This window comes from Malus domestica, chromosome 02, assembly GCF_042453785.1.
Source record: "Malus domestica chromosome 02, GDT2T_hap1".
NCBI lineage: Eukaryota > Viridiplantae > Streptophyta > Magnoliopsida > Rosales > Rosaceae > Malus > Malus domestica.
The window spans coordinates 2,501,518-2,781,834 of NC_091662.1; the positions used below are offsets into that span (position 1 = coordinate 2,501,518).

The 280,317-nt window shown below is 38.1% G+C and overlaps 36 protein-coding genes, 3 long non-coding RNA genes, 3 other non-coding genes and 1 pseudogene across 60 annotated transcripts in view; 15 read left to right on the top strand and 28 right to left on the bottom strand.

Moving 5' to 3' along the window:
* LOC103452349 (disease resistance protein RPV1-like) overlaps positions 1-6,108 on the bottom strand; it is a 25,455-nt gene extending 19,347 nt beyond the window's left edge. For 7 of the 13 annotated variants that reach the window (XR_011571659.1, XR_011571649.1, XR_011571647.1 and 4 more), the window contains exon 1: positions 3,822-4,910. Coding sequence is in view for 7 of the 13 variants with exons in the window: in XM_070805571.1 (XP_070661672.1) it covers positions 3,822-4,351 (530 nt within the window). In the remaining 6 variants the exon portion in view is untranslated. Of the gene's footprint in view, positions 1-3,821 lie in introns of all 13 variants that reach the window. The other 6 variants (XR_011571639.1, XR_011571638.1, XR_011571634.1 and 3 more) reach the window with 2 other exon arrangements.
* Positions 6,109-33,329: 27,221 nt separating this feature from the next.
* LOC114827442 (uncharacterized) lies at positions 33,330-36,349 on the bottom strand. Its single transcript, XM_070805577.1, has 4 exons — positions 35,395-36,349; positions 34,000-35,043; positions 33,851-33,896; positions 33,330-33,629 (listed from the first exon to the last, which is right to left on the bottom strand). Exons 2-4 carry the CDS (start codon positions 34,344-34,346, stop codon positions 33,483-33,485), a joined length of 540 nt encoding a protein of 179 aa, XP_070661678.1. The 5' UTR covers positions 34,347-35,043; positions 35,395-36,349; the 3' UTR covers positions 33,330-33,482.
* An 891-nt stretch (positions 36,350-37,240) lies between these two features.
* Positions 37,241-38,898, bottom strand: LOC139188303 (uncharacterized). The gene is made up of 2 exons (XR_011571669.1): positions 38,581-38,898; positions 37,241-37,395 (listed from the first exon to the last, which is right to left on the bottom strand). It is a non-coding gene; the product is annotated as an uncharacterized lncRNA (long non-coding RNA).
* Positions 38,899-46,524: 7,626 nt separating this feature from the next.
* On the bottom strand, positions 46,525-48,224 carry LOC103426594 (uncharacterized). Of its 2 annotated transcripts, XR_011571672.1 has the most exons (3): positions 48,014-48,152; positions 47,831-47,924; positions 46,525-46,807 (listed from the first exon to the last, which is right to left on the bottom strand). It is a non-coding gene; the product is annotated as an uncharacterized lncRNA (long non-coding RNA). The 2 variants fall into 2 exon arrangements; XR_011571674.1 differs by lacking the exon at positions 47,831-47,924 and having other exon boundaries at positions 46,536-46,807; positions 48,014-48,224.
* Positions 48,225-65,470: 17,246 nt separating this feature from the next.
* LOC103448169 (uncharacterized) lies at positions 65,471-67,240 on the top strand. The gene is made up of 8 exons (XM_008387427.4): positions 65,471-65,639; positions 65,794-65,909; positions 65,992-66,064; positions 66,265-66,347; positions 66,474-66,512; positions 66,605-66,675; positions 66,750-66,864; positions 67,024-67,240. Exons 1-8 carry the CDS (start codon positions 65,594-65,596, stop codon positions 67,096-67,098), a joined length of 618 nt encoding a protein of 205 aa, XP_008385649.2. The 5' UTR covers positions 65,471-65,593; the 3' UTR covers positions 67,099-67,240.
* A 1,840-nt stretch (positions 67,241-69,080) lies between these two features.
* Positions 69,081-70,112, bottom strand: LOC103448177 (sphinganine C4-monooxygenase 1-like). The gene has a single exon (XM_008387437.4). It carries the CDS (start codon positions 69,998-70,000, stop codon positions 69,251-69,253), a length of 750 nt encoding a protein of 249 aa, XP_008385659.2. The 5' UTR covers positions 70,001-70,112; the 3' UTR covers positions 69,081-69,250.
* A 6,631-nt stretch (positions 70,113-76,743) lies between these two features.
* On the top strand, positions 76,744-83,519 carry LOC103452190 (pleiotropic drug resistance protein 1-like). Its single transcript, XM_008391708.4, has 21 exons — positions 76,744-77,388; positions 77,662-77,782; positions 77,955-78,043; positions 78,134-78,221; positions 78,300-78,459; positions 78,565-78,641; positions 78,722-78,775; positions 78,866-78,956; positions 79,043-79,344; positions 79,453-79,734; positions 79,816-80,132; positions 80,232-80,392; positions 80,498-80,601; positions 80,687-80,843; positions 80,929-81,731; positions 81,829-81,912; positions 82,008-82,141; positions 82,227-82,454; positions 82,548-82,719; positions 82,866-83,120; positions 83,204-83,519. The coding sequence occupies exons 1-21, from the start codon at positions 77,108-77,110 to the stop codon at positions 83,459-83,461; spliced, it is 4,218 nt and encodes a 1,405-aa protein (XP_008389930.2). The 5' UTR covers positions 76,744-77,107; the 3' UTR covers positions 83,462-83,519.
* On the bottom strand, positions 83,500-86,088 carry LOC103448208 (uncharacterized). Its single transcript, XM_008387464.4, has 2 exons — positions 84,875-86,088; positions 83,500-84,340 (listed from the first exon to the last, which is right to left on the bottom strand). The coding sequence occupies exons 1-2, from the start codon at positions 85,469-85,471 to the stop codon at positions 83,978-83,980; spliced, it is 960 nt and encodes a 319-aa protein (XP_008385686.1). The 5' UTR covers positions 85,472-86,088; the 3' UTR covers positions 83,500-83,977.
* Positions 86,089-89,391: 3,303 nt separating this feature from the next.
* Positions 89,392-104,679, bottom strand: LOC103448198 (nuclear pore complex protein NUP205). The gene is made up of 45 exons (XM_070805584.1): positions 104,321-104,679; positions 103,983-104,078; positions 103,801-103,875; positions 103,587-103,691; positions 103,381-103,491; positions 103,093-103,252; positions 102,707-102,792; positions 102,365-102,487; positions 102,050-102,277; positions 101,839-101,928; positions 101,044-101,193; positions 100,436-100,552; positions 100,124-100,330; positions 99,620-99,721; positions 99,349-99,492; positions 98,883-99,013; positions 98,676-98,795; positions 98,335-98,458; positions 97,474-97,671; positions 97,192-97,310; positions 96,836-96,986; positions 96,636-96,748; positions 96,464-96,545; positions 96,253-96,339; positions 96,055-96,132; positions 95,228-95,425; positions 94,867-94,959; positions 94,627-94,740; positions 94,345-94,515; positions 94,169-94,224; positions 94,023-94,095; positions 93,738-93,928; positions 93,525-93,648; positions 93,342-93,419; positions 92,836-93,000; positions 92,083-92,247; positions 91,841-91,978; positions 91,457-91,600; positions 90,990-91,112; positions 90,775-90,870; positions 90,552-90,689; positions 90,360-90,460; positions 90,074-90,193; positions 89,775-89,907; positions 89,392-89,679 (listed from the first exon to the last, which is right to left on the bottom strand). Exons 1-45 carry the CDS (start codon positions 104,459-104,461, stop codon positions 89,596-89,598), a joined length of 5,643 nt encoding a protein of 1,880 aa, XP_070661685.1. The 5' UTR covers positions 104,462-104,679; the 3' UTR covers positions 89,392-89,595.
* Positions 104,680-109,721: 5,042 nt separating this feature from the next.
* LOC103452196 (pentatricopeptide repeat-containing protein At5g66520-like) lies at positions 109,722-111,308 on the top strand. Its single transcript, XM_070808841.1, has one exon. It carries the CDS (start codon positions 109,722-109,724, stop codon positions 111,306-111,308), a length of 1,587 nt encoding a protein of 528 aa, XP_070664942.1.
* A 177-nt stretch (positions 111,309-111,485) lies between these two features.
* LOC103448215 (beta-glucuronosyltransferase GlcAT14B-like) lies at positions 111,486-114,271 on the bottom strand. Its single transcript, XM_008387472.4, has 4 exons — positions 113,411-114,271; positions 112,772-112,847; positions 112,549-112,664; positions 111,486-112,315 (listed from the first exon to the last, which is right to left on the bottom strand). Exons 1-4 carry the CDS (start codon positions 113,958-113,960, stop codon positions 111,798-111,800), a joined length of 1,260 nt encoding a protein of 419 aa, XP_008385694.2. The 5' UTR covers positions 113,961-114,271; the 3' UTR covers positions 111,486-111,797.
* Positions 114,272-117,169: 2,898 nt separating this feature from the next.
* On the top strand, positions 117,170-118,765 carry LOC103406727 (probable sugar phosphate/phosphate translocator At4g32390). Its single transcript, XM_008345718.4, has one exon. The coding sequence runs from the start codon at positions 117,397-117,399 to the stop codon at positions 118,432-118,434; it is 1,038 nt and encodes a 345-aa protein (XP_008343940.2). The 5' UTR covers positions 117,170-117,396; the 3' UTR covers positions 118,435-118,765.
* A 1,165-nt stretch (positions 118,766-119,930) lies between these two features.
* Positions 119,931-120,012, bottom strand: TRNAS-AGA (transfer RNA serine (anticodon AGA)). The gene has a single exon. It is a non-coding gene; the product is annotated as a tRNA-Ser (tRNA).
* Positions 120,013-121,622: 1,610 nt separating this feature from the next.
* On the bottom strand, positions 121,623-123,443 carry LOC103452216 (AAA-ATPase At3g28510-like). Its single transcript, XM_008391742.4, has one exon. The coding sequence runs from the start codon at positions 123,295-123,297 to the stop codon at positions 121,879-121,881; it is 1,419 nt and encodes a 472-aa protein (XP_008389964.1). The 5' UTR covers positions 123,298-123,443; the 3' UTR covers positions 121,623-121,878.
* A 1,393-nt stretch (positions 123,444-124,836) lies between these two features.
* On the bottom strand, positions 124,837-124,918 carry TRNAS-AGA (transfer RNA serine (anticodon AGA)). The gene has a single exon. It is a non-coding gene; the product is annotated as a tRNA-Ser (tRNA).
* An 882-nt stretch (positions 124,919-125,800) lies between these two features.
* Positions 125,801-127,628, bottom strand: LOC103448224 (uncharacterized). Its single transcript, XM_029109282.2, has 5 exons — positions 127,419-127,628; positions 127,196-127,316; positions 126,979-127,082; positions 126,094-126,225; positions 125,801-126,015 (listed from the first exon to the last, which is right to left on the bottom strand). Exons 1-5 carry the CDS (start codon positions 127,419-127,421, stop codon positions 125,989-125,991), a joined length of 387 nt encoding a protein of 128 aa, XP_028965115.1. The 5' UTR covers positions 127,422-127,628; the 3' UTR covers positions 125,801-125,988.
* An 862-nt stretch (positions 127,629-128,490) lies between these two features.
* LOC103426596 (uncharacterized) lies at positions 128,491-131,939 on the top strand. The gene is made up of 8 exons (XM_029109289.2): positions 128,491-128,755; positions 128,902-129,014; positions 129,999-130,070; positions 130,462-130,497; positions 130,627-130,672; positions 130,942-131,029; positions 131,530-131,587; positions 131,738-131,939. Exons 1-8 carry the CDS (start codon positions 128,677-128,679, stop codon positions 131,786-131,788), a joined length of 543 nt encoding a protein of 180 aa, XP_028965122.1. The 5' UTR covers positions 128,491-128,676; the 3' UTR covers positions 131,789-131,939.
* Positions 131,940-132,086: 147 nt separating this feature from the next.
* On the bottom strand, positions 132,087-134,935 carry LOC103426597 (chaperone protein dnaJ 49-like). Its single transcript, XM_008364684.4, has 2 exons — positions 133,473-134,935; positions 132,087-132,432 (listed from the first exon to the last, which is right to left on the bottom strand). Exon 1 carries the CDS (start codon positions 134,592-134,594, stop codon positions 133,488-133,490), a length of 1,107 nt encoding a protein of 368 aa, XP_008362906.2. The 5' UTR covers positions 134,595-134,935; the 3' UTR covers positions 132,087-132,432; positions 133,473-133,487.
* Positions 134,936-135,766: 831 nt separating this feature from the next.
* On the top strand, positions 135,767-138,287 carry LOC103426598 (ribosome biogenesis regulatory protein homolog). Its single transcript, XM_008364685.4, has 8 exons — positions 135,767-135,969; positions 136,224-136,374; positions 136,714-136,765; positions 136,963-137,091; positions 137,218-137,335; positions 137,558-137,741; positions 137,841-137,954; positions 138,042-138,287. Exons 1-8 carry the CDS (start codon positions 135,863-135,865, stop codon positions 138,180-138,182), a joined length of 996 nt encoding a protein of 331 aa, XP_008362907.2. The 5' UTR covers positions 135,767-135,862; the 3' UTR covers positions 138,183-138,287.
* Positions 138,288-139,083: 796 nt separating this feature from the next.
* LOC103448233 (adenine nucleotide transporter BT1, chloroplastic/mitochondrial-like) lies at positions 139,084-141,132 on the top strand. The gene is made up of 3 exons (XM_008387488.4): positions 139,084-139,860; positions 140,078-140,236; positions 140,333-141,132. Exons 1-3 carry the CDS (start codon positions 139,258-139,260, stop codon positions 140,801-140,803), a joined length of 1,233 nt encoding a protein of 410 aa, XP_008385710.2. The 5' UTR covers positions 139,084-139,257; the 3' UTR covers positions 140,804-141,132.
* A 343-nt stretch (positions 141,133-141,475) lies between these two features.
* Positions 141,476-141,548, top strand: TRNAA-AGC (transfer RNA alanine (anticodon AGC)). The gene has a single exon. It is a non-coding gene; the product is annotated as a tRNA-Ala (tRNA).
* A 90-nt stretch (positions 141,549-141,638) lies between these two features.
* On the bottom strand, positions 141,639-145,176 carry LOC103426600 (DEAD-box ATP-dependent RNA helicase 52C-like). The gene is made up of 6 exons (XM_008364687.4): positions 144,097-145,176; positions 143,902-143,985; positions 143,376-143,618; positions 143,082-143,246; positions 142,837-142,950; positions 141,639-142,505 (listed from the first exon to the last, which is right to left on the bottom strand). Exons 1-6 carry the CDS (start codon positions 144,820-144,822, stop codon positions 141,963-141,965), a joined length of 1,875 nt encoding a protein of 624 aa, XP_008362909.3. The 5' UTR covers positions 144,823-145,176; the 3' UTR covers positions 141,639-141,962.
* A 3,364-nt stretch (positions 145,177-148,540) lies between these two features.
* Positions 148,541-149,837, top strand: LOC114827478 (uncharacterized). Its single transcript, XR_003776552.2, has 2 exons — positions 148,541-148,750; positions 149,360-149,837. It is a non-coding gene; the product is annotated as an uncharacterized lncRNA (long non-coding RNA).
* A 191-nt stretch (positions 149,838-150,028) lies between these two features.
* LOC103406728 (uncharacterized) lies at positions 150,029-153,190 on the bottom strand. The gene is made up of 8 exons (XM_008345719.4): positions 152,895-153,190; positions 152,663-152,791; positions 152,131-152,246; positions 151,894-151,975; positions 151,632-151,691; positions 151,445-151,552; positions 150,784-150,829; positions 150,029-150,411 (listed from the first exon to the last, which is right to left on the bottom strand). The coding sequence occupies exons 1-8, from the start codon at positions 152,961-152,963 to the stop codon at positions 150,200-150,202; spliced, it is 822 nt and encodes a 273-aa protein (XP_008343941.2). The 5' UTR covers positions 152,964-153,190; the 3' UTR covers positions 150,029-150,199.
* Positions 153,191-155,079: 1,889 nt separating this feature from the next.
* Positions 155,080-159,010, top strand: LOC103448253 (probable ethanolamine kinase). Its single transcript, XM_008387507.4, has 11 exons — positions 155,080-155,297; positions 155,649-155,740; positions 155,937-156,043; positions 156,543-156,648; positions 156,999-157,121; positions 157,306-157,397; positions 157,661-157,745; positions 158,089-158,194; positions 158,295-158,361; positions 158,466-158,558; positions 158,641-159,010. The coding sequence occupies exons 1-11, from the start codon at positions 155,161-155,163 to the stop codon at positions 158,785-158,787; spliced, it is 1,155 nt and encodes a 384-aa protein (XP_008385729.2). The 5' UTR covers positions 155,080-155,160; the 3' UTR covers positions 158,788-159,010.
* Positions 159,011-159,038: 28 nt separating this feature from the next.
* Positions 159,039-162,141, bottom strand: LOC103448263 (F-box/kelch-repeat protein At1g55270-like). Its single transcript, XM_070805589.1, has 2 exons — positions 161,368-162,141; positions 159,039-160,544 (listed from the first exon to the last, which is right to left on the bottom strand). Exons 1-2 carry the CDS (start codon positions 161,392-161,394, stop codon positions 159,285-159,287), a joined length of 1,287 nt encoding a protein of 428 aa, XP_070661690.1. The 5' UTR covers positions 161,395-162,141; the 3' UTR covers positions 159,039-159,284.
* Positions 162,142-171,220: 9,079 nt separating this feature from the next.
* LOC103417994 (uncharacterized) lies at positions 171,221-173,958 on the bottom strand. 2 transcript variants are annotated; one of them, XM_008356153.4, is made up of 4 exons: positions 172,792-173,958; positions 172,044-172,208; positions 171,898-171,949; positions 171,221-171,803 (listed from the first exon to the last, which is right to left on the bottom strand). In XM_008356153.4, the coding sequence occupies exons 1-4, from the start codon at positions 173,046-173,048 to the stop codon at positions 171,684-171,686; spliced, it is 594 nt and encodes a 197-aa protein (XP_008354375.2). In that variant the 5' UTR covers positions 173,049-173,958; the 3' UTR covers positions 171,221-171,683. The 2 variants fall into 2 exon arrangements, with proteins under 2 accessions (XP_008354375.2, XP_070669977.1); XM_070813876.1 differs by having other exon boundaries at positions 171,221-171,718; positions 172,792-173,929.
* Positions 173,959-174,566: 608 nt separating this feature from the next.
* Positions 174,567-178,114, bottom strand: LOC103448282 (mediator of RNA polymerase II transcription subunit 17-like; annotated as a pseudogene).
* Positions 178,115-186,468: 8,354 nt separating this feature from the next.
* On the top strand, positions 186,469-189,750 carry LOC103426601 (uncharacterized). 2 transcript variants are annotated; one of them, XM_070813872.1, is made up of 3 exons: positions 186,520-187,143; positions 188,132-188,210; positions 189,525-189,750. In XM_070813872.1, exons 1-3 carry the CDS (start codon positions 186,634-186,636, stop codon positions 189,530-189,532), a joined length of 597 nt encoding a protein of 198 aa, XP_070669973.1. In that variant the 5' UTR covers positions 186,520-186,633; the 3' UTR covers positions 189,533-189,750. The 2 variants fall into 2 exon arrangements, with proteins under 2 accessions (XP_070669971.1, XP_070669973.1); XM_070813870.1 differs by lacking the exon at positions 189,525-189,750 and having other exon boundaries at positions 186,469-187,143; positions 188,132-188,407.
* Positions 189,751-193,060: 3,310 nt separating this feature from the next.
* LOC103426705 (MAPK kinase substrate protein At1g80180-like) lies at positions 193,061-193,396 on the bottom strand. The gene has a single exon (XM_008364789.1). The coding sequence runs from the start codon at positions 193,394-193,396 to the stop codon at positions 193,061-193,063; it is 336 nt and encodes a 111-aa protein (XP_008363011.1).
* A 2,353-nt stretch (positions 193,397-195,749) lies between these two features.
* Positions 195,750-199,524, bottom strand: LOC103406887 (NADH-cytochrome b5 reductase-like protein). Its single transcript, XM_029109329.2, has 13 exons — positions 199,268-199,524; positions 198,398-198,440; positions 198,064-198,139; positions 197,812-197,871; positions 197,651-197,701; positions 197,389-197,443; positions 197,206-197,276; positions 197,074-197,125; positions 196,742-196,819; positions 196,455-196,544; positions 196,243-196,356; positions 196,075-196,143; positions 195,750-195,970 (listed from the first exon to the last, which is right to left on the bottom strand). Exons 1-13 carry the CDS (start codon positions 199,424-199,426, stop codon positions 195,914-195,916), a joined length of 975 nt encoding a protein of 324 aa, XP_028965162.1. The 5' UTR covers positions 199,427-199,524; the 3' UTR covers positions 195,750-195,913.
* Positions 199,525-207,171: 7,647 nt separating this feature from the next.
* Positions 207,172-211,982, bottom strand: LOC103426605 (nudix hydrolase 19, chloroplastic-like). Its single transcript, XM_070805608.1, has 8 exons — positions 211,735-211,982; positions 209,797-209,937; positions 209,614-209,718; positions 209,394-209,493; positions 209,184-209,276; positions 208,616-208,926; positions 208,468-208,535; positions 207,172-208,278 (listed from the first exon to the last, which is right to left on the bottom strand). The coding sequence occupies exons 1-6, from the start codon at positions 211,891-211,893 to the stop codon at positions 208,877-208,879; spliced, it is 648 nt and encodes a 215-aa protein (XP_070661709.1). The 5' UTR covers positions 211,894-211,982; the 3' UTR covers positions 207,172-208,278; positions 208,468-208,535; positions 208,616-208,876.
* Positions 207,655-209,030, top strand: LOC139188325 (uncharacterized). Its single transcript, XM_070805595.1, has 2 exons — positions 207,655-208,368; positions 208,517-209,030. The coding sequence occupies exons 1-2, from the start codon at positions 207,655-207,657 to the stop codon at positions 208,796-208,798; spliced, it is 996 nt and encodes a 331-aa protein (XP_070661696.1). The 3' UTR covers positions 208,799-209,030.
* Positions 211,983-219,341: 7,359 nt separating the features above from the next.
* On the top strand, positions 219,342-221,043 carry LOC103448302 (uncharacterized). 2 transcript variants are annotated; one of them, XM_008387554.4, is made up of 2 exons: positions 219,342-220,487; positions 220,637-221,043. In XM_008387554.4, the coding sequence occupies exons 1-2, from the start codon at positions 219,774-219,776 to the stop codon at positions 220,916-220,918; spliced, it is 996 nt and encodes a 331-aa protein (XP_008385776.1). In that variant the 5' UTR covers positions 219,342-219,773; the 3' UTR covers positions 220,919-221,043. The 2 variants fall into 2 exon arrangements, with proteins under 2 accessions (XP_008385776.1, XP_008385767.1); XM_008387545.4 differs by having other exon boundaries at positions 219,380-220,487; positions 220,595-221,043.
* Positions 220,997-223,584, bottom strand: LOC103448292 (nudix hydrolase 19, chloroplastic-like). Its single transcript, XM_008387540.4, has 6 exons — positions 222,762-223,584; positions 222,389-222,529; positions 222,206-222,310; positions 221,986-222,085; positions 221,776-221,868; positions 220,997-221,545 (listed from the first exon to the last, which is right to left on the bottom strand). The coding sequence occupies exons 1-6, from the start codon at positions 223,374-223,376 to the stop codon at positions 221,256-221,258; spliced, it is 1,344 nt and encodes a 447-aa protein (XP_008385762.2). The 5' UTR covers positions 223,377-223,584; the 3' UTR covers positions 220,997-221,255.
* A 4,918-nt stretch (positions 223,585-228,502) lies between these two features.
* LOC103448315 (zinc finger CCCH domain-containing protein 39-like) lies at positions 228,503-230,927 on the bottom strand. Of its 2 annotated transcripts, XM_029109360.2 has the most exons (3): positions 230,541-230,876; positions 229,548-230,254; positions 228,503-229,013 (listed from the first exon to the last, which is right to left on the bottom strand). In XM_029109360.2, the coding sequence occupies exons 2-3, from the start codon at positions 230,212-230,214 to the stop codon at positions 228,760-228,762; spliced, it is 921 nt and encodes a 306-aa protein (XP_028965193.1). In that variant the 5' UTR covers positions 230,215-230,254; positions 230,541-230,876; the 3' UTR covers positions 228,503-228,759. The 2 variants fall into 2 exon arrangements, with proteins under 2 accessions (XP_028965193.1, XP_008385785.2); XM_008387563.4 differs by having other exon boundaries at positions 229,548-230,927.
* A 4,441-nt stretch (positions 230,928-235,368) lies between these two features.
* On the bottom strand, positions 235,369-237,682 carry LOC103406731 (RNA-binding protein involved in heterochromatin assembly dri1-like). The gene is made up of 4 exons (XM_008345720.4): positions 237,234-237,682; positions 236,478-236,819; positions 235,785-235,855; positions 235,369-235,676 (listed from the first exon to the last, which is right to left on the bottom strand). The coding sequence occupies exons 2-4, from the start codon at positions 236,804-236,806 to the stop codon at positions 235,669-235,671; spliced, it is 408 nt and encodes a 135-aa protein (XP_008343942.1). The 5' UTR covers positions 236,807-236,819; positions 237,234-237,682; the 3' UTR covers positions 235,369-235,668.
* Positions 237,683-251,040: 13,358 nt separating this feature from the next.
* LOC103418140 (pentatricopeptide repeat-containing protein At1g08070, chloroplastic-like) lies at positions 251,041-251,679 on the top strand. The gene has a single exon (XM_029109364.2). The coding sequence runs from the start codon at positions 251,041-251,043 to the stop codon at positions 251,677-251,679; it is 639 nt and encodes a 212-aa protein (XP_028965197.2).
* Positions 251,680-252,020: 341 nt separating this feature from the next.
* LOC103448333 (early nodulin-93-like) lies at positions 252,021-253,443 on the bottom strand. Of its 2 annotated transcripts, none has more exons than XM_070813891.1 (4): positions 253,253-253,443; positions 252,740-252,798; positions 252,412-252,487; positions 252,021-252,284 (listed from the first exon to the last, which is right to left on the bottom strand). In XM_070813891.1, exons 1-4 carry the CDS (start codon positions 253,329-253,331, stop codon positions 252,190-252,192), a joined length of 309 nt encoding a protein of 102 aa, XP_070669992.1. In that variant the 5' UTR covers positions 253,332-253,443; the 3' UTR covers positions 252,021-252,189. The 2 variants fall into 2 exon arrangements, with proteins under 2 accessions (XP_070669992.1, XP_008385798.1); XM_008387576.4 differs by having other exon boundaries at positions 252,740-252,801; positions 253,253-253,442.
* Positions 253,444-255,498: 2,055 nt separating this feature from the next.
* Positions 255,499-257,365, bottom strand: LOC103452268 (early nodulin-93-like). The gene is made up of 4 exons (XM_029109370.2): positions 257,032-257,365; positions 256,166-256,227; positions 255,991-256,066; positions 255,499-255,865 (listed from the first exon to the last, which is right to left on the bottom strand). The coding sequence occupies exons 1-4, from the start codon at positions 257,108-257,110 to the stop codon at positions 255,771-255,773; spliced, it is 312 nt and encodes a 103-aa protein (XP_028965203.1). The 5' UTR covers positions 257,111-257,365; the 3' UTR covers positions 255,499-255,770.
* Positions 257,366-268,129: 10,764 nt separating this feature from the next.
* LOC103448350 (protein kinase PINOID 2-like) lies at positions 268,130-270,079 on the bottom strand. Its single transcript, XM_008387602.4, has 2 exons — positions 269,428-270,079; positions 268,130-269,088 (listed from the first exon to the last, which is right to left on the bottom strand). The coding sequence occupies exons 1-2, from the start codon at positions 270,006-270,008 to the stop codon at positions 268,167-268,169; spliced, it is 1,503 nt and encodes a 500-aa protein (XP_008385824.2). The 5' UTR covers positions 270,009-270,079; the 3' UTR covers positions 268,130-268,166.
* A 4,382-nt stretch (positions 270,080-274,461) lies between these two features.
* LOC103452285 (receptor-like serine/threonine-protein kinase SD1-8) lies at positions 274,462-277,972 on the bottom strand. Its single transcript, XM_029097266.2, has 7 exons — positions 276,558-277,972; positions 276,296-276,385; positions 275,986-276,203; positions 275,642-275,849; positions 275,317-275,554; positions 275,060-275,210; positions 274,462-274,960 (listed from the first exon to the last, which is right to left on the bottom strand). Exons 1-7 carry the CDS (start codon positions 277,735-277,737, stop codon positions 274,643-274,645), a joined length of 2,403 nt encoding a protein of 800 aa, XP_028953099.2. The 5' UTR covers positions 277,738-277,972; the 3' UTR covers positions 274,462-274,642.
* A 2,298-nt stretch (positions 277,973-280,270) lies between these two features.
* LOC103448342 (uncharacterized) overlaps positions 280,271-280,317 on the top strand; it is a 998-nt gene continuing 951 nt past the window's right edge. Inside the window, exon 1 of the mRNA XM_008387590.4 lies at positions 280,271-280,317. This exon is cut by the window's right edge and continues 211 nt beyond it. The gene's annotated coding sequence lies outside the window, so the exon portion shown is untranslated.

Sequence of the window (280,317 nt, forward strand, 5' to 3'; positions counted from 1 at the left end):
TGACTGAACCCTTTAGCCACTAACCGAGCTTTATGTCGGGCAATAGTACCATCAGAATGTCTCTTGATCTTGAAGATCCACTTGCACCCCACCAAATTCTTCGAAGAAGGAAGAACCACCAGATTCCAGGTACCTTGTGTATGTAAAGCACTGATTTCCTCTTGCATAGCCTTAAACCAAATGGGATCCTTAAGGGCAGATTTGTAGGAAGAAGGTTCAATAAGAGACAAATCAGTACCCGCAGCCTCCTGAACAGTAGCTAATAAAACCCTCTTCTTGATAATTCCACTCTTGCTCCGAGTTTGCATAGGATGTAAATTGATGGGTGGAACCTCCAGTACCACTAACAAAGTATCAGGATGAAAGGGGACCTCTGAACCTTGAGCCGGAGGAGAACCATTGACAAGGACCACATGAGGTTGGGAAGTATTAGAAGCAGTAATGGACTGAGAGGATAGTGGTGATGAGGTAATCGGAGAGAGTGACATAGGAGGAGAACCAGGCAAGTCCGAAGAGACAGAATGGGATTGTGATGTTATGGGGACAGTAGGCATAGGGATCACAACATTATCAGTGGAAACAGGTATTGGACTGTGGGTGGTAGAACTAAGGTGTGATGAGGTATGATGGACCAACAAGTCTTTGTATGGGAATTGAGACTCATCAAATACTACATGTCGGGATATGTATAGTCTTTGTTTAGAAACCTCATAACATATATATCCTTTATAGTTTGTAGCATACCCCAGGAAAATACACTTGGTGGTCTTTGGTTGTAGCTTAGAGTCATTATAAGGCCTTAATAGCGGATAACAAGCACAACCAAATGATCTAAGATGAGAAATGACAGGGAGAAGCTCAAACAATAGTTCAAATGGAGAATGATTGCCTAGAACAGGAGTGGGCATTCTATTGATGAGGTAGATGGCTGTTTGACAAACATAGGACCAAAACATGGCAGGTAATCTAGCAGTTTGCAAAAGGGTCACAGTTGTTTCGATGATATGCCGATGCTTTCGCTCAGCGAGGCCATTTTGCTCTGGGGTATATGGACATGATTTATGATGTGTAATGCCTTTGGCAAGAAGAAAGGACTGAAATGCTTTACTAACATACTCTCCCCCTCCATCACTTTGAAGAGTTTGAATAGAGGTTGCAAACTGAGTATTAACAAAGGAATAGAATGCAACAAATTTGGCAAAAACATCAGATTTATTTATTAATGGGAAAATCCAGCAGTATCGTGTACACTCATCAATAAAGGTCACATAATACTTGTAACCATCAATAGAAACAGAAGGAGCTGGACCCCAAAGGTCACTGTGAACTATAGCAAAGGGTTTTACAGACTTATGTGGACTGAGAGAAAAAGGAAGTTTACAAAACTTCCCCTCCAAACAACTAGAGCACAGGACAGGTAAGGATAGTTTGGGACAGGGAATATGAGCTTGTTTTAACATCAAAGAAGCAATAGAATTGGATGGATGACCTAGTCTATGGTGCCAAGTAGTAGAGTGAATGTGCTGACCGAGAAGAGCTTTAGCTTGGAACGGGACTGAATTGGATCCATGAGAATTGGTTGAAAGACAGGGAATCGGGTATAGACCATTACTGCATACTCCTTTGTAAATGATCCTCCCTGTGGCCTTGTCCTGAATCCAGAAGCAAAAAGCATCAAAAATTAGCCAGCAATTGTTATCCAAACAGATCCGATGCACAGACAATAAATTTTGGGTTAACTTCGGAACATATAACACAGAATTGAGCTTCATTGGAGGAACAGAATTAACTGTAGAAAGATTAAGAACAGTACTGCCAATATGAGATACAGGCAAACCTTCACCATTGGCAGTTTGTACAATCTCAGATGTAGGATATGGAGATGCCAGAGATAAGTTGCTGAGATCAGAAGTCATGTGATTGGTAGCACCAGAGTCAGTGAGCCACACTTGAGGATTAGAGGAAGAAGGAGATGCCACGGAAGGAGACTGAGGCATCACAGTATGCATAGCCTGAGGAGAGAATTGATGTCCATTCATGGCAGAAGGCTGACTAGAAACATTGTACCCGGGAGCACCAAAGGTTGAGGAATGCAGCTGAGACGGATAAAACTGACTGGGATTACCAACAAAATTAGGACCTTTATCATTATAAAAACAATACCATGTGGTGTGATTGTGCTTGCCACAGATTTGACAATTAACTCTGTCAGAAGGTTTAGACCGGCAGAATGGTGCGGTGTGTCCTTCAGCATGACACAGTTGACAGGTTTGCACCAAGGCAACACTTGAATGGCCATAAGACTGCACAGGAGAGTGACCAAGGATGCCCGGATTCGGTGTTGGTAGCACATGTGTTTGAGTGGAAAAAGACGGTTTGGGTGGATAAGACCGAAACCCTTGATTAAACTTGCCTTTTCCTTTGTTTCTGTTGCCATTGAACTGCTTATAACCACCAGAAAAGAACTGAGACTGACCAGAAGCACCCTTTCCGGAATGCGAAACATTATTTGCAACCATTGCAGTAAATGGTGTAGTGATAGAATTCTCAACCATAGTCTCTTCAGCAAGCAACTGAGACCGAAACTCTTTAAGAGATATCACATTCTCCCGACCTCTAATGACACACCGAAAAGTATTATATTCAGAGGGTAATCCATTGAGAGCAAGGATAACAATATCTTCATCAGCAAAATGAACTCCAGCAGCAGATAAGTAATCCCGAGCCTCTTTTATCCTATGAAGATACTGGGACACCGAATCAGAACCCTTCTTAATAGTTTGGAGATTAGATTTCATTTGAAAGATGCTAGTCTTAGACACAGTATAGAATTGTTCTTTCAAACGAATCCATATATCCTGAGAACTCTTACTACCAATAGCACAAGATAGAGTCGCAGGCGAAAGAGTAGCAGTGAGCAGTTGCATTACAGCCTTATCATGCATTTTCCAAATCATAAACTCATCTGTTGCAATAGAAGCATTAGAGCTAGAGTTCATACCAGAGCCACCAGATTGATCCGAAAATTGAGGAGGACAGGGATGTGAGCCATCAACAAACCCCATAATGCCATTGCTTTCCAACAAGAGTTGGATCTGAAAATGCCAATTAAGGTAGTTGGAGTCATCCAATTTGACATTCACAGAAGTCGAAATGGAGGAGATTAGGGCAGTAATCGGAGATTGTACAATTTGAAGTTGCAAGGCAGTCACCATTGAAATTGCTTCAGACAAACTCAGTGAGACCTTTTAGCAAACAGGTGGAAGGCACTGACCAAAAGAGCAGAGAAAAATGATCGACGCAGGAAGACGATCAACCAAGAACACAAAATAAAACCCTAGAAATCAGGATTTTGAGAAGACGAAGAGAATTGAAGATACCGAAGACAAATTCCAAGAACAATTATACCGTCGAGGCGAGCGGAAGCAGAGACGGAGGATCGACGATCAAGCGCAGGCAACAAAGGCGAGTGATACCATGTAAATGTAACTAAATCTATGAAATTGTATACAGATATTCTAGAGAGAGAGATAACAACTCAGAGAGAAGAGAGAGAGAATGAATGTTCTTGATATATTTCTTAACCACTAAGTAATACAAGAGGTTGAGATATTTATATACTTCTAACAACAAGACTAACTGCCTTAACTAACTCATCTTCTAATCTAATTACACATGTCATCATCCTATACATCAAGCTATACTCTATCAAATACGACGTGCAGTCTGGAAAAATATATATGATGGGTTAAAGGCAAAGAAAAAGGAGTTCTATAAATTTTTCAGTTAAATAATTAAAGTTGAATAAAAGAAATAGTTACCCGTTCTCAGTGTTTTTAAGATCGTAACCAGACAAGTTTGCAGCTTCAGTAAGAGCCTCTCTCCATTGCTTTACCCTTTCTCTCTTGGCTTCCCCTTTTTTGCCATCTTCTTCTTTACAGATGTTCTCTTCGTGCTTCTGAAACATTGGGGCTAGACTACCTTCCTGCTTCCTGATGTCTGAAGCTTCAACATCATAGAATATTGGCAAAACATGTTGCTCCAGTTTGGATCTGCACTCCATGATCTTCACCAGCTCGTTGAGACACCAACTCGAATCCGCGTACCTCTTTGAGAATACAATGATAGAGATCCTCGACTCTTCGATGGCCCGCAACAGTTCGGGTTTTATTTCTTCCCCTCTTTTCAAATCGTCCTCATCAATAAAGGTCTTGTAGCCCTTTTCTTCCAATGCTGTGCGGAGATGGCCCGTGAAGCCCTTGCGTGTGTCTTCGCCTCTAAAGCTCAAGAACACGTCGTACTTCCAGAGTTTTGAGGAGGATGATGAAGAGGAGGCACCTTGGGCAGCCATGGCTATATCCACTGTATAGCACTGCAGTGGTTCAGATTACGACTGAAAAATAAGGCGGTGGTTGTGTTTGTGTTGCCAAACCGATGATACTCAAACACCTAAACCCCAAGTCAAGATCCTTCAATCTACAAAAACAGAAGTTTATAATATAATAATGTTTAGGTATTGACTTGAGAAACAACACACTTGCCGGGCGGAAGGTGCAGGGTAAACGAGAGGAAGAGAGGAAAAGAGGAAATAAAGGAACATGAAAAAGACAGACCATCTAAAAGATTATTGGAAACTCTGAAAGATGCTTTATTGACATTAAAAAGAATGCTCATATTTGTTTTTCAAGAATATGAGGGTAGAAACAATTAAGATCTACCTCATTATATTTCCTCTTACATTAATTCCCAACCAATGTTAGTCACATTCTCATTTAAATTTTTTCGCTATATGGTTTATTATGTTTTTTATTTTGCAATGTCGTAATTTAATTTTTTTTGTTTTTGATATTACTCTTTAAATATTAATTATGCTAAAGTTCAACCAAATTTAATAATCTAACTATTATATAATGAAGAGAAATGCTAAAAAGACTCTTCAAAATTACTCTCTACGAGTTCTCTATCATCTCATGTTTTTGGCACAATTTCTATGTCAACATTATCAAAATATTGTGCTAAAAATATGAAATGATTGAAAGTTAAAAAAAAATCTTATTTTTTAACGAATTTTCTTAGCATATAATAAATAGATAAATCATGTTATTCCTGTAAAATCTGAATTTAATAAACGTTAATCAATTATTAAACTAATTCTTACTGAAATTATAGCACCTTCGGTCCAGGCCTAGGAAGACAAAAGTGTACCGACACATAATAGGACAGTTTTGAAAAAGAAGAAAACAACAAAGTGAAAAAGCCGCTTTTTGAAGTTAAAAACAAAGTGGAAAAGCAAAAGCAGGAGCTGCTTTTTGAAAAGAAAAAAAAAAAAGTGGAAAAGCAAAGCAGGCGCTGCTTTTGAAAACAAAAAAACAAAGTGGAAAAGCAGGAGCAGCTTTTTCAAAACCACGGCACTGGGCGACTAAGATTGAAAGTAGAATAGTAGAAACTTAACAGTTGTTATTTATGAGAAATTATTAATATTTTAAAAATTATTTGAAAGTGATTTTAAAATAATTATAAGTGATTGATCATATTTAACATTGAAAGTTGAACGGTGGAACCCGATGATCTTCTGGCACGTTTACATAAGGGGAGTGGGACAAGAATGAAATGTATGTGGGACCCATCTAATATGGGAATCAGACTCCCAATTTACCCGGAACCATTCCCCCGAACAATAGGTGGGATTGAATTCGTGGTGAAAGTCTCTATCTGGAATCCCATTTTTCTACCCAAAATACCCTTATCTCGTCTTCCACCTCTTTCTTTGCTTCTCTGTATCTTTGCGGGCAATGACCAATATCAAGGGAGAAGAAAAATCAGGAGGAGAAAAATCAGAAGGGAAGAAGAAGAAGATGGAGAAGCTGAAAAGAATTGGGGAATGGGATGGGGTGTAGTGTGGCCTTCACGAGAAAGAAAAAACAATTGGCGGATGTAGAAGAAGAATCAGAATAAAACAAGAAGAAGAATCAGAAGGGAGCAAGAAGAAGAAGGGATGATCAGAAGAAGGGGATGCTGAAAAGATTTGGGGGATCGCTGAAAAGAATTGGGTGATGGGGTGTAGTTTGGGCTCCAGGTGAACGAAAAATAATTGAGGGATGGGGAAGCAGAGCAAGGAGGGATCTCAGTTGGGTTTTTTAATATTGACTACATAAATATCTTTTTGACATTTCAAAAAAAAAAATGATAAACCGTACAAATTCTTTTTAAAGCTTTTTCACAAAGTTTTTTTTTTTTAAATTTATCAAAAATATAAAAACTATATACTTGGAATATGGGCAATTTAGTATTTACATTACTTGGGACAAAGACATTTTAGTAATCATATTAGTTTATATTCCGATTTTGCTGAATTAGTAAACAGTTTTATGAAATTCTATTCCGATTCTAGACAATTTTAGTAAACAACTTCAACAGGAATCCGATTATGATTTTGCCTTATTTTATTTCATCCTCAATCCAATTCCTCTTAATTTGATCACAGATTAGTAAATGTGCCCAAAATTTAGAAATATTGAAGGTAGATAAAGTAGGGTTTGAGTGATATAGTTTTGGCACATGACGGGTAGGCAAGGAAAAGGTGGATGGAGGAATGCCAGAGCACTCAGATATATACAAGAACGCCTACGTGTCCTCCACTTACATCCCAATCCAATATTCCACCTTTTGCTTTCCCCTTGCCTTTGCTAGTAAGTGGCTACTTTATTTCTTCTTAATTTTCTTATTAATTGGGGTTTAATCCTTCCAGAATAACTTATTAATTAGCACCACTTGCTTATAATACTCTTAATGTGCCCACTTTTAAGAGAAGTTTTTTTAGTGCGTTAAAAACATAATCTAGTACATTACGTATCAAATAAGTGGTTGAAATTGTTGTTTCAAGTGTCAAACCAATTGTATTATAACACTTGTATAATAACACATGACGTTTTGTGCCGTGCTTCGAACACGTTGAAAAACTCTCCAATGCTGGTTCACACAGTTTGCAAAAAGAAAGTAAAAATGTTAGAGAAACCATCTTTTTATATCACTAGCAAAATAGCCCGCGCGATGCTGTGGGTTTTAAAACTATTTGACATAACAAAAACAGTTGGTGCAAAGTTGTAATGAATAGTTTGTAACGAACAGTTTCTTGACATGTTCATGCTTTGGTAAATAATATTCAGCAGCATATGTACAAACCAAACTAAATTTATTAATTAAAAAAATTATTTGCTTCCTCTGCCCAACCCAAATTAATTCAAACAAAATTTACAGAACACAAATTAAGAGATCAAACCAAATCTACACAATTCAAATAAGAGATCAAACCAAGCTAATCTTTTCCTTTTGGAAAAAGCAGCAGACTCTTAGTAGAAAAGTGAGGTAATTTGTAGTGTAATCTGACCTCTGTAATTCAGGTTGGCCTTAATTGATCAAACCGCACTTTTTGAAATTCTGAAATATCTATCAAATGAAATCACACAAAATGAAATTTGAAAAACAAAAATACAAACCCTACTAATTCAAATAAGAAAAACGCACAGTTCACAGATAAAGAGCATGGTTCAAGTTAGTGATCAAACTTTGGAGTTCAGTTCGGATCATATCCGGTCAGGGCTGGTTGGTTCGTTGATTTTATGTGTGAAATCGATTTCGGTTTGGGATTTTGCATGATCAATCAGAATCAGTGGGGTGAGAGACTTTTATGCCTTGTAATATATGGACTAGTTCATCTCTCTTCTTATTTCTATGTCAAGTGTTTGTTTTTAGCATGCATAATTGAAATATTCTTCTCATGTCTTCTTTCTTTCTTGTCATCACACAACCACATATTGTTCTCAGAGCATTCATCAAATCTACTTCTCATCTCTTTTTTTTTTTCCATCACACAACAGATAATTAACTAGCATGCAACACATTAAACAAAACTGAAAAAGAAGAGAGAAAACAGAAACGAAATACATAAACTTAGAGTCTAACTTACAATATCTCAGCATTGATAATCTCTAAAACATGGAATCAAATCTTCTTCTTTTCTTTTTTCCATCACACAATAGATAATTAACTGTCATGCAACACATTAAACAAAACTAAAAAAGGAAGAGATAAAATGAAATACATCAACTTAGAGTCTAACTTACAAATATTTCAACATTATAATCTCTAAAACATGGAATTCCTTCTAAATCTTGTTAACTAGTGAATTTTCATGCACTATACTGATGAAAGGGCCAACAATTGATGTAATTCCAGCATCCACAGTCTCTGCACAATATCCTTCCATGTGATTGCCGATTAAGTTCATTATGAACCTTACCCTCATACATGCTGGAGCATAATTTTCTAATGGTGGTTGAATCTTGTGCAAGCTCATCACACTGACTGAATTCTCGAGGTAGGGTCATGACTTCAAGTAATCTGTCTGCACATATACTTTGAAGCCATGGAAGAACGGTGCTTAATTTTTTATTAGGTTGACTCAAAGTTTTGCTTAGATGCATATAGGCCTCTCTAGGCATGTCTTGCAGCTCGTAACCTTTTGCCAGCGTAAAGGCGTACCTTAATCTTGATGAGGCCTCATGAGGAAGGTGATTTTTCAAGCTTTTCAAACAACATATCTTCTGATATATTCACCTTAAAGTCAAACAAGTCTAGAAATTTTCCTTTGTGTTTATTTTTCTTCCCATCTACCCTGGCAAACACCTCCTACATAAATCTTTTCATACTTTGAATTGAAGAATTATCGTCTCCACTGTGTCTCCTGAGTTTATTAACTTTAGCATGTTACTTGACACCCATATAGCTGAAGATCATCGAATTTGGTGCAAAATTATTTCTTTCGGAAGTTAACCCATGAGACAATAATCCCAATACAATAAACATCAAACAAAATGTATGAAAACTACCCCAACCTACATGCTCCACTCAGAAAGCTTCAATATACAAGCTTCAACAAAAGAAAATTCAAAGAACTTAGCGAAGAAGGCTTTGGTGTATTTAACACAATACGTTGAAATGAAGGAAAGCTTATTTATTGATATCCCCGATAAGCTACAAATATGTACATATACATGAGTCAAAATAAACACACAAGAGGGAGCCTTCACAAAGGTTGCTTAGGAGAAGTCTCAGCAGTCGGTAGAGCCCCAGAAAGATAAGGCACCGGAGGGGGATCATTTGGAGCCTCAGTACTGGACAGAACCCTAGAAGGAGGAGGCATCAGAGGTTGATCATTTGGAGCTTCATTACGCGGTACAGCCCCAGAAGACGAAGGCAATAAATGCCTTTGGAACAAACCCACAAATCTCTGATGATCAAGTAAAACCTGACCATCAGTTTCCTTCATCTGGTCAAGCTTCCTCTTCATGTTTGTAGCATAGTCATGTGCGAGCCGGTGCAACTGTTTATTCTCATGCTTGAGCCCTCTAATCTCCTGTTTGAGACTCATCACTTCAGCCGCCAATGATTCAACTTGGCGGGTTCGAGCAAATAGGCGTTGTGCCATATTAGACACAGAACCTGCACACTGAACACTGAGAGCCAGCGAATCCTTAACAGCTAACTCATCAGACCGTTTGGAAAGTAGTCTGTTATCTTTGGGAGTGAGAAGGTTCCTGGCCACCACCGCAGCGGTCATATCATTCTTCATCACGGAATCCCCAACGGTAAGAGGACCAGTTGGGGAGACGAAGGATGGGCGCCATATGTTGTCTGGAGAAGGCGGGGCTGCCTCTTCAACAAGGTTCAAGTCAAAACGACGGTCGGAGGGGCCAGACATTTTCAAAGGTGTTGAAGAGAGAAGAGGTCGGACAAATCAAGATCTTAGAAGTGCAAGAATGAAGCTTCTACTGGTGGAGATTCAAGTGTGCTTTGGAACTTAATGCCAGCCCCTATAAAAATCTGCACTCGACGGAGCTTCAGAAATCAAAGAGGCGCCTGCTCAGAAATCGAAGAGGCGTTTGCTTTCTCAAAAGTTGGGCTGCTTAGAAATCACGAGGGTTGATCTCAGAAATCGAAGAGCCGTTTGCTTTCTCAAAAGTTGGGCTGCTCAAAGACCACGAAGGCCGATCTCAGAAATCGAAGAGGCGCTCGCTTTCTCAAAAGCTGGGCTCCCTAGAGACCACGAGGGCCGATCTCAGAAATCGAAGAGGCACCTACTTTTCCAGCCTTGTCAGCACCTGTCACACGCACACTCAGCTTTGCGGAAATTATGGGCATTCTGTCAAAGACTTCTGGGGAAGTAGAAAACACATGAATCTTACTGTTCAATCACCCACTTCCCACACGCAACAATAGCTCATGGGTACCACAGATAACTTTGCCAAAGTTCTCTGCCAAAGTTGAGCACGTGAAGCTTGCAGCTCCCACTACATCGCTCTGACCAAGAAGGGTAAAAGAATAGCAAAGAAACAGCACTAACAAAGTTTAGACCCATAAATTTTGAAGGTCTAGCTACCATATTATTACCCACAAGGGTAAAGGAACAGTACCACTGCAGGATAATTGGAAAGTCCATGTATGTCAACCTATGTGCTTCGTGGCAAGGTAGACTAGCAAACATGCCCAACCTTTACTCACATTCGAGAAAACACTCCCAATAAGATTGCTTGCTCCAAAATCGAAGAGGCACCGTCCTCCGAATCTAAAGAGCCAGACTCCCAACATGACTACTTTCTTAAAAATCGAAGAGAGGGTAAAGGAACAGTACCATTGCTGGATAATTGGAAAGTCCCTGTGTGTCAACCTCTGTGCTTTGTGGCAAGGTAGACTAGCAAACATGCCCAACCTTTACTCACATTCGAGAAAACACTCCCAACAAGATTGCTTGCTCCAAAATCGAAGAGGCACCGCCCTCCGAATCTCGAGAGCCACTCTCCCAACATGATTACTTTCTCAAAAATCGAAGAGACACTGCTCCCCGAATCTCGAGAGCCAGACCCCCAGCATGATTGTTTTCTCAAAAATCGGTGAGGCACCGTTCTCCGAATCAATCGAAGAGGCGCTCGCTTTCTCAAAAGCTGGGCTGCTCAGAGACCACGAGGGCCGATCTCAGAAATCAAAGAGGCACCTACTTTTCTAGCCTTGTCAGCACCTGTCACACGCACACTCAGCTTTGCAGAAATTATGGGCATTCTGTCGAAGACTTCTGGTGAAGTAGAAAGCACATGAATCTTACTGTTCAATCACCCACTTCCCACACGCAACAATAACTCATGGGTACCACAGATCACTTTGCCAAAGTTCTCTGCCAAAGTTGAGCACGTGAAGCTTGCAGCTCCCACTACATCGCTCTGACCAAGAAAGGTAAAAGAATAGCAAAGAAACAGCACTAACAAAGTTTAGACACATAAATTTTGAAGGTCTAGCTACCGTATTATTACCCACAAGGGTAAAGGAACAGTACCACTGCTGGATAATTGGAAAGTCCCTGTGTGTCAACCTCTGTGCTTCGTGGCAAGGTAGACTAGCAAACATGCCCAACCTTTACTCACATTCGAGAAAACAGTCCCAACAAGATTGCTTGCTCCAAAATCGAAGAGGCACCGTCCTCCGAATCTCGAGAGCCAGACTCCCAACATGACTACTTTCTCAAAATCGAAGAGAGGGTAAAGGAACAGTACCATTGCTGGATAATTGGAAAGTCCCTATGTGTCAACCTTTGTGCTTCGTGGCAAGGTAGACTAGCAAACATGTCCAACCTTTACTCACATTCGAGACAACACTCCCAACAAGATTGCTTGCTCCAAAATCGAAGAGGCACCGCCCTCCGAATCTCGAGAGCCAGACTCCCAACATGATTACTTCCTCAAAAATCGAAGAGACACTGCTCTCCGAATCTCGAGAGTCAGACCCCCAACATGATTGCTTTCTCAAAAATCGAAGAGGCATCGTTCTCCGAATCTCAAGAGCCAGATACCACAGACCACTTTTTCAAAGTGCTCTGACAGAGTTAAAACATGTGAAACTGGCAGCTCCCACTACCGTGCTATGACCAAGCAGGGTAAAGGAATAACATTACTACTTGTTGTTAGGGAGACTCCTATATATGTCGACCTCCATCCCCAACGGACAGGCAGACCTGCAAAAATGCTCAACCCTTCATCATATCTGAGAGGGCACTCCCAACAAAGCCTTTCGAAATATTCAGCTTTCTTTCCCCCCGATAATACCTCTGCAAACAAGCTATACTAGAGCAAGAATATCTCATATCATCAGGGTTAAAAGCAAGAGTATCCCATATCATGCTTTTTCCCTGTTTTTTCTTTTGGCCTTGTTTTTACCTGCAAGACAAGGAGAAAGAGAGCAATCAGTCAGCACTTGGAATCAAGCTTCCAGCCAGGAACTGACTGCCTGGAACCCCTTACCTAATTACTTACCTGGCATTGCTCTCGAGTACTCATCTTCAACATCTTATGTTTCCAGGGAAGATTCCGCATCTGCTTGAGGAACAGATAGGGCAAGTGCGAAGGATACAAGGAAGCATGTGGAGACAAGCGTAACAGCACACGTGCCGATACATCCATTACTCTGTCAAAAGCAAAAGTATCCCATATCAGCAGGGTGGAACGTACTCTAGATTTGATGGACTTGTTTTGACCCTCAAATTCTTCAGTCGGCCTTATACTCTGGAGGAAACCAGAAAACCCTCCAGCTCAGTTCAAGAATAAGCCTGTGGAAAGTTACTTCTTCAAAAGCAAAAGTATCTCATATCATCTCTTCTCATTTTTCTTCTCTTTATCCTTCATGCTGCTGCAAGATGGGGAGAAGGTGAACAATCAGTCGGAGCTCTGATTGCTTACCTTGTCTGTCACCTCTTTCAGCAGACCCCCTAGCTCGGCGACTTGGGGGACTCCTACTACATGGTTTGTATCGCGCTTGACCAAGCCTGAAACTACAAGTAAGCTTCAAGTGAAATTGATACATTACCTTGTGCATCTCCACCAGTTAAAGATACCACCCTTGGATGGAGGAAGAGTACTTCCAGAGAAGATGCCACATCTACCTATGAGACAGATAAGGCAAGTCAAGACGACACCACACTCCGATACTTAGAAGTTTCGTGATTACGAGATCATTCTCCCACAATATTTCCTAATGTCATTTGTACTAAATCATTCACTCGTACTCACTAAAGGAGAGCTTGAACCTATGTACTTGTGTAAACCCTTCACAATTAATGAGAACTCTTCTATTCCGTGGACGTAGCCAATCTGGGTGAACCACGTACATCTTGTGTTTGCTTTCCTATCTCTATCCATTTATATACTTATCCACACTAATGACCGGAGCAATCTAGCGAAGATCACAAAAAGCGACCGTTTTCGTTACCTATGATCTATCTTGCAAGAGAACGAAGAATTAGATGGAGATCTCAACCATAGAATACGAGCTGGATGGAAAGAGTGCATCCGGCGTGTTGTGTGACCGTCGTAGGCCACTGAAGCTCAAGGGAAAATTTTATAGGACGGCAATAAGGCCAGCGATGTTGTATGGCAGAGAATGTTGGGTGGTGAAGCATCAACACGTACACAAAATGGGTGTAGCGGAGATGAGGATGCTTCGTGGGATGTGTGGGCACACGAGAAAGGATAAGATTGGGAATGAGGATATCCGAGGTACAGTAGGAGTAGCCGAAATTGTAGGAAAGATGAGAGAAAATCGGCTCTGGTGATTTGGACATGTGCAAAGAAGGCCGACTGACGCTCCGGTTCGAAGATGTGACTACGGGACAGAGGTTCAGGGCCGAAGGGGTAGAGGAAGACCTAGGAAAACTTTGGAAGAGACTCTAAGAAAAGACTTAGAGTACTTGGATCTAACGGAGGACATGACACAAAACCGAGCGCAATGGCGTTCTAGGATTCATATAGCCGACCCCACTTAGTGGGAAAAGGCTTTGTTGTTGTTGTTGTTGTTGTTGTTGTATGGGATGAATGAGTAAATGTAATTAGTCAGGGATTGCTGGAAAAGATTGCTTCCACCCCACTAATTTTGATTGATCATTAAAGAAACATTCATCCACGTAGGAGCAAGTTGAGTCATGGGATGAATGAGTAAATGTAATTATTCAGGGATTGCTGGAAAAGATTGCTCTCACCCTAATGATTATGATTGATCATTAAAGAAACATTCATCCACGTAAGAGCAATCTTTTCCAGCAATTCCTGAATAATTACATTAACTCATTCATCACATGACTCAACTTAACTCAATGAAATAAGACAGATCATTATAAATCAGAAATAATAATTCTTCAACTCAAAGTATAAAAACTAAACTTCTTAACATGTCACGTTTTGTTTGATGTTTATTATAGTAGGATTATTGTCACATGAGTTAACTGCCGAAAGAAACAATTTTGCACTAAATTCGATGATCTTCAGCTATATGGGGTGTCAAGTAACATGCTAAAGTTAATAAACTCAGGAGACACAGTGGAGACTGGTAATTCTTCAATTCAAAGTATGAAAAGATTTATGGAGGAGGTGTATGCCAGGGTAGATGGGAAGAAAAATAAACACAAAGGAAAATTTCTAGACTTGTTTGACTTTAAGGTGAATATATAAGAAGATATGATGTTTGAAAAGGTTGAAAAATCACCTTTCCTCATGAGGCCTCATCCAAGATTAAGGTACGCCTTTACGGTGGCAAAAGGTTACGAGCTACAAGACATGCCTAGAGAGGCCTATAAGCATCTAAGCCAAACTTGGAGTCAACCTAATCAAGAATTAAGCACCTTTCTTCCATGGCTTCAAAGTATACGTGCAGACAGAGTACTTGAAGTCATGACCCTACCTCAAGAATTCAGTTAGTGTGATGACTGTGCACAAGATTCAACCACCATTAGAAATTATGCGACATCATGCAAGAGGGACCTACTAAGGCTTATAATAAACTTAATCGATCATCACATGGAAGGATATCGTGCAAAGATTGTGGATGCTAGAATTACATCAATTGCTAGCTCTTTCATCAATATAGTGCATGAAAATTCACTAGTTAACAAGATTTAGAAGGAATTCCATGTTTTAGAGATTATAATGTTGAGATATTTGTAAGTTAGACTCTAAGTTGATGTATTTCATTTCGTTTTCTCTTCCTTTTTCAGTTTTGTTTAATGTGTTGCATGACAGTTAATTATCTATTATGTGATGGAAAAAAAAAACAGAGAAGAGAAGATTCGATTCCATGTTTTAGAGATTATCAATGCTGAGATATTGTAAGTTAGACTCTAAGTTGATGTATTTCGTTTCTGTTTTCTCTCTTCTTTTTCAGTTTTGTTTAATGTGTTGCATACCAGTTAATTATCTGTTGTGTTAAGGAAAAAAAAAAAGAGATGAGAAGAAGATTTGATGAATGCTCTGAGAACAATATGTGGTTGTGGTTGGTTGTTTGATGATAAGAAAGAAAGAAGACACACTTGACATAGAAATAAGAAGAGAGATGAAGATGAACTAGTCCATACATTACAAGGCTTAAATGTCCCCCACCCCACTGATTCTGATTGATCATGCAAAATCCGAAATCGATTTCACACATAAAACCAACCAGCCCCAATCCGATCCGATCTGAGCTGAACTCCAAAGTTTGAAGGTCAAATAAATCCGGAGAAAACAAATCATGAGAGAAACAATCTATACATGCTTGCATATCCTAAGTTAAGTTGCACAATTCAACACTCACTTGATCAAAATAAGGAGCACGAAAATAGTGACTTTCTTCAACCTTGTTTGGGGTCGATAAATGAGTTTTCTTTTCTAACCTTTACTTTGTGTAATGTGGAGGGGAGGCTGACATTGCCAATGAATCTGAAATATAAACGAACCTGGGCTGAGGTTAAATCCTAGCCAAAGTTTTATCATCAGAAACGACAACTCCAACACTAACCAAAGCTATTAAAACATACATCACTTGATGATACTTATTTCGTGTCATTCATTTCATAAAAATTCAATGCAATTCCACGTTTGTTTGAGTCAAACTCTTAAAACAAAAAAAATTCAAAACATTTCTTTAACTACTTGATTAGGAGTGAGGATGGTGAATTTACCTTGACCATTGAATATTTTCCTTCTGATTCGCTGAGACATCAATATAAATCAAAACCGTCATAAACAAAAGTACCTTCATTCACCACCACTTGCAAACGAATATGACAAACTAGATGAAAACTCTCAATTTCCAGAGGCACGCAAAATAGCATCGAAAACAAAATATGCATTGTAACGATAACAATAGTGGGTCAGGTTGACTTCTCTTATTGACTCATCACTTTTAAAATTATTTATTTGCAGTGGGATTATCATGACATTATGGAACTGTCAACAAATGAAGGCATATAACGACGCCTTGGAACATAATGAGACGTATGGCATTGCCAACGGAAAGCTATAATTCATAAACACAGGAGACATGAATGATATGACGAAAACACGAAGAATTCGGATCGGCTATGAGCTAAAAGGTATGCAAACATTCATGACATAAGTATTTGTACCATAATCACAAAATTTGTTCTACTCATTAAGTCAAACATAATAACGAATATATTCTACTCATTAAGTCAAACATAATCTATTCTACTCATTAAGCCATTTGACACAAAACCTATTATCCTTAAACGTAGCTTGAATCAAGATTTGGAAATTATTTGTGGTCTCTCTATAGTAAATTACTACGTATATATAGGCCCTCAACCTAAAGAAATGATTATTCTCACACTTTTATCTTTCTTGCATTTCAATTGTCAAATGTCATTCAAAGTTTCGGATGAGTTATTGAGGATATTTGTCCCAATACTCTTATACTGGGTCTACGTTGGGGTTCTTCAATTCGCGGAATCCAGATTTTCGAAATTCAAAATTCTAATAATGAAAGAGTCAAATGACAAAAACCTCGTCTCTCGACCAACTGTAGTCGTCGTCCTGCTCCAGCAGTTCGGGCAGGCTACGATAGCAGGGCTGCTGTTCTTGTTAATAGGCCCGACCACTCGAGCATGCACCTGTTGTGGACCACCAGAAAGCGCTCATGGCGCTGTTCCGCGCAGGGTCCAATTTTTCTTTGCGATGCTTGTCTTGGATACTTTGCAGTATTTCATGCATGCACGAAAACAAGGTGCTTTACAAGTACACACTCCCGCCATCATAGGCTGGTGGCGCCATATGCATATGGAGCAATGTACAACCACCCCGTCAAGGAGCTGCTGGTGGACACCATGAGTGGTGCAGCTTTCTGGCGTCCGACATGTCTCCGAGGATGTTAATGTTTTTCTTCTCGTTTGCCATCGTCAAGGCAGTGGACAACCACCGTGGAATGTGGATTATGTGAAATCTATTTAAGGGAAACCGTTTGTGATCCTTTTTACCTTTCGTCGTGTCACAACCTAAGAAAAACAGATAAAGGTTGTACCCAGTGCACAAGGCTCCCGCTTTACGCAGGGTCTCAATAGGATTTTGAAAACGAAGAAGATGCCAAATGAGTGGCGAACGAGCACTTTGGTGCCTATCTACAAGAATAAGGGCGATGTACAAAATTGCATGAACTATAGGGGTATTAAGTTAATGAGTCATAAAATGAAGCTCTGGGAGAGAGTCATTGAGCATAGATTGAGGCAAGAGACACGGGTTTCGGACAACCAATTCGGGTTCATGCCAGGGCGCTCAACCATGGAGGCAATCTATCTCTTACGAAGATTGATGGAAAGGTATAGAGATGGGAAAAAGGATTTACACATGGTCTTTATAGATTTGGAAAAAGCGTATGATAGGGTCCCAAGAGACATTCTTTGGAGGATTTTAGAGAAGAAAGGAGTACGAGTAGCATATATCCAAGCTATACAGGATATGTATGAAGGAGCAAAGACTGCCATAAGAACTCATGAAGGACAAACCGAAAGCTTTCCCATAACTGTAGGATTACATCAAGGCTCATCCTTAAGTCCTTACCTTTTTGCGTTGGTAATGGATGAGTTAACAGGACATATTCAAGATGATATTCCTTGGTGTATGCTTTTCGCAGACGATATAGTGTTGATAGATGAAACTCAGGAAGGGGTAAATGCAAAGCTTAACCTTTGGATAGAAGTGTTGGAATCTAAAGGTCTTCACCTAAGCCGATCAAAGACAGAATATATGGAGTGCAAGTTCAGTGCAAATGGAGGCCAAAACGAGTTAGGGGTGAGGATCGGAGATCAAGAAATACCAAAGAGCGACCGTTTTCGTTACCTAGGATCTATCTTGCAAAAGAACGGAGAATTAGATGGAGATCTCAACCATAGAATACAAGCTGGATGGATGAAGTGGAAGAGTGCATCCGGCGTGTTGTGTGACCGCCGTATGCCACTGAAGCTCAAGGGAAAATTTTATAGGACGGCAATAAGGCCGGCGATGCTGTATGGCACAGAATGTTGGGCGGTGAAGCATCAACACGTACACAAAATGGGTGTAGCGGAGATGAGGATGCTTCGTTGGATGTGTGGGCACACGAGAAAGGATAAGATTAGGAATGAGGATATCCAGGGTAAAGTAGGAGTAGCCGAAATTGAAGGAAAGATGAGAGAAAATCGGTTACGGTGGTTTGGACATGTGCAAAGAAGGCCTACTGACGCTCTGATTAGAAGATGCGACTATGGGACAGAGGTTCAGGGCCGAAGGGGTAGAGGAAGACCTAGGAAAACTTTGGAATAGACCCTAAGAAAAGACTTAGAGTACTTGGATCTAACGGAGGACATGACACAGGACAGAACACAATGGCGTTCTAAGACTTATGCCGATCCCACTTAGTGACTTGGATTTTCCAAGTCTCAAACCGAGAAGTTTTTCCTCACTCGGGAAATTAAGGGAACACTACCTCAACCTACATGCTCCACTCACAAAGCTTCAACATACAAGCTTCAACAAAAGAAAATTCAAAGAACTTAGCGAAGAAGGCTTTGGTGTATTTAACACAATACGTTGAAATGAAGGAAAGCTTATTTATTGATATCCCCGATAAGTTACAAATATGTACATATACTTGAGTCAAAATAAACAAACAAGAGGGAGCCATCACAAAGGTCGCTTAGGAGAAGTCTCAGAAGTCGGTAGAGCCCTTGAAAGAGAAGGCACCGGAGGGGGATCATTCGGAGCCTCAGTACTGGACAGAACCCTAGAAGGAGGAGGCATCAGAGGTTGATCATTTGGAGCTTCATTACGCGGTACAGCCCCAGAAGACGAAGGCAATAAATGCCTTTAGAACAAACCCACAAATCTCTGATGATCAAGTAAAACCTGACCATCAGATTCCTTCATCTGGTCAAACTTCCTCTTCATGTTTGTAGCATAGTCATGTGCGAGCCGGTGCAACTGTTTATTCTCATGCTTGAGCCCTCTAATCTCCTGTTTGAGACTCATCACTTCAGCCGCCAATGATTCAACTTGGCGGGTTCGAGCAAATAGGCGTTGGGCCATATTAGACACAGAACCTGCACACTGAACACTGAGAGCCAGAGAATCCTTAACAGCCAACTCATCAGACCGTTTGGAAAGTAGTCTGTTATCTTTGGGAGTGAGAAGGTTCCTGGCCACTACCGCAGCGGTCATATCATTCTTCATCACGGAATCTCCAACGGTAAGAGGACCAGTAGGGGAGACGAATGATGGGCGCCATATGTTGTCTGGAGAAGGTAGGGCTGCCTCTTCAACAAGGTTCAAGTCAAAACGACGGTCAGAGGGGCCAGACATTTTCAAAGGTGTTGAAGAGAGAATAGGTCGGACAAATCAAGATCTTAGAAGTGCAAGAATGGAGCTTCTACTGGTGGATATTCAAGTGTGCTTTGGAACTTAATGTCAACCCCTATAAAAATCTGCACTCGACGAAGCTTCAGAAATCGAAGAGGCGTTTGCTTTCTCAAAAGCTGGGCTGCTCAGAGACCACGAGGGTCGATCTCAGAAATCGAAGAGGCGTTTGCTTTCTCAAAAGCTGGGCTGCTCAAAGACCACGAAGGCCGATCTCAGAAATCGAAGAGGCGCTCGCTTTCTCAAAAGCTGGGCTGCTCAGAGACCACGAGGGCCGATCTCAGAAATCGAAGAGGCACCTACTTTTCCAGCCTTGTCAGCACCTGTCACACGCACACTCAGCTTTGCGGATATTATGGGCATTCTGTCGAAGATTTCTGGCGAAGTAGAAAGCACATGAATCGTACTGTTCAATCACCCACTTCCCACACGCAACAGTAGCTCATGGGTACCACATATAACTTTGCCAAAGTTCTCTGACAAAGTTGAGACACGTGAAGCTTGCAGCTACCACTACATCGCTCTGACCAAGAAGGGTAAAAGAATAGCAAAGAAACAACACTAACAAAGTTTAGACACATAAATTTTGAAGGTCTAGCTACCATATTATTACCCACAGGGTAAATGAACAGTACCACTGCTGGATAATTGAAAAGTCCCGGTGTGTCAACCTCTGTGCTTCGTGGCAAGGTAGACTAGCAAACATGCCCAACCTTTACTCACATTCGAGAAAACACTCCCACCAAGATTGCTTGCTCCAAAATCGAAGAGGCACCGCCCTCTGAATCTCGAGAGCCAGACTCCCAACATGATTACTTTCTCAAAAATCGAAAAGAGGGTAAAGGAACAGTACCACTGCTGGATAATTGGAAAGTCCCTGTGTGTCAACCTCTGTGCTTCGTGACAAGGTAGACTAGTAAACATGCCCAACCTTTACTTACATTCGAGAAAACACTCCCAACAAAATTGCTTGCTCCAAAATCGAAGAGGCACCGCTCTCCGAATCTCGAGAGCCAGACTCCCAACATGATTACTTTCTCAAAAATCGAAGACACCGCTCTCCGAATCTCGAAAGCCAGACCCCCAGCAGGATTGCTTTCTCAAAAATCGAAGAGGCATCGTTCTTTGAATCTCGAGAGCTAGATCCCCGACAGGATTGCTTGTTCGAAAACCGAAGAGGTACCACTTTCCCAACTTCAAGAGCTGGATCTCATTGGATAAAGCTTGTCTGTAATCTTCACACGCAACATCAGCTTTCCAGATACCACAGACCACTTTTTCACAGTGCTCTGACAGAGTTAAAACTTGTGAAGCTGTCAGCTCCCACTACCGTGCTATGACCAAGCAGCGTAAAGGAATAGCATTATTACTTGATGTTAGGGAGACTCCTATATATGTCGACCTCCATCCCCAACAGACAGGCAGACCTGCAAAAATGCTCAACCCTTCCTCTTATCTGAGAGGGCACTCCCAACGAAGCCTTTCGAAATATTCAGCTTTCTTTCCCCCCGATAATACCTCTGTAAACAAGCTATACTAGAGCAAGAATATCTCATATTATCAGGGTTAAAAGCAAGAGTATCCCATATCATGTTTTTTCCCTGTCTTTTCCTTTGGCCTTGTTCTTACCTGCAAGACAAGGAGAAAGAGAGCAATCAGTCAGCACTTGGAATCAAGCTTCCAGCCAGGAACTGACTGCCTGGAACCCCTTACCTGATTACTTACCTGGCATTGCTCTCGATTACTCATCTTCAACATCTTATGCTTCCAGGGAAGATACCACATCGGCCTGAGGAACAGATAGGGCAAGTGAGAAGGATACAAGGAAGCATGTGGAGACAAGCGTAACAGCACACGTGCCGATACATCTACTACTCTGTCAAAAGCAAAAGTATCCCATATCAGCAGGGTGGAACGTACTCTAGATTTGATGGACTTGTTTTGACCCTCAAATTCTTCAGTCGGCCTTATACTCTGGAGGAAACCAGAAAACCCTCCAGCCCAGTTCAAGAATAAGCCTGTGGAAAGTTACTTCTTCAAAAGCAAAAGTATCCCATATCATCTCTTCTCATTTTTCTTCTCTTTATCCTTCATGCTGCCTGCAAGATAGGGAGAATGTGAACAATCAGCCGGAGCTCTGATTGCTTACCTTGTCTGTCACCTCTTTCAGCAGATCCCCTAGCTCGGCGACTTGGGAGACTCCTACTACATGGTTTGTATCGCGCTTGACCAAGCCTGAAACTACAAGTAAGTTTCAGGTGACATTGATACATTACCTTGTGCATCTCCACCAGTTACAGATACCACCCCTGGATGGAGGAAGAGTACTTCCAGAGAAGATGGCACATCTACCTATGAGACAGATAAGGAAAGTCAAGAAGATACCACACTCCGGTACTTAGAAGTTTCGTGGTTACGAGATCATTCTCCCACAATATTTCCTAATGTCATTTGTACTAAATCATTCACTTGTACTCACTAAAGGAGAGCTTGAACCTATGTACTTGTGTAAACCCTTCACAATTAATGAGAACTCCTCTATCCCGTGGACGTAGCTAATCTGGGTGAACCACGTACATCTTGTGTTTGCTTTCCTATCTCTATCCATTTATATACTTATTCACACTAATGACCGGAGCAATCTAGCGAAGATCACAAAAAGTGACCGTTTTCGCTACCTAGGATCTATCTTACAAGAGAACGGAGAATTAGATGGAGATCTCAACCATAGAATACAAGCTGGATGGATGAAGTGTAAGAGTACATCCGGCGTGTTGTGTGACCGTCGTAGGCCACTGAAGCTCAAGGGAAAATTTTATAGAACGGCAATAAGGCCAGCGATGTTGTATGGCACAGAATGTTGGGCGGTGAAACATCAACACGTACACAAAATGGGTGTAGCGGAGATGAGGATGCTTCGTGGGATGTATGGGCACACGAGAAATGATAAGATTGGGAATGAGGATATCCGAGGTAAAGTAGGAGTAGCCAAAATTGAAGGAAATATGAGAGAAAATCGGTTCCGGTGGTTTGGACATGTGCAAAGAAGGCTTACTGACGCTCCGGTTCGAAAATGTGACTACGGGACAGAGGTTCAGGGCCGAAGGGGTAGAGGAAGACCTAGGAAAACTTTGGAAGAGACCCTAAGAAAAGACTTGAGTACTTGGATCTAACGGAGGACATGACACAAAACCGAGCGCAATGACGTTCTAGGATTCATATAGCCGACCCCACTTAGTGGGAAAAGGCTTTGTTGTTGTTGTTGTTGTTGTATCTATTTTTGTTAGGTTGTGACACGACAGAAGTTATAAGGTAAAAGAGATCACAAACGGTTACTCTTGAATAGATTTCACGGAATCCACATTCCATGGTGGTCATCCACTGCCTTGACGGTGGTGAACGAGAAGAAAAAAATTGACATCCTCGGAGACATGTCAAACGCCAGAAAGCTGACGGCACCACTCATGGTGTCCACCAGCAGCCCCTTGATGGGGTGGTTGTACATTGCTCCGTATGTGTATGGCGCCACCAGCCTATGGTGGCGGGTGTATTTACTTGTAAATCACCTTGTTTTCGTGCATGCATCGATGCATGAAATACTGCCAAGTATCCAAGACAAGCATCATAAAGAGAAATTGGACCCGTGAACAGAACGGCGCCATGAGGGTTTTCTAGTGGTCCACGGTAGCTGAATGCCCCTGAGTGGTCGAGCCTGTCAACAAGAATAGCAGCCCTATTATCATAGCCTACCCGAACTACTGGAGCAGGACGCCGACGACCACAGTTGGTCGAGAGACGAGGTTTTTGTCCTCTGACTCTTTCACTATTGGGATTTTGAATTTCAAAAATCTAGATTCCACAAATTGAAGAACCCCAGCGTAGACCTAATATAAGAGTATTGGGACAAATATCCCCCATAACTCATCCGAAACTTCAAATGACATTTGAAAAATAAAATTGAAATGCGAGAAGGATAAAAGTGTGAGAGTTGTTTATACCATATTTAGGGCCTCGTATATTTGGGCCTTGGGCCTTGTATTTGGGCCTCACACTAAAGCCCATACTTTGTAAAAGAGGAGGAGCCCTTTATTCTATAAAAGGGGACTCCTCCCCTCATTCTAGAGAGGGCAAAAGAGCCAAGCCTAAGAAGGCTAAGAGAAGCTCTCATTACATTCAGGAGAGACCTCACACCACCGAGGCTCTCCTCTCCCTTCTCTTCTTTCTCTAGGGACTTCCCCCAAACACTTGTATCCATACACTTACAGAGAAACAGAATCAACTACAGTGTGGACGTAGCCCAAACATTGGGGTGAACCACGATAAAATCCTTGTGTTCTTTGTGTTCTTCGTGTTCTTGAGCGTTTGTGCAGATTCACGGTCGGATTTACGTTGTTCCAAGACATCCGGTTTTGTGCATCAACATTTGGCGCCGTCTGTGGGAAACGACACAAAAAGCTATGTCAGTTCTCTTTCATTTTTTCATCTCACCATCTTGAAAACTTCACAACCTCCACTGTGAATCTGCAAAATCACAAAAATCGAAAAAATCAAATCTCTCTCTTTCTCCTCTCTCGATCAGTCATACACAGAAACCAAAACAAAAAAAGAAATCAAAAACCATCGACTGCTCCAAATTTTATGGGAAATTATTCCGCGAAGAGATCACAGGCGAAATCCTGGTGAGGTTGCCATCGGTAAAATCTGTAATCAGGTGCACCGCGGTGTGTAAGTCTTGGAAATATCTTATAGAAAGCCCGTCCTTCATTGACGCCCATCCTCGCCTTCGCCTCCTTCTCAACCAATTCTAAGTTGCTGATAATGATGATAACCAACTTACTGCTGATGATGTGGGTTGAACCAGAGCAGTGAGAGATCGAGCCCCACGTCCGGGACCCAGTTGGCTTCTGATAGCCTGCGCTTCCGACAGATCCAAAGAGTTTCTGCCAAACCAGATGCTTTGTAAACCTCACCTCCGTTGATGTCGAAGAAGACGGTTTGCTCTGAAAGGTCGCTCTGTAAATCTCGCCTCCAATATCGAAGAAACGAGGTCTTTCGTTGGATGAGAAGCGAGAGAAGATGCTTCAGATCTTCTATGATTCTCAAGATTTCTTCCTTTTAAAGGAACTTGAGAAGTTAGGGCCAAAGAAAGGTATAATCTCTCAGTTCGTGAAAGATGTGATTAAAAGTTTAGTGGATGATGATCTTGTTTTCAAAGATAAGATAGGAACCTCCACTCGCCCAGACATCGCCGGCAAACGAGAACAAGGTTCAGGTCCCGGCGGCATCGCCCTTTGCTAGGAACACGTGGTGCGGGACGAATGGGCAGGCAGGGGAGGAGAAGCTTCAGACATCAGCTCAGACCATCAACCATCATCAGACCATCAAAACGGTGTCGTGCGCTCAAATCTCTCCGCATCACCTGCAACAGCTCTTCCTCTCATTCTAGATCCTGCAACGCCGACGATCATCATGATTTCGACCACATCCAAGCTTCCCTCCTCCTCTCAGATTAAGGGATGGCCCTCCACGAGAAGGATATCCAAGCCTAGAAATCTCAATCCTATTGAAAGCTTCAAGACAAAAAGTAAAAGGCAGCCAAGGCAAGGACTCCTGATTGCACAATGTTCCTTTTGTTTGGTCCAAGTCGGCACTGCTTCTCCTACCGCTCTGTTGTCATTGAAACCATCTAATGATATAGATGCAGTTTCAAACATTTTCCGCATCGGTCTGCCGAGCACGCCACATACCATCTCAGATCCCGGGTTCAATTCTTGAAGATCGCGGCGCTCAGCCTAGTGTTTGGTATCTCCGTCGTGTTTTGGAACATTTCGCTGCGGAGTATTACAAGTGGGTCTATGCAGCGCACAAAGACAGAAAGAGAGACGCAAAAGAAAAAGAAAAGAAAAAAGAGGAAAAGAAAAAAACAGTGGGAAACAGAAACAAAAGGAAAAGGAAAAGCAGAAAAGGAAAAGAAAAAAGCAGTGAGAAACAGAAACAAAAGCAAAAGGAAAAGCAGAAAAAGAAAAGAGAGATTCCTTATGTCTGCCAGAGGAAGAGACGGAGAGAGTGCAGCAGAAAAACACTGCAAAAGTAGGGAATAAACATCCCACCAGAATGATGTAATTTATTTTTCTTATTTTTCGGAAACATCTAAAACCCCATCAGAGGGTAAAAAAAAAAAAAAAAAAAAAAAAAACGGCAAAGCCCAAAGTAAATGGGCTGGAATGTTGTGTAGAGGGCGAAAACCCATAAGCCCAAAATAGCTCCAACCAGACGATCAAAAGTACGCCCAGTACTCCAAATTATACATGAGCACTACTCATGTCATTCATACATAAACATTCATGAGCATCACTCATGACAATCATACATAAACATTCATGACCATCATTCATGTCAACATTCATGAGCATCACTCATGTTAACATTCATGAGCATCACTCATGACAACATCCATGAGCATCACTCATGTCAATCAACATAAACATTCATGAGCATCACTCATGTCAAACAGCTTTAAAAGATTCATTTACAGAGCTCTAGCTTCAAAAGCTTCATTTACAAGAGCTCTAGCTTCAAAGACTTCATTTACAGAGCTCTAGCTTCAAAGACTTCATTTACAGAGCTCTAGATTCAAAAGCTTCATTTACAAAAGCTCCAGTTTCGAAAGCTTCATTTACAGAGCTCTAGCTTCAAAGCTTCACTTGCAAAGCTTCACTTCTAAAGCTTCAGTGCAGGGTATACAAATACCACATCCGAACAACCGCCACTTCGGCCCATACATGGATCCAATTTGAAGTCTCCAGCCAACAGACTCTATTGACCGAAGACTTGGGGGACTACATTATGTACCATATATTGGGCCTCAACTGGGCCTCATGAAAAATACTTGGGGGACTCTAGCCCATTATTTATGTATTAAGGAGCGAACCCTTATTCTATAAAAGGGACTCCCTCACTTTCATTGAAAGATCACCCATGATTTATGTATTGAGGAGCGAGCCCTTATTCTATAAAAGGGACTCCCTCACCACCATTAGAGAGCATCGCCGTCTACTGAGCAACTGTCTCACTGCGAGCATCAACTCTAACCCATCACTTATGTATTGAGGAGAGAGCCCTTATTCTATAAAAGGGACTCCCTCACCTTCAAACGCCACAAGCTGAGCCAACCAAGGCAACACAAGCTACAAGCAGAACGGCCTCGCAACATGTGCTACTTCTAGTTGAGCATCATTTCAGATTGGGCACCGCCTCATATCAAGCATTAGTTCTAGACGACATCTAGTTACTTCGGCCCACACATGGACTGAATTTCAAGTCTCCAGCCAAAAGACTCTCTTGACTGAAGACTTGGGGGACTACTGTTTATACCATATTTAGGGCCTCGTATATTTGGGCCTTGGACCTTGTATTTGGGCCTCACACTAAAGCCGATACTTTGTAAAAGAGGAGGAGCCCCTTATTCTATAAAAGGGGACTCCTCCCCTCATTCTAGAGAGGGCAAAAGAGCCAAGCCTAAGAAGGCTAAGAGAAGCTCTCATTACATTCAGGAGAGACCTCACACCACCGAGGCTCTCCTCTCCCTTCTCTTCTTTCTCTAGGGACTTCCCCCAAACACTTGTATCCATACACTTACAGAGAAACAGAATCAACTACAGTGTGGACGTAGCCCAAACATTGGGGTGAACCACGATAAAATCCTTGTGTTCTTTGTGTTCTTCGTGTTCTTGAGCGTTTGTGCAGATTCACGGTCGGATTTACGTTGTTCCAAGACATCCGGTTTTGTGCATCAACAAGAGTAATCATTTCTTCGGGTAGAGGGCCTATATATACATAGTAATTTACTATATAAAAAGACCACAAATAATTTCCAAATCTTGATTCAAGCTAAAATTAAGGATAATAGGCTGTCATAATTCTTGTATGAACTTGATTTTCTTATGTTGTTTTACACATTCTCTAACATAGAAGAGATTGAGAAGTGGAATTAGAGAGTTTAAAATGGACATTAGCTTGCCGTGAAGTCTTCCATTAAAGATTGTGTGACTCAATTGCGAAATGGCTTAATGAGTAGAATAGATTATGTTTGACTTAATGAGTAAAATAGATTCGTTATTATGTTTAACTTACACGATTTGACAAGCTTGCTAAATCTCCTTTTCTAATGGTGCCACAGAGGAGGTTAATTTACTAAAATGAGCTGGATAAATCCTACGATACACAAAACTTTACGAATAAAACATATAATCATTTGACAGAGGTTTCAAAGTTAATAGAAAAGACTTCAAGCATTCAAGATAATGACTTGAAAAGTTGAAAAATAAAAATGAGCTACATCCTAGTTTTATGTGAGAAGCAAAAGTTTGACACAGGGTAAGAGAAGAAGAAAAAGGAGATCAAGAACCATGAATCTGAAAAACTGGCACACGGTTTATAAAAAACTTGGTTAGTCATTATAGTGTAAGCCGACCACACTTAGTGGGAAAAGGCTTTGTTGTTGTTGTTGTTGTTGTCGTCGTCATTATAGTGTAACTAGAACGCAAATGAATTGGATAGTGGAATTACAAAGATAACCGATCGTTGTATTGGTGGCGGTCAAACTGTGAATGTTTTTCACATACAATTTCTTTGTAAAGTTTTGTCCTTTTATGGACGATGCTTATGAAATGACCGGCTATCTTTGTAACTCAATCATTTAATTCATCTGCATCATTACTTATACTATAATGGCTGATAAAGTTTTTAAACCAAGTAGGTGACCATATTTCCAAAACAATAGTTCTCAATCTTTTTTTTTTCCCTCCTTCTACCATGTATCAACCTTGTAAAAATAAGTAGGTGACCGTATAATCATTTAATTCTCACATAAAAATAAATAAAATAAAATAAAAAAAACTAGAAAGGTGCTTATTTCAACTTTTCAAGCCACTCCCTTGAAATTTTCAGTATCAACTATGAATGCATCTATCAAATGATTATATATTTTTCTTGAAAAGTCTTGTGTCTCGTAAGAATTATTCAATTCATATGAGTAAATTAATATAGTGTCCGGCAACATTAGAAATGGAGAATTGGAAAGCTTATCAAATCGTATAAAGTTTGAAACTATCACAGGGTTTGTTTCATTATTTTCAAAAAATCGTAAAAGTAGCACTTGTGAGGATTTTTCTTCTCAACCACTTAGCAAATAGTTTTTCTCTAAATGTTTACATACCTTTCAATTCAACCCGCAACCGATTTTTCCGTGTTCTTGATTTATCATTCAAATCCCCAATGTTAATGAATTTGAGTTTCCCATAGGGATGGGTACGATTCGGTTTGGTGCGGTTTTGAGTGAAACCAAAACCGCAAGTTTTTGCGGTTTGGTTCAGTATGGTTTTGAGGCTAAAACCAAAATGAAACCAAACCATTTGGTTCGGTTCGGTTTGATTTTAAACGGTTTTGGTTTGGTTTCATTGTTTGAAAAAGTTATTATAGTTACCTAGTTGTATCTCATTTCATCCAATTCAATAAAAAAGTTTTGGTGTTTGAGTCACAACTAATTTCTGACTAGATCTCCACAAGTATTTGAAGGTGAACAAACAAATAGTTTGAATTGAAAGCTACACCATATTTAATAAACAAGTAACAAGTTTTGACTTTTGACATTAAAAACAAGTCCTTTGATAGCCCAAATGCAGCATTATTTATTGTAGTCAGCAACCAAGTATGCAACACACATTCAATCTTAAGTTCAAGAGAGTTCACATCATGATGCAGGGATTGAAATCAACATGCAGCCCAAAGTAATGCGAATATCTCCTTAATCAAGGGGGCGGGTTCAATTCGTGTAGGTGTGTGCAGTGGATATATAATTGTTTACAGTGGAGTCAATAGACGGAAAGCAAAATTACCATCTGATCTAAGAGATAAGATCACATACAATTCAATTAGCGAGAATAGATGAATGAATGCAAAGCAAACCCAATTCAGAAAACGATTAAAAACACTGCAGACTTTTCAGTCCAAATTATAAAGCAAGCAAGCAGACACAACAGGTAGAATTGAAGAAAGAAAGTGCTGACCGAGGATCAGTTTCCAAGGAGATGTGGAGCGCTTGGTTGATGGCAGAGTTGAGGTTCAATTATTTGCTACCAGTGCCACGAACAATCGTTCCATCACCGGCGGCGGTGGAGGAGGAGGAGGAGGAAGAGGAAGATGAGGTTGCAAATGGCCTTCTCCTGGCAACTCCAAGCCCTTTAACCAATCCTCCAAATCTGCTCAGCCCCATTTAATCACTGAAAACAGAGAGCGAGCGAGCTCAATCTCTTAGAATGGAAGACTCATATCCCCTTTTGATTCAAAACCCAACCCTAAACCTAACCCTAAAATTAATCTCAAATATATAAGTAAATTTAACTAAAACAAGTTATAAATCATAGTTCTTACCATATTATAGCACTCTGAACTCTAGAGGTTAGCAGCTAGAATGAAGGGAAGGCCGGAGGGGAGTGTTAGGAAAGCTGAATTTCATTGAATGAATAATAAAGTAGGACTATTGTTGTTTATATACAACTCTTCACTCTCTCACATAACTCTAACCTTATACCTAACTTGCCACCTACTACAACAAACTCAACAAATTAACCTACTCTAAGTTTTATCTCTAACTAAGTCTTTTACAATACTATCATTTACAGGGAGACCGAGAGACAGAATCTGGAGAGTGGAGGCCGAGACCGAGAGAGAGAGTTATATGAATAAAGTTGAGCAGTACAAACTAGAAGAAAGAAAAGGCAGATATTATGTGGCCATGTTTGACGTGGTTGAGTACATATTAAATATATGGACTTAGTGAAATAACCAATTAGAATTTAATATTTAATAAAATTATGCGGTTTCGGTTTTAGTTTGGTTTCAGATGATCAGAACCGAAATCAAACTATTTTTCCTTCATTCAATTCGATTAAATCGTTTTAAAACCGCGGAACCAAACCGTCAGGTGCGGTTTGATTTGGTTCGTGTTTGAGTTTCGATTTTCGGGTTCCATGGCGACATTATACATTCTTCTAAAGCGTCGTTGTATGCTTTGAGTTGTCGACAGTTCATTAAAGGAGTAAATTTTGTGCAATGGCTAGAAAAGGCTACCATTGAGGAAGAGTGAGAAAGAGATTTGAAAGAAATAGGAGGTGGAAATAGAGAGGTTTGAGAGGGAGGGGGCTCTGGAATGTGAGCTGTTTAGAGAGAGAAGTGGTGGAGGTTTCCACTTTAAATTCGTGTGATATCACACGTGTGTGCTCTGTGATTCTCGTGTGGAGGTGGTGAATGAAGCTACTGCCAACATTCCTAATTGGGATACACAATAGATGAGATGCATTCAAGAATCTTGGTGCTTATGATGCAACTGATATTTATGGGCAATTGAGGGATGAGGTTGAAGATAAAAGTAGCACATGTGGGGCAACGAGATGAATTGAAATCTGCTTGAAAATCTTAACAGGATTTCTGATAAATACGGCTGAAGATAAGATGAGGACACGTGACACAATGATAATAATCGAAATCTACTTGAACATTTGAACAAGATTTTTTATAGACATGGACACGTGACATGATCATAGTCAAATATTCTAAATTAATCTCATAAGTTCAATAATTACTAAAAATAATTGAATTATACATTAAAATTTAATAAATCATTGTGGATAGTAACATCCATGTCAATTACTATTCACGATGGGTGGAGGGTGAATAGCAACACTAACAACCGTGGGGGTTTACCATTTAAGTGAATAGTAATTGCCATGAGTTTATTCCGAGATTCAAATCCACCCCTTCACTCCCTCATTTCACTTTATTACCCTTTATGTCTCCTTGTTTTGGTCCTCATTTCCGTTTGATTTATTCAATATGTCTGGCTACTAACCCTATCGTCGGTGGTCGACTTTTATCGATGAAAATAAAATGTGGTAAATCGTCCCAAGAACAATTTAGGAATTGAAAATCAACGATAAACGGTTTGTATTGTCCACATCTTATGGGAAGAGAGCCCCACAACTAGTCCCCATTCGACAATGAATAGCATGTTTTGTTTGACCGTAGTTGTTTTCAACGAAAATGGATCCTCTCCGGATCCATTTCCACCTAATCTAGGATCCGGGCCATTCAAATTTGATCTGACGGCTACAAATAGGGACCCCTTTAAAAGTGATAATAACTACAGTCGTTGGATCAAATTTAAACGGCCTAGATCCCATACTTGATGGATTAGGTGGAAATGGATCTTTCCATTTTAAACATTCTTATACCAACCGCCGCAAGAGAAAAAAGAATCAAACTCTGATACATGTACTGCCAAGATGACTTTTCTTAACCAAACTAAGCTAGAAACCCTTTGTATCGGCACAAGCCATAAACGTTTTTTAAGAAGCAAAAATCAATTAAATGTTGGTAAAAAGGTAAGTATTTTAGAGATGTGATTTAATTAGTGATTTTATAGGATTCAATTAAGGTTTTGATATGATTTGATTTGGTCTAGGTTTCCTTGTCTCATGGACAAAGGATTGTATTGATTTATTTTCTAGTATTGCTTCTCTGTGATCTTATATAAATACCTCTTCGTGAAGAATAATAAAGAAATTCTTATATTTGTTTTAAACCCTTTATTTTCAACTTTATACACTAATGTTAAAAAACTAAAGAGAGTTACTCAGTACTACAGTTCTGTTGATATTACTCTTCACTTGGAAGCGAAAAATCTTATATTCGAATCTTGTGGATGGCGAGTTCAATACCAAATTAAGTTGCTCATAATGTGGCTTAGCTGAACTCTCTCTCTTTATAATAAAATTATCGATGTACTAAAAAAAAAAAACTAAAAGGAAAAATAGAGAAGCATCGAAAGACAAAGATAGAAAATCGCTCTCATCAAGCTCGTCTTCGCAAAGGCCCCTTTTATAGGCCTCGAAGAGGTTTTTAGCATCCAACACTCATTTTTCCCTCAGAATTTTATAGCTTACAAACTTAATCATATTATTACGGTGGACATCCAAAACCCATGAATTTACAACACTTTCCGCTTGTATGTACTCCGTGCATGCAGTGCCTCGTTACAACTTCCGGGTAAAATTCGGCGGGACAAAACCTGGAGGAAGGTGTTGGGAAAGTTAATTCCCCTCGTCATGGCAAGCAAATCGACGGAAGAGATAGAATGCAACCGAAATGACAAGAAGTAAAATGCATAAAAAAAAAGAAACACGGTTAAACTTACGTCCCGTGTAAATTCTTGGTGTTCTTTCTTGCGATAATTTTACTTCTTGTCATCTCAGTTGCATTTTATTTTTTTCGATTGGATTTGCTTTCCATGACGAGTGAGATTAATTTTCCAACAAGTGGTATCATAGACGTGGTTCGGTGGCCATCAAGACGGAGTTTTGCAATCAGGGCGAAACTGGCTATTTTGGAGGAAGAGAACAAACGTCTAATCAAGGCCGGAGTATGAGTCTAAGTTCCTCAACAGAGAGTTTCGCAATCAGGACGAACAACTAGGTGAATTTCAAGAGCGATGATCTGCCGCGCCCATGATTTAGCACGTTTTGCTACCAAATTTGTTGGCTTTCATTTCTCCATGGATAGAGGATGAGACATTCTTGATACCACATTGTTTTAGAGCACCATCTTTTATCAAAATATTGGAAATTCGGCCTACACGTTATATAAAGCAGCAGTTTTCTACTGGGTTTACATTTAGGAGAGCCCTTTCCGTCTGCTCCTCCTTGAATGCCCTTTCCCTCTGCCTCCACTTGAATGCCCTTTCCCTCTGCCTTCGAGTCCCTTCGCATCCCTCTCTCTCTCTCTCTGTCCATCAGTTGGGCGTCTGCAATCGGCGTCCCTCTATGCCAAACCAAAGTTTTGTCATCAGAAACGACAACTCCAACACTAACCAAAGCTATTAAAACATACATCACTTGATGATACTTATTTCGTGTCATTCATTTCATAAAAATTCAATGCAATTCCACGTTTGTTTGAGTCAGACTCTTAAAACAAAAAAATTCAAAACATACAAAACATTTCTTTGACTACTTGATTAGGAGTGAGGATGGTGAATTTACCTTGACCATTGGATCTTTTCCTTCTGATTCGCTACACGGATAATCACTGAGACATCAATATAAATCAAAACCGTTATAAACAAAAGTACTGCCTGAATTCATTGCAAACGAAAAATTGAACACGGACACAAACAAGGGAACTAACTTACGGAGTAAAGGTGAAACTCAAATAGTATATGAAACCTGCGCCCCGGGTATATTCCACATCATAAACATGTACCTTCAAGGTATCGATACTTCTAGATCCTGGTTTACCTGGTTTACCGACAATATTGAACGTAGTGATAACCAGAGATTGACAATCACCAGCTAGAGATAGACAATCATCAGCCTTAACGCCACACTGGACAAAGCAGTATACATTGTTGCCCAGACTAACCAGATTCCCATAAGACGGTGAATCATAGTCTGAAACTTTCAAACCGCGCAACCACACAGGTTTGCTCAGAGTATAGTTAGTGCAGTCAAAATAAAATTCAGAAACCGGACCAGACATCGATTCTACAGCATAGATGTAGTCACCTGCAACTACAGCCCTCCCGTGGAAACCAGGATATCCATCTGGTTAACGTACACGATGCCATTTTTTATCACGCACATGATAAGCAAAAAAGGTGTTGCCGAACGAAACCAAAATATGACCACCACAGACTGCATAACCAGTTATGGAGTCAAACAGCCACCGAGTAAGATCGGGGTGAATCCTTGGCAGGTCTTCCCAAGTGTCCGAACCAGGATTGTAACACTGAAAGGGGCTCGGGAACTTATTTAAATGGATTGTCGTGTCCGCGTGATAATAAAGGTTGCCATATGCAGAAATGAGAGCTCCCCATGCTGTAAGCGAATCAGGGGCCTTGAATTTACCCATTAACTTGTGATGCGGGTCAAAAGTACGTCCCTTACACTTGGTGGAAGTGCCCCTACCAAGTTCCCATACAGGCATCAACATATATAACTTCCCCTTGAACCAATGACTTGTCAAGCGGTGCTGCTGGGAGGGGAGAGTCCAACTGTATGCATCACCCTTGCGGTGATTACCAAAAGAACGTACAGGACTAACAGTCAATTCCTTGTTGTTGGCTTGTGATACTTGATATAACTCAGCTTCTCGACTTTTCCTCTTAAAACATTCCACTAATACAAACACAGATTTGGTATCCATGAACGCGAAGATGGCGGAAAGCACCCTACACCTGCAGAAGATATTGAAGCAAATAACGTCAGGATGTATGTAATTAGTAGTATTGAGATGGCGGAAAGCACCCTACACCTGCAAACCCGTTTTAACTTCACACAGAAGAAATTGAAATTAAAATTCTGCAGATAATTGAATCACCACCGAATATCAGTAGATTAAAAGTTAAAATAATAAAAAGAATTAGGAACATGATAGGTAATAAATACTTGATAGAAAAATCACAAGACAAATTCAACCAAAACCAAAGTTACACCAAACCAGCAAATTCAGTGAACAATCACAAAACAAACAAGCAATTTGTACGCAAAATTTTCAGATTTAGAATATAGGAGCCGTAAAAACTTACCAATGGAAGAATTGGATCCGCAAACGGATTCGATCTGTACCAAAAATCGCCGCGCTCGACGCTTCTCAGGACCCGCACACGGTGTTGCTCGCGATTATCCACCCAGAACGCCGCTTGCGACGAGAGAAAGAGGAGGTCTGGAGAGAGAGGAGATGAAGATTGAACGCGGCTGCTAACCTCGCGTTGCCCCGCAATGGGCTTTGTATCCGTGTGGTACTGAACTCAAACCGTAAGGTAACAAATCTGACCCTTGGATAAACCCAAGGGCAGATGGCAGCTATTTGCAAAGGGTTGTGCTAATCACACAATCCTTCTTATTTACCTCGTTGTTAGTTTTTTGTCCATTGATTATTTTCAATTTATTTGATCAAAGGACCGAAAATTAACATAGTTGTGAGAGGTAAAAAAAATTAGGTTTGTGGATAGCACCCCATTACTAACTTTGCCCCAAAAGAAACCCTACTGCTGTCCGAACCCCGATTACTAACATTGCCCCAAAACAGTAGAGGAGCTTCATTACCGAATCCGAATAGTCCCAACTCTCTCTCATTCCACTTCATTCAGGACCATCTTGAAGAATCAAAACTTAAATGTAAGAATTTTTTACTTTCTACTTAGGGACTTGAGATATTTTTGTTTTTGGATTGTAAATTTGCAATTTTGAATTTCTCCAACTGATTTATTTATGATTTTGTGTTTTGTTTTGGAACATTCCCAATTGCACTGTTAGAACGTTGATCTTATTTTTATTAGGATGGAATATGATGAAATTAGCTTTGATTTGAACGAAAGTGTAACCGGACAATCGGTGCTGACATGCACCTACACAAATGTGTCGAAAGGGTATGTTTTAAACGGAAGGTTGAGGTACAGTGGAGGACCAACTCAACCAGTTAAATTTTTGCGGTACAAAAACGAGGAGATGGCAAAAAAAGTGTTTTCACAAAACATAAGCCTCCGATGCCAAGAAGAAAGGTTAATGATAGCATATTTTTGGTTAACCAGCCCACGAACTAGTCAGCACCTCGTTTGCTTTGAGCATTTTGAAGACATACCGACTGTCGAGACTGATGCCCAGCACAACATAAATGGCTGGTGGTGCGAAAATGCAAGGACTTGTTTCGTATATGTTATGGTGGGCATCAGTCTCGACAGCCGATGTCTTCAAAATCCTCAAAGCAAACGAGGTGCTGATTGGTTCGTGGGCAGGTTACCAAAAATATGTTGTCATTAACCTTTCTTCTTGGTCTCAGAGGCTTACGTTTTGTGAAAATACTTTCTTTGCCATCTCCTCGTCTTTGTACCGCAAAAATTTAACTGGTTGAGTTGGTCCTCCACTGTACCTCAGCCTTCCGTTTAAAACATACCCTTTCGGCACATTTGTGTAGGTGCATGTCAGCATCGATTGTCCGGTGACACCTTCATTCAAATCAAAGCTAATTTCATCACATTCCATCCCAATAAAAACAAAAATAGGATCAACGTTCTAACAGTTCAATTGGGAATATTCCAAAACAAACACAAAATCACAAATAAATCAGTTGTAGAAATTTAAAATTGCAAATTTACAATACAATTCAAATACAAAACAAAAATATCTCAAGCCCCAAAGTAAAAGTTGAATGTAAAAAAATTATCCAGGGAGAGTCTGTCTTCCACTTGTCAATCTCTTCTATGTTAGAGAGTTTAAAATGGGCATTGGCTTGCCTTGAAGTTTTCCATTAAAGATCGTTTGACAAGCTTGGATGACTCAGTTGCAAAATGGCTTAATGAGTAGAATAGATTATGTTTGACTTAATGAGTAGAATAGATTTGTTATTATGTTTGACTTAATGAGTAGAATAGATTTTGTGATTATGGTATAGATGCTTTGTGTTTTCGTCTTATCATTTATGTCTTCTGTGTTTATGAATTTTAGCTTTACGTTGGCAATGCCATACGTCTCCTTATGTTCCAAGGCGTCGTTATATGCCTTCATTTGTTGACAGTTCCATAATCCCACTGCAAATAAATAATTTTAGAAGTGATGAGTCAATAAGAGAAGTCAACATGACCCACTATTGTAATCGTTACAATGCATATTGTGTTTTCCATGCTATTTTTCTGTTTTCGATGCTATTGTGTGCCTCTAGTAATTGGATTTTTGTGTGTTGATGAAGTTCAACCTGACCCTGACCTGACCCACTATTGTATATCTAATAGTGTCGGCCACGGCGACCTCCAACAACAATGCCCAACCTCTGGCAAAATGTGTTTAACATTTAAAATTTGTTTTTTTTTTTCCAGAATTGAGAGTTTTCATCTAGTTTGTCATATTCGTGTGGAGGTGGGTGGTGAATGAAGGTACACTTGTAAATCATTTCAACCGTAAATCATTTCGTGTGGAGGTGGTGAATGAAGCTAAACATTTCTAATCCAACTCCGACCCATAATAGATGAGCAGCATTCAAGATTCCTAGTGCTTATGATGCAACTCTATCTCCATGTTTATACCAGGAAAAGGAAAACTCATGTATCTTCTAGAAATGCTCAAGGCACACTAGGTGCCGATTTATGTGTGGGCATGTAAGCAAACAGTAGCCTGTCATAACTTTGTCTTCCTCGCTTACGAGGCTTATATTCCGGTTAAACACCTTCTCTGTCCTTTCCCTCTTTTTGTACACTATAGAATTCACTTGTTGAGTTGCACCTACATGGTAGGTCAACCTCCCCTATTTTTATCCTTTTATGGACGATGCTTATGAAATAACCGGCTATCTTTGTAACTCAATCATTTAATTCATCTGCATCATTACTTATACTATAATGGCTAATCAAGCAGGTGCCCATATTTCCAAAACAATAGTTCTCAATCTTTTTTTCTCCTCCTCCTACCATGTATCAAACTTGTGATTCTCGCATAAAAAAAAACTAGAATGGAAATTATTTCAACTTTTCAAGCCACTCCCTTGAAATCTTCTGTGTCAACTATGAATGCATCTATCAAATGATTATATATTTTTCTTGAAAAGTTGTGTCTCGTAAGAATTATTCAATTAGAAATGGAGAATTGGAAAGCTTATCAAATCGTATAGACTATCACAAGGTTTGTTTCATTATTTTCAAAAAAATCGTAAACGTAGCACTTCTGAGGATTTTCCTTCTCAACCACATTAGCAAGTAGTTTTTCTCTAAATGTTTACATACCTTTCAATTCAACCCGCAACCGATTTTTCCGTGTTCTTGACTTATCATTCAAATCCCCATTGTTAACGAATTTGAGTTTCCCATGGCGACGCAATACATTCTCCCAAAGCGTCGTTGTATGCTTGAGTTGTCGACAGTTCATTAAAGTGGTTTGAGTAAATTTTGTGCAATGGCTAGAAGAGGCTACCATTGAGGAGGAGTGAGAGAGAGATTTGAACGAAATAGGAGGTGGAGATGGAGAGGCTTAAGAGAGAGGGGGCTCTGGAATGTGAGCTGTTTAGGGAGAGAAGTGGTGGAGCGGCTTTGGCTTTTGGAAATGAAGAAGAAATGCAGTTGAAGGCTAGCGTTTATAGCCAGCTACTAGGGTTTCCACTTTCCATACGTGTGAGCTCACACGTGTGTGATCTGTGACCGAGGTGGTGAATGAAGCTACTGCCAAGTGCCAACATTCCTAATTGGGACACACAATAGATGAGCTGCATTCAAGATTCTTGGTGCTTATGATGCAACTGATATTTATGGACAATTGAGGGATGATGTTGAAGATAAAATTAGCACACGTGGCGCAACGAGATGAATTGAAATCCGTTTAAAAATCTTAATAAGATTTCTGATAGATGTGGTTGAAGATAAGATAAGAACACGTGGCGCGATGATAATAACTGAAATCTACTCAAACATCCAAACAAGATTTTTGATAGACATGAACACGTGGCATGATCATAATCACATATTCTAAATTAATCTCATATGTTCAATAATTACTAAAAATAATTGAATTATACATTAAAATTTAATAAATCTTTGTGGATAGTAACATCCAGGTCAGTTACTATTCACGATGGGCAGTGGCGAAGCCAGGATTTGCCGAGGGGAGGGGCGAAATTCAAAAGAGTGTAATGTTCAATCGAAGCGGTTGCTTTCACATTGAAGAGTGCAAAGTTTTAAATCAATATTCATAACAGAAAATAGTCTCTTTACCAATGCGGTTGTAAGCGGTAATATCAAAGCCATGTAACAAGCTTAAATTGGTTAGGATTAGATTCTTAAAGACGTTAGGCGCTAGTTAGGCAGCGGACTGGAGCCTAGCAGCTAGGCGCCTAGGCAAGATTTAGGCAGAAGTCTAGATGGATTTAAATGAATTTCTTTTATCGTAAAATAAGCATTGAACAATATTTACATTACTTTAAAAAATTAATACAATATTTATAATAATGTGAAAGTTTATAATAAATAAGCTAGGAGTCTTAAAAAGAGGGGAAAAAAATACATACAAGAATAATAAATAAATAAAAGAGAGAAATGGGTTAACAAACCACAAAAAAAGATGGGTCAGAAGAGAAAAAAAAATAGTGGGGAAAATATAATACTTGAGTAGTCACTGGGAAGTACTCAATTTAGGACAATGATTGTCTGCCCTCCACTTCTGGTGCCCTTCCCGTGCCCTCCTATTTTGTGTGGTCACGGTTAAGCCACGTTAACATTTTATATTTTTTTTATAGATATAATAAGACAAAAATGAATTGTAATATAAAATATTGACATGGCTTAACCGTGACCACACAAATAGAATGGCACGAGGAGGGTACCGGAAGTTGAGGGCAGACAATCTTTATCCCTCAATTTACTGACCAAATGATATGGGCCAATAAAGTCAGCACAGCTGTCCCTTTAATTCTTTGTTACACTTTCGCTATGTTAAGAACCAAACATATCGACCAGCCTTTATCCTGTTTTCCAAACATATGCTATCATGCTATCCAAACAGGTCTTCTCCCTCACTGAAATACTACTAGCCTTCATCCCATTATCCCAAGCCATTATCCTCTCCCACCAGGGCCACCACCAAGAAGGACGACGATGTTGGTGACTGGTCTCTGTGCGAGGAAGTAGAAAATGGACAGCTGTGAAGTTCGTGAACAGAAAACCCAGAAAAACAGAGGGCGCCGTGAAGTTCGTGAACCATTATTTTCCGGCGAGGCGCGCGAGGGGAGTGGCGAAGACCTGGGGTTCAGTGGTGTTTCCCGGCGAGGGGAGTGGCGGCCGCCACTCCTCGCTCCCACGTGGCTTCGCCACTGATGATGGGTGGAGGGTGAATAGCAACACTAACAACCATGGGAGTTTACTATTTAAATGAATAGTGCCATCAGTCTATTCCGATATTCAAATCCACCCCCTTACTCCCTCATTTCACTTTATTACCCTTTATGCATTTCTCTTTGTTCCGGTTTCTCGGTTCTGTTTGACTTATTCAATATGTTTGGCTATTAACCCTATCATATCGTCAGTGGTCGACTTTTATTGATGAAAATCAAATGTGGTAAATCGTCCCAAGAACAATTTAGGAATTGAGAATAAATGATAAACAATTCGTATTGTCCACATTTTATGGGATGAGAGCCCCACAACTAGTCCCCATTCGATGATGAATAGCATGTTTTGTTTGACCGCAATTGTTTTAAACATTCTTATGCCAACCGCTGCAAGAGAAAAAGAATCAAACTCTGCTACTTGTACTGCCAGTATGACTTTTCTTAACCAAACTAAGCTACAAATCCTTTGTATCGGCACAATCCATAAATGTTTTTTAAGAAGCAAAAATCAATTATATGTTGGTAAAAAGGAAAGTATTTTAGAGAGATGATTTAATTAGTGATTTTATAGGATTCAATTAAGGTTTTTATATGATTTGATTTGGTCTAGGTTTCCTTGTCTAATAGACAAATTATTGTATTGATTTATTTCCTAGTATTGCTCCTTTGTGATCTTATAAGTACATCCTTATGAAGAAGAATAAAATTCTTATATTTGTCATAAACGCTTTATTTTCAACTTTATACACTAATGTTAAAAAACTAATGGAGGTCACTCCATACTACGATTTGGTGATATTTCTCTTCGTTTGAAAGTGAGAGATCTTAGATTCGAATATCGTGGATGGCGAGTTCGATACCAAATTAGGCTGCTCATAATGTGACTTAACTAAATTCTTCCTCTTTTTAATGTAAAATCATCGATGTACTCAAAAAAACTAGAAAGGAACAAAGAGAAGCATCGAAAGACAAAAATAGAAAATCGCTCTTATCAAGCTCGTCTTCGCAAAGGCTTCCCTTTTATAGGCCTCGAAGAGGTTTTTAGCATCCAACACTCATTTTTCCCTCAGAAGTTTATAGCTTACAAACTTAATCATGTTATCAAGGTGGACATCCTCCAAAACCCATGAATTTACAACACTTTCCCCTTGTAGGTACTCCATGCATGCAGTGCCTCGTTAAAACCTTCCGAGTAAAGTTCGGTGGGACAAAACCTGGAGGAAGGTGTTGGGAAAGTTAATTCCCCTCGTCATGGCAAGCAAATCGACGGAAGAGATAGAATGCAACCGAAATGACAAAAAGTAAAATGCATAAAAAAAAAATTAAAAAAAAACACAACTAAACTTACATTCCATGTAAATTCTTGGTGTTCTTTCTTGCGACAATTTTACTTCTTGACATCTTAGTTGCATTTTATTTTTTCGATTGGATTTGCTTTCCATTATGAGTGAGATTAATTTTCCAATAAGTGGTATCATAGCCGTGATTCGGTGACCATCAAGACGGAGTTTTGCAATCAGGGCGAAACTGGCTATTTTGGAGGAAGAGAACAAGCATCTAATCGAGGTGGAGTATGAGTCTAAGGTCCTCAACACAGAGTTTTGCAATCAGGACGAACAACTAGGTGAATTCCAAGTGGGACGGTCGCCCCGTCTATAATTTAGCACGTTTTGCTAGTGTTTGCATCTAAAATGTGTCATTCGGGCTAAATATGGCAAATATGGCATTTGGAGGATGATGAGGCAAAACATAAAACATTGAAGTTGAAAAAATATTTGGCTACAAGTGGAATCGTTTGACATTAAAATAATACTTTTCCTTTTTGTTTGTTTGGGTGGTGGAGGTGTGCCAAGAAATTTGTTTAATCAAAGAAATGCATGCTTTTTCATTGCAAGTGGATGAGAGACACCATGCAGACATTCTGGTAGAGGATAGATGGTGAAATGGGTCAACTTGCTTATTTTAATTATTAGTTTATTGCAAATGGTGGAGACATATGGTGAAAATATGTGGTGAAAATGAAAGTTTCCTTTTTTAATATTATTTCACATGCAAGCTGGCAGTGAAGTTTCTTTTGGGCATGCTTAATGTTCTCAGCAAAGGGCTCTCTCAGATCTCTATATAAAGAAGCAGAAGCACAAGGATTTTGGACACTCAACCAATCAAACAAACAAACATACAAACTCTGTTCTCAAGTCATATTTGCATTTAAAAACTGTAATCAGATTTGCATCCCATATGGTTCCCAAATTGCATGGTATGACCAATTTAAATAGTGGATCTGATTTCTCTACACTCAATTTTAAGAAAAGAAAAGGATTTGAGTATTAAGAGAAAAATAACACTTGGACAGCCAATGAGCTTCACCCAACTTGCCCGAATGGTTTTCCCTTGTGTTATCCTGCTGAGCAATTTCTCCCAGTTCCTTTCTTTCTCCTTTTTTCTTTCTGTCCTTTTTGTTTTAAATATCTGTTTCTATTTTTCCCTTGTTGCCCGAATCGGCTTTATATATATATATATATATATATTATAGTATATGAAAAGCACCAACAAAGAAAAATATAAAAAAAAAAGGTCTGGTTTGCTTTTTTGAACTTGCCCGAGTGGGCTTTTTGTTGGTAATTTGCCCGAAAGGGCTCTCTCTTTCTCATTCTCTTTCTCTTTCTCTTTCTCTTTCTTTTTGCTTTTAGCCCGAATGGGCTTGCTTTAGCTTTCAAAAAGGACAAAACACCAAAAAACAAAAAAAGCAGAAAAGGAAAATATAAAAAAATTGAATGTAGTAGCTTTTATCACTTTGCCCGAATGGGCATTTCTGTTGCCCGACATGGGTTTCTTTTTTTTATATGTTGCCCGACTTGGGCTTTTCTCTCTCTCTTTCCTTATGTTGCCCGAATGGGCTTGCTTTGTGTTGTCTTGTTTTCAGTTTGCCTGGCATTTTCTTGTGTTGTCCTATATGTATATATTTATAAATAAAAAGACAAAAACAACTATTAAGTAAATAAAATAAGATCTGGGCAGTTAGCCCGAATGGACTGTGTACAAGCTTGCCCAAAAAGGCTTTGTCCTTTATGTTTTTCTTGTTTTGGTTGCCCGACAACTCTTTCCTTTTATTTTTCCTCTTTCCTTTTTCCTTTTTCTTTTTTTTCAGCTTGCATGACAAGGGCTTAGGCCATCTCCAACCGAAGGGTCCAGAGGGCCGAAAATAGCCCTAAAATCGTCTCCAACCGAGGGCTAGGCCAGAGGGCTCTGGAATCTGGGAGGGCCCCACGGGATCGGAGAGGGCTGGAGGGCTGGCTATTTTTTTTTAATGATTTCCTATTGCTGTCGGTTATAGCCGACAGCATTAAAGATATTATTTTTTTTTTAATAGTTCTACTATTAGTGTCGGTTATAACCGACACTAATAGTTTGAAATGTTTTTTAATATAACGGCTAGTAGCCGTTGTATTATTAGGCCTCTTTTTTTTTTTAATGAATTTAAACTTCTTTTTTTTTATTTATTTTTAATGAATGTAAACTTCTTTTTTTTCCCTTTTTTTTTCATTTTCATATGAATCAAATTTTGTTTCATATTTTTTTTTCCTATAACTTTTATTTCACAAAATTTGTTTCATATTTTTTTTCAATTCTATTTTTTTCATATAACTTCCTAGGCCATTTATATAACATTAAATTGTAGTTTTTAAATAATAAATTATGTTTGGCCCTATGGCCCTTTGGCCCTCGGTTGGAGACGGTTTTTTGTGACAGGGCTAAAACGAGCCATTTGGCCCTCTGGCCCTCGGTTGGAGACGGAGGCAAATATGGCCCTGTACTGTTCATTAAAATATTAATATCTTGAGGAATCTTGGAGGGCTAGAGGGCTTAAACGAGCCCTCTGGCCGGCCTTCGGTTGGAGATGGCCTTAGTTTCTTTTTTCTGCTTGCCCGAAAGGGCTTTGTTTTATTTGTGTGTTTCTTTTGCTGTTACAAAGAAAAATTAAAAATGTCAAAAACCAAAATTATGTTTATTCCTTTCTTTCTTTATGTATGTTTTGCTTATTTTTCTTGCTTTCAATATTATCCAAAAACCACAACTTTCTTACTTTCTTGTTTGGCTTTCTTACTTTTGTTTTTCTTTCAAAGTCTGCGTTCAAAAAATCAAGAGGCAAAGTAGCTTTCTTTCTTTTTGTCTTTTTCATTATTTCTCTTTCTTTGTTTATTTTTCTATTTTCTAGTTGTCCGAACTGGGTTATGTGTTGTACAGAAACAACAGAAAATATAAAGATGTGAGCACTTTGTGAGTAGTCATTTTTACCCTCCTTTCCACTTTTCTCTTGTCCAACGGCTATATCTTCCACAAGTTTCACCCAAATTCATGGAATGAGGAGCTTTATAAAAGCCAAAATCATGGCTTTCCTGTGCAAAATTCCATCAGAGAGCTTCTCAATGACTATTGCAAGAAGAGCATGGGGTTATCTTGCCCGACTGGTGGTGCCCGATTGAGCCATAATCATGCCTGACGGGAATGGCGTCTTCTCTGCTGATTTTCACATGGTCGCCAACAGATTTCACACGTCTCCCCAACTTTCGCCAGCACCTACGACCAAAGCTCGGGCTACTTCAGCAACTACCAGTGACGGCTACATCAAAAGCTTCTGATTTGGCTACTATTAATTATTGGTGACCAGCTTTCATGGGTAAGAAAATAGAAGAATGGAGCTTCAGAAGGCCGGAGGAAGATTGCAGAAAATTGACGTTGCAGTTAGCCTGACTGGGTTTCCTTTGCATTTGCCCGACAATCTTTCACTCAAATGTAGCTGGGAAGTCGTCAAGGATGTCTTGTGCGTTTGTACGAAGGAGCTCTAAAGGGTCCACAGTTGAGAGATACTGATCGAGGAGCAGATGTTGTGGTTGCCACTGCTGGTCCCTTGGAATAATACCACTGGCTGTGAATGATGGTTTTAGCATCATCCAAGAGACTCCAAATCGAGATTATCTTCTTCGTGTGCCATGCTTGGAAATCTATAATGAGGTTGTTAATGACTTGTTTAATCCAACATGACAGAATTGTTTAATCCAACATGACAGAATTTACGAATTAGCAAAGATGCCCATGGCACTTTTGTTGAAGGAATAAAGGAAGAAGTTGTACTATTCCCAACTCACGCCCTTTCACTTATAGCAGCAGGAGAAGAGCACGGGCATGTTGGTCCGAAGAGACACCTAATACATTGAAATTTGCAAATCGGGCAAAACACATTAAAATTCAAGCAGCACAAAACAAGATTATTGATGCGAAGTGATAGAGCTATTATCCTGCCCGATGGAGCTTGTGCCCAATTTCAGGACTCAGTTTCTCTGCGAGTGATGCGTCTGCTACAAACTTTTGTTTGGTCATGCACAAGTGGAAGCCCCAGCAAATCCATCCCTAACTGAAACATCCCCTGAAAGGCAGAGGACCGTTAATACAGCACCAGCAGCAACAACAACTTTAGCAGCAACCGCAACAAGAGCTCCTGATTTTGCTTCCATTGATTAGCAAAGACATGCTAGCCACCAGCTTTGACGGATGAGAAGTAGTAAATGGAAGCTTTGTTCGGATTTGGGTTCTCTCTCTCCCTTTCCTTTTCCTTTTCTTTCTCCCTTATCTCTTCTGTCACCTTTTTGGCCGAAAGATACTTTTCTTTCTTTCTTTCTTTCTTATTTCTTGTTTATTATTCCTTTCTCTTTCTCCATCTTTCCTTTTCTTTATCTCTTCTGTTCCCTTCCCTTTTTGGCCGAAAGGTACTTCTCTTTCTTTCTTGTTTCTAGTTTATTACTAGCAATCGCGCCCGCGCGTTGCCGCGGGTTTTAAAAGTGCATGCATAAAATTTGCAAAATGTTTTACAAACATGTATGTGTCTTCATCGTATTTACAGGAAGGAATAAACATATAGAAATAACAAATGGTACAGTTTTGTTCTAGTAACTGGAAAAAAAAAACACAAAATTAGCAACAGGAACAACAAAAACCCAAAATCAAATAAGTCAAATTCAGTTTTTCATCATGATTGTGCAAAAAAGAAAATCATACATCACTAACACGCAAAAGCGATTCAGCAAACTGACTTCGGTCAGGTTCAAAAACTTTGGAAGCAAAAGGAGCATAATGACCTGCAATACACTCCACTCAATTAAGAAAAGCTGGAATAGTTGTATCATTAACCAAACTGATATGATCTTTGCCATGCAAAACATATTTGATACATCTATTTAATAAATAAGAGTTAACAGTTTCTGGTCTGCATTATCTCTGGAATAATACCAAATTATCCAAAAATTAGAACCAAACAGAGTGTTTGTTATTGATCTACCATATACAATATATGTATTGTTCTCCACCCATGTGAGAACGCTATTTGACAACGAAAGAAAACGAAATACCTCACCATTCAGAAAAATTGCCACCATCAATGTTCTTAATCCCCAATATAAAAAGTGCTAATTTTCACAATGGTAATTGAATCACACACCTTAATTCAGCATTACATCATTGTTTAATTTAACTCAACATATGGTTGAATTCATACTTAAGCTCTAATTAATCACTGAAGCTCTCAAACCTTTGTAAAAGCTTCAAATGATTTTAAACTAAAAGCTTCAAATGATTTTAAACACTCTGCCTTTCAAAGCCTTTTGATTTCTGCATACTAATCTAAAGAAAGCTGTATTTAAGCATTTAAGCTTTTAAATTTTTGTAAAACCCTTAACCAATTTTGAATACTTTCCTTTTCAAAGCTTTTTCCTTGCTCATCATCACTGACTCAAACCAATAACGAAGACAACTCCAAAAAATAAGTGGAAAGCACACTGAGTTTCTCTTCTTAAAAAACGATTAAAATCTGAAGTAACCCCACACACCAATCAGAACAAATCGAGTCTCCCTTCTTAAAAAACGATTAAGATCAGAAGCAACCACACACACCAATCAGAAGCAAAGCGAAAAAACATTACCAACTCAACTTATATCAGACTTTCTTCCAAACATATACAATTCTGGACCAAAAAATTACTCACGTGGAAAACCAATTTATTAGAACCATCGTAAACACAACAGATAAAACCAATTTGGCAAGGCTCATTTCAAATAAACACAAACTAAGAATCGAAAATTGCACATAGTTGTTTTAAACATACCTAAGCTCAATATAATTTCTTTATCAATAATCTGAAGAGGTAGCACATGATCAGCCTCCAATTTGACCAAAAAAATTGTCCCAACCTCCAGATCCTCAAAAAAATAAAAAACAGAAACAAAGAGCTTAAATTTCTTACCCTAGAGATCAAAAAATAAAGATCAAACGTTGAAAACAAACTGACCTTAAAATTTTGATCCCAACGATGGCAAGATGAGAACAAAACGCTGACCAACAAAGGGTTCGACACCGGAGAAGACCGGAAACCAAATCCCCAATAAAATTAAAGTCAGGATCTCTTTTGAGACTATTTTGCGAAGAAAGAGCAAAGATTTGGCAGCAAAAGAAGGAGCGATGAAGGAGAAAATCGCAGAGCAACGGAGATGAAAAAACGAAGAGAAAAGGTAAAGTAAAAACGATGCGGTCAAAGCAGAGAAAGAAACGATGAAAGACGCAGAAGGGCACAACCCACTTTCCACTGTAGAAAAGTGGAAACAGTAAGCAGAACAAAGAAGAAACCGAGGTCAATTTCGTCAAATCACTGTTAATAAACACTAACCAAAACTGAGTTTTAGTATATATAATTTCTCTCTGTCTCTCTCTCTTCTTACTCTCTTTATCTCTTCTGTTCTCTTTTGGCCGAAAGTGGGTCTCTCCCTCTTTCCTTTTCTTTTTTATTATTTCTTTTCCTTCCTTTCTCTTTCTCCCCGTTTTGTCTTTCACTTAGCCCGAAAGGGCTATACACACACACTGTATTATATTGCATAAAAGTTACAAAGAGAAGGCACTTTGCCCGAATGGGCTGTATATATTACGGACTTGAATTGTCTGCCCTCCTATTTAGGTGCCCTTCCTGTGTTCTCTTGTTTTGTGTGGTCACGGTTAAGCCACGTCACTATTTTATATTATTTTTTTATAAAAATAATAAAACAAAAAGAAATAGTAATATAAAATGTTGACGTGGTTTAACCGTGATCACAAAAACAGGAGGGCACGAGGAGAACACAGAAATTAGAGGGCAGACAATCCAAGTCCATATATTACTGTTGACCCTAGAAACTACAAAGCCTACGTGGCGCGCAGGCCGAGTAATTAATGAGCTAACTACGTCATTCGGTGAATGCGGGGCGTGCCAACTCGTCGGCCGAGCTCGGCCGAGGAGTAAATTTGTTGATGTTGCGTTGGGTCGCGCTACTGACTTCTGCGTCTTGCGATTGCGGCCGAGAAAGGAACACGTCTCGGCCTCTTGGGCTCTCGAACCTGAAGACAAGGTTACTATTCTTACGAAGTTCAATATCAAATTCGGCTTTCAATGTGCCGAATGTAATAACTGTAACACCTCACTTCGCCGAGAAGGCTGATGAGATGACCTTGACCAATAAGGATTTAGAAACCCTTCTCGACCGAGACTTGGATAGGTAATCAATCGTTCTCGCCGCAGTGCTGTTGATGCCAACGGAAGGTACTGCGAGACTGACTGACTCTACGGTGACAGAGCTATCTATGCCGACTTAAGATATCACCGGTTGCTTCCACAGTGCTGTTGATGCCAACGGAAGATGTGTCAGCGAAAAAGGAAAAAGAAAAATCACAAGTTGTGAGAATTTGCGCAGGGCAATTTTGTATTGATTTTGTGGGGGCTTCTCTTCGTTGCTACTGCCTCTGTATTTATAAGAATGTGCTGCCGAGTATTGCGTGAGAATTTCTTGACGTGGATCAGACTCTTATTTCAAATTCCCATATCTGACGTGACTTGATCTTTAAAGGATTTGATCTTTGGTGACGTGGCTTCACCACTTGCTTTCCTCCATCCATCTTCACGGAACCAACCCAAGAAATAAGCATTAAAAACCTAGCCTACCTTATCATCACATCACCAAAAAGACCTACGTTCCTAGGCTTCCTTTAAATGAATATTAAATTCATTTTATCTCATAATTTCATCCCATCCATGCATCATGCATGCATCTCAACAAACCATCTTGATCGATTCCAAGCTACGTGCTCAACAACATTTATCCACCATTTATCACCCACTTTTAAATGGATAATAACAATAAAATACTCCGATGCTCTAATCTACCTCACGTTTAAATCCCAAGAACCCCAAATTAAATAGAACTGTACTGCTCACTTTGAAGATATAATTTGCACCTCATCTTGTACAAGAAAAAATCAAGATAATTTTTTAAACGATAAATATTATGATAAAAATCATAATATTATACTTTAACAATAAAAATTATCTCTACTTTTCCATCCGACGGTTGAGAACTACGTTTACTCAACGGCCTTGATTACATGGGCCGATGATGTAAATTTGGGTCCAAACATTGCCCCCCAGTTTCCTTGAACTTCTGCTCGTAAGTCGAATGATCATGGAAATTATTCATCAACGCATATCAAAATCTTTCTCAACTTCGGCTAGATGGCTTTGAAACTCACAACTCCGCCGAATGACTAGGAAAAATATATTGCCGAGAACTATTGAGGAACCACCGCCGAATACAAATTTACTCGGCAGAAGCTAAAATATTTATCATCACCTCTGTTCTGCCAATGTCATGATCTTCCTCTGCCAGTGTCGTGAACTACCGCAGCTCTCGACTGTTTTAAAAAAAAAAACTGGGGCCGAGGTTGAGCAGAATTTTCCATAGCAGCTCGGCCTGCCTATATAGATATATATATTGAGCCGAGGTCGAGAAGCTTGAAACGAATAATATCACCATATTTGAGTCACATCAAATCTTTCTACTTCACCATATCATGTCAGGGAAAGTGGAATAAAAATTTTAAATCCACCTTTCTTTGACTAGTCGACCAACTTATTAGTGGGCAAATATAAGACCGAGAAAATTTTCGTCGCGCTCGACCAACAACCCTCGGTCACCATTCCTTGACTGAATGCCACTGATCAACTCATATATTTATCGTCGAATGATAACAGCCGAAGGTGAGAAAAAATGTGCACCATCTATGAGATAGCAGAAAGGCTGCAACAGAGAGCAGAGAGCAGAGCCGAGAGCACCAGATTAGCAGAAAAGAAGAGAAAATTACCACAGCTTTCACTACCGAGAAGAAAAGGATGCCGCGTATATATATATAAGTAGCCTGATGTCTGATGTGATCGGCCAGCCGTGTAGTTGGCATATATATATATATCTTTCCTTCTTGATAATAGCACCCCAAAGCAAGCTGTAAAGCTCCATCACATCTTTTCTTCTCTCTCTCTTTTAGTCAACCACTTTTGCCAAAATACCTGCCACCCTTAGGTCTAGGCTTTAGGCTTAAAGCCTGTCTTCAGTTTGGACCTTTCAAAGCCCCATACTTATATATATATTCATGAAAATTCGGCCAAAAAGTAGTTACATAATATATATATATATATATATGTTTTGACCGAGGCCGAGGTTTTGTAAGCAAAGTCCACAAATAAATGTATTCGGCCAAAATAATCAAACAAGTGTATTCGACCAAATTTTTATTCGGCCTCGGCCTAGACGGCCGAAATGCTTTTTTTTTTTTTTTTTTTTTTTTTTAAATCAGCCTCTTTATATATGCTCATCCTCGGCGAGAAAAAAAATTTAAACCGCCGATTATATCTGTGTTGCCCCCTTATTTTCTTATGCATCGGCTTGCATAGCCGTATGTTTAAGAAAATAATTTATTATATATATATATATATATATTTTTTTTTTTTTGTTAGTAGACAAAGAAAAGTGGCCGAAGCATAATCAGGAGGAGGCCAACAATGCTTTATTCCAAACCGAGATTTTTGTATATCAACACAGCCAATCAAATTTTGCATTGAGCCGAATAAAAAATGATCTCCAAATATTTCTGACTTGGTGAAATATTTTTTATTTTCGGCCGCCGAATGTGTTGAACAATTATTATGTCCCCCAGGCATAATTTCGGCTTTTAATTCAAATAACTTGGCCGAATGAGATTCCTCCTTATCGGCTTCATCACTAATAATCATATCGATTGGCGTGGTTTTTCTGGCTAGGCCTATGTGACACACCCCGTCCCGAAGGAGGGCATGCTGGCCGTCACGTGAGAATGACGTAACCATTTGCACAGTACGGAAGCTTTAAAGATACAATTTATAAGTTGATACACCCGAATTTTGTCCAATCTGTCAGAACACCGTCGAATTCCTCGTAGTCACCACACCTTTGTGATTCCTGAACCTGGAGGGGCGCAAAACCAAAATTGAGTGGGTCAGTAAAACAATTCTTTTCCAAATCCAAACATTTCTCAAAACGTTGTAACCCCTCTCCGTAAAACCTGTATACTTTCCCAGAAATGTAAAATATAAATATACATATATATTCTCAAAACTTCAATTCACTTTTTCAACATTTTTCATATCAGTTATGCCATGCCATGTCTAAAATCAACAGTTAAGTATGGATGCATCAACAATAATCATATCAGGTGCAAGAAAGTAATCAACCGGAGGCCCTCTAATAGCCCTGCACGGTTGAACCTAGAGCTCAAAATCTATCACTCTCACTCTGCCGGAGTCACCTCTGTGACCTGTCCGGCCTTCTGCACACAAGTTACGCTCTAGTGCTTTCTCATCAATCATCTGTGCACATAATCTAAGGTCACCCACCAGTCGAAATCTCACTAACACTCTTCGACTGGCCCGTCGCACCCACTCCGCGTGGACTGTGCGACCAGCATCTACTTGGATCCAAGGTGAGCGTGCGATGCGGTGAATACTATAAGCACTAAACCATGGTGCAGGATTTGAGCTCAATATATATCAACATCATCATAACAGTATTTAAATACTCACCTGATACTCACATGTGCGTCTGCCGCACCAATTCATACATATGCATCATATATCAATTCATATCCTTTCATGCATGGCAATTCGATTCACGTTTTTCATATAATTCTATATACTTTTCGCATACTTCTATGCATGGCATTTCAACTAATATATCTCATATACTTTTATACATTTTCATTTAAATCATAATTTCATGCATTTTCAATTTCTGGGAAAACGGCAAGTATATATGTATACGGAAAACAAAACTGCCCACTCACAGATTACATCGACGTCTCGTAAGTCCCTGAGCATCCCTTGGCCATGCCCGATGCCCGCATAAACCTCACCTATACAAAAGTAACCAATTTGACGTTATTTAACGCCTAACCCAAATCTTAGTTAATAACTCCTCATATATTGCTCAAATTGGGTATATGAATATACCACCGTGACCTACACAACCTCAGGATCATCCCCATATTTTTAAAATAATTTTTGGAGGTCTCACGCGCCCCCACGCGCCTGACGTGGCACGGACCTACGCGCCCCCACGCGCGGCCACGTGTCGTGCACACTGACGGTGTCAATTGACGCCGTCAGGAATATTCCGTTAAAATCCCGGAATATTCCGTTAACTTAACCGGATACCGTTACTGCCGTTAGGAATATGCCGTTAAAAATAACGGAATATTCCTTCTTCTTCTCCGGTCGTCCCTCGCCGGACTCCGGTCACCGGAAACTGGGGAATATTTCAAATCCACTATTCTCCTTCGTTTTTCATCCAAATTTCTCGAATTTTACACCAATTTGAAGCCCTAAACATCTACTTTCACGTTGGACTAGTTTTAGGGCCTAAAAACTACGAGATCAAACTTTTCAAAAATTCAAGAAATCGGCCAAACTTACAACTCGTGATCCCGACGTCCAATCCATGCCAACGAAGCACTCCGAGCTTCCTTGTGACTTCCTAAAGCTCACGGTGAGTTTGGTTTCACCTAAAACAAAGCCAATTCGAAGTTCATGAACAGTGCTCTTCACGGGAACTTTGAAACTAGGGTTTTTCCGAAGCAAAACTTACCTGAAATGGATACCATCGTGATCGTGGAGGTTCCAGGAGTTTGATGGTGGTCTTAACTCCGTCGTTGGTAGAAGTTTAGGGTTGTTTTGTGGTTGGTTTGTTCGAACGGAGAAGAAGAGTGACAGAGAGAGCGAGAGAGTCGTGAGGGAAGAGAGAGAGACAGTATGCAGAAAATAGGGAGAGGATTGAGGGATGTGGGGATCCTTCGTGGTCCTTTTCCAATCCCCAACTCCAAACCACAAAATTTTAACCTAAAAATCTAAGTTCCATCCTTAATAAATTCCATTTTATTTTCAAAACTTAGGAACCTAGATAATTAACAACTTGAGCTTCACATACTTAGTATTTCTTAAGGGCAATTTCGTCCATTCACAGCCACGAATGTAATATTTTGGAACGGGCTGTGACAATCTCCCCTCCTTATAGAATTTCGTCCCCGAAATTCCAGCAACCAACTAAATCAACCATACTCCAACAATCGCTTCGGGTAAATCTCTCTCATCCGATTCTCTTTCTCCAACATAATTTTCTACTGAATGATTTCCTTCACAAAACTTTTACCACTTACTCTGTCTTACTTTTCAGGACCTTCTTTTTCCAATCCAAAGTCGTCCTTGGTTCCTTATCAAGTCGAATCCAATTTAATTCTCAATAGTTGCACCAGAATCTCATGTGACGAATCTGCCACCTAGTGACAACGTATCGAACCCAAAATACATTATGTGCCTTAGCCAATTCTGAAGGCATCACAAACTTGTATGCAACTTCGTCGATTCCCTTAGTGATCAAAACAGACTGTTGTGTTTAAGTCTTATCTTATCTTCCTTTCTGAATCTTACTATTTCTGTTCATGGTGAAATTCCAAAAATATCAAACCATTTACCTTACACACTAGATTAGTGGCATATCCATCTGTTGATCTCTTTTGCCATTCCTGGTTACTTCAGGTTAACTTAATCACCTGAATACTTTGAGGAGACTCATCCATAGTCTCAGGGTCTACTAAAACTCTTTCGTGATGGAATCTTTCTTTACCCAGAAGCATTCCATCCACAAATCCGCAAAAATCGACACACATGACACATTTCATGGACCTTATGGCGTTATTTCGGAAACTGCGCACCCAACATACTTAAGAAACTCAGCAGTTCCGTAATCCAATTCTCTTTCCATAAAACAAATAAGTATCGTTGCTCTGTCTGGGAAAAAGTTATTACTCAGCACTGGAGTAATTGTACTAACTTGGTACATTGACCAACTATCACTTCAAATTCGATCATAACCATCCTATGTACAAGGAAACTTGTACACATAATCCAAAGTAATATCTTTCCATTTCCACTGCGAAACAGAAAATAGTTATCTCAATCCAAAGGTTTATCTCTTTCTGCCTCAATCTGCTGACCAAATAAAAATGTCGAATGGTATGATAAACCTTATTACTTTCGGAATATTGCAGAAGCTGAACAGTGTACTTCGTCCAAAATTACTTACTTTAAATCCTTAGCATTAGGCACATACTTTTTGTTTTCTTGTATCCACATACCATTTGATTCACGAATCATGTACTCATTCTTTTTCCTTTCTTTCTCTGCCTTGGTTAATTCTTAAATTTCTTCGTTAACCATTTGAGTCTCGAGTACGACCTTACCAAACAGGCCTAACTTGAAAATTAACAAGTATAACTTCTTCTCGATCTTCCATTCTTAATTTTTCTTCCGTTGGTTTTCAATCCACAAGATGATACTCTTGGCAACGTGCCAGACATTAATCTTACTGCAATCTTTTCACCAAGTGTATCAGCTAGAACAATTTTACGATCACCCTAGTCGTACAATCATATACATTAAACAATTCAATTTACCTTCGCTACCTCAGATCAAAATCCTTCCGAGTAATGGATATTGAAGACTTTTTGGATTCGTAAAAATCTTGCATTCTTACCAAATATAATGCCTTCATAACTTCACAGCAAGAATGGTAATCATGACTTCCAAGTCACTCGTAGGGTAATTCATCTCATGAGGTTCCTTTTATCGTGAAACGTATGCAATCACCCTAACATTTGCATCAACATGCCTCCAATACCATTCAAGAAACATCACTAAAAATTTATGATTACCACTATTCTTTGGGAATACCAAAATACGTGCATGAGTGAGGAAATACTTCAGTTGTTGAATCCTTTGCTCACAATTTCCTTCCCACTCATACATAACCTCTTTTCTCAACAGTCTCGTCAATGACAAAGCAATGACTAAAAACTCTTTCACAACCATCCAAAATAGCCTGGTAAGTTAAGAAATTCCGAATCTCAATTACAGCTCGTGGTTGTTCCAATTCCTCAATTTCTGCTACCTTTTAAGAATTCATTTGAATACCTTAAGCAGATATAACCAATCTCAGAATGCCACTTGATTCATCCAACATTCGCATTTGCTAAACTTAGCATACAACCAACGTTCTCTCAATCTTTGCTTCATCGACTTAATACGTTTACATGCTCTGCTCTGGCTCAGAATATGCCAGAATATCTTCAATGAAAATGATATCAATTTATCAAGGCATTATTGGAATACTTCATCCATCAACTCATAAAACAGCATGAGTATCCACATAGCAACACCAAACTTTATAAGGACCATAACAAGTCCAGAAAACCATCTTATGATCAACGTCACTTATAATATTCAATTGGTAGTAACCAGATCTCAATTCAATCTTTGAATCTTCGCAATTACTTCTGAGCTGGTTAAATAAACATCAGCACATCACCATGGATAACGGTTCTCAATCGTTACCCGACTCCATTGTCTATAATCAATGAACAGTCTCAAGATCCATTTTCTTCCTCACTAACAAACTGGGGCTCCTCAAAAGTGTTGTACTAGGTTGAATAAAACTTTTATCAACCAATTCTTTCAACTGAATTTCCAATTCCCTTAACTCATCATGAACCAATCTTTAACATAAATTTATACCTGGCAACAATTCAATAATGAACCTCATATCTCTGCCTGAAGACAATCCAGATATACTTTCAGGGAAGACATCAAGAAAAGTCTAACCCTTTCGACATTATTCACACTACTCCAAACAATATCATTTAGCACCACATGAGCTAAGTATTTTTGGGCAGCCTTTCAAAACAATCTCTTTGCTTTCACAGCATAAATAATGGCTGAACTCACTTCACTTTGCATGCCCACTCATTAAGGTAACCTCTGATCATCCAGATCGATGGAAAATGACTGGTTTCCCGTAACAATCCATCTAGTCACAATTATAACCAACCAATCTAATGGAAATAATTTAACCGACACAATTCATACTCTATTACTACTAAGCATTCTGAATAAGTACAATACTAACATAAAATAATCTACCGGGTTGCTTGCTTAACGAATCCACGAATGAGTTATTAATATTACGGTCTGCAGCCCGCAATACTGATAAATCATCGTTGTCTCGATAAGTAAGCAACAACTCTCGAAGATATAATAATACTATTTTGTCACTCAATGCAAAATACATACACTCGTCTCAACCGCGTTTATTTACTACTTTCTAGGCAATATCAATCATAATAATAAAAATATATATATATCAGCCGGAGTCAACTAGAATGACCAATACGGCTGATTCAACTCTTATCTCAATAATACGTCGGCCGGATCCACTCCGCGTGGTCGGTACGGCCGAGCCTATAACTCACCAATTTCTCATGCGTCAGCCAGATCCACCTCTCGTGGCCTGTACGGCTGAACATATAACTCATCAAATCTCTCTGTACCCACGGTCAATCCGACCAAACTACTAAGTCCATAAACCTGCTGAATCGATACTACGATGTCATAGAAAACTGTTGGGTACAACTGATTCTAGGGACGATTCACAATTCTGTGTCCCCTCTGTTCACATAAACACAGTCATTAATTTCACACTTCACAAAGTGTTAATTTTGTACCTGTTGCACAAAGTACATTTCCTTTACTCGAGACACCTTGTCTCAAATATCTGGGATTACCAGTATATCCATCACTTTTACTCTGACCAGTGACATTAAAACCTCAGCTGGAAGAATTAACTCTAGCTTCACTTCTTTTGAAGCTCTGAATCTTTCTATATCCTTGATATGACGAATCATTAACTTTATCGTCTTCTTTTGATTCCCATTCTTTTCTTATTCCTCTTTACTCTCGTTGATCGTGTTCTCAGAGTCCTCAAGGCTCAACAACATCTCGTATATTCCTGGTAAGAAGTATAATGGATAGTGGTCACCCAAAATACCACTTCCCTTTTTGCCACCCAGCTTAAAACAACATAACACCTCAACCAAATTAACAGTAATATCTGGATGGAACGAGGCAATTCTGAAAACTTTCTATAATATCCCTCGATCATCACCTTCCTTGTCTCATAATTGTAAACTCTTGTTTACTACCATCGATAAATGCCGGAGGGATAAACTTTTCCTTAAACAAGTCCTTAAACAATTCTCAATCGACTGTTCCTCCGGTGACAACAAATCATACTCCTATTTCCACCAGGATACAAATTCATAACCAAAACCAGGTAGTCGTCTCGACCCCTTGTCAGAAGGAAATTTCCTTTGACTTGCATAATCCGAAACTTCTTTTCCAAACGGTTAAACCGTCACTTCGTTCCCTCAGGTTCATCATTTCTCTTAAGTGATTCAAGTTCAACTCATTACCCGACTTAAAATGTCTTTTATTTTTTATTTTTTTATTTTTTATAATAGACTGAATCACCATAATAATAGTTTCCCCTAAACCGCTATATTAGGGAGACTAAATTCCTCTAACTAAGTGGCTTGCTACGAGGCGGTGTAGTTCTGACAGAATTCACTAGAACTTCTCAAAATGTCCAAGATTGCAACCATGCTCTGATACCAACTGACACACCCCGTCCCGAAGGAGGGCATGCTGGCCGTCACGTGAGAGTGACGTAACCATTTGCACAGTACGGAAGCTTTAAAGATACAATTTATAAGTTGATACACCCGAAGGTGAGTCCTAATTTTGTCCAATCTGTCAGAACACCGTCGAATTCCTCGTAGTCACCACACCTTTGTGATTCCTGAACCTAGAGGGGCGCAAAACCAAAATTGAGTGGGTCAGTAAAACAATTCTTTTCCAAATCCAAACATTTCTCAAAACGTTGTAACCCCTCTCCGTAAAACCTGTATACTTTCCCAGAAATGTAAAATATAAATATACATATATATTCTCAAAACTTCAATTCACTTTTTCAACATTTTTCATATCAGTTATGCCATGCCATGTCTAAAATCAACAGTTAAGTATGGATGCATCAACAATAATCATATCAGGTGCAAGAAAGTAATCAACCGGAGGCCCTCTAATAGCCCTGCACGGTTGAACCTAGAGCTCAAAATCTATCACTCTCACTCTGCCGGAGTCACCTCTGTGACCTGTCCGGCCTTCTGCACACAAGTTACGCTCTAGTGCTTTCTCATCAATCATCTGTGCACATAATCTAAGGTCACCCACCAGTCGAAATCTCACTAACACTCTTCGACTGGCCCGTCGCACCCACTCCGCGTGGACTGTGCGACCAGCATCTACTTGGATCCAAGGCGAGCGTGCGATGCGGTGAATACTATAAGCACTAAACCATGGTGCAGGATTTGAGCTCAATATATATCAACATCATCATAACAGTATTTAAATACTCACCTGATACTCACATGTGCGTCCGCCGCACCAATTCATACATATGCATCATATATCAATTCATATCCTTTCATGCATGGCAATTCGATTCACGTTTTTCATATAATTCTATATACTTTTCGCATACTTCTATGCATGGCATTTCAACTAATATATCTCATATACTTTTATACATTTTCATTTAAATCATAATTTCATGCATTTTCAATTTCTGGGAAAACGGCAAGTATATATGTATACAGAAAACAAAACTGCCCACTCACAGATTACATCGACGTCTCGTAAGTCCCTGAGCATCCCTTGGCCATGCCCGATGCCCGCATAAACCTCACCTATACAAAAGTAACCAATTTGACGTTATTTAACGCCTAACCCAAATCTTAGTTAATAACTCCTCATATATTGCTCAAATTGGGTATATGAATATACCACCGTGACCTACACAACCTCAGGATCATCCCTATATTTTTAAAATAATTTTTGGAGGTCTCACGCGCCCCCACGCGCCTGACGTGGCACGGACCTACGCGCCCCCACGCGCGGCCACGTGTCGTGCACACTGACGGTGTCAATTGACGCCGTCAGGAATATTCCGTTAAAATCCCGGAATATTCCGTTAACTTAACCGGATACCGTTACTGCCGTTAGGAATATGCCGTTAAAAATAATGGAATATTCATTCTTCTTCTCCGGTCGTCCCTCGCCGGACTCCGGTCACCAGAAACTGGGGAATATTTCAAATCCACTATTCTCCTTCGTTTTTCATCCAAATTTCTCGAATTTTACACCAATTTGAAGCCCTAAACATCTACTTTCACGTTGGACTAGTTTTAGGGCCTAAAAACTACGAGATCAAACTTTTCAAAAATTCAAGAAATCGGCCAAACTTACAACTCGTGATCCCGACGTCCAATCCATGCCAACGAAGCACTCCGAGCTTCCTTGTGACTTCCTAAAGCTCACTGTGAGTTTGGTTTCACCTAAAACAAAGCCAATTCGAAGTTCATGAACAGTGCTCTTCACGGGAACTTTGAAACTAGGGTTTTTCCGAAGCAAAACTTACCTGAAATGGATACCATCGTGATCGTGGAGGTTCCAGGAGTTTGATGGTGGTCTTAACTCCGTCGTTGGTAGAAGTTTAGGGTTGTTTTGTGGTTGGTTTGTTCGAACGAAGAAGAAGAGTGACAGAGAGAGCGAGAGAGTCGTGAGGGAAGAGAGAGAGACAGTATGCAGAAAATAGGGAGAGGATTGAGGGATGTGGGGATCCCTCGTGGTCCTTTTCCAATCCCCAACTCCAAACCACAAAATTTTAACCTAAAAATCTAAGTTCCATCCTTAATAAATTCCATTTTATTTTCAAAACTTAGGAACCTAGATAATTAACAACTTGAGCTTCACATACTTAGTATTTCTTAAGGGCAATTTCGTCCATTCACAGCCACGAATGTAATATTTTGGAACGGGCTGTGACACTATGTCTCGGCCTTGTTCATCATTGAAGCACTTTTCTGGCGAATCATTTTTTGAGTCAATTTGTGGCTCAGAAACTTTAACTTTTTCTTCTAGGCCTACCACACTTTCAGTCTCGACCGAAAAAATAGGTGGCCTAGGTTTTTCTTCTTGGCTGACCATATTTTCAGCCTCGACCGAAAAAATAAGTGGCCTTTGTTCTTCGGCCAAATTAACAATTTTCTTAGGCCGATGTCTGATTACGGCCGGAGCGAAAAATTGCCCCCCGGCCTTTGGGCCTAACCATTTTTCAAATGGAATCGATCTGTAATCAGAAACATAAGGAAAATTTTCTTCATCTAGCCAGACATTAAATCGAGCCTTGTCTTCATTTACCCATTGCCCTTGCAGGGTAACAGGAGCTTTTATTTTCAACATGCAAGCGAATGACTTTTGCATCTCTTTATGGCCACGAAGAACTTTTTCTGCTTCCAAAGATTTTTTACATTCCTCATTATGTTTTTTCAATTCCTCCAGGAGCTCGTACAATCGGCTACGTTGAGCCAGATTGGAATCTTGATATATCATATGAACTTCGTAGTATTAGCACTGGGTCCCACTGGGCGTGCCAAAATGTTGACCCTAGAAACTACAAAGCCTACGTGGCGCGCATGCCGAGTAATTAATGAGCTAACTACGTCCTTCGGTGAATGCGGGGCGTGCCAACTCGTCGGCCGAGCTCGGCCGAGGAGTAAATTTGTTGATGTTGCGTTGGGTCGCGCTACTGACTTCTGCGTCTTGCGATTGCGGCCGAGAAAGGAACACGTCTCGGCCTCTTGGGCTCTCGAACCTGAAGACAAGGTTACTATTCTTACGAAGTTCAATATCAAATTCGGCTTTCAATGTGCCGAATGTAATAACTGTAACACCTCACTTCGCCGAGAAGGCTGATGAGATGACCTCGACCAATAAGGATTTAGAAACCCTTCTCGACCGAGACTTGGATAGGTAATCAATCGTTCTCGCCGCAGTGCTGTTGATGCCAACGGAAGGTACTGCGAGACTGACTGACTCTACGGTGACAGAGCTATCTATGCCGACTTAAGATATCACCGGTTGCTTCCACAGTGCTGTTGATGCCAACGGAAGATGTGTTAGCGAAAAAGGAAAAAGAAAAATCACAAGTTGTGAGAATTTGCGCAGGGCAATTTTGTATTGATTTTGTGGGGGCTTCTCTTCGTTGCTACTGCCTCTGTATTTATAAGAATGTGCTGCCGAGTATTGCGTGAGAATTTCTTGACGTGGATCAGACTCTTATTTCAAATTCCCATATCTGACGTGACTTGATCTTTAAAGGATTTGATCTTTGGTGACGTGGCTTCACCACTTGCTTTCCTCCATCCATCTTCACGGAACCAACCCAAGAAATAAGCATTAAAAACCTAGCCTACCTTATCATCACATCACCAAAAAGACCTACGTTCCTAGGCTTCCTTTAAATGAATATTAAATTCATTTTATCTCATAATTTCATCCCATCCATGCATCATGCATGCATCTCAACAAACCATCTTGATCGATTCCAAGCTACGTGCTCAACAACATTTATCCACCATTTATCACCCACTTTTAAATGGATAATAACAATAAAATACTCCGATGCTCTAATCTACCTCACGTTTAAATCCCAAGAACCCCAAATTAAATAGAACTGTACTGCTCACTTTGAAGATATAATTTGCACCTCATCTTGTACAAGAAAAAATCAAGATAATTTTTTAAACGATAAATATTATGATAAAAATCATAATATTATACTTTAACAATAAAAATTATCTCCCCTTTTCCATCCGACGGTTGAGAACTACGTTTACTCAACAGCCTTGATTACATGGGCCGATGATGTAAATTTGGGTCCAAACAATTACACACACTATATATTATATTGCATAAAAGTTACAAAGAGAAGGTACTTTGGCCGAATGGGCTTTATATGTGTATATATATTACACACACACTATATTATATTGCATAAAAGTTACAAAGAGAAGGCACTTTGGCCGAATGGGCTTTATATGTGTATATATATTACACACACACTATATTATATTGCATAAAAGTTACAAAGAGAAGGCACTTTGCCCGAATGGGCTTTATATGTGTATATAAATTACACACACACACTATATTATATTGCATAAAAGTTACAAAGAGAAGGCACTTTGCCCGAATGGGCCTTTATATATGTATATTATATTATATGAAAAGAGGTAAAAAGAAAAAGATAAAAAAAGAATAGTTGTCCAAAATTTGTTTATCTCTTATTCCTCTATTCTAGTTTGCTTGACTTCGGACATTTTTCCAGTTTATTATCTCTGCAACCAACATGTATGCTCCTATGTTTTTTGATATGGACGAGAAGGAATACAAACTAGACAACAACATCCTTTTCAATGCTAGTTGCTCTACCAACTGCCTTGCCAAGGTTATCAACAACAGAAGGACTTAAGAGGTAGATGTGCCTCTTCCTTCAACATCGTTCCTAGCAGCACTAGAGCCACTAAGGCTTTTAGAAAGTCATAGAAAACAAAGTTGCCCTTTGTGATCAGTGTTCCTCATACTCAATGTCTCTTATGTCTGCTATATCATCAATCTTATGAAAGAGCTTATTGGAGTCGTAAGTTTCACAAACTTTGCTCAAATTTGTAATACTTGGGGGCTTCTGTTTGCACTTAAAATGTGTCATTCCGGCTAAATATGGCAAATATGGCATTTGGAGGATGATAGGGCAAAACATTGAACTTGAAAAAATATTTGGCTACAAGTGGAATAATTTGACATTAAAATAATACTTTTCCTTTTTGTTTGGGTGGTGGAGGTGTGCCAAGGGCTTTGTTTAATCAAAGAAATGCATGTTTTTTCATTGCAAGTGGATGAGAGACACCATGTAGACATTTTGGCAAAGAATACATGATGAAACGGGCCAACTTGCTAAAAGATGAATACAAACATAGAAATTTGAATAATGCAGCAAAAGCAAGATTAAATTATTATCGATGTCGTCAAAATCACTAAAACAATAAAAAATATCAAGACTTACCTCATTTGAAGCTTCCAAAAAATCGATTTCGTGTTTCATTCGTTAAAAATAATTTCTCAATCAACATGTTTGTAGTTTCATTGGTTAGGGTTTTGTTCAACAATGAAGGGTCCAAGAGATTTTTATAGTTGAAGAAGATACATAATATGTTAAAAATGATTTGAGGTGTATTTAGAATTTTTTTTTATTTTTAAATCTAATAAGGTCAAAATTGTTATTGCATAGTAAGATAAATAAATCATTTAATATTAAATTTTAATATGGTGTGCATTCAACATTTTATGAAGTACTAATATAAAAATTCTACAATCATGAATTTCAAACCAAAGAAAGTGCAACAACATGAATTTTTGGGAGAGAATGAAGGGCAGCGTAGAAATTTAGAAAACATAGTTGAAACTTGAAACAAAACCCCTAAAGATTCAGAATTTTATTTTCCAAGAAGTAGAAGTATAATATTTTCACACTGATGTAGCCAACTAATTTAAAGGTACAAGGCAATGTTATTTATACACATTAAATTCAAACACGTATTAACATAATCTCTGATGTATGCAAGTTTTAATATAATGATATAGCTTAATCTATTAGAGACCAAAATATATCAGTTTTATGCGTACATATAGCATTATTTTGGGGCACCAAACATGAAACTAAGGTCTCTCATTAATTGGATTGGAACGGGCAACCAACTAATTTAAAGGTATGTTAAAGTGAATGAAAAATTTATGGCCAATTTAAAGGTAAAAAATGAATTACTTGTTAAGGAGGATATCTCAGATTGATTAATTTGATATGTAGTTATTCATTAGCTTTTTTAGTCTTTGATTTCCCTTGTTTATCGGCATCATCAGTATAGGATAATGATTGTATAGCCTCCTAATACATTTGTAACCCTAGTTCTATTGTAATACAATTCTACGATTAGCACTTAAATTTATGGGTAATGCTAGAGTGATTAAATTTTGAAAACTAAATGACATGAAAGTTTATCTCAATCCCTTCCACTATTGGAAGTTTATTCACTTGGTTGGTGGACTAGACAAAATTGGGCATTAGGATAAATATTGGATTTGCAGGGATTGGTTAGAATTTGTAAGACAAGACTTGTAACTCATGCATAAAGATGAGTTAGATAACTTACTCTATTGTATATTCATAACTCATTATGTCTGGTTCCGTCAATCTCACATTTTAACATAACAAACAATGGACTGGATTCAAATATATTTTAATTAGTCACAACCTATTCCAACTGACCCACCACTTCATCCTTCATATTGTTACTTAATTTTTGGTTGAATGTTCATATTTTATAAATTTAATAAGATTCGAATTAAAAAATAATTTACTCACAAGTAAAGATGAATACTAAACGGCACTTTTATCAACTTTATTAGAAAAGTGAATGTATTGGATAAGATACTCCGTCCTCTTATTCAAAGTTACAAACAGACATTTCAATTACCTCAATGCCCTCGGTGTAATGTCACTGTTATGGAACAAATGAGGTCCTTACTGTAATTTCAGTCCCAGCAGACAGAGGCTCCAGCTCCAAACATTTCCTCAGGTTAGCAGCAACTGTTTCTGGACAGAAAACAAAAATATCAAACTGCCAAAAAAAAAAAAAAATGGGCAGCACTCTCTTGTCAGCTCCTACCTTCCTGCCTCTGCAAAGTAAGTTTGCTTCCTTGAATTTATTTTTTCCAGTATTGTTTTCTAGGAGTGAGCACGGTTCGATTCGGTCCAGTTTATGCATGCTAATTTAACTGGCAAAAAATATAGCTGTCTATATTAATTTGACAAGTGAGAGATTGCATATATTGAACAGATAGAGAAGTGGGTGGATTTGTGAGGAGCTTCAGGAGCCCAAATTATGACAAACTCAAGTTTAATCAAAGATTAATCACAAAAACTAGTGGTGGCTCCCTTCTTGTTGCCTCAGTGGTTATTTACTTAACCCCTTGTTTCTAATTATTCCATTAACCTCAATTGTTGTTGCCTGAATTAGATTTTGCATATTTGACAGTTTGAAAGGAAGGTGAAGAGCAGACAGACTGTGATTCCAGAGCCGGATTATCGAATTCCGATTGTTCTACTAGGTATATGCTCAAGTTTTTTGCAGCATTATTTCTTGTTTGAGCAACTTTGGGTCATTTTTTAAGGGTCGTTTAATAACCATTGCGTTTTTAGTTTTTTATTTTCGTTCTTTTGTTACCGTGACTATTTGAAAACGCTTGCATTTATTTGATAGAAGTAGAAACATTGTGTATGTGATGTCAAAAAATGTTGATTGAAACAGGTCTATCTGGTGGGTTGGCTTACACGAACAATCTCCTACCAGCTGCGCCCGTCGGTCTCCTTGGATTACTGTTATTGTTTCAGGTAAGGGTATTTGAAACAAATGCAGTACAAGCTCGATACCAGAAATTAGTAGACATTACATTCTCGTGTACTATATAAATTCGAAGAAGTAGCTTGAACCTTTTTCTTTTTGTGTTCTTCTTGCAGACTACAAGAGTTAGATTTGTTTTTGATGATGAGGCTCTGGTTTGTTTACTCAACATTCTTACGAAGAGTGGTTTGTTTACTCGGTTTGTAGGCTTTGTGTAATGTGTTGTCTCTGAAATTTGTGTGTATAGGAAGTAAAAGTAGGAGAAGAGCTTGAGAGTTCAGGTGAAAATGTCTTTGTGGGCGGAAAAAATCGTTGGAAGTAAGTAGCTACATGAATCAGTGAGCGTTGGATTTCATTGTAAAACAGTTCACTTATTTATTGAATGGTCGTAGGTACTCATCGTTCGTGAACTGGGAGCTCTGGTGGCCAAATTTCCCTATTCTGGTGTACTTTAAAGAGAAGCAAACAAAGCCTGAAGGACAAGTGCACTTCTTTCCGGTGATATTTGTAAGTGTCCGAAAAATCAAAGCTTGTATCTCTTTGTGGAGTTCAATTCTTTCTAGAAACCGATGAAGGTTTAGTCGAGAACACAATGCAGCACACACATGCACAGATCGGAGAATACAACAATTATTTGATATCTGCTGTCATGTGGCGATCGAGCAGAATGGGAAGCAACTTTACGATGTCATGTTGGAGAGAGCCGGCCCTTCCCAAACTAGTGGACCGAAAGATTCTTGAAGGCAGGAGCATATTGTGGTTACAAATACTGAATTGTGCTATCTGCAGATAGTAAATATATTTCTGTTCTGAGGTACGAAAGTAGAAAATTGGAATTTTCGTATCATATCGATAAAAATACACATGTATGATGTTAGTTTCATCTCTTTTCGTCGTTCAAGATTTTGATTCATAAGGCAAAGACGAAAACAAATAGCACTGGAAGCCCAACAAGGACAGTTGCAACCATACCTAGGAAGTCCTTTTGGTACCCGAATTAAGAACCTCATAAATTTATCCACTGTTTCACCGGAATCAAGTTTGTCCATAATTCCCCCAAACCATGAAGAAGCCAAGCCGTACAAGCTCCACGAGGTCGGGCTGATCCAGTAGAACCATCTCCACCATATTGGAATTCCCTGTCACCAACAAACACAAAGTACACGACCAAAATGAATCTCTAACACACCACAGCGGCCTTAATCAGTGCACGAACCCGCTCCTTGCTACCGGAGCAAAAAACCAATCTCGATCTGTAAGGGAGTTCAGACCGTTGGCCAAGTGTTGCCTACATGGGAGAAATGTTACATGAGAAACAAATTTTCAAGCATCGTTGCTCAAAACAGATTTGATTGACAACCACACACATCAAAATTTTCAAGTATCGTTACTCACCGTTCATTCCCATAGCAACTCTACGGATGACGGAATTAGTGTTATGTTAGATGCGGGAAAGTTAAAAGAAGAAAGCGTCATTTATGAAGAAAAGTGATTGGAGTATTGATAATATATCCACAAGTTAAAAGATTATTTGATGCTGTCATTTCCGAAAGTGAATGTTTAAGACTTTCCATGCTGTTTGGATTAATGTCATTTTTGTGTGGCGTGTCAATTTTGGACCCTTAATATATGTATTCGAGTAAAACGACGAGATTTAAAAAACTTCTTGTTTGCAACAAGCATAGTCGTAATTTGAGCGAACTATGTTGTTTAATGTGTTTAATTCGGGGTTTTCGTATTGTAAGATCTTTTTATATTTTGTTATTTGTTTAATTCCTTTCGTATTTGGATTCCTACTGCTCCAAGAATTAAATTACATTATAAAAAGGTCATCTTGCCTTAGGTTGGTAATCTTATCATATTATTAGTCAAATTTTGAGAACTTTTCTCAATTCATTCCAGAAATTTATTCAACAATAACCGTTTGTGATCCATTTTATCCTATAACTTCCGTTGTGTCACAACCTAATAAAAACAGATATCAAATAAGAGAGATGCAGCACCTAGCCAACATTCAACCATTTCCGCCACAGACAAATAAACTACACATACAGGGGCGGAGCCACCAAGGGACTAGGGTAGTCCCCGGCCCATCCTGACTTCATCTGAGGTGTGAACCTCATGGAAGAAGATGAAACAAACGACGTTGTTAAGCTGTTTTGATTTTAAATCTTTTTCAGCTGTCTAATGAAATGGTAAGTTTGGCAGGGGAGTTTTAAAAGAGATGTGCAATTTTAAATGGAAAAAGCAACCCTACTTCTGGTTCGATTCTCTCACCTAACAGTAATATACACCCTATAATTTTCTAAAGCAACCCACCTTCTTTATTTGCAGACCTCTTCCCCTTTTCCTTCTTTTTTCTACTTCTTTGTATTTTGTTTAGCCTTCCACAACCTACCTCTTACTTGGTTATCTGGGTTTTTACATTTTTTTCTACTTAGTATTGAATTTAAGAGATTTTTTTTTTCAGTTTTGTGAGGATTAAACGAATTGTATATGTCAACATGTTATGAATTCAACTTTTTACACACACTCATATATATATATATATGCATATATATACACACACATACACATATTTGTGAAAGGCCTCTCCTCATTCAGAATTCTGGCTCCGCCACTGTACACATAAGAGGCTCCATTTAAATTTTGGTTTTGGTTAATATCTTTGTCCTCTTTTAATATGCATAGGCATGCGAAAAGATTGATGCATGTTGCCTCTGTTTCTTCTGTTGTAAGATACAAAAGTATTATTGACAAGTCTTATAATTAATTACAAATTTTAAAAAACGACTCTAAGTCAATAAAGCTCCCCGCTTTGTGAGGGTCGAAATAACTATAGATTTTAACATAATTTATTTAAAACATATATAATTAAATAACATGATAATACTTATATGTTCTTCTCCTCCTCCTCATCACCACGCGGCACGTAGTAGGTGCCAAATATCCTATCCCAGAACACGAAGAATGGCTGGGAGTAGTTGTGTTTGGTCCCGTGCAGGGAATGGTGGATGGTGTGGTAGTGGCTGTTGTTTCTGAACACCAAGTGGAAAGGATGCCACGGAATCCACATTCCACAGTGGTCGTCCACTGCCTTGACGGTGGCCAACGAGAAGAAAAAGATTGACATCCTCGGAGACATGCCGGACGCCAAAAAGCTGACGGCACCACTCATGGTGTCCACTATCAGCCCCTCTATGGGGTGGTTGTACAGTGCTCCATATGCATACGGTGCCACCAGCCTATGGTGGCGGGAGTGTATGTACTTGTAAAGCACCTTGTTTTCGTGCATGCATCGATGCATGAAGTACTGCCACGTGTCCAAGACAAGCATCGCAAAGAAAAATTGGACCCCTGCGCGTAACAGCATCATGAGGGTTGCAGCTGCATGGCCTTGAGTGGTCTGGCCTGTCAACCAGAACATCAGCCCCGCTATCGTAGCCTGCCCAAACTGCTGGAGCAAAACGCCGACGATCACAGTTGGTTGGGAGACGAGGTTTTTGTCTTGCGACTCTTTCACTGCTGGGATTTTGAATTTCGGAAATCTGAATTCCATGAAATGAAGAACTCCAGCGTAAATCCAGTATACGAGTATTGGGACAAATATCACCAATAACTCATCTGAAACTTCAAATGACATTTGGAAAATGAAATTAAAAAGCTTTTTATTTTATTTTATTATTATTAAAGAGAAGAAGAGTGTTCGAAACTATGATAAGAATTAAGAAGATAAGTACGCATAAATAAAAATGTGAGATAATCATTTCTTCGAACTGAGGGTCTATATTTATACCTAGTGAGGGTTTAGACTACAAATGGTTTCCAAAGCTATCATGTGGTCCCCGTCTCATCCAAAATGTGAGAGGTCTCGGATTCGATACACTGAGCTAATGAGTTTGTTTGATTGTGGCCACAAGCAGTATGAAATTCCTCATAGCCTCTAACACAACTTTATTCGAAATGAAGTTTCTTTTGGTCTCCCACCGAAAGTGCCTCCCATAATCTTTTAGATGGTTTCTTTTTCTTCTCCTCCCCCTATTAGAACCTAGTAAGCACGTTGAGAATCTTAACTCTCCCACTTCATCATTAACAATGGCTTGAAACTTGATGGATTTGTGGAAAATAAATCTAGTGGAAAAAATAAAATTCCGAGATGAAAATGATTAGTATAGTCAACAAGAGAACACACTGATAATTTACGTGGTTCGACAAAATCATATATACGTTCATGAAGAGTGTTAATTACCACCTTCATTATAATTCTAATCAGACAATATACACCCATACAAGTAAACCACTCAAGAGTCAACATCAAACCCGACCTTATCAAAATGATACATATGCACCCCTTGTACACCCTCTCAAACCCGTGAAGACATACCCTCTCTTGTTTCCCAAGAGTGAATTCCTTCTTGTAATACTTTCCTAAGAGAAATATCCTGTCTTGTAATTAAGTTGTATCCTTGATATACTTAGTCGAGAAACGAAATTTTCTACACCCATTTTGTGTGTGACCTCTATCATTGATTGACATGTTTTCATAAATTTCTCTCTCTTTAACTCTGTTATCCATAAACTTAACTCTCTTTAACTCTTTTATTCTTAAACTTAACACGCGTCAATCAATGATAGACGACACAGAGATATTTCACACAAAGTAAGTACATATTTGAACCTATAATTGATGCCCAACTAAGCTAGACTCAAATAACCATATACATAACAGAATTAATGGTAATTATACCACTCTTTCTTCACCACCATGTACGGTAGAACCATATAAGACGAAATTCCACTAAAAGAAAACGTAAGAAGAATAATATCCGTGATTCATGTTGTGATGAAATGATGAAGTTGATGTTCTATACCCATTACAATCTTGAATTATTGTTGTTACGATATGGAATTTTCTAAGGCGTGATTAATAATAAATTGGTGACTAATTGGCTAAAAAGGCAAACTATAATATATGTATATGCCACGGTGTATGTACATGTTGGACGTCATTCCGTAATTTTGCATCAATAACACAATGTCGTATTTTTAAAGTTCTCACATAATATTATATAGTTGGTTTTGAACTGTCACTTTGACATTTTCGATCCCCGTAAGTCATTCTCAATACGGTGGAGATGTGATGTGAGGCGAATATAATGTCCCACTCTAATACTATTCCATTTCTAGAAGAATGGCATCATCAAGTTGTAGTCCAAGTGGCCAATAAATTTGGTTCGACAAAGACTTGTTTTAATTTGACTAAAATGATACACGTTAAGAGACTCGTTGACTCTTATGTTCTTCTTTCATTAGTCCCCACAAATCGCAATATTCTTGACGTGTGTTCTGAAAAATCCATTCAAAATAAAATATTTTTTTTGATTTAAATATATAATGGTATTGATGGATTGTGATTCTATATTTATGATCTTTGCATTTTTAATATGAAGAGATGCAACTATTACTCTTCGAGAAAAAACACAAGTACTTTTTCAAATGATCACTTCTAAATCTATCTAAAAGGTCTCATCTTATTAATTAGTCAATGTGTCAATTTAAATTTTTTTTTAAAGAAACCTCGACGGTACGAAAATAATTTTATTGAATCAATTTAATCTATTAACATAGCTTCATGCGAGCCCTTTGGTATAGAAATTAAGTGAGTCTTTAAGAGAAGCCGACTCAATCATGATTTGCTTAAGTCTTAGGATTTTAAGTGTTACTATCATAATTGGAGGTAGATTGTCTGCCCTTTTTTTTCTATATCATTCTCATTCCCTCTTATTTGTACAGTTAAGGTTAAGCTACATCAACATTTTATATTCATATTGTTTTTTATTTTATTATCTCTATTAAAAAATTAATATAAAATATTGACGTGATTTAATTATGACAGTAAGAGATGGAAAAAGTAAGAGAAAGGAAGGGGCAGACAATCTGCCTCCATCATAATTAAAGGCAATCATTGTATCTTGTGTAACGTGATCACACTACAAACTTTCCAACTTCTATTTTAAAGATAAGAGACAAAGACTTCAAGACCATAAAAGTGTAAGAAAATTCAAAGTCTTCTCACAAAGAACAAAAACTGTAACAACATTCAAAGTGAAGCTGAATGTGCAGTCAATCGGGAAAGAAACGTGAAGTTGAATGCGTGAACCACTTTTTTTTTTTTTTTTTTTTTTTGGTTGAAGATTAAGCAGGAAGATGAAGATGGGGGAGAAGAGAGAGAGGGGGGGGGGGTTGATGGGTTTTCAAATATATATATATATATTTTTTTTTTTTTTGTTGAAGATTAAGCAGGTAGATGAAGATGTGGGAGAAGAGAGAGAGGGGAGGGGGAAGGGACTTCGGATGGGTGGGGGGGGGGTTGATGGGTTTGCAAATTATTTTTTTATTTTTTATTTTTGGTTGAAGATTAAGCAGGAAGATGAGGATGGGGGAGGAGAGAGAGAGAGGGGGGGGGTTGATGGGTTTTTTTTTTTTTTTGGTTGAAGATTAAGCAGGAAGATGAAGATGGGGAGAAGAGAGAGAGAGTTGGGGAAGGGACGAAGTGAGGTTTTTTTATTTATTATTTATTTATAACTTTTTTTTAATATTTAAAAATTATTAAATGATTTTTTTTAGTTTTTAATAATATTTTATTAATTTTTTAATAGAAAATGGGTCTCGGATCAAGCCACGTCAGCATTTAACTGAGAAATTCACGCCAAGTTAACGGAAGGTATAACATTGGCACAAATTCTTAAGATGAGATATGACATTGTCAATTTTAAAAGATTGAGTATGAAAGTGTCGTGACATCAATAGTTAAGGTTGTTTTTTGTATTTTAGCCTATTTTAAAGATAAGAGACAAAGACTTCAAGACCATAAAAGTGTAAGAAAATTCAAAGTCTTCTCACAAAGAACAAAAACTGTAACAACATTCAAAGTGAAGCTGAATGTGCAGTCAATCGGGAAAGAAACGTGAAGTTGAATGCGTGAACCACTTTTTTGTTTTTTTTGTTTTTGGTTGAAGATTATGCAGGAAGATGAAGATGGGGGAGAAGAGAGAGAGAGGGGGGAAGGGACTTCGGGTGGGGGGGGGGGTTGACGGGTTTTCAAATATATATATATTTTTTTTTGTTGAAGATTAAGCAGGAAGATGAAGATGGGGGAGGAAAGAGGGGGGGGATATATATATATTTTTTTGTTGAAGATTAAGCAGGAAGATGAAGATGGGGAGGAAATAGGGGGGGGGGGGGAAGGGACTTTGGGTGGGGGGGGGGGGGCGTTGATGGGTTTCTTTTTTAATTTTTTTTTTGGTTGAAGATTAAGCAGGAAGATGAAGTTGGGGAGAAGAGAGAGAGAGTTGGGGAAGGGACGAAGTGAGGTTTTTTATTTTTTTTATTTATAACTTTTTTAATATTTAAAAATTATTAAATGATTTTTTTTAGTTTTGAAGAATTTTTTATTAATTTTTAATAAAAAATAGGTTCCGGATCAAGACACATTAGCATTTAATTGAGAAATTTACGCCAAGTTAACGGAAGGTATAACATTGGTACAATTCGTAAGATGAGGTATGACATTATCAATTTTAAAAGATGAGGTATGAAAATGTCGTAACACAAATAATTGAGGTAATTTTTTTTATTTTACCCTATTTTAAAGATAAGAGACAAAGACTTCAAGACCATAAAAGTGTAAGAAAATTTAAAGTCTTCTCACAAAGAACAAAAACAGTAACAACATTCAAAGTGAAGCTGAATGTGCAGTAAATCGGGAAAGAAACGTGAGGTTGAATGCGTGAACCACTTTTTGTTTGGGATAGACTTCAACACAAACCGTAATAAAATTCAAAGTCTTCCCAGACAATCTCAAATATTAATATATTATTTTTAGCTACACCACGTTAGAACTCGATTTCAGTCTTACTTTGCTCTTGTAGCTTAAAAATAGTCACTTTACTCCTTAAAACTCAACGTTAGCTTCAATTTGCCCTATGAGACTTGATTTTGATCTCATTTTGCCCCTGAAACTTGAAAGTCGTCTCTATAAAACTTAAAATTCGCTCCACATTGCCTTAGATATGTTAATTTCTTATGAGTGTTTGATTTGGATTGCCAAGCTAATCAATTTCTATTTTTTTTTCATCTCTTTAACTTCTTTTAACTTAATATTCTCTAATTGTTAAATGTTAACGTATAATGGAGCTTTATAATCAAATTTATTGCACATATGACATAGTCTTGTTGGGTGTTGAGTCCGACATATATTTTAGGAGGGCGACCTATAATTTTCATGCAGAAGAGGGAGTCCACAAGTTAAAGTGGAACAAATTTTAAGTTTTAGAAAGTAAAGTAGTGACTTTTGAATTACATGAGCAAGTGAGATCAAAATGAAGATCAAGAACGCATAGCTAAAAATAAGTCTATATTAATCTTTATATATAAAGCCAACAACCCTTTTTGGGGTCACAGGCTTCACTAAAAAAATTTGGACAAAAATGCCCCCAAAACAAAAATTTTGAAAAGCAACCCAAAATAATACACTAAATAATGCAGGGGTATTTTAATCTTTTAACAGTGTTTTTAATAATTAATTCTTTTTGTACAATTTTTTTTAATTAGTACCTCACAATAGGTTAGCAATAATGTAATTCAATTAGTTGTTCATTAAATATTATTTTCTTTATTTTTAAACACGTTCAAAATATCTTAAGAGGCGTGTAATGCAGGTTATAAAAATGATTTTTTGCATGAGCATAATAATATGATTAAATTAGTTGTCAAATAATTGTTTTTTTTTTGTTTTAAACAAAATATATATTATCTACACTAAGGGGGAGGGGATGGGCTTAATCTCATAATGGGTAAGCAATAATATGATTCAATCAGTTGTTTATTAAATATTATTTTCTCTATTCTTAATGTAAATTCAATAAAATGTAGATGGAAATTGAAAGACTGATTTTATTATGCGAATTCAGTTGCTTTGATTGGTTTATGAGAGGTTTTTTCTAGTATGATCTAAAATTATTCATTTACTTCAAATTTTGACTTTCCTTTTGTCAATTCACGCATAAAAATATATTTAAAATGTGTAAGTCACGTGTAACATGCCGTGATTCAAAAAATGTCTTATGCACGCGCTCACACGAGTGTATGAAGGCTAGTTAGAAAAAAAAGGTGAAATGAAACGCGAGTGCATGAAGACTAATTAGAAAAAAACTGTGAAAGGAAACTCGCGTGCATAAAGGCTAGTTAGAAAAGAACCGTGAAAAGAAACGTGAAATGGAAGGGAACAGGGGAATTCGCCCAGCCATGGAGCTCAGGCAAGAAAGGAAAATGACGTCATGGGCTGCTATGGAGCGACTGTCTACGCGCTCGAGAGCAAGGAGATGTATTCTACTCGCGGAAGATCAAGAACACAACAGAGAGTGATTTGAAAAAACATGGATTAGTAGAAAGGAAAAACGTTTTGGAGAGGCTAATCGAGACTAATAATCCAAACCAAGATGAAATATGAATAATCCCACGCTCTTGCTCAAGCTCAAGGACCGCATGAACAGGTAATCTCAATATTCTTATGCATTTGAAGAAGAAATTAGAGCAACAGTAATAATAAAAGAAAATTGCAACAATGGTTTCTCAACTATTCAATTGGAGCGTTAGTTTTCAATTAAAAATTCATGACCAATGATCTCTTAACTCATCAAAACGTGCAGTTATAGTCATTTCGTCAACTCTGTCAAAACTTCTATCAAAATGACTAATGGTGGAAGGACTATTGCTACAATTGGGTTACAATAGAGGGACCATTTTTCCAATTGAGTTAAAGTTTTAATGAATCATTTTTCTAATTTTCTCATTTTGTTTCCATATTGTTCCCTTGAATCAACCTCATGTGTGTAGCACGTGGGTCATTTTGACAGAAATTATAACGAAGTTGACGAAAAGGATCATAGATGCACGTTTTGATGAGTTAATGGACCAATAGTCATGAATTTTTAATTGAGAGACCATTGCTCCAATTCTATTAAAATTTGAGAGACCATTGTTATAATTTTCTCGTCAAAATAATATCACCGTCTTCTTAGCATATCAATAGGGTTTTAAATTTTTATATAATATGTATATTTCGGTTTAGGGCTTAGGTAAAATAGGATATAAAATAATTTATTTCAAATTCTAATGTGGGTTTGATTTACATTATTGTTAACCCATTGTAAGGTTAAACTCACCTCACTCACTTTCTTTTGATAAAGTCGTTTATTAAAAATAAATAAATAAATAATTTAAGGTATTTTAGTAATTATAATGATTTCTATTCCAATTCAAATGAATTGGCAAACAATTTATATAGAAGCTATATCAATTCTACTCTAATTATACAAATTTTTTATAAGCAACTTCATTAGAAATCAAATTCTAACTCTTCTTCGTTCCAACTCTTTATCAATTCAAATTCTCCCACTTTAATTATAAATGAATAAACGAGACATTAATGTTCGATTCGTCCATATTTTGGAGTTGGAATCCAAAGTGGCATGAATCCCACCAACTTTATAATTCTCCAGTATTTGTGTTCTCCTAATTAGGATTTAATTCCGTATTTTAATCCCCGCAAATCGCAATATTCTTGACCTGTGTTCGAAAATCCATTAACATGGCTTCCGTCAGGCTTTTGCTCTTTGTCTTTTGCTCGCAGTAAAAAGCAGCCAAACTCCTCCTCCTCCTCCGAATACAAAAAAGAGAAAGAACAGCCATGAAGCTCAGCCGAGAAGAGCAGCCAAACTCCTCCTCCGAGTCGTATCGGAAAATGACGTCATGGGCTGCTTTAGAGCGACAGCCCACGCGCTCAAGAGCAAGGAGAGGTATTCTACTCGCGGAAGATCAAGAACACAACAGAGAGATTGATGTGAAGGAACTTGGATTAGTAGAAAGAAAAAACGTTTTGGAGAGGCTAATCCAGATTAATAATCCAAACCAAGATGAAACTGGTAATAATCCCACGTTCTTGCTCAAGCTCAAGGACCGCATGAACAGGTAATCTCAATATTCTTATGCATTTGAAGAAGAAATTCGACGACATATTGACAACTGTAATAATATCGACAACATATCAGCAAGGTTTTAAATTTATAATACGTACTTTTCGGTTTACGGTTTAGTATTTAGAATAAAATATAATATATACCGATATAACTTAGAAGAGTTGTTCTGGGCACTCGAAAATTATTATTTTCACTTGTTCACATGTGGTTTGGTTTTGGCGGGTTTTGAATTTTTTTTCTGCGCGTTTGTAAATAAATTATGCAGAGTTGGACTTGAATTTCCAACAACTGAGGTGCGGTTCGAGCATTTGAACGTTGAAGCAGAAGCTCACGTAGGAAGCAGGGCATCGCCTTCAATCCTCAATTTCTCCCTTAATATCTTAGAGGTAATATAATTAATCACTAAGAAAAGACGAGGATTATTTGGAGCTAATAGAAAACTTGACACAAAACCGAGTATACAACCGACCTCACTTAGTTGGATAAAGCTTTGTTTTAGTTGTATGTATGCATGTGTGTGTAATGAAACTAACCCTTTTTCTCTCTCTGAATTTGAAGGGGTTCCTGAAATGCTTTCACATTCTTACAAGTAAGAAGAAGCCAGTGTCGATCCTCCACGATGCAAGTGGGATTATCAAGCCAAGAAGGTGATTAATTAGACACGATCAAAATCTTCAAACTGCGTCTGCATTGCGTTTTTCGTGCATATTAATCGTGTTATGGTCTGATTGCTGCAGAATGACACTTCTTTTAGGCCCCCCGGGCTCTGGAAAGACCACATTACTATTGGCATTGGCTGGAAAACTTAGCAAACACCATCTAAAAGTAAGCATACATACATCATACTTATTTCACCTTTCACCTTTTGATTTGATGTAACGTAACTGGTGACTTAACTATTAGCTTTCGGGGAGAGTTACATACAACGGACAAGGGATGGAGGAGTTTGTGCCGCAGAGGGCGGCAGCTTATGTTAGCCAACACGATCTCCACTTACCGGAATTGACAGTGAGAGAAACACTGGCTTTTTCAGCGAGATGTCATGGTGTTGGGCCGCGCTATGGTACGCTACTCTCTCTAGCTTAAAGTACCCTCAACTGATTTAGTTTTAAATAAATCTTGAATCTCGAATAAGTTATTAATTATTTGCATTTGGTAAACAATTCAGAATTGTTGGTAGAATTATTGAGAAGAGAGAAGGCTGCAAATGTCATGCCGGATCTTGATCTTGATCTAATCATGAAGGTAAGAACATAGTTTGCATTTGTTCCTTGAAGTAGCATTCCGATTTCCAGAACTTCTTGATTAAGCTTCTTTTTTCGCAGGCAGCGGTACTAGAAGGACGGGAAGCCAATATAGTTACAGACTTAACACTCAAGGTACGTCCCTTCCATTCGTCCACGTTAATGCCTTACATAAATAAAGATACTATCTTGTTAATAACTGTTTTTGCTAATACAACTTTTCAGGTTTTGAGACTGGAAGCTTGTGCTGACACCGTTGTAGGGGACGAAATGACCAGAGGCATATCCGGTGGACAAAAAAAGCGAGTCACGACAGGTAGAGCTAGCGTAGAAATTGTAGCGAATTAGGTTGATTCAAGTAAAAAAATTGTTATTTAAATTCTGGCCAACCATTACTTACAGGGGAGATGCTAGTCAGACCAGAAGGAGTACTTTTTATGGATGAGATATCGACTGGCCTGGACAGTTCTACAACATTTCAAATAGTGAATTCGCTGCGTCATTGTGTCTACATCCTCAATGGAACTGCATTAATCTCTCTCCTGCAGCCAGCACCGGAGACGTATGATCTTTTCGATGACATAATTCTCCTCTCGGATGGATACATTGTGTATCAAGGTCCCTGCGAGAATGTGCTTGAGTTCTTTGAGCACATGGGATTCAAATGTCCCCAGAGGAAAGGAGTCGCCGATTTCTTACAAGAAGTAAGTTAACATAACTCACTCTTATAACGATTGACATGCATATATATATATATATATATCTCCTCCGACTAATCCAACCATTATTTTTGTTTTCCTCTTCGATGATAGGTGACATCAAGGAAAGACCAAGAGCAATACTGGATCTATAGAGATAAGCCTTATGGCTTTGTAACTCCCAAAGAGTTTTCTGAAGCAATGAATTCGTTTCACATTGGTCAAAAACTCGGCGATGAGCTAGCTATTCCATTTAACAAGTCTGAAGGCCACCCTTTGGATTTAACAACTAAGAAGTATGGTGCTAGCAACAAGGAACTGTTAAAAGCTTGTATGGACAGACAAATTATTCTTATGAAGCGGAATAAATTCGTCTACATTTTCAAATTGGTGCAGGTAAATAAGTCTGCAGTATATAACCCTCCCTAAGTCCTCCACCCCCACCCCATTGAAATTCATTAAATGCCTGTATTTCAGCTTATTGTAGCTGCTTTTGTAACAACGACGTTATTCCTACGCACTGAGATGCACCGGAATACAGTAGCAGATGGTGGAATTTATATGGGAGCTATGTTCTTTACACTGCTATCAATCATGTTCAATGGGTTTGCGGAGCTGCACATGGCTGTTGAGAGACTTCCGGCCTTTTACAAGCAAAGGGACGATCTGTTCTATCCAGCTTGGGTGTATACTCTACCTCAATGGATGATACGGATCCCTATGACATTTGTGGAAGTCTCCATTTGGATGCTCATCACTTACTATCCCATTGGTTATGATCCAAGCCTTGCAAGGTGATCGATTGAAAAACAGAAACATATTCTAATAAGACTTTTATGCATTGGTTTATATATGAAATCTAATTGTGAAATTTTGCTAACTTGCTGTAACAGGTTCTTCAAGCAGTTCCTTGTGCTAGCGTGTATTAGCCAGATGGCAAATGGACTTTTTCGATTGATAGGGGTAGTAGGAAGGAACATAACTGCTGCAAATACATTCGGGTTTGTTGCTTTCCTCATCATTCTTGGTCTGAGCGGCTTTGTTTTACCACGAGGTTGATCCTTGATACTTTAGTCTCATGTATTATAACTAAGTTAATACGGTGCTAGTTTATATCTTTATGTTCTGGTGGATGGACTGATTTAGCTTTCTATGGCAGACGATATGAACAAGTGGACGTTGTGGGGATATTATCTCTCACCATTCACATACGGACTGAATGCGATGGCTGTAAATGAATTTCTGGGAAAATGTTGGAGACATGTAAGTAACGACTCTATGATTGGGCCAACGTATTGTTAAGAAAAATGTTAATTGGAAAATTAATGTGTGTAAATGTGTATTGTAGGTTCCTGCAAACTCAGCAGAAGCGTTAGGAGTTATAGTCTTGAAGTCTCAAGGAATATCTCCGGAAGCACGTTGGTATTGGATTGGAGTGGCAGCTTTGATCGGATTTACTCTTCTATTCAACTTCCTTTTCACGTTTGCACTTGAGTATCTTGATCGTAAGAACCAACTAACCTAGACATTTTTCGTTCTGTCTTCTTAAATGTTTATGTACTGAAATTTTGCTAAATGTACATTGTACAGCATTTGAAGAGCCCCGTGCCGCATCAGAAGTGTCCAATGAGGCTTTGACTGCGGTATCAGAGGGAAGCGACATGGAAGCCAATAGTACAAAGAGGCAGCACGGAATGGTTCTGCCTTTTCAACCTCTTTCGGTTACTTTTAATGAAATACGATATGCGATTGACATGCCTCATGAAAAGAAAGTTCAAGGCATAAGTGATGAAGGCTTCCGGAAAGAAATTCTCAAGGGTGTGAGTGGAACTTTTAGGCCAGGAGTCTTAACAGCCCTAATGGGTGTTAGTGGCGCGGGTAAAACCACTCTACTGGATGTTTTGGCAGGAAGGAAAACGAGTGGACATATCGAGGGTAGCATCACAATATCCGGATATACAAAAAACCAAGACACATTTGCTCGCGTAACAGGATACTGCGAGCAAACAGATATCCACTCTCCTCATGTTGCAGTGTACGAGTCTTTGGTTTACTCTGCATGGCTCCGGTTACCCCCTGAGGTTGATTCCCGCAGCAGAAGGATGTTCATCGAGGAAGTAATGGAGCTTGTGGAATTGACTCCAATACGCAACGCACTTGTTGGATTGCCTGGTGTGAATGGTCTCTCAACGGAGCAGCGCAAAAGGCTAACAATTGCGGTAGAGCTTGTTGCCAACCCATCCATCATATTTATGGATGAGCCGACCTCTGGCCTTGATGCCAGGGCAGCAGCAATTGTAATGAGAACGGTGAGAAATACAGTGGACACTGGGAGGACCGTAGTCTGCACCATCCACCAGCCAAGCATTGATATATTCGATGCCTTCGATGAGGTGATGATCACAATATCCCTTTTTATGCTTTAGAGTTACATGGATATTATGCTGTTCAATGTTACAAGAACTTGAATATACTCGATTTCCGTTGCAGATGCTGCTCTTGAAAGAGGGAGGCGAAGAAATATACGTTGGCCCTTTAGGCCACCATTCTTCCAAGTTGATCGATTACTTTGAGGTTAGGATTATACATAAATCAAACACACTGTACATGCCATATTTTCTGCTCAACTGCTGCTACTAACATAGATGGTATATTATTTAACCAATTAGGGGATTAATGGAGTTCCGAAAATAAAGGATGGTTACAATCCGGCAACATGGATGTTGGAGGTTACTTCTGCAGCACAAGAAGCAGCGCTTGGGATTAATTTCGCTGAAATATACAAGAACTCAGAAATATACGGGTAAGAGATTGATAAAAGCTCAGATAATAATATTTCTTCACATCTGTTTCAGCTACTAATACTATATATGTTAATGTTTCATTAGGAGAAACAAGGCCTTGATCAAGGAGCTAAGCACCCCTGCACCAAATTCGAAAGACTTGTACTTCCCGTCACAATATTCTCAATCGTTCTTTACCCAGTGTCGAGCTTGCTTATGGAAGCAACACATATCATATTGGCGAAACCCGCAATATAGTGCAATGAAGCTGTTTTACACAGCTATGATGGCTTTACTCTTTGGAACAATTTTCTGGGATCTTGGCACCAAAAGGTAATGAGGTAGTCAGACGTAAGCGTGGCCTAAACCTTGTGTGTAATCTCCTTGTCCTTAATTTGGCTGATTAAATTTTCTCTTGGAATACAGGGAAAGGGAAAGAGATCTTTTAAACGCAATCGGTTCAATGTATGCTGCTGTTCTCTTCATTGGGATACAAAACTCCTTAGCAGTGCAGCCAGTCGTAGGCATCGAGAGGATGGTGTCTTACAGAGAAAGGGCTGCCGGGATGTACTCAGCGTTTCCTTTTGCCTTCGGACAGGTATATATGTTTACTAAGTTATATGTATGGTGAAACCACCCATGAGGGGGAGCGTTAGCTTGATCTACATTGTATATCATTTGTGGCCGGAACCTTTAACTTAATTCTGCGGAATCTCATGACCAAATTCCATCGGTGTACTGCAGGCCGTCATTGAGATTCCATACACGTTGATCCAAACTATCATCTACGGAGTTATAGTGTACACAATGGTCGGATTTGAGTGGACGGTCAGCAAATTCTTTTTGTATCTCGTCTTCATGTGCTTCACCTTCCTGTACTTCACCTTCCATGGCATGATGGCAGTGGCCATTACTCCCAATAACACCATCTCTATCGTTGTTTCATCCGCCTTCTATCCGCTATGGAACGTTATTTCTGGATATCTCATTCCCAAAACAGTAAGCTCTCGCATGTCTACGATCACTAAATCTTTTAGTGCCAATCTTCTGAGTGTACTTACTCTCTGTTTTGATGGTGACAGAGAATTCCACTATGGTGGAGATGGTTCTACTGGATTAGCCCGACATCGTGGAGCCTGTACGGCTTGTTTTCTTCGCAATTTGGAGGCATCACGGACAGACTTGATTCCGGTGAAACTGTGGACGAATTTATGAGGTCTTATTTTGGGTATAGGAACGACTTTGTAGGCATTGTTGCAACTGTGTTGGTCGGGTTTTCAGTACTATTTGTTTTCGTCTTTGCCTTAGGAATCAAAAAATTGAACTACCAAAAGAGATGAAACGATCTTCGTACATGTATTTTTTTCGATATACGATATGAAAATCCGAATATTTCTACTTTTTCTTATTACAAGAGAAAAATATCCTAACAAACATTGAAATCGACATCCTCAACGAATCGAATAGAAGTTTTAATGTATCAATCCATCAGTAAAGATCAGTTAACGAAAAACAATTTTACAATTAAAAGCCTTCAAGGGCACACTGCAACGTGCCGACTAACGCATGTAGATAAATCCGGTTGAGCTCAACGAGCAGCTCCTTCTGAACCGATCTCCTTTCAATGTATTCACGGAGTGTTTCCCGAAATAGCTTGCCATCAACCATCATGGCCAACGCACGTTACAGACTGCAGGCGCCCGCTGTGTTACATTGATATCTGTTAGACCATTATCTAATTTATCTGACAGTATCATGTATGACTAGTCCGTCTTCAGAAAATTATATGCAAACCAACCACGATATGGTAGTTTGGTTCTGTTTCTCGCGGCAAAGCCTAAGGTATGAAGAACATGTTAGCCCAATTTGGTGCAGTGTGCATCTGTACCATGCAGCGTGCAGTGATTGTAACCCACACCCTTCAGGAAATTTCGAATCTCTCCAGCACTGCTATTGCTGGCACGCAGCAGCCGCTCATCTTCCTCATAGATGACATAGGGTGCTTCTCCTGCCTTTCTTGACAGTAACTTGGAAGCTCCTTTCAGCACATGATATTCCCAACCTTGCACATCAATTTTGAGCAGGAGAACAGGCTCTGTTTCCGGGATCACATCATCGAGAGGAATGGTTCTTACTTGAACTGCCACTTCTTCGTTATTCTTGAAAGCCAGCCTTGCACCAGTCGCTGAAATAGCACTGTTGTCCATCCGACCAACCAACTGGTAACAAAAGCAGGATTCACACGTAAGAAACGCAACAGACTGAAGATTATCACAGCATCACAAATCTACATTATTTTGGAAAGCATATTATCTATAATACTGCCGTAAATAGAATTTTCGTTGTGCTAATTGAATTCCGTTCTGCAGCCTCTCGATTCATCCCATCACATATTCAACTAAAGGCAATACGCGATCACAAATCACTCCATCACATATTCAATTAAGGGCAATACGTGATCGCAATTCACTCAAAAGCACATCTGAGGTTCCATGGATTCATTAGCACCACCAATTCAACCCATCATGTAATATAGCACGTTATTATATTTTCGTAATCTAATTAGTCCGATTATGAAACAGACGTCGTGCACAGAGAATTTCTGTACCCGAAATGCCGTCCTATGTATTCCCTCAAATGGCAAATTTTCATATTTACTCATCTTCAATCATTTGAAATTCATTTCACATACAAACAAAATATATAGCTAACAAAAGCACGAAACTTTAAATCAAAATTGCACAAGGGGGTACCTTGTGGAAGGTAATATTGCCAGGGCGGTCGGAGGCGGCGGCCTCGAACACCGTCACCAAATCCCCCACACGATTCAAGTAAATCCCATCACAAATCCTCTGCAAATTCTCGAAAACCGGCTCAAAAGCAAGCACCTGAAAACCCATGACGGCGGCCGCGAAGCTGGCCATGCCGACATTGGCACCGACGTCCACCACCAGCCCGTTGTCCCTCCCTTCCCCTTTGAATTTCTCGAGAACGCCCTGAATCGTGGCCGAGATATCGGGCCTCCGAAACGGCTTCCCCTTGAGGAATCGGACGATGTTCTTGTGGGGCTTCTCCGGCAAGCTGCCCAAATCGGCGAGCGAGTAGATGAAGGGATAGCGGAGGCCTTCAACGACGTTGGCGATGACGGGGTACGCCTGCGGGCACTCCTCGCAATTGAACGGCGGGATTCGGTAGATTGGAAGATTGGTTCGGATGGTGGGGTCGTTGGCGGCGGGGGTGGCGGAAGGGCGGGTGGCGAAAAAGAAGAAGATGAAGATGAGGACGATAGTTGCAGAGAAGAGGAACACAAGGGGTCTCATGGATTTGTCTCTTTTCCAAGCATTAGCCATTGGAAATTGGTGGGAAAAAGTTTGGGTTTTTAATTTCCCGAGAAAATGTGTGACTTTCTCGGGAAATGGGTATTTTCCGGGAATGTTTTCGGATTTGGATCTGTTTGCAGTGGCTTTGCTGTTGTAGAAGGTTTTCTGGGTAAAGAGTGTTCGAACTTCAACTCTCAACAGTACACAGAGTGAAGGTTCAGCTACTTTTCTCTTATGGGTTCTGATTTTGGACCGTTGGATCAGATGGGTGGCTAAGATTGAATCTTTATGGGATTTTCTTAGTAAAGTGGCAAACTCTCTGGGATTTTCTCAGGAAAATGTTGAATTTTGGCTGATTTGGGATGAATGAGTGAGAACCCAGATCTGGATGGAAGTGAAGGGAGAGGTAACCAATCACTTTTTGTATTAGTTTTGATAACTGTTCTTGAAAACAGTTTTTGGAAACAGAACCAAAATGTTCTAAACTAGTAAGGAAATTAAGTTGCTCTGTTAAGTTGTTTTTCCAAAAACCCTATTTTTGGGTAGAGAAAATGGTTTTTGACATTGCATCCAAAAAAAAAAAAGGGTTTTTGACAACTCAGCCAGAGATGTGTAACTTGTGTGATACTCGAATCCCTGCTAAAACCTTTTTTTCTGGCCAAAAATTTAATTTTTTAAGATGGAAAACAGTTTTTGTTATGTTTTTATTTCATTTTTTACTTTGTTTTTGTTATGATTTTTTTATACTAAAATCAAACATTCGGATTTAATAGTATTTTACTTTACTTGTACGTAAAAAGTCTGAATTTTGAATCATATTGATAACGAGTTTAATACTGATTATTATAACTAGCTAATTTGAGTTAGTTTAATCCAAATTGTACCACTTGAAATAATATCATTATATCAAAAGAAAATCATCATGCATTAAATTAGCCCAAAAGGGCATATACGCTGAAAAGGCCTAGAAACAGGTGCCTGAAAATAAGACCATCTCCAACCGAAGGTTGGTTAGATGACTCGTTTTAATCCTCTGGTCATTCAAGAAATTAATATTTTAATAAACAGTGCATGACCATATCATCTCCAACCGAATGTCAAAGGGTCATAGGGCTCATTTTAACCCTGTCACAAAAAATCATCTCCAATCGAAAGCCAAAGAGTTATAGGGCCAAACATATTATTTAAATTTAAAAACTACAACAACTTAAATTAAATGCACATTTACCATCTCTTATAGGAAGCTTATATTTGGGGCACCCATTATATTTGTCTCACATCGGGAAAGAATTGAGCAAGCAAAAGCTTGCATGTGTGGCACCCATTATATTTGTCCCATATCGGTTGTGGGAGAGGTTTGAGCAATCAAACATGCTTATAAAAGCAACATCTCTACATAGAACCAATCACCTTTATGGGCCTTGATTAAATATTCTTTTTAAAATTTTGGCCAAAAAAAAACTGTAAAAAAAAATAATAATAACGGCTAGCTGATGTCAGTTAGCTGTTGAGATTCAAAATTTTTAGCCTGACTCGGGGCCGACTGGCTGGCTCATTTGGGCTAGCCGGTTGGCCCTTTGGCCCTTTTTTGTCAAGTGGGGCCCACGAGCCCTTTGGCTTAACCCTCAGTTGGAGACGGTTTTAGGGTTATTTTCGACCCTCTAACCCCTTCGGTTGGAGATGGCCTAAGAGTTCAAGAGTAGAGATTCTCTCTTGCACCTAATAAGTAGTCCTAGCGTCACTTGATCGATGAAAAGCATTAATATTCCATGTAGCCATTCAAGTCAAAAAAAATCTTTCAGTGTGTCGGAAACACTGGTTGATAAATCATTTTCTAACTAATTGTACACTTTATATACCAAGCAATGTTTTTGCCACACTAAAAAATCTCTCGTACTCATGGAGAGATTTTCCAATGTGTCCGAAACACAGGGTGGTACACCACGTGTCATTGTACAAGTGATGAGATATTTATGTTAAAAGATTAACAACTTAAAAAATAAAACTTCTCTCCACTTATATAATGACATGTATTGTACCATCCGTATTTCAAGCATAATGAAAGATCTCTAATGCTCATGAGGAATTTATTGAGGTTCCACTTTGGCTAAAGGCCACCCTTCATGATTACACCCTATTACCCTAGACATCGATTATTTTGGTTGATGTTTGTGATGAAATGGTATGGAATGGAAGCCACTTTAAAAAGAAAAAACTTAGCAAAACTACTTTTTTTTTTTCTTTAAACAATTTGTTAACAAATTTTCTAGCTAACCATTCAATCTAAACATGCAGTTTTCTGCTGTTGGATTCGAAGCATGGAAACTAGAAGTGGAGAAGCTTCTTCTGTTTTAGATAAGGAAAAAGAACGACGACAACCATTTAATCAGAACTACAGTTAAATGGTTAAGCGGATATGTAAAAAAAAAAAAAAAAAAACACGAAACGAAAAGAAAAATACTTAAGGTAGCAGTTAAATCACATGTTGTGCATGAAAAATGTGTAATTTGGCTCGCATAGACGTCTTTCACAATCGTAACATAAATGCGTGTTTAATAACTTATACATTATTAAACATCTTCAAAAGCTGAAAATTATAAGCTAACTTTTGCTAATTCATCTGAGCCCCGGAGAGAATCACAGTCCGTGTTAAATGCAGACGGTGAAGTTTCTGTCGTGTAATAACAGCAGCACTAGCGAGGTTCATTTCGTAAATAGCTCCCAAATCCATGTCTTAATAGAAGGGTGAGAAGGGATTCACATGGACAACATGCTGAATTAAGCTCCGGAGAGAGGCCCCAACCCTGATGGAATTCACATTTCTGCCTCTCACAACTGTGCAGTCATGGTCTCAATTTTTCCTTTTTTTTTTTTACTTTCTCGGCGAAAAAAAATACTTGTTAATCTACATTGACACGAAATTAGTGATGTTATCAGGTGATGATTGTGTTTTTATTGGAGACCACATATCCAATAATCATCTCCGATGTTAAATGTGGATTGGGTCCAGTCACAGAATCAGGTAAGAATTTCTCTAATCATGTTTTCTCGAGAATATTGACTTTCGGATTCCTCCTTCTGCGCTCCTCCCTATTTTTCTGTCCTTCGGATTGAATCAGAGAATCAAGGGACCGAAAAAGAGGAGTGCATGAGAAAATGGTTGTGTGAAAATCGCTATCCGTCAATTACTTACATGGAAAGCTCAGTGTCTATCCACTTTTTTTAAGTACATCGATATTTTTACACTAGGAAGAGGGGGAGTTTGGGTAAGTCACACAATGGGCGATCTAATTTGATATCGAATTCACTATTCATGAGATTCGAACCTAAAACCTCTCACTTCCAAGTTAAAAAGAGTATCACCAGATCATAGTACAAAATTATGTGTTTATCCATTTATTGTGTTTGAAAGCAGCATTAGAAGATTAGGGCGGAGTGGGAACTTTGTTCAGGTCTACCTCCAAGGAACCACCAACGGAGCTCGGATCAAGACATAACAGGTACCGAACAAAACCCGAAATTTCGGATACAAGTTCGAGCGATATTCTAATTCAATTTTTCACTGTTTTGAGTAACATATTGTTCCGACATTTCTCCTACCAAGGTTTGCTAAGGCTACGTCCGACGGGTCAGGTTGGAGCACATATTTTCCTTTCTGTTAAGAACCCCATAATTATCGATCAAAACTGCTGCTGCAGCAGAGGTGCCTGCAAGGAACTGGTAAAACCAATCACACTGCCTGCCGCTTGCACCGGAATATTTTTGAAATCGATGTACCTTAGACCGGCTTACAAGGACAGAACTTGACTTCGAACTGCACCAATGCCCACGGCATTGCCTTCGGAGTAGTTCAACCAGAACCATGTCTCCAAATTCGATCTCATTGTTTACCTGATACAGCTCGTATCAGAATTCAATCACTTTAATCTAACCGATAATCTCATTGCAACTTCATCAACAGTTCATTTTTTCAGAACTCCAGCATTATACAGAATCGGAGATTTCGATGGACAAAAAGTTGTATAACTTAGCATTTTACAGAGTCTCTGATATCACACAACCTAATGTACAACAACACTATGCCATTAGAATACAAGACCGGATACATTAATGTGAGATTCATCGAGTCGGACCAGTAGCTGGTTCGAACATTCTCAAGAGCCTAACCGCTGAATCGCCATTTCCTTGAGTGAAGTCGCTAATCTCCGAAACACCTTCAGATTGTGGCCTACTTTATCCTGAGAAGAGAAGAAAGGGGCAAAAAATGAAAAATCTTACATTTAGCAACTGAGAATGATCAGGCTAGCAACTGCAGTATAAAACTAAGGCGTACCTCGCTTAGTAACTCAAGTCGTTCTAAAGTGCGAATTAGATTTCCACACACGGAAGCCATGTCTTGTGCCTGTTCAGACTTGGCACCGTACGTGATTGTCTTCAATGATCCCTTGGCATTGGATAACAATGAGCTGTTAAGAAAAGAAGGTCAATACCAACATCTTGGATAAACAAACCAAATAGCCACGATCCACTGGTAACATACAGGGTTATGTAACTGATACGATCTCTTATGAGCCTCAACAAACAAAGACAACCAACCCTTCAAAAGAAAGAAACGAACAATAAGGTCCATACCTATCCTGGAAATGGATAAGGAAAACGTTCAGCACATGTTCCACGAGCGGAAGTACAATAGTTATTAACTGATCCCTTATACCAACAACCTGGCACATTTCCACCATCGCAATATACCTCCTATAAAACAAGAGAATCCAGAAGACAATTATATGCTCCATGAACCGGGAATAATACGTGTCAACGAACTGATGCCGATGGAATCATGGAAATGCAGTCTTGAGCAAGTCAATTGAACAAAGACCACTTCACTTCTTAGTTGAGCATAATGGTGAAACTCAATTACCTTTTCTGGATATTGTCTGATGGCGAAACAAAAACTTGCCGGGCAAATATATTAATAACTTCATCCACCTCCTGTCTCGATAATTCATTTATGTCTCGAATCTGCATATTATATACAATAGGAAATATCAAATCGGTATTAAAAAATTTATGAAGCAACGCAAGGGAAAATGTTGTTTCAATCCAATTTTACCTTATTGAGTAGTAAGGACTTTTCCTCAGCGGCTCTTTCAAGAGCAGTTGTGACAGAAGTGAGAAAAGAACCCAGCAAACTCAATGTGGGAAGTTGAAGTCCCACAGCAGCATTGTAATCTAGGGGAACGTCTGAGATCTGTAGTAAAGTAGTTCGTTAGTGGAAGAATCAGCAGATATATCAACCAAACATAACTTGAGCAGGTCAAAAATAAAAAATGTACCTGCAGTCTAAGGGATTTCTTTGTGACCAGAAAATATAGATAAGAGCTTAGGCTGAAGCATAATTGAAACGAGTTAAGCTCTGTCTTCCTCTGATTCTGCTCATTCGCCATCAAACAAGGGGGAAAAGAAAACAGAAATATCAAAAACTAAGTTACAAGATTGTAACAGTCGATATGTCAATTTTAGGCTAGGCATAAAAAGAAACTGTCCAAACCTCAACACGTTGAATTGATCGAGTAGTACTGAGAGACTCCCAGTCACGAGAGAAAAGAGCATGCATCAAACCAAAAAGCCCTTGAACAAAGCCACATTCATCACGCTCTTCGTATGGCCAAACCTACAAAGGGGGAAAAGTTGAAGTGCATTGCATCTATTAAATATACATGTAGAAAATGACAGCTTGTAGAACAATATTAACGAAAAAGTAGACAGGAAATTAAAAAACAGCATTGCAGCTTATACTACGATATATGTCGAAAATGGAAAAATGAATTTTAGGGATCCAGTTGGATACCCCAAAAAAATGGATGATCCAATCCTTCTCAGTCATGTTGCAAGACTCAACTGTTCAAAGACCATTTATTGAGACATATTATTGGAGGCTCAAAGCATGCTTAAAGTTGACCCAGATTGTTGAATGTATTTCATGCAATCGAAAATAGACTATAGAAGAATTCTTACCTTGCTAAGGATACCAACAACCAGATTTATCTGCTCCATCACCAGTTCATCAGCTTCAGAAATGTCTTCCCGAAGAACATGATCAAAAAGTGATCTATGCCCTTTGACAAAATCTAGTACTTCACGAACAATTTTATTCTTCACCTGTTATATAAATCCAAACATAAACGACATTTTCTGAAATGCATTAAAAAGGACACTGAAGAAATAACAACCTAATAGTGACAATTTCCATCACAATTGCAAGGTAGTTTAGCAGGTAAAATTATCTCTAGTAGATGAAGCCTACCATGATAAAACCACGCTTTTTGGACAACAGAACCAGAAATTTTCAAAAGCTTCTTACTAAGAACAGAAAAATCAATGAATGAAAGGAAGGCTAACCTCAAAAAATTCAGAAGTATCAACCAACGACAACAGAGAAAACACTAATCTCAGAATAGGAGTTATAATCATCCTTTGCTTCTTGATATCCACTGGAACATCTCTTTGATGTTTTGTGTCAACCCATCTCAAGCTTCCCTGCATTAATATGGAATTGAGCAATGAGATGGAAGAAATTGTCTGTGTAAGCACACAAGCAGTTTGTGTTTCTTATATAAATGAAGCATATAAGCAGCACTTACGAGAAAGTTGACTGCCTTGCATGAAGCAATATGCTCCAAAGCACCCATGGAAAAGAGAACCTGAGCTCCAGATTTCCCGTACTTGTGACTTATTCTCAGTAGTAAAGCAAGTTCAGCCTCAAGAGTGTATGCTCGCTGCAATGGTTCTAGAGAACGTCCACCATCCTAGTGCAAAGTTTTAGCAAATTATGTGAGATCGTATATGCAAAGTTAAAAAGTAAAAACTGGCAACATGGAAGTGCCCAGCAAAAATACTTAAAAAGAGATAGTATGAAAGACCCGAACATTGACATCATAGAAGAAAAAACAATAATTACACCAAAATTCAAATCAAAACAAACTCATATATACAATAAAGATCGGCAAGTAAAAGAATATTGGGATGGGCAAATATGTCACTTCCTAAAAGGATTTCATACTGGCAAAGTTTCTTTCCTATCACATTTTAAGTTTATTTATTTTCTCAAGTGTCAATATGTGTTGGGTAAGACTCGTAATGGTGCTCATGGTAACAGTATCTCCAAAGTGGGATTGCCCAAAAATTTATGCTTAATTAAAAAATAAGGTCAGATCAGTAGAATGGTAAAGTAAGTTCATGAAAAGCCTCTTCCCATAAAAACACTATGAACAAGGAAAAATATTCTAACAAATTTGAAAACAGGAGATCTTTCAATTAGCTGATTTAAACCTGCCAAATAAAATACAATAAAAAAAAACCCTAATATTGAACTTTATGATTGACTAAACAACAACCTGATGAGATAAATTGCTGATGCTCGTTAAGCAAGATCTTAAGAAACCCCTGCTTTGAAGTTGGCTTAAGAAATATCTTTCATGATCTACACAAATCAATGCATCCAAAACATAGAGTGCCATTTGCTTTCCAAGTTCACTGCCTTGAGTAGCATCCTTTACTACCTGAACATTCATAGTTAAAAAGAAAAATATGTCAAAGATAAAAAGACAGGAAAAATGGTATTTGCAAAATCAGCATCAATTTAAAAGTGCCTGCATGTCTGTGTGAAGCGCATGCACTCAAAACTATGGTGCAGTTAAATAATCCGTTGCTCAAATAGATGTAGCAGATATGCATGAACTATCTTCACCTATCATTTAGATACTGCAGAACCTTTCTACAAGCAAAGACATCTTTTACAGAATTCTTCATTTTTAAATTATATATTTGGTCATGCATCCTAAATTTATCAGGCTAGATATTCTATTAGATACCAAACAATCCGCCAAGAATAAACACTTACCAAATCTAAAATAGACTGAGCTTCTTTCCTTAATATAGAGAAATTGGCACGAGCAAGTTCTGCCTGTTCTCGGTTGATCTGAGAAAATAACATATGTAGTATCACCTTTGTTAAAGCTATCCTTTCCACATGAAATTTAGTGCAAAACAAAGACTTTGCCTTGCAATCATAGAAACTACACACCTTCTGGAGATCCATATCATCACCATCTTGCTCAAGCAGCAAGAATTGGAGAACAGTTGACGGGACATCTGGATCAAGCATATGTTGACAATACTGAAAATAGCTAAGAAGCAAAGCATATAGCCTGAAAACAATGATTAATGAAGGTCAGATGCTGAGTGAAAGAGTTTACAAGGATGGAGCAGAAAACCAATATCCTGACCAAGAACATACCGTCTCCTTAAGGCTTCTGATGATTCTTGTCTTAGAATTGCCAGCATAAGCTTAAACAGGATTGAGTGACAAGCTCCATTTGGTAATTGTTTTGCCATGATAATATCAAGGCATGCCAAACTATCAGAACTAAGACCACCAGGGAATAAAAATCTTTCATCTCTTAACTTTGCCATGCATGTCAGAGCAACCTAAGGAATTTTCCATTTTTTAGTCAGAGACAAAGACCGATAACTTTCAACTGCAGCGCAAAATTGTAAGACCAGAAAAATAAATCATTCATACCTGGCACAGCATAAATGCCATCTTCAATGAACAGTCTGGAGAAGCAGAAGCAGTCAGAGCAGCATCAAGAACCCTGTCAATGACGAGACAATAAGTAAAGAGAATGTAGAAAATGATGAAATAGAAGACTATAATAATGGACATACTGATATAGAACTTCAGAGCGATTTCCAAGTGATGATATTCTTCTGGATGCAGATATCTATTCAGAGAAGAAAATGACAAATGTTGGTCAATGTAATTATGACAAAATTAGTACTTTAAGGTTAAAACCTAATGGAAGACTTCTCAATTTTGTGAACTATGAAAGAAAAGAACAGACCTCAACAACATGCGACCAGCCAGTTAACATATGAAGTTGGGCTGCTTGCTCCTCAAGGTTCTTATTGTGCTTCCAACCCCATCTCAACAACTGTTGAATTGTTTCTTTTACATTGTTCAGCTCTAGGTCACTGCCAATGGTACTCAACTGAGGATAAACAGAATTGAATTTCTGACCAAAGGAACAATATAAATCAGCAACTGGGTTAACTGTTTTTAATTCATGGAACAAAAAAATTGCACTCATTGTATAAATCCACTTTCTGGAACTTAATTAAGCAACCTGCCAAAGTTTGTCACGGAATGAAGCAAGATCTATCAATCGATCACCACGCTCAGAGTAATAATGGACACCACCCTTCCCAGAAGTTGTAGGATTACTAAGTATGTCATCCACCTAAGATACATATTTGATCAAATGCAGCACAAGCGAACAAAATAAGATATAAGGATCAAACTATCACTAGCAAATTAACTTATAAATATGCTCAAATATACAATCAATTATGGAACAGAATATTACCAACAGTTCATATTTTGTATTAGAAACAACCGGAGAGAGCTTCATCGTGGTATCTGGGGATCTAAATTGGACTACTTCAAGCAACTCCAACACCTGAATAAGATCCCAGAAATGAATTAATTATCTGAGGAACCAGGGAAGAGAAACTAAGTTTAATCTGACAGCTATAATTGAATTGGACAAAGAAATTCCAGGAAAATTAAAAATTAAAATATTAAAAACCACAGTTATAAAGTATTAAAGACTCATCACGAACATCCTCAATCCTTATTGTTTAAAGTATGAAGACCATTCAAAGATTAAGTCTTTGATAATGGCATGAGATTAAATCACACATGCACAACTAAGCAATTATCAATACCTTACTCTTACTAACAGTGAGGGCTACAGCATTTTCCATGCCATCTTCAAGGGAAAATGAATGAGAATCAATTCCAGTTTCAACATTTTCCTGCCCAAAAAGATGCGCAAGGATGCTAAGGCATGTCTCCCGGTGAGTAGGGATATTGACATCACCAACATGCAATTCAATGGCTAATAGTCTCAACAGCCAAGCTCTCTGTGAACAATAAGGTAGAAGCGACAGTAGGTATTAGATATGCAAACAATAAGAATCATATATAATTTAGGGAATGGAAAGCAAGCATCACATATAGATATTAATGAACTGCAAAAATACACCACCTATGGATGTCAATATATTTTCTTATAACGATGTATGAGTCATGACTAAGCTTCAAGACTCAAGAAGGGCAGCCTTGACTCAAAGCTGTTGATGCACTAGGATGCAGAATGAATGTGATGAACAAATTAATTTGGAAGACAACTAAAGTAGATAGATTATGACATCTCACTAAGGTATCATCCATCATGACAGGAAAATATCTATGTTAAAAAAAAAAAGAAAAAAAGGCAATGTACTGTACAAAATTATTTCAATATTTCAGTAACTAAACTACTACGGTTTTTTCATTATTCTACAAATGAAAGGAAAACAAATAGTAGTATTCAAAGCAATTATGGCATCTTAGGATAGTCATCTGTATGTGCTAAGTAGTAGAACAGCCTCATCCTTTACATACCCATTCTTGCTTCCACCAATACTTTTTTTATCCACAAAAAACTAATTAGGCAATCTACAAAAAAGTGATAGACAAATCACCACATCCAAATAATTACAGAAGAAACCTGATGAAGGGAACTGATGCGAAGCGCCTGGTTGTTATTTCGTTTAGGAAGTGGAGCAACCCCAATCGTATCCAGGTGCTGTTGTGTTAAACGTAAATGAATTTTAGATGCATGTAAAAAGAAGACTGAACAAAAATTAGAATAAGACACAACTATCATCAACTTTTTAAAGTATTATTCAAGAGCTTCAAATGTTACCTTTATGAAAAACTGATACTTTTTACTACTCAACAGATCCATAGTAGGACCACCTGTTAGAGGATCTAGGCACAACTCATAAAGGAGCTGCAAAGAAAACAGTCAAGAAACTCTCATGAGAAAAATTCGAACAAGCCACTAATGCAGGATCCGAAAGAGAACAGAGAGAAGGAAAGAGATCCCTGCAGAGGTAGAGATTGTTTGATCTAACCTTGAAACCGAATTCATGAAGCAACACATTCACATCAGGCTTTGAAAGCTTCTCCAAGATTTCAAGAATAACCTTCAAGCAACTGCAAATAACATTATAGAGCACAATTCACTGGAGAGTAATTGGATTGCATATATATGAAACCATTAGGGCATCTTTAAAGCAACTAAACCTGTAATGAAATTTTGGCTGTAAAACAGTCCGTTCAATAGGCCTGTCAAGATCAAACTTGAGTAGTAAATGGGTGATATTGGGAGCCGGCCTACTGATATTGTCCACTAGAAGCTGTAAAAATGTAAATGATAATTATGGACATTGTAGAATAATAATAGTTAATGGACAGGAAGAAATAATGGAAACGGCAGTGCTAACCTGCAATATCAGTACACCCGGATCCTCACTTGTGTTCTCTATGATCTGACATGCTTCTGACCGTAATTCTAGGCAAGCTGCATAATCCTCAATCAAACTGCTTGCAGCATTGGATTTTAGCAGTAACTGTACTAGCCCAACCATGCGAGAACTGTGTCCCAAAATATTGATACAAAGATGTCATTTGTGCTTCCATCAGATGCTTATTAGATATTTTGTCACAAAAATATGATATACGTGCATGTGTGTGCGAAGTTCGAAAAAGGTTCGAAGCTTAAAGCTCTGGGCCATATCAGACCCCATCAGATCAGATCAAAGATGATGAACCTAAACACAGAATGAAAGAGAGGAGTTACCTTAATATACTCATGATTTTGATAGAGCACTGCTGAATTTGAGGTTGAAAATCGTATCTGACATATTCCAATAAGGCTAAAATTTGATTATGATCTTGAGAGAGTATAACATCCAGAGGCTGCAGGAAAAAAAAAAGACAATAATAATAATGAGAATGAAATCCTTGAAAGAATTATGCATGTATTGCACACAACCAAGAAAATTAACAAAAACCAAAGAAAGACAATGTCTGCCAAAGTCTATTTAAAAATAAGCCAATACAACGGGTACCAAAAATAAACCTGGTAAAGAGGACGCCAAAAATCAGAAAGAAGCAAATCCTTCTCCAAGACGAGGATTATAATTTCCAAAGAGAGTTGCACAGCTTTCTCTAAAAGTTGCCCATACACTTCATTTGTCCGTTCAGTTATGATGGCATTGACACCAGGCAAAAGAATGCCCATAATGTTCCGGAAGACAGTTTTGCCACTCATGAAGTCCTGTAAAAAAGATTGTCGTTAGAGTAAGAATGAACCTGATAGCATCTTTGTACATTAGATCAACATCAAGAGCAAATCCTTATGCAACCCAGATGGCAAAGTCATATACAAGAAATATCCAAAATCATACTAATTAAAGTGACAAGAGGTCGCACTTGGTGCGATGGCAAGTGCCTTCGCCCATGAGCGGTAGGTCTCGGGTTCGAGACTTGGGAGCAGCCTCTCCATAAAATGGGGGTAAGGCTAGCCGACATTCACCTCTCCCAGACCCTGCGTAAAACGGGAGCCTTGTGCACTGGGTACGACCTTTATACTAATTAAAGTGACAATTTCAATCACACTAATAGAAGGAACATATGTATGTACATATGACTGATTGAATACCACACCAAGTAAAAATAAAAGAAGGAATTAATTATGAAGAATGAAACACTACCATTATTAACAGGCTTGCTTTAATATCATAAAGATACAACTAAGATATTTCACGCTGACTCAGGCAAACTAAGTAGACACAATCACAACTCCAGAAAGGTGTAGGCAAAAGCACTAAACACCTTTGAGGTTCTAGATAAAGTGATAAACGCAACACAATTATTAGCATTTAATGTCCACAAGCTGGATTTGAAATTACATGAATAAACAGAATGGAGAAGAACCAACTTTTAGCAACTCTAATATGGGTAGCTGCATCTGGAGTGGAGATGGTTGTGTTACTGTTGAAAGCTGAGAATGATCAGTGACACCATCAATGTCCTCCTCATTGATGTCATACAGACTCAATATCCTGCATGTTAAATCACATGAAGATCCAAAATTCTCAATATTCAAAATCTAAGACTAAACCACACGAAGTTAACAATTATACCAATCAGATAGATCAGGTTCAAGCAAAAAAAATCGAGAAAATACAGGAAACAGTGGAGGTGGTGGCAAGTAATCATGCAGATAAGATGAAATAAAACCCTGAAATGCTTCTAACATGGAAGGTAGGATTAACTCACATATGAAAATGCTGAAGACAAGCAACAACCAACTGCCATTTCTCACAAGGATCTGCATAGGCTCTTTGAGGGAACGGCCTAAAAACATGATCGTAGATGAACCTAAAAATGCCAATGAATCTACCAAACAAGAAAAACCTCTCGTCACTAGTGTGAGCATTCCAGAGAAAGTGTCAAAATTAAATGTCAGATAAATCACAAACCAACCTACGCCCTCTATCGCTTAGATCTCTTTCTTCAGAAATAAGAGCATTTAGCAGCTTAAGGAAAGATATTGTTGAAGGATATTGTTCTCTCCTTGCTTCTACTTCATTCAACTCAAATTGCATATCATATACCTGTAAAAGACATGATAGTTTTAACATATAAAATATATATTGGACCCAATTTTCCCCATACTAACCACTATACCCAAACAACTACTAAAAGGATGTATCCCATGGTTGCCAAACCATAAGAAAGTAACCCTTTAATGTCCCTAAAATAAAACAATCCTATTTTGCCTCAGACCATCTTAAGACCCATAACTTGTCTATGCATTAATGAGAAGAAAATATATCATAGATTGACCATACAGGGTTAAGAAAATAATTATAAAGAGTGGTGTGTATTACTTATTCAACACCTAATTATTCCCTACTAGAATAAAATACAGATACCACCCTAAACCAACCTGTGCTGCCATGGGCTGTGCACTCTTCCCAACATGAGACCCAACAACCACAGGTAGATCATACTGCTCAAGATAACTCCAAACTGTATCTTTTAGGCTCGGGGAGACATGAACAAAAGTTGTGATTGCATTACGTAAAGCACCCTGCAAAGTTAGCAGCATGCTTTATCAACAACAAGAAATTCACTTGAAGCTTCCAACCATCACTAAAGAAACCACAAAAGTTATACTAGGATTGTTCAATGAAGCAGCATTAAATATAGTGATCAACCTTCACATAAGGAGGCACATTTTCATAACCAAGTAGCTTGAATAAAGGCTCAATATCAGGAAACCAATTGTTTCTTTCAAGGGGATTTCCGTTTTCCACAACCTGCAGCACAATCCAAAGAAACACAAGGTTATTCCTACCAACACACCATAATGAGACTGTCTTTTAGCATTTGCACAATGGATTATATAATGAATCATCAACTTCACTTCTTTTTTGTTCTAATAAGCACTCTAGTTTAATAATTTGTAAACTGTTGAAAGACTAATTTAAATAGGCATAGGGAAAGGAAAGATAATATCAAATAAAAAAAATACTTTAAGTAGACCAAAGAGAAGGAGGGACGTAAAGTTGCTCATCAGCAAAGAGATGATTATATTATGAACATCAAATGGTATTATGAATGTCAAATGGTAGCGCCAATGACACAAAGAGATGACTATGCTACACCACTGGTAAATAAGAACAAAAGAAATCAATTGGGTGAATATAGCGGATAAAAACCTTTTGAAGGACATTCAAATAAGCAACAAGTGCTTTTGCATCCCCCTCTGGGAATTCCGGTAGCAAGGCACCCGCAGTTTGAAGAGATTGTTTAAATTTCTCATCATAAATTGATAAGCAGTCAAACAAAGTGCTCCACCCAACGGAGCGGAACACTTTACCCTGCAGTAACTCAAAAACCTTTGAGGCACCCTCTTGACTAGAAGCCTGAAAGGAAGACAAGAACACAAGAATCAGACCATAGGAAATTGCATACTAGCAACGCATGCTTCAGATATCAAAATTCTACCAACTGGAATGTGTTCTTCATACCAAGGTACTCAGCATATTCAAGAAAGCCACAAGCGTCTGAAAATTTGTATGATCCTCTCCAGCAAAATTCACAAATGTCCACAAGACATCATTGCCAGACAACAGCTCTGGTTCCTTCTGGGGAAAAATAATCACAAAGAAAGCAAATATGAGCTCCAAGTCACATAAACAAAAGCATACAGAATACAACGGAAAGATACATGATAAACAAGACAGCAAGAAACATTACTTGAATTTATTTGAATAAAACCTGTAGCAGATGAATCTTAAGGAAATTATACTACTGTACTTCTTGTATTACATAATAAGACAAGAAAATCAAGTCAATGTCATTTGAATTTTTTTTTGTAAAAAAAAAAAAAAGAATGGTTTAAAATTGATAAGGTCCTCAAAATGGAAAAAGAATGTCACATATCAAGATGGGGTTAACATGCTTAACTAACAAGTAATTTAATGGCTTAAGCTGAGTAATAGTAATTCTTCCTTCAACAATAAAATTGCTCTTTCTTATTAAGAAGAAAAAAAATTGAAACACAGATTCATCCAAGGACGAATGAAATCTCTATCAAACTGACATGACTTTGAAAAGTGTTCTGGTTCAAATTAACCTGATAAATTTCGCTCACAAACTCCAAAAGAGAGACGAAGGATAATGGGCCAGTTTCAGAGACTTGTTGAGAAGTTAAGTTACTATCATGTGATCCAGCCATGCGGTATGGACTAAGCATGCTCATAGCCCTCTCCTTTGATTCTTTTACCTGTAAGGATACTTACCAAGTTGTAAGAAAAAACTTACAAACTTACAAACGAAGGGGTGAACCACATTACAAACATACATGGGGGTGGGGAGAGAGAGAGAGAGAGAGAGAGAGAGAGAGAGACTTGGAATATATTATGACGAGAAAGAGAAGGAGGGAATAAATTCAAACTGCCTAAGTGCAGAATGTTCTGATCAGCATTACCCACTAGCAGTGTGCTACATAAGTAGTGAACTGGAGTTCATATTTTGTAATCAAATCTTTGCTGCACCAAGTGCACGAACAAAGTGTTCATTATTCACCTCCCGTGCAGAAATACACATCTCACTCATGCAATCAAGAATCCTGAATCCATATTTTCTAAGGTAGTAGCAACTAGCAAATCAGACTAGCTCATTCTCATATATCCTCCAATGCCCAATGCATATACAGATTTTAATAATCCACCTCTCATCCACAAGCTTGGTCAGTTATAAGAAATTGGATAGCACTGAAGTTGCAAACTAATTCACTTTTAAGAATAAATGAGAGACATATAGGCCAAGTTAGTCTCTCAACTGCATTATTTGATATGTTTATCGCATGTTAATATTTTATACATCAAAATTGAATTTCCAAGCTATATACCACAAAATTTCAACTGACCTTGTCCCTGGCGAGTGGGTGAGATAAGAAACAAGTGATCAGTTTGTGAAGATAAGCATTGTACATATAAATCATATCCTCATCATCATTCTGCACAAATTACAAAGCATTCCAATAACAGAAAATTTAGGAAAGTTTAGTGACCAAGACAATTGGATATTTAAGATCAAACACTTTTGACAGCGACCAATGGAAGAAATCACAAACCAACCTGATATGCTGCAGTTCGTAGAACTTGATCTATCATAAACTGGAAAACATTGTTTGAAAAAATGGCTTCTAAGCAAGACTGCAGGTAACCCATATCACTCGATGAAGCACTTGAAATAGTATCTCTTGCAGTAATAGCATCTTGTATTAACATCAAGTGTACAGCCCAAGCAAGCCTTGTGCTATTAACAAAACCCTGAACGTTTGGATCATTTCCAGCAGCGGTTACCTGAAACAGAAGGACCATCAATTTCCAAATCCTACTCGGAAAGTCATAAACACTGCGAAGAAAAACCAACCAAGCTTTGTGTCTTACTATTTCATGAAATTCATGTCGAAAAGAGGCATCACTGGACAGAACAGATGCTTTATCAGGTACTGCATTCAGAGCATCTGATACGAAAGCGATCACCAAAGAAAAAAGAAGACTAAATGTAATCTGCAAAAACATAAATGTATAAATAGTGTGATGAGGCAGCAACATCATATGTAGACACAAATGCACAAGAGGATGTATAAAATAATAAGTAGATACATGCATAAAATTTGTGCTTGTGATAAAGACAACTAGCATCAACTGTCCAGTAAATTTCAAGCCCAACCTTACAAACAGACAAGAACTAAAACTAAATCACTCAGCATGAAGAGAAGGACATGCCTGACGTTTCATGGTGTTGTTAGTGTCACTAAGTTCAGCAGCACTGTCTTTTAAAACAAAAAACATATCCTTTATATCCTTTGAACCTGCAATCAACATATCCAATAAAGATGTTACTATGAATCATGTTAAGAGATTCCAGCACTTTTAATTCACCAAAAAGATCCAGATTGACCATTTCCTCAGTAAGTGTTTAATTACGGAGGCAACACTAATAAAAAATGACTACAGTTTCAAAATAAGGTAAGACTCAGACCAAAATAAGGTCAAACTCACAAGAAACAACAGTAAGTTCTTTGCATGCATCCAACAGTACACTGTAAGTATTCAGTATGCGCAAAAACAGCACTGTGGTAAAAAAAAAAACCATAAGATGTGTTGCTTACTCATCCGCACAACCATAACAGAAAGCACAAGGCAATGTCCAAGTATGAGCCTCTCCCTAGATACCACAGCATGCCGTCCCACAAGAGCACCTCTAGAATCTAGAACATAGTGCTCAGAGTGAGGCCCACCCAGGCCAGCTGGTTCTTCTCGATTAAGTTCCTATAATCAAACCCACAAAAACTATGCTCAAAACTATATCGAACAATGCCAATCATTGTGAAATTTATACCAAAATAACACACAACCACTGTGACACGTAAGAAAAAAGTTGAGAGATGCTTCCAAACCTTTATAAGAGATATCAATCTTTGTCTTAGCCCATTATTGATAAGATTTTCCAAGTATTCCTGAATGTCAGACACGAGATCAGCTTCAAGCCCCTGATCAAGCACAACAGCCTGCAAAAGCAGTAGTATGAAATCACATTTAAGTAATGACCCAAACAATAAATAAAAGGTGTTAGGATGATAAGTAGGGATAGAAGAGTGAATACCCTAAATAGCGTATAGAGGGCAGTTAATAGATCTCTTCTTTCAGTGTACCAGAGCCCCGCTGCAAGGCGCAAAATTTCCAGTGGTTCTCTTTCCATTATGCCCCACTAGCAATAAAAAATACAATTAAACAACCAGAAAATCACGTAATACTTCCAACATGTAAACTGTGGGACAATGGACTATCATTATGAACAAAAGACAGCATAAATCTACCTCTTGATTCGCAGATATAAGCAAACGGACGCAGTCTATCTCATTGAGATGAAGGTCGTCACTCAACTTCAAAGCCTACGATCCAATTCCAACATAACATCAAAACTCATATCAAATTGAGATAACATGCAAAATGTAGCTCAAACTCCATCCATTCAACAAGGAAGAAGCTGTATACATACAATCTGAACATCTTGGTCATCAAGCGAAATTGGCGGTCCATCAGGAAGCCTGACTTCTTTTGACTGAACTTGTGCCCGGTCCGAGGGTTTCGGAGGCTACAAAATGTAGTCAATACAATTCAGCAAATACAGTAAAATCCAGGAAACCATTAAGACAACAGTACTTGAAAACGAAATAAACCCTAAGCAACAATTCCAAATTCGAAACTCTCTACGCACAACTTCAATTCAAAAATCTACCATTACAGAATTTCAAAAAGCTCTCTAGTTCAGTTAACTTTTCTTTTCCTACGTTGTGCTCAGAGAAATCAAATGGAACAGAGATGGCGGAAGCGTACCGGATAGGAGAGGAGGGACTGGAAGGAGGATAGAGAGCTGCGAATGGCGTGCATGAGCTCCACTCTCTGAGACGGGCTCGGCGGCGACGGGCCCAGCAGGGCTGATTCGATGGTGGCGAGCAGCTGCTTCGGTAGCACCATGGTTGGTTTGTCGATTGGTAATTTGGTACTCCGAGCGACTGGTGCAGAATGTCGAAACCCTAGGAGAGAATGTTCAAAAGGCGGGACATGGGCCTGCGAGGTTTTGCAGTTTGGCAATGGAGGGGGGGAGAGAGGGAGAGAGGGAGAGAGAGGGAAAACGAAGGTTTGGGTTTTTTTTTTGTAAACCTTGTATAAGCCCTAGCGGAGGTGACAGTGCGTGACTGACACCGTGAGTATTTTCATTAATTTGTGCATTTTTTTCTTAAATATTTTTTGTTCGATTTTTGCTCATTTATCGACGCTATTCTAATTCTTGGATTAAAAGTTTTAATCCATAAATAGTTTTCTTGCTTCAAATAGGTTAAAATTTTAGTTCATAATTATTAAAATTTTGATTTAGACTAATTTTAAGTAACTTTTTTGAAAATAAAAAATTATGTACACTATCCAAACTTAATTTTATAAACGTTTTAATCTAAAAATATTTAGATTTCGATAAATATTGAAAAACTACTAAACCTAACACTTGTTAACTACATAAAATTAATTAGTAAATCATAATTACTAATTGCTAAACCATAACTTTTAGCTTTATAAAATATTTTATGCGGGAATTAACGAAAATGTTCATTTGAAGTGATTTTATCCTTTATTAAGCCTCAAAACTATTTCTTGTTAATTTTTTTAAGTTGAAAAATTGAAAGAAAAAAAATGAAAACTAATAGTGGGGTCTCCCAAAGAGATTTGTAGGTGTCCAAAATCTTGGAAATGTGCTAAATTAATTTTAGGAAACATGTTGTGCGAGTAAAATGACTCTAACTTTGGCTTATAACGAATATTGTAAAAGTTCTCAACATCGATTAGAGAACTATGGGTTATAAATCACAGTTTCTGTGAAATTTTGAAATTTTTAGCTTTAGGAAATATTTGCGTCGGAGTTAAGGAAAATATTGGAAGACCTTTGGATGTGATATCGTTTATTAGGTCCTAAAACTATTTTTTATTGATTTTTAAAGTTGAAAATATGAGAGTATCTTTAAATTTAGGTTTTAAATCGTTAATTTCAATTGTTTAAATATTAATTATAATAGATTTAGCATGGGCAAATATATTTTAAAGAACATGAATACGATAGTTTGTACAGTGGCGGAGGCAATTAAGGACTACAGTAGTCCCAGGCCTACTCTCACTTAAAAAATAAGATTGGTACACCTATTTCTATTGCTTTGCAGCCCTTCTCAACAACAATTCAATCATTATCTATTTTTCATCTCATAGATACCATCCCGAAAATAAGTATATTTTTTAAATGGTCGTTTATTACAAAGAGTAGTGTTATCTGCATACATTTTTTTACCTTTAACACACTCTTGTTAATTTATGTCATTCGATATTCAATTCATTCAATCAGACGATCGCAAATTGAGAGGGTGTATGGAAAGCAAAAAGAGGTGCGTGGATAACACAACCCTCTCACAAATCAATAACATTAAATTAAAACCCATCATTCACTTTTAATTAAAATAAAATCGTCTTTCACTTATGCACGGGGAGAGTTTTTACCTTTTCTTATTGAATTTCATATTGTTGACCCTAGAAATTACAAAACCTACGTGGCGCGCAGGCCGAATATATTCTAAGCTAACTACGTCCTTCGGTGATTGCGGGGCGTGCCAACTCGTCGGCCGAGGCTCGGCCGAGGAGTAAATTTGTTGATGTTGCGTTGAGCGCGCTGCTGACTTCTGTGTCTTGCGATTGCGGCCGAGGAAGGAACAATTCTCGGCCTCTTGGGCTCTCGAGCCTGAAGACAAGGCTGCTAATTTGCGAAGTTCACGAACCGAATTCGGCTTACAATGTGCCGAATGTAATAACTGTAACACCCCACCTCGCCGAGAAGGCTAATGAGATGACCTCGACCAACAAGGATTCGAAAACCCTTCTCGACCGAGACTTGGATAGGCAGTCGACCGTTCTCGCCGCAGTGCTGTTGATGCCAACGGAAGATACTGCGAGACCGACCGACTCTACGGTGACAGAGCTATCTATGCCGACTTAAGATATCACCGGTTGCTTCCACAGTGCTGTTGATGCCAACGGAAGATGTGTCAGCGAAAAAGGAAAAGAAAAAGATCTCAAGTTGTGAGAGTTTGCGCAGGGCAATTTTGTATTGATTTTTGTGGGGCCTTGTATGTGCATTGAGCCCTGTATTTATAGGGTTGGATATCTGCTTGGCATGTGTTGTAAAGCTGCCGCCAACATCAAAGCTTCCTCATTCATAACAATCTCTTGCAAAACAAAAGATTGTTATGCTTTATCACTTACCAGCACAAATATCAATTATAAGCACGACACTACCTCGTGCTAATTAATAATAATTAATAGCATATATCTTTTGTGCTGATAAGAACTCTGACTTGAAATATGCCAAAGATATGCATGTATAGCTGACCAAGCGAGCACACGTGGAAGTCATCAATTGCCTTCCAAGTGGAGTCCATCAAAGTGTTTCCTTTGAATGCCGTGATTATCCATGCAAACCATTTGAACTATATCTCTGTTGGAAATATGATTTGTTTCGTCTGGATATAGCCAATATTAGGCTCAGATAATCCAATATATATTAAGAGATAATATTATGATAAAAATCACAATATTATACCCTAATAAAAAGGGAAAATTATCTTAATCACTTTATCATCCCACGGTCTAGAACTTTACTCATCTAACGGCCTCGACTGCACGGGCCGATAGTGTAAATTTAGGTCCAAACACATATATTTAGCCATTCTAAAACCCAAATTTATTGAATAAAGAACAAAAAGGTTTGTAATACTCTATTATTCACTATAAAACATTTGTTTCTATTATATCTCACCTCTTACTTGAGTTTTAGGGTTTGCAAAGATTTTCGTACTTCTCTCTATTCAGTTTAATAATTATTTAAATACTATAGATGACATTATGCAACTGTTTCATTGCAATTCGTCAAGAATAATTTTGATTACTATGGATATATAAAATTATCTATGCATATGTTAATTTTGACTACTTAATTATTTGGATAAATATTATGATGTTTTGCATTAGTAATTTTATAACCACTATTCGTTTTTTCTTCTTGTATACTTGTTTGAGGCCCCTCCTCACCAAAATCTTGGCTCCGCCACTGAGTTTGTAGTTATGGTAAGAGGAAAAAATAAAAAATTTGAAAAGAGGGGGATCGGTATAAAGCTAGCGACTATAAATGATTATAATTGCTAGCGCGCTAGCGGAGCTAGCGATTCTTAAAGAATTCAATCGCTAGAGTGCTAGCAATAAAATCGCTAGATTACTAGCAACTCCCTTCGACAAGGATCGGAGTGAAAGTACCGATCGTAACATTTTTTTCCCCCTCCTTTTTCTTTTTCTTTTTCCATTGAATTTCTTTTTCTTCCTGCGCTACTTTATTTAGATTCAAATACCTTTTATATTTATATCCTTATTTTCGAATTTTTTGACATGGATTATTAGAAAATTTTCACCAAAAATACATTTTGTAGAACATGAAGATGATAGTTTCGTGTTGTGGTATGGGCAAGACGAAAATTTAACAAAAATAAAACAATAAAACTTAAAATAAATAAAATTAATGGTTTAGATGTAGGGAGACGCAGTCCAAACTCACACCTAAGCCCAAACTTATGCCCACTAGAAAGTTCAAGCAGCAATAGAAGCAATGGAAGCCCTTGAGGTTTAGTGTTTAGGGGCACGTGAATAGTAACACCATGAGTTCAAGTGTTTAGGGGCGTGTTAATAATAACACCTTGAGTTCAGCGCATTTCATTGCCCAACGCACTCGAATTTTTTTCCCTTGCCATAGTACAACGGATAAATGTTTTTTTTTTTCCCTTAAACAAGGGTTACTCTGTTATAACTTATGACTTTAGTGCGAATCATATCATGGTTGATAGTGACTTATAATATGCCTACCCCAGGCAACAATGCTTTGTCTGGCCAACTATGGTTAACCATTGAGATTAAAACGAAACCATACCCCCTATTGATAACGACCTATAAATGCCCTATTTCGACACCGATGCTTCATGCAGGCAACAACGATCGACCCCTGGAATTAAAACTAAACACACCCCCTATAAATGCCTTACCCCTGACACCTATGTTTCGTACGATGAACCATGGCTGACACGTGAGATTAAAACTAAACTCTACCCCCTATAAACGCCTCACCTTGACACAATTCGTTTGTATAGGCAAACAATAGTTGACCCATGAGATTAAAACTAAACCTTATCCCATATGGATAGTGGCTTATATATGCTCCACATCGACACCATGCTTTGTGCAGGCAACAATGCGCCTGGGGCCGCATCGTTTTACGTGTGTCAGTTCGCCTCGTTTTGCATGCACCGGCCTGCCTCATTTTTCGTGCGCCTTGCCCTGCTCGTTTTGCATGCCAATTTTTTTCGTGTGTTGAGATTGCCTTGTTTTGCATGCTGCAATTTTCGTGCACTAAGCCTACTTTGTTTTATGTGTTTTCTTACTGTTGTATGAAATTGAAATGAAATAATAATTAAATGTATGAAATTGAAATATTTTAAAGATGTTGTATGAGATTGAAATTGAACCCAAACTTGAAAGGCTAAAATGTAATTTGATTTTTAAAAACTTCTATGTTTTAACAATTTAAAAATAATTTTGAAATATACTTTGACAATTTTTTTTTTTTGAACAAATGAAATTTCTACATTAAGGGGAGGGGGTGAGCGTAGCCTCACAATGGACTAATAATAATGTGGTTCAAATTCTCCTTTGACGAAAATCAAACCGAAGACCTTTTACTTACAAGTGAATACCGTGATTATTATTATTATTATTTTGAACAAACAATATAACCTACATTAAGGGGGTAGAGGAGTGGGTTAAGTCTCACAATGAGTTAGCAAGCAATGTGGTTCAAATTCACTTTTGACGATAATCGAACTTAAGATCTCCTCCTTATAGGTGAAAAATATATATATATTTTTTTAACAAACGATATTATTTACATTAAGGGGATGAGAGTGGGCTAGCAATAATATGGTTCAAATTTACCTTTGATGAGAATCAAACATAAAAAATTTCATTTATAAGTGAAAATGAATATCACTTAAACCATAGTACTAATAAGCAACCATAATTATTTGAGTCAAAGTTGTAATTGTAAACCCCCATACGTCCAGACTCCACTTGGGACCGCCCAAAGGGAAACCCGCCAATTCAGATGATTCAGAAAACCGTTAGAAGCAAAGGCCTTGTTTCCCTCCCACAAAAATGCAAAACCCTAAACCAGCTCAAGCAAATCCACGCCCACATCCTTACATGCCGTCTACCCGAAAACCTGTACGCCATTGCTCCGCTCCTCTCCGCGGCAGCAACCTCCAAAGATGCTTCCTTTTTATCCTACGCGTGCTCAATTTTCAAGCACCACCATAACCACCGCAACATCTTCATGTACAACACCATGATCCGAGGATGTGTTCAGTCGCACTCGCCGGTTCCCGCCATTTCGTACTATTTAGACATGTTGAATTATGGGTTTGTTCCGAATAACTACACTTTTCCGCCGTTGATTAAAGCGTGCACGATTCTCGCACTGAATTTGAAGCTCAGTGGTCGATTAGTTCATGGCCATGCGATTCAGTTCGGGTATGGTGACGATCCTTTTGTTATTAGCTCGCTGATTGAGTTTTATGCCGTAATCTATGATATGGAAACTGCAAAGATGGTGTTTGATAAAAGTCCTAACAGGGATGTGGTAGTGTGGACGGCAATGATTGACGGGTATGGGAAGACAGGGAATGTTGAGAATGCCCGAGCTTTGTTTGACAAAATGCCGGAGAGAAACACCATATCTTGGAGTGCGATGATGGCTGCGTATTCTCGGGTGAACGACTTCAGGGAGGTGCTTTTTTTATTTAGGCAAATGCAAGAAGCAGGCACAAAGCCTAATGAGTCGGTTCTTGTTAGTGTTCTGACTGCCTCTGCTCATCTCGGTGCGGTCACACAAGGACTGTGGGTGCACTCCTATGCTAAAAGGTGCAATCTTGTATTGAACACGAGATTAGCCACTGCTCTGGTTGATATGTACTCGAAATGCGGATATGTGGAAGCAGCATTACAGGTTTTTGAGGGCATTCTTAACAAGGATGCTAAAGCATGGAACGCTATGATCGCTGGAGTTGCAATTAATGGGGATGCATTGAAATCGCTTGAACTCTTCAATAATATGGTTTTAGATAGGATACAACCCACAGAGACCACATTTGTTGCCGTTCTCTCGGCTTGCACACATGCAAAAACGGTTGACAAGGGCCTTGAATTGTTTGATCAAATGGAGACCCTTTACGGGGTTAAACCTGGGCTTGAACATTACGCTTGCATTGTTGACCTATTGGCCAGAGCAGGCATGGTGGAGGAAGCTGAGAAATTTATAGAGGACAAGATGGGAGGGCTAGGAAGAGGGGATGCCAACGTGTGGGGAGCATTACTGGCTGCATGTAGAGTTCATGGGAATGTTGAAGTTGGTGACAGAACTTGGAAGAAGCTTGCAGATATGGGAGTAGCCGACTGTGGCATTCATGTTCTTTCGTATAATATGTACAAGGAAGCTGGCTGGGAATTGGAGGCGAAGAGAGTCAGAAATATGATCTATGAAGCGGGAATGAATAAGAAACCTGGTTCCAGTGTGATAGAGGTAAATGGCGCGGCCAAAGAATTCTTTGTTGGTGATCTTTGTCATCCACAAGCAGAAGAAATTGTTAATATGCTCAACTCCTTTCGTAAATTGGTGAATTTTGAGGATATTTGAGGAGGTATCCATTTTATTTTTCATAATTTTATGTAACTCCCTTATTTTATTTTTCATAATTTAATGCAACGTAGAGATGAACGAATATATTTTCCCGGTTAATTTACAGGAAGTATGAAACATATTAACCTGCAGTTGTTCGATTCTCGAACCTGCTTCGACAAAACTAAACAAGCATGACTCAAAAACACTCATCATTATGTAAACTGAATAATACATTACAGTACACCTTCAGTTTTGCAACTAGAAGAATATTGTATTGAACATTACCATATATGATAAGCTGGTAATGCAAATATGTATATATATATATATATAATAATTATATATATGATTGTAGGTATGAACTTCTCTTCCCCACTAAGTACATATAGCCTGCTAATATGCCCTTGTCAGCCATTATTACTATGAACTAAGATCAATCATCGACATCGCTTACTAGGTACAACTTATTAGACTAACATAGTAGTTTACCCGCTGTTTCGGGTGTCAGGTGCATTGCTTCGCATGAAAATCCTCAGCAGATATCAAACTGGTGACGAGGTGCTTTAGCCTTTGAGCACCAACACCCGGCCTAAGAGTGGTGATGTTTTTTAAACTGTAATCTGGAACTGTCGCACTTCCATTTGCTTGAGTATTGAACCATCCACCTGGCACATATCCATCGGCATTGCAGCCTAAAAGCTCAGAGTCGATCTTGTCAAGAACTGACTCATTCCTCCCAAATTTCCTGGCGAAGGGCGCATTACTGTCTACCATGCGCTGGAAGTCATCCATGACGAGGAAATGTGGATGTTGTTTTGGGGGGTTGTCCCATGATATGAAGTGGAGATCATGGTTCACAGTAGTGTTCTGAAACTCCTCAGCGTTGCAGATGACAGTGTGGAAATACCCTTCTGGTGAAGAGAGAAAGTTGGCATAATACATAAGGACTGTCCTTGGCAGATTGTCCCAGCCCCATAAAATATATTCGATAAAAGGACGGGAGAGCATCATCCAAGCAGACCCTGAGGAAATTATTGAGCAGAAACCAGAATCAGCAATAAGTTATATGTATAGAGTGTGCGTTCAGATATAGTGACTAAGATTCGTAAACTTTTAGAAGGCAGCTGCCATGAAACATGTTAAAGAACAGCATAAGCAGCGCAGTTTCTACTTTGAAAGCGTAAGATTCAACACGTTACAGATCTTGAACCAGATACATGCTCAAATGAGAAGCAGTGGAAGCAGAGATTTTCACCTGTAAACAGCTTATATGCAGTCGGCACGCTCCTCTTCTGTGAGATCCAGAATACATCTGATTTTTGCCGGCTATACAGCCCCGGATCAATTATAACGGGCTTTGCCCTCTGATCCCTGTGGGATTCATGCAATTTAAACCTTTTAGGAGCAGTTATATACAACTTTGCATACTTAGTGTGTCCAACTAATTACTAAAAATGGAGGAGAGATGAGCCACATACTCCTTCCAGCCAATGTCACTGGTATGCTCAATGAAATTAAGATTTCTTGGAATGGATGACAAGACATGAAGCAGATCTGTTAGACAAATGCGTAAATCAAGGCGTTAGGATATGACGATGCAGCTTAATCATTTAACCGCTACTCTAAGTTCACCAATAAGAAATCAGCACGGAAGCTAACAGATTGCATGAATGCCGGAGATCACAAACGAAACTACAAAGACTAAACCCGCCCTCGCCCATCCCTCAATCGTCTTCTTTGTATTACAGAACAATAGCAGTATCCGAATGCTTTTCAGTACAGTTAGCAATGAGCAGAAGCAGTAACAAATTTTTTTCGACTAGGTGATATAATTTTCTAGTACCCTAATTTACGGGGAAGGGAAAGAGCATAAACATTATTCTCGCTAACTGACCTAACCCACTTCTGCCAAAACCAAAAGCGGAAATAATAAGTTATTCAAACTGCTTTGCACCTGCCAAAATAAGCCTGAGAAACCAAGAAATCCAATGCAAGAATACAGAAAATATAGCAAAATCCAATGCTTAACCAAAATTAGCAACAAATTAAAAAAATATATAAATTACCCAAAAGCAGAAAAATTAGCTGTAAAAGAATCAGAAAGGCCAAAAATTTACCATCTTGAGTCACCAAAGGATAATCAGAAGCACTCAAATTGATAAACCAATCCCACTCGCCGCCCTCCTTCAACAAAATCGCCGCCGCGTGCAGCGTATTGGTGACCATCGTCGGCCCTCTGTACGTCACCAAATTGGCCCTCACCACCGCCCTGACATTCCCCAGCTTGGCAAACAGTGGCTCCTCCTTCACAAATCTCGCCAAGTCCAGCCGCTCCTCCGCCGACGCCTCCAGGTCCAAATGCACTGCGTACTGATTCCTCGGATGGTACAGCGCTTTCAGCGTCCGCTTCAAGCTGCCGCCGTCGCCGACGGAGCCGGAGATCAAGTAGGCCAATCTGGGAACTGGGTTTTTAGAAGTTTCCGAAATCTTTAGCTTCGATTCCACGAAATGTGGGAGGTGTTTTTTCACACGGGGTCGGTAAAATATTGCGGAAGACGAGCTGGAAGAGGTAAAAACAGTAATGAAGATTAGCAGGGTGGAGAGAAGAAGTGAAACCACCAAGGGTAAAAACCATTTCTTCTTCTTCTGTGGCTTGTTGGTATCCATTGTCGCCGGCGACCAAGCTCACACACAGCAAGTAACAAGAAAAAGAGCCCAAGATTTATTCAGCTGAGAAGGTGAGGAAAAATGGAAGCTTTCTTCATTTGGGGGGTTTGGGTTTCGGCGGCTGAGGGTATGGGGTTGTGCGCCTTGAGAGGGATCTGTGCTGGTGAGAGAGAGAGAGAGAGAGAGAGAAGAGAGGACAGCGAGAGGTGGTTGGTTGGTGGGGTTTACGGAATGAATGAACATAATTTGGTAAGTGATTAATTTTTCTGTTTATTTGTGTATAAACAATGAGATTCTGAGGGAATGTGGTTGCAGTGGGAATGCAGTAATAGAATACACTTTTCTTGAGTGACCTTCGGCAGTGAGGTCTTTGGTGAGTCACGTTTAACCCGACTTTTTACGCACAAAATATCATTGTGACGGTATTTAATTCAAATTTACACTTTATACAATAGTATATGTCATCACAAAGATATTTTAACCCAATCATCTGAGGATTGCCCATTGGTTGGAACGAATTTTGAGCTTGTACTCCACACGACATATCCTAAGTTTGATTCCTAACGCGATATTGAATTGTCTCTGTGAGTTTTTTCGACTCTTAAAATGGTGGACTATTGTAGTAAAACTACCAATTGTTCCCTTTTTGAAAAGAAAAAATGATATATTAACCTAGTTAAGCACTATTAGGTAAAATAATTTAATACAAATGAAATGTGTGATTGACGAAATACCGACACAAAAACATTTTCGTTATCAGCAAATTAATCTGGCATGACTTTTTAGGACCGTGTTACTTTAAAAGAAGAATCAACACGCGGTAGTGAATGAACGGCCAGATTGGAGAAGAGAGCTAAATTAGCTGGAAAAGTAATCTTTGTCCCCTGTTAGGTGGGGGCATACATCATAAGCTGTATTTATTCATGCATTGCACTTCTGTTTCAATCATGATTGATTGTACATGGCCTTTTGGAATTTCGCCTGTGCAAATAGAAACCATCGCCTGAAAATGCCTCACGGCCGCCCGGCCGGCCAGTGTAACAACAATGAAATTTTAAACTTTTAACCATACCAGGCAAACGGGTCTTATTTGTGTCGTTATTGTGTCGTACATGTTATTTTAACAGATCGTGTCGTATTAAACTTGTTATTTTAACGGATTTTTAACAGGTAACCCGATAACGACTTTACTCATTGTCAGGTCGTGTCGTTTCGTGTTAAGTTAATAGATCATGTAAGAAATTGTCATTGTCTAATGTCTAAACCTTGCAAATAGGTCATGTTCATATCATTTACATGTCACACCTGTTATTTTAATGGGAGACCTGATAAAGACTCAATGACGACCTAATTCGTTAACGTGTTCTTAACGTGTCACCCAATAAAACCTGATGACGATCCGATTCGTTAAAGTGTCCTTAACTGCCACCCAATAATGATCCGTTTCATTAACGGGTTGACACGAAATCTATTATTTTCACATTATATCATGTCGGTTAACAAATCGTGCAATAAATTGTCAAACTTAATCTTAACCATTATAATTGTCATCGTGTAACTTTATAAAAAATGGAACATTTTTCTTTTTTTCTGTTTGTTTTTTCTTTTGTAATCATATCCCATTAGAGGTTTTTTTCAGCCCAAAACAAGTGGAATATTGAGTATCTTGGGTTTCTTTCATACTTTGGGCCATTGTCACTTCTCTGGGCAACACACAATTTACAATCTCAAGGCCCATTTGATGTCAACTTCAACAGTAACATAACATGAAATCCATTCATGTCCATATTAAATGGTAGCGTATATTAAACTTATCACACAGTGTTATGCGAAAAGGCTTTGTTGTTGTTGTTGTTGTATTTCCCATAGCGTTGGTAGAGATAATCACCGTTTAAAGAGAACAACTATGAAAGAGAGAATTATAACTATTTCCGTGATGCGAAGTGAATAAATAACTTGATGTATCAATACTTTACCGTAACGTCTCAGTTGCAGGAAAGTTTTGAACCGTCAAAGACGGTCTAGGAAACAAATGTTATTTTGAAGGAGTCAAATATGGTTGAATGCACCATTGAGTAGTCGGCATGACAACACCTTTTCAACCCACGCAAGGGGAAGAAAACGGGCGTCACCACCTTCCTCTTCCTGACCTGGATCTTCGCCCGTGATTGCGAGCGACCTAATTCTGTCTTTTTCTTTGCCCAACTTCTAAGTCGTCTTAGTCGACACACCTCTTAATCCTTTTCAAAGGTCCTTCATCTGAAACATATAATGGTAATGTAACTGCATTGTCTTGCAACAAATTGAGGATGGAATTTAGAACTAAGAAATTGATTTTGGTCGTTGGATCATTGGTTAAAATTTTAACGGGACAGAAATTTCGACATATATGATACACTAGCGCAATCATAAACAATCTTTTAATTTGGTCTCCTATAAGCACTTGCGTAAAATTTGTGTTTTAATTTTCAATTAAGATATTGGGTGTAATAGTGGAGAAATTTTTCAGTATGTGAAAAAACAAATAACACAATGCTTACTTGCCAACAAATAACATATTACTATGTGAAAAAACTAAATAACATTGTGTTTTTTTTAATTGCGCAATAAAGAAGAATAGGTGGAGATACATTTCTATCATTAAAGTAAAACGTTATTTATTTAATAATATTTTAGAAAAAGATATTGGGTTCGTTTGAAAGAATTTTTAGGATGACTGAAAACATTTTTAGTGAATTTTTTTTAAACCAATATTTAGTAAAAATATAAGTGGATCATAGAAAACACTTTAAAGTGATCCTTGCTAAAAGCATAAATCTGATGTTTCTTCTAAAAAGCATTTAAAGTATTTTTGAAACTTAAAATCAATTTCACCAAAAACGCTTTTATTTAATTTAAAAACGTTTACAAATGAACTCATTGTAGCGGCGTACTTAATGTGAAAAATTCATCATGATGCAGAGTACAATATTTTTCTTTGGAAAGTTGTTAATTACCGGCCTTCACGTCGCCTAATTTTGGCAGGCGTTGAAATAAATTACCATTTTTTGTTATAGTATTTAATTTAATTGGTCCAAAATACCAAATTTCCATTTGTGAAAAACCGATTAAAAATTTAAAATTAAATTAAATTACACAGTATTTTAGTCAACGAATACCTAACACAAACTAAATTACAAAAATACCCATATCTCACAGAGATTACAAAAGCCCAAATTCTGATCCAACTGTAACTCCGCCTCCACCACTCTCCCTACCGCACTGACACATTTTAGAGAGAGAAAGACACATTTTTTAGAGAGAGAGAGAGAGAGTCTCCTCCTTATTTAAATCCCGGTCGTCTGAGAACCCAAATCTAGGGTTTGAGTTTTCAGACTTGAGATCCATTCTAATCAGACCCCGAAATTAGGGTTAGGGTTTTCAGATTCCCAAAAAAATGGCGCTTTCAGAGGGGGTGGTGAAGAAGGTCCTCCTCTCCTACGCCTACGTCGGAATCTGGATCTTCCTCTCCTTCACCGTCATCGTCTACAACAAGTACATCCTCGACCGGAAAATGTACAACTGGCCGTTTCCGATCTCCCTCACCATGATCCACATGGCCTTCTGCTCCTCCATCGCCTTCCTCCTCGTCCGCGTCTTCCGCCTCGTCGACGCCGTCTCCATCTCCCGCGACCTCTACCTCAAGTCGGTCGTCCCCATCGGCGCCCTCTACGCCCTCTCCCTCTGGTTCTCCAACTCTGCCTACATCTTCCTCTCCGTCTCCTTCATCCAGATGCTCAAGGCCCTCATGCCCGTCGCCGTCTACTCCATCGGCGTCGCCTTCAAGAAGGACGCTTTCAAGAGCGACACCATGCTCAACATGGTCTCCATCTCCGTCGGCGTCGCCATCGCGGCGTACGGGGAGGCCAAATTCAACTCTTGGGGAGTTACATTGCAGCTGTTGGCCGTGGCGTTCGAGGCCACAAGGTTGGTTCTGATCCAGATTCTACTTAATGCAAAGGGTATTAGTTTGAATCCGATTACTTCGCTGTATTATGTTGCGCCGTGTTGTTTTGTGTTCTTGTGCGTGCCGTGGGTCATTGTTGAGCTGCCGGTGTTAAGGGAGAGCTCGAGTTTTCACTTTGATTTCGTAATTTTCGGGACGAATTCGCTGTGCGCTTTTGCTTTGAATCTGGCTGTGTTTCTGTTGGTTGGGAAGACCTCAGCTTTGACTATGAATGTTGCTGGGGTTGTCAAAGATTGGCTTTTGATTGCGTTTTCATGGTCGGTGATCAAGGATACAGTGACACCCATCAATTTGATTGGGTACCTGATTGCATTTGGCGGGGTTGCGTATTACAATCATGCCAAATTGCAGGGGCTTAAGGCAGCCGAGGCGCAAAGGAAGTCACAGCAGGACAATGTGGAGGCCGGTAGGTTGTTGGAGGAGAGAGAAGGGGAAGGGAACGGAAAGAAGAGTGAGACTCAGGATTGATTTTCTAACAGATAACGTAAACATTGTATGTGAGAAAGATGAAGATAGCGAATTAGATCAAAGATAATCGAGGACGGAAATGGAAAGCTTGTTACTTGGTCACAGTTAGCAGCTATTGTTTTGGGGTATGTGGTGTTTAGACAGTTGTGGTTTACTTACTCTTTATTTTTATATCCAATAGTTCAATTCAGCTGCGTCAATTTCAATTACCGGGGGGGGTTTGTGTTTGATCATCGCCGTGCGAAATTATGAATGTTTTCAGACTCGTAATTAGTTTACGAGGAGAGCTTAAACTCATTGAGTATATCAATATTAATGTGCCTTATTCTTAGTGTGTTATTTATGCCAGTTTGTTCTTGTATTTTGCCTCTATTCAGTTGCATGCTGGTCAAATTTTGGTTTGGTTGAACACCAATTTTATAGCTGTAGTTCTAGAATTTCTTGCATCTTCCATTTCTTTGATAGCTGCATATAGACTTCCAGCGATAAATTGGTCGGAAAAGGCGGTGTTACTTCATTCACAGAAATGGATGGATTTGAGATTTCTTCTCAAATTGTTGCTGGGTTTTCTTTCAGGACATTCAGTGCTACGTACTGCTTGTTCTCATAGACGGAAAACAGGTGTTCATATATTACTCCCTGAACTTCAATTCCGGGGAGAATGCAGGAAGAAAAATGAGTGTAAAAACCTAAATTCCGAACTCTCCGACAACGAGAATGGTCAAAAGTCCGTAGAAACAATCGAGCCTGCCCTGATTTATGGTTTTTGCAAGCCATCCGCCATTTTTGCCTCCTGTCACCTTATTCACAGTCCAAACCAGGAGGCTACTGAAGAAGAAACCGAAGGATAAGGCACTGAGGAAGAGGCCTGTGCTCGTAGTTTTCACCCCCGTGGGCGCCGTTATGAAGAAATCAAGCTGCCCCGGTGGACATGAAAGCGTTACCAGAACCCACCAGCAAGAACTGTGGGGGCAATAAGAAAACCCTAATAGTCAGAGGATTCAATCCGCCGTTGGTTTTCGCCACGGCCAACCTCTTCCTCTCACGTTGTGCTGCTCTCATCCCAAAAGTTGCTAACACAAGCCCTATTGCCATTTTCTTCAGATGGGTGTATAATTGCATTGCAAGCAGAAAAAAAAAAAGTCATCATTTAGAAATAATGTTTTGTATGTGCGGTCCAAATTCACAGCCTAATTTCATAACATTAAATTTGTACATGGCCGGCCTTTGCGTTACTTCATACGAGGCATGATGACGCGGTCGTTGAAAGCGAGAGTGATCATGACGGCTATAAAGAAGACTGTGAGAGATCCGGCCGGGATTTGGAAGTTTCCGATCAACCTATCCATGGTCGATGATAATTGTTAGGTAACCAAGGCCGTGTTTGGTCTTATCACCATTTTTGACATATGACGTTGTTAGGTAACCAAGGCCATGTTTGGTGCTTGGTGCTTAGGATTGGATTGGACTGGATAAAATAAAATGAAAAAAAAAAACGTGGTCGGCAGGATTCGAACCTGCGCGGGCAGAGCCCACATGATTTCTAGTCATGCCCGATAACCACTCCGGCACGACCACTTGATGTTGATGGAGTTACAATTTAATTACATAAATTACATACACTCTCTTAAATAATCCCCCCCTCCCCTCCCCAAAAAAAAAATACAAAATTGAGAAAAGAGTTCCGATGATGATCAATATTATAGCAGTTAATATTTGGACAACAGCACAATAAAAAATACATTTCTACTTGTTTGTTTGTATGAATTTTTGAAGGTTTTTTGTGACTTCATGTACGAATTCTCAAATGATGACTTTTGTTACATCTTTGCGTTTGAATTGATTAATATTTCTTTTGTCGAACTAAGTTGATGAATGTTAGTTCTGTCTCTTCATCGCTGAAACAATTTTGAAAAAGATTTTGGATGACGAGAGAAGGGACGGAGGTAGACCATGTTTCATTTACTAGTGCAGTTTCAACTTATGGTTATGAACAAAATTGAGGACTCGGGAAACAGATATATGGCGTGACTATAAAATCAGGATACGGAAGGCATGTTTCGATTTGTAATGTATTGATCTCGACATATTCAAAGTGTGAGGACAATGAAGATGCAAAATTGGTGTTTCAGTACATGAACGATCTGTGGTTTCTTGGGTGGAAGAAGGCCGAACGATTCATGAAGTTGATCAGTCAAGTCCCAGGACAGCTAGGGTTTTCGTTGCTGCAAAGCCTGCTCGGGGCATGCAGGATACACGAGAACGTAGAGATGGGTGAGAGAGTATCCGACGGGCTGATGGGATTGCAACCGACGGAGTCTGATGCTTACGTGCAGATGTCGAACTAGTATGCTGAGAAAGGGGAGGGGACTGGGAAATGGTGGCGAAAATACGAAAAGGGATGAGAGATAGGGAAGTGAGGAAGTTAGGTTTAGCTGGGGGAACACTGGTTGGTGGTGGTTGCATCCGTTTTCGTCGGGCGATACGTCTCACCCGCTTTCCGAAGAGATTTGGAGAATGCCGAAATGCTTAGTATTGGAGATGAAAGTTTTTAGAGGGTGACAATGGATGCTTTCTCAGGCCCTCACTGTGGAGAAATTTTTCGGAATTCCCAGCACTTGTGTCAACACTTGTGAGAATTGGACACATAAATTTATTTAATTAATTAAAAAGAAAAAAAAAGAATATTTTAGTGTCAAATTTCATTGAACTCGGGATTCTGGGTTTGGTTGCCTCATTTCCTCATACCGCTTGTATAGAAAAGATAAGGAAAGTATATAAGGTGGATGTTAGTGTAAGTTGAAAAGGACAGTTCTATGAATTGATAATTTGGAAGAAGAAAACAAGGGAAGGTAAAAGCACAGAAGAATAGGAAAATGGCTATTCCTTTCGGACGAGGATTCTCTACCCTCCTATTCTCATCCACTTCCATCCCCACCTCTCATACATTGTTTTTTGTCTTATTATCTCTATAAAAAAAATCAATATAAGATGTTAACGTGACTTAACCGTGACCGTTCAAATAGGAGGTCATTTCAAATGGTAGAAAGATTAAAAGGTTAGAGAATCCTTCTCCATTCCTTTCACTCTGCAAATCATAGAGGAAAAATTATCTTGAATGATTGCCTTTTCTTATGATTGCTTTTCCTTGTCTCCCACAAAACGTGAAAAGGAGGAGAATAAAACAGTTGGGAAATCTTAGCTGGATCACTCACACTCTAGAAGCTGATCACAGCCACTCATTTAGTTAATAGCTAGGATCATTACACATGGCACTCATGGTCTTACACTTGACGATCTTAAGCACAAGTGGATACACAATTAGACACATGGCTTATTCACTAATACTAATCTGCTCACATCTTATAATTCAACAGTGGAAAATAGAGTACACAAACGTCACACTAACATACAAACATAGCATTAGAGGATCCGATTCTTTTCCTAATTTTTGGCTCTTTTTTTATCTTCTATCAAATGATCTTGTGTGCTTGTCATGCACTTCCTCTTCAGCTGATTGTTTCCGTCTTTCCCTTCTTCCTCGGCTATTAACTTTCCGTTCTCTTTCTCCTTCTCGAGAGCTTGGATCAGGTTCTGCAGGCAGATGTCAACGTTCCGAGAAAGTGTCTTGCGCATCAAATGCTCCGCAACATCTGCCGAAACCACATTGGTTTCCCCCAGCAACTCGCAAATTGCGGGGAACAGATGGTGTGATTCAAGTTTAAGGTAGTTTCTAGCCAGCACCTTGAATGCTTCAAAGGTGCAGTATGATAGTTCAATGTGCTTGTCCAACCTTCCTTTTCGAGTGAGTGCAGCATCGAGTTTCTCCACATAGTTGGTGGTGAATACTATCAGCCTCTCTCCTTTACAGGCTGACCAGAGCCCGTCAATGAAATTCAGAAGCCCTGAAAGAGTAACCTGGCTCGGTATATTTGCTTCCTTTTCCTCTCCTTCCTTTTCCTTTCCATCACCTGTATCTTCGTCCTCTATCACTTTATATTTCTTCTTACTCCTTTGCCCCGTGAGATCAAGTGAACAATCAATGTCTTCAATCACAATAACAGACTTGTTCGATGTTTCAAGCAGTAGCTTCCTCAGCTCGGTGTTGTTCTTAACTGAAGTCAACTCAAGATCGTAAAGATCGTAGCCCAAAAGATTTGCCATGGCGGCAATCATGGTGGACTTCCCAGTTCCCGGGGGGCCATAAAGGAGGTACCCTCGCTTCCACGCCCTCCCAGTGCTTTTATAAAACTCTTCCGCTTTGCTGAATGCCATTAAATCGTCTATAATCTCCTGCTTCTTCACCGGATCCATAGCTAGTGTCTTAAATGTTGCAGGGTGCTCAAACACAACATGGCTCCAACGTGCCCCGTTGTTGGTATAAAGCTTCCTTTCCCGGTTTCCCATCTTAGTTGCATTGCCCTCTTTCATGACATGTTTGATATAAGGCCCGACAATGAGAGCCCTATGCGTCCTGTGGAAAGTGAGCTTGTAGTACCATCTCTCACGGTGCGCCGAACGTTGCATATCAATGGTTTTCTCTAAAGCCCACCATACTTTGGCTCCTTGAAACTCGTCGGCAACCTCTTCATTATGATCCATGCTAACCACAAGGGACTGGTTTTTCTTCACGTAACCACACATCCGCCTTGCTTCTTTGGAAACTTTGGACCTCAGGTAGTTGTCAATGGCGGAGAAGGCTTCACTGTGCATGAGACTGTGCTCTCCAGCACGTTCACTGAATTTGATTTGGATGTAAGGATTGTAAATGGAACTGGCAACCACTGGATAGATCCAATTAATGTGTCTTAAGACACTCTCTGGAAAGCATTCTCTTAAGATAGCCCACGCAGACGCAGACATTATATGGCTAATTTCTATTTATGGGTGCTAATTGACCTCCTTTTCACTCTTTTCTTGCTTCTCTCTTGGCTTCATGTCCTCGAATTATTTATAGGCAGCGCCAGGTTTTTCCTTAATTCTTTTTTTTGCTGAGCTTAAGTTTTCGGAAACTTGCTGGCAATTACTGTATATAGAGGAATCCGAAACACAATTTCCTGCAGACCTTCCTAAATTCCCCGACTTCTTTCTTGAAATTTTCAGTATTCTTCCAACGAAAATATGCTCACATCTGGATAAAAAGACGCACCTAACAAAGCTGTGTGGGCACAATAACGACAGCGACAGGAAGGTTCAGACATGTTTCATGGCCTTTTCTTAACTCTTCTTTTTCAGTATTTTTAAGCATTTCAGTAGGGGCCGGCATTGTAGTCTTCCAGTTGGACTCATGCTGTCTTCCCATGACGCACTTCTGCCTGTGTAATCAAGAAAGAATCGCGACGGTTTCCAACTTGTTTTACAATGGTTCTTCGAACCTTCCTACACAAACTTCTTCTGATCGATTTCCTTGCGGCTCTTATTTTGACCTTCTTAACAGGTTCCTTATTTCCTTATGCGAAAAAGTGAGCTTATTTCCTTTTAGACAGCTACTAAACCCACCCCACAATCCTATTTCTTCGCCCATGAGCGGTAGGTCTCGGGTTCGAAACTTGGGAGCAGCCTCTCCATAAAATGGGGGTAAGGCTAGCCGACATTCACCTCTCCCAGACCCTGCGTAAAGCGGGAGCCTTGTGCACTGGGTACGACATTTTACTGTTTTTTGGCCGAGCCTATGATTACTCTCGGTCTAATAGAAGCATCAGGAATATTCTCACCAAGGGCTTGCCCCAGTGGGATTCCGTCGAATCCTATTAGGAAGTGGTTTCATCTGGATAAGGAAGAGTGGTCGAATCCTATTATAACAAGGAATCCTCAGAGGCTAGTTATGTTTCGAATAAGAAAAGATGATGAGATTCAAAACTACTTTAATTACACAAAACTACTTTAATTATGAGTCGAATCATAATCTTATATCTCATGTTTTAAAAATTACAATGTCATACCTCATTTTACAAATTTGTCGCAATATCAGACATCCGTTAGTTGTTCTGCCAATTTTCTATTAAATGCTGATGTGGCTTGAGGCGGAGCCCACTCCCTAGCCGAATTGGATTAAAAGCTTCCGTTAGTGTACTCTAATTATTCCTTTGCAGCCAAAGTTCAAAGAAAAAAGAAAGGGAAATTCACCTTTTAAGATAGCATGTATCAATTGTCAACAATTTGAAGCATTAAACAGTAAGAATGAGTCGCGTTTAGTTTTATCAATTTATATATATGTCGTGTTTGTATCAACTTATAGATTAACCGATACGAAAAATAATATAAAGTTAATAATAAAATATACAATAACTCGTAATATTCATCCGACTAAGAAAAAGTGTAATTTTTTTTTTGTCAAGATAATGCAATCTACTATACCGAGTATATGACCAAAAAAAAAACAGAAAGATAAAACTAAAAAATCGTGGTCGGCAGGATTCGAACCTGCGCGGGCGAAGCCCACATGATTTCTAGTCATGCCCGATAACCACTCCGGCACGACCACTTGACGTTGACCTTACGTTATAATTGCAATATCTACACGTGACATTAATTTCTGTTAAATAATTCGTACAAGTCCATAGAGCCCCGCACCAACTCCAAGTATTATTTACTCTGCCTCTTTCCTCAGGACGTGAAATTTGGATTTTCTTCGTACCTTAGTTTGTGCGGTGAGGCCAACATAATGAGTTAATAGGGATTGACTATTCAATTTGAGGGGTTAGGATTGCATGGTCCTTGAGCTTCGGACAGTGAAATTCAAAGTGGATCTCTGTCCAAGTATGTAAATTACACCGGACAGTGAAATCCATAATGGATCTCTGTCCAAGGACGTAAATTACACCCGTCTACGTACAAGCGTTTTTTCTCGAATTGCAGTAAGAATTCTTGAAATCACTGATTTATCCCCTCTATTTCGACAATAAACATGATTGTGTACAAGATTGCGAAAAACTTCATTAAGGCTCTAACTAAGACAGTAAAAGGGACCAACATGAGGTCGGATGACACCACCATACAGAAAACACCATACTTTGAGGAGAAGTGGCATAACTAGACCTTAGCCTAAGGATCTATTTGAACACGAAAACGTTCCGAAACAAAGATTTTTAACCAAAATGTAGCGTCGAAAAAGGGGTGCTCATTCAGCTGGCAGAGCTCTATATGCAACCACTAAAACGACATTAGCTACGAGTAAGAACGCTGCCTAGCGTGCAAGAGACACCGAAACACCCAAGTAATTTTGCTAAAGCTTTACAAAGGGACCTCACTGAAACAGCAACCGAAGAATAACGCAATCAATCCATGCTCACTGAAACAGCAACCGAAGAATAACGCAATCAATCCATGCAAGTTTTTACACAAGATTGTACTTAAACAGCAACACTCAACTCGAATTCATCCAAATATATTTCAGATTCAAGCTCCCAAGCAGTTCGTTAAAAACAAAAATTTCAATACAAAGTGAACATGAAAGGATTTCCTAGTACACAACAACTCCATCAGTCAAAGCCTCTGAAGGCTCTCGCTACAGTCCGAGAGGCCCATCACACCGAGTATGCATTATGAAATAGTTTAGATAAGGAGCTTCTCAATGGCATCCTGCAGTTTGACATATACAATGTTTAGAATACAGAACCAAATCCAGAAACTGTAGTTTAAAACTAGAGCGAGGAGTACCTTGAGTTGTTGTATTTGTGACTTCAATTGACTTCCCTCGTTTGTTGTCACAGAGGCGGCAATGACGGGTCTTGTGACACCGCATGCTCGTCCGAGTGCTTGCTTCGAAGGGACAAACACATAGGGCACATTCTGCACAAATTCAAGTAAAATGTTTGTAACATGTACACTAAGTTTTAAAGTTCCAGCATAAAATGAAACATACACACGAAAGTTAAAGAGTGCTCTACCACGTGATGCTTATTGAAAGGATTGTCGCATATGGGACGTGTACAATCTAAAATGAAATGGGCATAAGCTTTGGTGCATCAATTTAAAGCCGTAAAACACAGCCACAAGCACCAACCAAACGTAAGTAATAAATGTGTCTGGTTTGGGTACAATATCAGCAATGCCTACTACAAAAATGGAACATCAAACAATTTGGAAACTACATGAACTACCTCAACTTGCAAATAATAAGCCAACTATCAAGTCTAATAAGGTTGTCGTATATGGGACGTGTACAGTCTAAAACAAAACGGACATAATCTTTGATGCATCAATGTAAAGCCGTATAACACATCCCAACCAACCAGAAGTAAATAAAATCGGTAACGCCTACTACAAATCTGGAACATCAAACACTTCCGAAACTACACGAACTAACTCAACCGACAAATAGTACGCCAACTATCAAGCCAAAAAGGATACATTTTATCTAAAAAGTGTAGAAAAATAAACAAAAAGAGGCACTTTGATATGTCATTGTGCAAAGCATCAAGTCACTGAACTACCCCCATATGAGAATCAACACTATCACAATCAACCAACCAACCAAAACTTACAATTCACAATCAAAACGCATTCAAAACACGATAATCTCATCACCGGAAAAAATAGTACCTTATCCTCAGCCAGCAGGGGAAGGTGAAGAAGAATCTCCAGGGGCTCGGTATCCGCCGCCATCACTATAAACTCCGAAATACCCCTGTTCAAGGTCTTAGTTGCTGAAGAAAGTTGACAACCCAAATGTCAAATTCCTCAAAATTCCAAGTCCCAAAATTCACACAAAAATGACAAATAAAAATGGACTAAAAAGCAGAAGCATTCGGGTGAGTACCTTCATTCGCGCCCTTTTTGAGCTGCTTGTAGTTAGCAGCTTGCTGAACCAGGTCGAGTATGGTGATCGTCAGCTGTGCGTCGGCCAACGGGTACGCCTTCGGGTTCACTGCCTCTCCGGTCTGCAATTACAGTCAAACACAATAAAAATAATCAATTCAGAAACCCTAATCGATCGATTGAAAACCATAAGAGAAGATCAGAGTTGAAGAACGAGATGGTACCATTGTGTGCCGTCGTCGATATCGAGGGAGCAGAGAGGCTAGGGTTTTTGACGCGCACCGAATTAGGGTTTAAGGAGGAGAGCGTTCACCGTTTACGGCCGGGAAATTTATAGAGGAGGTTTATGGGCCGCCGTCGCTTATACCGAGCTTTATGCACTAGAGTTTGTGGGCCCATTACGGAGCATCGGGCTAATCTTGTCTTGATTTTGGACCGGTCCATTTTGATTATATTTTATAATAAATTTAGAAAAAAGTCACTTCGAGAACTAATGAATGATAACAAACACTTAGCTTTATCTTGTTAAGTGAGATCGGCTAAAATTTTAATGTTGTATTTGAAAACATTAAACTACGCCAGTAATACAATACATGCAAACTTGATAATTAGATTGATTACATGATCAATTTAATCCATACTAGCATTTGCCTACACATTTTGTGTGTATAAACATATTTTTTTAGAAAATGAGAAGGGGAGAGAGAGAGAACGTGGGGGTGGGAGATTTTTGTTTTTGATTTTTTTTATTTATTTTTTAATATTGAAGGTATTTTAATATCACATGTATGTGAGGTTTTAATAAAAAGCAGTAAAATTTAGACCTGTAAAATTATATTATTGCCCATCATTTTTTTTGTGTGATAGAAGACTAATTTGTCTTTTCACCTTCTTTTGGTTGACAAAGAAAGTTTCATTAACTAGTAGAGATAAGAAGAGAAACTTAGCAGTTTGTCAAAGTATGAAATATTTCTAAAAACATACCAAGTAAGATAACTTTGGTATCAGATAGATTAACGTATGGTTGTGTAGGACCAAAATACATGAGGTTCATGATTTTGTAAAAGGTGTCGTACGAGGTCGGAAATAGGATGAGTTATTGAATTTTTTTCATTTTCATTTGCTATTTCCTAAAAATAAAAAGAGTGATGCCAGCAACTTAAATCATAATTTGTAGATCATTTGATGTGGTAATTGATAATTGAATTTTTAATTTAAATTATTAAATAACGAATCTAAACCCTCACATCACGTATTCGACTAGTCTAAAAATCATCGCGTGACGTGGCTGTCTATGTCCAGGTGGCGAAACATGATTTGGCTGGTGACAAACACCGCAGCCATTGCTTTCAGGCAGACGCTTTCTCGCTTCTCCTACTGTAAGATCCCTCTAGGTCGACGGAATCAAAATTATCAAAACCAAATACCAAATTTACACCCCGTAATCTCTCTGCTTTTCGCAGCTGCTCAGAATCAGAAGCAATGGGGTGGTTCGGGGAGACCCTGGACTCCATCAAGTCCATTCAGATCAGACAAGCTCTTTCCCAAGCCGTCACTCTCGGTCCGTATATATCTACACACACACACACATATATATATATATATATTATGTATTTGTATATGTATTTACATGTATATATGTTTCAGTAGCTTTTTGGTTTGGGGTCAATGAAGATTGCAGCTAAGGTGTTTGATATAATGCTTCAGGGTTGATTGTGACGTCGGCATTGATTATATGGAAAGGGTTGATATGTATGACTGGGAGTGAATCGCCTGTGGTGGTTGTACTATCTGAAAGCATGGAGCCTGGATTTGCAAGGGTGAGTTGAGCTCAGTTGTTTTGTTAAAGTTCTGTTTTTCTTTGTACCCAATATTTGTTTATGTGTTTTAAGCCTTTTATTTTAGTCCAGAAGTGTCAATTAAGCATGTTTCAAGCAAAAAGTTAAGGGATTGAGGTTAAATTTGGCATGTAGATTATAAGAACTACTAGTCCATGGATGGCTAAGGTGATGCGTCTTGAAATCCTAATTGCCGTGGTTCTGCTACATCGCAAGGAACAATTGTGAGGAATAGCCATTCTAGAACAATGATTCGGGGTAAGAATAAGAAAAAAGTAAAAGTGACGAGATGCGAGGGAAAAACTTTTGTTTAACATTTCTGGAAAAACCACCTATTTGTTCATTTACCAGGTTCAGCATGAAATTATAAATAAGCTCTACCAAGGATACGATAAACGGAATAAAACCATGCCTTTTACCTGGTTTGAACAATTACTCACTATGTTTTATAGTTGTAAAAGAAATTGGGGGTCGGGGTATTAAGTGGTTAATTTCAATTTGCTGAAAAGAATTGTACACGAGATTCTTCCAAACGGTATATATATACGAATGTATTAGTATAGTGGTATTTCCTTTGAGATTGAGGTGCTAAAAGGCCTAGTGAATATGCTGACTATTTTCATTCAATGGGCGTGATGGTTTCTTGATTTCGGGTCATTTCAAGTTTCAACATTGAGATTTTTAATGAACAACCAGTACTATGGTTGCAATGCATTTGGTCCTGGTTGCCCCAATTGATGCAACTCTTCCTTGGAGAACCATTTTACCGTGGTATCACTTGCAGACTTTCAGTTATACAATTTATGCGCCCTTTGGTTTTAGTACGTAGCGTGCTTAACTGTTGCATTGCCTCATCTTTGCTTTTCTTTTAAGTTTTGGTATCTCATATTACCATTGAACATGCACAAAAATGTGGGCTTTGATTTTCTTTTTTCAATTGTTTGCTGACATCATGATATCTTTCAGGGTGACATTTTGTTCTTGCATATGGGCGCGGATCCTATTCGTGCAGGAGAAATCGTGGTGTTTAATGTGGATGTATGTCCTTTTTATGCTATTCCTCCTCCAGTTCATTCATTTCAAACTTTCTTACATGTCCAATCCATTGATATGAGCGTCATTTAGTATCATACTTTGTTATTATTTTTAACCTTTCTGAAATTTATGGACCAAGCATTGAATGATTAGTTTTCAATGCTGGAGGTGGTGCAACTCTCTTGGTCTGTCGGTGACTCGGTATAGAGTAAATGTTTTAACAGAGAAGATATGGCACTGGGCAATATCTTAGCTATGAAATTCAGTTCTTAATTATTGAGCTGCTTTCATTCCATTGATAATTCCAAAAGTACCTTTTGGGTCAGGCTGCTGGCCTATGTATGTCTTTTGTTGTGTTTGTACTTCTTCTTACGGTTTTTTGCTTGTTCTCCAGGGACGTGATATTCCAATTGTTCATCGAGTAATTAAGGTAAGAAATTAGAATCATGGGTTAATATCTAGATGAAGCTAACCATCTGAGCAAAAGGTTGGCTGTGATAGCATCTTCTTTCATGCTCGTTGAGTCTGTTTAATGATAATAATGGCCATTTTCTGTTAGGTTCATGAGGACAAAGATACTGGAGAAGTCTATGTCCTCACAAAAGGTACTGTTTTCTTTTATAAACAAAATGATTAGACCATTTTAATCTGTGTTCCTGTCACTTGTTCACGATAAATCATCTGCAGTTGTATTGTCCATGTAATTTATGAAGATAGGAAATGAAACAAAGTCTTGAAGTGCTTAGATGAAGGTGTAGTTGCACTTGCACGTGATAAAGTTCAAGGATTTGAATATGTTTTGATACTTATGATTCTGTTTATCATTTTATATTCTATGGTTTAGTCATTGTCGTTTTGATTTACTATTTTGCAGGAGACAATAACTTTGATGATGACAGGAGCCTGTATGCTCGAGGCCAGCGGTGGTTGAACCGACGCCATATCATGGGGAGAGCTGTTGGGTATTCTTCTTTCGTATTTTGAAATTCATTTTTTAATCTGTTTGGTAAAACTTTTATAGCTGTTAGGTAAGTTAATAACTGTGACATAAGTTAGAACAATGTAAAGACGATCAGAATACATTATTTTTGCTGGAAATCGGAATACATGTTCCAGTTATGTATGTATTGAACGTCGATGCATCTAACATCAGCTGTACACTAACATAAGGGTTGATTTACCTCTACAATGGTCGGTTTTGCATGCATTTCAGCACAGTACTTATATCTGCCTAAACCCTGAAGTTATCTTGTCAAAAGGGTTAATATATGTTAAAATTTATTTGGTTCTCTGAAGGTTGAGTTGAACATGGGAGATTTTTTATCGTGCTTATATCTGCATCTTTACCTTCTTTATCCTCGAAAAGAAAGGTTTCACTAAAAGAAGAATGCAGTCATTTTCTGCCACAGATACATATATAATATACGAAGTGTATTCATATACATTTTTGGTTCCTCTGCAGGTTTTTGCCTTACGTTGGCTGGGTGACAATTATCATGACAGAAAGGCCTATAATCAAGGTTTGCTTTTACACATCCTTACATTCTTCAGATTTTCTTCTAATCATGCATTATTACTCACTCAGAAACGTATTTTTATATAACACGTTGGCGGAATCTTGTCGTTCGATTAGAAGGTTAAGTGTTGTCTCGCGTGTTTCTTTCTCGCAGTACGTTCTCATAGGGGCGCTGGGATTGCTGGTCATAACCTCCAAGGATTAGAGATGCAGCTGCAGAGAGCCAGATACAAGTTTATTTTCTGAAGCAGGAGAGAGAGAGAGAGAGAGGCCAGTTGAATTAAAACTGTAATTCACATTCGATCTTTACCCCTTACAATGTTGCAATTTGCTCAATGATCATTTTCATTTCTTTATTTCCTTTTTCAAATCAAAGGAAGGGGAATGCGGAGTCAAATTCTTGTCACGAGCGATGAACATTTGAGACTGCTTTAGTAAGAAACACTTCTGCTCATAAACGCTTTTAGCATTCCCATAAGTAAATCCCAAACCGGCCCAATATCTACAGCTGGGAAACTAGAAGTCCCCATTGCTCAATTTATTGCTTAAACTAGTGTATTAAACATGATACGTAACATTAACAACAGCAAAGCTCTCATATGAGCTCATCGTGACCGTGGTTACGCATACATAGCAAGCACTAGTTAAATCACAGACAATTTTACACAAAGTCGTTGTGCATCATATATAGGACTAGAGAATACAAAACGTGCGCAGGCAGCAGGCTGCAGCTGCTGTCAATTTTTCATCATGTAGGACTCCAAAATTTGCAGCTGTTATCCTTCGCATTTTGCTCCGTGCGCATGGTCCGCAACAAGAATACTGAAAGACTGGCACCAAACAAGCAGTCTGCACCAGAGAACAAGAATGCACAGCACTTTGTTACAATTTTGATAACAAGAGACATATTACATTTTATTCATGTAAAAGCCGAAAAACAACCATCATACGATGAGGATAAAATAGCAACGAGTCAACACAAACACTGAAGCCAGAGCATTAAAAAAAGACTTTAACGAAAAGCTTCAGGTACTGTTCACTTTAACGAAAAACCACATTTTTACACTAAAAAATCAACCTTGATACTATTCACTTTACCCTTTAGTTTGTCCTTATCGTTAAAACTCAAAGTTTTCAAGCCCTTTTCATTAGCTTTCCTTAAAAAACATGGCATGCTAACTTCTCGCTTCAAACACAACACAAACCTAACTCAACTTCAGATTGGCTCCAAATAGTTGAAAAATAAATACAAGCAAATCTTTCATTCAATTATGCATATATTTCATGCTATCAATCCACACAAGTACACAAAAAGAAGAAAAAAACACGGAAAGAACCATCATTTTGTTTGAAACCGTAGATTAGTAAATGAGTGGAAGTGTCATCAAACTAGCATACAAAACTTAGCAGTCAAGTGAAGTAGCATATCACTGAGAGAAGAATGGGTAAAAGGGTGCTGAGATGAGGCATAACACAAAAATTCACGAAAACACCACACATACGAGATGGCTTTACAAAATGATTCATCCTTTCAGAAACTTAATTGTCATCTCTGTCTAAAACTCAGACTTGGGAGTTTTTTTCAGCAGGAGATAGTATAGATGATAAAACATTGCTAGAGCTAAGAGATTAACAGATATAGATTCCATAACCCGATCACACATAGAACGTTAGCTTGCGCCATTATCAACATAAACGTAACAATGTAATATCTGGTGAAGTATTACAGTGAGGAGCAAGATGAAATATCTGGTGTTTTAATGCTTATAGTTTGTATCATGAGAGAACAAAAAACAAGATCACTTATTGCACACTTCCTCGCCAGTTTTCCCGATAAAAGACATTACTTTACATCATCTAAAAGAAAAATATGGCAGGATAAAATGGACCTTTGGTTCAAGAGTTTAAGCTGCAGTCTCAAACTTCTGCAGCATGTCACAATGTGGTGTTTCGCGAATAAATCCCCACTGGCGGCGCTGCATCTCAAGCCGACAATTCTGGGAAAGAATGTTGAAGAATTCTCTCTCAACCCGGTGTTCTAGATTGACACGCTCCGAGGTACCTGGCGGGAACTCTTGCTCAAACTTGGTTGACTTAACATAAAAATTCACACCCTTCTCCGTAGTAACGCGGTATTCGTAGGGATAGGACCTCGAAAGAGCATAGATAGGCTCAGAAGACGGCATGAAGCTGACAAGCAGAATAAGCAACACTGGCAGCAACTGAATTAGAATCCGGATATTGGACCCACCAGAGCCATGGTCACCACCCCTCTGCCCCATTCCGTTGTGCCCAAAACTGAATCCCCGGAACTGGGTTGCCGGAGCCATTCCTCCTCCTCCAAAGAAAAAGTTCCTAAAGATCTCCTCGGCATCGACATCCGCATCATAGAAGCCATTAAAGCCATTAAATCCATGTGCTCCATGTTTGGTAGCACGTCTCTCGTACACCGGCTCATCTGAGCCCATAACATCATACTTTTTCCTGCTCTCTTGATTGCTAAGACACTGAAACGCCTTCGAAACGGACTTAAACGCTTCCTCAGCTCCCGGTGCCTTGTTCTTATCGGGATGAACCTTCAAAGACAGTTTTCGATAAGCCTTTCGAACATCTTCAACAGTGCAACTCCTTTCCACCCCCAAAATCTCGTAGTAATCCTTCTTTTTCTTCAGTTGTCTCACCATCGCAATCTGCTCCTCTGTGTACGACGCAGCTGCCGACGGTTTAGGTGACGAAGACCCAGTCGCCGTAGCCCTCTGGCGAACCGATGGTTGATCGAACGGCTTAGCTGAACCCAACCCAGATGGCCCATTGGCAGACCCACCAGCATCCGAACCCGAATGAGGATTGCAATTTCCGTCAATCGACGACAAGAGATCGTCGACGGGCAACGCCGGATCGAGACGGCGAGCTTTAGTCAGGAATTTTACGGCACGGCTTCGATCCCCAGCTTCCAAAGCATCCTTCCCAATTCTGAAGCATTTCAAGGCATCGTCTTTGTTTCCATCCATCTCGAAATTTTCCCAGAAGACAAAAACAAAGAATTCCCAGCAAATATTTTCCCGGAAAACTAGTACCCCATAGAAATTGAATTCAATTAGATTACATAAATTGAAGAAAAATTGGGAAATTTTGACTTACGAGGGAGATGAATCTGAAGGAGATATGTGCCGGGGATGAATCAATTACTGGGTATTGGAGAATTTGATCGATTTAGGGTTTCATGATGAGGGAGGTTTGGGGAGGAGTCCGACTTGGTGGGGGATTTTGGGGGAAAATTGATTTATTAGTGGGAAGTGGTGGTTCTTGACTCTTCTTTTATAGTTTGGTACCTTCATGTGGTTTTGAGGACGGTTGAAAGTCGTTACAGTTTCCCAATTTATATAAGCCCAAAACATTCAGCAACAAAAGGCCCATTTGTCCCAGTTGTCCGTAGGAATATTGATATGAAACGGAGGAGTCAAGGTGACGGTGATTTAAATCAATCATGTTTTTGTTTGTGAGAAATTCAAACCAACCCTGTAACGCGAAAATCTTATAACATACGACATCATTTTATTGATAGTGATTTAAATCAATCAAGCTTCTGTTTGTGAGAAATTCAAACCAACCCTGTAATGCTATTAGAAAATCTTATAACATATGGCATCATTTTATTGATGATGATTTAAATCAATCATGCTTTTGTTTGTGAGAAATTCAAACCAACCGTGTAACGCTATTAGAAAATCTTATATGGCATCATTTTATTGATTGAAAACGTCACATTAGCTTTTGGGGAAGAATAATTTACTTGGCATGGAAAGCGACGATAAATGTATAATTGCGACGATAAATGAATAATTTACTTGGCATGGAAAGCGACGATAAGAGGCTGTTTGATAATTATTTTGTTTTTAGTTTTTAGATAACCATTTTATTTTGCTATTTACTTTCAATTTCAAACAAAAAAAAAACTGAACCAAATGTTGAAAATTCAAGGTCAACACTTGAAATTCAAGAAAGTAATTTTTCATTTTCAAGGTCAAACAAGATTTCAGTTTTCAGTTCAAAAAACGTAAAAACAAACTGAAAACGAAAAGTTTTTCTCCAAGTTGTAAGATTAGATGGCCCAATTGGCCCAGTCCTAGATCCAGATGGCCCAATCCAAGTGTGTTTTTTTCGCTAAAAAATTATAGTCTTTATTCAAAAACCCTAAACCCCTAAACCTGAAGTTATTACCTTTCTTCTTTCTTCAGCTTTCAAGTCGCGAGCTGCAGAACCAAAAGAGGTCGCAGCAATGGAGATCCCGCAGCAGCAGCAGCAGCAGCAGCAGATTCAAGTCGATCTGGGTAATCTCATGGCCTTCGACCCTCATCACAGCTTCCCCTCTAACCCCTCCTCCAGGTAATTATTTTATATTTCTCTTGTTTTTGGTTTTTTTTTTGTTTTGGTATAATTCTGGGTTTGTAACTGTTTGTGCTCTGAGAAATTAATTGAAAATATAATTTTGGAAATTGGGTTTTTTATTTGGATTAGTCCCAGTAGTAAAGTTGCAGTCTTTAAGTGAAATAGTGAATTTTTTACACTATCCTGATAGGTTTTTTTTCAGTGGGTGAAATTCTGATTTGGTTTTTCGTTTTTGGTTTTTATTAATTTAGGGAGGAATTAGTGAAGGAATGTATAGCGAAAGGGACTGAGTTGGTTCAAGCTATTGCAAATAGTCTTTTCAACTTACCTTCAACTGAAGATATAGACGGTCCAATTGTGCAATTGCCTCGTCCCGAAACGAAACTGCCAAGACAGAAGCATGTAAGTCGTTCCTCTTAGTTTATGATTCTCCAACGATGTTTTTTTTATAGGTTTGATCATGCATATTAACATTGGATAGTGAATACATGATTCACAATCTGTTGTTTGAAAAGAAGTAGAATGGTAGTTTTAGGTAACTGTCGAAATTTTTGTTGATCCCCCCTTTTGTGCTGCCAATTTACGGTTCCTCTCATGGAAATTGGTCGACTAGAATGCTAGCATATGCAGAAGGGCTGTTGATGCTGCTGGTTTTTCTGTAACCAAATTAAGAGTTGCTATTGTATTCTTAGCATAAATAAATGTCTGACTGCCAATGGCATATTCTTTTGTTCTCTGCAGCTGCCAGTGCCTAAACCTCCAACGAAATGGGAAACTTTTGCCAAAACAAAAGGTTAGTCATTACTGTATGAGTCGAATAGTACCTGTGTTCTGTTTCTTTTTTCTTTCGTCTTTCCCCTTCTCTGTCTAGAGTTTCTCATGTGGGCATTTGGGCCTTGAGAAATATAGTTGGATTAAAGATTTTGAGAAATTGGATTATCCTTAAGCTGAACTTATGTGTTGGTTACATTATTTTGATATGTATTGCAGGTATCAAGAATCGTAAAAGAGACAAGATTGCATATGATGAGCCGACTGAAACTTGGAAACGTCGCTTTGGATATGATCGTGCAAATGATGAGAATAGTGTACCTATCATTGAGGCGAAGGAGACTGATGGTAATTGTTTCACAATCTTAAAGCTTTCAGAAAGTCATTATTTTCTTTTGTAAGCACTGAAATGCATGATTTACCTTGTCAATATGATGCGAAAGTTATCTTTCTGCTCTCGTTACTTTTTTTCAGTGCCAGGGGAAGATCCTTTTGCTAAAAGGCAAGAGGATAAAAAGAAAAGAGTTGAAAAACAAGACAAGAATAGGTTGCAGAACTTGAAGCAAGCTGCAAAAGTTGGTGCTTTACCAAGGTTTGCCCTTCTACTTCTCCGTGTTATTCAAAACATAGATGGCTCGTTACTAGTTAAAGTAGAAAACCAGTTAGCTGCTTAGACATCCAATTTGGCAATCGATAACTACAAAACGATATAAGCTAGTGTTTATATTGGAAATTCACACTTTGGGAAAGTTTCAGTGACCTTAGATGTTTCTTTTCCATTGCAACAGCATAATCTAACTAAACTCTTTCACAGCCATGTTCAACTGGCTGCCACACGATTGCCCATAACGGGAACCCAGTCTACAATGAAGAAGTTTTCTAAAGATGAACTGGGTAATGTAGCGGGAATTGCAGCAACTGCAACAGCCAGTGGTGGTAAGTTTGACAAGAAATTGCCAGGTGAAAAACCTCCTAAACATAAAGGAAAGTTCCGCAAGGTATGTATTTCTAATCCTAGCCATGTTCAACTGTTTGTCGCACATCACAATAAACTGATAAATGTACTTGCCCCGTATTCTTTCGCCTTTTGCATTCAGTTTTTACCAGTTGTAGAAGGAAAGGGGAAACACTCGCAAGAGCAGGAACAAACAGATAAAGTACTGAACAAGCTAATCTCTAAGAATTCCCATGAGATATTTAACGTTGACAAGGTTCATCTCTTTCACTGTCAAATGGTTTTCTGCTGCAGTATTCATCCGGTTTGAGTCCCTCTTATTAATTGAATTTTTGTGACACAGGCTGTTAACATGTACAACGTCAAGAAGGACAAGAAGCGAAAGAACAAGCCAGGGATGTCCTCGAGCACGTTAAAACCGAAGAAGAACATCCAAAAGAAGCCATTAAAGAAGGGATCTTCATCGAAAGGAAAGGGAAAGTGAATGTATTATTAATGTCACCGATAAGCTATTGGAGTTTTGATGTAGGTTTTACAAGTTTAATCATTTGGAATCGAAGATTATTATGCAAGACTTCTTTATTTTTCAGGAGCAATGTTTTCAGTCTCTCTCTGTCTCTCTCTCTCTCTCTCTGTCTCTCTCTCTCTCTCTCTCTATGGTGTGTTCATGTCTTTGGGATGAAATATGTCGACGTGTAGTTTTTGGTATTAAACATAGCCACGTAGTCCATTAGGGTCTTCCAATCAAAATGCAACTTTATTCTGCTTAAATGCAAATTTGAAACATCAACAATCAAATTCTATCAGAATCTGGTGGACTCAAAGTCCCAAGAAAGTTTCTCATCCAATATCTAAATTAATGCCTTTTGTTTTACTTGGAATAAGATAAGTCGCGACATGAAAAGTAATTTAAAATGACAAAAATTATGAATGGAAATAATACTTAGCTGTTTAGATATTAGACAAATGCTCGTATTTCATGCATGGTTGTTCAATTATGATATGTGAACGATACCCATGTCTGCATACCCTAATCGGAATGAAATACTCGGTTTTTGATGTATTGATTATAAATTGTAATATGTGACATAATTTTCGATTTCATGTGTTAGTAAATACAAAAAAGTCACAAATATAAATAATTTTTTCTCTTAAAAAGGGGATCAGCTGGTGGCGAAACTACGATAGTTCATCATTTCGAATGTCAGAAAGACTCACAGAGACATTTTAGTCTCATTTTAACTACCATTGTAAGATTCACCAACGCCAAAATGTGAACTCAGGACGAGCTGTATGAAATGTGCACCTGAAGTTTACCCCAACGTTTGTTTTTTAGTGAACACAAGTGTTGTAAACCAAAAGACCTAGAGGGATCATGAACCACAGAAAAATATATAAACTCCACTGGCCCTTTAATCCCCCAATTTCCCCAAGAGTCAAATATAATTGGTTGTCCTAGTTTCGAAGTATTGGCAAATAAAACCTATTCATTTTAAGCCGACCCAACTCTTTTTTCTCCTCAAAGATTGATATTTATATAGTTCCAAGCTTTTGGATTAATGGATAGGAGAAGATTGCAGGCCACTGAAAATACAAACGACGATGTAGTATTCTCTTGTTCTTCCGGGATTAGAATCCGACGCAGTCCTCTAAATAGCACTTCGCAATCCGGTGGACTGTTTGCCAGCGTTGGACAAGTTGCAGGAGGATTTGGTATCACACCAAGTCCACAGAACTCCATAAACCAAACCACAAAGCTTCTGAGCTCCACGTACATGACATACATGCCCACGCCGGACTTCGGGCTGCGAATTAGTAGGGTTGACGAGTTGGTGGAGGCAGAGTCACTGTTCGAGGTTGGAGAAGCAGAAGAGCTGCTGAAAGTCAACAAAATCAAAGGTAATGGTGGTGGTTTGAGGTTGAAAATAAAGGTTGGGAATGCATCACTGAGGAGGCTGGTGAGTGGAGCGGTGGCGGGAGTGGTGTCGCGGATGGCGGTTGCGCCGCTGGAGACGATACGGACGCATTTGATGGTGGGGGGCAGTGGCCACTCCAGTGCTTCTCATGTCTTTCAGTCTATCATGGAAACTGATGGATGGCAGGGCTTGTTCAGGGGTACTTTGGTCAATGTCATCAGGGTTGCTCCAAACAAGGCTATTGAGGTATGATATTCCATACGAGCAAGATATTTAGTACACAAATTCTATGTGCATAACGTCAGTAAAAAATAATTGTGTATTGATAACATCTCGTTAAGTTTTGTTAGCAACAATGATATTGACACATTATCAGTGACATATTAACGATAAAAAAAAAGAACGTTTCGTTCCATAACTAGACTTGTATAACTTCATATTTCGACCTCTTTCCTTTGTGCAGTTATTTGCTTATGACACGGTGAAGAAGCACTTAACTCGACCCGAAGAAGACCTGAAAATCCCTATCCCGGCTTCATCAATCGCAGGCGCTGTTGCCGGATTTAGCTCAACCTTGTGTACATACCCTCTCGAGTTGTTAAAAACACGATTAACAGTCCAGGTAAATTGGTTCCCGAAATTTGAAAGGACTATTGAATTCATTTGGTTTGTTTTCTTCACATTAGTACTCACGGTAACATATTTTACATGATTGCAGAAAGGAGCGTACAACAATTTTTTCGACGCAGTTTCGAAAATTGTCCAACAGGAGGGAGCTGCAGGGCTATACAGAGGCCTCACCCCGAGTTTAATCGGCGTAATTCCATACGCTGCCTCCAACTATTTTGCTTACGATGCGCTCTCAAGAGCTTACAAGAAAGCTTTCAAAAAGGAGGAAATCGGAAACATAGCAACTCTTTTGATCGGATCAGCAGCCGCTGCAATTTCGAGCAGTGCAACTTTCCCGCTTGAGGTGGCTCGGAAGAGAATGCAGGTTGGGGCTCTCGGTGGGAGGCAATACAAGCACATACTTGATGCTCTTTCGAGCATACTTGCCAGTGAAGGAATCAGTGGCCTGTACAGAGGGTTGGGGCCGAGCTACATGAAATTGGTCCCTGCTGCTGGGATTTCCTTCATGTGCTACGAGGCTTGCAAGCGGATACTGAATGAGAACGATGAAGAACTCTAATACAACTATACGCGCCCCAGAAGGACTCCAAATTTCCAATTTTGGATCGTTGATCGAAAAGTAGCAGATGTTCATAACAGCGTGTTTCGATTTGATCACATACTTCATGTTTTGGACAACATCATGAGCATAGTAAGGTTATCGGAGAGCTCATATTCCATAATACAGGCACACCCATGATTGGGTTTAACCTATGACATTTTATCAAGCTGTAAATTTTCCCTTATTTTTGTTTTCATGAGCTAAGTCTTCTTCTTGAGTTAGTTTTGAGTTGGTTTTGAATTGTGTTAATAACAAAATTTTACCAAACAAGAATTATTGACATGACACTCAGAAACTGTTTTTTATTTTAAAAGGTTAGATTTAAGTTGAATATCAAACGGGCTATTAATTTCCTCCAACATTTAACTTGCAAATGGAGTGCGTTTGTATAATTATGTAATACAGAAATGCAAACACATATCGAAAAATGTGAACTGTTCACAAAGAGAGGAAAAATATAATGAACAAAGAAGCAATTAGACACAACACATCCACAAATTATGGGAAATAATTGTGATTGGTAGATTGTTTATTTCGTGACCTAACAATAGCTACCGAAGGCCCTTGGGCAGTTGGGCCTCGTATTTGGATTTCAAATATATATAAACATAATAGAGAAAAAGACCAACAGGGGATGTAGCTCAGATGGTAGAGCGCTCGCTTAGCATGCGAGAGGTATGGGGATCGATACCCCACTTCTCCAACCCAACCATTTTTTATGTTTTAATTAACAGTTATTTTTGTCATTATCCTCCCAAAAAATCCAAGCAAAAATGAAGCCCAAAGCTTGAGATTTGAAGAGGGAAAAATAATAATAATCCATTAAACTGTGATTCAGGATCACATCAACTTTTACAAAATGTGGTTGCTCTCCAAATCTGGGAGCCAATATTTCCAACTCAAAAAACAGATACCAAAAGCAAGAGGCATGTTAGCAGCATCTCCAAAAGCACCCATTTGGTTAACCACTTAAATCTCCAACTTGTAACTTAAGTCTTCAGCAACTAATTCTGCACCTTTATATATTAATTTTACCACCATATAGATATAGATATAGATATAAATATATCTATAGATATAGCCTCTGTAAATATTATCCAAGGTGTTCTGCAGATCTCTAATCCCACCCACCAGCAACAATAGTTTCATAGTTTCCGTAGCCGTTTGGAACAGCAGCAGCATCGTTATAGGGAGCAGCAGACATGCCCCCAGAATAATCTCCATAGCCATAGCTGCTTGGACCGTAATAACCGTCATGCGCATATTGAGAGTCCCTACGATAGTCATATCCACCAAACTTACTGCCACCAGACCTCCTGTTCCGGCCACCACCACCACCACCACTGCTGTATGTCTGTGATTCGCCCTCAGCATATTCGTTCAGCCAGCTTGGAACCTCCTGGTTTGACTCCTGCATCAGTTCGATCAGTCCCTTGGCGAGTGGCTGGTTTTTGGCATTGAAGAAAGCAGTTGCAAGACCTGAATTTCCAGCACGCCCTGTTCGTCCAATCCGGTGAACGTAGTCATCTATGCTTTTTGGCAGATCAAAGTTGATGACATGGGAAACATGAGGGATGTCTAGCCCTCGTGAAGCAACATCTGTCGCCACCAATATTGGGGTCTTGCCACACTTGAACAATCTCAAAGCTTGCTCCCTCTCCTTCAAAATTGGCCAAGTCAAATAATAATTTAGATAGCATAAAGGGCAGACAACAAATTTTTTATTAACAGTCCAGAATAACATGTTTAACCTTAATTACAGCAAGTTTCGAAGACAATGAGACAAACCCCAAGACAAAAATTCTTTTTCCTCCGACCAAAAATGTCGATTAAGCCAATTGCAAGAAAGAAAAAGAATTCATACAGCTACTAAACCTCATTGCACTCGTAACAAATGCAGAAAACATCCGGTAAATACGCGCACACAACCAAAAGATTTCATATAAACAATAAGATATCTGGAAATAAAGAAGCAAAAATGATAAACGAACCATTTGCACTTTATCACCATGTATAGCTATAGCTGGAAAACGATTCATGCGTAACCAGTTTTCTAAAGAATCTGCACTTCTCTTGGTCTCCACAAACACCAAGGTTAAAGCAACCTGAAGTAAGAACAATATTAATCTAAGCATCAGATCTTGAAAAGTATCAATCAAAAACACCATATCATTGCCAAATCGATGCTACAATTAACATTCTCCACGGCTCGTGAATTCTCAAATTGCTATCATACCTTTCCATGAGCTCCATTTGCCTGCTGGCTAAGCAGCTTCATCAAATGGTTTCTTTTGTCCATATCCTCAACGAGTTCAACTCTTTGTGTAATGAGTCCTGTGCTTGATCCAACTCTTCCAACAGATAGAAAAATGTAGTTTGACAGAAAATCTGCAGCGAGCCTCTGCGAGAAACAAAAATTACAAATACAAACATATAAGAGAACAATCATACGATAAGCAGATACAATAAATCAACAAACCAAGCATAACATCAAATCACGCTAGAGAGCATTATCGTTTAATAAACCCACCTGTATTTCATCAGGGAACGTAGCACTGAAAAGCAACGTTTGTCTTGCACCAGAGCGAGGCATGTCCATTTGTTCGACAATCCTCCTTATCTGAGGCTCAAAACCCATGTCCAACATCCTATCAGCCTCATCTAATGCCAAATACTTGATATTACTCAGCGAAACTCGTGACCTCTCAATCATGTCCACCAAGCGACCGGGAGTTGCAACAAGGATATCACAACCTCTATCCAGAATACGTAACTGCAGAATCAAGGATTAAACCATATGTCATTCCAAATTAACACATCTAATATATTAAAGCATCAAGAACAAACCGCGAATCGAGAACCGAGTGAGTAAACATAAATGGATTTAGAACGTTTAACAAATCTTCTACACAAAATGTTTATATGGATCATGATAATATTTCATCACCCGAATCGGGTGAGTAAACACGGCAACCAATTCATCTGAAAAATCAGCAAAAATTAACAACAAAATACAAAAATATAGAGCTGAGAATCACAAAGAAAACGACAAAAACCTGCTGAGAAATTGGAGCTCCACCATAAGCAACAACAATCTTCACCCCACTCTGATAACCAAATTTCTTAGCTTCCTCATGAATCTGCCCAAAAATTCAATAAAAAAGCAAACGCCAAACAAAATTAGGCCAAAATCATAAACCCATTAGCACATGAACTTCGAAGCGACCACAATGGAGCAAATATTTACATACCTGACCAGCCAGCTCTCTCGTCGGAGACAAAATGAGGGCGGAGGGGCACACGCCGCGATCCACGCCGCGAGCCGGCGACAACCCCACACCGTTGTTCAAGACCCCACTGATAATGGGGAAGCAAAACGCAGCCGTTTTGCCGGACCCAGTCTGAGCACAGGCCATCAAGTCGCGGCCAGCCATGGCTATCGGAATAGCGTGGCGCTGAATCGGCGTGGGCTTCACGTACTTGCACCGCTTGATGTTTTCGTTCAAGCATTCGGCCAAATCGATCTCGACAAACGTGTCCACCGGCGGCGGAATGTCCTCGCCGCTCGCCTCCACCGGGATGTCTTCGTAGGCGTCGAAATTGATACCGCCATTTCCATCGCCTTCGTCCTCAGTGACTTTGAGCTGATCAAATTCCTCAGAGACATTATCAAACGGGTTTGGGTCTGGGGTCGGGTTTGGGGGCGTTTGAGCCCAAAAGCGAGCGCCACCACGTCCGCGACCTCGTCCTCCGCCACCGCGACCCGGACCGTTCCGGCCGGCTTGCCTTCCTGGACCACCAGCGTAGCTTTGCCGAAAGCCGTACTGGGCCGACTCGGTTGGGGGCGCGTAGCCGTAACCGTACGACCCGCCGCCGCCTTCACTGTTTCGGAGATGCCGAGGTATATATTTGGGCAGAGTTCGGCGAGTCGGGTTCCGAGTTGACTCGGTGAAGGAATCGGACCAAGGCATTGTCATCTCCGATGGCTTTTTTTCTGTAAAACAAATTCTCAGATGAAAAATGGGGAGAAAATGAAAGGGTTTTATAAAAATGTAGAGAGAGATTGAAGGTTCTGGGGATCCGTACGGACGGAGGTTTGCTTCGAATATCGCAAAATGGAGTCCGTATTTTAGAGAGAGAGAGAGAGAGAGAGCGCGATGGAGAGGATGTGGGAAAAAGCTGCAGTGACAGTGTGTAGTAAAATCACTCACTCTCTTTCCCTCTCTTGTTTATCTCTCCTCTTTTCGTTTTCCTTTCCCATGAAGAAAGCCTGCAAAACCCTAAAAACCCCTTCGTGTCTAGAGAGAGAAAGAGGAGAGAGAGGGTGAGAGGGACGTTTTCTCGCTCCTCTCAGGAGATGTATGTGGGGGAGAGAGAGGGTTTTTCGCACGTTCATTTAATTGCGCGCGTGCTCTGAGCCCTCGAATTTTGGTTCGACGAATTTTATTCTTATTTTGTGACGTGGAGGCTTTCTATTGGGTAGTAAGAGAGGTATACAGTGGAGCTGTAAGGCAGCCGATTGGTTCTCACAAAAGGACTTGGATCCTCTCCTGAGCCAGTCCCAACGAAGCCTAAGGATCAATTGATCATAGCCCTTTAATTTGATCCTGCGGTTAAAAACGGTTCTCCACAGTTGTCCCTCTCCACCCCTCTTAACATCTCCCGCACCTCTCTCTCACTCCCCTCCCCCTCATTCTCTCTTGGACAAGGATTGTTTGCCCTCTACTTCCAGTGCTCTTCCCGTGCCCCTGTTTTGTGTGATCAAGATTAAGCCACGTTAACATTTTATATTGTTTTTTTATAGATATAATAAGACAAAAATGAATAGTAATATAAAATGTTGATGTAGGTTAACCGTGACCACACAAACAGAAGGGCACGAGAAGGTCACCGGAAGTGGAGGGCAGACAATACTTGTCCCTCTCTCTCTCAACGCATCCATGGTCGATCGTCACCAAAACCCAGAACAAACCCAGCAACAACAGAGAGCACCGAGACCCAACAACCCTTACACCCCCACAAATGCCTCCACACACAACCCATATGGGACTGAAGACGATGATGCGGGGTGAAGAAGATTACACCGAGGACGGTGGCGATGACGGTGAGGCCAACGAGGATAAGGAGAATGGCACCAGAGACGAAGAGGGAGGGGAAGCCAACGAGCTGGACAGAGTTGGGTGCACTGCCTTGGCCGTTCTTGGCCACATGATCAAATTGAAGGGTTGTGATCAATTGATCCCCAGGCTAGCTTAGGAGAGTATCCAAGTCTCTCACAAAATATCTTTCAAGTGGTGACGTGGCAGGTTGCTGATGCTGGGAAATTGTGGACTTTTTGGTGCTGTAACACGCGCCAAGAATGCGAGTGGACTTCTGAATCGAGAAAACCAACGGCCGTGAGGGTAGAATCGGATTTTGGCATCTTTACCCGCAAGTTGCGGGCTTGCGGCTATTGGCTATGTAGCTGGCGTAAAGCCTCTGGTGGGACCCAATATTATATGGGGGGGTCATGCACGTACTAAAGCATGAGATTTTATAGTACTCACGAGAATCATATTCTCTGGATTCTGAGTATCATGTTCTTTGAGTATTTTAACCGTTACGTTTATGATGAAAAATATAAAATCAAGATCTCGCGATTAAAAAGTTATATGTACATATAGGTTTAATAATTTTTTGCATGATCTGTTAATTTGATATGAAAATAACAAATTTTGAGTTAATTTGTTAATGAATCATGTAGTTATCGGGTCATCCGTTAAAACTCTGTTAACAAATTTGATCGTTATTGAGTCACTTTTTAAAAACCTATAATATATCGTTTGCTAGATATAGACATTAGACGTGGCAATATAAGGTCATCTCCAACCGAAAGCTGGTTATAGGGCTCGTTTTAGTCATGTCACAAAAAACCGTCTCCAACCGAGGGCCATAGGGCCAAACATAATTTATTATTTAAAAACTAAATTCAAATCCAACGCCTAAGTGACGTCAGCATGAAGTAGGCGTTTAAGTTTTAGAGTAAATTGTACAAATGGTCCCTCAATTTTAATCAAATTGGAGCAATAGTCCCTCAACTAAAAATCCATTACCATTGGTCCCTCAACTTATCAAAATGTGTAGCTATAGTCATTTTCATCAATTTTGTCAAAATTTTGTCAAAATAAGCTATGTTGGAATGACCATTTATATAATTAGGGTTCCTTAACTCATCAAAGTGTATAATTATGGTTCTTTTCGTCAACTATGTCAAAAAATTTGTCAAAACGAGTTATATTGGAAGGACCATTGCTACAATTGGGTTAAAGTTAAATGACAATTTCTCCACTTGAATTAAAGTTCAGGGACCAATGGTAATGAATTTTTAGTTGAGGGACCATAGATGCACGTTTTGATAAGTTGAGGGACCAAAGGTAATGGATTTTTAGTTGAAGGACCATTGCTCCAATTTGATTAAAGTTGAGGGACCATTTGTACAATTTACTCTAAGTTTTATGTTGTTAAATGTTTTTAAAAATGTTGTTTAAGTTTCATGTAGTTAAATGTTTTTTTATGTTGTATAATTTTTATGTTGGTTAATGTTGTTTCATGTTACTTAATTTAATTTAATGTTGTATAATAGCTTAAAAAGTTATAGGAACAAATGGAATTTATAAAAAAATATGAAACAAATTTTGTGAAATAGAAGTTATAGGAAAAATGGAATTTAAAAAAAATATGATACAAATTTTGTAAAATAGAAGTTATAGCAAAAAAATGGAATTTAAAAAAAATATATGAAACAAATTTTGTAAAATATAAGTTATAGGAAAAAAAAAAGAATTTGTAGAAAAAAAATAGAATTAAAAAATAGAAGTTATAGGAAAAAAAGTTTGTAAATAAATAAAAAAAAATTGTAAAAAAATTCAAAAATAACTGCTAGCTGACGTCAGTGAGCCGTTATATTCAAAATTTTCCATGCTATTTGTGTCGGTTATAACCGACACTATTCCTTTTATTTCTGTCGGTTATAATTGACACCAAAACCGACAATTTAAAAAAAAAAATCGAGCTGGCTGGCTAGTTGCATGTGGCCAACCCTTTGGCCCTTTGGCCCTTTCAGATTCTGTGGAGCCCACAAGACCTCTGCCCTAGCCCTCGGTTGGAGATGATTTTCGGGCTATTTTCGGCCCTCTGGACCTTTCGGTTGGAGATGGCCTAAGAATCCTATAATGTAGGGGTTGCTTGGATAATAGTTTGAACTTAATATCACTTTCTAATAGAAAATATTACATTTTACCCTAAACCCTACATGGTTTAGAGCATGTAAACGGTTCAGTTCTATAATATTTGTTCTAACATTTCGTCAAGGTAATAGTTATGAATAATTATCGACTCTTGGGAAACTGGTAGAAAAATGGGACATATTACGGGGCATACATTACAGATATCCTAGGAGAATCTTAATGCAGGGTAGAGATTGTGCAGTTTACCTATCTTAATATAAATGGCTGATGAAAATATATTTTCATAGTATGGTTTTTATATTGTCGCACTTCAGTTATACCATTTATGTTCCAACTAAGCATATAAATTTATCTTCGAGCAAGAACCACCATCCATCATTATCTCTTATTTTTTTTATTTATTCATTTTAATATTTTGTGCTTTGGATTTTATCTCTATATTTTATACAGCATGCCCTATATGTATCTCCTCTCTCCCCTTCTCCATCTATTCTCTCTCAGAAAAAAGCATGATCCGCAGCGTATACAAATACGTAGCCGTAATTGGCCGCGCACACGAATCCGTTTCCGTGATTCGCCGCGCACTCAACTCTGAAGCCAAACAACCAGTCAAGTACGACATGGGGTCAAGATCATCCGGCGAGGGGCTTGAATCAAACAGCGGCCGCGATTGATGATGGTATTGTGCCTTTAATCGATATTTGTTTTAGGGTTTGTGATCGAGGAGTTTGCTAGCTTTTGGTATTTTGCTTCTCATAGATGAGCCAAGTGCCATATACTTGTGACGGCTCGTAGATGATCCTAGTAACGAAAAATCATATTTTTACACTAAAAAGTCAAACATGATACTATTTATTTTATCTTCTATTTTGTCCTTATCGTTAAAACTCAAAGTTTTCAAGTTTTCAACCTTTTTCATAAGTTTTCCTTATTATTAAAAGCTAAAATTACCTTCTAATGCAATGCATGGACTTCCTCGTGCATGATTTTCATCACAATAATTCATATATGTAACTGCTACTTTGTCTGCATCAGAATGGTTGCCTTAGAATTTGTGTAATTGCCTCAATACTTTATAGACTGGCAAAAATCTTCAGCTCTTCGTCCTCCCACCCTCCTCCCCTCGGGGACACGAGTTTTCTTATTCCCAGTTCTCTTATGTTTCCTAATTTTAGTTGCTTATACATGTTTCCCGTATATACCGAGCTTTTTGGCTTTGTCGTTGTCGTCGTCTCGCATTGTTTTTATTTGTATTCGACATTTAAATGGAACTGCAATGTGAAAACAGATAGCAAGGCAGAAGAATTCAATGAAGGAATGGCTGCTGGCTCTGGGACTAAACTCACACCTGAAGAAGAAGAAGCAAAACTTAGATATGGTCCTTGTGAACGTTGTGGAAAGGAGAAAGACCACGCGACTAAAAACTGCCCTCTGAAGACTATTTGGATTTAACAGATAGAATGCAGTGGAGACAAATGCATTTGTAATTTCTAAGTTATGTCAGTCTTTTAGAACAAGAAGCCTTATTATTAAGTAAGTGTCGTTGCACTACTACGAAACCATTTATTAGTGTCGTTATGATAACCGACAAGAAACGTATATTACTATCGGATATTAAGCAAAATCCGACAGAAAATGGATGCAGTGGCAACTGGTTTGGTGTTTTTTAATGAAAAGTTTGTGTGGTTTTTAGTGATAATGTATGCATCAAGATTCAACGGCAACCGGTTTGGTGTTTTTTAATGAAAAGTTTGCGTGAATTAGCATATGATTTATGCTTTAATTTGGAAACAGGACTGGTTGGTGAATGTTGTTGGCGTAGTAATCATCTACAATTTTTCAGTAATCTGAGTTTTGAACTTTTGAGTACGATCCCCTTGTCCTCATTGAGGAGGCATTTTGTGCGCATTGAGGGGCCGTTGAATGAGATGAAGACGGATATGTTTTCAGACTGGTATGACCATTGGACGTGTTTTTGTATGATGTAAAATATGAAGCTTAACATAGCGAAAATTTTAGCGTACGGATATCCGTTTGTGACACCTCTACATATGGATCCCACAGGGCGTCTTATGCAAGAATTTCACCTAATTTAGACCTATGGTAAGGCCTCCGGCGGGTGGAGGACTTACCCCTGTTCAGCCATTTCAGATCCGGTCAAAAGATGTTTCTCTTCCTCCTCAAGTCTTTCCAACCATTTAAGTCCAAGATCACATCCTGCTTTCGCAGCAATCTGGAATCGTTCTCTTGCCATCTCTATGGGATCTGTTACGCTTTCCTTTCTGGCCAAAGGACCCCTCTTTGAAGAGAACTTCGTCACGGATTCGGGGATTTCAGCACCTAAGACATGCAAATTTATCATTAAGAGTAGAAAATTCGTTACAAAATTGGCAAAGGAAATGTATGCAGACAAATAAAATATAGCCATGCCATATATTTTTTTTTACAATTGGGAGCAGCCTCTCCACAAATGGGGGTAAGGCTAGCCGACATTCACCTCTCCCAGACCCTGCGTAAAGCGGGAGCCTTGTGCACTGGGTACGACCTTTTTGGTGATACCATAGGTGTTTAGAACCCTTTTTGTATCAATAGAATGATCGCCAAAAACTACCAGCGAAACTCCAAATCATCCTTCATAGTTACACGGTCTATGACTATGACTGGACATCAAATTCCACATAAAACAGAAGAAGCGTGGTTAAAAGAACAGACCTCTAAGAAGAAGAGATCCAAATGCTATAGCTGCACCGGGATGTCCCTGCACATATTAAAAGGAATAACAGTTTAAAATGGTGCACTAGTTAAACAATGTTGAGGTTCCATGTACGTGATAAAAGTTTTTCTATCTCCTATCTTTGCAAAACAGTTGCACCAGCATGTTGTATACCTAGTTAACGGATTGTCAATTTGAGGAGCGGACATTAAGATTCATAAAAACTGATTCTGTACACAAATCAGTGAAATTATGAGAGAGAGAGTGAGAGAGAGAGTGAGAGAGAGAGTCACTCCAACTACTAAATCGTCTGGAAAAACAAGCGTTCAGTATATACAAAGCAAAAATGCTACCATGTTTTGGATCACGAAACTTAAAACTCATTTTGCAAATGGAAGAAAGTGGGGCTATTCAAGTCAAGAAATATGAAAATTTTAATTTACTCATCTTTGCAAATGTCACAATAGCTTATCAAGTATATCTAACCCCGTTTCAAAGATCACCATTTTTTTACCAACAAAAATCTACGACTACTAAAGCACTTCAAGTTTAAACAATGTCCATTTTTCTACCACCAGTACTTAGTTTCCACCCGCATGCATATCCCTCATCGATGATCCATTGCTGAAACTGACTAGGGGGTACCAGGAGCTCTTTTACCTTATCCGATGCCCTATAGAAACACCACATTGCAGAGGCAATATCTTTTTTCACGCAGTCTCCCGTCAGATACACAGAACCAAGAAGGTAAAGAGCACCTGGATGCAACTAGAACATAGAGAGCTCAAGTAAGGCTTTGAAAACATTTCGGAATCATTACAATTTGCATCTACATGTGAAAACATACCTGGTCGACAGCCTTCTCTATATAATGGAAAGCTTGCTGATCCGAATGGACGTATTCATTCTAACGAAAAACAAAACAGTTGAAAACTCAGTAATATAAACCAAAAGCAAAGTGAACTAATAGGGGAGAACTTAAGTGCCGGAGTCACTAAACTTCATAGGTTAGGGGAACATAAAACTATCCTTAAGAAAGCTAAACCGATAAACACAAAAAAAAAAAAAAAATCTTCTAACTTCAAATACAAATTTCTTAGAATTCTTACATCAACTCGAAGACGACAACCCAGTTCGTACTGTGCATCCGGATCACCCATATCTGCCGCTTCAACTAACAAAGCAGCTCCTCTGTTATAACGAAAAATGGCGTAACATATCAATCAAATGACCTCCATCATGATGCATTACAAAGCAGTAATGTAGGGAATGCAGAGCACCATCAGAAAAGCAACACGAGAAAACACCGAAACGAGACGATTAAAACAACGAAAAACCGAACTTACATAGCTTTGCAGGCTCCCGGGACATGGTATTTCAAATGCAATTTGGACAACCAATACCTGGCATGGGTATTCGAATTGTCAGCCTCCAGTGCCAACTCAAAATTCTCCTTCGCTCCCTGATACAATTCAAACAACAGAAACCCAAAAATATAAACATATCGTACCCAGTGCACAAGGCTCCCGCTTTACGCAGGATCTGGCAGAGGTGAATGTCGGCTAGCCTTACCCCCATTTATGGAGAGGCTGCTTCCAAGTCTCGAACCCGAGACCTACCGCTCATGGGCGAAGGCACTTGCCATCGCACCAATTGCGACCTCTCAAAAATATAAACATATAAATCACATAAAAAAAATAATAATAGTTATCACAAATTCATGAACAAAAAGCACAAATTTCACAACTGGGGTTTGAGAAAACTACATAATTTACATAAAAAAATGAAAATTTATTCCAAATTCATAAACAAAAATGCAAATTCACAAATAGGGTTTGAGTTACATAATTAACATCTGAAATTAAATTAATTAATTACCCGTAAAAGAGGGATGAGGCGGCGATCGTTGAGCTCGCAGTAATCGATGACTCGGTCGACTTCCTTGAGGGCGCTCCAGCCTTTTGCTATCAACTCCATCGCCTTCTTGTTCCTGCTGTGCATCTCTCTCTGCAAAAAACCCAACCAGGAAATGGAAATATAAGCAAACGGAATTATGAGTGAGAGATTCAGCGGGAACGTAAGCTTGGGAGAGCGGAAAATGTGTACGGACCCGCTGATTGAATTGGGTGAGTCCATTGGGAGGTCGGAGACTGAGCTTCTTCAGCAGCTGCCTCTGCATCGTCTGTGTACACTGTGTGTGCTAGACACAGAGAGAGATGGAGAGAGAAAAGAGACAATAAGGGTGAGAGAGCGGTGGTGGAGGCGTTGGGCGGAGAAGCGGCGGAGGTTATGGCGAAGGAGAGAAAGATGCCGGAGAGAGGAGAACGGGAGTGAGTGATTCAAAGCAGTAATTTTTCTACCGAATAGGAAATCCGGGTTTTTTGACCCGCTTGTTATTAAACTGACGGTTTATCTATCTCGTCCGTCAGCCTAAAATAATTGGGCTTCGACCCATTTGAAACCCAAACAGCTTATAAGGAGGCCCGTGGCCTACAAAATCCCATAACACAAACACTATGATTATGGGCCTATTTTGAACTGTTCATGTAAGGGTTGAAAATGATTTTGGCTCGTTTGGATGTGCTTTTAAAATAGTTGAAAACACTTTTAGTGAAAACAATTTTGGGTTTCAAAAGCACTTTAAGTGCTTTCTACAAGAAGCACCAGCTATGTGTTTCTTCCAGGAAGCACTTTAAGTGCTTTTCCAGGATTTACTTGCATTTTTATTAAGGATTGATTCAAAAAACATTTTCACCAAAAGCGTTTTCAGTTATTTTAAAAACACATCCAAACGAGCTAACGATCAAAATTTTTTTTGGGTTATGTTTGACAAAAAGCATAAAAGCGCTTTTGAGCTGTAAAAGTACTTTTCCGATAAGCACACAGCAGAAAAGCCACTCTATATTGTTTTTTCATAAAGTACTAAGTTTTAAATAAAACTCTGACCTGTGAGATAAAATCACTTTAGTTGATAACTTATGAGTACAAGGACTTGTTTGGAAGTGCCTTTAAAATAAGCGCTCTTGATGAAAATATTTTTTAACCCGATCCTTAGTAAAAATGTAAGTAAATCCTGAAAAAACACTTAAAGTGCTTCCAAAAAAATCACATATTTGGTGCTTCTTCTAAAAAGCATTTAAAGTGTTTTTTAAACTCAAAATCAATTTGACCAAAAGCTCATTTTAAAAAACTTCCAAATGAGCACTAAGTGTTTCATCATTAAGACATATAATAAATCTTGAAAAGAGCTTTAAAGGAATTTTCGCATACTTTAGTTTAACCAAATTAACTAGAACAATATACTTCCACTTGTATGCTTAAGTTCGAATCTCGGTCTAATGTTATAATTATTTAAGCATTTTCACATTACAAATGCGATGAAACTCCTAAAATCAAGCTCTTTTCACATTACAAATGCGATGAAATTTCTAGAATGAAACTCCTCTCACATAACCAATTATTGCTACTTTCAGCTCATCCATCACACCACATGCTTTCAAATTTTCAATCAAACCCCATCCTTGACGCGTGTCATATTGGTCAAGTACTATGCCAAATACTTTTAAAAAGTGATTAGCTTGTCGTGGCAGTCGATTTTTTCGAAAGCTAAAAATACTTACAAAGATATTTTAGCTTTTTTCTGATCAAAATCATGTAATTCGTTATTACTGGAATTTAACAACTTTATATATAATTAATTATTTATATATGTGTTATTTATGTTGCTTTCCTCTTTGCTAAGAACCTCATATAAAGTCAACGATGTGTAACATGTGTTGATGAATTCCAAGTAGTTGAATCACGAGGGATGACAAAGAATTATTAAGTCAATAAAATACTAAAAAATTAACCAAATGTTCCCAATTTATACAAGTAATTTGAATATTATGTTATTTTCCTTTTAGAAGCAAAATTACACTAGTTATTGACCACTCAACATAATGTTTAGAAATTATTTTAAAATGAGTGAAAGTGTTTTTAGAGAAAACTTTCACGTACTTTTGCAGGATTTATATGCATTTTTTACTAAGTATTGGTTTTAAAACCATTACAAAAAACGCTTTCAATTACTTTAAAATCACTTCAATTCAAGTACTTTAAAATCACTTCTAAACCAATCGTAAAATGTTGACTTTTAGATTCCACCGCATTAAGATCTAGGATTTTTCTTGATAGGACCACGTATAGGTCCTCTGACATAACAGGAGACACGTGGCAAAAGATAAATAGTCCGAAGCCCAAATCGGTCATTCCACATCACCCGCCCAATGCGGTCAAGTCGGAGCTTTGGAATTTCGGTTGTGGATTTTCATAACACGTTGCGTTTGAAAATTAGAGCAAAAACTTCAGCAAAAAAAAAAAAAAAACACAGAGAAATGGGAGCCGGGAAGAACATCTGGAACGCCATGGAAGTAGCTGAGCAAGCTTCACATTGCTCCACCTCTCAGATCCCTTCTTCTTCCCTCTCCATCGACCCCTCCCTCCCTCTCTCTGACATCTCGCCTCTCATCATGTCAGTCTCTCTCTCCGTTCGTTTTCTGCAACTTGCTTTTAGCTCAGATGAATTATCCGATTTTTGGATTTGAAATCTATAACCTTTTAAAAAAATTCAGTTTGGTCGATGATAAATTGCAGGAAACGAGACAAATGTGAAAAAAAAAAGATTCGATTTTGTTATTTTTGCGTTTGCTTATATTTTACATTTTAAGAGTTTAACAAAAAGCAAACGGTACTATTTATTTTAACGAAAAATTATATTATTACACTAAAAAGTTATTATTTATTTTATCTTTTATTTTGTCTTTATCTTTAAATTTTTTAAATCCTTTTCATTTTTCCTTATGTGCTTTGATTTGATTTGCAGAGAGCTGTGCAAGGATCTGTTTAGTAAATGGTCAAATTTGGAGAACTCTCGCTTCTCCGTGGAGACGATTTCGGGCGGCATCACAAATCTACGTGAGTGTTGTTCTTCTTCTTGTTTGTTGTGTTTGGATTCTATGAGCTAAGACAAGTCATCGTTTGCAATTGAAAGATCGTTTTGGTGAAAATGTTATCAAAAAACCAAACTTTGATTTCGTTATTGTTCATTCGATTTTTCTGAGCGTTTGTCAGTGCAGAGCTGAACTGAGTTAGTGATCATTGATACATGCAGTGCTGAAGGTGACTGTCAAGGAAGAGAATGGAAACACCGTGTCTGTGACAGTTAGGTTGTACGGGCCTAACACGGATTATGTTATCAATAGGGAACGCGAACTGCAGGTAGTTTTGTGAACTTTTTAATGATGAGTGTAGAAGATGAAATTCTTTTAGTATTAGTACTATTTACAAGATTAACGGCTCATTTGGAAGTGCCTTAAAATGACTGAAAGTGTTTTTGGCGAAAGTGTTTTTGGCGAAAGTGTTTTTGGGTTTCAAAAACACTTCAAGCAATTGAAGTGCTGTTTCAGGATTCACTTGCATTTTACTAATGATTGATTTCAAAAGCACTCACATCTAAAGCACTTTCAATCATTTTAAAATCACTTCCAAACGAGCCCTAATTATATTCATTGAAGGATATGAACATACGGGCATACAAACACTTATCGTTTAAGATAATACTCAACTTTCTCATTTTCTTTTCCCTTATATCTGATCTGTATGCTTCTCTGTCTATTTGGATTATTCACCTATACTTAGTTTGCTCTTCAATTTACAATATTGATGATGCTTTACTTGCATGCTTCACTTGTGTTTGCTTACTGAATATTATCTTCAGGCAATCAAATACCTCTCGGTTGCAGGATTTGGTGCAAATTTACTGGGAGTTTTTGCGAATGGGATGGTGCAATCTTTTATCAATGCACGTACGTTAGTCCCATCAGGTAACTAATGGTTATATAATTTTTTGATAAGCGAAATCATTCTTCATAGAGGCCTCCAAGGGGGCACTTACATGCGCACCAAAAGTATACATAGTTAGAAAATCAAAAGCAAATCAAATAAACAATAACAAGAGTTCTCTGGTTTTATATGACCATAAAAAAACAGATGGATTAATTCACCATTTCTACCCTTCAAAATCTTTTCTTGTCCGGTCATTGAATGGTCGAAACTGGTATACAATCAGAGACAGTAGGTCGCTTTCATTGAAATAAATCATATGCATTTTCAGGGTTCTTGCTGAACTGAATCTGTCCATTGACATGATTTTAACTCATTCCAATCTTGGCAGACATGAGAAATCCAAAGCTGGCTGCCAATATTGCCAAGGAACTGCGCAGATTCCATGAAGTGGAAATTCCAGGTTCCAAGGAACCTCAATTGTGGATTGACATGTTCAAGTTCTTTGAGAAAGGTTTTCTCCTAGTCTTACCCACCTCCTCTAGACATTATGTTCTACATGTCTTGTTAGCTAGATTGATATTAGGCGATTGGAACTGGCCGTGTTTTGTATGGGCAGGTTTACAATTCATATTATTTTTTAACATCAGTTCATACACTTAAGTTTTTCTCATGATTGCGTCACCGCCTGATTGCAGCATCTGCTCTGGAATTTGACGACAATGAGAAGCAGAAAGTTTATAACACCATTTCATTTAGTGTAGTTCACAATGAAATGATTGAGCTCAAGGTATCTCCACCATCCTTGTTTACCTGTTGCTGGCGATCCTTCTAATCAACTTATGAAGTATGTAGAAATTGGCATAACAATGACGACTGGAAGGCAATGCAAAAGTGTTGTTGACAGTGATACATTGATGTAACGATAAAGGAATATATTTGTTTGTATCAAAATGTTTGTTTGTTTTCAATTGTCATTCGGTGTTTCTGTGTTGGTTGGCTATAATGTACTTGTGCATATTTACCTAGACATTTCTCCTGAAAATGGAACAGGAATTGACGAGCCTTTTGAACGCTCCAGTCGTTTTTGCTCACAATGACTTGCTTTCTGGAAATATAATGGTTAATGACGAAGAAGGTATTCCACACTTCTTTTTCACCATCTCTTATTGTTGACTCCTCAAAAGACATTTTGTAAAGAATAGTCAAAATTCAGTCCTGCGATATATCTGTTTGTGTTAGTTGCCTAGGGTTGTGACGTCTTCCTTTGCACGCCATTGTTACTGGATGTCCAAGATGGTCAGAAACAGAATGGGATTTCCATGATGGTGATTTTGGTTCCTGGTGCTTGAAATGGTATTTGGACATGCATAGGGGGGAAAGCAAACATAGATTAAATTTTTTCGGTTCATAACTTGTAAAATGAAAGTAACATTGTTTTTCGATTCCACTTACATTTCTTTTTTCTGATGAGTTTCCAGGTAAACTATACTTCATCGATTTTGAGTACGGATCATACAATTATAGAGGCTTTGACATCGGGAATCACTTCAATGAATATGCAGGCTATGAATGCGACTACAGTTTGTATGTTTTCTATTTTCTTGATCCATCTCCTCTTCTTTAGCTTCATACCATGGCGATCCCATGGGATTACGTTAGATTGTTGAACATGGTGTCAATGCAGATTGCCGAATAAGGATGAACAATACCACTTCTTGAGGCATTATATACAACCTACCAATCCACATGAGGTAAACTGGTTCAAATTTAGAAGTTTAGCCCTAAATGAAGATGTTAATGTTATCGGATGATATTCTTCCCTGTAAATTTTCGTTCATATTTCCGATTCCAACAGGTATCAGACAAGGATCTTGAAGCTCTGTATGTTGAGGCAAATACATATATGTTAGCTTCTCACTTGTATTGGGCTCTATGGGGAATAATCCAGGTGACCTCTTACTCCAGTTGTGCTTCTCCTCTCAAACCATAAAATTTATCGTCGTAATATAATTCTGGTCAACCGTATGCAGGCAAAGTTTTCTCCGATCAATTTCGACTACCTCGGTTATTTCTTCCTGCGATACAATGAATACAAAACGCAGAAGGAAAGATGCTTCACCATGGCAAGATCACATCTCTCGCAATCTGAGACCGGCTTGAACATGAATGCGCAATAAGTAGGTATCGGTGTGTGATGAATTTGTAGGGAAAGCAATTCTTTTTACCAGTTTTGGAAATGTTGTGAAATATTCTTTTGTAGCCAAGATGAACAAATAATTGGCATTTAGGAGGTCCCAGAAGTGTTGTATAATGCAGAAACTTTTGTGTAGCTGATCTCTGTAATGTTTTTCGAGTATTCATGAATAAATTTGTTAGAAAGAATGATCATTTTTCGTTTAAGCGCAGCGATATGAAAGAGTATGAAAAATTTGCACAGGCAACTAACATATGTGTATCATATATGTGATAAAGTAAGTTCACCAAAACAAACATCCTCGATCACCTAGCACATTTCATGGTACACGAGAACCTATATACCGATGCATTTAGAATCCTGGCGTGTCCGACGAAGCCTCTAGGGTTCTACATTACGTGTAGTCCAATGAATCGTGAAATTTTCAGAAACATACGAACCAAAAGAGTGAACCTTTGAATTTGATACGATTTACAGTTTCTAAACTTGAAGAACCTGGCAGTGAACTATGTGACTTTTAAGGCGGCCCCTGCCGGCAAGGCTTGACCACAGATTCGTAACCAAGGTCTTGAACTGCCCTTTACCTGCTATAGTTTCCCACAGATGCTCGGCACTTTCCCCGTGAACATCACTGGAGTTCGAAACATCAACCAGCGAGATGCTCATGTTATTCCGAACGATGCAAAGTTTACCGTTGAGGGGAACGAGGGAAGCTGCCTCCAAAGCCCTAGAATTACCCAAATGCATCTTACTGTCAATGTGCTTGCTCCAAGAATCCGTCGCTTCGTCATAGACTCTAAGTTTGCAGCCATCTTTGCATTCCAAAGCATAGAGATGGCTGTTTAGAGAAGCACTAGGATTTCTCCAGCCTGCAACCATTCCGTCATACACAGAGTTCCAGGTGTCGTTTTCTGGTTGGTAGACCTCGCTCAAAACTTGTCGATGAGACCCTAAACCCTTCAAGAACCATTTGCCTTCGTAAACAACCCCAATGAAGGGAACCATTGCTGTGCTCATCTCCGAAATGAAGGACCATCTGTTCTTGTTCGGATCATAGACTTCAGCTGATTTCAGAGACCGATTTACTCCCTCATTCTCCCCGCCGGCAACATACAGGCAGTTATTTATAACACACGAGCCAAAGAAATGCCGCCTCCGAAGCATATCTGGGGCACGGTGCCATTTATTGGTCCTGGCATTATAAAAAATGACTCGCCTCATTGATCCCTTCAGCGGATCTTTTCCTCCAAATAAATACAGGTGACAGCCACCGAGTACAGCACAACCAAACCCTAGGGCTGCAGAATATTCCTTAGGGACAGGAGGGAGGGGTTGCCAGAGCTGGCACACGGGATCAAAAGCATGCCAAGTGATTTTCCCTTCTCGATCTCTCTTAATTAGATATATCCATTCTTCTGCAATGCCAAGGTTCCTACGGAGCGAGTAAAAGAAGTTAGCAGCCAAAAGACGGAACCATCTTTTGCAAACCAGGCGGAGCTTGCGATGCTCGACTCTTGGGACCCGAACTAGGCAAGCAACAGCAAGATCATCTGGGAGTCCAGGAAGCAGAGGGGATTGAATGCGGCTACTCTCACCACGTGAAGGCTTACTCCTAGTTGGATGAATGGATGATTTAGTATCGGGTTGAAGACAGAGCTTTGCCCCAGGGACATACTTTTTAGCTCCAGCAACACTTTTAAGGCCAGCATCTACTCTACATAAGCATGCTGTTGTATCAACCTGCAAAGAGAAATGTACATTACTTAAACGCAATCAACCAAGTTATTTTCCTTTCAAAATACGGCAACTCCACAAAATGCATAATCTAAACACAGTTTCCCTGATCTCATGGTAAGTCATTACCACAAGGGCGCAGGTTTGCAGCCAATTAAACGCATATGAAACCCACGCAAATGTACTTCATATTTAATCTACAACAGACTTAAATCAGCGCTTGGCAACACCGACAATCCTGGAAACAGAAACCAAACGGATAAAAACAAAGCAGACAAGAGTATAGGTTTTGAATTAGCAAGAAGCCAAAATTTTCTTGTACGGGTACCAACAAGTAGGAAGTTGTCTATGTTGCAACCTTGGAGTTCAAATGTTTGTTCTCCTCTAGCGTTTTCGTTGCCTTTTACACCTTAGGATGGGCACGCAGGATGTTTCCATTACTAGAGAAATTCCAAAATTGTTTGGAAATGGAACCGATCCAGCTGATTATACGATTTCAGTTGAACTCATTGGACAAAAATGCACTTTATGATAAACGATTCCAACACTTACAAAACACAAAATTTTCATCGACGATTAACCATACGACCAATATTCTCCCTGGATTCAAGGAAAGCGGACACAGTTGAACTTTATCCACCATCAATTCATTTTCTTAAATTTGTTCTTCTCCAAGGTTATAACACTTACAAAAAAACACACAAATCATAAGAAAAATATGAGAATCGGACAATTCGAAATGTAAAAGCCAGAAAATGAAATCTCAGCAGCGCACACTGTAGGAAACAAAACATGAAAATATCGGAAGATTTGACAAAAAGAAACTTACCAGCGGAGGCTGTATTCTTGTGTCCATCTTTTCCTCCTTTCAGGAACTTGCCAACACCAGATTTTGCACCAAAAACTCCACCTCAGAAATCAAATTACCAATCTTTCAATCGTAATGTCCTAACTTTTGAACCTAACCAAAACTTCAACTTCAAAAACTCCACCTCAAAATTCAAATCTTCAAGTTCCAGAAGAAGAATCACAATCGGAAAACATCACACGAAGAGGAACCCCAATTGGAAAACACCACAAACCCAACATTGCTCACTTCATTTCTCATCAAAACCAATAAAAATAAAAACCCCAATTGGAAAAAGCGTCCAAATTTTTCAAAAATCACAACCCAAAACCTCCAAAGATCTTATATTTTCAACAAAAAAGATGAAAAGTAAGAGAACCCAAAACCTCCAAATGCGAGACAGCACAAAGACTAGGAGGCAAGGAGAGCAGTGGAGGAATATGTGGAGACCCCTCTCGCCATTAAAATTGTTTCAGTGGAGTTTAGGGCCCATTTTTTCACCTCAGCGGCACAATCCACCAAAGCACAAGTGTGTTGAACAAGAGAGGGGGGGAAAGGAAGGGCAAACCTAAACCATTAAGAGGACCATGGAAAGGGAGAGAGAGATGGTTTTGATTGAGAGTGATGACGATTTGGTGGTTGTTTCGCGAAAGAAATTGAGTAACAATTCTCAAACCGAAGATTGGAATTGGAAGTTAGCATTTGTCTTCTGAGACTTTGGGGAAAAGAGAGTGGGAAATTTGAGGGTCAAAACTCGAAAAGCTCATATTTTTTATATTTAAAAATGGTTTTTTGTGTTTTAATCAAATCAATAAAATTGATTAAAAAGAAAATTAACACACAATTGTATATGAATTTGTTTGTTGTTTTGTTTTTTTTTTATTTGCTTTAATATCAAATTTTAAAACATAAAATTAATAAAAAACTAAAGCGGAAAAAAATCATACAAATAATCAAGGACTTGCATCAACTAGTGTTTTCCATAAGATCTTCACTTGCAAACAATTGAGATTGTTTCTCCTTTTGTTTATAATTTTTTTTGTTAAAGGTACTTTAAACACGCATAACCAAACATTCAACATGCATTATGTATATATTTAAAATAAAATTCATATGATACAATGAAGCGTCAGACATGTTTTATATATATCTCAAAATTAAGCGCTTTTAGTTGTAAAAAAACCCGTAACACAAATTAATTTTTATTTTTATTTTTTGATCCAAGCTAGTGTTATTTATCAGATGAAGAATAATGGGGACATTTTTACCAAAAAAAAGAATAATGGGGACATAGACAAAGATTCAAAAATAGAATAAGAGGTGCCCCGCGGGCCCACCACATCACAAATCACAAATACGGGCCCCACCAAAGTGCCAAATTGTATTAATGACACAAGATTTTCTTGTATGTGTGCGTTGACCCACGGCACCATCCGATCATGAGGCTCCCACTCCACCAAGGGTATTTTGGTCAAAATAAATACGAGCGCTATCCTAAGCCCATAATATTAGTTATTGCTTGGTGATGATCAAATTAAATTCGTCCATGGACTGAAGTGCGATTGGATTATCATAATCGAATTAATTAAGGGCTCGTCTGATAAGTGCATTTTGATGATTAAAAGCGTTATTAAAGAATATATTTTTAAGTTCCAAAAGTATTTTCTGAAGCACAAATTATGTACTTCAAGTGCTAATCTATGATTAATTTACATATTTACTAAGGATTGGTTTCAAAAATATTTTTACTAAGGATTGGTATAAAAAACATTTTTACGAACTCTAATTTGTGATGCCATATTTTATTGTCATATATATTTATATATTCGATAATTTTTCATAATAGATTTAGTATGCACCTCCAAAAAAAAAAATGAAAAAAATTCACCAGCGGGGGTAAAAGAAATTTTTTTAAGTGTGGCAATCATACTGTCTCGTGCTGTTAATTGTTCGTGCTTTATTATATAACAACAATGATATAGGGGTAAAATAAAAATTTTAAGCATGTCGATCACATCATCAATCACGTGACATTAGTCATTTATGTATTATAATAAAGATGGTAAAAGAGTAAAAGAAGAGATTTTTAGTATGACAAACATACTATCGGATGATATTAGTCATTAAAAAATCTTTCGAACAAGAGGTTTTCATGTGGAGGGGATGAATGGTAGGAAATTAAGTGATAGGATCATTGCCCCTGTGAGTTTAATTGGATATTTGAAGTAAAATATATTTAAGGGATGTCTAGTTGACCTACAAATGTGACTACATTTCTTAAACTTCCCCATGTTCTTTGTAGCCGTGAAAATGGTGGTTTATAATTCTAAGGTGTGGTATACACGAGACTCGTTAACATTAACTCGTCTTTGTCATGCTCGAAATCCTCTTAAAGAATCCAAAATTTACTCTTTAATACATATAAACATGTTTCGTGTAGGAGAATAGAGGAATATGAGAAATTAAAAGCGACTTTTAAAGTGCCAAAATATTTGTCGGAGAAAGCATAGAAAGTAATTTTGGACTGTTAAAATTAGCAGCCCAAAAAAAAAAGGTGCAAAACATGACATGGTGGAGCATTCAACATTGAGCATTAAGATACCAAAATAGTTGGTAAATTTTCTAGTTCACACGACTTTTCAATCTTCAAACAGTTCAAGAAGGAATATGTGCCTAACACCGCACTTTGAAAAAAAAACAAAAACCCGTTTTTACATCCATCATATGTCTTTCATGATCCACTACAGGTAATTTAGTAGTTGTCGACAAATTTCAAACTCGTATTTTACATGATACGTTCTTGGTTCTATTCTTGACACGTGTGAATCACACGATAGTAGTCAGAAAGAAACTTAAATACTTTTGTGAGTCTTATCGACTCCTAAAATAGAAAACTATCATGATGAATCAACTTGCTGATCTCTCTTTAGAAAAAGAGAATGTGATGTCTATCATGCAATTATCCAATTTCAATTGCGTCATTTGACAAATCAATATTTATCATACTCAATAAAAATTTGCTACATGATAAAATAATTACAAAAAAACATCTTAGCTAGACCTAAATTCCTAACCATTTGTCTCCTAAAGTTCTTTTGACTGATTCTTAACTTGATATTATAATAAAAATAAAGCAAGATCATTAGCTCCAACTTCTTTTTGTTTTTTGCTTTATTAAACCCATGATTGGGAATAATCCAAATCATCCAAAAAGGAAATCAATTAAAATAACGTCCACTAACCAATATTTCTTTCACAAGTTTACTCTAGTTTTAGGAAGATGGCAAAAGTGTATTATTAGTTAATCTAACTTTTTTTTGTTAATCTCTCAAAATCTTGTGATGGGGAAGAAACTTAGAATAAGACTTTACAACAATATTTGTACATGAACTGATATAGGTTTGGCATCGCGATTGATAAGTCTCTCTATTTTTTTTTAATTTCTTTATTTTAAAAGTGTGATATCATATTTATATTAATGAGGCCGGCTCTAAACGTTTAGAGGTCCTGTACAAAACTTAGACGGTGACCCCTCATCTTTATTTAAAAAGTGTGACACCACAACAACAGCGGCCAAACCCAATACATGCACAATTAGGTAGAAAGCTTGAACCGCTAGTGCTTTGGTGATGTCTTGCACATTTATGTACATGTGTATCAGTGTACATGTAAGGAAAATTTTGGGGTCTTTGCAAACTTGGGACCCTATGCTGTGACACATTTTGCACACTCTTATGACCGGCTGTTGTGCGGAAGCGGCATTCGACTGTACGTGAAAAATTAAAACAGAACAAAATAAAACCACTATCAACAAGAACACCAAGATTTATACTGGTTCGGCAATGCCTACATCCAGTTTGGAGACGACGGAGTATTCCACTATAATCAATGAGAACATACAATAGTGTTTATCACTCAATTTCCCAAAGACCCAAATAACCCAAGCTCTCACACTTACAATAGGAAGAGAAAACCAAAAAAAATACAAAGCAAGACAATTTGAGAAAATTCTTCTCTATGCCGAATGGCTTCTTGCTATTTTTCTCTCTTCCTTGTTGTTCACCTCTCAATGCTTATGGGCTGCACCTTGCTCCCCTTTTATAGCCAAAGAAAAGCTTCTCAAATACATCAATGGCCAAAGGCCTACCATCAAGTCAAAAGAGTTGGGCACAAAGAGTTAGGCACAATTATAGTTTGTCTCCCATTACCACAAAGTAGCCCAAAGAATTGAACTTTGACTACATGTTTGAGTCAATAATCAACACCGGCCATGTACTAATGAATGAAAGTTTTAAGTTAAATTGTAATATAACTGTCGTAATAATTTAATACTGAACTCGTCATTTAAAAGAATTGAACTTAAAATATTTTAATTATAAATGTGGATGAATATTACAAAACCGTAATCCATACTGTGAAATTGAAATAAATCAAATACTGCTCACGTAAGACCATGTAAGATTTCCATGAGAACGGCTGCATACGACTAATTCAATCTTCTTGTTTTCCAGAAAAGTCACCCATCTTTTTTTCTCTTTCAATTCAGTCTCGTCTTAGAAAAACAAACACGTTTGCCCACTCACATTAGCAGCTAATCATCCTATTAGACCTACGACGGTTCGTGAGCAAGATAAGAAGTAGATTAGACTAAACTCGAAAATTATCCAACTGTGTTATTCATCGTATGCACTTTCGAAGGATGACTTATCCTTAGAAAAAGTTGGAATTTTACTACAAACACAATTGAGGATGACTTATGTAAAAAGCACTTATAATCATAAGTGTTTTTACTTCTAAGGGCTTATATTAGAAATTTAGAAGCACCTCGAAATTTTTGTTAAAAACCAAGTCCTCCTTGAAAAAAGCATTGAAAGTACTGTTTCATAATGAGTACCTAACATACCCTTAATCCAACTACTCGATCGCATGAACTCAAACCCGACATCCAACCTTGTGCCTCAGACCAATGACCCCCACACGCACCTGAGACAATCGGAACCCGGGCATGGGAACAGTAGTGCATTTTTCAGTTAATCCCACACGACACCTCATTCTTGTGTAGCACCAAATATCACATGAGACTAAAGTTATCCTTTCCAATCCAACGTAACCTAATGCACTATTCCAATCCTAGTCAATGAACATGGTCACAAGGCGGGAGTAGGATTCTCTCTTTTCCAAATCCCTCTCCCCTTCCCTTTACTCTGATTTAAACAGTTATGATTAAGTCACATCAATATCATGTGTTGACTTCCTATAGACAAAGAAAGATAAAAAAAAAGTGTGAAAGGAGGGTAGGAAATTTAGAGAGGAGAGAATCCTACTTCTATAAGGCGATATCTGTAGCAAAATTTCACTATCTTGCACAGTAGAATCGTACAGGCTTTGTGTTGGAATTTGAGTGTGGTATTCATTCATCATGTCATGCAAATTCAAACCAGTTATTCTTTAGCACTAAGTAGAGAATGATAAGAGTCAGAGTGAGAGACTACTTTTCCTTTTTGAGGGGGATGTATGTTGAAACATGTCTTTCCCAACTTGGGGGACAAGGAATGGTGAGACTTGACTTGTTTCATTCTTTGCGAGGTTCATTGGATTTGAAGTTATTTGCCCATACGAAGGAAACTGAATTCTGCATATTGTTATTTATTTTTCTTCATTCCGAAGACAGTAGTTTGCAATTTGCAATGAAAAAATGACACATATGAAAATCACTTCTTAAAAAAGGTATCTAAACTACATATTAATAGAACTTTCTTTGTCAACCAAAAGAGATAGAATACTTTTTAGTCTTTTATTACAACAAAAAAAGTTAATGACAGTGACGTAATTTCACAAAACAAAATTTTGTTATTTTTTGCACCTACATGTAATTTTAACACCTCTATTTTTCTTTGTCCCGAGGAGAATGGTGTGGCTCCAGTGGCGACTATATCAACGCGTTATTTTCTGCAACTTGCAATGAAAAAAAAAGAAGATATGAAAATCACTTCTCAACAAAAAAAAAGTATATAGCTTAATTTATGAATTGCAAAATATTACACTGGTAAAAAAAAAAAATATATATATATATATATATAGAGTACTGAAACAAAAGGAACAACCAATTCTCTAGCTAAGCTATCATAAACTTGGAAAGAACCAACTCAGTCCCCATGTAGGCTTTAGGTGAAGCATGATAGTAGCATTTTCTTGATTTTCCAAATTTCCAACCATCTAAGTAGAAAGGATGAGAAAAATCACACATATTGCTGCCACTGCGTCCAGCAAAAGAGGAGCCAAAACATGAACCAACTCCTAACTCTACAAAATATATGCAGTTCGCTTCCAACCCTTTGAAACTACTCGGTGGAAACGAAAAGGAACAACCTCGGCTTGTTACAAATAATATTTGGTTCCCCAAACTCTGTATCTCTGTAAAGCTTCCGCAATCGTTCGGATCAATCTTGTAAACTAAAAAATCACGAGTCACTAAATCGGTGTTCCAATCACTCTTTATCCGATCACAAAAACTAAATCCCAACCAATCCACTTCAGTTAATCCAGAATTACTCTATGGATGTACCATCAGGTGTATCGACCGAATAAGGTTCACGTATAAATAGAAGCTGACTGATTGGAAGACAATGACCGAACGACCAATCTCGCAAACTATGGCAATGAGAGCATCTGATAAAACTTCAATCTCGGAAAACAGGCCCTTAATCCATCTACTCCTATCCGCATGATGGTGAAGAAACTAGAATGAATAAGTCTTTTCAGTTGATTTTTTGTTGGTGCCTACCTGACTTTACAACAATATTTTTACGTGAATTGATAGATGTAATTGGCATGGTGATTGATAAGTCTCTAATTTTTTAAATTTATTTATTTAAAAAACACGATATCATATTTATACTAATGAATGAAAGTTTTAGGTTAAATCACACAATGACCAGTTACATACCCATTGAAATCAAACAAATACTTCCATGAAAACAGCTGCATATGCCTAATTCCAAATTATCGTTATACAGAAAAATCACCCATCTTTTTTTTGCTTTCAACTAAATCTCCTCTTAGAAAGACAAACACATTTGTCCATTCACATAAGCGGCTAATTAAGTCAGTTATCCTGTATATTCCATGCACGTCTTTAGGTAAGCAAGATAAGAAGTAGGATTAGAGTACTAAACTCGAAAATGATCCAACCGTAATTCATCATGTGTACTTTCGAAGGATGACCTATATATCCTAAGAAAACGTTAAAATTTTATTAGAAATGCGTTTAAGACTGTTAATATGGTCCGGTCTCACTCTTGCCATGTCACCATTTTGAAGAAGACTCTTTCGCCGGAATGCAAGTATGCTGAAACATGTTTCACAAAAAAAAAGTACACGAGATGCAAGTATATAACTTAATTTAAGAACTGCAAAATATAACACTGGTAAAATAAAACAAATAGGGCAAACAAAAATAGTACTGAACCAAAGGAACAAAAATTCTCTAGCTAAGCTATCATAATAAACTTGGAAGGAACCAACTCAATCCCCACCAGTAGCGCTTTGGTGGAGCATGAGAGTAATCGTCTCTGGATTTTCCAAATTTCCGACCATTTAAGTAGAAAGGATGAGAAAATTCACTCATGCAGGAACCAACTCCCATCTCCAGAAAATAAATGCAGTTGGCTTCCAATCCTTTGGAATTACTCACGGGCAACGAAAAAGAACAACCTCGGCTTGTTAGAAACAATATTTGGTTCCCCAAACTCTGTATCTCGATAAAGCTTTCGCCATCCTCCTCGTTCAACTTGTAAACTACAAAATCACGAGTCATTGTCTCACGACCAAGATCGTTCTTTTTTCTGAAATCCGTAAACTGATGGATCAACAAAAGTTCATTGTTGGTTGTTGATTCTATCAAATATGACTTGTGCTTGATATAGACATACCTAAAACCATTATGAATGTTAAGGCCAGTGGAATAATATTCCCTTTGTTTTCCTTTTATATCATAAACCAACTTCAGTTCAAGATCATTACCATCTCCAAAACGTAACGTGCGAGTTATAACTCTTCCACTCTTGGCATTGTTGTCGATCAAGGCATACAGTATGCCACATGAAGAAAACAACAGGCATAAAAGAGAATCGTTGCTATCATCCGACATCGGAGAGAAGCTCCAACTATTTTTTCCCGGCCTGCACACACCAATTTCCTTGGAAGAAAAAAATGCTGCCACTGTACATTCTGACATGTTTGAACTCGATAGTGCAATTTTACGGAGAAAACGGACCATTTTGTGCTCTAAAATTTCCGAAAGATGGGATTTGTGTTAAGGAAGGAAGTTCGTGCTTGGCTCCAGAAATAGTGTTTAGTAGAAATACTTCAGAGTTTTCTACATTGTCCATGATCAACCAGTCTTTGCAGGAACTATGAAACAACCCTTGATTTTGTTTCGACAACCCTAACGTGATAACGTTACCATCGGGTGGGATGGACAACTCTAAGTACTTGGGCCTTGGGTTAGTGGCGCCAAGCAACCAGGGTGCTTTAATGACCAGTAACCAGGGGAATTGATGATCATTGGGGATGTCCCTTTGCAATGCAATCGAACTCCAATGCTTGCAGAGGAGGCTTAAGCCGTGAATCCGATCAAGTAAGTCGAGCCGCTGTACGATGTTCTCTATGATTTCCAAAGGTGGTTTCTGCCAACACCCTTCCACAACTAACCATAGCCATTCCAATCAATCCCAATTAAAAAACAAGTACAAAACCAACTTTCCCAAAAAATGAATATTTCAAAATTTCAGAAGAAAGGAAGAAATCAAAGAGAGAATTAATTACCCTCGTCCACGTTCTTGGGGGTGTTCTTGACCTTGAAGTGCTTCTTCTTCTTCAGGCCCTGCCCGCCGATCTTCTTCTCCTCGTCGAGAAGACTGAAGTCCTCGGTCATCTCCTCCGGCATCAGCATGTCCAAGTCCTCGGTCATCTCCTCCGGCATCAGCATGTCCAAGTCCGTGTCCATTTTGGATTGGTTCATGTCGACGCTTCGCTTTCTCCTTCTCTTCCCGTAAAAAATCTTTAGTGTTGTTGGAAGAAAAACGTCTTTAGTGCTTGTATGTAATTGTAGTGCCAGAACCCTAGACGCACGCTAGACCTTTTTGCCTGGTTCGAATTGTACGTACTTATAATGGCAGAAGAACCCTAGAAGCTAGACCTTAACTTGGCCTCCAAGCAATTCATGAGTTTGACGTACGTAAGAATTCTTCTTCATTGATATTTAGTTTTCAATGATGATTTCATGGAAAATCTTGATTCGACTCAATCCCCAAAGAAAAACAAGGATCCAAAATTAGTGTGGGTAAATTGGGCCGAGGAGACGGGTTTTCCCAACTCATGATTAGGAGAGATTCGACCATTTAGTCAATTATTTATCTGCTCTTACCTACCTCTTTATTGGTCACGGGATACATAACCCATGACATGAAGCCAATTACAATCTCCATGAAGCACTTATATAACTCAAAAGCATCTCTTTTTGTTAGACGTAGTCGCAAGCGCTTTTAGTTGGTAAAGAATGCTCTTACCTCTTTCCCGTTTCCCCTATGCAAACCCGGGACAATTGGAACCTAGACTTTGGAACACCAGTGCATTTTTCAGATAATCCAACTCCTCATTATTGTGTAGCACCAAACATCAGATTAGACTAATGTTATCATCTCCAATCCTATTAACTAAACATGGCCATAAGATTGGGGGGCGGGGAAGGCTTTGGTGACTTATGGTTATGGCGAAAGAAACTTCGGTAGGACTTTTTAACCAAAGCAGCTCTTACACGGAGTAGAACTAGATCTTGGGTCGGGTGGACCAAAATATGAGATTTTATGTTTATGTGAGAGATTTCTTACAAATGATTTGATTGGACACTCTCAAGTCACAGAGGGGTATACAACATTGAACAGTGAAGTCTCTCTCAAAGATGCAGAATTTATGGTGCAATATTGCTCATTTACAATGAAAAAAGAAAAAGAAAAGAAAGATCTAAACTCAATATGCTTAAATGGCTAATTGCTAACCGGTATCAGATCACAAAAACTACATCCCAACCATTCCCACTTCACGTTAATACAAAACTCCATGGATGTACCATCAGGTGTATCAACTGAATAAGGTTCATGTAAAAACAGAAGCCCGATTGATTGGAAGCAACGCAGAACAACCAATCTTGCAACATATGGCAAGGAGAGCATCTGATAAAACTTCAATCTTCTGAGTGACTAGCCATCCCTGGTTTGGGTTAGAAGCTCTGTTCTGGATCAGTAATGTTTCTCACCTAACTCCGAGGCATAATCTGTACGCAGAACATCATGCTGTTGCCTAAATATCCCAATTATAATGTATGGACATATAACCATGCCTGCCATAAACAGCGTGAACTGCAGTAATGCAAACAGTACTTAGACAGTTTCACAACAAAAATAATACGTAAATCTACAAGGTACGACAACATAAAAAGAAACTAGGATCTACCAAAAGAGGAAGCGTCAAGAAACTCCATATTGGCCACAAAGCAAAGCAGAAGCTGCCAAAAAATGGAAAGCAGCAAGTCAGAAGCAGTTATCGTAAACATACCACCTGATGAATGTAAAATGGAATTGCAGTATGGTTTCTCTTACAAGCAAAATGAGATGCCGCCAAGTAGCGTCACAAACGGCAGAGCAGTTATACTTTCTAATTCCCATTTCTCGTCAAATCTCCTTACGCTCCATGCCGACATACTCGTATAAAAGAAGATGATAATGTTTAAAACTACGCCCACCATCCCAAGGTATAAAGGCAATCTGCAAGATTTAAAAAAAAATATAAGAACAAAAGCTTTAAACCGTATATGAATCCCGATCAGTTAAAAGTTAACACACCATATAATTCATGAGCAAATACTGAATACATACAGGCAAACCCTGCTCCTCCCGTCGCTAAAATCCCAAGAATTTTCTAAACAGCATAGTTATGTTTGTCATACACTGATACGCATAATCCAAATCTTAAGCAAATATACCAACAAATGACTTGACCATAAATCAAGGCCACAAAAATCCAAATTTTCATTTAGTATTGTGTGAACAGAAATCAAGAGGCATAGGCTATGAGATTTTCTACATATGCCCTAAACCATTTACATTTCAAGAGTAGCAAACGATACATCAAAGATTAGTTTAAGCTCTGTCAAAGCTTGCAAATGCAATCACGAAATTCAAAGGAAAATGTACCACCAAATACCCAAGACTAAAGAACCAAGTCATACAGTATATAACATTCAGTACATATTACTTATCACAAGCCTGAGGCACAACCCTTCCAACAAATTAACAAACAAAATAACCAGAGGTGCAAAATTGAGAACAATTCAAGCAAAACCGATACCTTCTAATTCGCTCATCATGGCATAAGATATATATCATATTGGATTTCCTGTCACCATAGTACACAATGAATGCTGCTGAGGCAAGCCAAAGGGCATTCTCCAAAATCTCAATCCGCGACCAAACTTTCGGACTTTGTGGGGACGGAGAGCGCATAACTGAGCATGCATCATCCTCAAGATCATCGCCGCTCGATGCATATCCCTGGCTATGCCTCTGCCTCATATATCCGGCCCCAGTTGGCGTACCACCCGACATCAAGACAAACAAAATGAAGTACACAAACTAAAAGAATCTCAAGCCGCAGAATCTGACCAAACCACTCCAATCAATCACTAACTAAACCCCCACCGGGCAAAACTCGATTCTACAAAGAATGTAGTAAAACTGTTCTACTCTTTCTGCTGCTCCTAAACCTCTAATCAAATATCAAGCAGCAATGTGTTTCTGTATGTATCAGAACCTATGAATATTGAATGCGATAATCTAGTAATTCAATCACCAAATATCACCTAAAATTACAAAAGTCCACCACTTGATCATCAAAGAACCAATAATTTTTTATAATCCAAAGAACCCTTATCAGAAATCCAAATTCCCGCAAAACCATCTCGAATTCGAATACAAAAAACAAAAATTTCAGAAGAACAAACCCATCTGGCCCCCAACTCAAAAATCCTCCCCCAACAGAGAACGAAGGCTTCAAATTCTTCAAACCCAGTTCCCCAATTCAACCTGCCCTCGAAACCCAGACGGCAATTTCATCGGTTTCTCCGATTCGCAGACATCAATCCCAATCCCGAGCAGCAGTCCTGGAATAGGGGAGCACAGAGGGAGAGCTGCAAAGGCTGTGTGACCAACGGAACTCCAGGGGTATTTTGGGTCTTTCCGAGCAGGTGCATGTGGCGTCCCTGCGCAGGTGTTTGGAGAGGGAAGAAGGAACTGGATCTGGCTCTGTATAACGGAAGAACTTGTTTGGATTGGATTGGAAGTTTGGAATTCGGGGAGAAGAAATTAAGGATGTGATTCTCTTCGTGCACGTTTGAAAGATGGAAAAAAGAACCTTCAATTTTGATGATGATAATTTTGATTTTAAATTTTGTAAATTTCCCTCTTTTCGGTTTTGGCATGTGTATTATGATTTTTAGTCATCGTGGATGCAAAGAATAAGAACGCTGACATGTCAAATCAGGGTAGTTATCACGAAGGTTTCTTTAATCACGGAGGAACTAACAGAACAATCCTGTCACGAATTAGATTAATTATCGCGAATTTATTAACTTTTTTGTATTATACGGAAATAAGAATTTAGACTTTGCTGCAACAAGAAGATAATTGTGTCGTGACTAATTGGTTTGATTATTACAAATCTACGACTTTTTCTGTGTTATACAAAGAGAAAGCAAAATTCAACTTAACTGCAACAGAAAACGAATATTGTCGTGATTAATTGGTCTAATCCGCATCTGCCCTTCTTTAATTTTTATTAAAGATGTGAGATGGAATGGTGTTAAAGTCACGCACGTTAAAAGTTGGCAAGGGGTGATTGGCCCAAACACGAAACCTCAAGGTTCTTTTTTCCCAGTTGACTCTTATCTTGCTGATTGCCTGCTTGGAAGGCAAGCAAGCCAATTCCTGGCTTTGACCATGCTTGTAGATATTTCGGTTGTCGGGTCGGTCAGGTCGGGCCGTGCTGACCTCTAGCCGGCCAATCCGGGATGCTACAGCTATTGATAGTATCCCTCCCAACTACTTGCATTTGATTACAATAGTAAATGGGGGCAAAAATACACCATTTGAAGGTGCAAAGGACATGTCATAATTGGTTATGGGATTGTATATTGATTACACGACGACATTTGTACATAGAAAAAAGAAAAAACAACCTGAAACTACTAGCTAGAACGTTATCACGCACAGTGGTGGATGCATTGAGGGGCGGGGTGGGGGGGGGGTCAGTTGACCTCTCGAACTTCGGTAAATATCCATGAATACCTTGGGTGCTACCCTTTTGAAGATTAGAGTTGGCTTCATACATGCCCTCCAACTGACTTCAGGCCTACCAAGATTCAGTGAATGTCCATGGATACCTTGGGTGCTGCCCCTTGCATACATTAACAGTGTGCAATAAGTCTTTCCAAATGACTTCATGCCTACCAAGACTCGATGAAATGACGATATGCATGCTATTTCTGGTAAAAAAAATTACGTGTTGTGGACGCTATTCTTACTGACCCCCCTAATATTATTTCCTGGATCCGCCATTGACGCATGCTTCATCATCAATTACCGCCTCCGTTGCACAGGCTAACCAAGTACATCAGTGTTGAATACAACACTTCCAGGGATAGATGACCTAAAAACTTCCTAGTTTCTGACGCAGCATCGGAAGTGTCCATACTGAGTTTTCGTTCCTCTATAAACCCACCGTCTATGACCAGCCACCATGAGATGCATCCTCCACTGTCTTCTGGGTCCACATGTGCCACCACGCTGAGTGTTTCGCCCTGATCCAGCTCAAGTGACAAACAAAGAAAGTCTCGGTTTGCCTTTATTCCTACCGCAAGAGCTTCTTCGTGAAGCCAGTAAATAACTTGACCTGCAACCTGTTGCCAAATTCCACAATCATGTTAAGTATACATGAGTCGTAGTGTACCACAAACAACCATAGGCAAGGAGAGACATCAAAAGACACCAACGGTGTGTTTGCCAATAATCTGTCAAGTTTCACAACACTACCTTTTTTCTTTATAAATCAAAACCACTTATAAACCAACTTTACAAATATAAGAGATACCTGCTGCAAAATTATCACAGGAAGATCTGCCAAGTTGCAGTTGTATCTGTTCATTGAACAAATTTCCTCAAAATTCCCATTGAACAGGCCAACCATATTCGGAGCACCTTCCCCTTCTACATTGATGCAATCATCTGTTACAACCACCTTAGTATGAAACTGAGACTTGGCAACGTTCCCCACGTGACGCATGTCAGATGCTTGGGTTTGACATGCATGTCGAATGGATAAGGAATCTTCACAGAGAGCATCCATGATGATGACCGCGAATGCCAAGTGGGTTGAGATACAGCTGCAGATATGGTGCCCCTTTAACCTAAAGAATCATGGACACAAGTGAGAAAAAGTTCAATCAAATAAATTCAAATTCAAGCATTGATACGTCTTCACAAGAATTTGGACTTTACCACATTTTCCATCTCTGTAAGAACTTTGATTGAAAAGATTCGATGAGCCAATGACATGCAGAAATGGCCAAGAAGTCTGGACCCTTCTTTGGCTGGTTGACCAGATACTCGAGTTGATGTTGGTACATTTTTTGCTTTGACAAATACATGCTGGTGAAAAATCTGTTGCCGATATATTTCACAACTAATTTGATCATGAATTACTGACATTTTCTTTGGGGTATCCGGTTTATCATCCTCTGGGAACTGCAAGCCATCCAATGTGTCCAAAGGTAAAATTGCATTCTCTATGTTTTGGGTGCTTGGACTGTCACCCGTTTGTTCACCTTTAGACGGGATAAGTGATATGAACACAGAGGTTCCTTCACCTATATTCAGTTGTAAATAGTTTTCTTGTATTCCAGTTACATTGACTCCTAAAGTTTGGTTGAAAGCTTCGCGATTTACCAAATTAAACACCTGGACCATAAGAACAGGAGTTAAAAACCATTAAAATGAAAGGGGGATAAATAAGAAAGAAAAAAAAGTGTAGAATATACCTGCTCAATGAATATTGCTTGATGAACTTCGCGAAGAAGCAAATGTGTTTCTTTAACACACTCATCGTCACTTACAGATTTTTTCTCAGCCTCCCTTGATGAATTGATTTTGTTTTTACTGGATTCAATTGGATTATCTACTGGATCAGCACCGAGAAAACCAAATTGAAGCGATCAAAATGAATTTGGATGTACATTTATTGCCAGCATGCCAGCCGAGTCATGTTCAACATGAACTGTAGACAGAGCAGACGGCCAAAATATAGCAGCTGGATCATATAATGAGTTGTCAAACAGATCAATGGTAAAGCCTTCATTTCCAGAAGTTGAAGCTGCCATACGCAGCCGCTTAACTTTCCAATTCTGCTGCAGTCTATCTGCTTGTCAATATACGGGATGGAGAATATTGTTCAAGAACATATGAATACTATTGTACCGAGTTCCTTTCACTCATGCACAAACAGCGCATCACAAATTTCAAGTTACCCAAATTCCTTTATGCAAAAAGAAACCAACGGGCTTATTGAAGTCGTTTATAGGTGATATGAACAACTCACGCATAAATATACGCAATTAAAGCAAATAGCTTTTCTTGGTGATAAGAAAGAAATCAATGGCCAAAAAACTATCATCAATGCCAGCAATGTGGAGCATCATCAAACATTGCAGACTCACCTGATTGGAGCACCGTAAAATCTAGCTGACTGTTTAAAGTACTTTCCAAGATGCTGAAATAGTAATCAATAACACATAAACAGATATCCATGAACAATCAAAACAAAAAGTTACCAAATTTACAAAATTTACGAAATCTGGAGCCCGGCGAGAACAGCATTACCCTGAAGCATTGAAGCTTGGTTGCTGCAGACACAGCAAGATCAGACAGAGCTTCATTAGGAAGCGGCTTCGGACGCGTCATGCTAGCCACCGTTACAGCATCTTTGGTTTCCACCTGCACACATTCACATTCCATTAGAATCACTCAATCACAGCAAGCATTGCTCCTTGAAATGAAATCTCTCAGAAATCACCCGAGAATTGAAAGACTTACGGTGTTGATGAGATCGATAATGACGGAGAGCTCCTGGTGCGCCAGCTGCAAGTTCTCCACCAATGCTCTGCCATTGCCACTGCGTTGCGGCGCTCTCTTTCGAGCTCTTCTTCTGCTTCTTGTTCTCGTCCTTCTCCACGGCCCACGCGAAATCGATTCTCCGAATCAAACTCTGCCGCTTCTCGTCGTAGCCTACATCACTTTAACCAAAGAAACAGATAGTTGGGGTTTCCGAGAAAATCCGAAGTTGCCGTTTGGTTGCCGAGAAAATAAAATCAGCCAAAAAAAGGGTAAAGAATAACGACGTACGGAGGAAACCGTTCGAGGCCGTTTTCTTCAATGACTTCCAAGCGCTTGATGGGAAGCTTGTCGAGCGAGATTTCCATTTTTCCGTCCATTTCGTCTCCATTTTTCCGGGAAAGTAAAAATTTGCAGAGAAAATTCGGACAGAACCGTTGGAGGAGGGAGTTGGAAGCTGGGCACTGAAAGGGCAAATTCGCGGATTCAGTCGAATTGTGTAAAAAGACATATTTGACCTTTTATCTCGATTTTAGTTTTTTTTTTGTTTTTTTTTATTTTTTTATTTTTTTTTAACTCGAATTGTTCTCCTTAACTTCTTGAAACTATATGTATCTGTTGACCCTAGAAATTACAAAGCCTACGTGGCGCGCAGGCCGAATATATTCTAAGCTAACTACGTCCTTCGGTGATTGCGGGGCGTGCCAACTCGTCGGCCGAGGCTCGGCCGAGGAGTAAATTTGATGATGCTGCGTTGGGTCGCGCTACTGACTTCTGCGTCTTGCGATTGCGGCCGAGAAAGGAACGCGTCTCGGCCTCTTGGGTTCTCGAGCCTGAAGACAAGGCTGCTATTTCTTACAAAGTTCACGAACCGAATTCGGCTTACAATGTGCCGAATGTAATAACTGTAACACCTCACCTCGCCGAGAAGGCTAATGAGATGACCTCGACCAACAAGGATTCGAAAACCCTTCTCGACCGAGACTTGGATAGGCAATCGACCGTTCTCGCCGCAGTGCTGTTGATGCCAACGGAAGATACTGCGAGACCGACCGACTCTACGGTGACAGAGCTATCTATGCCGACTTAAGATATCACCGGTTGCTTCCACAGTGCTGTTGATGCCAACGGAAGATGTGTCAGCGAAAAAAGAAAAGAAAAAGATCTCAAGTTGTGAGAGTTTGCGCAGGGCAATTTTGTATTGATGTTTGTGGGGGTCTCTCCCCGTTGTTTGCGACTCTGTATTTATAAGTATCATCCTCATCCTGACGGCTCGCGTTGTAAAGCTGCCGCCAACATCAAAGTCCTCCTTCATAACAATCTCATGCAAAAAGATTGTTATCACTTACCAACATGTAACCACCTCTTGCTAATTAATAGCATATTAGCATATACCAATTAGTGCCGATAAGCATCTTAACTTGAAATAATGATATGCATGCATGGCTCCACCAAATCCACTCACACGTGGCTATCCATCTCCAATTTAACATCTTCATCTTTATGCAAGCATTAATATCTCTGCCAATTTCCATTTGCCAACAATGCAATAGTGTATTAGGACTCTTAATAACGTGCTCTGATGCTCCCAATCCACCACGCGTCTTAACTCCAAGAATCCCAAATCAAATTGAACTACATTTACATCTCATCCATCTTGTACCAGGAAAAAATCAAGATAATTCATCATTAAAAAGTACTTATTATGATAAAAAATCATAATATTATCCTTTAACAAAAATATCTTCACTTTTCCATCTGACGGTCGATAACTATGCTCACTCAACGGCCTTGATTACATGGGCCGATGGTGTAAATTTGGGTCCAAACATTGCCCCCCAATTTCCTTGAACTTCGGCTCATAAGCCGAATATTTAAGGAAATTAATTGTTCGTAGCCATCATTCTATATGCAAGGCTCAGCAATGACTAATTCTTGGTAGCTCGGTTGATTACTCGGCCCTATCCCTGATAGCTCAGCTGTATGCACCAAGTCTGATCATCCAATAATACTGATTTACCAATAATAATACCGATGACTGACTACCTCCGAGTGACCGAGAAAAACATATGGCCGAGATTTATTGGAGAAACCACCGCCGAATAAAAACTTATTCGGCAAAATACTGTGCTGAATTCCTCCAGTTGAATATCACTCATCTATCATGACCAAGATAAATCATGAACCCTCGACCCCACATGGCCATTGAAACTCAGACCCACTCATTCGACCAAGATTTGACGTCCACCGAGTCTCTAATGCCCTCAATAAAAACAACCCCCCAATATATATATATATATATATAGTTGTGGCCGAGAATCCCCATTTTCTTTATATATATATATATATATATATATATATATATATATATATATATAGTTTTGGCCGAATCATATATATGCAGCTTTGGCCGAGGCTTATATATGCCAAGGCCGAGGCTTTTGTAAGGTAGTCGAGAGTTCGGCTAAACTCTTTTATATATATATATATATATATATTCGGCCAAACCAATCCCATGTGCATTGAATGGCTCGGCAACCACTCTTTTGGCCGAGACTCTAATTGCAGATGCCATGATTCAACTCCTGCTTTGACGCCAAACTGTAACACTTCGTGCTAGAACAGTTCATGCCATGATTAATTTCTGCATGATATGTTATATGCCGAATAAATCTTAAATCCGAACACAAATCGGTCAAAACAATACTACCCCCTTTTTATGTTTATGCATCGGCCTAAAAAGCCGAATAGTTAAGAAAATAATTTATTTAATATTTTAGCAAACGAAAATAAAAGTGGCCGAACCATAATCAGGAGGAGGCCAACGATGTTTTATTCCAAGCCAAGATCTTTTTGCATCAAAATTTTCAAATTGATTTCGTTCTAGGCCGAATAAAGAATTTTTCCCAAATATTTTTGACTCGGCAAAATATTTTGCATTTTCAGCCGCCGAATGTGTGGAACAAGTATTATGCCCCCCGGGCATAATTATTTCACCAATTTCGGCTTTTAACTCGAGCAACTTAGCCGAACGGGATTTCTCCATATCGGCTTTATCACCAATAATCATATCAATTGGCGTGATTTTTTCGGCTAGACCTATGTCTTCAATTACCATATCAATCGATGTGATTTTATGGTTTGAAGTCGTGTATTGGTCTTGTTCGTCATTGGAGCACTCTTCTGACGAATCATTTTCTGAGTCGATTTTTAGCTCAGAAACTTCAACTTTTTCGTCTAGGCCTACCACACTTTGAATCTCGACCAAAACAACAGGTGGCCTAAGTATTTCTTCGGCCGCCTTAACAATTTTTTGAGGCCGAATTTTGATTGTGGCCGGAGCGAAAAATTGCCCCCCGGCCTTTGGACCTAACCATTTTTCAAATGGAATTGATCTGTAATCAGAAACGTAAGGAAAACGTTCTTCATCTAGCCAGGCATTAAATCGAGCCCTGTCTTCATTTACCCATTGCCCTTGCAGGGTAACAGGAGCTTTTATTTTCAACATGCAAGCGAATGACTTTTGCATCTCTCTATGGCCACGAAGAACTTTTTCTGCTTCCAAAGATTTTTTGCATTCCTCATTATGTTTTTTCAATTCCTCCAGGAGCTCGTACAATCGGCTACGTTGAGCCAGATTGGAATCTTGATATAACATATGAACTTCGTAGTATTAGCACTGGGTCCCACTGGGCGTGCCAAAATGTTGACCCTAGAAATTACAAAGCCTACGTGGCGCGCAGGCCGAATATATTCTAAGCTAACTACGTCCTTCGGTGATTGCGGGGCGTGCCAACTCGTCGGCCGAGGCTCGGCCGAGGAGTAAATTTGATGATGCTGCGTTGGGTCGCGCTACTGACTTCTGCGTCTTGCGATTGCGGCCGAGAAAGGAACGCGTCTCGGCCTCTTGGGTTCTCGAGCCTGAAGACAAGGCTGCTATTTCTTACAAAGTTCACGAACCGAATTCGGCTTACAATGTGCCGAATGTAATAACTGTAACACCTCACCTCGCCGAGAAGGCTAATGAGATGACCTCGACCAACAAGGATTCGAAAACCCTTCTCGACCGAGACTTGGATAGGCAATCGACCGTTCTCGCCGCAGTGCTGTTGATGCCAACGGAAGATACTGCGAGACCGACCGACTCTACGGTGACAGAGCTATCTATGCCGACTTAAGATATCACCGGTTGCTTCCACAGTGCTGTTGATGCCAACGGAAGATGTGTCAGCGAAAAAAGAAAAGAAAAAGATCTCAAGTTGTGAGAGTTTGCGCAGGGCAATTTTGTATTGATGTTTGTGGGGGTCTCTCCCCGTTGTTTGCGACTCTGTATTTATAAGTATCATCCTCATCCTGACGGCTCGCGTTGTAAAGCTGCCGCCAACATCAAAGTCCTCCTTCATAACAATCTCATGCAAAAAGATTGTTATCACTTACCAACATGTAACCACCTCTTGCTAATTAATAGCATATTAGCATATACCAATTAGTGCCGATAAGCATCTTAACTTGAAATAATGATATGCATGCATGGCTCCACCAAATCCACTCACACGTGGCTATCCATCTCCAATTTAACATCTTCATCTTTATGCAAGCATTAATATCTCTGCCAATTTCCATTTGCCAACAATGCAATAGTGTATTAGGACTCTTAATAACGTGCTCTGATGCTCCCAATCCACCACGCGTCTTAACTCCAAGAATCCCAAATCAAATTGAACTACATTTACATCTCATCCATCTTGTACCAGGAAAAAATCAAGATAATTCATCATTAAAAAGTACTTATTATGATAAAAAATCATAATATTATCCTTTAACAAAAATATCTTCACTTTTCCATCTGACGGTCGATAACTATGCTCACTCAACGGCCTTGATTACATGGGCCGATGGTGTAAATTTGGGTCCAAACAGTATCGTAAAAATTTTATCGGATCTCCCCAAAGGACCTTAACTTCTTGAAACTCAATGAATGTAATGTATCATGTTTGTCCGAATTTTGTTAGCTCCATCAAATCATGTTAACTTAGCTAAAATGACAATAATGGCAAGTCCATTTTAATTGCATCGAACAATGGTTAGAACTCATGTGTTTTAATTGTCCCGTCATGTCCATCTGCACATGATTTTAGGTTTATAGTTGCCAAATTCATACATATTCTCTCTTGTATAAGGAAAATTAATGAAAAATGCTTGAAAACTTTGAGTTTTAACGATAAGGACAAAATAAAGGGTAAAGTGAATAATATCAGGTTTGATTTTTTAATGTAAAAATATGGTTTTTCGTTAAAGTGAATAGTATTGTGGGTTTTTCGTTCAAACTTCCTATTGTATACTGGATTAAAATTATAAATCAAAATATGAAACTTGGACAAATTCTTTGGTCTCAACCTTTTGTATATAACCATTTGTCTCGTATTAACCCAAATGAATTTGGCACCAATGAACAAACGAAACCTAGCCGTTGGTTTCTTCCTTCACTGAAGAGCGGGCTCTTGATTTTTTCCAACCAAGCTAACAGGGCCGTCTGTTTTTCCCCTTCATTTTTTCCTACCCGAATCCTTGACACGGCCGCAGTGCCGCACTTCTCCATTTCCTACCCAAAAAAGAGGTCTGCAGCAGCACAGTGACCCTTACAGTGTACAGATCCACCAAGTATCCAAATACCGGAGCCCTAGTCCACAAGAATACAGGAGGAAGAAGTGAATTATCTCAGGTAAATTCTAACTGGGTGGGTTTAGAGTTTTTGAGGGAGATTTTGTTGTTTTATTCTGCTCTAGTGTCCCTCGCAAACTGTAGACTCATTTATTGTTTCAGCAGTAAGCAGATAAAAGTTTAAAAAAATAAAAAATAAACTTACCTACACCATATGAGAACTATATTTTGCAGAGCTAAATATTTTAAACTGTTTTAGCTGTAAGTCCCTTATCAAGGAAAGAAAATAGCAGAATTGGGAGCTCCCTTCAGTCCAAAACATAGAGCTACTATTTCATTCATAGCCGCTGGTTTGGGCTGCATGGAACTCCTATTTCTGCAATTTTCGCACGAATATAGCCGAGAAAAGAGAAGAGGGAAGCTGAGAGAGATGAGAAGCGATGAAAATGGTGTGTGGATTTATAGTTAGTCATGGCTTGAAGATGAATGCCAAAGCATTGATTGTAAGAACTGTGACATCTAACTGACCAAGAGAATAATCTTTATTTTGATAACATACAAACGCAAGGGTGAAATCAAGTTTTTCAATTGCTTCCCAAAAACAGAAAAATATTTCCAATTGTTCTTTGCATCCAACCTTTATTCATTTTTTCCCCTTAACTGTTTCATTGACTTTCATCCCCCCATTCTTGACTCTAACTACAATTTAGCTACTGGATTTAGCTAGACTTAGTATCCTATTAAATCTATTGGCCTACCCTCATAAATATTGGAAGCTTTCTTCTTTTCCAAACCTAACCAATTTAAACCTAACCAATTTGTTGTCTACTTAAATGCTCATTTTGCCTGCAAGGGTAAGGTAACTCAAGTGGTTAAGAACAATTACTCCGACATTTGAGGTTCTACGTTTGATTTCCGATTACAGAATATTGCTTATAAAAAGAAAACTAGGTCATTTTGCCTTACCTTACACTTACATGTTTATGTAGCAATTGTGAATGACATCATGATTTACTTGAAAGAGGCACGTAACTCAAGTAATCGCTCATTTACGAAAGATCTTGCATTCAACTCTCCGATCGCTTTCAAAGACAACTATATCACTTGCCTTACACTGTTTATATGAATGCATGAAGATTGAGACTGAGGGCTCCTCTTCCCTTAGTAATCAACATGGACCCTCCTCAATGAAGGGTCTGTTGCTGAGCTTTTAACCCACAAACATTCTGTAGCAATTGGGTCGGGTGTCACTCAGGAGCTTCCAAGTCCAAAGTCCCCACATGCACATTTATAATATATATATATATATATATATATATGTATATATATGGTGCTAACGATAAGGAACTAAAATACAAATTCACAAGGAACTAAAATACAAATTCACCAATCAAATTCATAATAGTCTTCTAACAAACATGCTCCCTACAATTTATGTAAACATATAATTCAGAAAGAAAATAATATTGAGTCTGTGCTGACCATAGAAGCATGTCTCAAAATTATTTAATAAAGTCTTTTTTATTGAAGAATATGGGGTGAAATTTATTTCATATTTCTTTTAATAATTCGAACTTTCAATTTATTCTCAAATGCTCATTGATCAATATTTCTTGAACAAAAATCAAACACATCGTATTAATCAAAAGTGAACTGCACCATCATGAGGAAGTAAAATTTGACCATCTAAATTTTTTTAAAAGATATTTCAGAAGAATTACTTTTCTACCTCTAAGCATGTTGGAAGAAGGATAGGACATGTGATCCTGTTGACTCGGGGTTGATGGTGATGCTTAATTAATAGATAAGTATATGCTGTAAGTTTCATTGACTGAAAATCTCTTAAATCAATGCCATGAGTAGTTTATGTAATACCTCTTTTCTTGCTCCCTGATTTTCTCCTATATAAATCTTATAATACTAAACTACTTATAATCTACATGAATACGATTTGAACTAAGGAGAGTAAGAGGCGGATGCAACTTCTTGACTAACTGACCAAATCGACATATTCCATGAGTTAGGCTTATGATAATAAGCCAATGTTTAATTACATTCCATTATAACAAATGAAAAAAAAAATGAATAGTCCAGTATAAGTTTGCATACGATAGACGTTCTCCTCCGACCCTCAAAAAAGGGAAACTGGCTTGGAGTCGCTTTTTTTAATCCAGTATAAGAAAGAAAAATTGCATTCTTTGTAGCCCTTAATAAGGAATATCATAATCTTTTTATAATTTGTTGATCATGTTAATTTTTGGGAAAGGTGCTTTGAAGAAAACAAAGGTTGTTAGTTATGGGAGATTTTTCAATGTGACCGGTATACAGAGTGGTATACCACGTGTCACTGTACAAATGGTAAGATATGTGTGCTAAAAAGTTAATAACTTAAAAAATAAAAATTTTCATAAATAAAATTTTTCATCACTCTTATTAAAACACGTGGTATACTACTTATATTTCCGTCACAACTAAAAATTTCTCGTTAGTTATAAAGCATATACAATATATAATATCATAGTCAATTCTTCAATGTAGGAGCTACAAATCTACACGTATAGATTTGTGCTGTCAGATCTTGTAATTTAATTCTATATATGTATATGTGTGTATGTGTGTGTGTGGATAAAGAATACCAGCATACAGCAATGACAACAAAGACAGCGACCATTTTGTTGTGTACCAGAGAAATAAGCGGTGGAACGTAGGGAGATCTGGGGGGTCCTCTGCTGCTTGTCTCCAAAACATAACCATATCACCCGTCGGGGACCAATATGCCCCAACGAGTAATTACCAATGTCCACCAATATCTAAGTATCTAACCACCACCAATTTCAAGCAACAACAAACTCGTAATATTACACAATATATATGCATCTACAATTAACATAAGTTAAAATGGGCGATTAACGATAGCACTCCTAAAAAAAAATGACTAGCAATTAACATAAATTGAAATGCATAAAAACGGACTGGTATTTAACACAAATCGAAAATGAAAAACTAATCCAACAAGAAATCAACACATGCACGACTAACAATACCATTATTTCAAAAAATACCTGATGCCAGAAATTATTTAAGATTGACTGGCATAAATCAAATATGGTAAACGACACATCACATTACCACTCCTAGTCAAAATCAAGAAATGTAATCCACAAAACTAATCTCAACCTCATTTTAATATCCAAGATTACAGGCAGAGTCACATGGTTTGCTGCTATAAATTATGTTACCATCCTAATCAACCATTAATTAATACCCCATTGATTTTCCTGGTGATTCCAAACAGTCCCCCTATCCTGCATTATATATTTTTTGTACCGCCATAACAAACGAAAGGGTAAGAGAGAGTGAGAACTTAGAAATGGCGAGTAGCACTCCCAGCCATGAGAAGCAGAAGAGGGGAGGAGCCATGTCCACGTACAAATACAATCCGAGCAGCGGCCGTCACTTAAAGCCGGAATCCAAGCCTGTTACTGCAATGGCGGATAAGACCCATGCTTTACGAAACTGGTTCAATTTATCCATGAGAAAACCAAAACCTAGTCCGGAAATTGATGTAGTCCATTGTGACGAGAAGAGGAAGCAGGGCGGGAATGTTACTTATAGTTTAGATGGTAATTTTGGAAATGGAAGACGAGGAGGCGGAGGCGGAGGCAGAGGAGGAGGGGAAGTGATGGTGGTTGAGGTGGCCAGGAAGTCGGTGTCTCATGTGGAAACAAATTTGGCATCAGTGGCTTCATTTCTTCAAGTGAAGGTGTTGGCCTCGGACATGCCTGGGTTCATGCAAGTTCATGCCTTCCGCAGCGCCAGACGAACTTATGACAGCTTGGAGAAGTTTAGCTCAAAACACATGGCTTACAACTTAAAAAAGGTATGTTCCAAATTCAAACCCTAGATCTACATATATTATGTTATAGTTACTTTATTTCATCACTGTCATTTGCTCTTAATATTAATTAAGATTAATTGTCCAAAGAAACCGAGGTAAAGTTAATTAGCACAGTAAACAAGAAAAGGTTTATGAATTTGGACGGAGAAAATTTGTCCTACCACCGGTTCAATTAGCAACACTCGAGAATCTCTTGAGGGGGCGAAGAAGCCCAAGACAATTGTCTGGGATAAAATTATTTTCCTATTTGGTTCTTGGGATACAATTGGTTTCTAACTTCTAAGTGGTGTTTCTTTTTGGAGTTTACTTCCATCCATCTCTAGTTTGGATAATTGGGTTCATGTGTGATCATATTCATACGGTGATACATACAAACCCCACAGACCACATGGGTTCAGTGAATATATATAGATAGAAAAATTGAGTCACTGACCAAATCTGATATATTTCTTGGTGCTTCTATTAAAGATTCTCAAGTGTTTTTGGTTGTATAAGATAGTCATATGAAAATGGCGATAAGGCAGATTCTCTTCTCGGTCTCTGAATCAATATGAGGCCACTTAACAAGTATGTAACGAAATAAACATGTAGTTGTGTACAACAGCTATCAATCGGTTATAAGACAATTTTTTTTCTCGTTTATAAGGCAGCCTTTATCCTCTGACTCTCTATCAATGGGGCCACTTGTGATCCAACAGTTACCCATTGATCAGATGATTTCATGAGATAGTATGGATCTTGAATCAATGAATATGGATTCGTAGCACTTGTATTTCTGCCCTAGTTGTTCTCCTGTCTGCAAATCGGGACTGGGTTCATGTTCCAGCTGTTTCCAACAGCCCATGTGCTTCGTCGCACAATTAAACAACTTATAATCACGATGTGTTCCAATTAATAACAGTTCTTCTCAAGGTGATTAGTCACTTAACTAAAATTCATTGACTGATCATGGGCTCTCTGATTTATGCAGGAGTTTGATAAATTGTACGGGCCGGCATGGCATTGCATCGTGGGCTCGGGGTTCGGGTCGTTCGTGACCCATTCAACAGGTTGCTTCCTATATTTTTCAATGGAGAAACTGTGCATTCTCTTGTTTAGAACTAAAATCCAGAAAGCTGTAGAGTGATTTTTGTCTGTATTTAATTATTTATTTCTTTTTTGTGGGTTGAGATCATCATTGTATTATTAAACAGGAACACTGGATTAGAGTGTGCATATATAATCTCAAATATTCGACCTTAATTAATTATTTAGTGGACATTTTGTTCAAAAAACTTATTTAGTAAACATAGTCAATTTTTTGTTGCAAGTTTGGTTCATAGCCATATCGAAGTCATGGAAGCACTAGAAGGAGCAAATATGGGCATAATCACATTGGTTAGAGTGGATGTGCTTTCCTTTATGCACATGAGTTTAAATCACCGCTTCTGTAATTTAGATTAGTTTAAAGTAGAATATCGTCCACGTAATTTAGATTGAGCTAGTGGACCATGTTAGCCAGAGACGACCTGCAATTCTACATGCAACTTTTGAATTAGGGTTTAAGTTTATAATTTAATTACCACATTCAGCTTTTCGATTAGGGTTTCGATTTTTATCTTATGCAGCCTTTCATAAATCATTGGAGAGACTTGTTTTTCAGGTCAAACATAAACTTCAACTGCAAGGTATGTTTGGTTTTGAAAAACAAGGAATGTGACAGGTGGTTGAGTTTATCGTTTTTGACGTGGTTGGGCTCTAATTAATTAGGGTTTTATTGGTTGTCTGGTGTTGCATGTGAAGCTTGTGGAGATGCAAATTAACATGACATAGGATGCTATATGTTTTCGACGAAACAAAACAACAAAAACGAGGCAAAAATAGAAATGATTAAATATTAATTAACAAAACATACAAGAGAAAAGTTTTGGTTTAGCTAAAATTAGTTAGAACGATGTGTTTCTTCTCTGCATTCGAGTTTGAATCCTCCTTCTTGTAGTCGAGACTAATTTGATGTAGACTGTCGTTTGTATAAAAAAATTGAGAGAAACAACAATTAGTGAAGTAATTAGAGAAGAGAAGCAATCATGAGCAGGTATGTAGAAAAACAGAAAGAAAAGGTGGGATTAGGAGTCAAGCATGGGTTGCCAGATTGGTCTGGAGATCTGACCATTTCGTGGTCCCTTGTGGCTGGCTGGTTTAGTTGAATATGTCTAATAAAGCAGAAGAATATACGTAATGGGGCGGTCAGGTTCTTCTGCTGCGGCTGCTGATTGCTAAGTTGCTAATTAATTTTACTTCTTCTATTTGTCCAAGCATATAATAATAGGTGAGATAATGCATGATTAATCAGTTTTATTATCCCTAAGCTTTTAAATATACAGGAACATGAGGAGACTATGCTTGTTTTGGAGGCAACTATGAAGTCACGGAAGGTCTTTCCGGAAACGCATCATTTCCTTTTGATTTGGACTGCTAAATAAATCAAATACAATAATTAAAATTCGAAGCAGACTAACAACTTTCCAATTTAAATTTTCTTATTATGTTGTTTCGCCTTTTCTTTTTATCGTGTAATGTTTCATGATTATTGAATCGTTTATTTTCTAAGTCACATTAAACTCTTAATCTTATTGTAATCGGCCGGAATTGGTGATCAAAAAACCATAATTATGTTTCATGACCTTAAAAATATTTGACATCAATATTCAAAGGCGGATTTCAAGGCTAGTGGAGGTTGTTGCTCTTACTCCAATTCTCTTCTAACTACAATGTTTTAAAATTTTCGTGGAAGTTAAAACTCCACCATAGTTGCTGTGGGACAAACTGTTAGACAAAATTTTCTGAACCCACCACTAACAATTTCTTCCTTTTTTTCATAACAATCTTCAGAAGAAAAAAAAAATTCATATCCTCATATGGTGTGGATCCTTAACAGCTCAACAATGAAAAATAAAATAGTGAATAAATAGATAAGAAAAGTGAAATGATTGTTTTGAGGAAGTTAAGTGGAGGAAAATGTTATTGTCAAAATCCAATAGCCCTTAATAATTTATGGGTGCACCTTATCCTTATTACATACGTGTCTTTACAAGCCAACAAGCCCCACTGTGAAGCGACCTCAGCGTAACCCTAACCCTAACCCTAATTGGTAATTTTCTTGTCAAAAACCCTAATTAATTATTGACTTCGAAATAAAAAGCAAGCCAAATGGTCAATAGAAAATTGGATTAGCTGTCGATTTTGCCACACATTCTTTTAAACAATTATTGTGTCGGGGAACCAACCAAAGTAAATTGTAATTTTCTTCAAAACTAGCCCTATTTATTTGTATATTCCCACGTTATGTTTTTTAGGTTGTTTCAACCTAGACGTTTTTGGTGTACTATGAACACAGTTCAGTATACAAAGTATCATAATACAAGTTTTTTTTTTTTTTAAATATTCAATCATTTATATTATGACACTTGATGCACTAGATCATATTTTCTGGGCGCTAAAATTACATTTTTGTTATACCGTTGACCAAAAATTGCTGAGCTCTAATTCGTACTAGACCTGACTTTTGGTCTTACAGTGTAATCATAATAGTTCACATGCATTGAATATTTATAAAATTGCTGAGTTTTAATATTTTTCCTTTCAAAAGCGTAAAAGGAAGAAAACAATGCAATCATACTAGCTCACATGCACAAAATATTGATAAAATTGTAAAATTAAACGAGTTTATGTGAGAGTAATATTAAGATACTGAAAATTCTGAGGATTAAAAGGAAAAAAAATCATTAAATAATGAACAATTAGTTTTGGACTCTTGCGTATTCTTAACTAGCGTTATAGATGTACAAATATTTATTTAAAAAGTAAAAAACTACTAAGCTCCTTCGACATCTCTTCATTTACAACATATTTCAGTTCGAAAAAACAGTAAATTAGCACGCAAATTCCTCGTATTACATCAATTTCTTTTTCTCTTGCACTTTAGCATAAGAACGTTGGAAACTTGGGGGGGGGGGGAGTGCAAGTGCACGTTGATGTCAAGGACATCAATTTCTTTTTCTCTTGCACTTTAGCATAAGAACGTTGGAAACTTGGGGGGGGGGGGGGGGAGTGCAAGTGCACGTTGATGTCAAGGACTTCTTTCATTGTGGGGTATTCTTAAACAAAATTAAAATATAACTCTTTTAAGTAAAAGGCCACGGGTACTAGAATAATATGATGGTCGGCCCTTAATTTTCAAAAGGCAATAATTATTAGAAAATCATTAGAATTAACAAAAGTTTATGCTCCTTAGTATTACGGTCTAGTGGTATTCTTATTCTCTGGTAAATGAGATATCTTAGATTCGATTTTTGTCAAAGGTTAATTGATCATTATTATGTCAACCCATTGTGAAACTTAACTCACTCATCCACAACTTTAATGTAAATATTATCATTTGTTCAAAAAAAAAATTGCTAATTGCTACTTACCAAACACCAACAACACACAACAATTTATGACATTATATCAATATAAAAAATTGGAGACGAATACGTTACACCATTTTTTCACATAAATTTTGTCACACATTTTCATAATGTACTTTAACGATCTGAATCGTCAATCTTTTAGATCTTAGATAATATCTATAAAAAATCATCCAAATCTAAAACTATACGACCGTTAGATTAAGAGTTTAGAATTTTTTTTATAGAACCGTATTTGCTAATTTTCTTCAGTACAAATAAATGTTTTAATTATTATGGATTTATTTAACTTTTTTGTAAGAATAATTTATGAATAATATTTTAAAAAATAAATAATTCGCATCGTTAATATATATTATAGAATGAGTTCCACAAAAACACAAATATTTTGTGAAAAAAAAAGTGGTATAACAAATCGGCCCTCTGAAAAATTATGTTGGTCTTAAAACTTTACAAAAGTGAGATGATAAGCTTTGCCAGCTGCCATCGCGTGGACGCATTATGCAATGCGCTGCCCTTGAAGGGGCAATATTGTAAATAGCTCATACAATCCTATTCATTTATCCCACATTGAAAACAAGTCAAAATCCTTTTACGAAAAAAACCATACTTTGTTGAATTTATCAAATTTGCAGCTCCCACTTTCTATGAACCCATCGTGGCCATCGTTATTACAACGCTCAGTGACGGATTCAGAATTTATATCTCCAAAACAAGATATAACCGGCACGCTACTTCAACCAATCGCTCTTTTTAAGGCATTTTATCAAGCATTTTGCCGTTATAGTACTTGCAATAATTCCAAGTATAGCAATTGTATCCGCTAACTCCTAAGTGAACCCTTCAACGACATTCTCTGATTATGAATACAAATGAAGATTCGAACTTAGAACATCTTCGAACACTAAAAAAATTAAGAGCTCGAAGTAATTCGAATTGATAATCAAGAACACAATATGAAAATTATCTAGTAAAATGAGAGAATCGCATTAAAAACACTAAGCTTAATTAGTAATTAACTTCATAATAATCAAGATTACGAAAACCCTAGTGACACTCCAAAAAGAAAACAAAAACCAATTAAGAAAAATTAGAACATAATTGAGAATTTTACTGGGATATTATTGTGTTCACCAGACACCAAAAGTATTTAATTATACATTTTAACATTACATTACAATCACACCTTCTTCTCCACAAGAAATTTTTCAGTATGCCGGTGGACTCGATACACAAGTGTAATAACACAATTGGTTGAAATTTAAGAAAAAAATTTCAATTAATTGTACTAATACAACGTGTGTACCAGATCGTATTTCCGTCACTCAAAAATCTTTCTCCCCCACAATTCTCTAATAACATTTGGAAAAAAAAAAAAAAAACAACTGGGCATGCAGTGTTTTTCCAATTAAAACAAAAAACAGCTAACAAATTTCAATAATTAATTAATTCTACGACCTTCGTTTGTTCGATTTCGGCCGACGCGCCGACGCCGGCTTCGGTTTTCCAAACGCGCCGCAGATCCCACAGCCGGAGACTTTCGGGGAGGGCGGGTCCATCGCTTGTGGCGAAACCTTGACCGTCCGATACCCCTTTCCTCCGTTCGATCGGCTCCGCTCCATGGTGGGTGCTGCCGCGCCGCCGCCCTGAGCCTGCTGAGCTGCCTCTGCCTGCTTCTCCGCCTCCACTTGGTTCAGCGCCTGCTGTAGAAACTTGTCGTCCCAAATCAACCCCGACGAGCCCTGCCTCCTAAACGTGCTCTCAGACCTCTGAAGCCCCTCAGCCATCGGATTGATTTCTGAAATTTTTCTGATAAATCTCTGAATCTACGATCTGGGTTTTGTTTCTGGAGTCTGGAGGGTTCGATTTATGTGGATTTGGTGGATGGGATTTGGAATTTGGGATTGGAAATTTGAAGTCCAAGTAGCTACAATGGTGCTTGTTTATTTATTTATATGGTGTTGGACTTTTCTTGCTGCTTTGGGGAGGAGAGAGAGGGAGAGATAGAGAAAGTGACAAATGAATGTTAGGGAGAAAGAGATTAGGAGGTGGAATCTAATCGCTAATTTGCGATTAATTATATGAATTACTGTGTCTTATTTCAGTGTTAATTTTTCTCCCTCATTATTTTTTAGTAATTAAAGAAAACAATTAGCTTGGTAGTTTCTGTTTATCTTTTTGTTTCATTTTGATTTTCAGCCAAAAATGCGAAATAAGGAATTATACAAGCGTCTAAAATTAAAGAAAAAATGCATAAATATTTTGAGATAACTCAAAAGTTTAATTAATATTCGCCGAATATAATTTGTACTTGGAACTGAAAACCCGAGTTGAAATTCCAAATCTTATCAGGATTTTAAAGATCCTTTTAGGAAAGAAGCATCAATGAAATCATAACCAACCTGGAAAAAAAAATAAAGGAAACATAAACTTATTTAAAATACTAACTTTTTAAAAAATAATAAAATTCAAAAGATTTTGTACCTTTTTCAGTACATCTCCAACGGAAAGATGCAAAAACTATGAAGCATTTTCCACTCCAGGAAGATGTTGACGGGAGTTTTACGCTAATGAGAAAGATGTAACTTTGAGATCTCTTTATGTTTTAATTTATATTTGTTGGTTTCAGGCCAACCAAAATACACATTTCAAAATGTTTTAGGCCTTTCATTAAAGATGCCCTGAATTGTTGGATGAATTTGTCCGTGCAATGTTCTAAATCATGTAAAAGGTGTACTTAACGACTTGGAGCTACAATTTGAGGTGGTAATGATTGTTCTCTTGATTAAGAATTTGGTTCGAATCCTGCTACTAACAATCTCTCTTGATAAGCAACCTGTAAAAAACAAAAAAACTGAAAAAAAACAAAAAAAGGCTAAGACGCCCTAACTTCGACTTGGGGTAGCCTCCTTCCTCATAAACTTTGTTTACTAAAAAAAAAGGAAAAATAAATTATAGCAAAAGTATATATATACATTATCTTCTTACTTAAATATTTAATTTCTCACTCTTTTTGTAATTAGAAGACAAAAAAACGTTACTAAACGAATTTGCAGATTGTCAAAGCCACCAAGAAAACCTTCCAATGGCATGTCGACTTCTGTGTAAATTAATGCTCCAATTCAACACTGGTTGTTGGACATCTGTGAACAAGCCGTGTGGGCCATTAGATGGATTCGGGTCGGGTTAATCCCGGAAACAATCCAACATGAGTCACCACTTGGTCAATATTGTTGTTCTAATTTTCTAAAGCAAAGCGTTTGACTCAGCCAAAAGGAAATGTGTTTTTTGACTGATTTGTCTCTCCATCAGATGCTTTATTAATGAACTTTAATGAAAAGTTTCGGTATTATTTACTTTAATGAAAAATGATATTTTTATATTAAAAAATCGATCTTAGTACTATTTATTTTACTTTTTATTTTATCATTATTGTTAAAACTCAAAATTTTCAAATCTACGCCAAGCTTCCAAATCAGTAACCAAGAGCAAATGTGGACTCTAAAACGGATCTTTCAGGGGACGTCCGATAAAATACAAGGATACCGCATTGTTGAACATTTCGTTTTAGTCATGTCTTGAGAGCGAGTTGTGTTGTAGTACACTTACGTCAGAAGTCACGTGTCGATCTTGGGGGTATTTCGGGATTGGAGCTTACCAGCACTGCCTTTCCTCTAGTCAAGTATCTTCCCTTCCCTTTTAGAATTTCGTTCAACGGTTTTGGACCCAGGAAATCCACTGTAGACTAGTTCTCGCACGGTTTTGGACAAAGGAAACCGCTGCTTAGCCGGCCTTCACTCCCCTGGAACTGGTTTCTTTGAGGCCTTTCCCTGCTACTGCCAAACAATCCAAGTGATTCGTGCCTTCTTGACAAGCCGGTAAATGAACGTGTCACCCTCCGACTTCTCAGGCGGTCTCAGAGATCCGCAAAATCCATGTCTGCCAGTTCCGTTGACATATGTTTCCAATCGTTGGAGAACATCGAATCCAACATTATCTCCTTCGCGTAAACAATGATGTGCAGAGAGAGAGATGACATTTCGTCCCCTCTAATTTCTTCAGCCCCCAGGTATTCCAGATAACGGTTTCTTTTGGTAAAAAAAAAAATCAAAGGCCAACTCAAGTGGGCAATACCACAAATTTCATAACAAAATATACCCTATTCAGTATTGTTCCCAAATTTATTGAAAGATTTCAAATTCAAGTTCGAGTTGCGTATGCTTTCCTAAGAACACAGTTTATTGCAAAAAAATTGAAATAAAACCTAGTAATTGTTTCTTAAAAGCTAAATTGTCTTCGCCGAATCAAAATTTGTAAACCATTTCTTCAGTGTACCCGAGTTCTTTTAGTATGCCAGTGAGCTGCAACAAAGCAAATGGAAACTTACGAGAAATAAAGAAAGAAAAATGGCAATTGACTAATTGGTTTTACCGCGATTAAAAAGCAGAATAATGCCTTTCTTTACCTCTCCTTGTGATCGGTCTTGAGCCTTGTCACCAGATATATGTTTCATCATCCCAGGAGGACCACATACCTGCACAAGCAAATCCAGGTCGATCGATGAGTTTGAATCAAAATTGAACTAGAGGATGATATCGACAAGTACATAGCGCCTCTGTAGTATATCACTTACCAGGATGAGAGTATCTTCACCAGGAGCAGGTAAGCCTTTAACTGCCATGTCCTTTGATACGTAACCTTTTCCCCCTTTCCAACTCTTTGTTGGATTATCTACAGTGTAAAATACCTGCATATGGTTACAAAAAATAAATCCGAGTTCCATGAGATAGAATATCCAAATTTGGAGTGATGCATGATGGTATTTTACGATGAGACAAATGGTACCTTTAAATTTGGGTGGCTAGCTGCAAGTATGTCAAGTTTCTGTTTAAGCAGTATATCATCTGGGGAGACATTCGCATAAAGCAGTGACACCTAGGCCATCATCAATCACCAATTTCACATAATTAGATATATGCTAAGGAGAGTATCATATAGCAATTATTACATAGAATTGGCATTGTCTGTTGAATATCCCAAATATCACACATATATTTAAATGAGAAGTTTAAGGTTTCAATTGGATCAACTGCAGTTGTGAATCTTGTGATGTGATATAGGCTATTGCTCACCTGAGTCGTGTCATCAGGATTTTTCAGTATGGCCTCAATAACCTGAAGCATTGGAGTAATACCTGTACCACCGGCAATCTGTAAGAAAGAATGAAAACACACTTCAGAAAAAGTGACCACACAGATTTATCATTCTTCATACACCAATGATCTTAATTTTTGTAAGTATTCGCACGATTAAACAGACAATGCAAGAGAGAACTGAACACCACTTCTGTAAATGCTAAAGCTATCGACGAAGATGCAAATGCATGGAAACCCACAAGCAATTCGCAAAAGTTGGAGCAAATAAAAATATCCTTTATATGGAATTCTATACAAGTCGTTCATACCATGCCTATATGTTTCTTCATGTTGGGAGTATATCTGAGTTTTTCAATGGGCCTGCAAGAAATATACACACCTGATAAGAAGATGATTTTGAGCATATCCACTACTATTACTTGTGAATGTGGATAAATTACCCCTTCACTTCAACTACATCGCCTGGTTTTAAGCTTGCGAAATGCTGGCTCATTTTTCCTTCTGGATACACCTGCATAGAGTTTCAACAAATATGAAAGAAGCTTGAATTACACCTATGGATCAATGAATCCCCAAAAACTTAACCAAATCAAGAGAATAAATGAATATAATTGACAGCATACCTTAATTAACAAGTCAAAGTATCCCTTGGCATCTGGATCGGAAATAGGAGTATACCTGAGCGTAAAGGTAAACCGAATAAATACTCCAAGTCATGCAAATGAAATGTAAGAGGTGACCAAAAATCAAAAAGAAAGATCAATAACTCATACAAACAGCTGAGGTAAGAAATAAAGAATTCAAAGACTTCCAAAGTTACATAATTAAGTCCCAAAATAGGGAGAAAACAAGATGAGCATTTAACATGAGGACAGAAAGACTTACGGGCGTACGACATATTTGGGTTTCCCTTCCGCATCCTGTCCTAATGGAGCCCTAGAGTTACATGATCACAGGGACAAAAATGTATTTCAATGTAGTGACAGACTTCCTATCAATAAGGAATTTCAAGACAGAGCAGAGTAATTATAAACAGAAGAGTATACCTCGTAAGGAGACATGAAGCAACGTATAAACCCAACTTGGCATTCGGATCAAATGTAAACCTGCCAATTTTGGAGAAAACTAAGAGAAATCAGTCGCATTGATGTTTAAACATTCTACAAGAACATAAAATCGGGACATCTTACTATCATTGCAGATATTTCAAGAGCGTATTGCCTTTATAATGCTTCTGATCAATATAAATTTCCTTCAAATAATAGTTCTAAGGCATCTGGTGCGTCTTGAGGATATACCTGAATAATTGTGTATTATGGCTAACCCTTGCAGTATCTTGCAGCTTAAATTCAACCCATTTGTCTGGATTAAGTGCTGAAAACATAGTAAACACATTTATTAAGCTTGAATGTAAGGGTGAAAGAATTGGATATGTGGCATTTACAGAAATTAAGCTTGATATACTGAGTTCTTAATCTGTTAAAACAAAACTAAGTTCATGATATAAACAAAAGCTTTGAGCTGCACATTTAGTCTTATCAAATGTCCAACTGAAATTCTTATTGCAATGCACATCTTCTGTGTGTGTGTTTGGGGGGTGTGTGGGGGTATGAGAGAGAGAGAGAGACTCACCAACTTTTGGGCCAGTCTGTTCTTTGATTTCATCTAGATAAACCTGTTAAAAAAAAAGGATTCTTAGTTCTCAATACAGAAGAAGAACCTGAATCCTAAACCCTTAATGACAAGTAAGTTGCTATACGGGCAAATATAACCCAAACCATAACGAGCAGGAGCAAAAATGAAAAACCTTTTATCCTATTACGAAACTCAATCCTTAATATGTCAGGTAAACTGTATCATGTACATGCAGCACATTCAACTTCCACTTAGAAACGAATGCACACAACAAATTCCGGTATTCACATCATATAACCCTTTGACCTTAAAACCCCGATAAGAAAAATTTATAAAAACCAATAGAGCTGTGACTATCCATGAAAACGTAAATGTCACTCAGAAGTGTCATCTTGCAGTAGTAAACCTCAGCAATAAAAAGGTATTCTGATCACGCACCGGGACATCTTATCCTATGCACTTTTCGTTTTCAAAGCTATACCATGCAGGCATACGCGTTGTCTAACTACCATCGGATGATGAATATCACTAACACAACACCGCATATGAAACCATTTCATCAAACGCGATCTACACCAGCTCGAAAAGCCCCATTACTCCATACATTCTAAGCTAATTAGACAAGAATCAAATACATAATCAATTAACCAACAACCAAGACCAGAATCGAATATCGAAACGAAAACGAAAACACCATCACAAACATACCCATTTCTTTAAACGCGCAAAACCATCAGGAGAAATTATACTTTCGAAAAAAAAACCCAATTGGGCACGCCACAAAATTCCTGAGCTAAAACCCACATTGCATCAGTGATAAATCAACAATCTGATCAATACCCAGATGAAATGAGCAGGAGAAATTACCAAATCCGGCGAGGAATAGTAGCAGAGATAGGAGATTCCGCCGGAGACGGCTGCGACTGCTCCGAAGGGAATGCGAAAGCTTGACTTCGATTGGCCTCGAAACGAGCTGTTGAAGGCGGTCGGCGCCGCCTTGGCGAGCCTCTGGAAGAAGGTAGCCATTGGAAGAAGCAAAGCACAGATGCTGCTCCCTACTTGCTTTTGCTGATTTCTTTCTACTCTTGGCGACGTTTCCAGTTTCCACTTTCGTGGGAAAAGTCTACGTCGTGGAAGTCAGTGATTGCTGGGCCCAATAGCCACACGGCCCAATTCATGGATCGGATACTTTTCGCTTGGTAGGCCGGGAATTCAAATATGGGCCTTGACTGATGAAGTGATGAGACATGGGTCGAAGCTTAAGGCCTGATGTGCTCTCAATTTCCAGTGGACCGGTGCCTCAATGTGAAAATAGAAACTTTAGTGGAAAGTACTGATAATCCCATGTGTTTTATGAGTCCCGTTAAGATACAAATACCTAACCATTGCAAACACTTGAAAATATTACTTTATCAGTCCCGTTAAGATATAAGTACGTAACCAATACGAACACTTGAAGAGAGTTTCGCGTCAAATTTGTTGAAATTCGACATGGCCTTCCACATACACAGTTTTTTGGGTCAGATTTGTTGAAATTTGAGTGTCGATGAAAGAAAATTGAAGACAAAGAAGCAGACTCGATGACGAATTTAGGTCGTCGCACTTTTGAGATGCAATGTGAAGTCGAGAGCATCAGCATCCATTGATTTGGGGCTCAATCTTTGTTGAATTCGAATGGTAATGGAAGTAAATCCAAGAGAAGGAAGAACACATGATATCTTTACCAAAATACCCTTCTATCTTTTGCTTGAATACATGCCACATAAGCAATATTTTTGCCATGTCAGCACATTCTGTCACATTTTGACTTAATAAACAAAATCTCAGCAAAATAGAGTGAAAATCAAGTTTCAAGTTGCAAAGTAACGATATTTTTATTACAAGAGAAACGAATTATAGTCTATTTGTAACCAGATACTAAGATTCAAACACCTCATGATTATATGATTGAATTAGGATAACAGTATCTCATAGCACCAATAATATAGTTGGTGATAGAAAAACAATATATTATTGTAAATTCAACAAGTGGGATTAAAGAACAATAAACAAAATAAAGAACACAGGCACAAGGATGAAGATGTATTTATTGTTTCAAATTTAATGGTGAGATTTTCTTGTCATGAGCAGGATTATATATATATTGTTAAAATTGATGTATAGTGTCGTCGTTTTCATGCAAAATATAAGCTAAAGAACGAACGACAAGCATGCAACGTGGGTCTCTCAACCTAAAAAGCTTTAAATATGAAAAAGGCAAAAACTCCCTGATTGATCGGCTAATGCAACTTTACCGTCAACTTACTAATGAAAAAGGCAAAAACTCCCACATAAACAAATTGAAAAAACAAAATACAACACATAATAAATAGTTCTATTTTTAATTGCATTGATGCATTTTGTTTGGTAAACTGTTGACTCTAATCTTCTTTGTACTAATTGTTTCCTATATATTATGTAATTGATATGTTGTTCTTAGTATAGGTTTCCTATTAAATATGTATTGTTATAAGCTTATATATATGTATATTTTACGAGAAGCGATAGGATGGTATTTCATTCAATATAATTAACAAATACAAGTATACAACGGGTGTCAATCAAGTACATAGATCTAATGGTCAAAAAAATTAAGGGTAAATTACATAGTACCCCTTCAGGTTTGAGGTTTATTACAACCTCATACAACATCTTTAAAATATTTCACTTTCATACATCACGTACTATTTTATTTCAAAATAATACATCTGTTAGATTTTCCATTCATTGTTCCGTTAAGAGCTGACGTGGCTAGCACATTTATGCCATGTGGTTGCCACATTTGTGCCACGTGGCAAAAAAAAAATTTTAAAATATATTTAAAAAAGGTATTTGAAAAAAAAAACCTAAAACCCATCTTCCCCGACCCACTTCTCCTCCACTCTCTTCACTTCTCATCCCTTCTCTCTCCCACTCCTTCCTCTTCACCTCCCCGCCACACCTGCCGCCTCCTCCTTTCTATCCCACCCTACCAAACCCACTATCCAATTCCCCCGCAACCCCCCCACCCCACAAATTTAGCAACCACACTGGTGGCTGAAACTGGTACTTTCAATTCGACTAACAACTCTAACTCCTCTCCGGCGTACAGATCTCTGAGTCAAATCGACTCGGATCCTAGAGCAGCGAGCCGACCCGTGAGTGAATACACATCGGTGATCTTAGCCGAGCTTGAACCCGAAACAACACCAAGTTGGAGACTAAGATCCTGGACAGATGAAATTGGCATCTCTAGGCTTCTTAGGCGATGAAATTGGTGGCGGTTTGTGTTGGATTTATGAAAAAAGAAGGTTTGTGTTGATTTTTTTATCTTTTTTTTTTAAGGAAATTATGAAAAGGGGATTGTGGAAAAAGATGCTTACTTTGGAGAGGCATAGGGTGGACTTGAGGAGGGAGAAGTTGGAGGGGGATTTTGGGGACGATGGGTTGGAGCGCTGGAAGTGGAAAAGCAGTCTAGGGTTGTTGGGGTTGCTGTGGAGGTGGGGGTGGGGGTGGGATGGGGTGGGTTTTTGGATGGGAGGAGAATTGAAGAGAGTGAACAAGAGGGCGATGCCCTGCCATCGTGGAGGAGAAGACGGAGTTCGATATGGATGAGAAGGTGGAGAGAGGGAGGGTGGGGTAATTGACTGGGAGTTGTTTGGCATTAGATCCAAATTTTTTAAGTTTTAATCTTTTGCAAAAATTTGAATTTTCTACATTTTTGTTCTTGGGTTCGGATTATGGAAAATTAGGGTTGGAATCTATTGAATTTTTTGAGTTATTTACTGTTTGGTTACCGAGAAAACGAGGAAAAATTGATGGGAAAGCTGGGTAATCTGTTTTAGAACAAATTTGAGTAATCTAGGTGGGGTGGGGGGTTGCGGGGGAGGTGGGATGGGGGGTTTGGGTTGCGGGGAAGGGGAAGGGATCAGTTGGGGGAGGTGAAGAGAGTATAGGATAGGGGTGGGGGGTTGCGGGGAAGGGGAAGGGATGAGTTTCTAGGGATTTTTTTTAATAATTTTTAAATTTATAAAAAAAAAAAAAAAAAAAATTTGCCACGTGGCATCAATGTGGCAGCCACGTCAGCTCTTAACGGAACAATGGATGGAAAATCTAACCGAGGTATTATTTTGAAATAAAATAGTACGTGAGGTATGAAAGTGAAATGTTTTAAAGATGTTGTATGGGGTTGTAATAGACCTTAAACCTGAGGGGTACTATGTAATTTACCTAAAAATTAATCTATATATCTGTTTAGGCCAAAAATAGTGGTTTGGGGCTGAGTATAGAATCATTCTCGGCCCGGGAGGCCTTGCGACAAGGGTGTTATGGATCGTTCAGTACGTGGGCCTCTAAACCTAGGTCGGCTAGGTCATGACGTAAGACAGGCCGAGTCCTATAGCGATAAGGAGTCTCGGCAGGATTAATAACCCGAAAGCGAATCCGGTTCAATAAGGGACTAGGTTCACAGTCATAATAAGAGTAGGATTGGTCGAGTCAGTGTTTGATCAGGAGAGGAAATCCTAGTCCGAATAGGGTTTTAACCCGACCTTGGGGGATCCGTTGCTATAAATAGAAGAGGCTGTGCATCATTCAAGCCCCTACAATTCAACACAAAACTGCCCTGCGCAAGCTTTCTCAACAACTTTGAGATTTTTTCTTTTCTTTTCTCGCTGACACATCTTCCGTTGGCATCAACAGCACTGTGGAAGCAACCGGTGATATCTTAAGTCAGCATAGATAGCTCTGTCATCGTAGAATCAGTCGGTCTCGCAGTATCTTCCGTTGGCATCAACAGCACTGCGACGAGGACGGTTGGTTACCTATCCAAGTCTCGGTCAAGAAGGATTTCCGGATCCTTATTGATTGAGATCATCTTATTAGCCTCCTCGGCGAAGTGAGGTGTTACAGTATATCGAGCTCGGCGCATTGCACGCCGAGTTATTTTATGATTGGATATTCCCAAATGGGATTTAGAGTTCGGCATTCGGACGGCCGAACCACGTTCACCATTAAAACTTATATTTGCTTTGAGTATTTGTGCCCTTACACTTTGGTGTCGATTCGGCGTGAGTTTACTCTGACGAATAACATCACTGTAACTGAATCCGACGACGACGACTCGTGAACTTCGTAAGAATAGTAACTTTGTCTTCAGGTTCGAGAACCCAAGAGGCCGAGACGCGTTCCTTCCTCGGTCGCAATCGCAAGACGCAGGAGTCAGCCGCGCACCCAACACAACATCAACAAATTTACTCCTCGGCCGAGCTCGACCGACGAGTTGGCACGCCCGCATTCACCGAATGACGTAGTTAGCTTATAGATTACTCGGCCTGCGCGCCACGTAGGCTTGGTAGTTTCGAGGGTCAACAATATCATATAGAAGGAGTTATATGTCTACACACTTTGTGATAAACCCGCACAATTGTTGTGTTCATATGTGGTATAACTATGCTATATAGGTCACATGTTCAAGTCGTGGAAACAACTTCTTTGCAAAGCCAATGTAAGGTTGTGTACGATAGACGTTTCTCCACCCCCTCTCTGACTCTCGCAAAGCAGAAAGTCTTGTTGGCTTAGAGTCATTCTTTTAACTGTTAGCTGATGAAATATGAACTTCACTAACATTAAGATCATCAAACTAACCCAAAGATAACATAAGTTCCTAATATTTATACCTATGTACGAGTTATATACATATATCGGTCTCAACCTATATGATCATCATTTACCACGTATGTCACTCTGATTGGTCATGGAAACAGTGAAACAAAATGCACAATATGTTTATGAATATTATACCTCGAATGAACTTGGAAAATGACATTCCTATTTGGCTGTGTTTTATTGATTAGTCAGAAGAATAAGAGTTCTTGAATAATTGAGTACGATCACCAAATCACCAATGATTTATATCCAATTTTGTTGTACATGTGTGTGATGTGTCGATCCCTCGTCGATGCATTGAACAATTGCTTTTTAGTAAAATGAATGATGAGAACTCATATTTTGATTATCGTCGTGATCTTAAGTGAGATTTTTAATTATCTATTTCTTTTAGCGTCAAAGCGTAACACTAACTTCACACAATTATCACTAAATTCTCATTAAGTCTCATCAAGCATCCTTTGAACTTACTGAAACAAGTGCTGTTATCTCGAAATTATTTGGTTTCCTTGTTTCAAAAAACTCATCATTGATCAAATCAATAATGAGTTTTGAAAATATAAATAACAGTTTCATTCTTATTTGAAAAATATGTAAATGATTAACACTTTAAAAAATGGAGTGGGAAAGAGACACTTGTCACTATGTTCATCACAATCAATCTTCAAATAATTGAAACCGGATCCTGTCCGAATCTATAGGATCTGAACCTAAGGATCACAAGATTCGGATCGTTGAAATTTAATTCAACAGCTACAATTATTATAATTTTTAAAATAGTACTTTGTTTATAACCGTTGAATCAAATTTTAACGTCTGAATCTCGTGATCCTTAAGCTCACTTCCTATAGATTCGGAGGGGATCCGGTTCCCAAATAATTATGTACGATCACCAAATGGTTTTGATCGAATTTTGTTGTACATGTGTGATGTGTCGATCCCCCATTGATGCATTGAACAATGCCTTTTTGTCGTTTAAAAAGTTATTATGTACTTATTGCAATACAACCGAAGTCAGAGAATTATCTTTTAACTTGTATAAATTATGAAGTATTTTTAACAGTTTTCAACTTATGCAAATACAAATAGCAACGCCCTTCTGTTGTTGCAAAATATCTTCAAGATTAACACTACAACAATCATGCCTTTTTACTGGATTAGGCTGCGTTTTTTTAATAAAAAGTTTAGGTGAAGGAGAGGGTATCCCATCTCATGATCAAAGTATACTACAGAGAGATCTTAGCTCATTCTTTGATTTTTGTGAGTTGTTTACTAATTTATCTGACTCGGAATAAAAACCAGTGTGATTACTATAATATCCTTATTCCAAAATCCTAAAGCGGTGGGTTTGGTGTGTGCAAACTTGAAATTTAAAAAATATTAAGAGAGCATAATAGGTAGAAAAAATGCATTCCCATTCCCTCTCTATTCCATAACTCAAATTCCACATCCATCTAAGGAGTTCGATTCCTCCATTTTGGGGAGTCGGATTCCTTAATTTGTGCTGGGCTTGCCACTCCTTTGATTCCTCCAAAATTAGTAAACGCTTGAATACTTTGTAATCGGAATTCAACTTCTTGTTTTGATTCCGATTACGGATATGTAAGCATACCCTTACTGAACTCCAGGTGCATTCTAGGTTCTAGGATTAATCAAAATTTATATTCACCAAATCAGTTGGTTGAGCACTCACAAATCACAATCATGGGATTTGTTCAAAACAAAAAAACAAAAAAATCACAATCATGGGATATTCATCATTCACACCAAACACAAACAGCCACTCATTACATTTCACAAGCAACAGCCACTTGTTACTACTTAGGTACTGACTAGTGGCCCAATAAGAACAAAACACATGTCACAACTTTAATTTAATAAACTTGTAACCAAACACAATGTTAACCTCACATCCAAACATCCCATTTCTCCCTCAAAGCCTCACTACTCCTTGCTTCTGCCATGGTATCAACGCCAGAAACCTTGTCCTCGGGAACCTCATCTTCTCCGTCGGCGCCACCCACATCTGACCTTTCTCTGCCAACTCTGCCCCCAAAATCCTCCTATTCTTTATCGTGGAAGCCGTGGCAACACCCCGTCGTCGTCGTCGGACTTCTCCGTAGTGGAATCTTTGGCAGTTCCGAACACCAACATTCTCCCAAATTTCACTGAATAATTTCAACCTGCTTCATAATTTTTTCTTACAGATGAAATTTCCTTCATAAGATTAGCAAGATGGATCAGATCTTTCATGGGTTTCGTGAAATTTGGGAGGGCGAAGCTGCCATGGCTTCGAGAGAAAGGAGAGAATGTGGTTGGTGGAGATGTGGCACCAGTGCTTGTAGTGAGAGAGAAGATGGATGTTTGGATACTAGTACAAGAGATGAAATGGTGTGTTTGGTAAGAAAGATAGTAAGAGGGTTTTATTTGATGTTTTAAATTTAGTGATCCTAATAGGATGGTCAACGACTACGGTATTTTTTTGGAAAAAAAAACAAACAAAAAAAGAAAACAATTACGGTACTTGTACTCAAGTATTATCCTTTCACAAGGCAAACTGATTAGGAATTGCTGCGATTCTTTCTGAATAGCCTAGAAGATGTCGAGAGTCACTTTGAAAGTATTACCTAAATTCTAACAAAAGCCTATAAAACAAAAAGCTACTATCATTTCTTCATCATGGATTAATTTTATATTTCAACGGCTGACAATGCTGCTGTGGCAAAACCGAATAGGACAGGACTTGTGTAGATTTGATTTACCTTTTTATGATTGGACATTGAATGTGTTTACTTTGTTTGCTTATATAACACCCTGCAAAATGTTGCAAGATCGTGTCTTTTTCTGCATTCTACTTGCATCGCCAAACTTCTGAGCCAAAGACGGGTTTGGAGTAGCTTTTGCGATCTGGGGTCTGGATTCTAAAAGGGATTCATCTTAACACGAAGACTTCGCAGACGGTCATCCATCATCTGATGCTAGTACTGCTCTCACCTAGATTCGTTTAACTTCGTAGTTCTGATAGAATCATGTGTGCGTAAGTTGGTATGATCACAACCTCATACTGAAGTTTGAACTTTGAGTGGTGAAGTAGAGAGAGTAATACGATTTTCTAGTTTTCAAAGGCGGATTCGGTACAAGAAAATGGTATCTGGTGGTCATATAGGGTTCTACAACAACAACAAAAAAGCTTTTTTCCACTAAGTGAGATCGGTTATATGAATTCTAGAACATCATTGAGCTCGGTTCTGTGTCACGTATTTTGTTAGATCCAAATACTCTAAGTCTTTTCTTAGAGTCTCTACCAAAGTCTTCATAGGTGTTCCTCTACCCCTTCAGCCTTGAACCTTTATCCTGCAATCACATCTTATATCCGGAGCGTCAGTAGGCCTTTGTTTCACATGTCCAAACCACCGTAACCGATTTTCTCTCATCTTTCCTTCAATTTCGGCTACTCCTACTTTACCTCGGATATCCTCATTCCTCATCTTATCATTTCTCGTGTGGTGGTCATATAGGGTTCTAAGTAGCCAAAATCTTAGGGTTCTAAGTAGTTGATTATATCGGGGATGATTGATGCAGGCATGACAATGTCCTTCCACACACAAAACCGTCCACCTCTTCTTTCCGGACTTTTGACCAAAAATAGGACACAAAACAGAACCAAATCAAGCTCTTCTGTAGCTACAATGCATGTATCTTCAGTTCTGCAAACCAATGAGAGCGGAAATCTACCTGAATCGAAGAAAGTTCGGAATTCGGGCTTACCTCTAACAAGATGTCACGCACTGAGCCAACCAAACACTGTCGGCATCATTGGAGGGGTGTCTGTTTATTCAAGCCTCCTTTTCTTGGAGAAGCTTGTCTGGTGGAGTCTAAAAGATGGAGGAGAATGCCCGCCCTTCATCGTGTGCAGCGACCCAACATTGTATAAGGAGCTTCCGATTCGCAGTTTGTTTCATTCACACACAAGAAGTACTAGTAGTGCTCAAATCCTATCAAATAACTGGCCTATCATCGAGAGCTTGTGTAGCAAGAGGGCGTTACTCCAGCACTCTGGCGCTCAATGCATAGTCATGCCGTGTCATCTGTCTCATGCGTGGCACGACAAGATATCTGAGGACTGTTCTCTGCACTTCCTTCATATCGGTGAGTGTGTTGCCCTGGAGCTCAAGGAAGCAAAGTTGAAGCCACTGGAAAAAGGAAGTAATGTAAGGATTGGAGTGCTTGCTGCAGATGCAACTTTAATGGCTGGTTTTTACCAAGAAAAGCTACAAAGTCAGGTACACATTCAACCTAATTTCGTTTTTCTTGCTCATTCATCAAATTATGTGAAAACCATGAAGATACCAATTCTGATTTTCTTCGAAAACTTTACTTACATTTTAAGTCACCGGCGAAAACATATTTCGGTGCAATGGCAATGGACAGGGGTTTGATGTTGTGGTACCTGACAAGCAAACCATGGAGCATGTGGTGATTCCCGCAATTGAAGCGATAAAAAGACGGGACATGGAGGGGGCACGAAACCTGTTAAGCATTGCAGTCCAGGTCCTGCTGGTGAGGGCGGTGAACACCGTGATCATTGCTTCGGACGAGTTGCAGGTTGTTCTACCTCCGGGCGATCCTCTTCTTAAGAAATGTATCAACCCCATGGATGCTTTGGCTAGGTCGACAATAAAATGGGCAAAGGCTACAAGCAACGGTGGATAAGAGATCGTAGCAACATGGCTAAATAAAATGTACATAATCTTTGTGTCATTGCCATACTTCCCTTCGTTTCTGTAGATATTAGCAAATCTTTAAATCAACTGAACTGAAACTTCCTGTAAAATCAACTTCTGGTTTGAAACATGTACACAGATTTATGAGTTACAAGTAGACAACCAAAATGTCGTTGAACAAAAATTAAACAATAAACTTTTGTACTTTTACAACAATTGAATGATGTGAATCTCGAAGGGTATCCAAGCTTATTTCATACAAAAATAAATTCCAAAACAGAGCACAAAGCGGCCTCAGGAAGTCAAATTCATTTTGAAGAAACGGCAAATGCAGTTTAGTTAAAAATGCAACTACAAGCTAATTTCCTGTGTACCTTCCAACTCATCCTTGTCCACATTTATTTCCAGTGATTTTGCGTATGCAAAGAACCCAAACATCAACTGACCTGGCATGCTATTTGGTCCAACCGGAAACAAAACCAAAATTGGAACTCAATCAATCTATTGGAAACAAAGAAAGAAACCCATATGGTGTGTACAATTATCTGTAGTAAAACAGAATACAAACTTCGCAACATTCATACCAGGCCATGGCTGAGAGCTATGATAGACAACTTCTCCTACTTCAATACCAGTCTCTTCCCATGTTTCTCTCCTCACTGCTTCTTCTAAGCTTTCCCCTGGCCAAGGACGAGAAAAGGATCAAACTAATGAAACTGTTACACAACCCCCGAAAAGGAGTATAAATACTAATACCGACTATTATACACAGTTACCAGTGTCTGACATATTCCCTAGAGTTACCTCTATAAAACCAGCTAAGCAACTCCACATTCGAGGTACAAATCGAGATTGTCGACTTAATAGAGCACGGTTGTTCTCTCTATCAATGACTAACATTATGACAACCTGTTGAAATGACACAATATGAGCTATACAAGAGAAAAGCACCAACTTGAAATGCAAACTGATAAAGCATAATCATACCGGATCAACACGAGGGTAGACCCGCTTTCTGCACAGCCCACTCGAACATTGCTTCCGCCTCCCAGCTTCCTTGGGGACTGTTTTTTCTCCACAATGTCCACAAAATTGTGATATACTATGCCATTCTAGCAAAGCCCTGGCCTGATCACACACCAAAAGCATACAACAATTCGAAACTATTTAGGAAAACGACTGCGATCATCACACAACTATTGTGCACCAATACGAAAAAAGTTCAAAAACTCAATTGCTTCATTCATTAAACACACCAAAGACATTCCCATTGCAATTCAAAGAACTTGATCTCACTAACATGTCAATTTTAGAATTGGATATGTGCCATTTACAGAAATTAAGCTTGATATACTAATTTTCTAATCCGTTAAAACAAAACTAAGTTCATGTTAAAAACAAAGGCTTTGAGCTACATATCTAGTCTTATCAAAAGTTCAACTGATATTCTTATTGCAATGTACATCTTCTGTGTGCATGTTTGCGGGGTGTGCGGGGTATGAGAGAGAGAGAGACTCACCAACTTTTGGGCCAGTCTGTTCTTTGATTTCATCTAGATAAACCTGTTAAAAAAAAAAGATTCTTAGTTCTCAATACAGAAGAAGAACCTGAATCCTAAACCCTTAATGACAAGTAAGTTGCTATACTGGCAAATATAACCCAAACCATAACGAGCAGGAGAAAAAATGAAAAACCTTTTATCCTATTACGAAACTCAATCCTTAAGATGTCAGGTAAACTGTAACATGTACATGCAGCACATTCAACTTCCACGTAGAAACGAATGCGCACAACAAATTCCGGTATTCACATCATATAACCCTTTGACCTTAAAACCCCAAATAAGAAAATTTATAAAAACCAATAGCCGTGACTATCCATGAAAACGTAAATGTCACTCAGAAGTGTCATCTTGCAGTAGTAAACCTCAGCAATAAAAAGGTATTCTGATCACACACCGGGACATCTTATCCTATGTTCTTTTCGGTTTCAAAGCTATACCATGCAGGCATACACGTTGTCTTACTACTATCCGATGATGAATATCGCTAACACAACACCGTAAATGAAACCAGTTCATCAAACACAATCAACACTAGCTTGAAAATCCCCATTACTCCAAACATTCTAAGCTAATTAGACAAGAATCCAAATACATAAACAATTAATCAACAACCAAGACATATGTTAATGCACAAAATCAGTGAGGACTTTGGTACAACAGAAAGTGTTAAGTTTGTGACATTCGCTAGATTGCTCCAGTCACTAGTGTGGATAAGTATGTAAATGAATAGAGATATGGAAGCAAACACAAGATGTATGTGGTTCACCCAGATTGGCTACATCTACTAAGTAGAAGATTTCTCATTAATTGTGAAGGGTTTATACATACAAGTATATAGGTTCAAGCTCTATTTTGTGAGTACTAGTAAATGATTTAGTACAAATGATATTAGGAAATATTGTGGGAGAATAATCTCCTTTTATAGAAGAGAATTTCTAGTTTTGTTATGATATTGACATGTATTATGTTGTGATTGGCTTCTGATGATGACACGTGTTGCGCTATGATTGGCTTCTAACGTCGATACGTGTCGCGTTGTAATTGATCTCCTGGTTAGAGGAAACTCTTCTAGATCATGGTATAACGTTAGGTAGTTTCAGGATTGGTCATTCAAACAACTTGAATAAACCAAATTCAAATACTTAATTATACTATCTGTAGTTTACAATTACAACTAAATAAACCCAGAATTGAATATCAAAACAAAAACACCATCACAAACACACCCATTTCTTTAAACGCTCAAAACCATCAGGACCCAATTGGGCACGCCTCAAAATTCCTGAGCTAAAACCCACATTGCATCAGTGATAAGTCAACAATCTGATCAATACCCAGATGAAATGACCAGGAGAAATTACCAAATCCTGCGAGGAATAGTAGCCGAGATAGGAGATTCCGCCGGAGACGGCTGCGACTGCTCCGAAGGGAATGCGAAAGCTGGACTTCGATTGGCCTCGAAACGAGCTGTTGAAGGCGATCGGCGCCGCCTTGGCGAGCCTCTGGAAGAAGGTAGCCATTGGAAGAAGCAAAGCACAGATGCTGCTCGCTACTTGCTTTGCTGATTTCTTTCTACTCTTGGCGACGTTTCCAGTTTCCACTTTCGTGGGAAAAGTCGTTTCTGGCGCGGAAGTCAGTGATTGCTGGGCCCAATAGCCACACGGCCCAATTTTTGGATCGGATACTTTTCACTGGGTGGGCCGGGAATTCAAATATGGGCCTTGACTGATGAAGTGATGAAACATGGGTCGAAGCTTAAAGCCTGATGTGCTCTCCATTTCCAGTGGACCAGTGCCTCAATGTGAAAAAAAGAAACCTTTCCTTTTATGGAAAGTACTGATAATCCCACGTGGACGTGGTTTATGAGTCCAGTTAAGATACAAATACATAACCAATGCGAACACTTGAAAATATTACTTTATGAGTCCCGCCAAGATATGAACACGTAATAAATGCGAACACTTGAAAATATTTTCAGGTCAAATTTGTTGAAATTCAGCGTGGCCTTCCGCATACACAAAGCTTTGTGGGTCAGATTTGTTGAAATTCAAGAGTCAATTGAAGAAAATTGAAGAGAAATAAGTAGACTCGACAATGAATTTAGGTCGTCACACTTTAGAGATTAAGTGTGAAGTTGAGAGCATCAACATCCATGGATTTGGGGCTCAATCTTTCTTGAATTCGAATGGTAATGGAAGTAAATCCAGGAGGAGGAAGAACACATGATAACTTTATAAATATATCCTTCTATCTTTTGCTTGAATACACGCAACGTAAGCAATATTTCTGCCATGTCAGCACATTTTGTCACATTTTGACTTAATAGACAAAATCTCAACAAAATACAGTGAAAATCAAGTTTCAAGTTACAAAGTAACAATATTTTCATTACACGTGAAGTGGATTATGGTCTATTTGTAATCGTGTAAACATACAAGGTGGTAGGTAAGATACTAAGATTCAAACATCTAATGATTTTATGATTGAATTAGGATATATAACAATATCTCATAGCACCAATTATATAGTTGGTGATAGTAAAACAAGAAATTATTATAATCAATTGCAAATTCAACAAGTGGGATTAAAGAACAATAAACAAAATGAAGAACACAAACACAAGGATGACGATGTATTTATCATTTCTACTTTTATGGTGAGATTTTCTTGTCATGAGCAGGACTAAAACAATATATATATATATATATATATATATATATATATAAATTATAATTAATGTATAGGGTCGTCTTTTTCATGCAAAATTTAAGCCAATAAACAAATGAACGACAAGCATGCAACGTGAGTCTCTCAACTTGAAAAGCTTTAAATATGAGCCAAGTAAAACACAACATTCATTAAGATTGCATGAATCTCCTCATTTGCTAGGACAAGGAGGAGATCTACAAAATATTTTTAGTGTGATTGGAACTTGGTTATATCGTCATGTGTCATTACACAAGTAGAGAAATAATTGAAAAATCAATTATTTCTCTACTTGTACAATAAAGTATGACGTATCGCTATGTGTTGCGGACAAGAAAACCTCTTAATCAATTATTTCTCTACTTGTGTAATAAAGTATGACGTATCGCTCTGTGTTACGGACAAGAAAACCTCTTGTCATTTAGAACTGGTATAATATGCTAGCAGAAAAAAAAAAAAAGATATTTAGAGTTGTTTATTATTATTAATGGTAAATTATTCTACTAGGACAATGAGTCATGACTCCGAGCACCAAACATCCATCGATTGTCGAGAAAATTGGATGTCGGCTGGCTACTAGGTTCGAAGAAAATTTTCATTATTTTGGTAACACGTTTCGGTACATTAAATTCAATAATATAATTAATTAGATTTTTTTTTTTAAAAAAATTTGTGTTATTACATTTGATGTGTCCGGAATCTCTTCTAAATTCAAGGTGATGGTATAATCGAAGCAAATTTGAATTTGGCTGAAGCCGATTGGTCGGCTAACACAACCTTACCATCAACTTACTATTGAAGAAGGCAAAAACTCTGACATCGACATATTGACAAAACAAAATAGAATATATAATAATAGTCCTACTTTTAATCAATATTCTGAAAATTGGTTTAGGCGATGCCTAGGCGCTCCACGGTGGTCACCCGCCGCGATTAATCAATAGTCGGAAGAAAAAGCGACAAAGAGAATAGGCGAGCAACGAGGCGGGCGACTGGGTGGCCTAGGTGGTAGTTTGGGCGTTTCAGATATTTTTTGCGAAACAGCTGGTTCTCTTTCTAGGTTCTGGTTCTGCATTTCAAACTCCTTTCCATCGAAGAAGACAAGAGGAAGAAGAAAGAGAAATGAGTTTCTCTCTCTTCCCATTCACACCCACATGACGGACAAGACATAAGACCACCCAACATTTTTGTTTAGTTGTTTTTTAAAAGTGATTCCAATGGAATTAGGAAATGCAACTGACATAAACATATATTAAATATTCATGTGGTACGCCCCACCTCCCATTTCTGTTGCATGTTATCTCACTTAAAAAATGCTTTCAACAGACTACAAATTTACACTACATATTTTTACTTTTCTTTTAAGTTCACTATATATTTATAATCTTTGAAAATATTTAGTAAGTACTACAAGCTTATAATCCTTTAAACTTTCATCTCATATTATCAAATTCACCAAAATATTAATAATATAAAATAATTTACTCAAATCCACCTTGTTTGCCTAGGCCCCCGCTTAGGTGATAGACCCCAGCCCACTGCCCGACTAACGTCTAACGTCTTTTAGAACCTTACTTTTTACATTTTATCATTAGTTTTTTATCTTATCCATGGGTTTCATACAAGTATAATTTTTTATAAGTGTCAATCGGCACTTATTTACAAGATATACAAGAAGTTTATCTAAATCCACCTAGCCCGTCTAGACCCCCCGCCTAGTCGTCTAGGCGCTAAGCGCCAGCCCGCCACCCAACTAACGCCTAGCGTTTTTTAGAACCTCGCTTTTAATTGCATTGATGCATTTTGTTTGATGACTCTATATTCTTCTCTGTAGTAATTGTTTCCTAATATATTATGTAATTGATATGTTGTTCTTAGTATAGGTTTCCTACTTAAATATGTATTGTTATAAGCTTATATATATATATATATATATATATATATATATATATATATATATATATATATATATATGGATATTTTACCAAAAGCGATAGAGTGATATTTCATTCAATATAATAAACAAATAAAACGGGTATCAATTAGGTACATAGCTCCAGTGATAAAAAAAAAAATTAATCTCTATATTATATAGAAGGAATTATATGTCTACACACTTTGTGATAAACATGCACAGTTGTTGTGTTCATATGTGGTATAATTATGTTGTATAGGTTACAGGTTCAAGTCGTGGAAATAACTTTTTTGCAAAACCAGGATAAGATTGTGTACGATAGACATTTCCCCAACCCCTCTTCAACTCTCGAAAAACAGAAAGCCTTGTTGGCTTAGAATCATCCTTTTAATTGATAGCTGATGAAATATGAACTTCACTAACGTTAAGATCAAACTAACCTAAAGATAACATAAGCTATTAATATTTATACTTATGTACGAATTATATACATATATCGGTCTCAACCTATATGATCATCATTTACCACGTATTGACTGATTGGTCATGGAAACAGTGAAACAAAATGTACAATATGTTTATGAATATTATACCTTGAATGAACTTGGAAAAAGACATCCCTATTTGGCTCTCTGGTTTTTTTTTTTTTTTTGTTTAGTCAGAAGAATAAAAGTTCTTAAATAATTGAGTACGATCACCAAATCACCAATGCTTTCAATCCAATATTGCTCTACGTATCGATGCCTCTTGGTTTCAATCCAATTTTGTTGTACGTGTGTGCGATGTGTCGATCCCTTGTCGATGCATTGAACAATGCCTTTCGGTAAAATGAAGGATGGGAACTCCTACTTTGACTATCATCGTGATCTCTAAGCGAGATTTTTAGTTATCTATCCCCTTTAGCGTCAAAGCAAACCACTAGTCTCACACAATTATCACAAAATTTTCATCAAGTCTCATTAAGCATCCTTGACCTTACTGACGCGACTGCCTCTTGTCTCGGAATTATTTGGGTTCCTCATTTCCAAATAAATCATCATGCACTACTCATTGACAAAAAACAGAAGCTCGATCAAATCACATTTCAAAAATTAAAATGAGTTTTCGTGTCAATAACAATTTAATTCTTATTTGAAAAATACGTAAGAGGTTAACACTTTAAAAAATGGAGTAGGAATGAGACACTTCTACTTGTCACTATGTTAGTCACGATCAATCTTCAAATAAGAGAGGACTATGGAAAATGATCATCGTCGAATCCTTTTCTAGGGATCCCGTGATCGTTCATTGTACATCGTGCAATCAAAATTCATTTCAAAATTTAAAATTAAATATGAATAACACTTAACGAAAACTGACCGCACGATATACAATGAACGATCGCAATCACGGGATCCCTAGGATCTTTTTTCGAGGATGATACCAAATGGGTTTGATCGAATATTCTTGTACATGTGTGATGTATCGATCCCCCGTTGATGCATTGAACAATGCCTTATTGTTGTTTAAGGAAGTATAGTAGTTTCTCGACTTCAAAAAAGTTATTATTTACTTATTTGCAATACAACCGAAGTTAGAAAATGGTATTTTAAATTATGAAATAAATTTTGAAGTACTAATAACAGTTTTCGATTTATGCAAATAAAAATAGCAACGCCCTTTCGTTGTTGCAAAATATATTCAAGATTGACACTACAACAATCGTGCCTTTTTACTGGATTAGGCTACGTTTTCTTTTGATAAAAAGTTTAGGAGAAGGGGGTGCTATCCCATCTCAAGATCAAAGTATACCACAAGCTTCTTTGAAGATTTATAGAGGAGTCTTAGCTCATTCTTTGGTTTTTACATATCGCCTATTCAGAGAAATTATCAGTAACAAGACTCAAATCTAAGTCTTGATCTAGCAAAAAAAAGGATATTTACTAGTTCAATCAACTCTCGTTGGCTAGGCACTTTTCAAAGATTATCTCAAGTTTTTGATTTGAGAATAATCATCGTCAACTTCTCTTCAAGAAAAATAAAAGTTCGAAGTTGCACTTTTAGACCTGCAAAATGACTTCTCGAAGTACCAATAACAATAGAAAGGTTTTCGGATTTAACACTTACAGTTACTGTATTCCAGGTGTGTTCTAGGATTAATCAAAAGTTATATTCACCAAGTCAGTTGGTCACTCACAATTATGGGATGTATTCACGCCAAACACAAACAGCCACTCGTTACTTTTCACAAGCAACAGCCACTCATTACTTTTCACAAGCAACTGAGTTGAGATACTTTTTAGATCTAACTTCTCAGAGCCTACGGTCATCTCTAATCAAAGGAGAGTCAGGTAGCTCGTTTTAACCTTATAATCTTTCGAGAAATTAATATTTTAGTGAACATTGCCATATCATATTTCTTACTATCTCTAACCGAGGGACCAAAGGGTCATAGACCAAACATAACCATGTGACAAAAAATCATCGCCAACCAAATGGAACAAAGGATCATAGGCCAAACATAATTTATTATTTTAATTGAATTAATATGATTACTTAAATTAAACTACCTCAATAATGTTTCGAGATGTAATCTTAATAATTTTTCGGATAGAATTTCAAATAACACGTGCAGTCAGTTTTTATCAAATATTGTTTATGTTTAATTTTAAATAAGTATATTTAAAATGATTTCTAATTACACAATGTAGAATGAATAAACACGATTAATAGATCTCTAGAATTCTTACAAAGAGTATTTGACGAAAATCCGGATTCCTCATTCCAGAGGAAAAACAATTTAATAGACAGAAGAAATTCAATTCTGGCACCAATAATGTAGTCTCTGAAGTCTGAACAGTGTCACAAGTAAAACCAGTATATTATTATTTAAGAAAAAAAATTATTATATTTTAAAATAACAATTGGATGTGACTGTGAGTGTGACTGATGAGAGAGATTCTCTCTTTCTTCTTCAGACGGACATCCGAAATATCAGAAACCCAAATTGGAAAATCTGTGTTCTTCTCCTTCCTTCCTTCCAAAAAAGGGAAAAATCCGTGTTCTTTGCAAAGTTTTCACTGTTGAGCCCCTGCGCTCTTTGCAAAAAGCTTCAACTTCTCAGTTTTTGGGGGTTTTCTGTTTGGCTTCTTAGAAAATCCAGCCTCAAGTTTTGTGCTTTACTGTTCTCAGGTCAGACAAAATCTTCCATTTTCACAGCAACCAAACAGGAAATACCATTTCTTTTTTGCTAATGATTGGTGGGAATGCAACTGTTAATCCAATTGTAACTGAATCTTTCATTTTCACGGCAACCAAACAGGAAATACCATTTCTTTTTTACACTGTACGGAATGTGTTTGGGAGATGGAGGAAGTCGGCCCTAGCTGGCTGACTCCTTTGGCCAGCCTGTTGGCCTGATTCCTATTTTTTTGACCTGGTGGGGTCTACAAACTTTTTGATCTAATCCTTGAAGATGATTTTCATGTTATTTCGGATTATTTTCGACCATCTAACCTTCTGATCGGATCGGTTGAAGATGACCTAAGAACTAGAAAATTTAAACCCTTTAATAGAGATCGGGGTGTTTATTTTATGTGAAGTGGGATAATGAAATGATTTAGTGAAGATTGTCGTATTTAATTTGAGTGATCGAGATTTCTTGGTCTTTAGGCTCCGAATAATTAGATCTGGAAACGTTCTCAGTTTGTCAATAATTTTTTAGGACAAGGATTGTTTGCCCTCTCACTTCCCGTGCTCTCCCGTGCCCTCCTGTTTGTGTGGTCACGATTAAGCCACGTCAACATTTTATATTACTATTCATTTTTTGTCTTATCATCTTTATAAAAAAACAATATAAAATATTGACGTGACTTAACCATGACTATACAAAATTGGAGAGTACGGGAGGACACTGGAAGTAGTAGGGTAGACAATCGTTGTCCAATTTTTTATCCTAAAATACTGACAGACTGCAATACCTATCAGATTTGTCAGGGCAGGATAAAGGCAATTAAAGTCGCAGATATTCACAGATATTTTAGAAATAAAAGTCATTTATTTTGTTTTTAATTACATTTATTAATTTTATATTTCAACGGCTGACAATGCTGCCATGGCAAAACCTGATAGGACAGGAATTGTGTAGATTCCATTTACCTTTTGGGAGCATTTTTGATCATGTTTACCATCATATTTATCACTGTTATATGAGTTTGAATTTCGAGATTCTTGTAGTGAATAAGCAAATTTCAAAATTCAAACTCATTTAGAGATAATAAATAAGATGGTGAACATACATCACATAAATGCTGAGCAAAAATGCACTCTTTATCTTTTTTATGATTGGACATTGAATGTGCTTACTTTGTTTGCTTATATAAAACGCAGCAAAATGTTGCAAGATCGTGTCTTTTTCTGCATTCTACTTGCATCACCAAACTTCTGAGCCAAAGGCTGGTTTGGAGTAGCTTTTGGGATCTGGATCTGGGGTCTGGATTCCAAGAGGGATTCATCTTTAACACGAAGACTTCGCATGTGGTCATCCATCCTCTGATGCTAGTCCTGCTCTCGCCTAATTTCGCTTTTAACTTCGTAGTTCCGATGGAATCATGTGTAAGTTGGTATGATCACAACCTCATCCTGAAAGTTTGAACTTTGAGTGGTGAAGTACAGAGAGTAATCAGATTTTTTTGTTTTCAAAGGCGGATTCGGTACAAGAAACCGGTATCTGGTGGTCATATAGGGTTCTAAGTAGCCAAAATCTTAGGGTTCCAAGTAGTTGATCATATCGCAACGGGGATGGTTGATGCAGGCATGACAATGTCCTTCCACACACAAAACCGTCCACCTCTTCTTTTCGGACTTTTGACCAAAAATAGGACACAATACAGAACCAAATCAAGCTCTTTTGTAGCCGCAGTGCAAGTATCTTCAGTTCTGCAAACCAATGAGAGCGGAAATCTACCTGAATCGAAGAAAGTTCGGAATTCTGGCTTACCTCTAACAAGATGCCACGTACTGAGCCAACCAAACACCGTCGGCATCATTGGAGGGGTGTCTGTTTATTCAAGCCTCCTTTTCTTGGAGAAGCTTGTGTGGTGGAGTCTAAAAGATGGAGGAGAATGCCCGCCTTTCATCGTGTGCAGCGATCCAACGTTGTATAAGGAGCTTCCGATTCGCAGTTTGTTGCATTCACTCAAACGAAGTACTAGTAGTGCTCAAATCCTATCAAATAACTGGCCTGTCATCGAGAGCTTGTGTCGCAAGAGGGCGTTCCTCGAGCACTCTGGCGCTCGATGCATAGTCATGCCGTGTCACCTGTCTCATGCGTGGCACGACCAGATATCTGAGGACTGTTCTCTGCGCTTCCTTCATATCGGTGAGTGTGTTGCCCGGGAGCTCAGGGAAGCAAAGTTGAAGCCACTGGAAAAAGGAAGTAATGTAAGGATTGGAGTGCTTGCTGCAGATGCAACTTTAACGGCTGGTTTTTACCAAGAAAAGCTACAAAGTCAGGTACACATTCATCCTAATTTTGTTTTTCTTGCTAATTTATCAAATTATGTGAAAACCATGAAGATAACAATTCCGATTTTCTTCGAAAACATTACTTGTATTTTAAGTCACCCGCGAAAAACATATTTCGGTGCAATGGCAATGGACAGGGGTTTGATGTTGTGGTACCTGACAAGCAAACCATGGAGCATTTGGTGATTCCCACAATTGAAGCGATAAAAAGACGGGACATGGAGGGGGCACGAAACCTGTTAAGCATTGCAGTCCAGGTCCTGCTGGTGAGGGCGGTGAACACCGTGATCATTGCTTCGGACGAGTTGCAGGGCGTTCTGCCTCCGGACGATCCTCTTCTTAAGAAATGTATCGACCCCATGGACGCTTTGGCTAGGTCGACAATAAAATGGGCAAAGGCTACAGGCAAAAGTGGATAAGAGGTCGTAGCAACATGGCTAAATAAAATGTACAAAATCTTCGTGTCATTGCCATATTTCTCTTCATTTCTGAAGATATTTGCAAATCTTTAAATCAACTCAATTGAAACTTCTTGTAAAATCAACTTCTGGTTTGAAACATATACACAGATTTATGAGTTACAAGTAGATAACCAAAATGTCATCAGACAAGTTAAACAATACACTTTTACAACGATCGAATTATGTGAATCTCGAAGGGAATAACATCCAAATCAACATATATCCAAGCTTCTTTTATTATCGAAAGATAAGTAGTCCAGGAATTTGGACTACGGATGAAATGAATTGAACCACGCTACAAATTCGAAGTGGAACCGCTGGTTTGTTTTAGACGTGCTGTGACACCATCTGTTGCATCCTGATAGACCCAAGAAGAGATGAGGTGATGGGCAATTGCGAATGGCCCGGGTATAAACATGGGTGCGAGTTCACCACTTTCAACATTGAAGTCGGCAGAGAAGTTCTGCCCTTTCTCAACTCCTTTGCACATCTGTTCCACCTTTGACGCCGCTGTTGTCTGCGCCTTCTTGTATTCAGCAAATGCCAAAGCTCTCTTTACATCTTCTCTACTGTGCCACTGAGCATCTGGTTGGACAAAATTTCAAAGAAGAAAATCAGCACTCCATTTGATCGGATGCGTACAATGCAGCTTGTATTCAGAAAATATAATTTTTGTACTGAGTTCTATTACTTTTCATACAAAAAATAAATTCCAAAACAGAGCACAAAGTGGCCTCAGGAAGTCAAATTCATTACGAAGAAACGGCAAACGCAGTTTAGTTAAAACTGCAACGACAAGCTAATTTCCTGTGTACCTTCCAACTCTTCCTTGTCCACATTTATTTCCAGTGATTTTGCGTATGCAAAGAACCCAACCATCAACTGACATGGCATGCTATTTGGTCCAACTGGAAACAAAACCAAAATTGGAACTCAATCAATCTATTGGAAACAAAGAAAGAAACCCATACGGTGTGTGCAATTATCTGTAGTGAAACAGAACACAAACTTCGCAACATTCATACCAGGCCATGGCTGAGAGCTATGATAGACAACTTCTCCTACTTCAATACCAGTCTCTTCCCATGTTTCTCTCCTCACTGCTTCTTCTAAGCTTTCCCCTGGCTAAGGATGAGAAAAGAATCAAACTAATGAAACTGTTACACAACCCCCGAAAAGGAGTATAAATACTAATACCGACTACTATACACAATTAGCAGTGTCTGACATATTCCATAGAGTTACCTCTATAAAACCAGCTAAGCAACTCCACATTCGAGGTACAAATCGAGATTGTCTACTTAATAGAGCACGGTTGTTCTCTCTATCAATGACTAACATTATGACAACCTGTTGAAATGACACAATATGAGCTATACGACAGAAAAGCACCAACTTGAAATGCAAACTGATGAAGCATAATCATACCGGATCAACACGAGGGTAGACCCGCTTTCTGCACAGCTCACTCGAACATTGCTTCCGCCTCCCAGCTTCCTTGGGGACTGTTTTTTCTCCACAATGTCCACAAAATTGTGATATACTATGCCATTCTAGCAAAGCCCTGGCCTGATCACACACCAAAAGCATACAACAATTCGAAACTATTTAGGAAAACGACTGAGATCATCACCAACTATTGCGCGCCAATACGAAAAAAGTTCAAAAACTCAATTGCTTCATTCATTAAACACACCAAAGACATTCACATTGCAATTCAAAGAACTTGATCTCACTAACATGTCAATTTTAGAATATTACACATAGCAAAGTACTAAGTGCTTTGGGCAGAAGCACTTACATGTCCAGCAATAGCCAATTCCCTCATAGCCCTGGCATCACCCCAATCAGTAGCCACCATAAGCGTCCTCAGCTCAACAAAACACAATCGTTTGCTACCCAATTCAGCAACCAAGCTACTCTCACTATCAGCGGAAACATCAATGGCCCAATAAACGAGGTCGTCTTCGGGCCGGGAACCCAGATACACCAGCGATTCTCCACTCAGCTGGACCCCACAATTAGTCAGGAAACCTTTACACTCAAACAAACTGATCCAACCCAGATGCCAATTTGGCGCGGAATCGCCGGCACCACCGCCGGAGGAAGCTAAAGGCCTGCCCTTTCTGAAAGGCAGAACCTTGAAGCTGAGGGAAGAGGGCAATTGGGCACCTTCCAAAAGTTGGGTCTTGAGGGTCTCGAGCGCTTGGGATGGTGAAAAAGGGTCGCTGGGACTTGGGGTCTTGGTTAGCAGGGGATTGCCGGCGAAGGCGTGGGACTGGAGGTTTATGGACATCGTGTCGGCGGCGGCGGTGGAGGCGGAACAAAGAGCTCTTCTGGACAGGATGTGGAGAGTGGATTTTCTACAGAAAGAAAGGAAGTGAGTGGAAGAAGAGAGGAGAGAGAACTTGACCATGCTTCCATTGGGTGGTGGCGGTTTTCGAGGAGAGAGAGGGAAAGCGAACGGAGGTAGGTGGTGACTACGAGGCTGGAGTGACGACAACTGTCACTGATTGAGACGCACAGCTGCCGAGCTGCCGGTGCCCGGTGCGGTCAGATAAGGCCACACACACAATGAGAATTTACAGAAAGCCCAAGTGGTTAACGGGAGCCTTCAATGTTTGGACTGGACTCTGCTTCGGGCCTCTCAGAAACAGAGTTCTTCTTGATATTTCATGACCGATTTACGGAATTTTGAAACTATGACCGAAACGTTCATACTATAAATCTCTATAAAATCACTTTTACAAAAAATTATAAAATATGAGATCGTTTAGTCATTCAACTTTGTAAAAACAGATGCACGAATTCGATAAAAGAATTACGAACTGTCTTATTTATTTGCTACAATTGATTGAATATATGGTATTGTTTTCAATTGATTTTTTTTTTTTGTTGCAAAGAATATTAATTTTTCTTTACATAGTGTTTGGACCCAAATTTGCATCATCGGCCTGAGTAATCGAGATCATTGAGTAAGCATACTTCTCAACCGTCGTATGGAAAGGTAAAAGATCATTTTGTTATTATTAAAGGATAATGTTATGATTTTTATCATAATTATCTTTTAAATAATTTATTATGGGAGATCTCCAAACTGGGAACACGGTGGCATAATTCGAGTTGATCTGGATGAATAGTATGCTGCAAATTGATTATTATAGATGTGGATAAATATTTTGGTATAGGCGCCAGAAATTAGCATCCCAAGGTGGTGGTTTAAATGGGGTTTGAAAAGTCATGGTGAACGGAGTAGATAAACAGTATGCAAATGGGATAATTATAAAACCTTTTTGATGTTGTGGTTTTGGTTACGTAGTGTGCTTTCTAGGATTATCATTATCCGTGCATGGATCAATGTGATTGAAGTTAAGCTCTAGTGGACTAGGAGTCTCTGAAGGCACGGTTTTTTATGGAAGAAAGACTTGGGTTTTGAATAAATGAAGCAGTCAGAAGATGATGGTATCTAAAGGATAGGCTTTCATTTAGTGAGTTTGAGTTGAAATCAAATACTAGCGTGAAGCTGCACCACTCAACATTTGTTCCTATAAATACCAAGCTACAAACAACGGAACAGGCCCCTCAAATTCAACACACAAAATTGCCCTGCGCAAATTCTCACAACTTGTGATTTTTCTTTTTCCTTTTTCGCTGACACATCTTCCGTTGGCATCAACAGCACTGTGGAAGCAACCGGTGATATCTTAAGTCGGCATAGATAGCTCTGTCACCGTAGAGTCAGTCGGTCTCGCAGTATCTTCCGTTGGCATCAACAGCACTGCGGCGAGAACGATTGATTACCTATCCAAGTCTCGGTCGAGAAGGGTTTCTAAATCCTTATTGGTCGAGGTCATCTCATCAGCCTTCTCGGCGAAGTGAGGTGTTACAGTTATTACATTCGGCACATTGAAAGCCGAATTTGATATTGAACTTCGTAAGAATAGTAACCTTGTCTTCAGGTTCGAGAGCCCAAGAGGCCGAGACGTGTTCCTTTCTCGGCCGTAATCGCAAGACGCAGAAGTCAGTAGCGCGACCCAACGCAACATCAACAAATTTACTCCTCGGCCGAGCTCGACCGACGAGTTGGCACGCCCCGCATTCACCGAAGGACGTAGTTAGCTCATTAATTACTCGGTCTGCGAGCCACGTAGGCTTTGTAGTTTCTAGGGTCAACATTTTGGCACGCCCAGTGGGACCCAGTGCTATACTACGAAGTTCATATGATATATCAAGATTCCAATCTGGCTCAACGTAGCCGATTGTACGAGCTCCTGGAGGAATTGAAAAAACATAATGAGGAATGTAAAAAATCTTTGGAAGCAGAAAAAGTTCTTCGTGGCCATAGAGAGATGCAAAAGTCATTCGCTTGCATGTTGAAAATAAAAGCTCCTGTTATCCTACAAGGGCAATGGGTAAATGCAGACAAGGCTCGATTTAATGCCTGGCTAGATGAAGAAAATTTTCCTTACGTTTCTGACTACAGATCAATTCCATTTGAAAAATGGTTAGGCCCAAAGGCCGGGGGGCAATTTTTCGCTTCGGCCGTAATCAGACATCGGCCTAAGAAAATTGTTAATTTGGCCGAAGAACAAAAGCCACCTATTGTTTCGGTCGAGATTGAAAGTGTAGTAGGCCTAGAAGAAAAAATTCAAGTTCTTGAGCTAGATATAAAAATTGACTTGGAAAATGATTCGTTAGAGGAATGCTCCAATGATGAACGAGGCCAAGATATTGGCCTAGCCCAAGAAACTACGCCAATTGATATGATTATTGGCAATAAAGCCGATATGGAGAAATCCTGTTCGGCTAAGTTGTTTGAATTAAAAGCCGAAATTATGCCTGGGGGGCATAATAATTGTTCAACACATTCGGCGGCCGAGAATGAAAAATATTTCACCAAGTCAAAAATATTTTGGAAAATTCTTTATTCGGCCTAGAGCGAAATCAATTTGAAAATTTTGATGCAAAAAGATCGCGGTTTGGAATAAAGCATCGTTGGCCTCCTCCTGAATATGGTTCGGCCACTTTTATTTCCATTTAGAAAAAAAAAATATTTTCTTAATCATCTGGCTACGTAAGCCGATGCATAAGAAAATTTGAGGGGCAACAAGTGGTGTGCTCGGCAAAAGTTTGGTAGTTTTGAATTTTGGTCGTTTTGTTTTTAGCCGAGCTCGGCAAACAAGCCGACCTGAGAAGAATTGTTTTCGCTGCTATCGATCATACCATGCCTATGGTCAAAATGTGGGAACAAGTTTCAAAAACATTTAATCAGGAAGATGCTAGGGTCAAAGTTTGGCCGAATAAATCTTGGTTGCTGGTTTGAGGTTATATATATATATATATATATATATATATATATATATATATATATATATAGTCATGATTGCTGACAGTGGGTTTGATATGTATATATATGTATGTATATGTGTATATATATATGGTCATGATTGCTGACAGTGGGTTTAATATGTATATATATGTAGCCAGGCCGAGCTGCCAAGAAAGACTCTTCTCGACGTCGGCCAAATTTATCCTCGACCCCAATCCCAATTCTTTTCGACCCTGGTTCATGAATATTTATTACTTATCTTCGGCCATGAGTTGTTCTTTGGTCGAAGGGAGCCGTGAGTGAACAGCAGCAGGGGATGACGGTCAAAAGTACTTCTGATTAGGCTGGAGTTACTTAATTTCCTTAATCATTCGGCTTACGAGCCGAAGTTTAAGGAAACTGGGGGGCAATGTTTGGACCCAAATTTGCATCATCGGCCTGAGTAATCGAGATCATTGAGTAAGCATACTTCTCAACCGTCGTATGGAAAGCCAGGCCGAGCTGCCAAGAAAGACTCTTCTCAACGTCGGCCAAATTTATCCTCGACCCCAATCCCAATTCTTTTCGACCCTGGTTCATGAATATTTATTACTTATCTTCGGCCATGAGTTGTTCTTTGGTCGAAGGGAGCCGTGAGTGAACAGCAGCAAGGGATGACGGTCAAAAGTACTTCTGATTAGGCTGGAGTTACTTAATTTCCTTAATCATTCGGCTTACGAGCCGAAGTTTAAGGAAACTGGGGGGCAATGTTTGGACCCAAATTTGCATCATCGGCCTGAGTAATCGAGATCATTGAGTAAGCATACTTCTCAACCGTCGTATGGAAAGGTAAAAGATCATTTTGTTATTATTAAAGGATAATGTTATGATTTTTATCATAATTATCTTTTAAATAATTTATTATGGGAGATCTCCAAACTGGGAACACGGTGGCATAATTCGAGTTGATCTGGATGAATAGTATGCTGCAAATTGATTATTATAGATGTGGATAAATATTTTGGTATAGGCGCCAGAAATTAGCATCCCAAGGTGGTGGTTTAAATGGGGTTTGAAAAGTCATGGTGAACGGAGTAGATAAACAGTATGCAAATGGGATAATTATAAAACCTTTTTGATGTTGTGGTTTTGGTTACGTAGTGTGCTTTCTAGGATTATCATTATCCGTGCATGGATCAATGTGATTGAAGTTAAGCTCTAGTGGACTAGGAGTCTCTGAAGGCACGGTTTTTTATGGAAGAAAGACTTGGGTTTTGAATAAATGAAGCAGTCAGAAGATGATGGTATCTAAAGGATAGGCTTTCATTTAGTGAGTTTGAGTTGAAATCAAATACTAGCGTGAAGCTGCACCACTAAACATTTGTTCCTATAAATACCAAGCTACAAACAACGGAACAGGCCCCTCAAATTCAACACACAAAATTGCCCTGCGCAAATTCTCACAACTTGTGATTTTTCTTTTTCCTTTTTCGCTGACACATCTTCCGTTGGCATCAACAGCACTGTGGAAGCAACCGGTGATATCTTAAGTCGGCATAGATAGCTCTGTCACCGTAGAGTCAGTCGGTCTCGCAGTATCTTCCGTTGGCATCAACAGCACTGCGGCGAGAACGATTGATTACCTATCCAAGTCTCGGTCGAGAAGGGTTTCTAAATCCTTATTGGTCGAGGTCATCTCATCAGCCTTCTCGGCGAAGTGAGGTGTTACAGTTATTACATTCGGCACATTGAAAGCCGAATTTGATATTGAACTTCGTAAGAATAGTAACCTTGTCTTCAGGTTCGAGAGCCCAAGAGGCCGAGACGTGTTCCTTTCTCGGCCGCAATCGCAAGACGCAGAAGTCAGTAGCGCGACCCAACGCAACATCAACAAATTTACTCCTCGGCCGAGCTCGGCCGACGAGTTGGCACGCCCCGCATTCACCGAAGGACGTAGTTAGCTCATTAATTACTCGGCCTGCGAGCCACGTAGGCTTTGTAGTTTCTAGGGTCAACACATAGTAATTTAAAATATCAATGGTTCTAATCATAAGCATAAAGTTCCGTGAATTAGTCATAAGATATCTTGAGAAGAAACTCCTCCACAATCTTATGGAGGTAAGTTAATTCCTTTGTAGATACGAGTTAAGTAAGTGCGAGAGGTAGTCGAGTTTGAGTCGTCTTTATATTTTTTTGCTACAAACAAAGTGGGGGAGTTAAGTAGCAATCACATCTACAATCAAGAGCTCTTATTTGATCTTTTAAAAAATTAACAGAAAGTTTTGCGACATTATTACAACAATCTCTACGAGGATAGAGGAACCAATACTACAAATAACAAGAAACAGAAACCTATAGACCTGACCAACAAACAATGATCAAACTCTGCAACCAAATCATCCTCAAGAGCAAAACTTTCGAAACTCGACAGCACTCTGGATTTTTTGAACCAACTCAAAAATGGCGCCGAGATAAGAGCTTGAACTCAAATTTAGCTCTCCACTAAGTTGTGCTGGTGCACCAGCGGGACATCATCAAGCCAGTCCGCATATATGCGATTGATCTTCTTGGACCCTTTCCATTTTAGCATGCCCTTCTTCTTCTGCCCCTCTTCTTCGTTTAAAGCAGGCAGTGAGGCTATTGCAGTTGCAGATGAGTTGACAGCAGAAACAACTTGGGGTGTTGGAAAGGGAAGGGGACTTAGAAATTCTGCCTCAATGGTGCGTCCACCGGGAGCTTGCAACTCTGAAATTAAAACTTCAATATTAGAAAACCAATATTAGCAACAAAAGGGCAGTTCCCACATTTTCTTAACCTTCTCTTTATTCACGTTCTTTAACATTTACAAACTCGATACACAAGTATTCTTAAAAAAAATCCCTAATCGTTTAATGACATGCCAATCACATAAAACAAATAAACGCTACACATCCATAGAAACATCTAATTACAAAGTACCTCTGTTACACGAAACATCTAATTACACGAAACATCTGTTACCCTGCATCCAAAATAATCTCAATCTATACATAACAACATTGCCAGTCCGGCTTATGTGTCGTTCAATTAACCTACGTACTTTAAGTAATAGCAACATTGGTCCTCTAATCAAATCCACAAACTGGAACAAAATGCCAGTACTCCTATTGCACAAGCTCACACTGATTCAGTTCTAAATACGGTTGTAAGCCTAACATTTAAAATTGACCATACTAAGCAGAGCAGCAAGAATAGTGATAATGTAAACTTAACATGCTTAGCACGAGGACTGAGAATTACCTGTTAGCCCGTGAGCAAAGTGACACTTCTCGCCGAAGGGGCATTTACCCGTTGTCTCCCATTTATTACATAACTTTGTCTTCCAATACACTGGCTTCACATTTCCCCGCAAAGCATCCATACCCACGTTTACAAGCCTATTTTCCTCAGGATGATTAGAGCCACCCCCATGAGGCACTGGTGGTCCTGTAGTTCCAATGCTTATTGCTGTGTTCTCCCTAAACCTACCAGAATCATCCCTAAACTTTGCCGGATCTTCATGAAGAAAGTTACACCTATCTCCATAAGGACACTCCTCCCCATTATAAAACTTTTTGCACAGCTTCATCCTGTGGATTATTTTCTGATCATCATCCCAATTACCAGACAATGGTCGATCTTCTTCACGCACAGAAACAAGTTCTTGCCAATTGGGCGGGGGATGGCGGATATCTTCAATGCCATGTGCATAGTTACAATTCTCACCATTCCTACACATACCGGATTTAAAATTTACACACAAACGGGTCTTATAGAAAATGTTGCTTGCTCCCTTGTTAACCGGCGCATTCGGCTGCTGCACCCTGATATTCATGGGAGGGTATGGCATCGGATTTGATTGGCTTTCTTCAGAATTCCTAGCCCGTTTAAAAGGTTGCTGCTCAAACTGAGAATGCTGGTCGTCCATGTTCTCAGAAAATGCAGGCGGCCAGCAATTAACTGCGTCACTGCCACCGCCATTGTAAGGCGTTTGCGGCGGCATAAATTGTGAGTGATCAGAAAAATTCATACCTCAGAAAACTACTCTATAGCCTAACTTTACTCTGTAAATCAATCAAATAAAGATCAAAACTTTCAAATCCCCCAACAAATCTTAAACAAATTCAATGTATGGTAGCAAGCAAGAATCAAAGAACTGTAACAGATAACAATCAAATCAACAAGCAGAGTCTAATTCAAGAAAACCCAAATCACAAAACCTGTGCAGAATCCAAAATTTCTTCACAAACCCACCAATCTTTGATTGATTCTGATGAGAGGGAGGATCAAAGTTCACAGCTTGGAGTTCCAAATCAAAGTTCACAGCTTGGAGTTCCAAATTTGATCAAGACACCCAGATGAGAATTGGGGCTAAAACACCAAATTGGAGTTGGAAATTTGGAGGGAAGTGACGGAGTTCAAGAACTCTTGAGATATTTATATCAAAGGACAGGGAAAGAAGAAAACCCGGAAGCAATATGATTTGCAGAGAAGATCAAACCCTAGCCGCCAAAGAAACCCTAATTTGAAAACGAAAATCGATGACACTACCGACTCTCTTAGTCCCACCCACGACTTCTGAGTGGGCGAGGAGTCGTGTGAGAGAAGCCCTTAAAGCTTAAACCCCTAAACGCGTCCCAAAACCCTGCGATTTTGGGGTAATTAACCTTTGGTAAATGCACGTCACTGAGGAGAGGTGGGTACGTCACCTGCGGGGACTAGTTTTGTGGGCCATCCATCTTCGGCTTTCCACGTGTGTCTTCCTATGTTTCCACTTTCTCTTTCTTTTTCCATGTTTTTTTTCTTCAAATTTACCGTTCTTTACACTCTTGACCCGAGGTCGGTGAAATATATGGCTCCACGTTAAGGATGGCAACAAATCGGTTTGAGGACAGAAATACTATATTTATTCCCATAACTACGAAAATTAACCATATCTATAACAGCAAATTAATCATATATTATTATCTATAACCATACCCACTTGATAACGAATTTCTCATCGGTTAACTGTTATATTCATCTTCGTTAATACAAAATATATTCGCCCAATTGACGCATGATAATTTAGTAAATATTAATTTTGTCATTAAATCTTTGATGTATAAAATGATTTAATTAATGGATCTTGTGGAACATAAAAATCGACGCTAAACATTGATAATGTTGGTTGATATTTGATATCTCGCATAAATACTATTAAATTCTCATAGATTTTGACTCATATAAAAACTTTTGAACTTTGCCACAAAATGCAACTCACACAATACAATTTTTGTATTCTCAAAGTAATGGATTCGGTGAATAATAAATATACACATATATACATATAATTATATTATATATTATTCGGTTCAGATTCGGGTAGGGATATGGATTGGGGACCCTTATAACCATATCTAAAACCATAACCGAATAATATTCACGGTTTTCCCCATACCCAAAATACACCCGAATTTTCATACCCAAATCCAATCCATTCGGACAGTTACCTACGGTTATCGGGTTTAATGGTTAGAATTGTCATCCATACTCCACGCTCAACGTGCAAATAAAAGTAGAAAATTATAAGAAAAAAATAAATTACAAAACTTGAAAAATCACTTAATTTACATTAGAAAGTTTCACAACAATATAGTCACACTCCAAAAACTCTTTATACTTCCCATGAAAGTCGACTACTCTTTCAAATCTCTAATTCAACACCTGTCAAATAATTGATAAGGGGTGAGCCTACTAACTTTGTAGGACAATAACCACAATGCATTTAGCACAATAGATGCATGAATGTAATGTTTCCTCGTCATCTATTATGTTCTTTTTAGTAAAATAAAATTAGCTAAAATAGGGTTTAACTGCTATATCGTCAATATTTGATCGGTATGTTATCAATTTTAAATCACGATGTGGTTAATATTTATTTGGATGAACTCAGCAATTAAAATTTGAAGTTTGATCATTTTAACAATTTTTTCAAGCTTGTTTGGGAAGTGCTTTTGAAAGAGCTTTTAGAAAATATTTTTACATGCATGAAACACTAGATATTTGTTTTTACATGATTGATTTGCATTTTTATTGAAAATTAATTTCAAAAATATTTTCATTAAAAGTACTTTAAAAAACAATAAAAATAAAAATCGTTGTTGTCTTTTATATGCTCTGTACTTTTTTAAATTTTTTTTTTTAATATTCTAATATTATAAAACCTGCACTCTACGAAAATGGGGTTTTGGATTCAGGTGTTAGAGACATACAATCTATCATGATCGATTGACTTATAATCCACATTTACAATTTTATGCACTTTTTTTTTGAGAAAAAGTCATTACCTTGGACCAAAATCATGAATACTACATACGTTTTGCATATTTTAGTTGTATTTTATACGTAGTGGTCATTCCGTTTATATTTTAGGTATTTTAAATTAGGGTCTAATTTGAGTTGTAATGAGGGTTTAAACTAGAGAAAAAATAATTCAAGAAAATAGCATGGAGCATGGAGTTTCAGCCCACTCGACTCACTACGAGTCAAAACCTCATATGAAATTACAAGCATGGATTTGCAGCAAAAGCCTGAAGGTTAATGCAACATTTCTTTGGCTATCACATCACGGTTGATCAATAATTGTAACAATGTGGTCGCGAAAGATGACTCTTAAAATAAGGGGTAGGAATTCTCCTTGCATTTTCCTCTCCCTCTTCTCTTATTTGAACACTCAAGAATAAGCCACATCATTATCTTATTTTACCTTCTTTGTAAAGAGAGAAAGAAGAAGAGGAAACTGAGAGAGGAGGGGAGGGAAAAAAGGAGATGAGGAAATCAACTCCTAAAATAAGTTGTCAACTACGTGTAGTTTATTTGCCCATGCAACTCTAATATGGCTCTAATATTATTTTTTGGTGAAACAACATGGCTGAAATCTTCGAACATGTATGAATTGGCTATATCATCTTTGTTTGTTGTCGTGTTTGTTTTGGCCAGTATACAACAAGAAAACCATTTATGCACTCGTTTTATGAAACATATGTCTTACATTTACTAATTACTAGATCAAGTGTGAGCAGCTAGCACATGGCTCATGGGAGTCACCCGTTCCATGCAACTTTGTGAAAAAAGGTTATCTCAGTTGTTCTCATCGATCCCTGATTGGATGACGAGACACATGATAGCGATGGATTTCAATATTCTTCATTTGGACAACGCAAAGATGGATTTCAGTAATCCATCTTGAATGCATGTATTATTTGGGGTCATATTTTATATGTGGACTTGTATATATGGATAGGAGAAGACGGAGGAAGCCAAACATAATGAGTTCAGAATCTTGGATTCTAACTTTGATGATATATATGATTTTCAGCTTGGAACCCTTTTCCTGGACTAAAATATCAAGGAGTGTGATATCTACACACCTTATTTTACTTCTCACACACCTTTTTAATTTTCGACCGTCGGATTAGATGAATTAAAGAAGATCAACGGACAAAATTTATTAAGGGGTGTGTGAGAAGTAAAATGTGATGTGTGGATAGCACACCCCAAATACCAAAACAGGAAGAGAAAAAAAACTAAAAGTAATTTGAAGCCTGCGTTATGTGCTGGGGGAACTAATTCACCAAACTGGACCCTTTTGCTTTAAGAGTAATATGCAAAGCAAAGGAACATAAAGGTGTCGAGTTAGATAGAGTAAACCCAGAATCTTTTATAAAAGCCAAACAATGGAGCATGTAAAGCAAACCATAACAGCAACAGAGATGTCATAAATTGCAGTATATCAAGACAATCACGTACTTTCATGCATTTGAAAAAGATAAAACACGTGATAATGCCAAGAATGCCCCCAAACTTGAGCACTAATTTACAGTCAATAAAAGGGAACCCATGCATGCTTATGAAGTTTTTGAGGGCCAATTGGGAGTTGAAAACTTTTATCCAAATTTAGCAATAGGGAGGGGAGAGGTCGCACTTGGTGCGATGGCAAGTGCCTTCGTCCATGCGCGGTAGGTCTCGGGTTTGAGACTTGGGAGCAGCCTCTCCATAAATGGGGGTAAGGCTAGCCGACATTCACCTCTCTCAGACCCTGCGTAAAGCGGGAGCCTTGTGCACTGGGTACGACCTTTTAGCAATAGGGAGGGGCAAGCATGCATAAGATGGAATCAAATGTCTTTCTAGCTATAACGCATGATGGTGAGGCCTTGAGAGATTATAAATTTGTGTGCTTTGCTTTGCTATCAAATGAAATGCAAAAGTTTTTTGTCCAAGGAAAAGTTGAATTTGACTAACTTTGAACTTCCATATTGCGTTGCATCTATGCTTTATGAATCAGAGCATCTGGTTCTTATCTGCATAATTATTGGTTTCTCTGGATATTTGATGCTTAAAGGGTTCATAAATTATTGCAGTGAGAGAAGGCCTTGGTATATAAAGTGATCAACTCAAAGAGATTCCTTGAATCTAAAGGGGTGTATTCAATTGGGATTTTGAGGAATTTTATTTTTTTTAATGAATTTAGGGTATTTAATCAGGATTTTAAGCGATTCTCTGAAATTCAATGTGTATGCAATTAGGATTTTAAGATAGTTTGTTAAAATCCTTAAAAATTTAGGTGTATTCAATTAGGATTTTGAAGAAGTTTATAACATTCCAAGTGTATTCAATTAGAATTGATTTTAAAGAATTTCAAAAAGTTGAGGAATTAGAAGGAATTTTGAGAGATTTTGTAGTGTATTTTAAGCATCCATAAATCTCACATCTCCCTATGAGATTTCGAGAGAATTGAATCAAAATTTTACATGAAATCTCTACAAATCAATTAAACTCTATAAAAATCTATGAATTTATAAATCTATTAAAATCTCTCCAATTCTCAATTGAATACACCTTCTAATATTTGTTAACTTTCTTTGTTTCCCCCCTATTTTCTTTTCTGTTGAAACCCTAATTAAGACTTCCATTACTGTTGATCTTTGCAGCCACTGGCCCATTGTCAATGTTGGACCATCTTACAAAAAGTAGTATTGTGTTCTCAATTCTATATGTTCCCCACGCACACACAATGAGAGAGAGAGAGAGAGAGAGAGAGTTGATACAGAAAACTTGGTAATTCCATTAAAAGAAGGGATTTTCTGGGCTTCATAGAAGAGCAACTTTGCCACAGAAAACTAGAAAACCCCTAATACAGTTTTCAGTTGAAGGCTATCCCTGTGAAAATGTGCCTTGAACCAGGATCACCTAACCTTATTTATCTCTAAAAAGGAAAATTTGGGGAAAAAATACAAGACTTGAGATGGGATCAGATGAGCGCAAATGCGAAAAGGGACGGTGCATAAAACTACATGCTCCATTTCCTTAAACAGCACCACCTGATCAAGTAGATAATGTGTTACAGACCTGCAACCAAGTAATAAACATTTGCAAATTAGATGCTGAGCCTCTTTTAGTTGTGCACATAAATTAACATATAAACGGTAATTTTGAAGTCTAATGCAAACTTATTACCGTAATCCTTAGGTGTTTTGCATTTGAAGCATTCCATTCGGCTGGCGTAATTGTGCACTCCACATCCAACTCTGATCCAATTCAAAATACACTCAAATTAGCAAACTAATTAAAGAAAATGACATTGCTAAAGAAGTTAAGGTTTTACCATAAATTTGTTATACGTTAGGGGACGTGTGAGGTGTGAACAAATGTTCCACATCTTCACAAGTACTAGCTAGTAGCACACATTTCTTAGTTAAATGTGATGTTTCTATAAACAATGCTGGCAATTTAGGGTTTTAGAGTGTCTGTGGACTAATTAATTGTTGAATTTTTGGATCACCGGACCCGCCTCACTCTAATGACTCAGAGGTCGATTCACGTTGGGCCCACTTGTTTTCAAGTTGGGCCCACTTGTTTTCAATGGTATCAGAGGTCGACTCACGTTCATACTTGTTTCCTTCAGGGCTACAAGCTCGTTGGCTTGCATGGGCCCGAATCGTGGGCTATGATACCAAGTTGAATTTTTAGATCGTCGGGCCTACCCCACTCTAACGACACCAATATTATCCCTAAATTTACCACCTGTCCAATCTGTCAGGTGTGAGGTTTTACCACAAAAAACCTCGGTATTAGTTAGAGTAAGGTAATCATATTTAAACCCATTGGGTTTTTTGAACCCACCGATGTGGGACATTTAACATTAATTACCTATTGCACATCCAGTCGCCAGATTTCCATCCAGGTGGGGCGCTGGCATCGGAACCATAGCCTTCTGCAGAAGGCATCATGCTGTAGGCAGCACCACCATAGTCATTTTTCATTGAGCTGCACCTATAGCAATTGGGTCTGCTGGCATAGTTATGAGCTCCACAGTTGCAATACCAGTCTCCAGCCAAGACCTCTGTCCGGTTGCATCCATATTTTGATGGATCAGGTCCGCCATACTTGGGGTACCCGCAACGTTGGCAAGCGTCGCGCTTTTTAAAGTTCACATGCTGGCATGCTCCGCACATCCAGTCTCCTCCTGTCCAGCTCATTCTTAATCCCCTCCTGCATATTTAACAAATAGTATAAGAACTAATTAGCATATATATAATATTAGCTACAAACCAACACTTTAGCTAGTTTTTTCATTTTGTTCTTCTAGAAATCTCAAAGAGGCAGGCTTCCTTCCATGTAAATCTAGTAGAGAAACTGCATTGTACATTTGAGAAAGAATTTAATAGTCTATTAGATCCTTCCCCTTGTATCAATGTTCTATAACAAATAAGAGCTTGAGGTTTCCTCAACGAGTCCTGTCTTTCTTAAAGACAAGACATCTTGCACAAAGGCGGATATATCTTTTTCAGAGACAGTGTGTCTTGCACAGAGGCAAACTCTATATATACACGATCGAGTTTGAAACAAAAGGAATGATGTGAGTTACAGAAACCCAAAGCAGGAGGAAGCGCTAGCTTAGCTCACCTGAAGGTAAGTAGAAGCTCTGAAGAAATGAACTGTAAACTGTACTAGCTGTGCTTGGCTTGTGCTAGCTTGTTGTAGAACACCAGAAGAAGAGAGGATTTGTCAAATGAGTTGGTTATCTTATTTGAACTGGCATGGAGATTTATATAGTGGTTGGTGAAACTAGGCTTCCTAAGTGGACTGTGAGACTGTGGATTGGGGGCCATGGATGTTCCTATTTTATTCTCTGCCAGCTTTCTTCAGATGGGTTTGTTTTTCCCTTAACAATATGCATGTGATTGGGATTCCTTGAGATTGTTTTTTTTCATGTAAGTGTTGGATAGTTACTTCTGTTGCCGGGAGTTAGCATTAAGGGAAGGGTGGCACTTGGGTTTCTAAAGGTTGATGAGAAAAACTAGCTACTTGGTGAGTGCAGGCACATATAACTTTCCCAGTAAAATTCTACTGGGGGTGACCCCCTTCCCCTGCCCCATCTTTACATTATTCTCCATGCATTATTGCAAACTTACACAATTGGCAGTTGGAACTTTTATTCTCCATGTCCTGAGTATATCAACAACTTCTAGATATGAAGGTGGTATGAGGGGAAGCTCCTATTTAAAATTGAAAGTTTGAAAGAGGCCCCAGGAATATATATTTCTTTTAGTGTTAAATCGGATATTGATTACTCATTAATATGTATTAAATAAATGGACAACAATAGAATTGTGAATTTGTGCCTAAAACATCTCTAATTATATTAATTTTCTACAAATAATCTTCAACAAGGACATTCTGGATAAAATCCAAGCAGTCCTCAATCCAAAGAAACTTCAACAAACATAAACGCCAACTTGACCAAACTAGTTTTCACCGTATCAGTGGATTTGAGGGTGAGACATGCCCAACAATAAGTAAAGAAAATCATCCAAGTCTTATCCACACCTAAACTTAGAAGGATGAGATGACACTCCAAAGCCAAATGAACTCCATCTCGGTGAAAGAGGCAAACACTCAACGTTTTGGAATTTGAGAAGTTTAGCGAACAAAGGCTACAATATAACGAACATGATGACACTCTTTGACAACAAGTAATGCCAACTCATTAGAGAAACTGACAAGGAATCAGCTAGTGGATAGGCTATCGGGTTTTCACCCATGCGTCTAGGATTCAAAACCCTTCATTCCCTAAATTATTGTAATAGTTTTCAAAACCATCCTCCTTCCTATAATAAATTAATAATAATAAATTTTAAAAAAGTTTACATTAACGTCACAGCCAAGAGGTCTAATTCCCATCCAGCCTAGCAAATACACCTTCCCTAGATGGAAGTTTACATGCAGGCTGTGGGTCGGTTTAAAAAAGGGCCAAATACTAGACAACTTTTTCCATGCTGCTAAATGTGTTTTTCACTTGGAATCAATACCTCCAAATGATCCATTGCAAAATTCGTCTTACCTTCTCTCTCGATTCCTTTTTGCCTTTTGGCCGGCAATAATTGAATTTGAAATGCCATTCGAAGATTCATGGCCACAATTGCTTAATTAACTCTAACTATACATGTCAAAGTTAATCTCTATGCATGTGAACATTAAAATTATATTTCCTTTTCAGATTTGAAAAAAATGAATTAAATATCAAGTCAAATTTAGAACACATAAAATAAAATATCAAGTCAGATTTGAAAAAATGAATATTAAAAATATATTTCCTTTTGGTTGTTTGTTTCAAAAAATATAAAAACTAAAAACGGAAGTGATTATCAAACGAGTCTTAATAAAATATTGTAAAATTTGTGTAGTGAAACTCATAGGATAGATGAATTAGGAAATAATTAATTAAGAAGTAATTAAGTTAAATTATTTATTTGATTAAGAATATGTAAACTCAATAGTGAGGTGACTTTCGATCCTCTGCAGTTGGATGTCGGCCACGTGTTTGGAAATCGATCTCAAACAAGGCAAAGGAGGTGAGGCTCCCAAATCTTATAGCTAGCCTACCAACAAGTTCCGCCATTCATTTTGTTAAAAAAACTGAATGCTTTATTTGAGCAAATCAAATTGGAATAAGCATCGCGGCGGACCGACGCTGGTTATGCAGAATGAGCTGGAGAACCATAACCTGGTATTCCACAAAAGTGGTTTCAACCCAACGCTTTCTTGTCTAGGGAGACTGTTGCTTAACTACCCCATATTAGCATTCTAGGGTTCATATATGGCATGCATGCATGCTGTAAATCTAATTAAGGGGTTTTTCTTTTAATAAACCAACAATCTCTTTCCGGGAATTGGTGTATGTCACAAAATATTTACGAAAATTTGAGAATTCAACTATCCATTTTTATTCTCAAGCGGCCCATGTTTAATTAGACTCTTTGATCAACCAAAGCATTTTTCCTAGGTTAACCTGGGTCACGTTTTATGGTATATTAGTTTAATGTTATAAGTCAATCAGCTTAGCATTTCATGAATTGTATAGCAGAGACAAACGTGAATGACTAATCATTTTTCAGTAAAAGCAATATTTTATATTAATCTACACTAAAGATGAGAGAAGAAAAATCCAAAATGCAGCAAGTTAAAGAGGGATATCTTATATAACCACCACAACAATTCACAACATTAATCATTATTATATTATTTTTGTTTCAAGTTCATGCATGGGAGAATGCATGAATGGGATCAAACTAATTTCTCAAGGCATGCACTTGAATTCCACTTTTATACACCTTAATAGTCGAGTTTGGATCAAATTCTCAAGCAGCCCATGTTTAATTAGACTCTTTGATCAACCAAAGCATTTTTCCAAGGTCAACCTGGGTCACGTTTTATGGTATATTAGTTTAATATTATAAGTCAATCAGCTTAGCATTTCATGAATTGTATAGCAGAGACAAACGTAAATGACTAATTATTTTTTAGTGAAAGCGATATTTTATACTAATCCATACTAAAGAAGAGAGAAGAAAAATCCAAAATGCAACGAGTTAAAAGAGGGATATCTTATATAACAATCCACAACATTAATATTATTATATTATTTTTATTTCAAGTTCATGCATGGGAGAATGCATGAATGGGATCAAACTAATTTCTCAAGGCATGCAGTTTAATTCCACTTTTATACACCTTAAGAGTTTGGATCAAATTCTCAAGCAGCCCATGTTTAATTAGACTCTTTGATCAACCAAAGCATTTTTCCAAGGTCAACCTGGGTCACGTTTTATGGTATATTAGTTTAATGTTATAAGTCAATCAGCTTAATTAGCATTTCATGAATTGTATAGCAGAGACAAACGTAAATGACTAATCATTTTTTAGTAAAAGCGATATTTTATACTAATCTACACTAAAAAAGAGAGAAGAAAAACCTAAAATGCAGCGAGTTAAAAAATGATATCTTATATAACCACCACAACAATTCACAACATTAATCATTATTATATTATTTTTGTTTCAAGTTCATGCATGGGAGAATGCATGAATGGGATCAAACTAATTTCTAAAGGCATGCAGTTTAATTCCACTTTTATACACCTTAATAGTCGAGTTTGGATCAAATTCTCAAGCAGCCCATAATTAATTTAGACTCTTTGATCAACCAAAGCATTTTTCCAAAGGCCAACCTGGGTCAGCGATTCCGCGACCCACCTCCCACGTGTGTTCAGCATTATCAAAAAGGAAGAAATAAGCATATCTAGGGTTTTAGCAACCCCAATCACAAACCTCATCCAGAACAATAATATTTCTCAAGTAAATTATTTATGCAAATGAAAACTTACACATCAGATAATTCGCATTCCCTTTCTGACCAATGCAAATGATTACAGATACCAATATTTTGGTATACTCAAAATACGCCTACGTAGTCTAATTATTTTATTCAAATTATAATATTTAAGTTTATCTTTTTTTTAATATATGTTAAAATAGGACACATCAACAATGTCGATCACTCTTATTAATCGAGTACCATAAAAATTTCTTATAGCAGCATAACTAGGGTGTCCTCATATGCAGACATGTGAACGAATTACAAGTCCCATGCAATCGGAGGTGGCAAAAAGATGCTTGCGTGTTGACCTATGATTGGATATTGGAGAACCTAATCACCACATTTTGATCACCAGACATGATGAATATGCCACGTGAATTAAAAAAAAACCTTGGACGGTGCCCCTTCAATCTTTATTCCCTCAAATACGAGTGACTATTTTCAAAAGGAAGGGAAAAGAAGGATGAGGAGAATCTACAACTCCATATCCCCAATTTCCCATCGACAAGCATAACCAGCAAAAAATAGCCGTGGCTTTAGAATTTTGAATATCTACACCTGTGTGGGTTGATATTTTTCAGATTGAAAGCACTCAAAAACCCTAATCACCACGATCAATCTCGTATAAACACCTTAATTGAAGAGTTTGAACACTACTAATCACTAACGAGTAATGACTCTGTGAATTCATTAGAGGACACATCAATTCTTAAAAGCGAGCTCTATCTTTCCTATCCTATCCTTTGGTCTTTGGTGGATTTTATTCAGATTTTAGAAACCTAAATTAAATTGCTCGTGATTCATATGAATCCTATCTTTTGCAAGGTCAATTATGGATTCAAAATGTATGGGTAACGAAGGGTGTTACCTAATGATTGGATTGGGTTATTTGATAACTTTTTTCGTAAACTTCTAGGTTAAGATTATGAATTGAAACCTTCTACACGCTAACTAAGAATAAAAACGATGCACTAATCCCATATTTGAGAATGTGAGTATACTAAACTAGGTCTCCATATTCCTGGTTATATTTAGGATGCTTGAAGATAATATACTGCATGAATTGGACTTCCCATGGCCATGCCTACCACGTTGGATGTGACCCTAGGGGTGGCACACTAACTCGAAGATAATTACTTTCTGCCTTTGTCATAAGAATCACGTATTGTTCCATATTTCAACTTTATTGCATGACAGTACACATTAACTTGAGATACTGTTGTATTGACATTTTAACATTTCTTTCTTGCAGTCCACTCTCAAAATCTCAATTTTGGAAAAAGGACTCCATACTATCGCAGTCGTGTGAAAACTATTTCTTATTATATATTGACAAACGAAATCGATGTTGAGCTCAACATGCGTCAACAATCAAGAGTATATAAGTCACGTGCCCAAACACAACTTACCTTGCATATTATTTTATGGAAATAGCTCGAATTTTAACCTAAATCAAAACCAAAAAAAAGATAACAAAAAAATTACTGATTTATTCTTCTTTTGTTCGGTTACAAAATGAGCAAGGGTGGGAGGCACTTTAGAGCAAATGTAAAACAACAAATTTGAATTTGACGACTAACGTAGAAATTTGACATTATGAAAAACTTTCTACTTCACATGATATGTTAATTTTTTTTTTTTGAACAAACGAGATTATCTACACTAAAGAGAAAGAGGGTGAGCTTATCCTCACAATGAGCTAGAACTAACGTGGTTCAAATTCGCCTTTGGCGAAAATCAAACTTAAGACATCTAACTTATAAGTGAAGACGAATACCACTAGATTGTATTACAAGTGACTTTTTTTTTGTAATATTTATAACTTGTTTATTGAAAAGCGTAAGCTCATCATGGTTATATAGACACAAAAGAAGCCATATTTATGGTGGATCCCATCATTAGTCAATTTGTAGAAGGAATTGGCATCATACTTGGTGGCCGACAATTTTTGACGCTAAACTCTCCTCCTTTAATCCATGGTATCATTTGGTTCATCCTTTAGAGCCATTTTGTTGTAAAAAAAAAAAGTTTTTTTTATCCGTCGTGGTATTTTGGCATCTTGGTTGGAGATTCTCTTACATGCCTACCAAAAAAATGGGTTCATGCTTCCTAGTGTTGAACAGACTAACGATGCTATAAACTTAACAGGAAAGCAACATTTTTGTAACCGTGAAACAGTTCTTAAGTTTTTTGACCAAAAAAAAAAAACAGTTCTTAAGTTTACCACCACTAAACATCTTACATAGAATAATCAAATATGACCGAAATGATTATAAATAAAAAATAAAAAAAACAAGATTAGTCAATATTATTAAGAAGACTAATGTAGTACATTTTGGCGGGTAACCTAACTAACCAACTGCATATCAAATTGTACCGGCCACACTACCCTTATCCCCCTGTTTTCCACAGTGCACCCAAATTCAAGTTATTCAATCATGGAGATTTCCTCTTCATCGTTGCCCATTCTCCCCTGCAATTTCCATTTCCTCTCAGCCGCTGATCCGCCGTACAAACTCCTCCAAACCCATCGATCTCTCACCCTTCTCCAAATGCAAAAGCATCCAAAGCCTCAAACAAGTCCACACACACATCACCAAAACCGGCCTCCACAACACACACTTTGCCCTGAGCAAGATCATCGAGTTTAGCGCCGTTTCGCTCTTTGGTGACCTCTCTTATGCCATCTCAGTCTTCGAATCCATCGAGAACCCCAGTCATGTTATTTGGAACACGATTCTTCGGGGTCATTCTTGAGCTACAAGCCGATAGAGACCATGGAATTCTATCTGCGGATGATCCTTTTGGGAGCGGAGCTGAATTCTTATGCGTTCCCTTTTCCTTTGAAGTCTTGAGCAAAGGATGTGGCAAGCCATGAAGGGAAACAGATCCATGGACATTTTTTGAAGCTTGGACTTGGCTCCGATGCCATTGGACTTGAAATGGATAATGCACGTTTCGTTTGATAAAAGTCTTCTGAGAGATGCTGTTTCATTTACGGCAATAATCAGCAGCTATGTATCAAGGGCTTCTATGGATGATGCTCGTATTCTGTTTGATTACCTGTGAGAGATGTTGTGTCTTGGAACGCCATGATTTCGGGCTACGCTCACAGAGGCCAGTTTGAAGAGGCATTGGCTTTGTTTGTGGAGATGCTGAAAGCAAATATCTCGCACAATGAGAGTATTATGGTTACGGTGCTTTCTGCTTGTTCTCAATCGGAATCTCTCGAATAGGGCAAATGGGTTGCGTCTTTGATTTATTAACACTTGTGTATGTATCGCAAAGAAGAATAGAAGAAACACTCAGAGAAAAGAAGGAAAGTTTAGAGAGAGAAGTAAAAGGAATTCTTGTATATTCAATCACACTACAACAAATGGTCTGTATACAATGGTTATATACCTACCATCCATATTACAACAATGACTATAATACCCTCTGGTAGTTTTACTCCTAACTAACTCTATTTCCAACCAACTCCCAATTGTAACTAACTCAACCTCTTACAATATAACAACTATCACTCTCTTGTTATATCTAATACTCCCCCCTCAAACAGCGCTGGGATCTTCACAGCAGGGTTTGACTGACGTAGACTGTGGAGATGATGAACTTGGAAGCCCTATATGAAGACTCCTGCAATGCTTGAGATACACAGGGCTATGTAAACCTTTAGTAAGCACATCTGCAACCTGATCTTCTGTTGGTATATATTGAACCATCAAATCTCCTTTCTGGACCCTTTCTCGAACAAAATGATAGTCGGTATCTAAATGCTTAATCCGAGAATGAAAAACTGGATTAGAGCATAAGGCTAAGGCAGATAGATTATCACAATGTAATATAGGGGGAGTAGATATAAATTGATGAACATCCTTAAGTAGTGAACGAATCCAGAAAATATCAGCAGCACAGTGAGCAAGGGCTTTGTACTCTGCTTCCGTAGAACTTCGAGAGACTGTGGATTGCTTCTTAGATTGCCATGAGATGGGGTTGGATCCTAGATATACAACATATCCAGTAATAGACCTCCGTGTGTTAATATCAGCTGCCCAATCAGAATCTGAAAAGGCTGAGATATGAAACTTATCGGACTTTGTATACCGTAACCCACACTCTAATGTACCATGCAAGTAACGGAGTATTCGTTTCACAAGATGCATATGTAAATCAGTTGGACTTGTCATGTATTGACATACTACATTCACTGCGTGTGAGATGTCTGGTCTTGTAAAAGTAAGATATTGTAAAGCACCTACTAAGCTGCGATAGTGAGAGGGGTTTGATAACAAGGTTCCTTCAGTTGTAAGTAACTGAGAATGAGGCTTCGAAGGAGTTGATGTGGATTTACAATTGTCCATTCCAGCTTTCTTCAATAATTCCTTGGCATATTTCGACTGATTGACAAATAATGAGCCATCTAAACTATACTGAATTTGTAGCCCGAGAAAGTATGTTAACATTCCCATGTCTTTGAGATCAAAAACTTCTGCAAGCTGTGTAACAACTGATTGAATCTTTGTAATAGATGACCCCGTGAGGATAATGTCATCCACATATAGTAAGAGAAGTATCACATCTCCTTTGTCAACCTTCACAAATAGACTGGAATCAGATAAGGACGTTTTGAACCCCAATGCTGGTAAAAAACTTGTAAATTTAGAATTCCACGCTCTAGGCGCTTGTTTTAAGCCATAAAGTGACTTAATTAACTTGCACACATGGTTTGGATGTTTAGAATTCACAAAACCCTGAGGTTGCTTCATATAAACCTCTTCATCAAGGTCGCCATGCAAGAATGCATTTTTAACATCGAGTTGTCTTAACTGCCAGTTGAATTGAGTTGCCAAAGACAAAATAAGTCTCACAGTTGTATGTCTAACAACCGGGCTAAATGTTTCTGAATAATCTAATCCTTGTTCTTGACTGAACCCTTGTGCAACTAACCGTGCCTTGTACCTAGACACTGTCCCATCGGGATTTCTCTTCACTTTATAGACCCACTTACTTCCAATTACACCCCTATCTAAAGGAGGAGGAACCAGTTTCCAAGTTCCCTGTGACTGTAATGCATCAAACTCTTCCTGCATTGCATTCTGCCACTGTATAACACTAGAAGCAGCTTTGAAATTCTTAGGTTCGTCAATATCCTGTGTATCAGCAAGAAGTGAGAAGCCACATATGTTTGTCCTAAATATATCCTCATCAATGTAATCATGTAGTCGGAGTGAAGATAATTCAGGTATAGTAGTCAAGAAGGCTGAATAATATTTTCTAGGTATAACACCTGTCTTCAGTCTTGTTTGAATAACATTGCTTGAGAGAGGTACACTAGATTGCATATCAGAGGTAGAGATAGGAAGAATTACCTAAAGTTGCGCAGGACTGAGGACATGAAGCAAAAGAAGGTGTATCAGTTGGAGAGGAAAGAGTAGGACTTGAGCTTGGCAATGACTGTGATCCAATCTGTTGACTAGTAGGTGAGAACTGTGAATCTACAACTTGCTCATCTGAAGGCAGATGAGAGTTGTCTATATGTTGGTGTAGCCCTGAAGACTCTGAATGAACATGGTGACCACTGGAAGATTGTGAACTTACTAATGGGATTGGAGCTGAAGCATTAGGAGATGATGAACTACTCATTGGAATTGGAATTGGTATTATTGTATGTGTAACAGAACTAGAATGCATACCAGATTGTTTATTCTGCAGTTTATTCTGAGATCTTGAAAATGGAAAATCACTTTCATAAAAAATGATGTGGCGAGATATGATACACTTTCTTGTGACTGGATTGTAGCAAATGACTCCTTTATAACCTCTATAATATCCTAGAAATACACAGACTTCAGATCGAGGCTGCAATTTGTGATCATTATATGGTCGAAGCCAAGGGTAAACTGCAGATCCAAACACTTTTAAAGTTTTCAGCTCAGGTGGCTTCTTATACAATCTGATATAGGGAGAATCCAATAATAGTGACTTACACGGCATCATGTTGATGAGAAATACTGCATGAGCACATGCATAATACCAGAAAGAACTTGGCAACCCTGCTGCTGTAAGTAATGTTATTGTTGTTTCTACAATGTGTCTGTGTTTGCGTTCTACTAAGCCATTCTGCTGTGGAATATATGGACAGGAAAGTAACTGTTGTATTCCTTTGGCTGCAAGAAATGATTTGAATGAATGACTGGTGTATTCCCCACCCCCATCAGATTGTAAAGTCTTAATAGTCATACCAAACTGATTGAGAACATATGCACAGAAGTTCACAAATATTACAAAGACATCTGATTTATTGCACATTAGAAATATCCAAACATATCGTGTATATTCATCAACAATGGTTACATAATATATGTGACCTTCGAGAGATTTTACAGGAGATGGTCCCCATATATCAGTGTGGACCGTTTCAAAAGGAAAAGAACTCCTATCAGTCCTAACAGGAAATGAAAGTCTAGACATTTTCCCTTTGATACACGAAGTACACATACTATGTTGACTGTCTATATCTACTGGTATACTAGACTGTCTCATCATCACAAACATTATTTCATTAGTTGGATGACCTAATCGATGATGCCATATGCTGGATTTTACCAATTTTCCAAGATAAGCAGCTGAACCCTGAACCACAGACTGTATTCCCTTCGACCTCTTGAGTACTGGAATCTGAAATAGTGATTTGGGCCTACTCTTTCCTTGATACAGAACCTCCTTTGTCTTCTTGTCCTGCACAAAAAATTGATTATCATCACAAATAAACTAACTATGGTTATTTGCACATAACTGTTGAACAGATAGTAAATTCCGTGCTATTGTTGGAACATGCAGCACATTTTTAAGCATAAGAGCATGTGAATTAGTGTGAATAGTCGTAGAACCAGTATTTGCAATGTGTAAACCTGTGCCATTTCCAATTGTAATTCTTTCAGAACCTTCAAAAGGTGTAACATTGTTCAGAGCATCCACATCAGCTGTGATATGATGTGATGCACTCGTGTCAACAACCCAAGAATCTTGAGGAACATAGTGAGACATTTGCTGTGCAGCCATATCATTTAGAGATTGTGGTGGAGGTTGACTTTGAAAAGCATAATTTCCCCTGTGATAACATTCCAGTGCAGAATGTCCTCTCTTGCCACAGATTTGACACTCAAGCAAATAACCAGTAGATGGAGTATTGGAGTTCCTATGAAAACAATTCACAGTTGTGTGCCCTCTCTTATTGCAAATTTGGCACTCTATAACTACATTAGATCTATTCTCTGCATTACCAGACCATGTTCCAGTACCATTTTGCCTTGAATTCCCAAAGGAATACCCACCAGGAAACCCTCCATTGAAGGTCTTGCCTTTGAACCCCCCATTGGTTCTGTAGTTATTTCCACCATTAGACCTATAATTGTGACCACCATTGGACTTGTAGGTACTGCCTCCATTAGAATTATGACCCCTATTCTGACCAAATTGTTGTCTTGGATTTGTATGAGACATATTCTCCATAAACCCGAAACCAAGAGATGGTTGTGGATAAACAACAGATGATGAAGTAGGAAACTGTTGTGACGGCTGAGAATTATATGGCTCATGTGGAAACTGAAGTTGAGATGGATTGAGATATGGAGATGGAGAAAGTACACCTCATGTACTAGATGGCAAATGACAGTGTCCTGCAGGATTTGAACCAGAAGCAGAAGACGAGCCCTGTGAATTACTAGATCCTTGAACATACAGTGCAGACAGATTCTGAGATAATACATTTGTGTCCCCTTCTATTTCTTTTTCAGCCCCCAACAATTGAGCTCTAAATTCTTTTAGAGTTATAGATGATTCTCTAGCCAAAATTACAATTCGAATGATAGCATATTCTTTTGGTAGGCCTGCAAGCCCTGCAATAATCACATCATTTTCAGACATAGATTCTCTAGCTGCAATCAATTGGTCCTTGATACTCTTCAACCTCAACAAGTATTTATCAACCGAATCACTCCCTTTTTGTATAGTATGCAGTTCAGTCTTTAGATGATTAACTCGGGATTTAGACACCAATGCATATCTATCAACAAGATTAGACCAGGCTTCAAAAGCAGTTTTGCAACCAAGAACATACTCAATGGCTTCATCAGAAAGTGTAGCAATCAATAAACTCAGTAAGGCCATATCCATAGACTCCCATTCAATATATGCATCAGTAATCCTATCAGTCACTCATTTTTCCGTATCAATTACAAATTTGGGTGGACAAACAATATCCCCATCAAAATGACCAAACATCTTATACCCTCTCAAGACTGATTGAAATTGGAACGCCCATTTAGCAAAATTATCATCCCTCAATTTTATAGTCAACATCCCCAAAAGATTCTCAACTTTGATATTCATATTCGCCATGATCAACAAAATTTAAGAACGACTGAAACGTTCAGATAGCAATGCAAGTCAAGTTCACGAAAGACTGACACTTTCGTATTCAAGAAAGACTGAAACTTTCTTTGAAACAAATGTACGAAAGACTGACACTTTCGTATATAAGAAAGACTGAAACTTTCTTTAGGCAACTGTGATGCAAAACAAATTCACGAAAGACTGACACTTTCGAATTCAAGAAAGAATGAAACTTTCTTCCAATCAAACTTTAACCAAGGCACGAAAAACTGACACTTTCGAATTCACCAAGAAAGATTGACACTTTCTTATAGTCCAAGAGAGATTGACATCTCTTGTAGATATCTTTCGCACAATCCAACTTTTAAGTAGTAATCATCCAATTATCACACCAAAAAAAACATGAATTACAAAATCCCCAAATTCACATATCACAGAAACGAACACCTTGAATCTGTAAATCAATCAGCGACACAGAAAGCGAAACATTGGAACAAAATCACCTGAAAGATTTCTTCACTAGAACACCAAACTTCTGCCCAGTTTCAACTTCCATCCTTCCTTGAATTTCTGACGAATTTCTGACGAATCCATGATCGCAAGCACGAACACGAACACCAAATACAACTGTAGTACAGCGGAAGAACTCCTAGAATCGAAATCGGCGACGAACCTCTCCCGGCGATGATACCATATTAACACTTGTGTATGTATCGCAAAGAAGAATAGAAGAAACACTCAGAGAAAAGAAGGAAAGTTTAGAAAGAGAAGTAAAAGGAATTCTTGTATATTCAATCACACTACAACAAATGGTCTGTATACAATGGTTATATACCTACCATCCATATTACTACAATGACTATAATACCCTTTGGTAGTTTTACTCCTAACTAACTCTATTTCCAACCAACTCCCAATTGTAACTAACTCAACCTCTTACAATATAACAACTATCACTCTCTTGTTATATCTAATATGATTGAGGATCATGGACTTGGTTCAGATCTTCACCTCGTCAGTGCACGTAGTAATATGTACTCAAAGTGTGGGGCAATCGACATAGCTCGGGGTTTATTTGATGGTTTGCTGCAAAGGGATGTAATTTCAAGGAATGTAATGATCTGTGGTTATACACATAAGAGCCACTATAAAAGAGGCCCTGATGCCCTTTTGGTTGATGCTATACAATCAAATACAGAGCCTAATGATGTCACATTCTTAGGCATTCTTCCAGCTTGTGATCATTTAGGAGCTCTTGATCTTGACAAGTGGATTCATGCTTATATAGATAAGAACTTCCAGAGTTTTACCAATACCTCCCTCTGGACAAGCCTTATCGGCATGTATGCAAAATACAGAAACATCGAGGCAGCAAAGCAAGTCTTTAATGGTATGGAAGCCAAACCTTGGCTTCTTAAAATGGGCATGCAACCCTTGATCTTTTCTCGAAAATGGAGGATGAAGGATTTAAACCAAATGCTACCACATTTGTGGGAGTTTTATCTGCTTGCAACCATGGTGGTCTTGTAAACCTTGGACGCCAATACTACAGCTCCATGACCACGTATTATCATATTTCCCCAGAACTGCATAACTATGGATGCATGAAAGATCTTCTAGGGCGAGCCGGGTTATTTGATGAAGGTCTTCATGAAGAGCATGGAAATGAAGCTAGATAATGCTGTGTGGGGTTCTCTGCTTGGAGCTTGTAGACTCTACAGGCGGGTGGAGCTGCGTGAATATGTTGCCAAACATCTGTTCGAATTGGAGCCTGAAAATGCCAGGTCTTATGTTCTGCTATCAAATATCTATGCAGGAGCTGGCAGGTGGGATGATATGGCAAGAATAAGAACGTCCAGGCTGAATGACATGGGAATCAAGAAAGTTCCTGGCTCTACCTCTATTCAGGTCGATAATGTTGTTCATGAGTTTCTCGTAAGTGACAAATCGCACCCCTTAAGCAAAGAAATCTACAAGATGCTGGAAGAAATCAACAGGCGTTTGTATACGGCTGGATTTGTGCCAGATACATCGGAGGTGCTCTACGACATAGATGAGGAGTGGAAGGAAGTGGCTTTTAGTCATCACAGTGAGAAGTTGGCCATCGCTTTCAGTTTGATCAGCACGAAGGCAGGCACAACGATTCGAATCGTAAAGAATCTTTGTGTTTCTGGAAATTGCCATTCGGCTAGAAAGCTGATATCCAATATTTTTAATAGGGAGATTATTGCAAGAGATGGCAACCGTTTCGACCATTTTAGAGATGCTTCTTGTCCATGTAATGTCAATTGGTGGTAAAAACCACTTGTACATTTTATATATATGCTTAGGCCATTAAATTGGAAAAACAAGGGCCATTTTAAATCCTCTCTGCAGTTGAGGGTCTTAATTAATACAACAACAACAACAACAAAGTTTTATCCTACTAAATTGGGTTGACTGTATGAATTCTAGAACGTCACTGCACTTGGTTTGGAACAAATGATGCCTAAATCTTTTCTTTAACTTATGTTCATTTACCACCCTGACAAATAAATTTACAATTAACCACCAAAACTGCAAACATTTGAACAATATGCCATCTAAATTAGGGTTTCATTAAGTTCCATCACGTGATTTATTCTGATCATAACCCTCAATTTATCTCACAAATTTCTTATTTCGTATTCATAAAGGATGAACTTTAGTACATAAACAAAGTGCTACAAGATTGAAAACCCATCTCTATTTATTATTTATATACAAGATGATGGGTTCATCTAGCAAACCATACGACAACAAGAACTTAAGCCCTAGTTAGTGATGGACTCATGCTTCATGGTGAGCCACTTGATTGAATGAGTTCCTTCTTGCCGTTGCCAAAACAGTCTTGTCAGCCACGATGAAGTATGCCATTCCAGCCACTGCCATCAAGTTAACAATACTTGATCAATCCAACATATAAACTAATTATAATTACATTTAGGAAGAAATTAATAGCTTTTAAAGAAGATTATGATGTTGAGAATTAGGGTAAGGATTAAAGAAAACCTGTGGAGATTATGAGGGCCTGAGCAGTGGGGTTGAGATTGGTTCTTGCCCAAGGCAGCATCCTCACACTAACCAGCTACATATAAAGTATAGAAATTAGATGTAAACCCCAAAAAAGTAGTTTCTACGAGCCATTGTAATATAGGGAGAGGCTATAATATTCCGGAGTATTGTGTACTCTGGCACTTAGTGCCCACATATTCAATTGAACGGTTGTTCAATCTTTTTTATAATTGTAAGATTAGATTTAAGCGCTTTAAGTGGCGGAATATTCAATATTATGAAGTATTGTAAATTTTTCGTATACATAATGAGGTCGAAAACTTACAGTTGGAATGGCTGTGGCAATGGTAGCAACAACAGCTGCCTTAGCTCCCGCTTTTACACCTTCTATTTATCAATTAAGGAAAGAAAAAAGGATTACACCTTCAGAAGAAATTCTAAGGATGAATTACTAAAAAATAAAGGAAAATGAATATTATAAATAAATTAAATCTTGGGATACAAAACTATGAGTGTGGTCCGCAGTTCAAAAGGTCCTTCGTGTGCAATTTAGTATTTAGCAGCAACAGCAAGATGATAAAAAACAATCTTAATCACATAATTAGCATATATAGCAGATTCAGTCTCCAACGAATGCTAAGAGTTAATACTATTAATGCATATATATCAAGTTGGTATAAAAGAAAAGTATTTTAGCTAGTCGTATTAATTTGCGTTTCTACCTCGTCACTTAAACTAGTCATGTTATGAGAAAAATAAATAAAATAAGATATACAACCAGTTACAAGACAGACTTTTTAATGAAATGTGAGATAAAAAAGAAGAAACATAAGCATACCGCGAGAGCAGTGCTTAGCCAAGGCCAACTGGTCAATTGAGGTCTTCTCATAGGGAGACTGAGGCAGATTTCTTGCCATTGTTAGAGACTAGCTGGTAGTAAATTGGTAACTGAATAAATGGTAACTTTAAGAAGTCAGAAGTGAATGAGAAGGTTTCTGAATCTTATGGATGATCATTAGAGTGTTGGATATTGGGTAGATATTTATAAGGATTGTGGTGCACATCAGCTTGTTGAGACCGGGCGGGTACAGGTGTCGTAAGAGTGTTAGATGGTTTCACTGAATTCCGGGGTCTGAGTCACTTGGTATTAGTTTCAACTTTCATCTTTGGTTCTCCATATTTTTTCTTATGGTTATGGTTGGTTTGTTTCTTTTTCTTTTACTCCCCCAAATACCCTTGGTTTGTCAGGGATATTCAGATGATCTATCGGAGGGTATCAGTGTAAATTCAATGTAGTCATGGAGATTCGATCAGGTGAAGGGGCTTTGAGATCTGCACCTTATCTATTTGGTGTTAGCATAAGGTGACACACGAATCTAAAAATATGACTTATTTTTTCAGTTTTGCACCTATTCTAATAGATCTAATTATAATTATTATAGAAATTCGACATGAAAATAAAGTTTCAGCTGTCGAAAATATAATATAGTGATGTTTTATCCACACATCATTTTTTACTTTTTACACACCTTTTGTTAATTTCTGTTCATTGATCTTCTTCAATTCATCTGATCCGACAGTCAAAAATTAGAAAAATGTGTAAGAAGTAAAAAATGATGTGTAGATATCACACCCCTATAATATATAGCACGTTTTAAGAGAACTGTTACTCTCATTTTAAAGGATTCTTTACAATTTTCTATTAACATATTTAAAGTGTAGATGACTTTTATGCATCACTCAAGTCACTATCTCAGAGGAAATTGCTAATGGTTTGGACAAAGCTGACCAAAAACAATGGGTGCACAAAAGGGCTTTGGTTCCACATGCACATCAATTGTTCATTAGATTAGGACAAGTGTCCTAAAAACAAGGGCTGAGATCATCAAGTGATCTTCTGTTGCAGGCTAGCATTCAAAATGTTGGATGGGTTTTGATCTCTTGTCACGAGTTGCTGGTTTTTTCCTTGAGTGGGCGGCGGCCAGTGGTCTGGTTTCATAAGTTGTCCGTCTTTGCACCGCCAAAAGGCAGTGCACAGTAGCCACTGTGGGGTGGTAGTGGTTTCACTTCCATCTGACTGACGGAGATAATATTTACTTGTAATAAGGCAGAGGCAGTACGTAGCATAGAAAATCTAGCTACCAACTTAATCTACCTTATCATCAAACTCAATGGCCAATAAAAATAATAAAAACAAACCCCTGTATCATGAGAGATACTTTTTTATAACTACTGTGATTGAGAATGTCAATATAACATACAGCATTTCAAGCCAATTACATACAGTTAGACTTGACCTACAGAAAAAGTTTCTTCACAAACGCAGCCATGTCTTTTTCTCTCCCACGCACAGCCAATCACGTTAGGAAAAATGTAGACATACATTGTTTTACACCCCCATTAACTTAGTGCTCATCATTGGTAAAGTAGTTAAAGGTAAAAATATTCTTAGTTTGATTCTTTTGTAACAATTAAGGTTGATTAATGTTGATATTTTTGTCGTAATATGAACAATGTACCAAGTCGAATAAGGGTTTAGGTAGCTCAGTTTGTATTTGTTTATTCAAAATTTCTGTGTTTCTGATCTTCCCCCAAAATAGTAGCTTATGAAAATGAAAATGTGAAAGCAACAGCTGTTCAGCGTCTCATAAATTTATATTGTAAACCACACAATTTTGAATTTAGTTTACCAAATATTTGTTCTTTTGGCCAATGATAGTACCCATTTCCCTGGTTTATGAATTAGCCAGCTAGAAGTTTTCAAACTGGCCCTTATATCCAGTTAATTAGGCCTGAGCAGATACAAAATCGTTCTTGTCAAAGATTTGCATGAAACTTAAACAATTGCCATGCAGAAGCCCGAAAAGCAAACAGATCGAGGTGACCATATGAAATCCATGAGTATATATTATAACTTCTCATTTGGTGAAAAACCTAAAGAAGTCGTACAAATACAACAATTTGAGAGGCTTTAGACTAATTTAAAGAAACAATGAGAGAGACATATAGGTATCCTCGCCATAGCTTAACATTGCCTATTTCCTACTTACAAATGAAAAAGAATAAAAATTGCTAGTGCTCGTATTGCTAAAATGTAGTGATCTCCCCATCACTTAAACCTTTATTGACGCCTTCATGCATATACAGTACGTTGACTTGGAGGCTTAAGTACAGTTCCCTCTCAAAAGCTTTATAAAATTTGCATTCATAAATTAATGCTGAAAATTTAGTACATAAATACTCTAGTGCTATTAGATATTGAAACCCATCTCTATTTATTTATATTTAAAGATATGGCCGTTCACAGGCATGCAGCAACAGGAGCATAAACCCTAGTTAGTTAGTGATTAATTAATTCATGCTTCATGGCGAGCCACTTGATTGAACGAGTTCCTTCTTGCAGTTGCCAAAATAGTCTTGTCAGCCACGATGAAATATGCCATTCCAGCCACTGCACGCCATCAAATTAACAATATTTTCTTTCAATTATAAACTAGTTATAATGATATTTAAGGCAGTAATTCATAAGTTTTTAAGAAGATTATGTGGAAAATTAGGGCAAGGTTTAAAGAAAACCTGTGGAGATTATGAGGGCCTGAGCAGCGGGATTGAGATTCGCTCTTGCCCAAGGTAGCATCCTCACACTAGCCAGCTGCATATATATTAAGCACATACAAAATTAGATGTAAACCCTAAAACAGTATAACTTTTAATTTATGGAGCCTGAAATATGATGAGATTGAAAACCTACAGTTGGAATAGCAGTGGCAATGGTGGCAACAACAGCTGCCTTAGCTCCTGCTTTTGCACCCTCTGTTTATCCAATTAACAGTGAAAAATAATTACAGTCCCAGAAGAAATTGTAAAAGTGAATTACTTAAGTATAAAGAAAAGAAAATTAAATAAAAATCTTAGGATATATGGCTATGAGTATGGTCCCCCACAAAAAAAAGTGAAATGGATTCTCTCCTGAGCATCTACTCAGGATCCTACTAACCCAAATACTTTAAAAGAACCTCTCTATTTGTAGCTGTTGAATTTTCATTCAACAATCCTTATGTGTAGGTCAGTAGAGAGAATCCATTTCCCTAAAAAGGGAGGCCCTATATACTATATCCATTTTCAGAAGAAAAAGCCCATTTACATGAAATAATACAAAATCTGAATCACATAATTAGCATATCAGTTTTCGGTCTGCAAGTGTATAGCTGCTCATTGGCTCAAGGTCATGATGCTTAACATCATGAATCACCACATAACAAATTCAAAAACCATATTAATATAAATTTAGCCAATAATTAAGCGAATTATTATTAGCATTCTAAAAATTTCATTCTACATTCTTCACAAGTGTTTTTTTTTTTCCAATTATAGAAAGTTTGAAGTGCAAAGTGAGATTTTTGGAATGCTAATAACAATTCCCATAATTAATACAAAAAAATTTAATTAATAAAATGCATATATAAATCAAGTTGGTCAAAGGGAAAAAGTATCTTAGTTACTCCATGTTTATTTCTTTGTCTTTACTTCCCTTATCATGCAATGATAAGAGATGAAGAAATTAAAAGAGAGATACGATTGCAACGGAACCAAAAAGAAAAGAAAACATAAGCATACCATGAGAACAACGCTTAGCCATGGCTAGTTTGTCAATTGAGGTATTCTCAAAGGGAGACTGAGCCATGCTTTTTGCCATTGTAGGAGATTAACTAGCTAGTTGTAAAAAATGGGTACTTGAAGAAATTCGAAGCGAATGAAGAAGGTTTCTAACACACTGGATGAATTGAAATGTTGGATTTGGGTGGATATTTATAAGGATTCAGGAAGCACAGGTGTTGTGAGGGAGTTAGATGGTTTCACTGAATTCTGGGGTCAGAATCGCTTGTTTTCAGTTTCACCCTTGGTTGTTGGTTGGTTAGTTCTTCGGCTTTTGTTTCTCAACGTGCCCATGGTTTTGTCTGGGATATTGGGTAAACCAAATGATGGTTGAGGATACCAATGTGAACTAAGTACAGAGAGAGACTAATTTATTTCTTTACAATCATGTATCTGACAAATAATATATTTTTAAACACGTAACAAATATTTATTAAATGGTATTGTAACTAAATTTTGGTTATATAAAAAGCGTAATGCCTTTTTTTATGGAATTGTTATTAGCACTTTAAAAATATTATTCTACACTCCTTACAAATGTATTTTTCTTTCTAATTATAGAAAATTTGGAGTGCCAAATGAGATTTTTTGAGTGCTAATAACAATTCCTTTTTTTTTCTCTTTTAAAAAAGCGGACAACTGATGGTAAGTCACGGTTATTCACCCATTACGGATCCAAAGAGGCTATGAGGAATTTCACCCTGCATGTGGCCACATTCAAGCAGACTCACCAGCTTGGAGATCTAACCTAGGACCTCTTATAATTTTTTGTTTATGAAGGAGCCACAGTCTGCGCCCTTATACCACTAGGCCACTTGCTATGGTTTAAAAAGCGTAATATTAGGTAGATTAAATTTGTGGGTAAAATTTTCAAACTAAATGATTAGTCCCCAATAAGAAATAATCGTGTTAATTAACACTTAAATAATAATCCAATCATTAACTTCCATGTTATTTAGTTTACAAAATTTGATTTACAAATTTAATCTCTCTAGCATTACCTATATAAACAAAAAATCTCTCCAAATGAAAGGGTTTTGAGATCTATAATGTTTAATTAAAGCATAGAGCATCTCCAACAACCTCCATAAATATAACTCTTCAAATATGAGTTTGTTGACCTATGTGGCAATTTAAAGAGTAAAATTTGCTACTTCACAATTTTGTTCTCCAACGGACTGTATAAATTTTGATATTATATTATATATTATATAGTACCTAATATGAAACAAAGTGATCTCACGTTTTGTTGTTGTTTTGTAATAGAGATGTTGAGAAAAGACACATGATTATAATAAAAAGAACGTTTAAAGACTTGGTTTAAACTCTTTAAATCTAGAAAGTGTAGTACAAGTCCTAAATTTGAAATTGAGTAGCAACTCTCTTAGAACAAGGAAATCCTACTGGCTAATTTACATATTTAGTTAAAAAAAATAAATTTAACAATTCTACTTGAGATGCTCTTATATTAACCATTTGGTATTACTAAGATGACCCACGAATCTAAATAAGACTTATTTTCTAAGTATTGCATATTATTTTATTTAAATCATCTTCAACTCTTGAGTTAAAACTTAAAATTTTTAACCATAAAATTTAAGTTTTAACTCGGAAATAGTTTTTCTGCTCAAACTCTTTTGAGGTTAAATTTTTAGCTCGAGATTATTAAAAGAATGAATTTAGATTTTTTTTTTCTTAAAGTAAATTTAAAAAAAAAATTATGTAGACTACCTAATTTAATTTTATGAAGATTTTAACAAAAAAAATATTTAGATTCCGATAAATATTGAAAAATCACTAAACTGAGACCATGAACCTCGTGGAACATGATGAAAGAATATGAAACACATGAAAGATTTTTTTTTTTTTTAGCCGTTGAATTTAAATGTGGACTGTTAGATTTTTTTTTTTTAGTGTTGGATTTAATCATATGAGAGCTTAGCAGTTGGATTCAATAATAAAACTAAAAAAAATACACATGTAAGGTGAACTAGTCTACTAACCTGGGTGAAATTTTGGGTTAAATTTGCTTCAAAAATGAGTTTTGGGTTAAAACTCATATTTGGCCCAATAATTTGAGCTAGTTAAGATAAGTTTAGAACCTAAAATTTGAGTTTTACTCTAAATGTTAAGAGTAGGTATATTATACCTTTTATAAAATTCACTTTCTCTTGAGTTGGGAGTGGAAATTGTAACTGGTTTGGGACAAAGCTGCCCCAAAACCATGGGTTTGCCCTTGTGCTTTGGTTCCATACGCACTTCAATATTTGATGAGATTGAGACAGGTGTCCTAAAAGGAAGGGTTGAGATCACCAAGTGATCTGCTGTTGCAGACAGCATTCAAAAAATCCTGGATGGGGTTTCTCTTTCCAATCCATGGTTTTCCCTTGAGTTGGTCGCCAGTGTCTGGTTTCATATGTCGTCTGTCTTTGCACCGTCACAAGTCTGAGAGATTCTATTGTGCGACCGAGGAAATGTCATCTTGTATCTACATCTACCTTTCATAACGTGTTTCATAAAATAATAACTGTGAATATATACAAAGCCAGTATCATCAATTCGATGTAAGAATTTCTCTTACAAATCCATACGTGCTAAATAGAGACTATGGGTAGGTTTTGTGTATCTTTCAGTTGGTGGAGAATAACATTACTTGTAGTGTTATCTTACCTTATTGAATTAATTACCTTTTTGACCGCATTAAAACTCAAATACAATAAAAACTCAATGTCGTGAGAGAGACTTCTCAATCACAAATAAACTGATATTTTTTTCATCACATGATCAGTCACCTAAAAGAAAGATTGTTTTAATGCTTTTCCATTTCAAACGTTAACCAAGTGGCTAAAGGTAGGTGAAGTAGTTAAAGATATATTGTTAATGAAAAAGTAGTTAAAGATAAAAAGATTCTTTCATTTATTTGCTTTGGTACCCAATTAACAGTCGATTATTTTGATCAATATTCACAGTTGATTAATGTTGATATTTTTGCCATACTATTGTCAATGTACCATGTTGACTAACCAATCACTTCAGAAATATGCCTGACTAGCTGAGCTAACTTAATTTGTATATTTGTTTATTCAAAGTGTTTTTGTCTTCCACAAAATAGTACCCTATGAACATGAAAACAGTGGAAAGCAAATGTTGTTCAGCGTTACCTTAAAACTTTAATTACATATATAATATTGGTACCATGATTGCGATAGTATTTTTTCTAAATTTGTGGCACATGCAAAATCTAGGATGTGATGACACTAGATGATGTCCGGACCAAAAAATAAAATTTGGTATAGGTTTCTTGTGATTATCAAAGTAATAATATTAGCCTAACATGGCTAATTAGTTTATTAAATTTTCGTATCAAATAATGAGTGATGTACTCTTTAAAATAATTTATTCAAGCATATATAGTGTGATGGGAGCTGAAATTTGAACAAATGGAAGACGGTCACAACATTTGATGAACGATCTTGTTGGGCGTACAAGTCCAATTTATGAGCATGATCAAATATTTGATAATGTAGAATTATAACTTCTCAAATAATTTGATTCCGCATCCTAATTAATTCTATCTTAATGATAAAAGCAATGGAACAAATAATGTGTGCTGTAATTTATATACAACAAATACATGAAAAACAAGAATTTTGCTACAAAGGACTGCGATTCTCTTCAAATCCTATAATTCTGAAGCCGGAGAGAGAGATGGAGAAAATGGAAGAAGATGAACAAGAGAAGGTGAACAAGGAAAAAAATGGAAATTGATGAACATGAGAAGGTGAAGATGGTAGAAGATGAACAGGAAAAAGTGAAGGTGCATGTGCGGGTGCAGGTGAACAGAGAATTAGTTCCTGGCCATTCGATTTTTTATTGAATGAATAGATTTGAAGGACTCCGTGAATCCGGATGGAAGGAATCCTAAGAGGATCCTATTCCGCTACAAGCTCAACGTAGTTGTCATTGAAGAGAATGATAAGCAAGTACTACGTTGGTTGAATTGTTAAATCATTTCTGAAAGCTATGACAAAAGGCTGTTTTTCTAATCACGACAATGATATTTTGGCCATTGGATACTGGACTCGTAAAATGCAATACTATACATTATATTTTGTCCAAAGAAATACATATGTATTAATTTTTTTTAATTTACATATTAAAAAATCACATAATTATGAATAAGGATACTTTGGATGCGGTCCCCATGGTCCGAAATGCCGATAATATCGGCGATATATCGCCGATATTATCGGTTTTTAGGGGAACCGAAATTTTTTTCACTATCCAAATGGTTTTCGGGATAATATCGCGATATTATCGAAATTATCGATAATATCGGAATGGGAATACTCGGAGAAGAACGCCGGAGCTGTAGAAGCTCCGGCAGAGTGTAAAACAGGACCCTAGACTCCGATCTAGGTATGAAAATGAAATAGAAGACAAGATGAACGTTTTTATATATGAAGTTTGCCGTGAAACGGTCGGAGGTGTTCGGAAAGTGAGTCGACACCCATGGCCTCGCCGGAGTTCGCCGAGTTGCAGAGACGAGAAGGAGAGGGAGAAAGACAAGGTTGTTGATGATGATGGGTGTGCGTGTGTGTATGTGGGTCTCGGACCCTCGGTGCAGAGAGAAATGAGAGAGACGGCGGCGACGAGGGAGAAGTAGAAGCCGATCTGCCGATGTGGGTCTTTGTGCGTGTGTGTGGGAGTGGGAGAAGGATCGAGAGACCTTGGGTCTCTGTGCGTGTGTGTATGTGTGTGTGGGAGAAGGATCGAGAGAGGTGGGAGATCTGTGCTTGTTGTCGGCGGAGGTCGAGAAATGAGAGTGAGAAGAAGATGAGGAGGAGGGTTTGGGTTTAAAGGAAGAGAAAGACATCGGTGGAGGGGACACGTGGAGGGAGTCAGGGACACCTGTTGGATGCGTGGAGAGTGAGAGTCTGCATGGTGAGAGAGGAGCTGGAGTGTTCAGTGATATGTCATCGACCTTTTGTTGGTTTGTGTGTTTTAATTTGTTTTCTTCGAATGATGGATAATGTGGTTTGGTGCAAATGGCAGTGTGAGTTTTGGGGGAGTAGTTTTTTTTTAATTAAATAAGATTAGAGGGTGATCAAAATATATAGGATGAATTTTATATTTTTGTGAGGTGTGTTTTATGATTTAGGTAGTTGATTTTATCCAAGTTTTATCTACGTAGTTATGTTAATTTGCTACATTAGGTATTTACATTTGAATGCTCATTATCTTGTTGATAAAACAATTTAAGTCTTCTAAATAATTTGGAACGTGTGAAGGCTCCAATATGGCTGGTGTAAAATTGATATTTGAGTTTGTTACATAGAGTAAGTTTTGGAACTTATATGCTTTTGTGCTTGGTGTGAAATTGAAAAGGATATCATAATATGGTTTGATAACCGATGCTTGTTTAATCTCTTAAAAAAAAATCCAATGATCTTCATCGTTTGGTTTTACTTAATTTCAACAATGGTATGCCTAACATAGTATACTCATATGTTAATATATTATGATTTATGATGTAGTCATGCCTTGATGGTTGGTGATGATTTATGTGTGCTACATTAGTTATTTATGATAGAGAAACATTTAGGTATGGACATAGAGATGATGAAGATAGTGAAAAATTTGAACCTCATAGGAACTCTATGTGGTACTAAGTCACTCATGTATCTTACCATGCAATGTATAAAGTGTAAAATATTGTACTAATTTATTATATATAAATGATTATGGTGTGTTTAGACTTCTTTCATTAATTACTACATATTTTCTACACTCACAATGTTTGTCAGCTCGCTATATAATCAACTTGATAATGTTAAATCCATCATGCAATGCATTTCCTTCCAATTTTTTGTGATAAACTAATAGATAATTGACTAAATAAACATCCTGCAAAGTTTCAATAAAAAATTTCAAGTTTTTCTTACAATTTCCGTGGTTTCCATGTAATTTTTATCGATATCGATATTATCTCGATATTTCCATCGATATTTCCGTGTTTTCAGACTACCGATATTTCCGATATTACCGATATTTAATACCTTGGCGGTCCCTAATCCTTAACATTCTTTTATTAAAACCTTAATGGTATTCAAAGTTTGATCAAAGTCCCTTGACTTTGTACACCTCATTATATTACTATTAATATTTATAGTTTTATAATTTTGACATTAATTGTTTGATATTTTATGAGATTTATAATCCTATAAATTTAAAATATCTCATTATAATACTATTAGAAACGGTTACAATAAAAGAATTCAAACATTTTGATTGAATAAATGGATAAAAACTATGTAAAAATAAGAAATAATAAATGGCAAAAGAATGTATCCAGAGTGTTAAAAAAATTGGTACATTTCACATATGTACATTAATAAAGAAGAATGGGTACATTATAAATAAATTAAGGTAAATATAAAAGGTTAAAAAATTATGAGTACAAATGAATTTTTTAAAAATATAGGCCCTAAAAGAAATTAATACATGGGTACAAAAGAAAACTAAAAAGAAAATACTGTAAATTTAAAAAAAAAAATGTTGCAAATTAAAAGTGGGTACAAACTAAAAATATAAGTATATTATACAAAGTTTAGGCATAAAACATAAATATACCATATGTAATTTTTCTATCATTCATTAAATATACAATGTCACGTGACGGTATACACATGGGTACAAACAAAAATAAAACTTTAAAAAATATGGGCACAAAAAGAAACTAATATATGGGTACAAATTAAAATTGAAAAGAAAATTGGTACAAATTAAAAAATATTTGCAAATTAAAAATATGTCACAGCCCGTCCCAGAGATACTTTTGTCGGGAATGTGAAATGACGGATTTACCCTTAGCGGGCATTAAGGTACATGGGTGTGTGACAATATTTGGTCTAATTTTAGATATGTTTTGGAAGAAAGTAAATAAGCCAAGTTGACTTTAAATTGATTTTTGTTATTTTGGTTAGGGATGTAGAAATGGATGGTGTGGATTGAATGTGATTATCAAAACTCACTCACCTGCTCTCTCTCTCCCTTCCCGTAGCTCTCTCTCTCTCTCTCTCTCTCTCCTCCCTCACGACCATCTCTCACTCTCTCTCACCCAAACCGTACGGACAACACCAAAACCACCCAAAACTTCATGGATCGACGTGGAGATTAGTGTCATCGTGCTTGTGAGTGTCCTACGAACTCAAAGATACCATTTTCAGGTAAGAAATCTTTCGTTTTCACGTTGAAAACCCGAGGTCCGAATTTGGCACTGTTCATGAACTTTTTGTTGGTTGATTTTTAGGACAATCCAAGCTCACAGTGAGCTTTAGGAGGTCCTAAGGAAGCTCGGGGACGTTCGTTTGGAAGTTTTGGACGTCGGGATCGTCGAGTTCGACTTTGGCCGGTTTTTCTTGGATTTTTCCGGTGAGATTTAGTTGTTTTAGAGCCTTAAAGTGGTGTATCGTGATTCTACATGTTTGGGGCTTCAATTTGGTATAAAATACGAAGAAAATGGTTGAGAAACGAAGGAGAACAAGAAGTTTCAAAGTTGGCCGGAAATCGGCCGCCGGAAAAACCAGTTCAGCAAGCCCAGTGAGGAAGACGACACGCGCGGCGCGTGACCTGCGCGTGGCCTGCGCGTAGACCCGTGCCACCCACGGCGCGTGAGACCTCCAAAATTTTTTCTAAAAATTACTCGATGTCCGTGACGTCGAGTAAGTCGATGTGGTATATTCATATACCCAATTTGAGCATCGTATGAGAAGTTATTACGAAATGTTGGTGATGTGCTTTAAATAATGTTATTTTAGTTGTTTCGCATATAGGTGACACTTATCCCGAGGACGAGCGCATCCAGGGACGTCACGGGGGCTACGACCCATCGACTTACCAGTGAGTGGGCAGTTTTGTTTTCGTATTACCTATATACTATTGTTTTTCCCAGAAAATGCATTTATATGAAAATATTTTTTTAAATGCCATGCATAGAATTATTTGAAGAAAATGTGAATTGTTATATGAATTATATGATTGATATATGATGCATACATGGGCATGGTGCTGTGGAGGCACAGGTAAGTCAGGTGAGTTCATTATTCATTGAATTGTTTGATGTTGAGACGTTTTAAGCTCATAACCTGCACCCTAGGTGTTAGTGCTTATATTATTCACCACACCGCACACTCGCCTTGGATCCAAGTAGGTGGATGTCGTACAGACCATGTGAGGGTTCCGACATGCTAGTCGTATAGATCACTAGGTGTGATTCTGATTAGTGGGTGACCTTAGTTATGCGCGCTGATGATTGATGAGAGAAGCACTAGAGCGTATTTTTTTTACACCTTTCATCGTACAGACTACCTTACGTAGTTCCGAGTGATGTGCAGAGTAGGGTCGTATAGGTCACTGTGGTGACTCCGGCTGAGTGGGATATTGAGCTATAGAATTAATCGTATAGGACCAATTGCAGGGTCTCCGATTGATTCCTTATTTCACCTGATTTATATTTTGTTTTATGGCATGGCATATTTTTCTTGAAAAATGTTAAAGACTTGGGATTTGAGTTTTGAGATTACATATGGTTTTATATATACTATTTTCTGGGAAAGTATACAGGTTTTACGGTGAGGGGTTAGAAATGTTTTAAATGAAATGTTTTGAGAAATATTTGGTTTTACTGACCCACTCATTTTTGTTTTGCGCCCCTCCAGGTTCTAGTTAGCGGTTGGCGGTTACGAGGTCTTTTCGGCATTCTGACAGACGTACCACATGTAGGACCCTCCTACGAGTGTTGTACTTTTAATTACGGTCCTACTTGACTGCACTTATACCTATGCTCTAAATTCGTGTGTTTTACTTAATAACTCACTCTTTATGCTAGTAGGTTATTACTGCTAGTAGTTGGTTCGAATTCATTCGTAATTCTATTGTATCTTGCTTCCGTGTCGCACTCTTGGCTACGTCACGCTCACGTGATGGCCAGCACTCCTTGATTTTAGGATCGGGGTGTGTCAAAATAGGTACAAACTAAAAATAAAAATATATGATAAAAAATTTAGCCATAAATATAAATATACTAATTGTAACATTTTTAATACTAAATGAATATTTTTAAAAATAAAAATATTTTATTATTCAAGTAATTAATGATGTTATTAATACCCAAGGACCTTGATCAAAAATTAAAAATGAATATGATTTTAATCAATCGAGTAACAAAAAAAAGGATGTGAACCTAATTTCTCCTTATGAATACAACTATAACTAAGTCTACCAGATATTTTGTTATCCAACCATGATATATGGTCCTCATTTCCTTGGTATACAACTAGAAACTTTAACATTCGCCATTCGTTTTCAATATATCCAGCTTAGGCCGAGCAGGTTCAAATGGTTGTTGTCAAAGAATTGCATGAAATTTAACCAAACGGCTCGCAGAAGTACAAAAAGCAAACAGAGCATGATATGAGTTCAAGAGTATCATTACAATTCCTAGCTTACTTCTTTTACTTGTTTGGTGAAACCGATAGCTAGCAAGGCCCATGCACATATATTCCGTACAATAAAGACTAGGCTTTAGACCTAATTTTAAAGAAAGAATGAGAGAGGGTGTAAATTTTAATATGCTTTGGAGTATTCTAACATTTGGATGCTCAAGAGCATCCTAAACCCTAAACTATAGCGGCCAAAATTACAGTCTATCAACTTAAAATATGTTGGAGCATATTGAAATCCATAAGAGAGAGAGGCGTCACCCAAGCCATAGCCAACCATGTCTCTTTCCTGCGCGTGCTGCTGCAAAGTACTAGTGATGAAGACTGCACGATCTCCCCCTCTGTTAGTCTGGATTTCCATCAATGGAATTGACAAAATGGCAAGTTCTTGAAAGCCAATGAAACCTCTATTGACCCTTTGTGCACATAGCGTTGACTTAGAGGCATACAGGCAGTTCCTTCTCAAAATCTTTATATATTATGCACATCATACATACACACATACGAACGGGTTATCAGATTGCACCAAATTAGCTGCATAGTATGATTACATGACAAGATTATAAAAATTAATCTCACTACTACTAGCCATATGCAGAAGGTTCCTTGAATTCAGACGAGATCGTGTGCAAACTGATGCACTGAGAACCAATGTAGGGCTGTCCTTCCTGTGTGTTGGGAAGATTGTCTGGGCATAGATGACTAGATTAATTCCAAATGCCGACTGATGTGTTCTCAGGAATTCCGTTTAGTGGTTCGGCTCGAACTTGACTATTTCAAATAAATTGAACCAATACTTTAAACTCTATTTGGTGAACATATAAGTGTTGAGACTCGATTATTATATAGGATAACAATTCAAAATACTATGTCTCGTAAAACTTTGTAATATTGGCTTGGATTCAATTCCGATCTTGTCCAGTCGTAGCCAACAAACGGAGGCTAGTTCTTGAAATGTTCCATACAACCACAACGCTAATCATATGGCTTGAACTGATTGGTTGATTTTTAAGACTTTGCTCTCTAATCGTACATTTTTGAATTAAATTATGCATAAGCTTCTTTAAAAAAGTGCTTGGATGGATATGGGGAAGAGGAAAAAGAAGTTAGCACTTTACATGACCAGAAATATCAGAAGAACAAAGAAGGGAAGGAAGCATGCATGATGCTTTTGTTAGTTTCTTTCTTGGTGAAAACAGCATGTGAACTTGTGGATATGAAAGTCCCATATGCAAAAAGCAGACAATTTTTGTGAAAAAGTAAAAATAATGAAAGCAAAAACATGATTCAAGTTTTATTTTTTATTTATAATTTTTTCCATCATTGACAAAGAGTAATTATTGTCCTCACATGTCTTCATAGACTTCTCATGAAAATCACATTGGGACAATTATGGGATCCTTTACTTTTACATTCCTACTTGCACATACATTTATTTATCTTCTCAAAAGAGAAACGCTCTCATAAACTTACCTGGACGGGAGATACCTTTACAATGATATTTTTTTATGTAAAATGTGTAAATAAATTTGCTTTGTGTTTTAGGGTTACCTATATGCATCATTAAATCATTAATATATCGAAGCAATAAAATTAAAAATATTCAACATGATGAGGGATCTGAAACGGTTCATCCCTCTCCTTCTTGCTTAACTTAGGCAAGTAATTTACTCTATTATTCCTAATCTTATTATGCAAATCGCTATTAGGGACATGAGGAGGCCTAACTGACCTAATCAAAGCCCAATTCACACCCTTAAAGAAATCATGCCTTTTGATCTCCACAGATCCCTTTAAGCTTCCAATTCTCTTTTTGGGATTCTTCACCAATAGCTTGCTAATCAAGTCTTGAACTTTGACCATCTCCTCAAGCTCTTTACTGCTGCTGACCACAACTCTTGGAAACCTTAATGGCTGCTTGAGTATGTTGATTAGGGTTTTCTCGTTGTTTTCGCCTTTGAAAGGCGTCCGCCCGTATAACATTTCATACAAAAACACTCCAAAAGTCCACCAGTCCACCGCGCTTCCATGGCCTTGCCCTGATATCACCTCTGGCGCCAAGTACTCGTGGGTCCCCACAAATGACTTGGACCTAGCGTGGATTGGTTCGGCCACCATTTCCGGGTTAAGTTCTTGATAATCATCATCATAATCATGATTAGTATCATGATGATCGTGATTAACATGATTACCAGCACCAACTTGTTCTGTTATGGTTGTGACTGTGCCCTTCTTTTCCTTATGGGATGCAGAAAAGCAAGAGAGCACAGGCTGCATGGGGGCAGCAGCACAATACGACATTGATGAGCTCTTTGCGCTCTTCTGGTTCGATTCTAACTCTGATTTTCGCCTGAGCAATTTCGGAACCACGTCGCATTTGAGGGAGAGATCAAAATCTGAGAGCATGATGTGTCCATCCTCTCTAACCAGCACATTTTCGGGCTTCAAGTCTCTGTAAACAATCCCCATCATGTGCAGATACTCTAGAGCTAACAGCGTCTCCGCCGCGTAAAACCTGCGATTAATTCATCCCAAAAATTGTAATTATTTCAATTTTATACGACTTTCACAAAATAAAACGAGGCTATAGTAATTCTCTAGCTAATAGTACTCTTTAGTTTCCTCATAATTTAGAAAACATGATAATGAACGTACATATAGCTATTTTTAAGGTAGTATGTTGTCAAATGAAACGAATATATCAAGAGAACATTTTCAGCTATTAATTACCGACTAAGTACAATTACAGGAAGTAAATTAATTGCATAGCAGAACTTCCGACTAAGATTAATACTGTTTGACGAGAGAACATTTCCTACTAACTACGATTAGTTAGATGGAGTTAAGTAATTACCTAGCAGATGAGATGCTGAAGCATTTTCGGGGGAGGCCTTGCCGGGCGACATACAAGTCACCGCCGGGGCAAAACTCCATAACCAAGCATGAGTAGTGAGAAGCATCAAACTCAGCGTAGAGAGTAGGCAAAAAAGGGTGATCAAGCATGTCCAGAATCTCCTTCTCCATCTCAGCTCTGTGCAGCTTCTTCCTTATAGCAAGTGCTTCTCTGTCCACCACTTTCATGGCATAAAAGCACTGCGGCAAACCCACCACCGGGTTTCTTATCTGGCAAAGATACACATTTCCTATGTCTCCGCTGCCGAGCCGGCGGAGGAGACGAAAATGTTCTAGCCCAACTCGGCCTTTAGAGCTGCGGAGCCGCCTCATGGCTTCCCATGCAGCTTGGTTGGCCTTGTGGGGCTTGTGAGCCGAGGAATGCAGGCAGGCTTCCGTGGCGGAGGAGCAGACGGAGACCGAACTCGGGCGGCGGCTGCTGAAGCTCAGGTTGCTCATCCAGCTCCGGCTCGAGTCCGGAACCGTTATGGATGAGCAACTGCTATCATATTCCGATTCATCTTTGGTTGTCATGGCTGCCATTGTTGTGAAGAAGCAGAGAGAGAGAGTGTGTGTGTGTGTTCTGTTTGCTTTATCGGGCTTTTTATAACAAAGGGTTTGTGAGAACTTGAAGGCTATGAGGCTATTTAGCACATCAAAATATGTAATAGTTGTTCAAACAAAGTTACAAAGTGCTACTTTTGATAATAAAAGAAAACTTAGTGTGTGATACTACCGAATTACAATAATTTAGTATAATTAGTTTACATGTTAATATATGAGTAGACGTTATTGTAGAATTTTCTCATTTTTAATCCATTCTCACTTACCAAATGTCGTATTCCACTAAACATGTGTGAAATTTTGGTAAATGTTAAGGATAGAAACTTTACTTCAACATAATTGTTTTATTTGGACAACTCTCACATTGAATGTGACGAGTCATGGAGTCAAGTTGTATCATCATGCATGTAGTCGCTAACGTGTTTTCACTTCTGTTAGAGTGGTCTGATAAATGATGTAGTCGCTGTCTCTACCCAAGTTTATCAAACTTAAGTGCCAAGTTATTGTTCTATGCAGCTAATGAAAGTCATCTATATACTTACCCATGTTTCCACAACATTTCACAACAATGCCATTGTTTTCACTTTTTGATGAATCATATGGGGTTCTCCCAAAAGATACATAGAAAGGGGAGCAAGAGGATGGCTATTTTGGTAAACCAATCCACTTTTGGAAATACACAGTGCAAGTCCATGGAAATTTATCTGGTTCACCATTTCCATTTCTTTTTTCTACAATTTCTAGGGTTTTAATTTCTTACAGCTGATCTCAACCAACCCAAGCTATCTACCTTCTGCCAAACAAAAGACTGCAGCAAATAAAGAGCTTTTAGATTGATCTTGTTCTAGGCATGCTTATCTCAGCTGACACCACCACTATGCTTTGCTTTCAAAAGTGACTTCCAAAACAAATGGTTGATGCATGTTTCATCATATTAAAATAATAAAACCAGCCAAACAAGGCCTTGTAACTTGTAATTTTCATTATTTATCTTATCTTTTTTTTAATGGTGCTTTAATTAGCACCTTGTCAATTTCTCGTATGTAAAAGGTCTTACATGGAAGTAATTATTTTATGATGTGATATTTCATGTCTTAAAATCTAACTAGTTGTATGTGCATGTCATTTGCTTCTGTCTCCCTGCAGTTTGCTGTATATATTTGTATTCTATGAATACTTTTGGGGTCTTCTCTACTTTTTCCCTTTCTCTAATCATCATTTGACACCTACGATTAGACATGTAAGAGTTTCATTAAAACTGTTTTTGTATAAGATACTTCCGCTCATAAGAGCGCTTATGAGCAGAAATTTTTAGCATAAACCCTAAGGTATTTAGTGTAATTTTTATGGACGCAACATGTATTTCTTCAAAAAGCTGCTTTTACGATCCATAAGTACCTTTAAGGTTTTCAAAACACGTTAGCTCTTCTAGAGCTAGTCCCAAACAAGCCCTAAGCCCGAATTAATGGGTCGAGTTGTTTTATTTAAGCGATATTCGACTATATATGTATAGCAAATTTGAACTTAAATTACACTCTTTTAGTATACTGCTCTAATTAACATAGCAACGATTAGAATTTTCGACAAGTATTTTTCTAATTGTATTTGTTTAGTGGGTGACAGATTTGTTACTTTGCCTCAGCAAATGTGCCTTTCCAAGGCTGGCGGTCAAAAAGCGTCGCTTCTTTCTTTTCCCGTTAAAAGCTTCGTTCCACCGTTTATTCAAGAACCACGATAAAAGTTCGCAAACCACGCCTACCCTCAACGACATGTCGTAGTGTTGGTATTTTACCACTGTTATCTACCGGTCTAACTTCTATCAAACACTCAAATTGCATCCCCACCTTAAGAATCGATATCCTGCTCTGTAAAACAGTAGTTACTTTAAAAGTGAGGGACCTTTTGGTAAATTAACAGACAGGCCATAGGTCAGTGGAAAGGTTCTGGGTGCACCAAATACCCGTGCTTCTGTATTCATGTCCACCTCATTAGGGTTACGTGGCTGGTGCCCCTTTATACCTTCTGCTTATGTTTATGACGTTCTTGTCATGCATGTGAACCCATGTAGACTGTAGGGGACCTGCATTTAGTTTATTTTGGTTATTCATGTTTGTGAGATTTATAAAGGGTAAAGAAGTCTGCATCAGCTCATGAGAGTATGAATGATTGATCCTAACACGTTTTCTAATAAAAAAAAGTTTAGGATTTGTATTTAGTCATTTGTGTGGAGAATTTAGGTCAAAGAGAGTAGTGATCACGTGACATATTTAACCACTTAATATCGGCAAACATAAGAAAACGTTATAAACTATCGACATGTTGTGCATGCTAATTATTGACACAATCTGTACTTCAATTACATAATTGTTAATATCATGTTTGATAAACTCCAAAGTGAAAGTCTAGATGAAAAGTAAATGATTATGTGCGCGACAGCATCTTATTCAGTGATCCTCCATGTTAAATATACTTTCTTACACAAAATATTAGTTAACCTAAGTACTTAAGCTTGTGTGTATTCTCATTTGTAAATTAGTTCAAAATCCCCTCTAATAATAATATTATTATAATTTTTGATGTCATGCATCCCACCATTGAAAGACATCATATTCCAACCTTTTAGCTTTAGATCAGACAACAAAGATCACCCAATCAGTGTGATTGATACTTACCCCATCCATGGTGTTTGATCTTGTGGGACCCTAAAGCACAATTTATTTTAATTTTATTTTTGTTCACAAAACGAAATAAATAGATTTTAAAGAAAAAAAAGCAACAAATATTATTCATGAGAGGGAAAAAATGGAAAAACATGGGTTTGAATTTGATAGATGAAATATATTTATAGGAGGATGGCACCAAATCCTGTCCCCTCTGCCAGTTTTAATGGAATTACTTTGGACTTTTCACAAACTCTTTGAAATTTTCCCCCGCAGATATCTTTTTTTTTTAATTAAATTAATTTTTATCCTTTTTTTCTGCCTTTCTTTTCTTTCAGTTCTGCACTTTTTCACCACAGGATCTTATCAGTTGCAGTGTTTTTGTTCCAATTTCAGGCGGCAAACCTAGCAAGAATTGCAGTGTTACAGAGAAGTATATATATAGGATGACTCAAAGCTCCATCACTTGCCCCATACATTCCTCTCCCCTCACCAATAAAAGTTTCCAACAACATTGTCTTCTTTTTTCTTTGAGGTTAAACAAACAATAACAATCAAGTCTTACCCAATTAAGTGTAATTGGTTGTATGAATTCTAGAAAGTCACTACGTTCGGTTTTGCTTTAAGTCTTCTATTAGCTCCAAGTACTTTATATCCTTTCATGCAATACAAAACACATACTCTTCTTCAACTTATTCGATCCGACGGCCGAAAATTAAAAAGGTGTGTGATAAGTAAAAATGATGTATGGATAGCACACCCCAAAACAAAATAATCTGTTAGAACTACGCTTGGTAGAACAGTATCAGTGAGGACATTAATTTTTCTGATAAATAATTTAGTTATATGTGTTTTGTTTTGCATGAAAGTTTGGTTTTTAATGTATCATCATGGACAAAATCTCTCATCATTGCAAGTGATCATGTTTGAAGATATTTCATTTCATTTCTTTATGCAACCACCAATTGATAAATTAATGTCAAAGAAGGGTGAAGCCTTCGATTATAATTCGAGATTAGTACGTATATAGATTAAAAACGGCATACTTTTCTCTATAACGCGGGACAAAATTTTCAGATCGAGAATGTGAATAGCTTGTCGATGAGCACAAAAAAATCGGAAGAAAAGATACGATGAAATTGTAACCAACAATGTCGTTGTCTAAACTGTGAACTTCCACTCCTTCAATAATGTAGAGGGATCATAGACTGAGCAAAACATGGCCAAACTGACAAACCCACAACAAGACTTTACACAGTAATATATGAATATAGGAAAGTTTATGAACCCCAGCTAGGGTTTCTTAAGAAAAGGTTTGTTAAGAAGCATAAATTTCAGTGCAATTGGATAAAAATTTCAACGACGATATGGATACATATGCTAGGAATGAGGAACTACCTTTAATTTTATTTTATTTTATGTTTTTTACATTTATTTTGTTTTCATGATATGAGTTGGTTTAAACACCATTAATTTGATTAATACTTGATTAGAAATTACCTGTGATGGACGTCTATTTTGTTGTATACATAAGACGGATTTATATCGATAGCAAGTCAATACGTTTTAGTTATTGGTATCGGTGATTTAGCACTACCATATTAACAATATGTATTTGTATAAATACGGATGTCATGTCATGTCCAAAGAAGAATGGATGGGCTTTGGCTTTGGACTTCAAGTTGTCTTGCTTGGGGCTTTTGGGCCCCATATAAGAGATGGATACTGCTAAATTTGTTGAGAAACTGTGTCTTACTCTTTATACGTGTATGGAGAAAATAAAAAATAAATATGTACATTTTGGTAGAGGATAAAATTCAGAAGAAAGTAAAAAAAGCAGAAAATGACCACCTCAGGTGGCTTCATCAGTTGGAACAAGAACGTATAGCTATACATCTGCACATTTACTTGGAACACAAGCAACGATTTACCCTTGGTTTGCTTTCGAAGCTGTTAACGTGCTTCTACTTCCGAAAATGTTAATAGATTTACAGAAGGCAATCGATTTAATGGTTGATTGTCAACCATTAATGGTTTATCAACCTCTGTCGTTAAATTCGAATACGTAGGCTGCTTAGGGTTAGGTAAAGTTGCTCCTTCATTGCTCAACATCGAAACAACATCCGACATGGTTGGCCTATCTTCTGCACAGTCTTGGACACATAAAAGACCCACCTGAATGCAGAGCACAAGGCTTTTCATTGAACTTGAATCTGCCAATGTCGAATCCATAAGCTCCGCCGCTTGCCCAGATTTCCATAAGTTCCAAGCCTTCAACAATTTTCAAATTTTAAACTTGGATAAATAGAATAGAGGGATATAACTTACAAGAATTTTATAAATTCAGAACCAAAGCATGTTGCTACTTACATGTCCTAGTAAGTTCAGGGAATGATCTGACTCATAAAAATTTGCGTTCTTCCTACCGCTTACAATCTCCAATACAATGACTCCAAAGCTGAACACATCGGATTTAGTTGAGAAAAGGCCGTGCATCAAATACTCAGGAGACATGTAGCCACTGGTTTTAGTGAAAAGAGAAAGTGAGTTGTTAGTTTTATGAAAACTACATGCTGCATGACAAACACATGTCAAAAATACACAAATGCAGGCATGAAATTACTTACAATGTTCCAACAACCCGATTTGTTTTGGCTCGACATTCATTCCCAGATAAAATTCTAGCCAAGCCAAAGTCTGAAATCTTGGGGTTCATGTGAGCATCCAATAAGATGTTGCTAATTTTCAGATCTCGATGAATAATTCTTAATCTAGAGTACTTGTGAAGATAAAGAAGCCCTTGAGCAATCCCTTCGATTATGTGTATGCGCTGTCTCCAATTTAAAAGCCTTCGCCTTGATTGATCTGCAAGAATTGCAATTCAACAGCATGAGAGAACTAAACTGATAACCAAAAATAAAATAGGGAAGGGGCATAGATGAATTTGCACACCGAAAAGGAAGGAATCCAAGCTTTTATTGGGCATGTACTCGTATATTAGTATCTTTTCTTCTCGATGAATGCAACAACCCAAAAGCTTCACAAGACTTCTGTGCTGGAGCTTAGAGATTAACTGCACCTCGTTCTTGAACTCCACCGGTCCTTGTCCAGAACTTTTGGATAGCCTTTTGACTGCAATGTCATGTTGTTGTAATTTGCCCTGCAACAAACAACAGATACAGGTTTTTTTTTCATATAAACTTTGAACCTAATATAACTTCTCAAACTAGAAATCGATAAAACTCGTCGCGCCATATGCCTTATTGTTAGAAATGTAGTACAATTGTAATACAAACCTTATAAACAGGCCCGAAACCACCTTGCCCAAGCTTATTTGCAAGAGAGAAATTATTAGTGGATTTCACTATGAATGAAAAGCTAAGCAGTGGCAACTCATGATCCTTCTGCTTTCCAAATTCTATAAGATTTGGACCGCTGGCATTATCATCGGCACTCAACTGCGACAGTAATAGCCTCATACTATCTCTCGTGCCACTGCGGAATCCATAAATTCCTGTTGTTGGTACAAAGAAGTCAGTTTACTCAACATATTAATTTGGCAACGTTTTACTGTTTGTTGGACAATCGATAGCGCAGTTAACGTACCTAAAGAGTTGCACTTTATCCACAGCAATAAGATTAAAATGAACAACACCAAAGGAATCACCATAATTGTGACAGCCAACAGCTTACTATCTGAGCAAAGAAAAAGAAAATGTTCTCTATCAGAATTTAAGGAGAGGAAAAGGAGGCTGTTCACATCTTACCATCTAAAAACTTTAAGGGCATTTGAATGAACAAAGGATACGTAGTTCCGCTGTTGATTCTTCCTCTAACTATCAAAGGTTGAGTAATTGAAAAAGCTTACCGGATTTAGAGGCGTTAGTACGCACATAGATGGTGCTGTTTCCTGTCCTGACGATTTTTTGAAGATCGGTTTTATTTCCATAATAAAGTTGACATAGAGTTCCATCATCCGGCAAGGAATCATATGTATATGCAACACATGAGCAATTGTTCCTGCACAGTATCTCACAGTCATAGGGATCTATCCGAATTGGCCAACTTAAAAACAATGAACTCGGCAGCATTCCTGTGACACGTGAGAAATTATCTCCATCTGAGCAAGATGATGGCGTCCGCACCAAACAGCCATTAGAACTGCGTGCCATTGTGTCATTGCATAGTGAATAATCAACAATCGTAATCTCATTTCCTACCATCATGAACTCATCAATCAGCCCATCCGAGGCTACCACGAACCATGAAGGCATGCTACTATTTTTATTGCTAAAAGTAAGATAAATCTCGTTACTATGCCAAACGAAACTGTAGTTGAGATTATCCGACTTGCTTTTGAAGAATAAATGGAATTCATGGCCATCCCAAAATCCAATCTGTTGGTAAGCTCCATCGCTGCGCCAGACGTTGAACTGAGTGTGGTTCACTCGATCAATGCCTAGAGCATAAGGACCATCAGTAGGGTCAGAAGTGCTTGACCAGGACACAAGATACTGTATCCTCGACTCCTCAGTGTTTATGTTGAACAACCCCAACTTCATTCCAGGAAGAAATGTATCCGTCGGGTAATAGAAACTCTGCCAAAACGTGTCTCCTCCTTCCATCAGAACAAGATTTCCCGAGTCAAGAATCGTTGCAGTTGTGTTTTTCCCTGGTGCAACTGCTCCATAATTCACAATAAATGGAGTGCCTCTTCTGTCAAGGATCACCATGTTCCCATCATACCGGATGGTGAGATATACTTCGGAGGAACCCCCCGTTCCAACGGAATCCATGAGGGGGCTGTTTCTGTTTGCAACCCAAACTGGCTTTTGGTTCTTGTCATTCTTGAACCAGATTCCCAAGTACGTGTTTGGCGAAGAGGGGGAGCTGAAAAAGCCTAGCTCAAACACTCCGCCGGCGGAAACCAAGGTTTGATTGCTGTACAAGAATTGTCCATGACTCAGGGTGTCCGATGCATGAGATAAACGCACAAAGAAGCAGGTGAAAGTACACAACAGAAGAGAAAATGTTCTCGATGTCTTCATGTCTAAACAAATCAAAGACAGGAAACAATTGTACTATGAGGGACTATGTTGTGATGAGGGTTGTTATACTAGGTGGTAACATTTGAGAGAGAGAGAGAGAGAGAGAGAGAGAGAGAGAGAGAGAGAGAGAGAGAGAGAGAGTCAAAAATGGTGGAGGGGTAGCAATTCTTTGGCGTACGACTTCTGTAAATTGATATCATGTGTTGGGAATTTATGTTTGGAGACTTGGAAACATGACAGTATAACAGCCCAACAATTATATATACATATAATTTACATATATATATATATATATATATATTAATTATGTGTATTTAATAAAATTATATAGTCCAAATGAAGGAATAAACATAATTAACCTTAATCTTAACCAAGAAGTCCGGCAGAGCATCTCAAATCCAAGAAAGTGTTGACTGCTAGTTGGCCAATTAAGGTCAAGAACTTGAATCTTAAGCATTGATATTATCAATAATATTCTAAAAAGGTCTAATATTCTTTTAGTTTGTTTGTCCCTACCTGTGTTGAGATTCTCCAGGTCCAAGACGGAGAACACAGCACATAACCTTATGCGTTTTAAAGTATAATCATTTGGTCTAAGCGACAGTTTGGTCTTCATTTTGTTAAAAGACGTGTTTGAGAATCTGCTTAAAGGCCTCATACGGTACACCATTAGTCTAAGCGAAAGAACGTGGCTCTTTTTCAAAATGCTCTAACTTAAGAGAATTAGATTCACTTTGGATTTCTATGTTCGGAGCTCGTGAATTGAGATATCTGAATCGTTCAAAAGAGAGAAAGAGATCCGATTTGTTCAAGTTTTTTGAATTTTTGTGAAGTATGCCAGTGGGATAGACTAACGGAGGCCATAAAATTAAAATTGAGTGGTCCGAATCTCTCGATCTACAAATCTAGGCACAGAAATCCAAAGTGGATCGTAATTCCAACTTAGGGTGCATTTGCCACTTAGTACTATAGTATGATGGTATTCCTCTTCACTTGTAAGTGAGAGGTCTAAAATTCGAATCTCGTAGATGATGACACCAAATTAGTAAAAAAACTTATAATCTATACTAAAACCCAAAACACTATGAAACACTGTTCATAATCACGGTGTGCTGCCTATTTTACCCCTGCTAAGTATGCATTATTACATTTTTGGCAAGGACAAAAATGCTCTGCACTCATCTCTTTCCTTCTGATTTCTTCCTGCCTAGTCGTCGTCGTCTTATCCAATTGAAAATGAGTAATTATAACAATGGTCTCTTAACTTTAACTCAATTGGCCCTCAATTAAAAATTCATTACCATTGGTCTTTCAACTCATCAAAATATGCAATTATGGTCCCTCAACTAAAAATTCATTACCATTGGTCACTTAACTTTAATCTAACTGAAGAAATTGTCCCTCAACTTTAACCCAATTGGAGTAATGGTCCCTCAACTTTGGTCCAATTATAGCAATGGTCCTTCCAACATAACTCATTTTGACAAAATTCTAACGAAGTTGATGAAAAGGGCCTTAGCTACATGTTTTGATGAGTTGAGGGACCCCAATTATAGCAATAGTCCCTCCAACATAACTTATTTTGACAAAATTCTAATGAAGTTAACGAAAATGATCATAGCTACACATTTTGATGAGTTGATGGATCAATAATAATGGATTTTTAGTTGAGGGACTATTGCTCCAATTTGATTAAAATTGATGGACAATTGCTACAATTTAATCATTGAAAATCTTTTGCGACTCCTCCTCACCAAGCAGCCACTTTGCTCCAGATCTTTCAAATTGAAATTCCTCTCCTTCACCCTTTGCATGTTGAATTTCACATCAACACTGGTAATTGGACAATTCCTCCGACGCCTGCCATCAAGGTTAGTCTAAAACTATTCCTACCTTATTGACCTATTGCATGTCAAAATTTGCTTCGAATTTGTGATTTAATATAATTGGGCTTTAGAAAAAATTTCATGATTTTCTCTAATCCAATTTAACGATTAGAAATTTTGATTCTTTTTAATCTAAATTTAGAAAATTATATTCAAATTTGTTTTACATTTGATTTAGTGGTATTTAGGGGTTGTGTTTTAGTGTTTCCTAGCTTGAGTTGTATATAAAGAAAAAGTGATTTTTTATGTTCTAAAATGTTCATCATGGTCATAGACACGAGTCTGATATTATCAAGTAAGATGACGAGTCCTCTTGCATTCATATAATTACATTTGTGAGTTACTTTTCTAGATTTTTGTTGATTTGTTTACTTATCTGGTATATTCGAAAAGATATATGACACTGCCGAGAACATTATCAATTTATGCATGAAAATGCAACGTTGGGGCCAATCTAATCATTTATTTTCGAGGTGAAATCCGATCAGGTCTGTCAGAAAATCACCCCGTACGCAACGGAGTGGATGCAAGTTTCTTGAATGCTCCTTTGATCGAGTCCCATCCTTGTAAATAATGGAAACCCAAATAAAAGAGGGTTAGGATCCCATCATCCTAACATTCCAAATTCTAACGGGTCTCCATGTACCAAAACAAACGGGCCTCAGTTATCTGGTACGGCCCACTTCACCTGGAT

Coding starts and splice junctions, on each gene's coding strand:
- LOC103426597 (XM_008364684.4), bottom strand. CDS start 134,594: ATGGATGGAAACAAAGACGATGCCTTGAAATGCTTCAGAATTGGGAAG.
- LOC103452268 (XM_029109370.2), bottom strand. CDS start 257,110: ATGGCAAAAAGCATGGCTCAGTCTCCCTTTGAGAATACCTCAATTGAC. Junction 256,228..257,031: donor GGCTAAGCGTTGTTCTCATG/GTATGCTTATGT, acceptor TTGGATAAACAG/AGGGTGCAAAAGCAGGAGCT. Junction 255,866..255,990: donor GGCCCTCATAATCTCCACAG/GTTTTCTTTAAA, acceptor GATGGCGTGCAG/TGGCTGGAATGGCATATTTC.
- LOC103406887 (XM_029109329.2), bottom strand. CDS start 199,426: ATGGCTACCTTCTTCCAGAGGCTCGCCAAGGCGGCGCCGACCGCCTTC. Junction 198,441..199,267: donor ACTATTCCTCGCCGGATTTG/GTAATTTCTCCT, acceptor TTTTTTTAACAG/GTTTATCTAGATGAAATCAA. Junction 196,144..196,242: donor GTGAAGATACTCTCATCCTG/GTAAGTGATATA, acceptor TTGCTTGTGCAG/GTATGTGGTCCTCCTGGGAT.
- LOC103448253 (XM_008387507.4), top strand. CDS start 155,161: ATGGGAGCCGGGAAGAACATCTGGAACGCCATGGAAGTAGCTGAGCAA. Junction 155,298..155,648: donor GACATCTCGCCTCTCATCAT/GTCAGTCTCTCT, acceptor TTTGATTTGCAG/AGAGCTGTGCAAGGATCTGT. Junction 156,044..156,542: donor ATAGGGAACGCGAACTGCAG/GTAGTTTTGTGA, acceptor TATTATCTTCAG/GCAATCAAATACCTCTCGGT.
- LOC103426600 (XM_008364687.4), bottom strand. CDS start 144,822: ATGACAATGCCTTGGTCCGATTCCTTCACCGAGTCAACTCGGAACCCG. Junction 143,986..144,096: donor CGAGAGAGCTGGCTGGTCAG/GTATGTAAATAT, acceptor ATTTTTGGGCAG/ATTCATGAGGAAGCTAAGAA. Junction 143,619..143,901: donor GAGCTCCAATTTCTCAGCAG/GTTTTTGTCGTT, acceptor TTGATTCTGCAG/TTACGTATTCTGGATAGAGG.
- LOC103452216 (XM_008391742.4), bottom strand. CDS start 123,297: ATGTCTGCGTCTGCGTGGGCTATCTTAAGAGAATGCTTTCCAGAGAGT.
- LOC103448333 (XM_008387576.4), bottom strand. CDS start 253,331: ATGGCAAGAAATCTGCCTCAGTCTCCCTATGAGAAGACCTCAATTGAC. Junction 252,802..253,252: donor GGCTAAGCACTGCTCTCGCG/GTATGCTTATGT, acceptor ATTGATAAATAG/AAGGTGTAAAAGCGGGAGCT. Junction 252,488..252,739: donor TTGCCACAGCCATTCCAACT/GTAAGTTTTCGA, acceptor CTTTATATGTAG/CTGGTTAGTGTGAGGATGCT.
- LOC103448224 (XM_029109282.2), bottom strand. Junction 127,083..127,195: donor CAAAAAGGGCGCGAATGAAG/GTACTCACCCGA, acceptor AACTTTCTTCAG/CAACTAAGACCTTGAACAGG. Junction 126,226..126,978: donor CCCTGCTGGCTGAGGATAAG/GTACTATTTTTT, acceptor GAATTTGTGCAG/AATGTGCCCTATGTGTTTGT.
- LOC103448315 (XM_008387563.4), bottom strand. CDS start 230,316: ATGAATTTTTCTGATCACTCACAATTTATGCCGCCGCAAACGCCTTAC. Junction 229,014..229,547: donor CTTTGCTCACGGGCTAACAG/GTAATTCTCAGT, acceptor TTTTAATTTCAG/AGTTGCAAGCTCCCGGTGGA.
- LOC103448302 (XM_008387545.4), top strand. CDS start 219,774: ATGGTTGATGCAGGCATGACAATGTCCTTCCACACACAAAACCGTCCA. Junction 220,488..220,594: donor AAGAAAAGCTACAAAGTCAG/GTACACATTCAT, acceptor TTGTATTTTAAG/TCACCCGCGAAAAACATATT.
- LOC103448233 (XM_008387488.4), top strand. CDS start 139,258: ATGGATAGGAGAAGATTGCAGGCCACTGAAAATACAAACGACGATGTA. Junction 139,861..140,077: donor CTCCAAACAAGGCTATTGAG/GTATGATATTCC, acceptor TCCTTTGTGCAG/TTATTTGCTTATGACACGGT. Junction 140,237..140,332: donor AAACACGATTAACAGTCCAG/GTAAATTGGTTC, acceptor ACATGATTGCAG/AAAGGAGCGTACAACAATTT.
- LOC103448169 (XM_008387427.4), top strand. CDS start 65,594: ATGGGCAGCACTCTCTTGTCAGCTCCTACCTTCCTGCCTCTGCAAA. Junction 66,065..66,264: donor AATTCCGATTGTTCTACTAG/GTATATGCTCAA, acceptor TGATTGAAACAG/GTCTATCTGGTGGGTTGGCT. Junction 66,865..67,023: donor ACTTCTTTCCGGTGATATTT/GTAAGTGTCCGA, acceptor GCGATCGAGCAG/AATGGGAAGCAACTTTACGA.
- LOC103406727 (XM_008345718.4), top strand. CDS start 117,397: ATGGCGCTTTCAGAGGGGGTGGTGAAGAAGGTCCTCCTCTCCTACGCC.
- LOC103406731 (XM_008345720.4), bottom strand. CDS start 236,806: ATGAGCTGGACAGGAGGAGACTGGATGTGCGGAGCATGCCAGCATGTG. Junction 235,856..236,477: donor GGCGACTGGATGTGCAATAG/GTAATTAATGTT, acceptor GAATTGGATCAG/AGTTGGATGTGGAGTGCACA.
- LOC103448208 (XM_008387464.4), bottom strand. CDS start 85,471: ATGGCTAATGCTTGGAAAAGAGACAAATCCATGAGACCCCTTGTGTTC. Junction 84,341..84,874: donor GCAATATTACCTTCCACAAG/GTACCCCCTTGT, acceptor TTTTGTTACCAG/TTGGTTGGTCGGATGGACAA.
- LOC103426705 (XM_008364789.1), bottom strand. CDS start 193,396: ATGGCTGAGGGGCTTCAGAGGTCTGAGAGCACGTTTAGGAGGCAGGGC.
- LOC103426605 (XM_070805608.1), bottom strand. CDS start 211,893: ATGGCTACCTTCTTCCAGAGGCTCGCCAAGGCGGCGCCGATCGCCTTC. Junction 209,277..209,393: donor TAGCTCTCAGCCATGGCCTG/GTATGAATGTTG, acceptor TTTTGTTTCCGG/TTGGACCAAATAGCATGCCA. Junction 208,927..209,183: donor GGACAAGGATGAGTTGGAAG/GTACACAGGAAA, acceptor GTTTCAAACCAG/AAGTTGATTTTACAGGAAGT.
- LOC103452285 (XM_029097266.2), bottom strand. CDS start 277,737: ATGAAGACATCGAGAACATTTTCTCTTCTGTTGTGTACTTTCACCTGC. Junction 276,204..276,295: donor GATAAAGTGCAACTCTTTAG/GTACGTTAACTG, acceptor TACCAACAACAG/GAATTTATGGATTCCGCAGT. Junction 274,961..275,059: donor CCCTGAACTTACTAGGACAT/GTAAGTAGCAAC, acceptor AAATTGTTGAAG/GCTTGGAACTTATGGAAATC.
- LOC103417994 (XM_008356153.4), bottom strand. CDS start 173,048: ATGTCGGGTGGTACGCCAACTGGGGCCGGATATATGAGGCAGAGGCAT. Junction 172,209..172,791: donor CATGATGAGCGAATTAGAAG/GTATCGGTTTTG, acceptor TAAATCTTGCAG/ATTGCCTTTATACCTTGGGA. Junction 171,804..171,897: donor TCTTGACGCTTCCTCTTTTG/GTAGATCCTAGT, acceptor GCATTACTGCAG/TTCACGCTGTTTATGGCAGG.
- LOC103406728 (XM_008345719.4), bottom strand. CDS start 152,963: ATGCAGAGGCAGCTGCTGAAGAAGCTCAGTCTCCGACCTCCCAATGGA. Junction 151,976..152,130: donor CCGGGAGCCTGCAAAGCTAT/GTAAGTTCGGTT, acceptor TCGTTATAACAG/AGGAGCTGCTTTGTTAGTTG. Junction 151,553..151,631: donor TAGAGAAGGCTGTCGACCAG/GTATGTTTTCAC, acceptor TCTATGTTCTAG/TTGCATCCAGGTGCTCTTTA.
- LOC103452196 (XM_070808841.1), top strand. CDS start 109,722: ATGATTCAGAAAACCGTTAGAAGCAAAGGCCTTGTTTCCCTCCCACAA.
- LOC103426601 (XM_070813870.1), top strand. CDS start 186,634: ATGGCGAGTAGCACTCCCAGCCATGAGAAGCAGAAGAGGGGAGGAGCC. Junction 187,144..188,131: donor TGGCTTACAACTTAAAAAAG/GTATGTTCCAAA, acceptor TGATTTATGCAG/GAGTTTGATAAATTGTACGG.
- LOC103418140 (XM_029109364.2), top strand. CDS start 251,041: ATGGAAATGAAGCTAGATAATGCTGTGTGGGGTTCTCTGCTTGGAGCT.
- LOC103452190 (XM_008391708.4), top strand. CDS start 77,108: ATGAAGCTCAGCCGAGAAGAGCAGCCAAACTCCTCCTCCGAGTCGTAT. Junction 80,844..80,928: donor TGCACTTGAGTATCTTGATC/GTAAGAACCAAC, acceptor TACATTGTACAG/CATTTGAAGAGCCCCGTGCC. Junction 82,455..82,547: donor TGGGATCTTGGCACCAAAAG/GTAATGAGGTAG, acceptor CTTGGAATACAG/GGAAAGGGAAAGAGATCTTT.
- LOC139188325 (XM_070805595.1), top strand. CDS start 207,655: ATGATTGATGCAGGCATGACAATGTCCTTCCACACACAAAACCGTCCA. Junction 208,369..208,516: donor AAGAAAAGCTACAAAGTCAG/GTACACATTCAA, acceptor GGCAATGGACAG/GGGTTTGATGTTGTGGTACC.
- LOC103426596 (XM_029109289.2), top strand. CDS start 128,677: ATGGGGTGGTTCGGGGAGACCCTGGACTCCATCAAGTCCATTCAGATC. Junction 128,756..128,901: donor TTCCCAAGCCGTCACTCTCG/GTCCGTATATAT, acceptor ATAATGCTTCAG/GGTTGATTGTGACGTCGGCA. Junction 131,030..131,529: donor ATCATGGGGAGAGCTGTTGG/GTATTCTTCTTT, acceptor GTTCCTCTGCAG/GTTTTTGCCTTACGTTGGCT.
- LOC103448263 (XM_070805589.1), bottom strand. CDS start 161,394: ATGGACACAAGAATACAGCCTCCGCTG. Junction 160,545..161,367: donor CAAGAATACAGCCTCCGCTG/GTAAGTTTCTTT, acceptor TTCTCTTTGCAG/GTTGATACAACAGCATGCTT.
- LOC103426598 (XM_008364685.4), top strand. CDS start 135,863: ATGGAGATCCCGCAGCAGCAGCAGCAGCAGCAGCAGATTCAAGTCGAT. Junction 136,766..136,962: donor AACTTTTGCCAAAACAAAAG/GTTAGTCATTAC, acceptor TATGTATTGCAG/GTATCAAGAATCGTAAAAGA. Junction 137,336..137,557: donor AAAGTTGGTGCTTTACCAAG/GTTTGCCCTTCT, acceptor ACTCTTTCACAG/CCATGTTCAACTGGCTGCCA.
- LOC103448215 (XM_008387472.4), bottom strand. CDS start 113,960: ATGGATACCAACAAGCCACAGAAGAAGAAGAAATGGTTTTTACCCTTG. Junction 112,848..113,410: donor TCCTTTGGTGACTCAAGATG/GTAAATTTTTGG, acceptor TTTGTCTAACAG/ATCTGCTTCATGTCTTGTCA. Junction 112,316..112,548: donor TGCATATAAGCTGTTTACAG/GTGAAAATCTCT, acceptor TAATTTCCTCAG/GGTCTGCTTGGATGATGCTC.
- LOC103448177 (XM_008387437.4), bottom strand. CDS start 70,000: ATGTCATTTGAAGTTTCAGATGAGTTATTGGTGATATTTGTCCCAATA.
- LOC103448292 (XM_008387540.4), bottom strand. CDS start 223,376: ATGGTCAAGTTCTCTCTCCTCTCTTCTTCCACTCACTTCCTTTCTTTC. Junction 222,311..222,388: donor TCTACCCTCGTGTTGATCCG/GTATGATTATGC, acceptor TCATTTCAACAG/GTTGTCATAATGTTAGTCAT. Junction 222,086..222,205: donor GCTTAGCTGGTTTTATAGAG/GTAACTCTATGG, acceptor TCTCATCCTTAG/CCAGGGGAAAGCTTAGAAGA.
- LOC114827442 (XM_070805577.1), bottom strand. CDS start 34,346: ATGTCTGGTCCGGTTTCTGAATTTTATTTTGACTGCACTAACTATACT. Junction 33,897..33,999: donor TTGAGTTTCACCTTTACTCC/GTAAGTTAGTTC, acceptor TTGATGTCTCAG/TGATTATCCGTGTAGCGAAT. Junction 33,630..33,850: donor GAAAAGATCCAATGGTCAAG/GTAAATTCACCA, acceptor GGTTTGGCATAG/AGGGACGCCGATTGCAGACG.
- LOC103448198 (XM_070805584.1), bottom strand. CDS start 104,461: ATGGTGCTACCGAAGCAGCTGCTCGCCACCATCGAATCAGCCCTGCTG. Junction 101,929..102,049: donor TACGAACTGCAGCATATCAG/GTTGGTTTGTGA, acceptor TAATTTGTGCAG/AATGATGATGAGGATATGAT. Junction 90,871..90,989: donor GATCAATTCAACGTGTTGAG/GTTTGGACAGTT, acceptor GCGAATGAGCAG/AATCAGAGGAAGACAGAGCT.
- LOC103448350 (XM_008387602.4), bottom strand. CDS start 270,008: ATGGCAGCCATGACAACCAAAGATGAATCGGAATATGATAGCAGTTGC. Junction 269,089..269,427: donor TTCAGCATCTCATCTGCTAG/GTAATTACTTAA, acceptor AATTAATCGCAG/GTTTTACGCGGCGGAGACGC.